Source organism: Phocoena phocoena, chromosome 7, assembly GCF_963924675.1.
Source record: "Phocoena phocoena chromosome 7, mPhoPho1.1, whole genome shotgun sequence".
NCBI classification, from domain to species: Eukaryota; Metazoa; Chordata; class Mammalia; order Artiodactyla; family Phocoenidae; genus Phocoena; species Phocoena phocoena.
Genome location: NC_089225.1, coordinates 92,962,212 through 93,250,569, shown reverse-complemented (window position 1 = coordinate 93,250,569; position 288,358 = coordinate 92,962,212). Strand labels below are relative to the sequence as shown.

Sequence of the window (288,358 nt, the reverse complement as noted above, 5' to 3'; positions counted from 1 at the left end):
CGAACCCGTGTCCCCTGCATCGGCAGGCGGACTCTCAACCACTGCGCCACCAGGGAAGCCCCTCTCAGCTCCATCTTTGACCTCGTAAACCTTTCTTCAAATTTTTGAGATTCCATTAATGTACAAAGCTTTTTTCTAACTGTGATGTATGACTAATTTTCTTTGTTTTGTTCTATAGGTTCTATTCTGGTGCAGCATTTTAAAAAATTGATGATTCTATTGTGTGTGTGTGTATATATATATATATATACACACACATATACATATACATATAATTTTTTTCTTTTTTTGAAGGGGTGGTCGGTCAAGCGCATTTTGAAGGAAGGGAATGATTTAATAAAACTGCAGTTACCATACCGACCGCTAGAGGGCACTAGCACAACTAAAAACTGAGAAGGCAACTTTTTGGCGTAAAAAATTACAAGTACAGAGGAGTTGCTTGCAAGGTCTTCGCATACTTACTTATCTCTATTTACAGATTTCTACATCGAGCTTCTAATATGTTCTAAAACTTTCATGTTCAAACTATTTTAGTGTTATCTGTCTCATAAAACAAATTTAAAGCAGGCCCGAAAGCGAGACTTTAAATAAATGAAGAACACTACAGCTAGATTCTGGCTACTTATCTAGTCATTGCTGAATTTTTGAGACACCAGTTACTGGCCAGTTAATTGATATCTTTATTGATAAAAATAAATAACATGATTTAGAAATTTACATAGAAAAAACAGCATCTTCATTTAAGACTTTGCAACCTTCCTACATATTCACTCTTTGGGAACATTCCCTATCTTTCTTTTGCCAGTTAAGAAGGTGGCTGTGGGCATTTTGCATCCTTAAGGCTGTACGGCTGGAACTCTGGCAGAAAGCAGTTATTTCACCAGAGACCCTGCCTGCCCATCACCCACTTTCCTTTCTTTGTCTCTGCTGAAGAGCTAAGATAGGCAGGGATCAATTTTCCTTCCCCTAAATGAGAACTACTCAGGGATTTTTATGTTCTAACTGCCAATTGTCAATTAAGAGAATTGCCAAGAAAAGCCAATCTAAGCAAGTATTTCAACACCAGAACATTAAAATAACTCATGTTTATAAAGCGCTTTACAATTTACAAGGAATGTTTGCCTGCAAGCCTGACAATAGTTTCTTGATATAAGAAAGTAATATATGGTTTTTCCCATTTTATGAATTAGGAAACTGATGTTCCTAATGTATTTAATGCTGTGGACTATTCTTGACCTTGTTTGCCCTTCGGGTTAATAAGTGCAAGAGTAGCAACTTCTCTGGAGATTTTCTGATTTCTAGTCAGCTAGGAGTCTTTTCTATACTCATGTATCTATTCCTTTCCTTACTTGTTTTGAATACATTTCTTTTTGAGGTTTAATTAATCTATAGTGTGGAGTCTTTAAAAAAATAATGTTATTAAACCCACTTTCTTAATTTTGTTCTGCATTTCCCCCAAAATCTTTAATTCTATTTTAACCATTATTTTGATACAGTCTCAGAATTATCTAGTGAGAATGTAGCTGCTTATTAATTCATTTAATCTGTTGAATAAAGCAAAGGGCCCCATCCAAATGGAGCTTACATTCTAGAGGGAGGAGGACACATAACAAACAAGTAAATTACATCATTTGTTAGAAGGTGCTAGGTGCTGTAGAAAAATGACAAACAGAGCAGAATAAGGACAATGGAGAATCAGGGGTGGAGTTTGCATTTTTAAGTAGGTGGGCCTTCCTGAGAAGGAGATGAGGGAGCTAACCCTGTGAATGTCTAGAAGAAGGCAGACAAAATAGCTAAAAAACAGTTTCTCAGCTCAGAGAGAACCTGGCTCGTTGAGGGTCTTAAAGGAGGAGACCAGCATGGTTGGGGTGTGGAGGGAGTGGAGGGGAAAATACGAGGGGAGGTGGTCAGAGAGGTACGATGCAGGGCTGCCCATGGTAAGACTTTGTGGGCTGCTGTACGGGCTTTGACTCACTCTGAGTGAAGTGGGTGGTCATAGAGTGGAAGGACATGATCAGAGCAAATATTTTAACAGGATCTCTCCAGCTGCCATACGGAGAATAGGCTGTATGTGTGAGTTGGGGGAGAGGTTAAGTGTAAAAGAAGACATATAGGTCTACAGTTATAGCAATCCAGATCAAAGGTGATGGGCTCGGACCAGGGCACTGGTGGTGGAGGGGTGAGAAGTGGTCTGCTTCTGGATACACTTTCAAGGTAGAGCCAACCCAACTTCCTGATGACTGACCATGATGCGAGTGAAACAGAAGGTAAGAATGGCTTCCAAGTTTGCACCTGAGCAACTGGGAAGTTGGAGTTGCCATCATCCTACAGCGCTGTGAGTGGAACAGCTTGATGGGTTGAGGTGGGTAGATCAGGAGTTCAGATCTGAACATATTCGCTTTAAGATGTACTTAGGCATGGAGTGGAGAAGTTGATTAGGTGGTGAGATATGGGAGCTCAAAGTTCAGGAGAGAGGTCTGGCCTGGACTAGGTGTAAGAGCCATCAGTGTTGAAGGCATGGGACTGGGTGTCACTGGGGAAAGAAGAGCACCAAGACCCTATTCCTGTTTACTCCAGTGTCAAGAGGACAAGCTGAAGAGGAGGAGGCAGCAAAGGAGACAGAAAAGGAGTGAGCGGTGATGTAGGGCAACCAAGAGAGTCTAGTGTCCTGGTGAAGAAGGAAGTGCAGCTGCCTACTGAGCTTCTCCTCTAGACCCTGCAGCTCTCATGCCTTTTCCCACCCAGAAGAATTTTTAAGGGGCCTCGGAGCATGGAAATTTTCCTCTCAAGGAAAACAGAGACAGGGAGATCTTATCTTATTCCTGCTGTCTTTTTTCCCCCTCGTTTACACGTTTGCTTTATTTTTGTTAATTTTAGTATCAATTAAATTTTATTATCTAAGAATAAAATGCAGTGAATAGAAACTTGTTGAAATAATTTAAATTATGAGGTCTTACTTCTGAGATAATGACTGCGTTTTATACAATTTTATACTTCTTATGCATGTGTTATTTACTTCAGTTGTTTCAATCTCAGATTAGAATGCTTTGTATTATCCCATTTCATAGGTGCAAAAGACTGAGGCTTAGAAACATTACTTACTGTAACTACTTTTTTTTTTTGCTGTACGCAGGCCTCTCACTGTTGTGACCTCTCCTGGTGCGGAGCACAGGCTCCGGATGCGCAGGCTCAGCAGCCATGGCTCATGGGCCCAGCCGCTCTGCGGCATTTGGGTTCTTCCTGGACCTGGCACGAACCCTTGTCCCCTGCATCGGCAGGCGGACTCTCAACCACTACGCCACCAGGGAAGCCCTGTAACTACTTTTTTGACATAGTATTTTTGATTTCCATAAAGCGTATACTTTTTTTTTTAAATTTAATTATTTATTTATTTGGTTGTGTTGGGTCTTAATTGCAGCAGGTGGGCTCCTTAGTTGTGGCATGCATGTGGCATCTAGTTCCTGGACCAGGGGTGGAACCCAGGCCCCCTGCATTGGGAGTGTGGAGTCTTAACCACTGTGCCAGCAGGGAAGTCCCAAAGCATATACTTTTAAAACGTGCATCTGTGACTAAAATTTGAAGCATAACGTATCTACAAGAAGAATATCCATTTTATCTAACTTTCTCTCACAAGGGTACTTTATAAAGACATATGTTAAAAAATATTTATTCCTAACATTCAGGAAGAACCTTTGGAGAATTTTCACCCAGGAAGTATGCAGTCCTTTTACATTTAAAATTTATAGCAAGGTGGTTGTGATATAAATAGGGAGAACCTCTTTGTAGGGTGGCTTTGCAAAACTTACCAAATCTTAAAACTTTTGAATGTATGGTTTTGACCCAACAATTCTATACTTAGATATTTACCCTAAGGAAATAGAGATAAGAGCAGAGGGTTAGAATGAAGACTATATATTACCTAAAAAAATTAGAGACAACCTAAATAAATTTTGTTATATCCAGGCAATGGAGGGCTACACAACTTAAAAAATAATGCACTATAACATTTAATGACATGGAAGGACATCCACTATGTAGTATAAGAGAGAGAAGAAAGCAGGTTATTAAGCAATATGAATGCTCTCACCCTCTTTTATTGCAAATTATATTGAGAAAAAACTAGAGGTCAGCAAGCATTTTCTACAAAGGGCCAGACAATAAATATTTTCGGTTTTGTGGGCCGCAGAGTTTCTGTAGTAACTATTTGTTGTAGCTTGGTTGTTGTGCAAAAACAGTCATTCATAATATGTAAATGAATGGGCCTGGCCAAATTTAGCTGCTGGGCTGTAGTTTGCCAGTCCATGGTCTTTCGTAGTTTGCTGACCCCTGATCCATAATTGTAAACAGTGATTCATCTCTAGGAACTATAATTCTAGATTTAACTTTCTTCTTTTTGCTTCTCTACAAGATCATAGATAGTTCTTTGTTGCCAAAAGAAATGCAAGATGTGATGATGATAAAGCATTTAATTATATTTCATTTTTATATTATCAATGATATATTGCTATTGTTAGTAATTCAGTCAGAATAGGATTAGGTTTTATCAGAAGAATAAATTAAAATAAAGGCAACACTTGGTTATTCAGATATTGAGTATATTCTGGTATAGGCTAGTTGTTTGTGATGTTAAAAATTCTGGACCAGCTTTCCCTGTGACCCAGAATATTTCCTATGCTAAATGTGCTCCCAGATAAAAGATGATTTTAATATTAGCTTCCAAAAAAAACGTAATTAGGAAGTTTGGTTGGTAGGACAAATAGACATGTACTTCGAAGAATTTTCCAGAAGTTTGTAAATTTTGGAGTATCAGCAGCATTCTTTGCTTTACTGGAAGAGAGAACAAGGCCAGATGATTGTGTAAATCAAGTATCTGCCAGAGTTCGAAGGTCCTTCTGCATTGTGGAGTGCATTCAGTGCTGTGCTGGTAAATGCTTAACAGCCAGGCTTGGCGGGGAAGACGGGAGTGGGGATGGGGTGGGATGGCTGATTTGTAGCATTTGCCAATTTCTTTTATTTTTAAACATATGCAGTGCACTCTTCCCCACCCCCCACCCCGCCCCACCCTGCCTTACCCCGCCTTTTGGCTGTGTTGGGTCTTCGTTGCTGCGTGTGGGCTTTCTCTATTTGCAGTGAGCTGGGGCTACACTTCATTGTGCTGCATGGGCTTCTCATTGCGGTGGCTTCTCTTGTTGTGGAGCATGGGTTCTAGGTGTGCTGGCTTCAGTAGTTGTGGCTCGCGGGCTCTAGAGTGCACGCTCGGTCGTTGTGGCGCACAGGCTTAGTTGCTCCACAGCATGTGGGATCTTCATGGACCAGGGCTCGAACCCATGTCCCCTGCATTGGCCGGCTGATTCTTAACCACTTCGCCACCATGGGAAGTCCCAGCATTTGCCAATTTCTGTGGTGTAAATATTTCCAGCTGTGGGCAATTTCAAGCTACCAATGGGACTCGTAAAATTCCTGAATATTTAACAATTCCCCATGTGAGCCAGTGTGAGCCAGCTCCAGCACACCACTGGGTCCAATTAAAATGAATTCAGCCCTAAGCCCACTTACCATAAAAACACTAGCTCCGGGCTTCCCTGGTGGCGCAGTGGTTGAGAGTCCGCCTGCCGATGCAGGGGACAAGAGTTCGTGCCCCGGGCCGGGAATATGCCACGTGCCGCAGAGCAGCTGGGCCCGTGAGCCATGGCTGCTGAGCCTGTGTGTCCGGAGCCTGTGCTCCACAACGGGAGAGGCCACAACAGTGAGAGGCCCACGTACTGCAAAAAAAAAAACCACTAGCTCCTACTCTTCCTCCCGGCTCTCCAACACCAGATCTTTCTGGGAAGCCCCAGCTGTTTACATTCTCCTGGTAGGGATATCCTGCCCCTTGCTTTTTCAAAATTTCTCTGCTCTTACCAATCCCTGTGCCTGCTGAGGCTGCTGCTATCTGCTGCTGCGTGGGACTCAGCACTAATCTTTCCTTAAGAGGGCTTTTGTTGCCAACTCTGCTTGATTATCGAACAGGACTTTGTGTTAGAGTCGTGATCTGAGCAACAAGAAGGAATCAGAGTCTCATTGGCCTGACTTAGTGCTGGTCATTATAGATTCTAGGGTGGCTTTGGTGGGAGGCACCACAGCGAAGTGGGATGAGCGGGGAGAGCTGCACTTTAGGAACAACAGTGGGGGAATCGGAATGCATGTTTGTGGGTGGTGGTGATGAGTGCCTTTCAGAAACCCATGCTCCAGTCTGGCAGCAAAAGTGTGATTCTCTTCCCAGCTCTGATTACTCATTATAGTTTCAACTAGACTACAGAAGGTTGACACTACCCAGTCCCTGCAGCCTAGGGATGGCACAGAAGGAGCAGAGAATGACAGTAACCCATTTGCAGCACTGGGAGTGCAGGATAGCCTCTGGGGATTGTCTGGTCATGTGGCTGTGACCAGGTTCTGCCTGAGGCCAATTAGGTCTTTTATCCTATAGCTCAGGTATTTCATCAGCTTCAGCCTGCTCCACAGCAAGCTTCGCCCTGTCTAAAGTTTCCATTTGCACTTACTGTAGAGCTGGCTATGGAATCATGAGCATCACTTAAATATAATATAACTTTCACAATAAAACTAAATGGCATTGAGCTGTGCTATCTTTGTATTTCAATTTTATTATTATGGAAGAAAGGGCTTATTGACAATATTTTTTCCTGATACTCATTAGGTGCTGTCAATAGCAAAAATCTTAATGGACTTCAGCTATGTGAGCCATATGTGTTCTTTCTTTCTTTCTTACCCTCAGGGACATTTGGAATGAAGGATACTCAGGAAATGGACAACATATTGTCAAATTTGAAAGCATATGGGGCTGAACAGGATTCTACTGAAGGCTCATGGTCTTATAATCCAATATTTATAAGCAATTAAAGTTCACCAACGTCTATAAAAATATGCCACAGCTGTGAATCAAATTAGTGCCTTGACTTACCCAATTAGACAAAGAGTTAGGCGGCCAATTCCCTTCTTAGAATTAATGTAACTAGTGATTACTCTTAAAAATCAAAGGAACACTGTATTTTCAAACCAGAAGAAAGAAACGTAGGCTAAAAAATACAAAATTCCAGGTAGGAAAGGGTTCCTTCATGCTTGATTAGTGAACTGTCAAAGGGGAATAGTCTTTTGGTATCTCAGCAAAAACTTCCTTTTGATTCCAGTCAATCTCTCTCTTCTTTTATGAGGACTGACTGCCCATAGATTTAAAGTCATTGCTTTGTCAGTTGAGGTTGAAGAGCAAACAGTTTCAAGCCTTCCAGAGAGCCCTTGATGAATTAGTAATTTCAGACCACACCCAAATGCTGGTGTAAAACAGCCAGTCATCTCCTTGCTGAGGTCTTTCATCCTCCTGTATGAGAAAAAGATATTTCAGAGCTAGGGTGGGAGCTTCTATCGTGACAGAACAAGTGAAATTGTACAAGTGCTCACTTCCTGTCTAATTTCCTATTCTCATGATTTCCTCTCAGCTTTCTCTATTCATTAGTCAGTTTCCAATTACAGAAACCATTCAAGAAGCATGAACTTGCCAATAAATTTACCAAATGTAGGTGAAGGAGTGTAGAGTAAGGAAGTTACTATAAATTATCAATTTTTCAGTTGGAAGAATATTTTGGGACTCTAGAGAAAAATAGATTCTTATCAAAATTACTTTGCTCTTTAAGTAGAAACTGAAAAATGCCTTGCTTAAAATGTATGAAAATGCATGAATTTTTAAAAAATGTTTTGCTATGAAAGGATAGTAGGGCAACAGTAGAAGTGTTTTTGTCAGTTTTCATGATACTTATTTAATCTCCATATGTACAAAATAACCCTAAACATGCTGTAAAATGAGTTGGTCTGATTATCTTCAGTTAGGACGTTAATAGATTTGTAGGATGTTTTACTAACAGCATATGGCGTAGTCTTGACCACCTATTCTGTCATCATATTCAAAACCGTTGCATTTCCACAGATGGAATAGTTTCCTAGTAGTTTGAATTTTCTGTGTGAAACAAAACGTTGAAACAGTAGCATATTTTTTTTCTCCTCGGAACTATCCTGGTTTATTGAACATTGACTAACAGAAGGAATTTATTCAGTATATTTAGTCATTCTTAGTCACCATTACACTTTACTTATATTTTCAGTTTAAATAAAATTTGTAGACATTCATGAGGCATTAAATTGAGTGCTTTGTGTATGTCACACTGTAGTGCATTAACGTTCAGTTAACAGATCCCATTTCTCCCATTAATCCATTCTCCCTCCCTCCTTTCCTTTTTTCCCTTTTCTTCTTTACTCCCATATATTTTTTGTTTGTTTGTTTTGCGGTACGCTGGCCTCTCACTGTTGTGGCCTCTCCCGTTGCGGAGCACAGGCTCCGGACGCACAGGCTCAGCAGCTGTGGCTCACGGGCCCAGCCGCTCCGCGGCATGTGGCATATTCCCAGACCGGGGCACGAACCCATGTCCCCTGCATCGGCAGGCGGACTCTCAACCACTGCGCCACCAGGGAAGCCCTGTTATTTTCTTTTAAATGAGAACATTTTGTTTTTTTCTCAACCATCTTAGACCATAATTGTTCCAGAATTTTCATATATCAATAGGTACAGTGTTTTAAGGAAAATGTAATATTTGAAAAGCTCATTTTTTTCCCTAAAAATTTTTGAACTGACATCAGTTTTCTGATATTTTTAATTGTTAGTGGTGATAATTCTTACTCTGAGAATAATTGATACTCCAAAGTGCTACTGAGGCCATTCTTCCCTTTTGATTTTTCTAGAAATTTAGATTTCTTACATAAGGTTGTTTGTGTATGTATGTACACATATAAATGTATATATATGTATCTAGAAAGATAAATAGATATATGTATATATAGAGAGATTTAAATAGAGATGTAATATTTTTCATGAACCATTTGAGAGTGGATTGTAGGGATCATGTATCTTTTCTCCTAGATACCGCAGTGTGCATTTCATTAGAATAAGAACTTTAACTTACATAACCACAGTACAGCGACCAAAATCAGGAAATTTAACGTGGATCCAATAGTATTATCTAATCTACACAACATTTTCAAATGTTGCAGTTTTACTAACAGTTGGGATAATGTTCTTTATATATTTTCCTACCAGTCTAGGATCCAATGCAGGAGCCACATTACATTTGGTTGTCAAATCTCTTTAGTCTCCTTCATCTGGAACAATACCTTAGCCTTTCATTGTCTAAAAATGACAATACATTTTTTTCTGGTTTTATATTAATTTTATTTACTTTTAAATTGAAGTGTAGTTGATTTACAATATTATATTAGTTTTGGGTGTACAACATAGTGATTAAATATTTTTGTAGATTATACTCTATGTTTTTTTCATTCATAGGATGATAATCTATAAAAATACTGAAGTTATCACAAAATAATGGCTATATGTGCTATACAATATATCCTTGTTGAATATTTATTTTATACATAGTAATTGTGTCTCTTAATCGCATATCCCTATTTTGTCCCTCCTCCCTTCTGTCTCCCCACTGGTAACCACTAATTTGTTCTTTACATCTCTGAGTCAGTTTCTGTTTTGTATATTCATTTGTTTGTTTTATTTTTTTAGATTCCACATAAAAAGTGATAACATACAATATTTGTCTTTGTGTAAGCATAATACTCTAAGAATAATAACATAATTTCTAGATCCATCCATGTTTTTGCAAATGGTAGGATTTCCTTCTTTGTCATGGCTGAATAATACCATTGAATATACCACATCTTCTACATCCATTCATCTGTTGATGGACACTTAGGTTGTTTTCATACCTTGGCTATTATCGGTAATGCTGCAATGAACATGGGAGTGCAGATATCCCTTTGGTATCCTGTTTTCATTTCCTTTGGATATATACCCAGAAGTGGGATTGCTGGATCATATGGTAGTTCTATTTAAAAATTTTTGAGGAACCTCCGCACTGTTTTCCGTAGTGGGTGCACCAGTTTACATTCCCACCAACAGTGCACAAGGGTTCCCTTTTCTCCACATAAAATGACATGCATATTTTTGAGGAATACTGATTTATTTTGTAGACTGTCCCTCAGTTTGAGTTAGTTTGAGATTTCTTTGCAATTACATTTAGATTACATTTCTTGGGAGGAATACCTTTGAAGGGAAATTTTGTCCTTTTCAGGACATATGTCTTCCCATATCAAGATATCTCTTTGTAATTTATATTACTTTGTGATTTATAACTAATTTATGGGAAGATACTTTGAGATTATATAAACATCCTGTTCTTCATGAAACCTTCATCTACTGGTTTAAGCATCTATTGATGATTCTTGCCTGAATCAATTATTTTTTGATTAATTATTAATTGTTTAAAAGGTAATTTTCTATATAATTTATTCCTTCTACATTATAATGTAAAGAAGAACTTTCCTTTCTCCCTCGTACATTTGTTCATTTACTTATATCGGCATATCCTTGGATTCTTATTTTAGTTATTTGGGTTATATGCTCTTTCATTATTTAAATCAAAGCATAAATTGTCTTAGATTTGGTTGATGAGAGCTCTTTTTTGGACTTCTTTATTCTCATTTTCTTTCATTCAGTGATACGTAGATCCATAAGAGCTTTCTTTGCTTATATTCATTTACTGTCTGAGTCACAAAGGTGCCTGCCATGTTAATGAAATTATCAAACAGCATTAGGTAAAAGTGTAATTTTCAAAAGGTTAAAAACATGACTCATGTATAGTCATGATGAGTGCGTTAAATAATTATTTAACTCATTAATAAAGGGAGCAATAGGACAGTAAATCTGATTAAAAGGGGAATTTGAGAGTCCAAGTACTTAGTGAAACACAGAATGCTGAATTAGACCGCACAGTTAGATTTCAAACTGGTTGATGTGCTACACAGCAGTAAAATTGTAACCATTTGTATCATCCTTTCTATGAAATCTGCAAATTTAACATCGAATTTCACAAAGACTAGGCACTTAACAATGTAAAACAGTAAATTAAACAAGGATACATTCTGCTAGAAATTTAAATAATCCTTGGGTGGGTCCGTTATGCAGTGCTTTATATTACATTGCAATAACAGGCAGTATCCGTTGCCTTATTTCCAAATTTTGGATAATTTTCCTTATTACCTCAAAGTTATAGTTCTCTTAAAATGCCACGTCAGACTAGAACCTTTTGGGTTCTAGTCTTAAACTTTAACAGAAAATCCGAAATTTCCATTGGTGTCTTTTGTGGATCTTCTTAAATTTCTCTTACTGTAATTAAAGCCCATTTCACCTGTGAAGTTAGAATTTGTCTGCTGTAATTATCCAACCTGAAGGTGAAGACTGAGTTGACCCTTGGCCTCCTCTTCTTTAAAATAATTAGCTACCCATCATTTAAAACTATCCATCTTACCTTGTATCTCTAGTATTTTTCTTCTTAGTATTTGCTTCTGAATATACTGGTGGCTACTTATAACTTATTCCTTCAGAGATAATTTAAAAGTTTGCCTCTTCAGCTATTTACACTTATCTTTTTATTATTCATTGAAAATTGCAATTGAGTTGAATTTCCTTAAGTCCCTAATTGACTAGAGTAAAGCAAAATAGCCCTCTCAAACTTATTTCAGTCATCACACAACTGTTCGTGGCCTGTCATGATGTCCAGGACCTGACATAGTACCTCACTGCCAATTCCTAAACTCTATAGAAATTTCTTATCTCTGCAACCAATTTAAAATGTCAATATTCTCTCCCTCAACAATTGCTCTATGCTTTCTGCAGTGTAAACATGGCTCAAACACAGTATTGCATTTCTTTCCCCAGTCCTTACTTCCTCATTGACATAGAGTCAGGAGGAGTCAGGAGAGGGAGGAATATAGAGAAATCTGAGAGAAGATCTCTCTTTTTTTTTTTTTAATTTATTATTTATTTTTGGCTGTGTTGGGTCTTCATTGCTGCACACGGACTTTCTCTAGTTGTGGTAAGCAGGGGCTACTCATTATGGTGGCTTCTCTTGTTGTGGAGCATGGGCTCTAGGCGTGCAGGCTTCAATAGTTGTAGCATGCGGGCTCAGTAGCTGTGGCTCGCAGGCTCTAGAGCACAGGCTCAGTAGTTGTGGCACACAGGCTTAGTTGCTCCACGGCGTGTGGGATCTTCCCGGACCAGGGCTCGAACCCATGTCCCCTGCGTTGGCAGGTGGATTCTCAACAACTGCGCCACCAGGGAAGCCTGAGAGAAGATCTCTTACCAGCATGTGACCAGTAGATCTAGGGTCCTGCCTGTACTCATTAAATAGTCACTGATCCTATATATATATATATATATATATATATATACACACACACACACACACACACATATATATATATCGTAAATATATATATATGTATACTATATACAAACCTAATATCTTTATGCCATAGTAATAGCAGTCCATTCAGTTTCTCTCAGGAAATAGCTAAAATCATAGTAGAATCAGACTAATGTAAAGTATAAGCTAACGAAGTTTCAGAACAGATCTCTCTCTATAGGGAAAATATCAATTATTCCCACTAGGCTAATACTTAGCCATTAATCACTCATTAATCTTTTACTTAATTCCTTATGTTCTTTAGTTGTATGTGTGTCAACCTGTGGTAATTTGATACTTCTTAGAAATCACTGCTGCTGCAATATTCTGGGATAGGTTAAAAACAGGGCAACACTTACTCAAATGTACCAGTTATAGCCTATCATTTTATTTCTATTCTGAGACAATATCTTTTGAGTATAAGAATACAATCCTGTTTATATATTTTTTAACTGGACAAGAATAAATGCTGAAAGTCACTCACATTATTACTGACAGTTAAACATGACTTCAATAACGAACAAATTGTGACTTAAAGTGTATATTTGGGACAATAAGAATTTGTTGTCACTCTGTTACCTGAGATTTATATACTGAGAGATTTTGGCTGTAAATTATAGCAAATAAAATAGTAAGTACCTAACAGAAATCTGTTATGTTCCTGACTGTTTGTAGCGTTATAGCACAGTGCTATCAAAGTGTGGTTCTTGTCTGGTAGCATCTCAATGTCTGGGAGCTTTTTATAAAAGCAAACTCTCTTGGAAATGGGAAAATTCACTTAAAAGATAGAAATTTCCAAATGAACCCAAGAAAAAATAGAAAACTTGAATAGTTTATAATTATAGAGAACTATATGCTAAAAGCTATAAAACTTTGCCAAAGGAAATTAAGGAAGATCTAAACAAAGGAAGATACTTGCCATGCATAAATTGAGAGTCCCAGTATTATTAAGATGGCAGTTCTCATCATAATGAATCAATGCAATACCAATCAAACCCTGGCAATGAATTTTTAAGGAAATTGACAAAGTAGTCTAAAATCTATGTGGAAAGTCAAAGAAGCCAGAATAGCCAACACAGTTTTGAAAAAGAAGTTAGAGGACTAACAGTACCTGATTTCAAGGCTTATAGTAAAGCTACAGTATTTATACAGTTTGGAACAGATAGAGAATCCAGAGATAGATTTACACATACAGGGTCCAGTTGATTTTCACATATATGCTAGAGTAATTCATTGGTGCCGAAACAATTGGATATGTATATGGAAAAAAATGATCCTCAGTTCTTACCTGATGTTATACCAAAAATTAACTTGAAGTGGTCCTAAAACTATAAAACTTCTAGGAAAAAAACATGATAAATAAACATAGGATAATCAATGTGACATTAGGTGGGCAAAGATTTCTTAAAGAGGAAAGAAAACACAAACCATGAAGGAAATACAGTTTCGTAAACCTGATTACACCTACTGCATTATAACCTCTGGTGGAACTCAGGAATCTGTTTTAACAAGCTCTCCAGATGATTCTTTTGCATGCTAAAGTTTGAGATTCACCTAATAATGTAAAAGTATATTAACATGTAAGTGTCCAAATCTCTCCTCATTCCTCCCTTAAAATTTTTGGAGAGTAGGAGAATTACGGAAAAGATAAGATCTGTGGTTCTTTAAAAAATAAAATAAAATAAAACCCCAAAAGACAGTGAGACAGTGAGAGCTGAAATAAACTACAGTGTCCAACATGATGTGTATTCCAGAAAGCAAGATGACATGGCACAGAGACTTGGCAGAAGAAAAGGATACGTATGTGTTAGGATTTAAGGAGTAAGAATCTTCAGGAAGTTGTGTTGAGTCTTGAGATTTTTTTTTAAGGGTGGGAGTTAAGGGTATTGGATTCACTGTAACATTCTTCAAGAAACTCAAGTTAATGATTTTAAAACATTTTTCAAGGTTCTTTTAGTGGATCATGTTTTGTTGAACTCAATGCTACTCTAAAATTTACCGCATGGGTCTCTGAGTTCATAAGAATTACAGAAGGTCTTTTTGTTTACTCCTCAATTACCTAACATTCGTTCATTTAATGAATGTGTGAAGTAAGTGAAGGCATACTTCTCCCGGCATTGTCAGATATTGTCTAGAGAGGAGCATCTCACAAATGGATCCTCATCAAGGTGGATGTATTGCCATTAACTTCACAGAGTTATGACATCTCTCTGCACATTACAGTTTGGACGTTGGGTGACATATTTTAGGACGGTGTGTAAAGTTCACAAGAAAGCCTTCTTAATGTTCTCCTTTATAAAGGCCCAGAAAAATACTCTGTCCATTTAACATGTGTCCTTCATGTCACAAATTTGAAGTAGTGTTGTTTAAAATGCAGTCCAAAGTCAGCCTCTGAGAGTGCTTGAAAAGGGCTAATAGAACATACAGATTATATAATTTAACATTTAAAAAATACTTAGAGGGCTTCCCTGGTGGCACAGTGGTTGGGAGTCTGCCTGCCGATGCAGGGGACGTGGGTTCGTGCCCCGGTCCGGGAGGGTCCGACGTGCCGCGGAGCGGCTGGGCCTGTGAGCCATGGCCGCTGAGCCTGCGCGTCTGGAGCCTGTGCTCCGCAATGGAAGAGGCCACAACAGTGAGAGGCCTGCGTACCGCAAAAAAAAAAAAAAAAAAACTTAGAATGGTGTCTGGTACATGGTAAACACTATACAAGTGTTTGATAAGGAAATGCATTCCATAAAGTGCATATACTTATTTATTATTGAATATATACCGTATGGCAGGCACTGAGTAGAATGCTGGGGTTAAAATGATGAGCCAAAAAGAGAAGATCCTTATCTTCATGGAATTTAGAATCTATGAGTTAGACATTCAGCTAATCCCGTAAATAAAGATATTAATTATAAGTGTGGAATAAAAGATAATCTGGTACAGTGAGAATATATGATGTAGTCTGATGAGTCTAGGAGGCTTCATAAAGGAAGTAATATTTAAGCTAAGTTCTGAGTCATGGGTGGGAGTTAACTAGATCAAAGAAAGAGCATGTGTTTATTCTCTGGATAAGGAATAAAAATGGTACCTTTCTGAAAATGGAAGCAGGTTTATTATTTTACTCATGTAAAGAGAATGAGGCCTAAAGGGGCTTACAGTGAAATTGGGGAAGGTAGATAGGCATCATTTTATTCAAATTATTGTAAGCCATGCTAAAATAAGGATGTAAGTCTTCATCCTAAAATCAGAGAAGGACATCAGAGGCTTTAAATAAAGAATGAGTGTGTCTGTGTGAATGTGTGTATAATTGCATGCATGCATGTGTGTGAGAGGAGACAGAGAGAGAGAGAGAGAGAGAGAGAGAGAGAGATTCTAATTGAAAGGGAGCTCTGGCCCCAGTTTGGAGAATGGGTTACAGGGGCAAGGGTGGATGCAGGGAGATAGTCAGGTGGCTAATACAGTCATCCGGGAAAGAAATAATGTTGTCTTAGACTAAGGAATTAAGGTGGTGGCTGTGGCTTTAGGGACAAGTAGATCAGTTTGCCTGGTTGAATGAATAGAATTTATTACTGGACTGGATTTGAGGGAGACCTGATGAAGATGATGATGACTGAGTGAATTGAAGAGTATGTTCTGGAAAATAGCAGATTGGATCAAAGAGATTAATTTCTATTTAGGAGTGAAGAAGGCCTGTTTTGAAGACCTGCTTAAGATTACAGAATATGATGAAACAGTACCAGGGACTGGTAGACGCCACCTTAAACAAGTGATCCAACTTCGCATCTTCAATAATAGGATAAACTGACATCTTGTGCCTCCTAATGTGATTATCTGAGAACGGTCCAACATCGCTTATGTAGACTCTCTGCCAACAATGCATAATCCGAATCCAGTCATGAGTAAGCAGTTTAGACAAACCCAAATTGAATTCTCCTGTGCCCTTAAAGAGGCTGTGGCCCTACTTTAGCTTAAAGGAGACTAAACAGTCACAAAACAAAATGCAATGTGTGATATTGAATTAGATCCTGAATCCAAAAGGAAAAAATGCTATAGAAGACATTACTGGGACAACTGATGAAATTTGAATATGTACTGTATATTAGATAATAGTCTTGCAATAATGTTAAATTTGCTGAATTAGATTTTTCTTCTATGGTTGTGTAAGAGAACATCCTGTTCTTATGAAATACATGCTGAAGTATTGAGGGGTAAAGTGTCACAAAGTTGCAGTTTCCTTTCAAATGATGCAGTAAAACTAAAATGTATATAAACATATAATGTACACACACACACAAAGTAAATGTGACCAAGTGTTAGCAATTGTTGACTCTATTCTTGCAACTTGTGCTATTTGTACAGTATTTCTGTAAATTTGAATTTTTCACAATAAAAAATTAAAAATTCAGGAACTCTATACCATCCAGAGCTCTATACCATCTGCTAATATTTATTATTCAAAAAATGTATCATATACATTAGATTAGAAAGAACAGTTTTGGATATTTTGAGTGTTAGTAACAACATTTGTCTGTGGCCATCAATATAATTAGGAATTTAATTTCAGTGGTTGACAAGACATGACCTTCCCTTCATAAGACATTCTAACTACAATTTCAAGTTTATCTTTTCTATAAAAAATCATCACAACGATCCTACCTGAGAACTCAACTGGATTCAACTAACATCCGTGGAGAACACTGTAAGTGTAATGCTGGATTCTAGATATGGTAGGGAACGTGGAGATGAACATGACCATCAGGGCTCAAGGAGCACATGGTCCAGTGTGGAGGCTCAGACAAGGTCACACTATCACAGAAAGTCATGAAAACACAGTAAATGAACTTCAAAGGGAGAGGAGGTCTACAGAGCAATATTTCCCAGATTCTCGAAAAATGTTATGCAGAGTGGTAAAATGTCACCACCAACAAAATGTTGGGGAAATTTACATACAAGAAGGATATGAGAAAGTAACCACCACCACCCACTTTCATTATCATTTTGTAGAGAAAAAACATTTTAATACAAAAAAACTATGAAGGAAAATATCAAAGTAAAGGCCTTAAAAATGAAATTATTTTATTGAGAAAAAAAGAGACAGTAATAAAAGCTGTATGAGTGGTGCCAACCAAAAAACTTAAGGAGCTCTGAGAAAGTCAGAGCGGTTTTTTTTTAATGTTGAGAGGAAATAAGACTCATCTGAGAACTTAAGCAGCTATACTTGTTGCAGATGCAGTCATCTCTCAGTATCTGAGGGGGATTGGTTCCAGGACCCCCAGCATACAAAAATCCCCAGATGCTCAAGTCCCATATATAAAATGGCATAGTATTTTCGTATAACCTACACACATCCTCCTGTGTAGTTTAAATCATCTCTAACTTACTTACAATGTCTAGTACCATGTAAATGTAAATAGTTGCCAGCTCACAGCAAATTCAACTTTTGCTTTTTGAAACTTTCTGGATTTTTTTTTCAAATACTTTTGATCAGAGGTTGGTTGAGTCCCTGCCTGTGTAATCCACACATACAGAGGGCTGACTGTAATAGAAATAGGCTTTGGAATATTCACATGTGGGAAATCCACGTACAAGAAAAATTCCTATAGTCTCTTCTATAGCACATCACGGGCATTCAGTGAACAACAGACACATGATTGTAAACATAGTAAATACTGAATTAAGTAATTAGTGTCTTTTTTTTTTGAATTTTATTTTATTTTATTTTTTTATACAGCAGGTCCTTATTAGTCATCCATTTTATACACATCAGTGTATACATGTCGATCCCAATCGCCCAATTCATCACACCATCACCACCGCTTTTCCCCCTTGGTGTCCATACCTTTGTTCTCTACATCTGTGTCTCAATTTCTGCCCTGCAAACTGGTTCATCTGTACCATTTTTCTAGGTTCCACATATATGTGTTAATATACGATATTTGTTTTTCTCTTTCTGACTTCTCTAGATCCATCCACGTCTCAACAAATGACTCAATTTCGTTCTTTTTTATGGCTGAGTAACATTTGATTGTATATATGTACCACATCTTCTTTATCCATTCGTCTGTTGAAGGGCAATTAGGTTGCTTCCATGACCTGGCTATTGTAAATAGTGCTGCAGTGAACATTGGGGTGCATGTGTCTTTTTGAATTATGGTTTTCTCTGGGTATATGCCCAGTAGTGGGATTGCTGGATCATATGGTAATTCTATTTTTAGATTTTTAAGGAACCTCCATATTGTTCTCCATAGTGGCTGTATCAGTTTACATTCACACCAACAGTGCAAGAGGGTTCCCTTTTCTCCACACCCTCTCCAGCATTTGTTGTTTGTAGATTTTCTGATGATGCCCTTTCTAACTGGTGTGAAGTGATACCTCATTGTAGTTTTGATTTGCATTTCTCTAATAATTAGTGATGTTGAGCAGCTTTTCATGTGCTTCTTGTCCATCTGTATGTCTTCTTTGGAGAAATGTCTATTTAGGTCTTCTGCCCATTTTTGGATAGGGTTGTTTGTTTTTTTATTATTGAGCTGCATGAGCTGTTTATATATTTTGGAGATTAGTCCTTTGTCCGTTGATTTGTTTGCAAATATTTTCTCCCATTCTGAGGGTTGTCTTTTCATCTTGTTTATGGTTTCCTTTGCTGTGCAAAAGCTTTGAAGTTTCATTAGGTCCCATTTGTTTATTTGTGTTTTTATTTCCATTACTCTAGGAGGTGGATCAAAAAAGATCTTGCTGTGATTTATGTCAAAGAATGTTCTTCCTATGTTTTCCTCTAAGAGTTTAATAGTGTCTGGTCTTACATTTAGGTCTTGAATCCATTTTGAGTTTACTTTTGTGTATGGTGTTAGGGAGTGTTCTAATTTCATTCTTTTACATGTAGCTGTCCAGTTTTCCCAGCACCACTTATTGGAGAGACTGTCTTTTCTCCATTGTATATATCCTTGCCTCCTTTGTCATAGGTTAGTTGACCATAGGTGTGTGGGTTTATCTCTGGGCTTTCTATCTTGTTCCATTGATCTATGTTTCATTTTTGTGCCAGCACCATATTGTCTTGATTACTGTAGCTTTGTAGTATAGTCTGAAGTCAGGGAGTCTGATTCCTCCTGTTCCATTTTTTTCCCTCTAGACTGCTTTGGCTATTCAGGGTCTTTTGTGTCTCCATACAAATTTTAAGATTTTTTTGTTCTAGTTCCTTAAAAATGCCATTGGTAATTAGATAGGGATTGCATTGAATGTGTAGATTGCTTTGGGTAGTATAGTCATTTTCACAATATTGATTCTTCCAATCCAAGAGCATGGTATTTCTCTCCCTCTGTTGGTATCATCTTTAATTTCTTTCATCAGTGTCTTATAGTTTTCTGCATACAGGACTTCTGTCCACCTAGGTAGGTAATGTCTGTCTGCCTAGGTAGGTAATGTGTTGCTGGATTCTGTTTGCTAGTATTTTGTTGAGGATTTTTGCATCTATATTCATCAGTGATATTGGTCTGTAATTTTCTTTTTTTGTAGTATCTTTGTCTGGTTTTGGTATCGGGTGATGGTGGCCTCATAGAATGAGTTTGGGAGTGTTCCTTCTTCCACATTTTTTTGGAAGAGTTTGAGAAGGATGGGTGTTAGCTCTTCTCTAAATGTTTGGTAGAATTCACCTGTGAAGCCATCTGGTCCTGGACTTTTTTGTGTTGGAAGATTTTTAATCACAGTTTCAATTTCATTACTTGTGATTGGTGGGTTCATATTTTCCATTTCTTCCTGGTTCAGTCTTGGAAGGTTATACCTTTCTAAGAATTTGTCCATTTCTTCCAGGTTGTCCATTTTATTGGCATAGAGTTGCTTCTGGTAGTCTCTTAGGATGCTTTGTATTTCTGCGGTGTCTGTTGTAACGTCTGCTTTTTCATTTCTAATTTTATTGATTTGAGTCCTCTCCCTTTTTTTCTTGATGAGTCTGGCTAATGGGTTATCAATTTTGTTTATCTTCTGAAAGAACCAGCTTTTAGTTTTATTGATCTTTGCTATTGTTTTCTTTGTTTCTATTTCATTTATTTCTGCTCTGATCTTTATGATTTCTTTCCTTCTGCTAACTTTGGGTTTTGTTTGTTCTTCTTTCTCTAGTTCCTTTAGGTGTAAGTTTAGATTGTTTATTTGAGATTTTTCTTGTTTCTTGACGTAGGCTTGTATAACTATAAACTTCCCTCTTAGAACTGCTTTTGCTGCATCCCATGGGTTTTGGATCGTCATGTTTTCATTGCCATTTGTCTCTAGGTATTTTTTGATTTCCTCTTTGATTTCTTTAGTGATCTCTTGGTTATTTAGTAATGTATTGTTTAGCCTCCATGTGTTTGTGTTTTTTATGTTTTTTTCCCTGTAATTGGTTTCTAATCTCATAGCACTGTGGTCAGAAAAGAATCTTGATATGATTTCAGGTTTCTTAAATTTACTGAGGCTTGGTTTGTGACCCAAGATGTGATGGAAAGACCAATAGCACAAGAAATCGATTTGAATTGATTAGATCCATTAATCAGGTATTTTCTGAGTTTTGCTTATCTACCCACCTTAGAGAGGAAATAGCTGAGAAGAAACACTAATGGATAAGTGGGAGTGAAGCAAGTAGGAGATGGCTAAACAAAACTAGTAGGAGATGGCTCAACAGTGCTATTTATGGCAAGTCATGCCCATCTTTCCTATTTTCCTGAAATATGCCTGCCCTGAAGTTAGAGCAGAATGCCTTTTCAGCGTGACTTTCTTTAGAGTCCTTGAAATGTGACCTTTTTTAGATTACAAGCAAGCCACTAGGGTTTAGAGTTAATATTTAAACTTTCTGTCCTCAGTTTCAAGGGTGCATAGGAGGGGTATGATGATACTCTCAGTGTAAAAAGCATAGACTTGTAAATTTGGGGAGCAATCTGGGCTTTAGAGATAGACAACGTTCTAATCTCGAATGTAATCTTGGTTTGTAGGGCTTATTGGGACCAGTCATCACATATTTTACTTATAGGAATTTTATTTTCTAATTTTTTAAGAAAAATGCTTGCATGTTTGTTGCATATCCATAGAATTGATTCTATCTGAAATGTCATCTTTTGTCATCTCTAAAACTGAATGCATAAAGGAAGGACCGAAAAAGTCTTAATAATTTTACCTTGTTACATTTTATATTTAAATAAATTATAACAGACATGAGCTAAATTTGAAAGTGCAAATGATGGTCGGGGGGTGAAGTTAAAACTTTTTTCATTGATATCCTGAGGACTATAAACTCACCCAGGGGTACTGTTGGGCAAACGAATCAAATCAGAGTTCAGGGCTTCCCTGGTGGCTCAGTGGTTGAGAGTCTGCCTGCCGATGCAGGGGACACGGGTTCATGCCCCGGTCCGGGGAGATCCCACGTGCCGTGGAGCTGGTGGGCCCGTGAGCCATGGCCGCTGAGCCTGCGCGTCCGGAGCCTGTGCTCCACAACGGGAGAGGTCACAACAGTGAGAGGCCCGCGTACCGCAAAAAAAAAAAAAAAAAATCCGAGTTCATTCAAGTGTCAACATAATAATGTAAAAGGAGCATCCATACTGTGTGTGCGGTAGAGGGAGGGACAGTGCATTATCCACCAACAAGGAATGCCAAGATGGTAAATAGTGTCCCTGTTGCTATTTTTGAAAAATATTTGGGTCAGCATTTACAAGCCTGGCAAAACAAACAACTGTTTCTTCACAGAGTAGAACCAGCTCTTTAATGATCAGAAAATACATTGCTAGTTGATCATGATTAGTGCTAAACTGAAGTCTTCTGTCCCTATTTGATTTTCATATTAGGAAACGGATTACTCCAAATTTTTATTGTCCTTATTTAGCAGTTGGTATTACTACACACACACACACACACACACACACACACACACACACACACAATGGTCTTATAACATGTAAACTGCTCTGCAACTTATTCACTTTAACAAAATATCAGGGATACCTTTCCCATATTCTGGGTATAATTATATAAGCAATCTTATACTGAGGTTGTCCTCCACCTCCATTTTTTTTCCTGTTTTTTTTAATTTAAATTTTTTATTGAAGTGTATTTCCTTTACAATATTAGTTTCAGGTGTACATCTTAGTGATTCAGTACTTCTATAGGTTGTACTCCATTAAAAGTTATTACACAACAATGGCTATAATTCCCTGTGCTGTACAGTATACCCTTGTTGCTTATCTATTTTATACATAGTAGTTTGTATCTCTTAATCCCATATTCCTTATCTTGTCCCTCCCCGCTTCCCTCTCCCCACTGGTAACCACTAGTTTGTTTTCTGTATCTGTGAGTCTGTTTTTGTTTGCTATATACATTCATTTGTTTTATTTTTTTAGATTTTACATATAAGTGATATCATACAGTATTTGTCTTTCTCTCTCTGACTTATTTTAATAAGCATAATATTCTCTAGGTCCATCCATATTGCTGCAAATGGCAGAATTTCATTCTTTTTTTCCAGCTGAATATTCTATTGTATATGTATATATATATATGTATAGATATAAATCACATCTTATTTATCCATTATTCTGTTGATGGACACTTAGATTGCTTCTATTATCTTCGCAGTTGTAAATAATGCAGCTAAGAACATTGGGGTACATGTATCTTTTGAATTAGTTTTTTAGTTTTTTTCTGGATATGTGCCCAGGAGTGGAATTGCTGCATCGTATGGTAGCTCTATTTTTAGTTTTTTAATGAACCTCCATACTGTTTTCCATAGTAGCTGTACCGATTTATACTCCCACCAACAGTATACAAGGGTTCCCTTTCTCCATATCTTCATCAACATTTCTTATTTGTAGACTTTTTGATGATGGCCATTCTGACAGGTGTGAGGTGATATCTCATTGTAGTCTTGAATTAGCCACGTTGAGTATCTTTTCATGTGCCTGTCAGCCATCTGTATACCTTTGGAGAAATGTCTATTTAGGTCTTCTGCCCAATTTTTGATCGGGTGGTTTGGTTTTTTTGATACTGAGTTGTATGAGCTGTTTGTATATTCTGGATATTAATCCTTTGTTGGTTGCATCATTTGCAATTTTTTTACCATTTTGTAGGTTGTCTTTTCATTCTGTTGATGGTTTCCTTTGCTGCACAAAAGCTTTTAAGTTTGATTAGGTCCCATTTGTTTATTTTTGCTTTTATTTCTTTTGCCTTAAGAAACTGATCAAAGAAAATACTGCTACAATTTATGTCAAAGAGTGTTTCACCTATGTTATTTTCTAGGAGTTTTACAGTTTCAGGTCTTATATTTAGGTCTTTCAACCATTTTGAGTTTGTGTGAGAGAATGTTCTAATCTCATTGTTTTACATGCGGCTGTCTAATTTTCCCAGCACCACTTGTTGAAGGGACTGTCTTTTCTGCATTGTATATTCTTGCCTCCTTTGTCATAGATTAATCAACTGTCGGTGCATGGTTTATTTCTGGGCTGTTTATTCTGGCCCATTGGTCTATGTGTCTGTTTTTGTACAAATACCGTGCTTTTTTTTTTAGCGATATAAACTTTTAATGTAAAGCTAATATAAACCTCTGAAACTTGCAAGCCCATCTTCACTGGACAAGAATCATTCTAACAAGAAACATCATAATGATACATGCAAAGGAGAAACTTTGGAAACTGGGAATTGAGTCTCCTTATTCTACTATTAACATGTCATGTGAAAAGTTTCTTGACTTCACTGAGCCTTGATTTTCTTAAATATACAGGATATAACCACCTAGTATTTGGGGAGGCTTTGAGATGCTGCATATGAAAGTGTGATCATGCTTAAACAAAGTGTTTAAACAAAGTGTGCTCAGTAAATGTAATATGTACGTAAGTTACGCAGGGTCTACAGAATTTGAATGTAGCCAGAAAAGGAGGCTCGGTTCATGTTGTATGTAGTAGGGGGTTCCTTTTTTCCCATTCCAAACAGGCTGATGGGTGTCTGCTACAATATATGTACTATTAGTTCCAAAGAAGCACAAGTCTTGTGGCTCACACAGGTGGGGTGTGAGTAGAAGTCAAACAATGGGATGGCAAGATAGGGTTGGGGTGCCAGGATGGGGTGAGTGCAAGATGTTCACCTTTTGTCTCAAACAGAAAGCGAAGTGGTGGCAGTGGGTGGGGCTCCATCACAGCTTTTCTTTCTTCCTTTGTTCCATTTCCTTTTTCTAAAAAATTTTATTTTATATGGGGGTACAATTGATTTACAGTGTTGTGTTAGTGTATATGTATAGCTGAATCACTTTGCTGTACATCTGAAACTAACACAACATATTTTTTCTGTTCTTAAAATTATTCATTTAATTAACATTTTTACGTTCCCAAGTATCTCTTTTTTTTTTTTTTTTTTCCAAGTATCTCTTTAGAGAAGAGATTTTAGAGTGATGGTGGGCCTGGATACCAATGGCTTGGCACTAATTAAATACTGAGGCAAACCTGGCATGGTCTTGTTACTGAGTTCTTAGAAACACTAGTTGACCTGATAGAGGTAACAAAGAGGTTTGATAGTTTTAGCAGTACTGATTATGTACTTTTTGTTAAATTTTGAAATATTTAAAATATAAATTATATATTCATTTAAACTTTCTATGCACCAGCCATAGTGCTACGTTTTCTTCTAATGTCAAATTATTGAGTGAGATATAGAATTAAATAAAATAACAATAGATGACATTTATTGTAAATTTTCGTTGTAAGATATACATTTCTGTACATATATGTTATGTACAGTTGTTGTGTATAGTTGTATGTACCATTTATGAACCAAGTAAAGAATCATAATAAAATGAATACTTATGTACTTACCACTCAGGTTAAGAAATAAAACTTGATAAGCACTTCAAAAGACTTCCATTGCGCCACCTTGATTGCATCACCTCCCTCCCCTCCCCCACCCCAGGTTACCACAATATTGAATTTTGTCTTAACAATTCGTGTGGATTTCTTTATAGTTTTACCACCTAGTTTTGCTACAGGAGCACCTAGGTATGTGTTCCTAAATAATACATTTACTTTTCCTTCTTTCTGAATCACCTGAAAGTAGCATCATACAGTATATATGCTTTTAGAGCTTGCTTTTTTTTGTGTGTGTGTGGTATGCAGGCCTCTCACCGCTGTGGCCTCTCCCGTTGCGGAGCACAGGCTCCGGACGCTCAGGCTCAGCGGCCATGGCTCACGGGCCCAGCCACTCCGCGGCACGTGGGATCCTCCCGGACTGGAGCACGAACCCGCGTCCCCTGCATCGGCAGGCGGACTGTCAACCACTGTGCCACCAGGGAATCCCTAGAGCTTGCTTTTTTTGATCATCATACTGTTCTTAGATCATCTTGTTGATATTTGTACTAGATTGTTCATTTTTATTAATGTACTATATTATATTACATAAATATACCACATTTTATTTATCCATTTTACTAGTAATGAATATTTGTGTTGCTCTCAGGTTTTTGCTGTTATAACCTAGCATAATAGGGCTGTAATAAACATTTTTCTACTTGTATCCTGGTACACATAATGTAAGACTTTCTGTAGATAACGGCATTCAAACTTTTCTTGCTTGAGATACACGGTAAAAAATTTTTTTTCTTCACAGTTCAGTTAACACACACATACCTAATGTGTGAAAAAACAATTTTACAAAATAATATTTACCTTTACTAATTATAGTGCATTCTGACTTTTCTATTCAATTCTATTTCATTTTTAACTGAGTGGGTCACAACCCAGTTTGAAATATACACTTACTGCTTTAGAGTATATACCTAGAAGTGGAAGTATTGTGTCACTGTATATGCACGTGTCCAATTTTATTAGATACTGCACGTGTCCAATTTTATTAGATACTGCCAAACCCTTTACCAGTGGCCTTTTGTGCTGCTTTCTTCATTCCTTCATTCATTCTTTCATTCCTTTGACTATTTTTCAGTTAGTCTGTTTGTCTTTTTCTTATTGACTCATAGGTATGCTTTACGTATTCTAGATGGTAATCCGTCATCAGTTAAATAATCACAAATATCTTGTTCAATTTTTTCACTCCTTTAGTGGTGTCATTTGATGAACAAAAGTTCTTAATATTTTAATCTTCCTTAGGGTTGTTGATTTTTAGGCCTTGCTTAAGAAATCCCTTTCCACCCTGAGGTCATGAAGATATTCTCTTATATAATCCTTTGAAAGTTGTATATTTTGCCTTATAATGAATCAATCTGAAATTGATTTTTATATGGTGTGAAGTAGGAGCCAAATTTCATTCTTTCCATATGGTTGTGCTAAATTATTTCAGAACTATTTCCTGCAGTGACTTTTTCCCGCTTCTGCAGTGCCAATTGTATTATACTATCTGTATGGGTCTTTTTCTGGACTCTGTTCAATTCTCTTGGTCTGTTTGTCTATCACACTGTACCAATACCACACTGTTATAATTATGTAGCTTTATAATAAGGCTTGAGATCTGGTAGGGGAAGTTTCTTCAACTTGGTTTCCTTCTTCAGTTATGTCTTGACCTTGGTCCTAAGCTCTTTTATATACATTTTTAGAATGAGTTTCACGATTTCCCAAAAATAACTTTTGGAGATTTTGATCAGAATTGCATTTAATCTGTAGATCAATCTGGGAAGAGTGACTTCTTTAGAATAGAAAGTTTTCCTATCCCTGAAAATAGTCTAACTCTCCATTTTATTTAAGTCTACTTTAATGTCTCTTAATATGTTTAATCATTTTCTCCACAGAGATCTTCTCACTTGTTGAATTTATTCATGGCACGTTGTATGTTTTATTGATATTATACATTTGTTGTGTAAAAATGCGTTTTAATGTATTTTAAATACTCATTTTACATATATAACCTCTCTTTTCAGTTCTAATGCTCTATCTGTAAATCATTTGAGTTTTATACTGAGACCATCATATCATCTGGAAATAATGACATTGTTTTTCTTCCTTTTTTGATATTTCTACTTTTTTTTTTTTTTTTAACATTTCCCTATTATAATATCCTGGAGAAGATCTCAAGAACAATTTTGATTAGAATGATGACAACGGCCATCTTGTTTTGTTCCTGATGATAAAGGAAATCTTTACAACTAATTATCACTAAATACAATGCATGCTTGTTTAAGTATTGTTGTCATTGTTTGTAGACATTGTTTTGTGCTTGATATCTTCCATTACTTTGTTAGATTACTCTCTACTTTTCCCACCCAGATTGGTGCCCTGGATGGCTGACCTCTGTGGACCATTTTAATGGTTTTCCTTACCTTCTGTTGGCTTCCTTTTAGGTTCAGCCACTGGGGACTACTGGCAGTAGAGGAAGGAGAGCAGGAGAGAGAGAAAGTTCAGGGTCTTTATTCCTCTGGCCCTTTCACTGTGGATTACTTTGTGGGTCAGTTGCATAACTAAGTAGAAGGTCTAGCTCCTTCCTATGTTTGTGTTGGCTTTTTTTTTTCCTAGTTAATTTTTTAAAGGCTTTATTTTTTATTGTTTAACATCTTTATTGGAGTATAATTGCTTTACAACGGTGTGTTAGTTTCTGCTGGATAACAAAGTGAATCAACTATACATATACATACATCCCCATATCTCCTCCCTCTTGTGTCTCCCTCCCACCCTCCCTATCCCACCCCTCTAGGTGGTCACGAAGCAGGGAGCTGATCTCCCTGTGCTATGCGGCTGCTTCCCACTAGCTATCTGTTTTACATTTGGGAGTATATATATGTACATGCCACTCTCTCACTTCATCCCAGCTTACCCTTCCCCCTCCCCGTGTCCTCAAGTCCATTCTCTGTGTCTGTGAGGGCTTTATTTTTTAGAACAGTTTTAGATTCACAGCAAACTTGAAAGGGAGGTACAGAGACTTCCCATATACCACCTGTCCCTACATATGCATAGTGTTCCTCATTTTCACCAGAGTGGTACATTTGTTAAAACTGGTAAAGCTACATGGACACATCGTAACTACCCAAAGTCCACAGTTTACATTAGGGTTTACTCTTGGTGTTGTACATTCTATAGGTTTGGACAAATATGTAATGACATGTAGCCATCATTATAGTATCGAATGGAGTACTTTGATTGCCCTAAAAATCCTTTGTGCTCTACCTATTAATCCCTCCCCCTACCCTTGGCAACCACTGATCTTTTTACTGTCTGCATAGTTTTGCCTCCTCCAGAATATCACATAACTTAAATCATACAGTATGTAGCCTTTTCAGACTGACTTCTTCCACTTAGTAATATACATTTATGGTTCCTTTCTTTTCAGGGCGCGTTTCTTTTTAGCTCTGAATTATATTCCATTGTTTGGGTGTACCACAGTGCATTTATCCATTCACCTGCTAAAGGACATCTTGGTTGTTTCTAAGTTTGGGCAATTATGAATAAGACTGCTGTATACATCATGTGCAGGTTTTTGTGTAGACATAAGTTTTCACCTTTTTTGGATAAATTCCAAGGAACATGACTACTGGGACATGATGCATATGATACGAGTATGTCTAGTTTTGTAAGAATCTGCCGAACTATCTTTGAAGGTGGCTGTATCATTTTGCACTCCCACCGGGAAGGAATGGGAGTTCCTGTTGCTCCACATCCTCTCCAGCATTTGGTGCTGGCAGTGTTTTGGATTTTGAGCATTCCAGTAGGTGCATAGTGGTATTTCACTGCTGTTTGAATTTGCATTTCCCTGTTGACATATCATGTGGAGCATCCCTAGTTAACTTTTGGTTAGCAAATCTAACTTAATTCCACTGTGGTCAGAATGTGTAATGTGTTTGATATCTTTGAAATTTCTTGAAGCTAGCTTTATAGCCTAGTTCATGGTCAATTTTTATATAATTTTTATGTCTGCTTAAAAAGCTGTATTCTTCCATTCCTGGATGCAACACTCATTCTGGGAACAAAATTTTATTGAGGGTCTACTATGTGCTAGGCACTGTTCTAGGTGATGTAGATACAGAAGTAAACAAAGAGACAGAAATTACTGCTTTTTTGGAGAGCACATTTAAAGGAAGGAATAGAATCTAAAATTTAAAAGTGGAACATATAGTATATGCAGTAATGATAAGTGCTAAAGAGGAAAAATAAAGCAGGAAAAGAGTAAGAAGTGGTGGTAGTGAAGTTTGATAGTGTTAGTTCAAAGATGGCTTCACTGAGGATACTTTGAGTGAAGACTAAAGAAAGAAAGCCATCATCTATTTGTGAAGTTGAATGAATAAATTTTAGCTATTATATTAGCATTTTATTCCAATTATTTTTATTAGCTATATGTACCAGATATTTATTCCATTTATTTTGTAAGGCCTTTTGAAAATTTCTAAAATTTCCTTTCAGCATCACTACAACTGTTTATATTTCCATTATCAAACTGAAAATAAGCCTATTCTTTTTTTTTTTTTTTTGTGGTACGCGGGCCTCTCACCGCTGTGGCTTCTCCCGCTGCGGAGCACAGGCTCTGGACGCACAGGCTCAGCGGCCATGGCTCACGGGCCCAGCTGCTCCGCGGCATGTGGGATCTTCCCGGACCAGGGCACGAACCCGCGTCTCCTGAACCACTGCGCCACCAGGGAAGTCCTAAGCCTATTGTTTTTTTAAAGAAACTACATTCAAGATAAATTTTGGACATTTCTCCCGGTTTAGATATCTTTGTTTTTTTCCCTAAATAATGTTGCAACAATTATGTTTTACACAATTGTTTGTAGTAAATTTGAAGTTTTTAAATGATATGTCTAATCCATTAATGTGAACATTAATGACATTTTCCTCCATAGGAAGATATCTTCCCAGTTCTGAAGAGCTAGTTTACAATTGGATCAAATATTACTACACACTCTGTATTTACTTTGTGTTTTACTTGATTAAAACTTTTCCCATTATCCTATTATAGAGGTTTTAATGAGACCGAAATAACTCCATTTTAATGCTTAATTTAAATTTTCTAGTTCAGTCTAAAATAATTTTATATATTGTAGAAAAAGGCATATTTTCTCTAATAATGAATTAAGTAGTTGGATATATGTGAGCAAATTATTTCTGGGGGTCCGATTTTTCATCTATAAAGTACAAATTGGTTTGCTGGTTTACTTTCCTTTTCAGTCTTCTCCAGTCTCGGTTACCAAGATATCATCCAAGATAAAGTTGGCACTACAATTCTTAAGGAGGAAAGATCTTTGTTTTGGAGACTAATTCTTCAAGTCTCCTTGTTAGGAGCTTGGGGGGGCAGGGTACATACAGGAGAGTTATTTGCATAAGGGTAGGGGAGAGCAGAAGAAACAAAAGAACTTGGAGCCAGACAGCATGGTTCAGTTTGGAAACTGAGTTGGTGAAATGGCCAAAAGCGTTTCTAAGGAGGATGCTTAATATGAAATTTAAAATCCTTTGTGTTTCTTCAATATAAATATCGTCCATTTCCCAAATGGTCAGAATGTTATATTGCAATTTTTTAAAGTTAATAATATGGCTCTCATGCAAATATAAAATGAACATATGCCAAAGATTTTATTCAACTCATTAATAATGCAGGAAGCTATGATATTAGGACTACTTGCAATGAGAATTTGAAGAAAAGCAATAAATATGAAATCAGAAATGCTTAAATGAATTTGCTAATAGATGCAAAGCTGGTTAATTTCTTATAGAGCAGTAACATTTTATGTTTGGGATCAGTCTTTTCTATAAGGCAGAAATAAATTGTATCTTAACTGGGCAAAATTCATTCCCATTGCTTTGGACAAGAATCATTTGCATTGCTATCAGTTTTTCACAACCTGAGAGAGTTGTAAATAGATTAATAGAAAGATAATTAGAAATGCACACCTGTGTAAAATCAGACAATCTCCACAGAGTCCAGTAGACCATACCTAGGCCTTCACTGAAAGGACACATAGTAATCTTAGTGATCTCTTTCGCTCATTTCCAAGTCATAGACAATTCTTCTTGGCAGGAGAGACAAGTAGACACACACTAGATTGTATAAAAATTATGGAAGCGGGTTGAAATGCCTGTTTGAGCTGATGTGATGGAGGAAGAAAATAGCATGGTCAGAATGGTGTGATTGGAGTTCAACACTTAGGTAATCATAAGAACAGAAATGACTGGGAAGTCTTGGGGAAGGACACTAGACTCCTCATGAAATGTAGACTGGGTCCAATCACTCTTATCTGGATTTTAATTGACAAGGTGACCACAACCACGGCTGACATCTTGTCTGCACTTTTCATAAAATTATATTCACTTGTGAGGGTTAAAAGTTCTACTTCCGGGCTTCCCTGGTGGCGCAGTGGTTGAGAGTCCGCCTGCCGATGCAGGGGACGTGGGTTCGTGCCCCGGTCCGGGAGGATCCCACATGCCGCGGAGCGGCTGGGCCCGTGAGCCATGGCCGCTGAGCCTGCGCGTCCGGAGCCTGTGCTCCGCAATGAGAGAGGCCACAATAGTGAGAGGTCTGCATACCGCAAAAAAAAAAAAAAAAAAAGTTCTACTTCCTTCAACTTCCATGGGGAAGTTTTGGAGTATAAAAATTTCAAACCTATTCAGTAATCTTCAAACACAGCACTGAATCTCGTTGCTTCTCTGACAGCTAATATAGCACTTCAGTATCCCTGAAGACTGTGGTTGCTCCTGGCTTAGCAACTAATATTAAGGAAAACAATGAGAAGATGAACAGAGATGTGCTTTTGTCAGCAGTGACTTTTGAAGTACACCCACTCACAGTGGTTGAGGATTCTTCGCCACCGTTTGATGAGTTTGGAGTTAGCTAGAGAGATCAGAGATCTAGCTGAATTTGGTTTCAACAACAAAATCAAAATCTGAAGTTGCCTATTCTAGAATTATTCGTGTCATAGTATCATTTTGCAGTTTTGGGGAGAAATTCAGGACTGGTTCCAAGAGGCAGCATAGTGAAGTGGTTAAGAGTTCTGGTTCTGTGGCCATACTCCCTGAGTTTGAATCATGATTCTACCTTTTACCAGTCATATAACCCTGGGGGAGCCACTTAACTTCTCCTTGCCTCAGGTCCCCTAATTGTAAAACAGGATGATAGGTATACCGTTCTCACAGAGTTGAAGTGAGCATTAAATAAATCAATTTGTATAAAATAAGCCTGACACATATTAAGTACTATATATATATATATATATATATATATAGGCTTTTATTCTAAATTGACAGTTTTAGCTTACAAGATCAAGGTTAATGAAATGTTTCCATGAGTAATAGACTTTTAAATATGTTTAAATACACACAGACAGATATCATATATATTTACAGAGGTGTAGAAATCAGAAATCTACTAGAAAAATAGAAACAGTAGAATACACATTATATATGTATTATATGTAAAGAGAGAAAATGTATGTAACATGCATCACATATATATGTATATATAAATACACATAGAGAGAGAGAGAGAGCAAGAGTGAGAGAGCAAGGGAGATTGATTTCAAAGAACTGGCTTATGTAATTGTGGTGTCTAGCTTGGCAAGTTTGATATGCATGGGGCAGGCCAGTAAGCTGGAACCTCTTGGGCAGCAGCTAACACTGCAGTGCACAGGAAGAATTTCTTCTTCCTCAGGGAAACCTCAGTTTTTCTATCAAGGTATTCAACTGATTAGGCAAGGCCCAACCATATTAGGAGAGAATCTGCTTTACATAAAGTCAACCAATGGTAGATATTAGCATCTGCAAAATACCTTTACAGCAGCATCTAGATTAGTGTTTGATTGATTAAGGGGTTACTATAGCCTAGCAAACTTGACACAAAACTAACCATCACAAGAGGCTTTCAACTGTAGATTACATTTCCTGATGGCTAGGGTTTTTTAAAAAAATATTTATTTATTTGGCTGTGCTGGGTCTTAGTTGCAGCACACAGGATCTTCGTTGTGGCATGCGGCATCTTTTAGTTGCAGCATGCAAACTCTTAGTTGTGGCATGTGGGATCTAGTTCCCTGACCAGGGATTGAACCTGGACCCCCTGCATTGGGAGCACGGAGTCTTAGCCACTGGACCACCAGGGAAGTCTCTTGGCTAGGCTTTTTAATAAAGGATTATGAGGGAAACTTTCATCCTGACACTGCTATCACTAATTTGCTGGCATCATTTGTTTTCGACTCTGAGAGAATAAATTAAGTAGCTGTTTGTCAACAATAGCCAGCTACCGATGTCCGGAACCTATTTTTCCCACTTAAGAAGCACTTTAAGAAAATCATCAGGAAATTAGCTGTTCTTGGCACGAGGCTTTGTCATTTTCCATCGTCCACTTGGGGGCACAACTTTCCTCACAGTAACTGAAGAGACCCTTGGAGTTAGGGGAGTGGCCTTGCTTTTCTCCTGTTAAGAACCCTAGAATCATAGAATTTCAGAAGGTGAAGAGCTACCCTTTTTCCTCATTTTACAACAGAGGCGCTAAAGCCTAAGGAATGTAACATCACGCAGCAAGTCAGTGTCTGGAACAGGAACACACGAGGTTTTCTAATCCCTAGTCGAGTCTTTAATCTCTCCTGATGTTTTCCACTCTCCCTTTTTTGGTCTAGACATTTTCCTTAGCTATTCAAAGTATGACAAAAGGCTTCACATTAAATCCCAACAATGCTGCAAAACATCTTCAGACTTTTTCAGGAAAGTTAATGTTAAGTCAGGGTATTTATAATTTCATTATTTTGGCTTCTTTTCTTACAGTAGTGGGGTGAATGGTGGAATACTTGATAATACAATGCTGTGGATAAGTACAAGGAAATCTGAAGAGAGAAGAGATACTTGTTTGAATCACTAAAAATCTAAATGAATGTTCATTTCTAAAACATCTCAATCTGTGTAAAAATGGGTAAAAATCTTTGTTTCATTAGCATACAGGCCAATAACAGCTCCAAAGGTGTCATCCAGAAACCAGAATTCATTTCAGGTAGATACTCATCCCAGTGGACATAGAAGACACGGTCAGCCTTGTATTAAAATTACCAATGAGCTTGTCTGTCTTCTTACATGCCCATACAGGAGCTCTTTGATAATCAAGTATCGTTAATCTTTTTTAACTTCTAGTGCCTAGGACAGCCCTTGGTACATATCTAGGAATTAACATATGAGATGAATCAAGTGCACGCCTAGAATTGAGGTCTTCTACTTGCCTTGATATAGGTGGTTGGTGATGGCAAAACACTTCCTAGTTCTTTTGAGGTGGAGCAAATAGCCATCACTTATTAGTTGTTTGTAAGATATACTTTCAGAAACAGGTTAAACATAATACTGGAGCTATTGTCAAATGTTTACAAAGAGGAATAGTAAGGCATGAAGATAGTATGACATTAAAAGTAACAAGTTACTACTTGAATGGGACATGAGATACATTGTAGGTTTTTGTAAATATTTGCCACTTTTTTCTACTAAAAAAGGGCTTAATGATAAAGATATGAAGTATTAGTATTTAATATCTACTTAGTACTATATGGCACATCAAATTAAACACTGGACGTATAGATAACAAAGCATTTATAAGCAGTGCTTTGAACTTTATAGCTTCATTACATGTATATAGGACTTACAAAGTTCTGTGTACTGCAGGGTCAAAAATGCAGGAAGGAACAAGCGGAATGGTTAAAACACGCAGGAGAGGTCAGGTTCTCGTGATCCCTCCAGTAGGCACTATAATACAAGCAGACCCTCCACTTGTCCAAACCACAAGCAGATGTCATTACTCAGGAAGATCTTAGCTAGCAAGACTTTCGTGGGTGGTATTTGTTGAAGGTTGAAAATATTTTCAATTTGGTACCTATAAACCAATTATTCTTTGATAGAGCTGCATTTCTTAAAAAGAGTTTGAATTCTAGGACAAGCTCAGTCTCAGGAAGTTTGTATGTCTTAGAACAAAATCTGTGAAATGTGTTCTACCTGAATTTCTTAATTTGCAATATTTGGGACCAACCTTATATCACCATGAAGAGGGTTACACATTTCTCCATAAGGCTGTGAGCCCCTGGAGGGCAGAGACGGTATACTTGTCTCTTATGCACTATAGTACTTGGCATGTATAATACTGTAGCAGTAATTGCTATTTATTGAACATTCATTTAATGGTCAGTAATTATATTAATTTAATAATATCAAAACGTTAATAAATTAAATTCTATTAATTTTAGGCATGCCTCTAGGCACTTTAAACACATTACGGTGTTTAATGCTTATACTAACTTTGCAAGGTAGATTTATTATCTCCATTTTAAAGGGGGAGAACTAGACTCAGTAGGTATAGGAATCTTACTAGAAAGTGGCAGAGCTAAATTTCAGGGTGAGATTTGTCAGATTCTACTAGGTCTGTTTCCTTTCTTACATGGGGTCTGTACTCAATAAATGTTGAATGAATGAATGGTCTTCTTTAAAATCTTTATAAACTACGTGACAGTTGCCTGGTATGCATTTAATTTTAAGCGACTAATGGGACATTAAAACTTTAAGGAATTATTGACGTGTTTCTAATAGCACAATAGCAAACACCCAGACATCACATTCATTCATAAGCTTTGGGCATGTTCCAAAGATTCTGATACACCTTGTTTGTTCACTTCCCGACACAATGCATTGATTTGCTATCATACACCCATCAGGGAGGGCACTCCTTACTCACACAAGATACCTTCTTTTTACATCACCACTTTGATAAACACATGTTCGACTGAAATAATCTTGAGTAAGATTAGGGATATAAAAGTGTGATGAACTGACATGTAATTCTCATCATGATTACAAAGTGCGAAGTGTACAGAATCCTCCTGATCTCTCTAGGCAAAGAATTTTGCCAAACACTCTGTGTCTCATCACCATTGGAAAGAGTACCTGGAACAGTTTGCAAACTCAGTCATTGACTGCCAAGCTTGAATCACATCTTGAGAGAGAACAAAGAGGAAGTGATTCGGTGTTACATGACGATAATCTAGAATTTTTATATGAACCTTTATCTTAAGTAAGGTTGAATAAAGCAGTGAACAAAGAGTAAGATTTGTAACTTTTACATACCTTTACTATATGCCAAGAAATACTCACAGTGGTCTACTTGAATTTTCTCTTTTAACCCTCTCACTTAAGCTTTCTGTGAGGAAAGCACTATTAACTCCATTTTACAGATGAAGACCCTGAGCAGAAAGCACAATTGCCAAGAGTCACATAAGTAGCAAGGAGTGAAGGCAGGACTCAAACCAGCATCTAACTCCAGGGTCCACGTTCTTAACTTCTTTTGAAACTGCTTTTGAGAAGTCTTCCTTGACTCAAGGATTAAGAAACTTTGACCCAGTATAGCATGTCTGTGAACATCTAAAATTTAACATGTTCAACACTATTTCCTCTCCACTGCACCATCCTGGCCCTAATTGCCTCTCCTCTTCTTCCTTTATCCTTTATTTCTTTTCACATAGTTCCCAGACTTGAAACATTGGCATCTCTCAATTGCCTAATATTTAATTTGTTACCAAGCTCCGTGATTTCTTTTTGCAATGTGCCGTGAATCTGTTTCTGACTTTCCCCACTTAATTTGCACTACTTCAGTTCAGAGCTCACTACTTCTCGTCTAAGCACTTGTAGTCATTTTCTGCCTAGTTCTCCCACTTCCTTGTTGCTGTTATGATTATCAGCACATCCTATTATTATTCTGAGATTTATCCTAAAGCTAACCTGTGATGATTCTTGTCCCCTGATTTTTAAAAACAATTCTTTCATCTCTTTTGCATATAGAATTATGTCCAAATTTCTCACCTAAGGCTGTGGGGAGATGAATTGAGAACCCCCTCTTCCCGGCTGCTATCAGAAAAGACCTGGGGATTTTCCCAGCCATTTTCAAGTAAGGTTGTGGCCCTCCAGTTCAAACAGCAGCCACAGGAAGTAGTCACATGCTTCTTATCATAACAAGTCCTGAGTTGTTATTTCACAAGCAGGGTGGGCAATCAAGGCCCTGTTACAAAAAGAAATATTATATCCTTATAGGAGGCTAGAGTGTGTTGTTTTTAGAAGAAAATTAATGTTTGTTATAGTGAGATGTGTTTTCCTTTGATGGTAGAGCTTCTTCCCGCACCTTGGGGGAGCAAAGCCACTTACCCTTCTTCAGAGCCTGAAAAATCCTAAGCAAAGGAAAGGCTGCTTTAGTATTTGGTTGAAGGTCAAGGATCCAATGCTGGTAAAATACAAAAAGGCAAATAGCTTTCTTTTCTTACTGGAAAAGAGGTGAAGCTTTGAAATGAAAAGGATTAGGATTCCACAGGTAGAGAACTGAGATTGAAAAGAGATTATGAGATGATTGTCAGAGGGATTTAAAAGATAAACCATGGCTGGGAATGAGAGGGGTGAGCTCCCTCTCTATCGTTCTCTGTAAGTTTAAACTCTTACTCTGATTTCTTTCCTTTTTTCACCCTTCCCTTCCCTTCCTTTTGTTTTCTTCCTCCTTCTCTCACTTTTTAGTACTTACCATCTCATGATATAAGTCAGTTTGTCTTATTATTGTCTATCTCCATCTACTAAAATGTAAGCCCCATGAGGACAAGGAACTTTATGTTATTCACTGCTCACTCCTCAAAGTCTAGAACAGAGCCTGGCACAAGTTACTTGCTCAATAAATATGTGTTGAAGGAAGGAAGGAAGGACGGAAGGAAGGCATGAAAGAACCTCAGAAGGGACAAACTATGAACAGCCTTTCCCCATCGTGTGTACTGAAAGGGACTGAGTTGCATTCTGTTTCTCTGTGCTATTCTGCTTTGGGAAGCTTGCCTGATCTTTTAGGAGGTGAGTTGCTTAAACGTGGAAGAATCTCATAAACCTAATATAGAACAAGAGGAGGAAGACACAAGAGAATGCCTACAATATGATTCCACTTATATAAAGTTAAACAGACAAAAGTAAACTATGTTGTTAAAGGATGCTTCCATGATTGGTAAGACTGTTTTTTTTTAAAAGCAAGGAAATGGTTATCAAAACAGGATAATGAGAGTTAGAAAGAAGGTGTGATTGGCTGGGCTATTTACCGGCCAGTATGTGCCCACACAGTCCTGCAGGTTGATGCTATTCTGACTGTTCTGAGGCTGGTCCTCAGTTGGTGCTATCCTGACTTTTCCATGAACTTGAAAATACCTTGAAGAATAGTCCCCAGTGAGTTGGAAGGTGTTACGGTTACTCTTATTGCATAATAAAGCACCAAGCAAAACTTGGTGATATAAAAAACTCATTTTATTATGCTTACAGATTTAGCCAAAGATTGTAGGACTAATTAATGGCTAAGCTAGGAATTGAATTAAAGACTCCTGAATTCCAGTAGTTACTTTGTACACTCTGCCCCTTTGCTTTCCTTTCATTGTTTTTCCTCTTCATCAAGTATTTTGGTTTTCAGGTAAGCAGGAGAAATAGGGGAGGCAATTATTATCTCATGTCATTCACTTACTAGGTAAGCTTCAAAGCTGGAGATGGCCTTTGACCTGTCTCTTGATTTGTGTGAGAGCTTCCATCTGCCAGCCTCTGCTCAGGCCAATATTTGGTCAAAATGAGGAGAGAACAAAAGAACAAAAAAATGAGGTAAAGGAAGCAAGTCATCTGAAACATCAACTAAGAGATTATACTATTATACTTATGACAGGAGGAGGGAGGAATGGTTTTTCCTAAACAAACTGGTCAAAGAAAAGCTGTGGGTGAGGTTAGATAAAGTCACATGCACATCCTGGAATTCTAGACCTTTATACAGGGCAGATTCTTGTTTTGATTGTGTAAGACATCAGTATAACTCATGGTAAAACAAAAGCTAGGATTCCTGTCAGGTTTATCAGCCTTCATGCTGGGAGTGCCCCCTTACTCTGATGTGATGTTGACAGGCTGGCTCTCCCCTCTGTCAGGAGCACAGACACATTCCGTATATGTGGAGTAAAGTCCATATGGTAGGAAGAGGTTCAGAAATGTAAACCAGCGTAGACCAGACTGGCCATTTACGCTCAAAGTTTTAGTTGCTGGTTAGCTTTCTTAAAAGTGTATTCTCAAAGGAAGAAGAAACACACACCCACAAAACACTGCCAGATCCCTTATTCTCATGCTAGTTTTTAGTCTCATTTCAAAATTTTCTCACATGCACATCTGTCTACCCAATTAGAAGACTTTGTCATAGAGCGTGTGGTGAAATGCTTGTATTTTTTAAAAATTGGAGGCAAAAGGGCAATAATGTCCTTATGCTTTGGGAACTGCTGCAGAGGTAAAGCATCAGAGAATTTGTCCAGACCACTTATTCAGGTTAGTTTATACTTGCCATCGAAAATAAAATTCCAGTGTTTAGAAAGTTAAAGAGAATATGAAACATCTCTTAAAATAATTTTTTTTGGTGTGTCTTATAATATACCAGCCAAACCTGTGGGTTAACATTGCTATGTAATTTTTCACAGTAATGACCTCTGAGTCCTTTTCCTTCAAATAGTGTATGAATGGCCTTTATTGTTTGCACGGGAAGGGACTTTCCTCACGCTTGTGCCCATCATGCCACATCTCTCGCTCATTTCTGAGTGGCCAACTGTGCTTTTCTCTGCTCCTGTGCTTTCTTGTACCCCCTTGCTGGCTCCAGGTCACCCACACATCTCCAGACCTCTTGACCTCAATGGAGGCAGAGGGCATCAGCGTGGGAAAAGCCCCAGCTCACATCATCATGCTCTTCTTTCTGGCTCTTCTCTGTGATATGGATTTTAAATGACTTTCAGTGGAAGACACATATCAATAAAAACCAGGCAATAAGTAGGCTGAAAAAAAGAAGAAAAGCCAAAGAGGTCTGGATAATCCATAAACTGTTGTTAATCCATGCTGTTGTTAACCACTTCTTTTTTTAAAGGTGGTAGGAGCAGAATTCTAGAAGTTAGAAAATAAAGAATATTTCATTTTGGGTCAACCAAACTGACTGTGAAATCTTCCAGAATCAAATTTAATCTCTCTCTTTAGGATTTTTTGTTACATTTTTGCTCATGGTGTTTTTGAAGTGATGTACTAACTATATATAAAATATAATAGCTGGGCTTCCCTGGTGGCGCAGTGGTTGAGAGTCTGCCTGCCGATGCAGGGGACGCGGGTTCGTGCCCCGGTCTGGGAAGATCCCACATGCCGTGGAGCGGCTGGGCCCGTGAGCCATGGCTACTGAGCCTGCACGTCCGGAGCCTGTGCTCCACAATGGGGGCGGCCACGGCAGTGAGAGGCCTGCGTACCGCACGCACACACACACAAAAATCAATAATGTGAAGTTCAAGAGAAGGTCATTGCATGAAAATCTTGGTAGTAGTAAAAAGTCCTTCAATAACTTCCTAAAACACTAAGGTTTACACTAAACTTTGCATTTAGAGATGTAGCTAAGATACAGGCTAAAATGTAAAACTGGTTCTGTGTAAAGAATTCTTGAAACCTAACTCCTGAACAAAATTTTGGGATATTCTTGCAAAAAAATCTGCCTTTCCTCTTACCTAACCCTTACCCTGTAACCTGTTTAACCCAAAAGCCAAGTTCCTCTTTGCTGTTCCTCATGGTTAATCTTTCACAGAATCTTTTGGTGAGAAGTGGAGGATTTTTCTCTGAAAGACCATTCAGAGAGAAACAGTACTGCTTTGTTCCTTCCTGTGATTTCCCTCCCCACCGATTGTTTTTTTTATTAAATCAAGTGCACTTATTTTTTATCATATGAAGGTTATACAGCCTGGACTAGATATAAAGCTTCAGAAAGTCCCTTCCAGCCACTGGGACTCTGCTGTCCCTGAATTCTCAGGAGGTCCCTTGATAAGGTATTTGCTACTGAGATCAGTTGTGTTGTCCTTTTTTTCCCCCTTTATTAAAATAAAAATAACTTTATTTTTTGTCTTTATTATGAAGCTTCATAACATTCCTCCTTTTTGTTGCTATAGTTTTGGTTGGCTCTGCCAAAGATCAAAGCTGATACATCCTTCAATCTTCTAGGATTCTTCTTTTTTTAGGTACCAGGCAAAAACTCCACCGATCCATCTACTCTGCCATTTTATTCTCTTTTTGGGAAATCTTGGTCTGAGAAAGCTCCCTATTATCAGAACATAGATTTTTTTTTTTTCTTTTTGACAGATTTACTGAGCTGAGCTGTCTGTCCATCCCTGAAGGACTTTTAGACTCTCCCTTCTGCTTTTCCACCAGTAGCATGAACTTTTAGCACATAGCCCACAAAATAAGCATATATAGAAGAATTGAACTCATCAGATATTAGTAAACCATCTAAGAAGAGTTACTTCTAATTTTCTAATAAATAAGCTTAGAATTAAATACAAACTAATGAATATTTATCTGAGTGATTATTTGTTAGCTTCAATTTGTTTCTGTTTGAATTCATTTTGATTTTTTAAAAAATTCTCTTTGGGAAATTCCCTGGTGGTCCAGTGGTTAGGACTCTGCTTTCACTGCAAGGGCACAGGTTCGATCCCTGGTCAGGGAACTAAGATCCTGCAAGCCTTGCGGCATGGCCAAACATTAAAAAAATTCTCTTTTCATTTAATTTTGAATAGGCAATATGTGCATATGATTCAAAACAGAAAATTATATTAAAAACACATATTCAAAGAAGTCTCATTCTCATTTACCCATTTCCATCCATACACATAGGTAATCTTTGCCATTAGTTTCTGGTTAATTTTTACTGTGTTTCTTTTTGCAAAAATTAGCAAAAAGATATATGTTTATGTATATTATATATATAATTTTTCTTTTTTTATACAAAAGGTGGCATAGTGTATACATTCTTTTGATCTTTAACAATAGCAGTTCATTGAGATCTTTCTTGTTTTTTGTTAGTTTCTGCATAGTACTCCATTATGTAAATATTATAGTAAATATTTTTGATAAAATTATCCCAAAATAAAACTTACAATGATGAAAACTTAAACATTATAAAATTTGATAAAGATTAAAAATCTGTGGAAGAAGGATGTTGGGAAAGATTAGATAAAATTAGAGTTAGTAGAAATACTCATTGTTAAATAAGAGAGATAAATTTTTATATGATGTTTTATTAATCACTAAAATCTGATACCAGAATCAAATCTTTTTGACAAAATTTAAATATGTCAGATTCAGTGAGGGGAAATTGGGTTTGTTAGAAGAGCTGCCAGAGAAAAATCACAATGGGGGAATCTATAATTGGGAAAATACAATGTTCTCAAGAAATTCAATAGAACAATCATAGCTTCAGGGTAATATATAAGTTGGAAAGAGTCAATCGCAATAAAAGTAATTTTAGTTATATTAAAGATAAAAGTGAAAAAAAATTAACTGCATTGTATATAAAATTGATCAAAGAATCAAGTTGGCTTAATGGAATAAGCTCTAGAAAATATTTTCTTAATGAAAATCAGTGATGTTTGTATAATTCTGCTTAAAATACTTTACCTACTACCTAGGATCGAACTACATACTGGGGCATAAAGTGGTATCAAAACATACCATACTAACATGTCCTGGGCTTTTTTCCTATAAGTTCTGGCCTTGATTTCTTTTCATCTCCTCTTCCCTTTTCTGTCTTTGAGAGTCTTTGATGTTTCATTTCAGAGCTGCTTAACTACGGATCAACTAGTCTTTTCTGTGAGGCACGTCTTTCTCCCTTCCACTTCCTAACAACTCAAAGCCTCTTTGCTCTTCAAGCCCTTGGTGTCATCAAGTAGGCTGGACCCTCTTTCCTTCCTGCTGTCCTCATCAAGAGTCACAAATCATCTTTGCTGACATTTGCATACTTCAAATATCCGTTAACATATTGAAGAGAGCAACCAGCCTTCCCTGAAAGTGTCCTTACTACCTTCCTTTAAAACTTACCCTGACATTTCTGTCTCCCTGTCTCCTCTCTCTTCCCTAACCTAAATTCTTGACTCCTCAAGGCATGTTTAGTCTGGCTGGGTCCAATCTTATTCTTGACTGGGGGAACTCCAGAAGCCCTTGCTGAGGTGTTCCAGTGATTAAGCATCTCACTAATTCTGCTGCCATTTCCAGATTGACACTGTGCCCTAACTTGGTGATCAGATTTAAGCTTGTGCTTTGTGCTTTTTTTTTTTTTTTCTTTGTTTTGGCTGCGTTGTGTCTTTGTTGCTGAGTGTGGGCATTTTTTTTTTTAATCTTTATAGGAGTATAATTGCTTTACAATCTTGTGTTAGTTTCTGCTTTATAACAAAGTGAATCAGTTATACATATACATATGTTCCCATATCTCTTCCCTCTTGAGTCTCCCTCCCTCCTACCCTCCCTATCCCACCCCTCCAGGCGGTCACAGAGCACTGAGCTGATCTCCCTGTGCTATGCGGCTGCTTCCCACTAGCTATCTACCTTACGTTTGGTAGTGTATATATGTCCATGCCACTCTCTCACTTTGTCACAGCTTACCCATCCCCCTCCGCATATCCTCAAGTCCATGCTCTAGTGGGTCTGTGTCTTTATTCCTGTCTTACCCCTAGGTTCTTCATGACATTTTTTTCCCCTTAAAGTCCATGTATATGTGTTAGCATATGGTATTTGTCTTTCTCTTTCTGACTTACTTCACTCTGTATGACAGACTCTAGGTCTATCCACCTCATTACAAATAGCTCAATTTCGTTTCTTTTTATGGCTGAGTAATATTCCATTGTATATATGTGCCACATCTTCTTTATGCATTCATCCGATGATGGACACTTAGGTTGTTTCCATCTCCAGGCTATTGTAAATAGAGCTGCAATGAACATTTTGGTACATGACTCTTTTTGAATTATGGTTTTCTCAGGGTATATGCCCAGTAGTGGGATTGCTGGGTCATATGGTAGTTCTATTTGTAGTTTTTTTAAGGAAACTCCATATTGTTCTCCACAGTGGCTGTATCAATTTACATTACCGCCAATAGAGCAACAGGGTTCCCTTTCCTCCACACCCTCTCCAGCATTTATTGTTTCTAGATTTTTTGATCATGGCCATTCTGACTGGTGTGAGTTGATATCTCATTGTAGTTTTGATTTGCATTTCTCTAATGATTAATGAAATTGAGCATTCTTTCATGTGTTTGTTGGCAATCTGTATATCTTCTTTGAAGAAATGTCTATTTAGGTCTTCTGCCCATTTTTGGATTGGGTTGTTTGTTTTTTTGTTATTGAGCTGCATGAGCTGCTTATAAATTTTGGAGATTAATCCTTTGTCAGTGCTTCATTTGCAAATATTTTCTCCCATTCTGAGGGTTGTCTTTTGGTCTTGTTTATGGTTTTCTTTGCTGTGCAAAAGCTTTGAAGTTTCATTAGGTCCCATTTATTTATTTTTGTTTTTATTTCCATTTCTCTGGGAGGTGGGTCAGAGAGGATCTTGCTGTGATTTATGTCATAGAGTGTTCTGTCTGTGTTTTCCTCTAAGAGTTTGATCGTTTCCGGCCTTACATTTAGGTCTTTAATCCATTTTGAGCTTATTTTTGTGTATGGTGTTAGGGAGTGATCTAATCTCATACTTTTACATGTAGCTGTCCAGTTTTCCCAGCACCACTTATTGAAGTGGCTGTCCTTTCTCCACTGTACATTCCTGGCTCCTTTATCAAAGATAAGGTGACCATATGTGCATGGGTTTATCTCTGGGCTTTTTATCCTGTTCCATTGATCTATCTTTCTGTTTTTGTGCCAGTACCATACGTTCTTGATTACTATAGCTTTGTACTGTAGTCTGAAGTCAGGGAGCCTGATTCCTCCAGCTCCGTTTTTCGTTCTCAAGATTGCTTTGGCTATTCGGGGTCTTTTGTGTTTCCATACAAATTGTGAAATTTTTTGTTCTAGTTCTGTGAAAAATACCAGTGGTAGTTTGATAGGGATTGCATTGAATCTGTAGATTGCTATGGGTAGTAGAGTCGTTTTTACAATGTTGATTCTTCCAATCCAAGAACATGGTATATCTCTCCATCTATTTGTATCATCTTTAATTTCTTTCATCAGTGTCTTATAATTTTCTTCATACAGGTCTTTTGTCTCCTCAGGTAGGTTTATTCCTAGATATTTTATTCTTTTTGTTGCATTGGTTAATGGGAGTGTTTTCTTGATTTCACTTTCAGATTTTTCCTCATTAGTGTATAGGAATGCCAGAGATTTCTGTGCATTAATTTTGTATCCTGCTACTTTACCAAATTCATTGATTAGCTCTAGTAGTTTTCTGGTAGCATCTTTAGGATTCTCTATGTATAGTATCATGTCATCTGCAAACAGTGACAGCTTTACTACTTCTTTTCCAATTTGGATTCCTTTTATTTCCTTTTCTTCTCTGATTGCTGTGGCTAAAACTTCCAAAACTATGTTGAATAGGAGTGGTGAGAGTGGGCAACCTTGTCTTGTTCCTGATCTTAGTGGAAATGCTTTCAGTTTTTCACCATTGAGGACAATGTTGGCTGTGGGTTTGTCATTTATGGCCTTTATTATGTTGAGGGAAGTTTCCTCTGTGCCTACTTTCTGCAGGGTTTTTATCATAAATGGGTGTTGAATTTTGTTGAAAGCTTTCTCTGCATCTATTGAGATGATCATATGGTTTTTCTCCTTCAATTTGTTAATATGGTTTATCACATTGATTGTTTTGCGTATATTGAAGAATCCTTGCATTCCTGGAATAAACCCCACTTGATCATGGTGTATGATCCTTTTAATGTGCTGTTGGATTCTGTTTGCTAGTATTTTGTTGAGGATTTTTGCATCTATGTTTATCAGTGGTATTGGCCTGTAGTTTTCTTTCTTTGTGACGTCCTTGTCTGGTTTTGGTATCAAGGTGATGGTGGCCACCAGGGAAGTCCTAGGCTTGTGCTTTGATCAACCCTCCATCTTGTACCCTAATTCCAGACTCTGTATTCCTGTCTTCTCACTTTTGCCTGAATTTCTGTTTTGATAGCCTGTTTGTTACTCCTGTTTCACTATGACTTAATTGTCAGTCTTTGTGAGGGCGTGGAATTGTCAGTCTTTGTGAGGGCGTGGAATTCTACCCTTGAATTCAAGCCTCAGGTCTGGGACTCTGTATCCTGTTTCCAGAACTTCCTGATACCCATCAACTACCTGCCTGACTAGACTTCTGAATATTACCTGCTCCAGACTACCCATGTCTAGGCTCCTCCTATCTACTGCAACACCCATCCTGAATCTCATGTTGAGACTCCCATGGAATTGCCCATTTGACTAGAATCCCCCCATCCCCCCACAATTTTCTTCAGATAGAATGTAGGTCAGGTTATGCTTCTTTCCATTCCTGGACACTGGTTCTATGCTGTAGCATCTGCTCAATTCTAGGAAGTAATTTCTTATCCAAGTCTCAGGTTAAGTCTTCATTCCAGATTTCCATTTTGAGAAAACCTTTAACATATTTAAATACCTACATAAACATTTTATTATATCATTATCCACTCTTTTTTGGGTTTATTTTAAGCATTAGTGCTTATTCCCTTTTGGGAAAGACATTTTTGATGTTTTGTTTGTTCTACAATGCTCTTAAATATCCTTAAAATAACAAATAATTCACCTGCTATTTACATTTGTCCAAAGATTTCATATCATCACTTTTCCTAAAATAGAAAGGTTGTCCATGATTTACTGAAAACTTGCTATGTGCCAGAGCATGTGGGAACAAAGATAATAAATAAAATGTAGTTATTCTCCTTAAGGAGCTTACACACTGCACAATTAAAATACAGTATGATAAAAGTTCCATCACGTGGGGTATGTGAAAAACTCTGGGAGCACAGAGGTAAGCTTGACTTACCTGCCTTGGCGTAAGAGGATCAGGGGTTGCTTCATAGCTTATGTGAGCTGGTTCCTTAAGGTAAGGATGAGTAAGAGTTTACCATAGAGAACAAGGCTATGCTTGGCAGAAGAACCAGGACCAGAGCATGGCCCGTTCCACTGGAGGAAGTATGAATAATTTGGGTGGACCCATTGTAAGCTCTGTTGAAGGGGGAGGGGCATGAAATATGGCTGGAGAGACAGGTTGGGGACCGCTGGTAAAAAGATCTTACATGCTGTGCTAAGGAGTTGGGACTTGATTGTGCTGGTAATAGGGACCTATCCCTGACAGTTGAGCAATATCTCAGCTGCCTGATGGGATAATCCAGTCCTTGCCTGGTACAAAATGTATTCACAGCATTTTAAAGAATCAGCTCTGGAAGTTATATAATGTTGTTATGATTCTTGCAAAAGGCAGATACCATTGTAAACTTTATCCCTAAAAATCTTTTCTCACATTTTACATACAAATATTATTCCTCACTTTGTGGACACTGTAGAAAACTATTCTTAATATCACTTAATATCAGATTGTCCTGATATTGATTTATTTATTAAATTTGAATTTTATGGTGAGTATAGAATATTTTTTGTGGAAATAGTAACCTTTCATGTGTGTATGTTGGAGAAAGAGCGGGGAGGAGAGAGAGAGAGTTTCCTGGTTTAGCAATGTATGTTTTGTGATTCTTGTTTTAAGATTTCTTCCCTGATTTATTGCTGGGATAAGCTCTCAAAATTTTGTGGCAAGACACTAATAACTTTAATTTTATCATCTAGTTATATAAAAGGAATTATCTGTCAAATAACCATGAAGCTATTTTTAAAACTCTTCCCTTTCACAAATATTTTTCAACAGCTGTACTCTAGAGAAGCATCAAAAAAGAACTCCCGAGAATGGTTGGTTTTCTGCCTTGTTTGTTTGTTCATGTGCATCCTTGTGAAATGCAGCAGGATAGATCATTTATTTGTTCAATATTTTTTAGCATTTAGTATATACCAGGCCTTTAGGTGCTAGGGATGAGGTTTACAAGGGTAAAGGTGATTCCCTCCTTTCTGGTGCCATCTTGATATCTATTAGTCACTTCTTCCTCTGTCCTCCCAGCTTGAGGCTGCTTCATTCCTGTGGACTTAGCCCTCTATTCTTCCTCGGAAGACAATGTTTGAGCCACTGAAATCCATTGCCAGGACCAACCCGAACAGAAAGTACATGGGCCTTTACGTCCTTCCAGAGAGGCTGTAGCCAATAACAGAGGAAGGGGACTTCATCTGAAATGGCTTCTTGTCTGGCTTCCCATTCTCTCTCTTGCTTCCTTGACTCGCTACCAGTTTCTCCTGGGAACACCGGAGGCAGTTTATAATCTGAGACAATAGCCATGTGCATCAATCAGAGTTCTCCAGAGAAACAGAACCAGTGGGAGATAGGTATAGATATACGTATGTATGCATATTATATATAATCAATTCTTTTTATTCACAATCCACAGTAGTTATATTCTGTTAAGTTGTTGTAAACACTGAATTAGCAGATACTTAACCGTTGGTCCTAGAGGAAATACAGGGAGTTCCTGGGGTCACTGGTCCCAGCATTTTCATCAGCTGATCAATACATAACTTTATATGTGTTTCTGTTCGAGGACACCATATACATATATATATATAGAGAGAGAGAGAGAGAGAGAGAGAGAGTCATTAACACCGAACTCATGGCCAACAGAACTGTAACTCGTGCCTGAATGAAGCTTATCTAATACACATATTTCTCTCTAAGGAACTTCACAACCTTCTTGTACTTAGAAACACTAGATAGCACTTTAGTACTATGCTGGGGGGCGTTTTAAACAGCAGAATCAACAAAGAAACATAAAAATACAAAAAAAGTAGCCCTAAATATAAAAAAAGGAAACTTGTTTACAGTATGAGAGCTGAAACAAGAAGACAGAGAGATTTGACTGTTTGACCTCAGGTGGGAATGTGCACACTGGGCAACTCAGATTTTTTGCTGCTCTGTGCGTGTCCATGAATAAGTGCAAAAGCACCACAAGGATTGGTTTTGAGATTACTAATAAATTTTAGTGGGTAGGCAAATTATCAACTACAGAATCTATGAATAATGAGAGTCAACTGTGTGTGTGTATAGGCAAATTATCAACTACAGAATCTATGAATAATGAGGGTCAACTGTGTGTGTGTATAGGCAAATTATCAACTACAGAATCTATGAATAATGAGGGTCAACTGTGTGTGTGTGTATATATATATATATATATATATACATACATACATATATATGTATATACACACATATATATGATATGTATTTGTTATATATGTATGTTTATATGTACAATATAATATATATACAATATATAAATATATATGTAATACCTACATACACATACATACATATATAGGCTGGAAACGCAGGCAGGAGTTAAGCTGCAGTCTGGAGGCAGAATTTCTTCCTCAGGAAACCTCAGTTTTTGCTCTTAAGTTCTTCAACTGAGGGTGAAGCCCACCTGCGTTACTGAAGGTAATCTTTCTATAAAGTCAACTGGCTATAGACGTTACCCACATTTGCAAAATACCTTTACAGCAACACCTTGCTTAGTGTTTGATTATATAACTGGGGTACTATAACTTAGTCAAGTTGACACAAAAACTAACCTTCACACCCTGCAAACAACTTTAATCTGAAGTTGGTTTCTCCATTCTTAAAAAATTTTTTTGGCTACTCAGTCACCAGATATTTTCACTGGCTGTTTCCCTGTAAGGTCTCTTATCCTGCCTTCTCCTTAGAGACCTTTCTTTTTCCTTTCTTTGGAAGAACAGGATGACTATCATTTTGTTTCTTGGGTTTATGCCCCAGGGCGTCACCTTTCATCTCAAGGAGTTTTGCCAATTATTTTCTCACACAGCTGTAAAAAATAATTCAGTTTTTATCTTGTTCTATCTAGATGGGGGACCAGAAATAAAGGGTTAATGGTAGATTTGAGATGGCTCTTAAAGAATGTATAGGACTGGAGGAGGCTGAGATAGACTGGGTATGATCCAGGTGGAGGGACAAGTGTGAATAAAAGTACAGGGGTGAGATAAGTGCAGAGCATAATCATGGAAGACAAATCTGGCTAGACGTTAAAATTCACCTATGTGAGTAGTGGGAAATGGAAAGGTAGGCATGGTCCATATTGCAGAGATTCTTGAATGGAATGATGAGTGATGAGGAGTTAATTGTATGAACACAGCAGCTCAGGCACTGTGTTTTATTTTCCTTTTTCCCTACTCCTACCACGGATCAGCCCGCACCTCCCTGCTTAAAGAAGTCCCTTCATGTCCAGCCTGAGCCTCAGTTAAAGCCTTTGAATGCAGGCTTCTGCTATGAGTGCAGGCTGAGGGTCTAGGAACACTAGATGTAAAGGAAGAGAAAGGTAATAAAATTGAAAAGGAGGATTTGGGAGCTAGCCATTTAATAAATTACTGAAGATATTTACCTCACTTTTCACTTGCCATTTGAATGAAAAACCAGGAAAAACTCTTATAAGGCAACACCACGTGCAAACATGGCTGTCAGGGGAACTTGCAGCGGACTGAAGGGAAAAGCATTTGAAAATTTAAAAACAGCCTTTTCCTCTCCATTTCAGAGAGTGACCCCTAAGAGAGTCGAGTGTATCCTCTATTCTATTCTCCAGCTTGTGAAATACAGAAATCACAAAGCACTGACTGAAAGTGGCTGTTTCCTTTGTTCTCCCTCGTAGAGCTAAGGGACTTTGGGAAGTATTTACAGTCAGTTCAAGTGCAAATGGATGTTGAGTAGTTCTCACTTTCCAGAAAAAAATCTCAAACAAGTTGCCTCCAGGTGCATCCCAAATGGCGTGTTGATTGACTCGGTTCAAAACGAAATTAGGGATGTAAATTTGTTTGAGAAATTATTACCCAAATCACAACATCCTCTTCAGACAGTTGTTTGATTGAATACTGAAAAGAACATTAAAAATCTTCCAGCAAAAGCCTTTGCCAGAGTATTAACTGATAAACTGGTATGAATTCTCTTCTTGCCCTCTGAGAAAAAGATCTTCCTTGCCTTTGATATTAATTCAGGTTGTTTGCATGTATAATTTAGACACATTTTGTAGGTGGCCTTCTGTCAAAATGTCATGAGATCTCAAATATAGAATTACTAATACTTGAAGTGATGTAATGAGTATTAAAATTATTGGCCAAGACAGCTGTCACTAGTATCTTAAAGCAGATGGGTGCAGATACTCCAAAGTGAATATCCTTAACTTAAAATGACAGTAACAAAAATATTTTTCATTTGTACTTAGCTAACCTTTTCAAAAAGTTTTTACTCTTATTGTCTTTTCTATGGAGACCTAAAACACACCTGAAGTTTCCCTTGAGCAAAGATTTCTGCCTTTTTGATTGGTTGATTTACTCATTATATAAATAAAGGTCAGTTATTGTCAGACCCTAGAGATATGGCAGTGAACAAGACAGTCAAGACAGGATGCTATTGCTGTGGAGTTTAAATTCCACTGTGGGGAGACAGTCAATATGAATTAAACAAATGTGTAAGGACGTCTCAGAACCTGAGCTAGCTCCCCGCTTCCACCATTAAATCTACCATTGAAGATTAATTTCATAAAACAGCATCATCCATCATTTTAAATGATTGCTGTTTATTTGATGGAGTTTCAGTAGTAATTTTGTAACACACGTGTGGAGTTAGAAAGAATGTAGAGGAATTTTTTCTGATAAGCATCTAATAAGTTGGACTTTCCTTTGCTCGCTCAAGGATGGTTAATGGATAATTCTGGAAAGATAATGCTGTTATTTTACTATTACGTAAGCAGCCCTTTTATGATGCTTTGTTCTTGCAGATTTCCAGAGACCAAGGACCGTGTATAAAAGTCCATAAACAACAACAACAAAAATCTGTATTGATCTGCAATGCATTCATTTGGTCAGTGAGCCAAAATTATATATTGCACACCTTTCTAAACAATGTCCTGAAACTAATGACTGTACTTTTCAGTACTCAACCAAGTGAACAAAAGCCATTATCAGTTCTTATTTAGACTGAGTCACTCTGTCTCTCTCTCTGTCTCTCTCTGTCTCTCACCTTTGTTGCTCAACAGTCTCTCAAGAACCACAAGATGAAGACAGGAGGTCAACATCCACAGGGCAGGGCCATCTCTGGCCTGAATCCCTTACTCCATTTGTTGGGACTCTGTCTAACCCCTTTCCAGGGATAATATACTTCATTTTTTGGTAAAAGAATGAATAAATGCATACCAAGAACTGCAATTTGGCTGCACAAGTGATTGAACAGATTGAGGTCAGAGGGCAAACCTTTTTAGAGTAAACCAAACAGCAATCCATTCAAATGAAGAGCCTGCTGTATATTCCTGTATGTAAATGTCACACCAAGCCCATGCCTCTGATTTGGTCTTTGTGCTGATGCAACTTTCCAGCTACTAGAGTTGGGAGAGGGAGACTCAACCTGTCTGAGAACTGAAAATAATGGACTTTTTTTTCATTTGGCTGAGTTCTGAAAATTACAGAATTATAGTTATTAGTAACAGGACACTATTTAGAAAGAATTGCATTTTAATAAAATTTTCAAATATACAACCCCCCCCCCACTATATCATAAAGTGTTCAAATTGTACATTTTGGTCTCTATTCCCCCTCTTTGGAAAGAATAGCAAACTGTACTTTTGTAGAAAAAAAAACCCAAAACAAAAACACTGGACTTAGAGGCTGAAGATTAGGTTATACAATTTAATAATTCTGTGGCTTCTGGCAAGTCACTTCATATCTCTGGGCTGTAGTTCTTCTCATCTGTAAAACGACAGGGATCCTTAGATGATCTCTAAGCTGCCTTTCAATCTTCTTGAGCCGAGCTGTGCTGGCCTCCCAGATTCTGTCTCCATCTGAAATCCACTTCCTCCTTGTCCTCTCTTATTAGGTATGACAGTTGTCCTCCAGTGAATTATAGAACTACCCACACTATGAGAAGGGAGAAAAACATATTTTTACTAATTATTTGGCCTATTTCTGTGAATATATTGTGTTTATATAGTATTTTTGTTGAAAATTATTTTCATATGGAACAACTGTATGGGAATGCTGGAGAAAATGCAAAGTTCATTTAAAATCAATTCTAAGTACATGTTGTTTTTCTCACTGTCTCCACATATTTGTTGCATGGAAAATTCGTTCCATGACTGCATTCCAGAGACAGATATCAATGAACAATTCTGAAATGATTTTTTAAAGTAAATTGGAGCTGATTCTCAAGTAAAGAAATGCTTCCATTTTTCATCACTGCACTCCTGCCTAGACGGTATCATGGAGAATTCCCTTCTAATGATCTTTTCCTTGTGCCCTGCCTGCTACCATGTTTCTCAGGTCTGCTTGTCCTTGGCTCGTAACCACTTCTCCTACCTTTTTGCCTAAATTCAGACTGCTGACCTCTTGGTGAATCTACCAATCTCTTCATTTAAAACAAATCTGTTGGGCTTCCCTGGTGGCGCAGTGGTTGAGAGTCCGTCTGCTGATGCAGGGGACACAGGTTCGTGCCCCGGTCTGGGAGGATCCCACATGCCACGGAGTGGCTGGGCCCGTGAGCCATGGCCACTAGGCCTGCGCACCCGGAGCCTGTGCTCCGCAACGGGAGAGGCCACAGTAGTGAGAGGCCCGCGTACCCCCCCCCCAAAAAAAAGCACAAATCTGTTGTGAAGCTGTACATATATTCTAAAGTTTTTTATTTTTAATTCACTTTTTTTTGATGTACAGTTCTAATAGATAGAACTACTAGATACATAGTCATATATAACCAACACTACAATCAGGAACAGTGCCGTTACACCAAAAATTTCCTTGAGCTGTCCCTTTGCTGTTAAACCCTTCCTTCAGCCCTAACCCTTGACAATACTGATTTGTTTCTGCACCATAAAGTCTTGCATTTTCCAGAATGTTGTACAATTGGAATAATATAGTATTAAACTCATAATGTGTTTGAGATTCATTTCTTTTGGTGCGTGTACCAATATTTCGCCCCTTCTTATTGCTGAGTAGTATTCCACCACATGGATGTACCATGGTTTGTTTGTCTATTCACTTGCTAAAAGGGCATTTGGGTTGTTTCTAATTTTGGGAAATTATAAATAATGTGCTACAAAATTCATGTACAGGTTTTTGTGTGAATATAAGCTTTCATTTCTCTTGAGTAAATGCTGACACCTATGAGTGGAATTGCTGGGTTGTGTGGTAAGAAGTCTATGTTTAATTTTATTAGAAACTGCCAAACCTTTTTGCAGAGTTGGCTGTACCATTTTGCATGCCCATGAGCGATGTTATAAGAGTTGCAGAAACTCTTCTGATGATACTTAGTATGAGCCAGGGTTGGGTTTTTTTAGGCATCCTAATAGGTGTTTAGTGAGGTGTACCTTTTTTTTTTAACCATAAGGATGTCTTTTATATTATGAAACAAAATACTTATCATTCCAGCTTGATGTATTTGCACTTGTATTAAATCACCAGTATCTGGAGCAGTCCCAAGGACCCTGAGTAGTATTTGACTTACTTCTGGTCAGCCAAGATGATGTGTAAAACAGATGCATCCCACAACAAAGACAGGCTCCAACAATGATAAACTACATACACATCTTGAGCTATAGAAAGCAAATGTATAGTTTTAGACTAGCTCTCTTGCCACTGTAGCCCACTACCAGGGGTTCAGAAATAACTGAAAACGCCTCAGATCACACTACTACACAATTAGGGAATATTTAAGATAATAAGAAAAACACATTTATTTATAGCACAAGTTAAAATATAGGACTGCTGGGCTTCCCTGGTGGCGCAGTGGTTGAGAGTCCGCCTGCCGATGCAGGGGACACGGATTCGTGCGCCGGTCCAGGAAGATCCTGCATGCTGCGGAGCGGCTGGGCCCGTGAGCCATGGCCGCTGAGCCTGTGCGTCCGGAGCCTGTGCTCCGCAGCGGGGGAGGTCACAACAGTGAGAGGCCCACGTACTGGAAAAAAAAAAAAAAAAAAAAAAAAAAATATATATATACATATAGATATATATATGACTGCCAAGTTTAGCATCAGACACATGACACCTTTAGTCCTATTTTTAATAAGAATTACATCTGAATCCTTTCTTGGAATTATCCTCTTGCCTGGTATATGTTGACTACACGGAACTCCTGGTCTTTGAAGTGAGCGAGCCTCAGATTTATGGTGTCCTAGGTGCACATTGGAATAGCTAATATCCTCACCATGGCTTTTGTCCTCATAGCACCTCAAAATCTTACTTTCTCCATTACTAGACTAGCCTGGCACTCTTAGATTGCCCTATCTTGAGGCTGCTTAGAACCTGGTATAGCTAGGTTACATCTTGGGTCGAGGTTGGGTTCTCAAGTTGGCAAGAAAGGAAAAACTACCAATTAGTCAGAGTTTCTACCAAAACTCCTTTAGGATGATGCCAGCTAGAGGCCACCAAACCGTCTTGCAGCTGAGCTTGGCTGAGCCAGTTTTTCCTCCAGCTTTGGAACACATTGCTTTATCTTCCCTTGAGCACCAGATGAAGGAGTTGGCTTCTGTTTAGGGGCCATGTTATAAGAAAACTATCTTTGGTGTCTGTGTAGCAGAATTCTATTTAGTGCATCTGATTCTCACACTATGCAAAGCTCAGAGGAGCTGAGATAAACTGAGAGAACAGATTCACGTCTCCTACTTTTACTCATCTTGGTATACACTCAGCATTTTGAGAGAGATGGCAGGTGGGATTTTTGGCTCCATCTTAATTGTTATTTTTCTGTGTTTCCTGCTACCTTTTGCCCACCTTCCCTATACAGTTGAATTTCCACAAGAAAAATTATAAATGTTGGTAATGCTACTTTTCTGTACTGACAGTGTGGTAGTTGGCTACTGTACTTTATCCATTTCTTCACAATGAAATGGGGAAAAGTTGATGGCTTTCACATACCTCTTAATATCTAGTGGCAAATTTGGCCAGCCCTATTCCTGTCCCGGCGGTGGCCCCTGCAAGTGCCACAGTTGAAGAGCCCACCCACAGAGCAGCCATACCCAGCACTGGTCTTGCACTAGTGAGAGACATTCTCTGCTGCTGCTTCTAGCCTAAAGCTATAGAGTTCCCCTCCCGAGGTCTGTAAATGTTCAGGCAGATTATAGAGTTGGGCTCATTAACATCTGGTTTTAGAGCAGTGGTGGTAACAGAATATGATCTGTTATTACTTCTATTTTCATTTTCTGAAATGACTGTGGCCATTTCTCATTGGAGATGCATTGGACCTTTTGGACATGTTTTTAATGCAATTAACTTCACAGAAGTAAAAATGCCAATGAAATTTCCAAAATATGGCAGTGCAAATTTCCAAGTCTGGTTTAATAATACAAAATAACTGCTGTTTATGTGTAAACAACAGCATGTAAAAGGTGGTGAGACTCATAAATGCATTAAATAAGCTATTTTTAAAATAGGTAAAAGATGTTAAAAAATAATAAAAAAATAAAATAGGTAAATAAAAATTTAAAAATTGTTAGCACAGAACCTTACATAGTAGGCATTCATTAAATATGATTCCCTTTTGTTTTCTTTCATTTTTAATCCTCCATATTTAGAAGATGGGTTTTGTTAAAGGCCTGTTCATGGCAAAAAGGGGAAAAATGCTTAGGTAAGAAGAGTTAGTCCTTGTATCACCCATTTCCTTATTTATTTTGGGAAGGTAGTGAGGCACAACAGAAATATTATGAATCAGACAAACCTATATTGAAATCCTAGCTAGCTGTGTGACCTTAGGCAAACTATTTAATTTTCTGAGCGTCCGTTTCTCATTCTTAGAATAAGAGAATATTCTGAATATTCAAGGCAGTGGATAATAATATTGTCTTTGCAAAATCATCATAACAGTTTAGGATGAGGTCATTGAATTTGTTTAGCTTTGATTCCAAGCAACCTTCTAACTGTGTAAGTTCATAGGTAGGTCTCTCTAGAGGGAGATCTTGTGGCGAGCACATGGGCTCTGGAACTTCTCTGTCATTTCTCAGTGTGAACCAGTGATTCTCATTTACCTAACCATGTTGCTTTACCATAGAAAAAGAATACACCATTTTTGCAGACGTAGGCATCCTGGCCACCAGTGCAGTGAGTCTCATCCTGCATTGTTATACCTCATCTCATGAGTGTGATTGAGTTTCACTCCTCCCAAAGATGAACCTGCTTTTTATGTGCAGGTGAAATGAAATTTTGAGCCTGTAAAGTCGGACACTAGAAGCTGAAGGTTATACATTTCACATGGTGAGGAATGTTACCCAGGGAGACCTGGAGAGAATTGGCAAACCTCTTTCCAGACTACTCTGCTTCTGTTTACCCATTACAATTTAAATTTAATCATTATTAAAGTAATGACTGGACATAATTTAAAAATAAAAATAGTACTTATAATGAAAAACTCCCAATTCCTGCTACTCAGAGGCAACCACTTTCAACTCTAAGCTGTTTCTTCTGGTATTCCTGCTCTAACTGGGACTGGCTGCTCCAAAGCTGGTAGCACAAATGTCTTCCTAGGACTTTCTCTCCTCAAACTCCGTTAGAGGCTGTGTGTCTCTCTCCTGCCTGGTGCTTTCTGTTTCCTTCAGTGCACATCTTTTTCCGGATGTACTCCTCTATTTTGAAGAAGCACATCCTTCAGTAGTTTCCTGAGAAAGGGTTCATGGCAGGTATCTTTATTTATTTTTTGCTTAGTTTCACTGAGGTATAACTGACATATAATATATTAGTTTCAGGTATACAGCATAATGATTTATATATATTGTGAAATGATCACCACAATAAATCTAGTTAACATCCATTATCATACATAGTTACAAAATTGTTTTATAATTTTTTAATTTATATTTTGAATCCTTGTCATTCATAAATTTTACATCATGTGCTTCAATGTGGGATTTGTCAGTGGGTCCCTTAAATTTAGAAATATATGCCTTTCAATTCTGGAAAATATTCTCATTTTATCCTATGGCAATTTCCTGTCATCTGTTTTCTCTACTCTTTATTTCTGGAACTATTATTATTTAGATGCTGGAGTTCCTGGATTGATTCAATAAATAAAAAAATTTCCCCAATTCTAATATTTATGTATTTTATTTTATTTTATTTTATTTATTTTATTTTTTTTGCAGTATGCGGGCCTCTCACTGTTGTGGCCTCTCCTGTTGCGGAGCACAGGCTCCGGACGCGCAGGCTCAGCGGCCATGGCTCATGGGCCCAGCTGCTCTGCGGCATGTTGGATCTTCCCGGACCGGGTATGTATTTTATTTTTACTTTCTATTTTATTTTTTAATACTTCCACTTGAAAAGGGTCAGAAAATGCCACTCCAAAATATGCCCATTTGGCATATTGACTTTTTTGAGTTGAAGGCACTTGAAAAACAACAGGTGCAAGAAAGGCTCTCTACCTCCCCTTTTCTTCTTAAAAACAGGGGATGCAACTCCCATGTGAATGATATGCTCCCTGAATCTGGAGGAAAAGAACATTCTTATAACCAGAGACTGAGAGTAGAGGCCGAGAAGAATCTATACCCTTATCTTCCTTTAGCCTCTTTATATATTTTAGTTACTTTTTTTCATAATAACTGTTCTGTTCAACCTAGTGTGTAAGCACTTAGACCTAACCACTCTTGGGTCTTTATTTTCCTGTGAAGGCTTCCATGTACATGTAAAAATAAAATTTGTATGCTTTCCTCCTATTAACCTGTCTATGTCAACTTAGTTCTCAGGCCCAGCACTTAGAGAAGGGAGGAAAAACTTTGCTTCCCCTACATGTTGAAAGGTTTACTTCTGTACTGTATTTTCTTTTTCTTCATCACTGCATTGTATTTTTAATTTTCTTTGTTTTTTTTTTTTGCAGTAAAACATCCTTTGCTTGTTTTATGAATGTTGTTACCTTCTTTTAGATGTTGCAGCACCTGTTCTTACCTAACAAAATTAATTTAAATGTTTTAGACTTTCCTTTTGTTTCCTTCCTTATTTTTGCTTCCTCTGTACTTCCTTTTCCTGTTTGTTCAATCTCTGCCTTTTATGTTACACCTTCCCTTCATTGCCTGGCGGTTTCTGGTAGTTCATTTTTAAAGAATACATTGTTGGCAGCTCTGTTTCTAGACACGGTTGGCCAATTTGTAGACCTTGCCACAGGGTGATAGGATATGGGGCCTAGCTGTCTCACCAGGATACTCTCAAAATCATTTCTGAAGTCTTTTCTTTTGAGTGCATTGGTTTCTTCAGAAAGAAAGTCTCCAGTTTCCTACCTAATGATGTAAAATTGGCTGAACACATTTTGGGAGTCCAGCAGGGGAAAGGTGGTGGTAAAGGGAGTGGAGGGGATGGGCAACAGATTTTATCAGGCCCTAAAAGTTAAGAGCTGTTTGGAGAACGAGCCAGAATTATTCATTCTAGCATCCCTGAATGAATCATCTGGCGCAGCTAGATGTCTTACATATTGTGACACAGAAATGTGTAGGAAGTTTGGCTGGGATATTTGTCACACTATTATTTGTTAGGGTTGATTTGAGTATTTGCTTGATGTTCGATGTATATCCCTTTGAAAACTGAAAGAGGATGGATGGCCTTCACCAGCGGATCAAAGACTGCTCTTTGATCACAGTGACTACATTGCTGAGCCTCCAGCTGTAAGATAGAAGATAAAGTAGTCGACATATGTATAAAGTGCTTAAAATAGTTACTCGTACAGAAACTATTATTATATTCATAGTTATCAATGATTTAAACCAATTCGTTAATCAAACAAATGTCTTTTGAGCCTACAGTTTTGCTGAAGTGGTCCTTACTTTGAGTAATACCCTACCCTCAAGAAGCATACGTTCTAGGAGAGACACATGAAAAATTGATAAGTTAAATAATTCGATTCACAATAGCATAAGAACTAATAAAATACATAGGAATAAATTTAACCAAGCAGGGGAAAGATTTGTACACTGAAAACTACAAGTCACTGATGAAAGAAATTAAAGACACAAGTAAATGGGAAAATGTCCTATATTCATGGATCAGAGGAATTAATATTGTTAAAATGTCCATACTACCCAAAGCCATTAATAGAGTCAGTGCAATCCCTATCAAAATTCCAATGACATTTTTAACAGAAATAGGAAAAAAATTCATATGAAACCACAGAAGACCCCAAATAGCCAAAACCATCTTGAAAAAGAAGAACAAAGCTGGAGGCATCACACTTTTGATTTCAAACTTTATTACAAAGCTATAGTAATCAAAACAGTATGATGTTGGCATGAAAATAGACACATAGATCAATGGAACAGAATCAAGAGCCCAGAAATAAACATACACATATACAGTTAACTAATATTTGACAATGGAGTTAAGAAGACTCAGTGGGGGAAAGGATAGTCTCTTTAATAAATGGTGCTGAGCAAACTGGATAACCACATGCAGAAAATGAAATTGGACCCATATATTGCATCATTCACCAAAATTAACTTGAAATGGATAAATGACTTAAATGTAAGGCCAGAAACTATAAAACTATAGAAGAAAACATAGCTAAAAATCTCCTCGATTTTGGTCTTGGCAACAATTTTTTGGGTGTGACACTGAAAGCATAAGTAACAAAAGCAAAAATAAACAAGTGGGATTACAGCAAACTAAAAAAACTTCAGTACAGCAAAAGAAACAATCAGCAAGATAAAAAGGCAGCCTACAGAATGGAAAAAAATATTTGCAAACCATTTAACTGATGAGGGGTTAATGTCCAAAATATATAAGAAGCTCATACAACTCAATGGCAAAAAAACCAATCCAATTTAAGAATGGGCAGAGGAACCGAATAGACATTTTTCCAAAGGAGATATACCAATGAGATACATGAAAAGATGCTCAATTTCACTAACCATCAAGGATATGCAAATTAAAGCCACAATGAGACATCATCTCACACCTGTTAGTATGGCTATTATCATAAAGATAAGAGATATCAAGTGTTAGTGAGGCTGTGGAGAAAAGGAAGCCCTTGTGCATTGTTGGTGGCAATGCTGGTACATTGGAAAACAGTATGGAGGTTCCCCAAAAAGTTAAAAATAGAACTACTGTATGATCCAGCAATCCCACTTCTGGGTGTATATCTGAAGGAGATGAAATCGCTATCTCAGAGAGATATCTGCACCCCCAGTTCATTGCAGCATTATTCTCAATAGCCATGATGACATGGGAACAACCTAAATGTCTATCAACAGATGAACGGATAAAGAAAATGTGATATGTATACATACACATACACAATGGAATATTATTCAGCCAATAAAAAAGAAGGAGATCCTGCCATATGCAGTAATGGGGATGGACCTTGAGGGCATTATGCTAAGTGACATAATTCAGACAGAGAGAGACAAATACTCTATGTTCTCACACGTGGAATCTAAAACATCTAAACTCAAAGCAACCGGGAGGAGAATGTGGTTGCCAGAGGCTTGGGGATGGGGGAAGTGGGATGTTTGTCAGAGGGTGCAGACTCCCAGCTATAAGGTAAATGAGTTCTGGGGATTTAGTGTACAGCGTGACGAGGGGCTTCGTCAAGGTGGTGGAGTGGGAGGCATGGAACTCACCTTCCCCAGCAGACACTTAAGAAATACATCCATGTATGTGGACGTGTATGCACTGCCAAGCGTGGGGTGGGTGGCTGGTGGGAGGCAGCCGCGTGGCATGGGGATGTCGGCTCGGTGCTTTGTGGCCGCCTGGAGGGGTGGGATAGGGAGGGGGGGAGGGGGGGAGACGCAGAAGGGAAGACATATGGGGACATATGTGTATGTATAGCTGATTCACTTTGTTGTAAAGCAGGAGCTAACACACCACTATAAAGCAATTATACCCCAATAAAGATGTTAAAAAGAAAAAAAAAGGAACAATTCTCACTGAAGACTAACTGGAAACTGACGGAAAGACTTTTGTACAGCCAAGGCTGTGAGAAAGATCCACATGAAAGCAATCAGATCAGGACCTGTGCCCTTGGGAGGGGACTCAGAGGAAAAGGGAGAATATACAGGCACAGACCCGCCCTGGGGAATGAGTGGTGAATGCCAAAGATTAGTTCCTTGAGTCTTGGGGTCCTACACAGGGAAGATGAGCCCCCTTGGCTGGTTGGAGGACTGCAGGGACTGAGAGGATAGCTGCGGGAAGCCTAGACTCCACTGGTGAGGATCACACTCACAGCGGCTTGACCGCTGGTGGGGCAGAGGGGGTGAATAGAAGTTTCTCAGGCTCGCCTGAGTGAGTGCCCCAGCCCAAGCTGAGTGAGCACTCTAGCACCACTGACTCCATGTCACAGCATGGCACTGGATCTAGGGCTGTCAAGACTGGGAAGAAAACTCTGGGATGCAGAGGCAACCTGATTTCAGGACAGAGCCTGCCTGGGGTGATGATGGCCGTTGTTGGTACTTACTCAAGCAGTTTCTCAGAAGCTGCTCAGAACTCAGATGGCAGCTGCTCCATCACAGCTCACGACCTGATATACACCGAGAGTCCATATATACCCACTTGCCCTTTGTTGCAGCTCCACAACAAGCAGTAGAGCACGGGTGGCAGAGGCTAGGGTCAGTGACTGGCTGCGAGGGACAAAGGGGACTTGCACCTGAGGCTGCATCTGAGCAGAGCAAGGGAAACAACTGCTGGCACCTGCACAGGCAGCACATTGGAGACAGCTTGAACAGGAGCCGAGAACCCACCTGGACCCCCTTTGCTTCCGCACTTGCGCGCTGTGGAGCAAGAGTCCCGGTGCTGGTAAAAGGGAAAGCACTTCCACGGCAGGGGACACAGGTTCGAGCCCTGGGGAAGATACCCCATGCCGCGGAGCAACCAAGCCTGTGCGCCACAACCACTGAACCTGTGCTCTAGAGCTCGAGAGCCACAACTACTGAGTCCACATGCCACAACTACTAAAGCCCGCACACCTAGAGCCCATGGTCCACAGCAAGAGAAGCCACCTCAATGAGAAGCCTGCGCACCGCAACGAAGAGTAGCTCCCGCTCGCCGCAGTTAGAGAAAGCCCACGCGCAGCAACGAAGATCCAGTGCAGCCAAAAATAAATAAATAAATTTATAAATACATTAAATGCTTACCACTGGTCAGTATGTACCATGGCTTTCCTGTTCCTAATTCTTTATAAAATAAACCTGATATGAATGAGAGTCCTCTGACTCAGGAGGTAAAAGACATTGCTCCCTGACTAGAAACTTTGCCTTGTGGAGGTAATGGGGTTTTTTACTCGTGCCTAAGATGATTGCCTGGATGTATTGATACAGGTGTGTATTCTTAATGAACCAGCCCTGATTACCTTGTTGGGGTGAGAGGGCAAAGGAAAAATGAGGGTGTGTAAAGCAGGAAAATTCTCCACCCCTGAAGAACATACCCCGTGCCTGGGTTAAAGGAATTTTATACAGTTGAACGCATTTTGGGTTTCCCTTACTGAGAAATTTAACCCTCTTTTATATGAGACAAACTAGCATGGAGTTAGCACTGAAATGCTTTTAAATATACACACACATAGACAGAGAGAGAGAGAGAGAGAGAGAGAGAGTTAAAAAGGAAAGTTTGCCTGGAGTAACAAACATTGGTGGTGGTGCTAAAGGCCATGGCCTATATGAGGCCTTGGGCTGAATATATTCTACCTGGAAATTGCTCCGACATCTAGATTAGCTTGTTTGTGACCTCTGCTGGGGAGGTAAAATGTTTTGGTCAGCTACCAGGAAGATTAAACTCCAACATGCTCAGAAGGGAAGTGAGGGCTTAGGTATGTCAACCTGTATACTCCTGAATTCCTCTTTCAGATTCAGCTCTGAGTCTCAAACAGCTTCCTCACTTTACTTCCTTCAAGGTCATACAGTCACCTCATCCACCCTCCTCCTCATTGGGTATGTTTCCCAGGTGGTGAGTGAGAGCATGGACGTTCATAGGCGCCTCTGCACTAGGCAAGCTGCCTTCAGCCCATGGGGGAAAGCTGCTAGGAGCCTCTAACCGAATTGGCTTCAGTCTTGGGACTGCTGGGACAGATTGCTTGGCATGCATGACTTTTAGGCTATAGTTCTTGACAATCATCTCTAATGGAAAACTTTTCAGTGTTCCCTAAGTAAACCCTCAAATCCAAGCTGGTTATCTTTGAGACTGTCCATTCTCCTTAGTGGCTTCTCCAGGGAATTCTTACAGCCAAGTTGTGGATAGTCACTACTGTATTTTCTTGCTTCTCTCCATAAACCAAACTAGGAGATGCAATTGCTTCCTAAATCCTAAAGTTCTTGCTTTCTCTCTTATGCCTCAACCCAGAGGATTTGTTTATGTACTCCCCCTTTTCTGCCTCTGATCTATAAAGCACAGCTTTCTGTGTATGCCTGAATACCCTATTCCCTTGTTGGGGGAAGATCCACCTGCAAAATTAAATGACTTTCTCACCAAAGATAGTCGACATTAAAGAACTCCCAGACCAAGCCTATGCACTCCAAGCTGCACTATTACAATTGAAGACAAGCCTCAATGAGAAGTTCCTGAAGAAGTTCTACAGAAGGTAAGAGTGAATGTTTGTGCTGATGGAACGCCAAGAAGAACCAAGATGTCTGAACCAATAGTAGCCAAACTCTTTCCAGGTGCTAAGGCTCCAAATTTAAAGCAACATCCTTTAGAGAGGCATATACAAAGCCTCTGATAACCACCTTTCTTAAATACCAAGTAATCCAACTTTGTCAGTACCCATATAACACTCCATTCCTGCCAATACAAAAACCTGGGACTGGAGATTATAATTTTGTACAGGATTTGAGAGCCATTAACCAAATTGTAGAGGATATACATCCATTGCTGCCAAATCCTTATACTTTGCTTACAACTTTATCTGGAGACTTTTGCTAGTTTGACTAATATAAAACAACAATATTGCTAGATGTTGTTCTCCCACGAGGATTTAAGAATGCCCCCACCGCCTTCAGGTAAGCCTTAGCCAAGAACCTAAGGTGCCTCCAATTAAATGAGGAGCCTTACTCCAATAAGTAGAGCATATACTAATTGCTAGGAAAACTAAGGAAGCTTCAGACCAAAATACAATCTTCACTTTAAACTTTCTGGCAGACCAGGGCAATAAAGTCTCCAAGCATATATTTCTCAATAAACTGTAAAATAGGATTTGAATTATCAAAAGGACAAAGAAACTTATTGCTGGATCAAAGGGAAGCATTAGCTAGGGTGACTGTACCAACTACCAGAAGGCAATTGTGAGGATTCTTAGGAGTGGCTGAGTTTTGTTGTATTTGGATTCCTTACTTTAGACTCATGGCCAAACCCCTGTATGAGGCTCTTAAAGGAAATGACAGTGAGCCATTAAGCTGGACTGTGGAGTACCATAATGCATTCTGTACCATACAAATAATTGAAGAAGTCTATTCTAGCAGACCCACCCTGACTGATCAGCCTTTAGAAAATACAAATATGGAAATGTTTATGGACGGGTGCAGCTTCATTGGTCAGTGACTTCAGAAGGCTGGGTATGTAATAGTAACTCACCAGGAAGTCCAGAAGCAGAAGCCCTTTCTCCAGATACGTCTGCCTAGAAGGCAGAGCTCATAGCCCTTGTGAGAGCCCTGCACATTAGAGCTAAGAAAAAGGCAAGCATTTATACTGATTCTCTAAGAATGGCTTCTCTGTCGTACATGCATGTGGGGCCATATGGAAAGAGAGAGGTCTACTAACACCAGGAAGAAAAGAAATTAAACATGCAGAGGAGAAACTGGCTTTATTAGACGCTGTTATGTTGCCAGAAAAGGAAGCCATAGTACATTGCCTGGACCACCAAAAGACTGATAGTTATACAGCTAAGGGAAAAGATATGGCTGTTCAGGCAGCCAGACCAAAAACCCAGATCCGAAGGCCCTAGCACTCATTCTGAGGTGGACCCATCCCTGTTGATGCCTCAGTATTTGCAAAAAGATCTAGAGAGATCAGACAGATGGGGATTTCAGGCTGACTCTTGAGAGTTAGTTGGTGATCAATAGCAAACAACAAAAGAAGGCTGGATTTACAATGAACAGGGACTAATGCTTATACCTGAGCATTGCCTGGTCTGTGCCAGAAACAATCCTAGAACTGGACAACCCCAAAAATAAAAAGGGTGTAAACCTGAGGGACAGAACCAGGAGATGGTTGACAGATAGACTTTACTGTTCAGCCAAGAGCCACGGGAAATTATAGCTATTTCCTGGTATTTGTGGACACCTTCTCAGGATGCGTTGAAGCTTTTCCATGCCAGACAGAGAAGGCCTCCAAGGTAACAAAAGCTTTACTAAAAGAAATTGTCTCTCATTTTGGGTTGTCTCTTTCAATTCAAAGTGACAACAGAGAAGCTTTCATAACCAAGGCAACTCAAGGGGTATCTGGGGCCTTGGAATGCAATGGAAGTTACATGCTTCATGGAGACCCCAGTCTATGGGGAAGACTGAAAAGATGAGTCATACCTTAAAAAAGAAACCAACTAAACTTGGGATAAGGTCTTATCAGTTGCCCTGCTTAGCGTGAGAATAGTCCCTAGAAGCAAGCTCCAGTTGAGCCCTTATGAAATGTTATGTGGAAGACCCCTCTTTAAGACTAAGTACTATTGCAGTCTTGAAACTGATCATGTTGTATTGTAAAAGAATTAGATACTATAAAGTACGGATGGTCTCCAGGTGTTACTTTATCTGCCATGCATAAATATGCTTCTAGTAGATTAGCGTTTCCCACAGACATTCCCCTGCACTGCATACGCCCAGAGGATTGGGCCCTCCTCAAAACTTGGAAAGAATCAACTCCCTGAGGATCAACTACAAGCTAAGGGGATGGACAATTCCCAAACAGGCTCACTGTCCATGGACAGAAGGAAGTAGGAGGACCCACCATCTTAATAACACCAGAGGGAAACTGATTACCAACTTCTCAGCCCCTGATTACAGTTGTAAACCCTTCACTGACCCTAAATTACTTTTCAAAAATAAACAGGACAGGCAAGACTCCACCTGGCCAGGATGAGAAGACATGGACATCTTTAAAGTAGATGGCTTTCACCCAAGAGTCTGGATCAGGCCTATATAATTCAAATTCAGCCACTAACAATGTTTAAAAATAACACATTTTCATGGATTCTCAAAGAAATAAGGTCTTTTTTTGAAGAGCTATAAAAATTAGGAGTCATATCTTAGGATTAATCCTTTTACTACTTATTGTCAGCTATAATGGTCAGCACCCTATTTCCCTCAAACTTGAAGAATGTACAAAGATAAAGGGGATAATTGAAACAGAATGTAAAACATTGACTGGCTTCAACTGGTTTTGCTCCCTCCAATAGGTTGATTGATCAAAACAAATGAGTTATTTTACAGAGACAGCACTGCACATGTTCAAGGTCAGAACCCATGTCTCCAGGATGACCCTGGAACCGAGAATCTTCAGTCTGCAGCACTCACAGATCAGAGATGTTGCCACCAGAGCACTTTACGAAGTGAGAAGTCCGTCCTTAAGGAAAATTTGGCTTCCAGAAGCATGAGTAGCTTATATGAACTGATTTGAGACTAGCCAATCAGCTTCCAAGTTTGAAATTCCCCTAACTCCTTAAATTTTGCCCAGGACCTTGGATCGAGGAGACCAGTTTGAGAGCCTTGCCTCCTGACCTCACAATAAAGCTCTTTCTTTCCTCAAAAGCCAGTGCCATATTATTGGCTTCTGTGCATGCCGGGCAGTGAGCCCTTGGTGGTTAACACTATTTACTAACCTTGCTGTGGTTATCACTTCACCATATATACGTGTGTCACCTTAAACTTGCATATGTTATATGCTAATAATATCTCAATAAAGCTGGGGAAAATCTAACTAAATAATTAGAAAAAAAATCTCACAGGGTGAAACAGAATGCAAGAATGAATATCTCTGTTATTAAAGAGAATAACAGAGACCCAAAGAAATCACCTTGCTCAAGGGTAGAACAGATCCTTTCTGCACTTAAAGAGAGTCCAGGACCCCTTCTTTCCAGGTGTCAGGGGCTTTAACCAATACACTTCTGCTTTTGTTTTTATTCTACTTCAGAGAGCTGCTCTGAGGTCCTTTAATATGTGTAACTCAAATATTTCCCCTGAGAGGTGGGCTCACTCAGATGTTTGTTTCCTCCTTGATAGATTTACATTTTTAAAGATGTGCTAACATTTAAGGACAGGTTTTATTTTCATAGAAACAGGAAGCATATACCACCCAGGATACTTTTGATAAGAATTTTAGCTGTTTTCTGTTGCCCTTAAAAAAACAAGGTGCCCAGAGGACTTTAGCAGTAGGAATCTGAAATGATTAGCATTATCCCACAAGAGGATTAAAAAGGGTAAAGGAAAGCATTAGCACATAATATAAAATGACTGGAAAGCTAGGTTAGACCTTTCAGCAGGCTGGACTGTTGTCCTTTAGGGACAACTCTGAGACCTACTAATGTGTTTCCACGATGGCTGCCGATCATCGTTGTGTTTCTATTTCTTACTGAGATCAAGCGCAGCTTGTGTTCTCTAAAGTAAAGCCAGATTCAAAAAGAAGCTGTTGGTTTTTTTATTTAAATCTTATTGAAATAAAGATCTTGCATGGATATCAGCATCATTACCAATATATTGCTATGCTTATTTGTAATGTGTACAGAGGTCGTGCAAAAAGGGAGATTCACTTGACAGCCTTCAATTACAGTAGTAATGATTTAAGTAAATATTATTCATTCAACAGAAATTCACTGACAGCGTTTTTGATGTAAGACGCTGTGTAGGCCCTGGGACACAACGTGATCCAGCACGTCAAGGATTCTGATACGTTTACAATCCAGTGAGGGAGACAGACAGGGATCAAATAATCACACACACAAATGTAAATAAATTGCAACGATAAGTGCTATCAAGGAGATAAGCACAGTGCTATTAGAATAGATATTTTTAAGGAAGAGACCAAAAAAAAAAAGGGAGGGGGTGAGTGGGTACTAACTGGGAGAGGATAGGAAGTGTGTGAAAGGCCCTGGCCCTGGGGTGGGAGGGAACATGGTGACGAGGCACTGAAGAAAGACTGGTAGAGAGAATTTGGGAGGGTGGTATGAAGGTAGGCATCAGACCATAATAGATTTTGACCATAGTAGGTTTTGTGGACCATTAAGGAGTTTGATCTTTGTCCTAAACACAAAGGAAGGGCATTCAAGGGCTTTAAAAGGAGTGTGTGTGACATGTTTTCATGTGTGTTTTGAAAAGATGATTGTGGATGCAATCTGGAGAATGATTTGGAAAGGTGAGAGTGGATGATAGAGTACTTACCACTGATCAGACCTTACTGAGAACTGTTTTATGAAAGCAGCATTTAATTTATAAGAGAATAAAGCTATAAAGGATGTCTAATCCAACATTCTCCTTTCAGACCAGTGGATGTTACAAACTTTCAGGACAAATGACTTCATAAGTCTCCCAGAAGAGAAAAACCTGCCATATCTCTGGGGAACAGATACTGACATTTGACTTTATTATAGAGGAACCCATTTCAGTGTTTGAAAATGCTCTGCCTCTTACTGGATAACTTTCACAACAACATTGAGAAGCAAGTTGGTATCATAATTTCGATTTTACAGACACGGAGTTTAAGAACTCAGATGCGGAGAGCACTGACATAGCCTAGGTTATGAAAAAAAGTTAGTACCTGTGCTAATTGGTGACTTTCCTCCTAACCTTCCAGTTCTCTGAGTTGTCCAGATGACTTTGCATTCACCAGAAATGTCCTGGAGCACATAAAGTTGGACAGAAGTCAAGTATAATGTTTTAGACTTACTGGGCGTTTCCCTGAATTTATTCTAAGTATGAAGCTACACCTTTGACCTCAGTTTTTACTTTTCATGTACACATATGTATTTTGCCACTTAATTTCACCAATCCCAATATGCTGCTTATTAACTTTTAAAGGCAGGTTTATATACAATAGCTTTATGAATTTATAAGTGTTTTGCTAAGTTTTCAGCCCTAGTCCATATGGACTCACAAAAGCTGTGTGTTCGATGCAGTGCAGGTGGTAGGGTTTTCAGAGGGTTGATGCATGTTAATCTCATGGAAAGTCATGTACATAGACTTCGGCATTCTATGCAAACTTTCTCCATTTTTTTCCCTTGGGTAATAATACATAAAGTCTATAAATTGTTTTTAAAATTAAATTAAATAGTAACAGTAATATTCTTCCCTATAGGTTGTTTTTAATTAATGTCTCTTATTTGACCTAATTTGTGATATTGACTCCCCATTTTCTAGAGTTTCTAAGACGCTTTGTATGTGTATTATGTTCTAAAATAATTCCTGGAGAATGTCAATGGGAGCATGTTCCTAATTTCCCTCCCAATGCAGGTGTATTTCTGGCTTAGAATCTGAACTCAGGATTTTTTATTAGCTCTTTTTAAATTGCATTAGAAAAAGTAGTTTGAATAGTTTGATTATTCACCATGGTAGGGCATTATCAGAGAATAAAATAATTCATATCATAAAAAGACATTATAATAGATACTGAAATGCATCTTTGAAATGCTGGCAAAACAGTGCTACATGTGGGTCATTTAGCTGTAATTACCTGGATAATTTAGGCAAAAGCCATTTATTTATTTTTAACTAAAACACTTGAGTAACAGAGAAAAGCTTTGGCTTTATCTAAATTATATATATTTTTACCTAAACCTCTATACCACGTCAGGCTAGTACACTTTCCTGAAAAGATTTCTAATTTTACCACTATTTAGTCAAAGTATTTTTAATTTTTGCATCTTGTGATTGACTAAATAGCAGTCTGGAAGAGTAAATTTACTGGGTAAAATTGGTAGACAAAAGTGGAAGGAGGAACAATATAGCAATATAGTCTCAAAGTATCTCTCCCCAAATAGTAACTTTACTGTGTAGAAATCTAGCCCACTGGCCTTAACCAAGGGCTCACGATTCATATCTGGACATACGATTCAATGTTCTGCTCTCCATTTCTGGAGAGAAACTTAATGCTCTTTGATCATGTGTACTCATGGTGGAATAAAAGCCTGCTAATAATGTAAGCCCCATAATGTTTACAAGGCAGGGGCACTGTTCAACATAGTTATAATCATATCTTGAGGGCTTAGTAAATGTTCAATTCTAAGTAATTACTAATTTGTTTGACATTTATTGATATCTACAAACAAGTTTAGTGTAGAACACACACACACAGAAACAAACATGTTAAGACAGAATTCTGCATAGAATTCTGTTACATTATCAGGGCTACACTGAATTCCAGCATTTTGTCTTAAGCACTAACGTTGGGTCTTCCTGATCCAGACATCTTTAACACTGGACTGAATAAAATCAACAACAATTAGTTAAACATAGTAGAAGTTAATCCAAAGAATAAAATACCCATGGGTCCATATTGATATAAATAAATAATCGAATAAATATATAAATGATAGAAAAGAGACACACTTCTTTACAGAGGAGTCCCATTTTAATAAGTGCTGAAGAAAGGTAGGAAATAGAAAAATCAGCATTTTAACACTGCAGTAATAATTGCTACAGGGAAGATCTGCCAGTGGATGCTAATACTAGTGGGTGAAATTTAAGGAGGATTAGGATATGTGTGTAGTCTCAAAGTATCTCTTCTAAAATAGTAACTTTGCAGTAGAGAAACCTGGCAGACACCACCTTGACCATGAACTCAAGGTTCACATCACCAGCAATAAGATATATTGACATCATATGCCCTCTGATAGGCTGCCCTGAGAAGGGTTCATCACCTTCGTGCTGTTGTTCCCAATAACGCAAACCTCACTTTAATCATGAACAAGCATGAGACAAGCCAAAACTGAGGTATGTTATACAAAATACCTAACTAGTTCTTTACAAAAGTCTCAAAGTCATGAACAACAAAGAAAGGAACCGTAGTAGATTAGAGACTACAGAGGCATAGCAATTAAGGCACCATGGGATCCTGGATTGACTGAATCCTGGCACAGAAAAAGGACTTTCATGGGAAAATGGGGGAAATCTGAAGAAAGTCTGTAGTTCAGTTAACACTGTTGTACCAGTGTTAATTTTCTGGTTTTGATAATTATACTATGGATGTGCAACATTGGGGAAGCTGAGTGAAGTGTATACAGGAACACTCTGTGCTATTTTTGCAACTCTTCTGTAAGCTTAAAATTATTTCAAACTAAAAGTTTTTTTTTTAAACAATGAAAATGGAAGCAGACACTATGAAATGAGCACAGTAGTCATTGTTGAACAAATAAAATATGCAACACCTAATGGCACCATTCCTTTTGCTAGAATATCTTATATATGTACATATCAAAGCAGTTCTCAAATCTCTTATTATGTCATATGGTTTATTTGTGGTAGAAAAATGATGAGAGGGACTGTTACCTTTCTCTTTATGGAGAGTAATTTTGCTATATTATGCTGTTCCATGATTACATATCTGTTCTATGTATGTTTCTGAATATACACATACACATAGCATATTCAATAATTATCACTAGCAGTTTAATTCATACAATATTCATAAAATTAACATAACTTAACATAGTATAACTCGTATATGATACTGATATGATATAATTCAGGAAAAAGATATTCAGCAACATTTTCTAGGATTCATGTCTTGTCAAATCTCAAAAATTCATCTTCAGTGACGGAAAATGTTTGGCAGTCTATTGCTTTTTGTTTGCATTTTTAACCTTTTAAGACTCTGACTATAAGAAAATTTGATTTTGAAAACAAAAAAGTCTTAATAAAGCGTTCTGTGATTAATGAAAACAAAATGTGTTTGGGGTACCTAATTTTTCTTTAATATTTTCTTTTATTCATAGTTTTCATTATGACTAGATGAAACATAATTTCTCATGGATATTTTTATACACAATTTTGGAGGTTTTTCTTCTGCTGAAATACTGAAGAAGTAAAGTTAACATTTTGCTTGTAATTCCTCCTCTCAGAATGTGAAGACTCCAAAACTAAGCCTTTTCTTAAAATACTTAAGGCCTAAATGTAATTAAATAGCTAATAATTGTCATTCTTAAAAGTTATTTTATTTAGTGCTATAAATACTAGTACATTTAGCAATTCTACAAAGATTTGAATTATGGTATAATCTCTATTATTCTGTTTTGCACTGTTACTAAATTTAAAACATTGTTGGGTTAAGAAGTATTATATTTGTAATAGTTATGTATTGCTGCATCAGAAGTTGCCCCAAAACATAGTGTTTTAAAATAACAATAAACATTTATTGTCCTCATTTTCTGTGGATTAGAAACTTGACAGCTCTGGCTTAGGGTCTCTTTTGAGATGGCAGTCTAGATGTTAGTTGGGGCTGTAGTCATCTGAAACCTTGATGGGGCTGGAGGATCTACTTCCAAGATGGCTCACACACATGACTGGCAAGCTGTTCTGGTTGTTAGCTAGAGGCCTCATTTCCTACGTACATGTGCTTCTTCATAGGCTGCTTGAGTGTCCTCACTATGTAATGGTTGTATTCTCCAAGACAGGTAATTCAAGAGAAAGCAAGACAGAAGCCTCATTATCTGTTTTGACATATCCCTATGTGATTATTATTTACAGAGGTTAGGTTTTTTTTTTAATTTGTTTTGATTCACTCCTTTTTTTAAGTTGAAGTAGAGTTGATTTACAATATTTTATTAGTTTCAGATGTATAGCATAGTGATTCAATATTTTTATAGATTATACTCCATTTAAAGTTATTTCAAAATAATAGCTGTATTTTCCTGTTCTGTACAATGTATCCTTCTTGCTTATTTATTTTATACATAGTAGTTTGTATCTCTTAATCCCATGCCTCTATCTTGCCCCTCCCACCTTCCCTCCTCTCACTGGTAACCACTAGTTTGTTCTCTATGTTATGTGGGTCTATTTCTGTTTTGTTATATACATTCATTTGTGTTATTTTTTTAGATTCCACATATAAGTGACAACAGAATATTTGTCTTTCTCTGTCTGACCTATTTTACTTAGCATAATACCTTCTAGGTCCATCCATGTTGTTGCAAATGGCAGAATTTCATTCCTTTTTATGACTGAGTAATATTCCATTGTGTATGTGTGTGTATGTGTATATGTATGTATGTGTGTGTGTGTGTGTGTATATACACACACACACCCCGCATCTTCTTTATCCATTCGTCTGTTGGTGGACACTTGAGTTGCTTCCATATCTTGACTATTGTAAATAATGCTGCTATGAACATTGGGATGCATAGGTCTTTCCAAGTTAGTGTTTTCATTTTTTTTTTGAATGTATACCCAGGAGTGAAATTGCTGGATCATATGGTAGTTCTGCTTTTAGTTTCATGAGGAACCTCCATTCTGTTTTCCATAGTGGGTGCACTAATTTACATTCTCACCAACAGTACACAAGGGTTTCCTTTTCTCCACCTCTTCACCAGTGTTTTTTATTTATAGACTTTCTGATGTTAGCCATTCTGACAGGGGTGTGGTGATATCTCATTGTGGTTTTTATTTGTGTTACTCTAGTAATTAGGGATATTGAGCATCTTTCCATGTGCCTGTTAGCCATGTATGTGTCTTCTTTGGAAAATATGTATTCAGGTCTTCTGCCCATTTTTGAGTAAGTTTTCGTGTTTGTTTTTTTTTTTTTTGTGGTACACGGGCCTCTCACTGTTATGGCCTCTCCTCTTCTAGGAGTTTTATGGTTTCAGGTCTTACATTTAGATCTTTAAACCACTTTGAGTTTATTTTTGTATATGGTGTGAGAGAATGTTCTAATCTCATTGTTTTACATGTGGCTGTGTAATTTTCCCAGTACCACTTATTGAAGAGACTTTTTTTTTCCACTGTATACTCTTGCCTCCTTTATCATAGATTAATTGACTGTAGATGCATCGATTTATTTCTGGGCTCTCTATTCTGTTCCATTGATCTATATGTTTGTTTTTGTACTAGTATCATGTGTTTTGAATCCGTTAGCTTTGTAGTATAGCTGGGTTAGAGTATCCTAGATTGCAGGTTTTTCCCTTTCAGCACTTTGAATGTATCATGCCACGCCCTCTGGCCTGCAAAGTTTCTGCAGAAAAATCAGCCTTATGGGGATCCTGTTGTATATGACTCTTTGCTTTTTCTTTTGCTGCCTTCAGGATTCTCTCTTTATCTTTAACTTTTGCCATTTTAATTATATGTCTTGGTGTAGGTCTGTTTGGGTTCATATTGTTTGGGACCCTCTGTACTTCCTGTACCTGGATATCTGTTTCCTTCTTCAGGTTTGGGAAGTTTTCAGCCATAATTTCCTCAAATACATTTTCAATCCCCTTCTCTCTCTCTTCTTCTGGGACCCCTATAATGCAAATGTTGATATGCTTAATGTTATCCCAGAGATCTCTTAGACTGTTTTGTTTTTTTTTTTTACTTTTTTCATTTGTTTTTCTTTTTGCTGTTCTGATTGGATGATTTTCATTATTCTATCTTCCAGATCACTCATGTGATAATTTACACATTATTCTATCTTCCAGATCACTTATGCATTCTTCAGTAGTCTTCTACTCATCCCTTCCAGTGCATTTTTTAATTTCAGCTATTGAATTTTTCATTTCTGATTGGGCCTTTTTTATATTTTCTAGTTCCTTGTTAAAATTCTCACTGTGTTCATCTATTCTTTTTCCTAATTCTTTTTTTTTTTTTTGCGGTACTTGGGCCTCTCACTGTTGTGGCCTCTCCCATTGTGGAGCACAGGCTCCGGACGCACAGGCCCAGCGGCCATGGCTTATAGGCCCAGCTGCTCTGCGACATGTGGGATCTTCCCGGACCGAGGCATGAACCCGTGTCCCCTGCATCGGCAGGCGGACTCTCAACCACTGCGCCACCAGGGAAGCCCCCCACTCTGCCATCTTGATTGATCTCCTGCAAAAGTCAGTTCTGTTCAATATGGGAAGGTACACAATACCAGGTTGTGAGGCCCACTGGATGTCATCTTGGAAGCTTGTTATTACAACAGTCTATGTAAAAGTACAAGCTTGTGCATTCTCTCTTAACTTTCATATTAACTGTCAATCTATTTTCCTAGTTACTTAGAGACTTCAAGGTTCTTAATAATTGTTTTTGTACATTGAATTAATAGCTTTCAAAGCACGCCATTGTAGAGCAACATTTTACTCTTACTTTAATAAATATATGTGTTAATTGGCACAGAATTTCCATATAACCAGCACATAAACAAATTTTTATTTGAAATTATATCTAGAAGTTTTACCAATATTTAAAAAGAACAATTAAGATAATAATAATACAACCAAATGACATTTACTTATTACTGACCATGAAATTCTGGTTAGGTACAATGGTAACATACGTGATGATACAACCATTAATCACAGAGGTTCAGGGATGTCTGAAATGGCCTTCAGTGCTTCATCTTACAGTGGCTGAGACTGTGGGGAGACTGTCTCATTATTTTGGTCAAATAATGAGACTAAAGCCACACTTCAGGACAGTTCCACCACAAAAGGCCTTAGTGAATTCTGACATGAAGCTCCATTTCCTCCTTATTAAAGAACTAGTGCTAACTCTTAAAAGACTCTAACTGTCTTAGGGAGTCAATCTGAATTGGTTGGGGTCCCTTTGCCTTTTTCTCCCTCCAAGTTTGCTCTGTGCCAGAAGGTTTGATGTCTGAAAGGGATTCAGGGTCTTAATTCCTGATTATAAATGGCTCAACATTTGTTTGACAGGAAAACCAGTCTCATTCTTTTAATTTTATGCTACATTTTATCACCTGGGCAGCAAAGAAATTCTGCTTGTACTCAGAATTTCACAAAATCTTTTGTGAACATTTCCATCAGTTTTTGGTTCTCAACCCTATAACCTCAGTGATTCAAATTTAGTCCAAATTATCTGAAAAGAAATAGATGTTACACATTTCATTCCATTGCCTTTCTATTCTAACTCATCCTTAAATAAAATAATCCCTCTTCTCACAGCTTTGAAACAAACAAAAAACCCTTTAAGTATATTCCTGAACACCATTCAGGGAGCAGGCTTTGGAAAATCATTTGACACTGGTTAGTACCGCAATCCCAGTTATTTCAGTAAAAGGGGTTGAAAATTTACTCATGCTGCTATTAAATGTGTAACTAAATTGCAGCTTCTTTATTTTCTCTAATAGATTAGAACATCTTTATAATATTTTAGTCCACTGGATAACATGGAGGGAAAAAAATTCTACAAACTTGCTAATATACAGTTTAACAGTCCTTTCCAGTTTACATAACCTCTTTATGATGGCTTGATGTGTTTGAGATAAATTTTCAGTCTTTTATATTTCTTCTCATTCTTTGCGATCCTCTTCAAGATGATGAGGGGGTTTACCGAGGGCTGGTTTTATGGTCTTAAAGTATCAGGAGCTAAGGTGATGGTGAGGTTTGGGAAATGGGAGGCTCACAGATCCACATTTGTTCTGGATCCTTATTGGTTTCTACTAGAGTGATAAATCTTGTCTGTTCCCTGAACTTGTAACCCCTGAGACAGTTCTCTCCAAGGGTTTGGGACATCATGCTGGTACCTACCACTAATGGCCATTTGCTAAAACTATCTGTCTGGTGTTGAAGTATCCCTGCACTGCAGTCTCTTTGTTGTTCATCCAGTGTAGTTTACAGCAATTGAAACTTTCCCAGTTTTATGATCAATAATATTTCTTCATAAGAAGTAGATAGCATTTTTTTGTTGCTGTTTTTGTGTCACGCTTTTATTTAGCTTATCAGAAAATCTTGAGAAATCCAAAACCAGGAAAAGGAATTTTGATTTGGAGGAAATGGGGTGCGTGGTGATGGGAGCAGAGAAAGCCAGGATTGGGAAGTTTTATGAGGACAGACTGAAATGTAAAACCAAAGTGGATTGAAAAGATTCCCCTTGAATGTGAAACAAGTAAGGGGAGATTGAAGACAAACTTGCCCTATTTCCCAGACTTCTACCTGCTGGCTTTGGAATTTAATATGTAATAGATACCATTTAAAAAAAATTATTGAAAGCAAGTTCTTTCTTTTTCTCCCTTCAGGTATTTGGATATAGGCATAACTGTTTCAGAAACTTTTTAAAAATCAAGAGTTTAAAAAAGAGAACATTTGAGAGGTTAGTTTTTCAATAACTGCCAAGTTCTTTTGGATTTAAATTCTTATTTGATATTGATTCCTTATGATTGCGGAACATCTGCATGGCATCAGATTGCTGAGGCCCTGTATCCCTCAGGGTTCCACCAGAAAAGCAGAACCAGCAGGAGATCTTTATTAAGAGATTTATTGCATAAAATCGGCTATGCAGTTGAGGGGGGTTGGCCAGGCAAGTCTGAAGTCTGTAGTGCAGGATGCCAGGAAGGACGGGCTTTAACTCTGGCTGAAGCTTCCATCCACAGGCTAAGTCTCTTCTTTATCAGGGAAGCCTCAGTTTCGCTCTTAAAGCCTCTCAGCCATTGAAGCAGACCCACCCAGATTATCTGTCATACTTTTACTTAAAGTTAACTGTTTATGGGCTTTAATCATATCTACAAAATACTTTCACAGCAACACCTACATTAGCCTTTGAATGAATAACTGGAAACTAAGCCTAGCCAAGTGACACATCTATAGATCATCTCAGGTCCCAAAATGTTTGTCCCTGGAGTTTCTCAGTGTTGCTTATGATCTAATTTTCTGTCCTTCACACCTCTAATAATAGGGGTTATGTCCATGTTTACCTGCTATTTTTTGATATTTAAGTGGATTGATTCTAACCAACAAACAGGCAATATAGTCAGTATATTCTAAATGTAGGAAATGCATGTACATACAAATCATACATGGCGGGATCGATTATTTTAAAATTTTGTTTGCTAGCTCAGACTTTATATTTAATCAAAACCTTCCAAAGAACAATCTTCTCTGAATTTAAAGTATAACCAAGAAATCTTGGTTTATAGAATGTCATGAACAAGTCATCTCCTGCTAATTTTTTCCTTTGTGCTGAAACTACACTTTTAAAAAAACATTTGTATGTATCTGTTCAATAGTATCATGAAAGTATAATTTCAGCATTAAATCTACTTCCACCTTTTCTCACTGACTCACTGCAATTAGTCTTTTCTTTGCTTCACTACATCATTTTAATGATGGCAGATCAAAGCCTTAATATATATTAAAAATAAGAAAAAATTCAGTTATGAAATATCATTGCCACAGGGAAGTATTACTTTTATAATTTGTACGGTAATTTAAAGATTCTTTTGAGTTTGAGTTACAATTTGTCGTTTTCACATTAGAATAGAGGATCTAGATAAGTTTATCAACTCACTGAAAGGTTGAACATTTCTATTATAAATGATCACTTGCCACTTAATTGTTCATAATTTGGTCATCCAGATGAAGTAGAATAGACTTGAATTTTTCAGAGTATCATAAACATAAAAGATCCAAAATATTAATCTTCAAAAGAATTCATGGGCCCCTGAGAATATGTCACAGATCCCAGAGGGGTCTACACTTCTACTCAAACTGCCTTGGGTATAGGAAAAATAGAAAATGACAGTATTTCATATGTCCTGATATGTAATTGAACATTTCTTTGAGTTTGAAGTAATTGCTATGGAATTAATCTCATTATATTCCTTGATTGTCATTGTTCTGGGGGTTCCAAGTGATCAAGCATTATTTTAGCCAGTAATAATAGGAATTAACTGCAAGGAGTTTGTGAAATTTTTCTTCTTCAGAAGCTACTATCAGAGTTTCTTATGGTGAGAAAAGAGCCTTTATTCTAGTGACTGGTAAGCTGGGGTGTAAATGCATCCCACTAGAGTCTGGAGAGAAGGAGGCATCCAAGCTTCAGAGAAGGAAGCAAAACTACTCAACAAGAGAAAAGGAGAGGAATTTAATAGTCCCAGAACGGGAGGAGGAAGAAAGGAGTGAAGAAAACAAGGAGATGGGAGGGAGAGAGGGGAGGGGGTGCATTGGTGAAGTTGAGAGGTCACACACTCTACAGTTTGTGAGCCACTCATCTCCAATAAGGGGACTAAACTCACCAAACAATTTGTGTGAAGGTTTTTTGTATGTTGGTTTGTTTGATTTTCCTATACACATCACCAATGGGTTGAATTTCTATCTGGGTTATATAGTGTTATTTCAAGCCACATACGCAGATGTAGGAACTGGGGGGCAGCGAGGACTTAGGTACTATCTAGTTGTTTACATTTGTTTGATCCTTTAATTAATTCCCCAACAAATCTGTGGACTAAACATAACTATTACCCTACTTTCTAGATAGAGCATTGGAGCCTCCAGAATCAACCTAGCTGGGAAGAGGAAAAGTGGCCCCAATATATGTCTCCTCACTAGGTTCCCTCTGCTCTTTCCCCCCAAATGCCCTACTTCCTTGTTAGTCAAGACAAATTTCTTTTAAAATAAGCTCTTGTAGTTTTATCTCCCTTTACAGCAAGTCAGTGCCTTCTCTTGCAATGTGATTTGACATTTCTCACGTGGCCCCTAGGGAATGAAGTTGCTATATCAAAGTGGCATCTTGCCGATGACCTCCTGAGGCTGCGGAACCACAGTGTCAACAGGAGTTCATTACAAGGGCTCCTGGTGCTACACAAAACGCTTGCTGTTTGCTCTAAACAATGAACTTTCATTATTGAAGGAAGGCTGAAGATTTGAGGGTCAAGCTCTAGATGACAATGGGATTACGTTTCCCGTATTGGTAGGAAAGTTTGTGCAAGCCCTTTTGAAGAGTTTTGAACAAGCTTTGTCTTTATTATGGCCTTTATACAGATCATAACCGGCTTTCAGGACAGTTCCATGGTCCAGAGAGAAAGCCTGAGTAAGAGCAGAATGGGCGAGATTAGCTTCATTGCAGTCATTGAAATTGTCATTTTAGATTGAGATATATTCATTTTGTGTTACATGTAAATGCTTCCTCCTAAGAAGAAAGTTAATGTATAAACTTAATAAAAAGTTAATGAATGTGAAGTTATTTAATTTAAAATAGTTTTGAATTTGTATGTTTAGAAAAACACTGCAGATAAATCTAGATGCTACAAAATTTGGTTCAAAAGATCTGTCCAGTTCTTTGTAGCAAAAGTTTACTGATATCATGCCATATGCTCCATTTGTCACATGCTATCATTAAGGCACTCATATGCATATCTGAAGGGCCAGATGTTTCATTTTTATTATACACCATTTTTATTATACACCATTTTCTTCACATTTACAATTCAATTCATGTATGCTTATATAATGGCTAAAATTTTGTGAATATTTCTTTACATACTTATGCATATGTTTTGTGTTTCTGTCCTTATGTCTGTAAAATCTATACGGGCATGTTTTTATATCTATATACACACATACAGAAATGGATTTTTTTGAGTATGGACCTGTGAATTGATTCTACCCTACTTAAAAAATATATTCTCTTGTTCAGAAGTCAAACTATTAGATACCAATACACATGACAACTAATTACTCCCTTCCATTTCTCCTGGTTTCTTTTCTTCTCCTTTGTTTCAAAATATTGCTTGCGGGGCAGCTGATGAAAGGGAAGTGCTATTAAAGGAGCCACATGAAGGGGCATGAAAACAAAGACCTTAGTTCTCTGCGGACTAGCCAAATAGTGCTTGAATCAGAGACTTTTAAACAAAAATATTTTATTATTGATTTAAATTGAAATCATTGACCAAGCCCCTTCTACCCCAGTCCTGATTTTTCAAAGTAATCTAGTAGTAATACACATAGAAAATATATGGAAAAATTGAGTGTTGCTCAAGATTGAGGGGACAGATAACTGGGTGACTTGTTTTTTTCTATACTGTAGGTTTGGAATTTTAAAATCCAAGACATTGTAACTTTCTAGCTTGTTCAAGAAAAAATAAATTTTTCTAAGTTTCTGTTGTATTCAAGAGAACGCATGCTGCCACATACATACAGGAACCTTTAATATTTGTAATATTCTTTTTAAAATTTTTCCATGAACAAGCTAGTTACCGAAGACTAAAACACATGCAGAAGTTGGTTTGTTGTATTTTTTTGAAAATAAAGAAAGAAGTAATACTAGATGAAAACACAGATTTGTCTTTTAAGCTGTGTTAGGTTTTTTTTGTGGGGAAAGACATAAGTTGAGAAGGAGAAAACAATAATAGTATTTTTCATTTTCATCTTTTCCTCTAAAGTGAATTGACGAAAACTTATACTGCAAAAAGGGAGGACTGATCTCCTACATCAAATCTTTCCTTAAGTTTTAATAGGTTGGCTAAAAAGGGACCAATTAGTTCTTACTTCTTATCCCCACAAGATTATAGCAACATACGCAGTAAAATTAATTCAACATACTTCACCAGTTTAAACAAAGAAATTATTACTCATCCTGGGTGAGTAATTCTTTGCAAGATTGTAAATCATCCTGAAACTCCCAGAGTCACAGCTGGAAATTGCCAGGCTCAGTGGTAAGTAAGATAATCCTTAGTTTATCAAAATGGCTCTCCTTACAAGACCATGTTATTTGTGATGGGTCATTTTGTACCATTGTATCATCTTGAAGGAGAAGCTGCCTTATAACTTAGCTTGGAGTGAGTCTTATTTAAGTCCATTTAAAATATGTTTATCTTCCTGGTTTTGTGGATCAGATTTTTACCAGTTGCTTCTTGAAACAGTTCTTCTAACCACATCATCATTGGAGTGTCTCATTACTGATAAAGCACCTGAAAATCCTGAATCTGAGAACTTCCTCACATCTACCTGTTTTATAGCATTGGCTATCACCACCTTATATCACAGTGGATCTAAGGTAATGAGGTATATTAGCAGTTGGTGCCCCATTATCTTAAGCCTCTGCTGGAACCCCACCCTTCTCCTAAAAGGAGGCTGCTGTTATTTTTGCCATGAGTTGGCTTCAATTTTCCAACTTATTTCACATTTCCACCTGGGTTAAATGCACACGCTTGCCATGTGTTCTGATCCATGCTTGCTTTATGAAGGCCTATTGGAGAACAGGCTTTGAAGACACAGAGACGTGGGTTCAAATCACTGTCCTTACACTCATTAGCTGTGTAACACAGAAAAGCTACTTGACCTATGCTTCCTTATCTATAGAGCAGATGTTATAAACTGACATCACAGGTTTATTATAAAGGTTGGATCCTGTGTGTGATGAGCATCCCATAGCATCTTACCATAAAAGTCAGTTAAATGGTGTGAAAAAAAGTAAGTTGTCACTGTTGCTATGAGCAAAAACAGATTTGGAAGTCAAGGACTAAAATTATGCATATGGTTCCCATAAAAATTCTTAAATTATTTCATTTCATTATTAGCTCATTCAAAATAGAGGTTTCAGGTCTTAACCTGAATCTCTTATCCTACTAACATTTTCATCTTCCCCCAGCATCAATTTTATCATGCTCTGTCTCTTTAGAAGAGTTGCCAAGAACTTCCCATTCTAAATCCTCAACATGGCATCCTCTGATCTTTAGCATTAAGGTCCCTCACTCTCCAGACTTTGTCATCTACCACTTCAAACCAACTCTTAGATCTAATCAGGCCAGAGTTCTCACCATTCTCCAGGGATAAAGAATTAATCTCCAGCCCTTCGTGTTTGATAAGGCATAGTCCCTGTCTTCAAGGGGCTCGGAGTATAGATGAAGAGACCAACTGTCTGTGGCGAAGGCCATAAGGAGTTGACTATCTTTATGAACGGAGGTCTATGGTAAAACAGGTGAAGGGGTGATTAAATTCAGCCAGGAGTGGGGCTGTGGTGGGTGGAAGGGCTAGGAAACACTTCAGAGAGGAAGTAGCACTTTTGTCAGTCCTTTAGGAATGAGCATGATTTTATTTTGGGCAGAGGGAGCCGCGTGACCAAAGCCTGAAAGTGGATGGTCCTCATCCAAGGCACTACAGCAGATGGCGGGAGGGATGGCTGAGACTGGAGAGACACACCTGATGAGGCTGGCAAGGGCCAGGCTGGGAAGTTCTTTGCTGCTCTACCAATAAACCTAAAAAGAGCAGCATTCCTTTTCCTGAATTCCTGGTGCAATTATTCTTTGTGCACCTGTTTGTGACATTAAAACATTTTTTTAATACAAGTGATTTATAGGCCCCTAGAGAACCAGGAAAAACCATTAAGTTCTTTCCTTTTCTTCTCAGCGCTTCCCGTGCAGTGCAGCACATAGGATTGAAGGTATCACGACACAGAGGTGTAAAGTATGTACTTAGGATTTGAGTTCCCTCTCTGCTGTTCCCACCCGTCCCCGCTTCTAACTGGGTGAACTTAGGAAAGTTACAGCATCTCTATGAATGTCACTTTCTTCCTCTGAAAATGGGATAATGCCAATTTCTATATGATAGGCCTTTTATAATGATTCAGTAAATTCTTAACCAATGTTTCCTACTCAGTTATTCAATAAACATTAATTGACCGCCTACTACAGGATGAAACCTGTGCTAGATTCGGATTATTCAGTGATGAGTTAAATAGACACGGGCTTTGTGATCTAGTAGTTATTATTATTACTATTGTTATTATTAATGTAGATCTTTAATAAATACTATTAAAACAAATTAATGTGTTTCAGCCACATCAATATCTTACCTGTGGTTAGACCAGTTCCCTCTTGTCCTGCTCCCGGGGTGTGTTACTTGACTGGTTGACTGACAAGAATTGCCACATCCAACGTTTATGGAGCCCACCAGTAACACGGTTGTGTAGCTTTATCAGAGCTCTTATCCTAACTAGGTTTAGTAGGTGAGACCAGCCTCAGGAGGATAACTATGCATGCTCAAATCTAATTCTTAGTATGGCTTAGTCAAATTTGTGCTGTTTGAACTGTTCTCCAAAACTTGCGATTACTAGTGCTCTGGAAAGCAGAAGTCTAGAATCCTTGGAATAACTAATTTTGCGCAAGCTATTCCATGATAAAGCTGTATTTTTATTTTTACTGCTGGTGAAGTGAATGTACAAAAGTAAGCACTGCCTATGTTCTGGTAGATGTGATGACTCCTTACTTGATAAAGGGATGCACCTGTCAGTCTCAAAGATGTAGAGTCACCAACAGCAGAGAAAGTGGTCAGAGGCAGATATTGGGGACTGAGAATTGAAAATCATTCCTAAAGACAACCTGGGTGTGCTGGCCTCAGGCAGAAGCAGTGGAACAGCCGCGTCCCGTGGCAGATCACTGTAGTCCTGCCAAATGGAGTGATTTAACTTCTCGGTACAACTATAAGAATAACATCTTAAACAGCTTACTGGTAAATGTGTTCCTTCATGGATCGTATTGTTCTAACTCTGACTCTCTTTATTTGCTGCTCAGTTTAGTTTTTGCTTAAAAACTTTATTTTTCGTCAACTTTATGTCCTGAGTGCAGCATATTTCTGGTTGCCAAATTTTTCTTTCTTCCGTCAAGGGGAAACCCTAAGGTATCTGTCAGTAACATCCCAATCTACAGTCAGGAGTGGGGCACAATAAGGCAAAAATGCAAGTTCCTTGACAGAAAGATAAACAAAAAACTATACTGGATTCAAAGACAGGAGATGGGAGATATATATATATACACACACACACACACACACACACACACACACACACACACACGGGTATATCTAAAAAGGCTTCATGGAAGATGTCAATTTGGGGACAGTTTTGAGAGGTAGGTGCTTTGAGAGGGAGGCATGTATTCAAGGTAGAGGAGTTAGCATAAGCAAGCCAGGGACCAGGAAGCAGAGGTTACATTGCATATTGTAATATATACCAGTTTGGCAGGTGGCCGCGCATTTATGATAGACTGTTGGAAGATGAGATTGGAAAATTGGCTGGAGCTAGACTGTGTAGGCATTGAAAATCAGAGGGAATGGGTTGTCATTAAGGTGTTTAAGCAAGGTTATTCCTAAAAGCCTTTATTCCAGACTTCCTGGATCATGTATACCCTTAAATCACAATTAAAATTACTTAATTATAAAGTACCTTGAATAATTCAAGCATAAGCCTTTTTCTTTTTCCTTAATCTACAATAGATTTCTTCTGCTGATTTAGAGATTTCAAGTGCAGTAGAACTCTGTTATATCATACACTCAGAAATATCCTGGGTCAACCTATGTCTCCTTTAACCATAAAAGCCTGAAACAACATGGCTGTAATAGACACATGAATCCCTGGACCCCAAATGAGGGTATCCACTGTATATCATTTCTGTCACAGTCTACCTTTTATTTTCTGCATTTTTTGTAATCTAAATTGTGATAGAAGCCAGCATAGTCACTTCCTGCTAAATCAAAGCATTCAGCTTCACTTTAAGCTAAATATTGAGACCTTCTCTAGTATACCTAGTGGTGGGCTGAGGTTCAAAGTGTTTCAGCTGAGCTCTGGCCTCATTGACTTAAAACATCTTAATGACACTTTGTTATGAGAGTCATTAGGCCCAGAGTCTGTAACACACTCTCTGTGCCCTGCCTCTGCTAGAGCAGGCACTATGTACTGAAGAAAGCGAGAGAATGTAGGACAAGTCCTACTGGCCTGGCAAGGGTCCCACCTAACTCCTCATGACGTGTCCAGGCCACGTGACACCTGCTCGAAGGTGTGGATAGGCAGTTAATTTTATGGAGAGTAGTAGGTGTGGGCTCAGCTTTTTTTTTTTTTCTTTCCGTGAGGCAGTATCTGAAGGATATTCATTCTCTCTTGAGTCTAAACTTTATGCAACAAGAAGCAACTGGATGTTATTTTAAAATAAGCAAAAGCCACCAAAAGATCCTGGTCTGGGTCCTTGTTTGAGAGAAAGAGTTGGTTGAGAAGTGAAGTGTTCCTTGGTCAGGATTAACCCAAGGGAAAAATCCAAGAGGGAGAGAAGATCTGTGGGTTTCTTACCCCAGCCCACAGGAAGGCTATGCCATGAAAAGGCTTCTGACCCATTGACACGCAGCAAGTTGGACGGGGAACCAATTCTTCTTTTGAGGTTTGGAGGAAAAGAGAGGAATTCTCTTGTTCGTGGCGTTTGAGGGATGGCTTCTCCATTTCATCAGCTTCACATCTTGGTCTGGAAAAATTGGCTAGGCGTCAAAAGGCAGCCGGTGAGTAAAACAAGGGAAGGGGTCCTGGGGGAAAGGCTCCAGACAATTTTAATATGTAGTGTTCATGACAGGTAAAAAGAGAAGGAGAAGAGTTTTAAATCATTTTCTAAAGCAGGAATGAGATATTTCGAAATCATCCCTGCATCTGTCTTACAGCTAAATGGGGTGAGTCTAAACATGCCCCCAAAGCTGCCTTTTGATTTCAGGAAATTAAAAGAATAAACCAGGACATGGCCCGGGCAAGAAAAGGATACATCTTGTTACTGGTTGAATTGGAACTTGTGTTGAATTCTAGATTTTGGGCCAAAATGCTTTCAGAAATTTTCCTAATGAATTCTGTTAAAAATGAGATGAGGAAAAGTTTCAGATGAAAGGTACAATAAATGGGGGAGAAATGTACTTAAAAACCAAAACCAATAGAAAGGTTGGTTGATAAGAAAAAGTATTTATTAGAAATGCCAAACAAAGGTTAGTATGTATGTGATGCTTCAAGAGTATTATTGAATCACTTTACTGCTACAATCTGTCTACTCAGCTTATTGCAACATCTTTTTTTTTTTGTGCTCTTACACTCATGTTTGCTTTTTAAATTACATAGCCAGCTATTACATCCTCACCAGATAGGGTGCAGGGAGATTGAGAAAGGAACTGGCTTCTGTGAGTTGTTGCATATTCAGAAGAATGTTTGAAAACTGGAGAAATCCAAAAAGATATTCAATATACTTCATTTTAGAAGGTAATTCCCAGCCTAAAATTAATGATATAAATATTTGCAAATAATATACATCATAGAAACCAAAGTTTAACTATACACCTTATCTCACTCTAGGTTTGCTTGCAGTGCCTGACGCCTTACTTACTTACTTACACCTTACAAGTGTTCTGATGTATATAGTATGAGGGAGAAGTTGATTTGCCTTTGTGAATTGGTGGATAGGATTTAAAATCACAAGGCATTATGTGATTACACGGGTGTGGGTGTGGATATAAAATTTTAAATCATTAATATTTTTACTTCATTGTCGGAAGCAACACATCGGAAACAACACAAAAGTGAAACTTTCCATAATTTTCCCACAGTAGGTTCTGTGAGGAATTCAACAGGGAAAGAGTCTGGGTAGGTGGAGGTGGTTAGAAGACAAGAATTGGCTTCTTGGTTCTATTCCTCACTAGCTACATGACTTAAAGAGCATATCACAATTTCTCTGAGCACTGGTTTTCCCATTTGTAAAATGGGCATCTGGTCTACCATATCTGTCTCATAGGGTGGTAAGAACCAAATGTGCTAATGTATTTCAAAGTGCTTTATAAATGGTGAAACACTTGGCAAATAGATTATAGAGGGATTTGGGGCAATGTCTGTGTCATATTTTATTCAAAGTAATGGTGAAAGAAAATGCAGGGGAAGGGAGAAAGAAAGAAATTTATATACAGTAAAGTTCCTAAGTGTTGAAAACTCAATAGTTAAAAATAAAAGAATAAAGGAATTGAAAACGTATATCTGTTGCTGATAAGCTTGAATGCTAAGGTGGTATATTTTCCTTACAATTCCATTTTACCTAAAAATTAGAAATAAACCCTCAGGTGAATAAATTTTTTCATTAAGAAATTTTATCTTTAGAAACTTTAATAAGTTCCTTCCTCATCTGTAAAGTAGCTGGCATATCAATTTTCTACTTTAGAGTTTTTCTCCATTTTAGTCAATTTCTGCTGGACATGGCATATTTAAAGAAGGTGAAAGTCAGGCATGCTAAAATGTTTTCACTATGATAACTTATATTATTCCTAAGTAACCAAAATCCCTGAAAGCCCCTGATAATAATACTTTTGCCTAGGGAAAGAGAATACATGAACTATTAGTTCATTTTGGGACATCAAATAATTCAGATCTTAAGAGCACCTTGAGAGAATGGGACCTAGCACAGTCTTGGTTGCAGGAAGTGAGATCATTAAAAGTCCAGAATTTGGGGCACTACAGAAGGCCCACCGGAATACATTATGAGTAACCAGAGGGACAGAAGAGACCTTTAGAAAATGGTGATGCCAAAAGGAGAAGGAAAGACAATTTTAAGTGGAGAGGTAGAGGGCAAAGAAAGGTGTATTTCCTCATAGTTTTGCCTAGAGCCAATCCTATGTCTTGGTACTGGAAGAGAGGACTTGAGGACCCAGGTGGAAGGGATATATGTGTGCCAGTGTTACTTAAGAGGGAAGAATGAGAAAATCAAGAGGTTGGAAAGTTAGGATTAAAAAATCTAAAAGGAGATAAATGTTTTTAAAATGTGAAAAGAGAAAATATAGACAAATTAGAAGACAGAACATGTAAAGAAGGGGTATATAAATTGGAGGAGAGGACAAAGTCTTTGTATAGGAACTGGACTTTGTCATCCATCAAGCAGTTATTTAAAATGCAGGTATTTTTCTCTCTATCTTTGTAATTGTTCTGAATATGGCACTTTAAAAATATACTTTTATACCCAGGAAAATAGAAATTAAGTTGTGTGACACTGGAAATGTATAGTCATTAGTGAATGTTGAGGAAAAATGCTAGTATCACCTCCATGCCATCCTCTTCCATTTTGTTTTCAAGAGAGTCAATCACAGAGCAAGGCAGTAGGAAGGATAGCGTGTAGAGGAAGAAGTTAGGAATCTATAAATGGAGACACAAAACAAGAAAAAAATATAGTAAAATTATTAAAGTTGAGTGGGGATTACTGAGGAAGTTTATTATAAAAGTATATACTAGACTAGAAAGTGAAAAAACAATTTTAAACAACTATGCTGTCTAAGAAGTAAAATAACAATGGAACAAGCTACATGTTGACCGGGCTGCAAAAAAGGGAAGGCAGGATTTTTAATTTTTTTTTTTTGCGGTACGCGGGCCTCCCACCGCTGCGGCCCCTCCCGCCGCGGAGCACAGGCTCCGGACGCTCAGGCTCAGCGGCCATGGCCCACGGGCCCAGCTGCTCCACGGCACGTGGGATCCTCCCGGACCGGGGCACGAACCCTCAGTCCCCCTGCATCGGCAGGCGGACCCCCAACCACTGCGCCACCAGGGAAGCCCAAGATTTTCAATTTTTGAGGTGACTTAACTCAAAATTGTTCTTAGAGCTAATGTTTCTCTCTTTTTTGTAAAATCAAATGTCAGAATTCTGAAGTCTTTGAGATTATCTAGCTGCCTTGATTTTACAGGGCCCCTGAGAGCTCAAGGTATTTGTCCAGAGTCACGTAGTGAGTTTAAAAACACAGTTATATTCTACCAAAACTGGATCTCTTCTTTCCATTACCTCCTGCTGCTTCTCTATTGCTCCTAAGTTGAGTTTCCTTTCCCAATAGTCTCTAATCCCTGCTCAGAGTTCAGCCCACCAACAAAGAGATCATATTTGCTAAGGAGGCCTTAGATATTGCTGTTTTTCAATATTAGTGGTAATACCATATTCTCAATTATATTGCAAAAAATGAATACTAGAGGAGTGTGAGAAAAATACATTAGGCACCAACAGAAATGTTAGGCAATAGAGAAAGTCAATTAGATGCAGTTGCTACCCTGCTGGTCTTGTAATTTAACTGTAAAATATAATGGAAAAATGAGCGTACATTCCACCGGTGATGGTTAGCAACAGGGAGGCTCACCTAATGAGATGCTAGTTAATGACAGGAAACAGAGTCCTGGGACAGCAAAGACACTGAAGGCTTAAAGACTAGATAGTGCAAGATAAGAATTTATCTTTCATTAAGAAGATGGATTCTAAATAGGCATATCAAGAAGTGACTACAAGTCTCTATAGAAGTGGAATCTAATTCCAGACTTATGACCTAAAGAAGGAAAATTAACTTCAGCTATTTATTTTCTGTTGTAACTATTTAGCTGGTGGATCACACTTTAGCTCAGTTGATGATAGACCTAGTTTTTCTATCATAGATATTCCTACAACTTGATAAACTTCTAAAACTGGATCGAATTTGACACTTCCTCCCCAGTCCTCACCTTGCTCATTTAATTTTCCCTCACAATGGCTAAAGAAAAAGGAAGACTTAACTTGAAAATTTGGGGACAGGTTGGTCCATGCATTAAAATAAGTTTTTGATTAAAACAATTTAGAATTAAACTCGAATTTCAAATTTAATTCTAAATCAGATTAAAATGAATTCAGTGTTGCACAAGTCACTCAACTACATAGTCAAACGTTCCAGGCCCTTTTACCTCTTCTGGATCTGTACTATTTACTCCCTTAAGCCCTTTTAATTGTTCAAAAAATTTGTATCTACTTGTTCATTACGGTGCCTGGCACATAGCAGACATGCACATTTTATTAGTTTAGTCAAGCAAAAAGTAAATGAGGTAAAGATGTTTTGGAAGTGGAAGCAATAGAGAAATAATTAGCTTAAAGCCCAATAAAAATGTGTTATTTTCATAAACATCAAAGAAGGTTTACCAATCTTCAAATTGTATAATAATCTATAAATATGGATTTCAGAACATTGTCTTGATCCCAGTTTTTAGATGGGTTATTTATGTAGACGGCAGTGTTCACTAGCAGAAAGCCCAATTAACAGAACTCTTGTGCCACTTTTGTTTCCTTGTTTTGGGGGTGAAACTAAGGTTTATTTCATATCTAAAGTATCACACTCTTACTTCTGAATATGAACCTTGTTACTTGTTAACACCAAGTAACAGTCACCTTTGACTTAACAGACAATGCAAAAAGGAAGGAATAGAAGAGGAAGAAAAAGACTGTATACTTTATATAGGAAAGTTTGGGCGATTTTTATTTTCAGGTTTGTAATAAAAAGTTATGATTGTAGGTTACAGCTAAACCTTTAAATGACTTTCAATGCTGTCATAGGCTGAACTAATAAAACTGTGGTATTGCAATCAAAGAGAGCTAGTAATCTATTCTGTAGGGGTTTGGCTACAAAACTTAGTGGTTAACTGTGCAGGTGCTGAAGTCAGGCTCCCTGGGTCCAAATATCAGCTCTAGCGTTTAGTGGCTTATGGAATGAAGGCTTATTTAGTCTCTTTAATATTCTAACTTCCCATCTGCAAGAGGAAATGAGGTGATTATATTAAATGAGATAGTGCATGTTAAGTGTTTAACGTAGCACCTTGCACATTCTCAGCAGTCATATATTAGCTATTATTTGGAGTACTTTCTTGAATTTTGATATTAATTTTAAGAAGACCACTTGACAACGAGAATTCACCCTGGGGAAGATATTTTGAAATCATATTTAACAGGGAATTGGTGAAGGAACTGGCATTGGTACCCAAGAGGAGAGAGGATTTTGTCTCTATTTGAATACTTGTAGAATTCTCCTGCCGGAGGGGAAGCCAAACTAAGACAAATAAATGTTAGTCATGGGAAGGAAGATATCACCTTGATATGAGCAAAAAAATCGGACAATGTGAGTTGTCCAATAATGAAGTCGTCTCGTGAAGTATTGAACTTCTAGTCACCAGAAACATTCAAGTACAGGCTGCATAACAATACTGCAGAGATGTTTTCCCTAACTTTTCATGTACCAGTCATTCTGGACTTATTTCTTTTCCTGGAATATTCCACCCTCTTTCCCATTTGTGGGTCTTCACCCATATGTTTCCCCGGCTTGAAAGACTCCCACTTCTTTCTCATATTCTATCCAACACACATATCCTTTCTTCTGCCTGACCGTTGTTCATCTTTTAGCTTTAGATTCAGCTCCCCTTGCTTTATCTTCCTTTCACACTCTTGACTTCCTGTATCTTAGCATTATCTATTACATTTGGTGATAACTTTTTTTCATGTTTCCCTTCCTCAAAAGACTGAAAATTTTAAATGCTCTATCCTCAGGGCCAGGTACACAGTAGGCGCTCAATAATTTTTTATTGTGCTAATGAATGTATAAGCCTTATATGAATGATTACTATAGTGTATGTTAAACTGTAAGTTTCCTTAAGACTCTCCAAGACTGTGGTTTCATGGAGGGAAATGGAGAATCTTCATCCTAAACATTTTACTTTTATTTATTTTCAGAGTTAAGGAGAAGAATCCCCATTGAAATCTGGAAATTGTACTGATATTCAGTATTATTCATTTCAGACATAACTAACTTCTAACCACTGTAGTGCAAGGGATCCAAACTCAAATATCTATAAGGGCAAGACAGGCAATGTAACTGTGTGAAATGGGACAAGCATAGATGGTAGGAAATGAGGACATTTATGATTAAGACTAGAGAGTGAATATCCTACTTACAGGCATTCAAATTGTAGTAGTTTCTCAAATTTTTAAATATATAGTAATACATTGATTTAAAGTTCACCTGTATCTTATTTTCTTATTTACTTTCAATGAAAATAAGAACATAATAAAAATGATGGCCACAACTGGAATCAGGTGTACTAACAATAATTAGAATAAAGGGTTCTAACAAAGTAATGAAGTGTGAATGACTTACAGTTGAAATTATGTGCTCTGCCAAGATTTTTCAGAAAATTAGATTTGAAAGGTTTTCAGAGATTTGAAACAATAGTTCTCAGCAAATGCAGAGGCAAATGTTACTAGGTAATTCAACTGAGTTAAAAAGTACTACAGATCTTGTAGTGAATGGAAATTTTGGAGTGAATTTACATTTGGTTCATTCAAGGAATTTCTTAAGATTTAAACCTAGAATTTTGAGGAGATGACCTCACTGACTTCAAGGCCACTGAAGTGTGTCCTGTCATCATCATTAATTCTCCAAAACTTATCACCTGCGTTGTGCAACAGGATAGAGTTCCTAGATAGAAAGCATGGTTTTTTTTTTCTTTAAATCTCTTTTCTTGGTCCTCTTCTCTTTTGCTGTCTTTTATTTATTTTTATTTTTAAATTTTTAAATAGATTTATTTAATTAATTAATTATTTTTTGGTTGTGTTGGGTCTTCATTGCTGTGCACTGGCTTTCTCTAGTTGCAGCGAGCGGGGGCTACTCTTCGTTGTGGTGCGCAGGCTTCTCATTGTCGTGGCTTCTCTTGTTGCAGAGCACGGGCTCTAGGCACGCAAGCTTCAGTAGTTGTGGCATGTGGGCTCAGTGGTTGTGGCTTGCGGGCTCTAGAGCTCAGGCTCAGTAGTTGTGGCGCACAGGCTTAGTTGCTCCGTGGCATGTGGGATCTTCCTGGACCAGGGCTCGAACCTGTGTCCCCTGCATTGGCAGGTGGATTCTTAACCACTGCGCCACCAGGGAAGCCCCTCTTTTGCTGTCTTTTAAAAATTGGTTCTGGATTTTCAAAAAGAATTACTTTTAAAATAATTTAAAATTTTTTAATTTTAAAATAATTTCAAATTTAAGAAGTTGCATGAACAGTACAAATATATATTTTTCTAGAGCTAGTTGAGATTGGTGCCCCATTACCTCAGATACTTTAGTGTGCATATTTCACAAACAAGGAAATCCTCCAATATAACCCAATACCACCATCAAATCCTTAGATCCAATTCAATATTCACCAGTTCTCCCAATCATGTCCTTACAGAAAAATAGTCCAGTCATGTTCTGTATCTAGTTTTTATGTCTTTAGTTTCCTTCAGTCTGTAACAGTTTGGTAGTCGTTCCTTGACTTTAATGACCCTGACACATTTTGAACATTCAAGACCAGTTGTTTTGTAGGGTATCTGTTGTTTTGTAGCATATTCATTTAGTAGAGACTCAGGTTATTTACCTCTGGAAGGAATACCACAGAAGTGATTCTCTGTTCTTCATATTGCATCACATCAGGTGGTGCATGATGTCAGTTTGTCTCATTTTATGGGGAAATATTTTGAGACCAACTACGTATTCCATTCCTCATTAAACTTTCAATTTATCTGTTTCCTTATACATTTATTTATATTTACATAGACTCATGGGTTCCTAATTTATTGTTAGATATACTCTTTTATTAACATAATGTCTTTAATGTTTAATTTTGGCCAGTGGGTCAGATTGATGCTCAGTTATGGTCATTTGCAGGTGTCTGTGTTTTACTGATGTGTCCCCATCATTCTCTGAGATTCTCTGAGCAGTATATCTAGTGCTCTTCTGTCTATTGGTCTACCTACCTACCTATTTCTTTCTATGTATGTATGTATGTATGTATCTAACTATCTCTGTGTCTGCATACATTCTACATATATTCTATAGCTCTGTTCAAGCTTGGAAATGGCAATACCCTAATAGCAACAAGCACACGTAGCTCTCATCCACTAAAAGAAGCTAGTGTTTCTTGAAAAAAATGGGTATTTTCAGGGCTGGGACAGAGAAAGTACACAATGAGGCAGAAACAACTTGTGGGACTGGAAAGAAAGAAAGAAGTTATACACACACATTTATCGCTATATTTCATGAACCAGCAGTTCATAGCCATATCTTTAATTGTAACCCAACACTACCGGGTTCATTCTAGTTTCGCCCTTTATCATGTTTATAATTTCTCTGATGGATAGTGAAAAGCCAGGCTCCTCCAACATAGGATATGTTTACTTTTAATCAACCTTCCCATATGAAACCAATCACCTGCTCCTTGCCCTGCACAGACAGCCTCCTTACCCGACTTGGGTCCTGACACCCCATGTCTGGCTGCTGCACTGTGGATATCCTTTTCACCTTGCTAAGGACCCACCTCCCTCACTGTGTCACTGTGGTGCCCCGAGTCCTAATGTGAACTTACCTTGCTGCCCCACCTAAGGGATTTTGGGAACTGAATTTTTCAGAAAGGGGAAAGTGAAGAGAAAGCGAACAGAGGGGACATCTCAATAGCAAATAAACTCTGGAGTAATAAAAAGAGACAAATGCCATGGCCCACTAAGGAACTGTAAATTATTCAGTGTGCATATGCCCTTAGATGTCAAGAATTCAGGGAGTATGGAATGCAAGTGAGGTATAGAGGCACGTGTGAGATAATTAAAATATTAGCAAAAATATGAAACTCTTAAAAACTATTTTTCCCAAAGTTTTCAAGTAGCCCCCGATGTCTGTATATATAAAATCAATATTTTAGCCTTTTCTCCAAACAAACAAAAAAAGTCATGGCTCATTGGTTTAATATTTGGATCCTTGACCTTGCATTCGCTTCTAGGTTGTTTATGATAATATTTAGAATGGTGTTGAGAGCAGTCCTGCTGCTATGAAAATTTAAATTTTATTTCTTGCTTTTGTGATTAACTTGTCAACCTTAACGTTCCTGAGATCACAGTGTGGAGGGCTTTGGATTTATTATCCTTCTAAAGTGCTGTATGCAGAAATGTTCTCCAAACCTCTCTGACCTAAAATCCTGGGGGAAATCTTGTGATAATAGATTGTTTATGGGCTTGCGGTGGATTTTACCTAAAATAGGGTGCCTTAAACTACTCTGATACTGCATTTTTGTTTGGATCTAAATCACGTCTAAAATCAATTTCAAAATTACCAAAACATCCTCATGAAACCATAAAATTATATCAACCAAAAGATAACTTAGAGATATCCCATGACATATGTTCTTTATTTGAATGCAAATGTACATTTGTGTTGGTGCAGCTGATCTCAGTTGCTCGCTGAATTCTCATGAGATTGCTATGGAAAATGAATAGATGTTCCTAAAAGTAGTTATGGGGCACTGAACCTACTCAGATGAATACATTTTTAAAAGGATAACTATGGCTTCAAATATAAAACCAATAAATCCACAAACATTAAATATTTTTAACCTTAATTCCTTATAGTCCACATTTCAAATGAGTCACATAGAATAAAAATTGTACCTTGTATATAGGATCTTTGAAGAACAGACTCTAATTTTCAAATATATCAGAGATTAGGCTAGAATAATAACACATCTTATATTTTCATAACACGCATGTTTTTCCAATACACTTTCTGTAGTACTTTCGTATTCCTCGGAGCAGCATGATTTTTTTTTAATGCTATCTTAGTATCTTGGTGTTCACATCCTTGTCCCCTGCTCTGCTTTCCAACTGGGTATGTAACTTTGGATAAGTTATGCTAACCCTCTGCAACCCAGAGAATAAAAAGGGGAGTTGGATCAGATCAAGGCTTCTTAGCCTCTTCTGTGCTCTGGATGTCTTTGACAGTCTGGTGAAGCCTATGGCCCTTCTAAGAATAATGTTCTTAAATCAGTGAAATAAATACAATTACAAACCAATTATATTGAAATTCAGTTATTAAGGTATCAAAAAGCAAGTTTATGATACGGTAATGCATGTTTATTCTATCATTAAATAAATAAAGGTGAATCCATGACTACTATAATTTTAATGCTGTGATGAGTATAAACAGCCCTTTGAGGTATCTGCAGCAACACTAATACGATTTGAAAATATCTGTGGTTTCTATTGGTGACAAAGTCACAGGTACTTCTAATACCATTGTGGTTCCTAGCCTATATTCATCATTAATGGAAATACTAAAGAGTCATAAGCTGGAGAAAATAAAAATGTGATCTTTTTTTCCTGTCCAAGTTTAGAAATGCCCAGAATTCTGTGCATTAGATGATCTCAAAGGAAATTTCCAACAAAAATATTCCAAGACTGTAAACAGTCCTGCTAGTTAGGTAGGGTGGTGTGCATTTAGAATTCCTCTATTCCATGTGTGGACCATGGACAGAAGCATCAGCTCACCTACCTGGAGCTTGTTAGAAAGAGATACAGTACCTCCAGCCAGCCACAGAGCTACTGAATCTGAATCTATGTGCTTACAAGATCCTTAGGGGATTTGGTACGCACATTAATTTTTGAGAAGTGCTTCTATAGATTAGGCTGTTGAGCCTGTCTGGGAGCTTTTAAGCTGTGGTTAAACTGAGTACCTTAGGATTCCCCAGATCGACAGTCAACTTCCTCCATTTTCTAAAACTTGACCTTAAACCCAAAGTTCTAAGAATTTGGTGACAGATCTGCCAGCAAGGAGATCAGTGCTGATAGAGACACATGGAGATTTTCATGGAAAATTTAATTTGGGGGTTACTTAAGGATCAATAGTTGAATGGGTCTAGATTGTTTTAGAGAATCGAAGAGCCCCAGGCAGTAGTTTGAGATTTGGCAGAAGCAAATCGTCTCTGCAAAATGGGGGAAGAATGAGAACAAGTCTGACTGCATAATCAGATAGAAACATAGTTTAACTATAGGCACAGTTAATGTTCTTGTGAATACATGTTTTTCACTGCTATGGAACCAATTTTATAGGTGTGTAAAATATGAAGCAGATAGTATCTTATGAACTGCATCATGTTTACATGGGGAGGAAAGCCACTCCTGAAGTGTCTTACAGTGAAATTCTCTAATAGAAATTTCAATGTAATATACATTTATCGAACCTCTATTCTATACCAGTGGAAATTCAGGGATGAATTAGACACTGTTCTTGCCATAAAAGAATTACCAGTTTATTTCATGAGCCAAGCCAAAAAAAGATATATTGACAAAAAGAGTATAAGTTCTATAATAGAAGCAGACACAAGATACTATTTATAGTGGTTTGGAGGGGGTTGCATAGAACTTTAAGTTTCTGTTTACTCTTTTACTTGTTGACTCAGCCATTCATTCATTCATTTGTTCAACAATGTTTATTGAGCCGTTAGCCAATGTCACACACTAATCTTTATGCCTGAGCGTAGAATGCTAATATTGGAAGTGGTAAGATACATCTTGGTTGAAATTAGGTTGGGTTTTATATGCCCTGTTTAGCATGTTGAGCCTTATCCAACAAACAACTGGGAAGCTCTAAAAGATTTTCAAGTTAGGAAGTTCCTGATCGTACTTGAATTTGAAAAGCATCATTCTTGGGACGGTCATGAAAGGTGACTGGACAGGGGACTTCAGAAGGTTATTTTAAGATTTTAAACCTGGAAAAATCCTTCTTGTGTTTATTTCAGGGTTTCTCGCATTTTTGAAACTCTCTCATTCCTTTCTTATTAATAATATTTTCAGGCAAATATCTGGCTTGTGTTGGAATTTTATAGTATAATGTACTTCTTGTCAGGTGTTTTGGTTTAGCAATATAATTAACTTTTTTTTTTCTATCATTACTTTGCAGCTTTGGACACTTGTCTTGATTTTATGGCCAGTTACTATTTTCTTAATTTTGGCTATTACCCGGACCAAATTTCCTCCAAAACCAAAGGCAACTTGTAAGTAAATGAGATTTGTTTATTTCCCTAACTTTTGGATTCTAGTTAAAATTTATTTTGCTACCACTTTAGTGTTTTATTGTAAAATTTATTTTTCTGAGTAGTGTTCCCACTTGGAAGTGTTTGTATAAATGCTTAGTATGTCTTTTCCCCAGTCTTTTGAATCAGTAAGAAGTTGAGCCTGTAATATTTATCTAGAAAAATATAAAGTATGTAGGAGCAAGAATATATTTTAATCTTTAACTATAAAATTTTAACTCATTTAGTGTTCATCTCATAAATCCCACCATAGTGTGTACACCACAAACAAGCAGCCATCTCAGACTTAGATCATCCGTTTCTTTTGTATCATAGCAGAAGCTATAGAGTGGAATTTGATCAACTGAACAAATGAAATCCAGAGTACTATAAAAATCTCATCTTTCTTCAGGGCTAATACATGAATGGTGCAATGTATCAAAACATTTAGTTTAAAAGAAGATTATTTTCCAATTAGTGTTGTTTCAGTTACATTTAGTCATTACCAAGTTATAAAATGGGCACAGTGCCCACTCAGTTTGTGATTTCTTTTGGATCCAGGATGGAAATGCAGAAGAGACTCAGAAAAGTCTTCAAAACTGAGCAGGATGAGCCTTTTAACCCCAATGATGTGAACAGTATTGTTTTTGCTTTTGTTTTTAAACTTCGGAGTCAGTTTTCTTAGGAGAGGAGTAAAGTCAGGTCAGATGTTTCATGTTTCACAAAGCAGCCATCTCCTAAAAAGCTTTCCTGTAAATCAGATTTCTGAAAAATCAAATTGTATTTCAGATAAATTATGGTAATCCACCAAATAAAAGAACGCTATGCCGAATTATTTGTAAAGAGAATAATGAGCTAGTGACATTTTAAAGTAAGCACAGTGCTTTTCAATCACCCAGCCCTAAGAAGTAAGATGAGAGCCATGGTGGAATCTGCTTGAATTACACACAATATGATAATTCAGAAGAAAGTATCAATTCAGTTAGTGTGAAGCATTTAAACTCTTGGTGCTAGAACAAATAATCCCTTACATTTGAATTGCACCTTATCATTTCTAAAGGACTTTTGCACAAGTGATTATGTGGAGTTATTGATGAGATTTTATTAGGTTGTTTATAAAAACAGCATAATTTTGTTCTCTTCATCTTGTGTGTATATTAGTTCTTTATTATAACAGATTAATTCCATTGTATACTGTTGGGATTTATGTATTCTTGTATATCTTAAATAACATGGACTTGAGAAATAATGCATTCAGCACATAAGGACAAATACTCTTTGAACTACTCTAGTTAAAGATGCTAATTATCAATTTGCTAGCGATAGTAATAGGAGTTTGTTAGGTTCTTTCAACAACTTATTTTCACCAATTTCTTGTTCTTAAGGATTTTTCAGTTATATAAAGTTCCTTTTCTAAAACTTCTAAGAGAAAAATATAAGGTGTGTGAATGAGTAGTCTTAAACCAATTGATGTTACCCTATAGGATTTAGAGATTCATGGGGAAAATCATGGAGAGCTCTTATAATCCCACTAAATTATAAAGAAAAACTTGGAAAAGCCATGTGACAAGTGCTTCACAGACCAAATAAAAGGCTCTGCAAAACACACTATCCAAAAGGAAATGAATAACCATTTTTTACTGTGAACCTATTATCATACTCTAGTAATAAATAGCTTAGAAGCAATTATGTTTGTGGGTAGGAGGGAACAAAATTATAGAAAAGTTCAAATATTGAAAGTATTTTTGCTAGTCTCTCAGACCGTGTAAGACTCAGTCTAGAAAATAGTTTATTGGTTTGTTATTAGAACTGAAAGGGACCCTCTCACTTTACAGATGAGAACCCTGGGACCCAAGGATATTTTAATTTGCCAAAATTCAGTCATGTGGGATAAGAGAGAAAGGTATTGGAAACCACCTTTATTTATTCTTTGTCCATGAGATTTGTGTCATATCTTACCCTCTTACACATAGAGCCAAATACAAAGTATGTCCAAGATTTTAACTCATCCTATAATCAGTAGAGTATAAAATGTAATTTTATAATTGGAGGTACTATTCTGTAGAGTAATGGAGAGAATCTAAAACTAGTATAGATGCAGTTACTTTTTTTTTCTTTCTTGTGGTAGAGAGAGAATAACTTCAAAATGATAGTTTGGATTTAGGTTTTTTAATTCTGTTTTTTTAGATTGTTGTTTTTCTTTGTTTCCCACATCTATTATACTGGAAGATTCAAATGAGCTGATAATAATCATGATAAATATTTCTTGATCTCATACTATGTAATGGCTGTGTTCCTTATTTCACAGTCAAGAAAACCAAGGCACAGAGAGGTTAAGTAACTCATTCAAGATTGCACAGTTAATAAGTGGTGGTGTCAGTATTTGAACCCAGACAGTCTGGCTCCAGAATCTGGTTTTAAGCTTCTAGGCTCACATTTCTTACATCCAGTAGTCAGCACTAATTTTTCATGTTTCATTATTTAGGTTTTGCAAAAGTAGACTAAAAATTAGAAATTAGGAATATAAACTCCTTCCCTGTCTCTATCATGAAATAAAAAAAATATGGGGAAGAAGTGGATTTTGATGTATGTATCAGACTTATCCTAAATATTATTTTTTAATGTGGAATGCTGCCCCTGTTTGACAAATTCTGCATGCATCATTGTAGTTCTAGTATCACAGAAATCAGATCCTGCTTAACAGAGTAAAAATCCTTTTTGGACTTCAGTGACTTCTTCAGTACTAGTTGGGCAATAGAGAAATGAAGATGAAACTCCAGACTACACCCCAGCTGAAACTCAGCTATGGTGAGAATGGGAGTTGTCATCCCGTGGGTACATTCTGCTCCCAGATTAGCCAGGCAGGTATGTAGGACTGGTAAATCATTCAGAGCAAATATAATCAGCAACTCAAAGGACTCCCTCCATAGTCCTTCTGTTGGGCCCTGGAGAAGACTGGATTTTTGGTGAGTAAGGAAGCTGCTGCAGTCCCTGCCATGGTGAGCATCAGTCTGAAGCAAAATGCTTACTTTTGGCATCATCTGCCTTCATTTACTCCCTTTTGTGTTGCCACCCACAGCTTAGGTTAACTTGCCCCTGCGAATAATAAGTCCCAGGTGAAGAAAGCTTTCCAAAGGCTGGCAGACAGGCCCAGATACTTCTTGTTCACACGGAGAAGAAATGGGCCTACGCGCCAAGTCTGAAATAGTTCCAACCGCTTGTAATCTCTACAGGCAGTGGCTTGTCAAGAGGCAAGCTTTAAAAGCCAAAATATTATGCTTAGGAGCAAAAGCAAACAAAAGCAAACCAAACTCCCAAATCACATTGAGGCTAAGCCAAGCTATAACGTGCAGAGAGTTGCTTCTGTCTCCTTTTAACACATACATACCCATGAAAGTGCAGGCAAACAGTTCCTCAGTGATGATTACTTTACAAGACCCACCCATAATGAAATAAGTGGACTCCCAAAAATGTAGTATTGCCAACAAGAAGTCACATTTTTATGAAGTTAATGAAAAACAGTGTTTTTTAACACTGTTGAAAATATCACTGAAATGGAAATTGTACTGTACAAATATGATCATGTGCTAAATTAAACTCCAGCCGTCTCGAGGCTGTCACTTTCTAATACCCCTGCCCCCTCAGAAAATAAGAAATTCAGCCAGTCCCACAGCTGAAAACAGGGACTGTTGGAAGGCAAGGGAAACTGCTAACTGAATGATATCTAAATTTGTGTTATCACAGGGCTAAACTGAATTCCACCCATCCACATGTGACTCAGCAGCTTTGGTAAATCCAAGGTCATCATTCCTCACACGTCTTTGGCTTCCAAAGCATACATTTTGTCTTCATGGATGCAATAAAAATAATAATAGTAGTAAACATTTATTGACAACTTGACCATCGGCAGGCACTATGCTGAGTACTTTGCATATATTTCCTGAGTTAAGACTTACATCATCTCTTTGAACTATGTAATATGACTATTCCTATTTTAAAGGTAACAAAACTGAGGCATAGAAATGTTAAGTAATTTACTAACGTTCGCATAATTACTATGTCCTTGAGCCTGGATTTTAACCACAGTTCCCTCCCCTCCCCCAACCCATACAGTGAGTTTTTCCAGGTCACAAATGCCAACAATGGCAATCCTAAGGCTCATTTGAGTTTACAGCCTCTCCAGTTTCTTCCTCATACCACCTGTTAGTACTGTCAGAGATCGAAGATGGTTGTAAAAGTGAGCTCAGTTGGTTTTTCTATTTGTCAGCAGCTCTAGGAAAAAATGTGAGAAGAAGGATTGAAATTATTGATTACTTGGTGGCTTGTGGGATCCATGGGTGTTGTTATACCTACGGTATCTGAATTGTTAGTGGGAAAGAGCCTATGAGGCCCCTCACTGGTGAAGGCTTTGAAAGCCAGAGGAGTGAGGTTTGTTCTGGCCCTGCTCTTGCTCTGACTTTTTGTGTGGTGTGTTTTTTGTTTGTTTGTTTTGTTTTGTTGCGATACGCGGGCCTCTCACTGTTGTGGCCTCTCCCGTTGTGGAGCACAGGCTCCGGAAGCGCAGGCTCAGCGGCCATGGCTCATGGGCCCAGCCGCTCCACGGCATGTGGGATCTTCCTGGACTGGGGCACGAACCTGTGTCCCCTGCATCGGCAGGCAGACTCTCAACCACTGCGCCACCAGGGAAGCCCTGTGTGGTGTGTTTTTATGAAAGTGAAGGCAAGTGCACAAGGATAGAATTCCGGGGTGTACCATGCTCTCCAGAACACTCATGATTTAATAGTATTAGTTGAGGGACCCATGGTAAATAATATCCTTTTGTATGTTGATTGGCTAAAATTAATGTAGGCTTTGTTCTGGGAAGATCAGAACTCATCATCACTCATCTTCTGCTCGGGATTGCCCCATCCGATTTCTCCATTCTCAGGTGTGCCAGCAACACTAGGTAATCTCTCAGGTTAGAGACATCTGAGTCATCTTGACTCCTCCCTTTGCTTCACCTCCCAAACCACTATCCTTCAAATCAGAATCCATCTTGCGAAATGTGTCCTGGAGTTATCCCTTCCCTTCCATACTTCCTGCCACCGTTTGGTTCAAGATCTCAGTTTCATGCCTGGATTTCTTCAAAAGGTGTATTTTTATTTGTTTTTTATTTGTGTTTTTTTTGTTTTTGGTTTCTGGAAGTCCTGCCTCTAACTCTTCCCACATTTTATCATCAGATAATCTCCTAAAATACTCTTTGGGTCAATCAGATTTCAAATCCTCTTTGCCTCACTTTCAGGACCTTCGTAATTAGGATTCATCCAACTTTCTGTTCTGAAGTATGATGCCTAAAGAAACTGTTTCTGAAAGTCTTCCACACATCCCATGCTCATGGCTCCCCCCACCATTGTCTATTAAAAGACAAGCTTACCCTTTCACCTTCCCTGGTCATTCAAGCTCCAATTATTTCTCCTTTATATCTTTCTTGTGGATATATTGGCTACTAATGAGTGGTCTTTGACCGCTTTATGCTTTAATCTGGACTCACTCATTGGACAGATAGCACATTAATAGCAGAAATCATATCATAACATCACACTCTTATCACACTCTTGTCAGATACAAGACAATTATGTATGTAATGTATGTAATTCCTAACATAGGGAACAAAATAGGAATGCTATGTGTTGGTCAGAATTTGATACAGTTTGAAAAATTGATATGGATTATTAGATTACAAAATTCATCCAGAGATGGATAATAAAAAAATCAGTGTAAGTCAGGTGGGTGAAGGACAACAAGTTAGCTTGTTTAGGGTTTGATTTTTACTTCTCTGACCCAGGTAAACATGACTGTGCTATCAAAAATGTCTATAATGGTAATATTAGGAAAAGAAAATGGATATAAATCTCCCTCACTCCTCCCCAGGTAGATTTACCTGGGAATTTCCCTCACAAATTAATAAATTCTTGTGGACGCATATGAAAGATTTTTGTGTGGGAGAGACTTACAGTCTGCTTCCTGTTTAAGTTCCAGAAATGTTGGAACAGCTTTTTTTTTTTTTAAACACCTTTATCGGAGTATAATTGCTCTACAATGTTGTATTAGCTTCTGCTGTATAACAAAGTGAATCAGCTATATGTATTCATATATCCCCATATTCCCTCCCGCTTGTGTCTCCCTCCCATCCTCCGTATCCCACCCCTCTAGGTGGTCACAAAGCACCGAGCTGATCTTCCCGTGCGATGCACTACCAAATATAAAATAGATAGCTAGTGGGAAGCAGTCGCATTGCATGGAACAGCTTTTGAATGTCAAAGCCAGAGTCCCATCATTTACTTCTTCCATCAGTAAGTCAGTAGTTAACTGTTTTGGGGAACATTACTGACCCTTTAGATGACAACCCAGAGGTAAATTCCGTGAAACTCATAGAAGCCGAGGACCGGGATTAGATGGTGATTGCCTGCTCCAGCGCTCCGGGCAGACTTGAATGGAGCAGGAGGAAAGGGGACGTGAATACGGCCCCGCTACACTTGTGCACAGGGACGGCCACAGTTCCTGCTGGTAGTTGCCCATCTCCCTGACTTGGAATTCTGCCATTCTTTCACGCAGTGCAGATGGGCACACCCTAATGCCACATAACATGACATAAGGATTTATCAACTAACTCCCTCTTAGGCTTAGTGCACAGAGTTGCATCAGAGAACGGGAAATACCTTGAAGTACAATAACAATTTAACAATCAGAAAGATAAAGCGTAAAGAATAGCTGTTGATTGCCCAGTGGAGGATTTTGTTTTTCTGCTCCTTTTGCTTCATCCCTACTTTTGATGATATACCTTACAAGCTTCCCACAGGTGACTGCCTCACTGAAAGTGGCTCTGGGAGTCACATGCCTTCTCTTTTTTTTACTCCCTTTCCCTTTTCTTCCCGTTATAAAGAGCAGAGGAATTCCTGCTACTGTCAGATAGGAACCTCTAATATCCAAGCCTGTCTGATAAATACAGATAAATAAATGATTGCTTGTAAAATTCTCACAAGTATAGTAATGTCACTTGCTGAGGTACCACTATCAGTTGATGTTTCCAATATACCCTTGGAGCTAAGAGGCTGATTTAACAAAGTAATTTCAGCCTATTCCTTTTCACTTGTCAGAGAACATAGAGCCCACACACAGGCTCACAGGTGAGGGTCTGGCTTCATGGTTGGCTGTGTGTTTTCCTGAGTGACTGTTTTATTAAACCTTCTTCTAAGCACCACCCAGGAAAGCTGGCCTACCAGACCTTAGTCATTTTACGCTACTCTCGCTATTCAAGTCTTCTCATTCTCTTTGATTAGGTCATATCATGTCCTTTGCTTAGATAAATGAACCAGTGTATTTTTAGAGTGAAAGTATCTCTCATGGAAGAAATGCCACAGCATACAATATTGGCTTGTCTCAGGTCAGTTAGAATTTCATTGTGGGTTAGAATTAGAATGACCTATAGTATTTTCACATTAAAAAATAAAATCTTTGTTTTGGTTACATATTTATGTATTTATGCTTATATATAAAATCATTACCATCGTGAGAGGCAATGTAGAAGCTTAGAGCACAGACTAGAGATGCAAACTGCCTGTATTCACACATAAGCCTAGAATAAAACTCTTGGATCTTGGAGGCTCATTTTCCATATCTGTGTATTGAAGTTAATAATAGCACCTACCTCATAGAGTTGTGAGAATTAAATGAATTAATACTTGTTAAATACTTAGAAAAGTACCTGGCACATAATAAGAGCTACATTAGTGTTGGATATTATTTTTTATATTATATATGATATAATAATACATATAGATGTATTATAGATAATAGATGTATTATAGATAATAGAATATAGATGATAGATAATATCAATAATTGAGTATCATTGAAATCATCTAGGCTCTCATTATTTGACGGATAAGAAAACAGGCTCAGAAAATTTGAGACACTTGATTAAGGTTTCACATTTATTCTTGCCATTGTCACATATTTAAAAGGTATCTCATGTCTGTGCTGATCAAGAACGTCATGAGGACCCAGAGCAATCAAGTCTATAACAGACTATGTATCAGGAACTAAAATAAGTACGCAATGCAATAAATTCCCCAGTGGAGGTCGGACCAAGAGCAGAAGCAGCAGAAAAGATGGAATCCAAGCAGTTTTACCTGGAATCAGGGCTAGGGCCATGGGGAGGCAGATACAAGGCAAAATCTGAGGGGTTAACAAAAACTCGGTAATCAAGATCAATCATATTTCAATACAATATTCTAAAATATAAAAATTAATTTAAAAATTCAATATACAAAATACCAAAATTTTAAATAAAGTCAAGATCAGTGTTACTGCTTTTTCTTTTGCCTTGGGCTCTGGTGTGGCTCATATAGCACTACCTGGGATACCAGGAAAGGTTTCACAAGGAAGTTCTGTGTCTTAGCATGATTCTTAAAGAATGAGTAGGAGTTTGTCAGCTAGACAACTAGTGTCTTTGCATTCCTAACAGAGAGCAATCAACATGAGTGAAGACATAGGACATCAAAGAGTTAGATGTGCCAGGAATTTGGAGTTTGCTTTGTCTGAAAAAGGAGAATGTTTATTGTGAGTGTTGGGAGATGAGGCTGTTTGGTCAGTAGCAAAAGTATTGGACTTTATTTTGAAGAGGATGAGAAGACATTGGAACTTTTGAGTAAATTAATTTTGTTTTAAAATATTTATCTCTTTTTCTGACCATAGAAATACATGCTCATTTTTAAAAAATTAAGTAATTTAATACAAGTATTCATGTTGCAAAAAGGAGAAGTCTCCTTGCCTTCTAAAGTAATATAAGTAACATAATCTTGCCTTCTAAAGATAACCATCGTTAACATTTCAGTGTACATTTTCTCAGACTTTTTTCTCTGCATATAACACACGCACACGCACACACACACACACACACACACAACTAAAATTCGAACATCGGGATCAGATAACATTTTAGAAAGAGTTCCTACAGCAGAATGAAAGAGGGTTTAGTAGGAACTGGTGACTGGCTTGGGCACAGAGTTCTGGTTTTAAGACTCGCACTTCGGTTTTCATTTTCACGATCTCTTGATTACCCTGGGAATGCTAGGGGGCTAAAATGTCTGTAGACTTTTCTATCACAGTTGGTGATTTCCCCAGAATTTTTTTTAACACTGCCTCCTTCAATTCTTCATTTTCTTTCCAGATTTTCAAATCCAGATTTCTTTAAAGAATAATTACTCTTTATAATATGGAGGTCTTCCATGCACAACTAGCTATAACCCTCTAATTTCATACTGTCCAAATGAGATTAACACAATTTAGGACAAATCTGGGAGTGGAATTGCAGCTAACTAAAGAGAATCACAATATTAACAGTGTTTTTTCTCCTTATCTTTTCTCTATCTTCATGATTTACAAATAGATACACTTAACCACTCGACCTTAATCAAAATCATCTAAATACACCTGTTGAAAGACATAGATTCCAGGGTTTTGCGGTAGGCTTTCGTTTTCTGTTTTTTTTTTTAACATCTTTATTGGAGTATAATTTACAATGGTGTGTTAGTTTCTGCTTTATAACAAAGTGAACCAGCTATACATATACATATATCCCCATATCCCCTCCCTCTTGCGTCTCCCTCCCACCCTCCCTATCCCACCCCTCTAGGTGGCCACAAAGCACCCAGCTGATCTCCCTGTGCTATGCAGCTGCTTCCCACTAGTACTGTAGGCTTTCTGAATTGTCACCTGGTGATGGTGATGGAGAAGGTGGTGATGAGATGCTGAGGTGATGAGGTGCTGAGGGTAGTGAGTGGGGTGGAGTTTAAAGAACCCCTTAGATGATTCTTATGCAACCTAATGTTTGAGAGCTTTCTTTTTCTTTCTTTTTAATTATTTTCTTATTTTAAGTCAGTTGCATTTTCTACTGGCTCCGTACTATTGAATGAATTTAATTCTTTGAGTAATTTCATGGAAGAATTTGCTTTCACCCTGTTACCTTGCAGCCATTGCCAGCATTCTCTGCCTCATTTTAGCACTGAATCTTTTGCTGTAATCCTAAGGATGTCCAAAGATTCACCATTTTTCATGTCTTATGTTGAAGACAACATTTTCAGGACAGTTGAGGAGAATGCCTTCTCTCAAAGAGTACCATCAGATTGGTGACTAAGGAAAGAAGTGTTCATAATTCCCTGAATTTTTCTGCACCGATGTTTCTCCAAGATGATTTCATGGTTAAGTTACATGGCCTGGGGAACCCAGTTCCACTGAAACAAGTGTTTCACACTCTAACATTGCATCACTGTGCTGCTAGTTTCATAAATATTAGGAGAGTGAGAAAATGTCCAAAAAATCACTTCATTGTTTTGAAATTGCTGTCCTCTGTGGAGATGATACAAAGATGCTTCTGGAGATTCATATTCTACAAGACATGCCTAGAGCTGTAACAAATAGGCCTGCTCTCTGCCCTTAAGATGCTTACAATCTAATTGTGGGGGGAAGAAACACACACATAAAAATTTACATGCCATAATAGATGAAAAAATATAACTAAAGTAAAAGTGTTAGATATAACTCTTAGCACAGTGCTTTGCACATATCTGAAGCTCAGACATTCATTGATTATTTAATAGTGACATGTAATAATAATATAAGTACTTAGGCAAATAAGTAGTATTAAATAAACAGCATTGGTGACAAAAACTACTGGAATTTTAAAAAAGGAAGAGATTGCTATGAATTAGCATAGTCAAGAATTACCCCAGTACTTGAGCTTGGAAGGAAAAAAGATTAATGTAATGCCTATGCAACAAGAAGATATGTGCCCTTCAAGAGTTAGAAAGGTCAGGATTAAAAACTGGGTGAGGATAGGTAGATTGGTTTGGCCAAAGTCGAGTGTGCTAAAGAGTAGAGGAGATCAAGTTGGGTGGGGTTTGATCATGTAGGGTTTTTAATACTAGACCTAGATGTTTGGATTTTCTCCTGTAGTAATAGAAGCATTGTGAGGAGGTATTTAATTTTTCTTTTTCTGATATGGAAGCTAAACTAAAGGAAGTTTGAAAGATTTTCTTCCATAATTGTTTATCTTCATCCAGATGTTTCTACCACAGGCTATATTAGTTATCTGTGGCTCTATAACAAGTTGCCAAAACTTAGTGGCAACAACAGTAAACATTTATTATCTTCCAGTTCCTATCGGTCAGAACTTTGATAGTGGCTTAACTGTGAGTTTTAGCTTCGAGTCTGTTACGAGATTGCAATCAAGGATTTTGGCTAGGGTTGCCTTCATATGACACCTTGACTAGGGCCGGAAGATCTGTTTTCAAGGTGGATTGCTTATATGACTAATGAGTTGGTACCAATTCAATTAGGCCTCAATTGGTGAGGACCCTCAGCTTCTTTCTGTAGGTTGCTTCAGTGTCCTCATGACCTGGCAGCTGCTTCGCCAGACCAAGCAATACAAGAGACAGTCAGATGGAAGTTATCCTTTTTATCACCTACCCTCGGAAGCCTCGGAGCATCGTTTCTATCATGTTCTGTTCATTAGAAATAAGTCACTAAGCCTGACACATATTCAAGGGCAAGGGAATTAAGCTCTGCCTTTCAAAGGAAAAAGTGTCAAAGATTCTGTGGACACATTTTAAAACCATCACATGGACTAACAAGAGCCAGTGATACAATAATAGTGTACATGAAACATGCTTGAAATATCCAGCCCCATCACAGCAGAGTCCTTATCTGTTTGAGGCCATACTGCATTCCTTGCACCCGGCACAGGTGCCTGCACATGGAAGCATCATTAAATTTTTTTTGAAGTATTGCTATTTTGTAGATGAAGGTATTTATTTTCAGAGATTTTAGTGACAGATCTCACTAAGTAAGTGTTGAAGCCAAGATTTAATTTGGTCTTCCTACCCAAATTCTCTTTCTACTCACCATGCTATCTGTCAAACAGAATCACTCATCTCTATTAGAAATGCTCACTTGCTATTGGCATAGCTAACAGAACCACTCTCTGGAATATTACCTGGCATTTAGTAGTCACTCAAGAAATATTTGTTAAACAAATGAACAAATTTAGTGCAACAATACATGAAGACCTGAGATATGAAGAAATCTGTTCAGATTTACTGACAAGTCAGTGGAAAACTGGGGAATACAGACCAGAATGCTTGCTTCTTTCACAGGTTATTATTTTATCATATTCATTGAAAGGACATTGTGTCTAATGTATAGAAGTTAGATACAAAAAATATAGGAGATGTGGAGCTCCTGTGATTTGAGAAGTTTATGATATGATGACTCTACATAGGATTCTGTGTGGAATGAACTTTGTATCATTGTGCCATTGTTTTTTTAAATTAATTAATAATTGCTTTACAACGTTGTGTTAGTTTCTGCTGTACAACAAAGCGAATCAGCTATATGTATACATATCCCCTCCCTCTTAGACCTCCCTCCCACCCCCCACCCCCCATTCCACCTGCTGTATAGCACAGGGAGCTCAGCTGGGTGCTCTGTGTGCCATTGTTTTGGATACAGTCTTTTTAAGAGTGGGAGTGGATTAGAGGGGAGGAATAAGTGTGGTTCAACTGGAATTCCCCTCATATGAATAGCATTATGCTTTGATATTTAACCCACAGGCAAAGGGAAACAAATGAATTCGAGAACAGCATGGCATACCTAAGCTGTCACACACCTCTCCACACAACTCTAACACTGTTTACTCTGGCAAAATTTTGTACCAAAATTGAACCTAATCTGCACTGAAAAACTTCACCCACCTCCACTGAATCCTGTTAGCTTTAATTAGCTGTTTATAAGAGTGCATGCTAAGCAGAGCTCTGGAAACCAGAAAAAAACAAAACAAACAAACATAAACAAAAACCAAACACACAGAACTTTGTTATGTAGATTACATTCCTTTCAGCAGCATGCCAAGGGCTGAAATTTAAGGTCTTTATTTTGTTGAATCATCTTTAGTTTTATGCAGGAATTTAGCATTAAATATATAATCTGGAGGGTAAATATAGGGACCAGTGAATTTCATAGGCAGGCTTAGTTTTGGGGTTATTATGAATTCTGTGTTAGCATTAGGTAATGTAGCCAAACCTTCAGAACAATAAACAGTCAGTTTTTCTGCAATGTTAATGCAAAGCGTATCAAGTTTAAGCTCAAATTAAACCTAAAGCAAATGAACAAGAGTGGGTTTAGGTTAATCTCAAACATTAGGAAGGTTACTTAAGGTATTAGAGCCATGGTTCTGGTGCCTACTTTTGTTACATAGGTTTCTAGACATCTAGCTGTGCACAACCCTTGAACACTCAGCCATTCGTTAAACAAAGCCTCATTTATTGTAATGCTATGTGGAATCTAAAGGAGAACATGGGATTTTTAGGTAAAAACATCAATAATCAAGTTGTGGGGACCATACCTAACCCTAAAACCCATAATCTGTTGCATTATCAACTTTGATGGCAGGAATGAAAAACCACAAATGCATTAAGATTTGTTAAAAATTACAATCTTTGCAGGGTGGAGAACTTAGCAAAGCTTAATATTGTAAGTAGGACTTAAATTGCATCCTGAGGAAGACAAATAGGATAGTTGGATTTGCATGGAAAGAATGGGAAGTTTTTCAAGGGAAGGAAGACAAGAACTAAGTCCATGGTGGTGGGAAATACAAGATGAATGGTTTTATTTTGCCTCAGGGAAACTTCCCTGAACCTCTACACTAGGCTAGTTTTCACCTCCATACCACCCTTCCTCTATCATTGTAATTCACTATGTATGTTTTTATTTGGTGTTTGGATCCGGGTCTCCCTTTCCTGTGGCCTATGCCTAAGCCTGTCTTTTCCACCAAACAACAGCAATGCCTCACACATCACAGACATTCAATAGATAAATAAATGCCCCCTCCCAATTCCATTAGATTCTACTGAGAAACGATTTTGAATGTGTAATAAAAGACCAAGGGACCCAGAGTTTCAAATACCAGAGTGACAATATTGGGATGTCTTTAAGTGCTGTGCAATGAAGAGTGACACATGGTAACAGGCTGACACATGGTAACAGGCACATGGTGCTTTGTGTATATTAATCAGATGGTGCGAGAAGACCAGATCAGCGTGAGGAAGGCTGGAGCAAGAAAAAGAGCTGCACAGTTACCAAAATTATAAAAAGTGTCTAACACAATTGGAGAAACAGAAATGGAGAAGAATGAATAAGTCTTAAAAATGTTGGGGGGCTTCCCTGGTGGCGCAGTGGTTGAGAGTCCGCCTGCTGATGCAGGGGACGCGGGTTCGTGCCCCGGTCCGGGAGGATCCCACATGCCGCGGAGCGGCTGGGCCCATGAGCCATGGCCGCTGAGCCTGCGCATCCGGAGCCTGTGCTCCGCAACGGGAGAGGCCACAGCAGTGAGAGGCCCGCGTACCGCAAAAAAAAAAAAAAAAATGTTGGGAAGAGAGAGTCAGTAGGATACAGTAGAGATTGGGAGAATAGAACAACAACAACTATAACCGTGATCCCTTTTAAGTAATATTGCCTTTAAATTCTTGTAAAAATCCTGAGAGATTCATGACTGTGATTTCTAGTTTGCAGATGAGAAAATAGAAACTCTCAGAGAGGCAAATAGAGCCTGATGACCAAACCCATGGACCTTCGTTCAGGGTGCTCAGTTCAAGTCCCAGTTTGACCTTGAGAAGTCACTTAACTTCTCTGAGCCTGTTTCTTCATCTGTAAAATGTGGATAATCAAAGTACCTACCCCCTAGCATCTTGGGGGGAGTTAAAGTAACACATCTAATATGATAGCATGTCATAAGATAGTTTGTGATAATATAAAGATGTCTGTAGTCTGTAGAAGTGTACGGTAAGTGCTCTAGAAAACATTATGATTAGATGACTTGCCCAAGATTAAACAGCTATTAAGTGGAAGAGCTTCAAACTTGAACCCAGGTCTTGTGATGTATTTGTTATGCATATCATGTTGCTACTAGGGAAAAAAAATTAAGGCACAGGGATAGAGCTACGAAAATATTGGTCGTTTAACAAGGACCTATTTATTTATTACAGTCCATGCTTTAAGAATCACCGATTCGGTGTTTGAGACGAAAAAGAAATCAGTGGTTGTTATCTTAGTTCTGCTGTTCTAAATTATCCTAAGATTTGAGAAAGGAAATAAATTGTGCTTTGGTTTCTAGACTTATGTGCTGGATCCTGTATGTGAAATTGTGCCAAGAGCAACACACTGGATAAAAATCCTCTTAATGCCAATTAGCCCTGTCATCTTTAGCGGCAACCACTGTGAATGGAACTTGTTTCTCTTTGTGAGTCTGCACTTGAGAACTGAAGGCAATAAAGATTGCTACATAAACTATTTATAGTTGTGAAGCCAAGTACATTTTAATAGAACCAACATTTGAAAGAATTTTACTCCCTCCAGTAGACCCTAGGTAGCAATCACACAGGAGAGGTAAATTGATGAGGAAATGTTTTCTGAGAGCAGAAATATTCAGAGGCTTTATGGCCTGCATGCTAATTTGTAAAAGGGAGTCTTTGTTTTACTGTCACATCCTTGCTAGTATTTGTCTTGGTTTTCTTGAACATAGGGGTTCCTAATAGTTTTAGAGTAACGGTCTCTCTCTTCCTTTTGACATGCTCTTTCCCCATTCTCAGAAGAAGGAACATGGATATCATGAAACAATAAGCAAGAAAAGATTATGTCGTTTATAAGGCACCTATATGAGCATAAGTAAGTCTTGAAAAAAACTTGAGCCATAGCTAAAAACAATCCAGTCAAACCAGAGTAGATGTTAATTCACTTTAATTATTCCTATCGTATCTCTGGATTCCTTAATTATACAATGGAGGTCTGAAGTACCAAACCTTCTTTGAGTGTTCTGACCAAGATTTGATCCTTTTCTTTTAAAATTCTCAGCTCTCTTAACTCTTTCAGTGTGCATGGCTCTTAGCAGATGTTCAATAAATATTTATTGGATTGATGGATATATGAATGCTTTATGGAATGACTAGATCAGTGCATCATTGAAGTTTCCCCCAAAGCATCAAATCCCCGTTCCCTCATTTGAGAGCCACTGTGTCACATCACCAGCATCATTCAGCACGACTGATGACAAACGCATGATCATGACTAGGAGTTTAACAGGCTTTTTTCCAAGAACACCTGTCTTCATTCTCATTGCCTTTTCCTTAATGAAATACAATCTGCCTCCTCCCATTTATTAAAATTCTAGTTTGGTCTGATGGCAAATAACCCCAAACTAAGCCTCTGACAGTTTCATTTCCAAATCTTCCAGTCAACTCATGATAAATGAACCTAATCCCATTCAGTTCTAGCTATTGAAATGTGACGGTTCTCATCATGTTAGACTAACCCAATTGCAATACCTAAAGAAAGATAATTAAGAAATGTGGGTTGTTATAATTGTTCAACAAATCTGTTACTACACTCCTTACCTTCCTCTTCTTTAAGACTGACCATTTCATAATGTGGGGAATGGATCTACACATGCTTTTAGTCGCCAAGTCCTCTCAATTTTTCCTTCCAGATGTCTTTTAACAAATGTCTTCTGTCTCCATTGCCACTGTCACTGCCTTAGTTTAGATCTTTATCCTATTCCTTTGCTCTGACTGCAATAGCTTTTTATCTAGTTTCCATCTCCCTGACCTAGCCCCTTCAGTCAGTCTATCATTTATACTGATGCCAATTATTTTTCTAAACACGTATCTATTCATGCCTCTTCCTTGCTTTATATCCTTCTGACTCAACATTACTTTCAAGTTAATATCCATACTATCGCATGCCCCCTAAGTCCTTTTATGATCACGCCCTGACCTAACTCTTCAGTGTCATCTCTGGCTGTGAGCCTCTCCCCATCACTCACAGACACGTACTTCACACTCTAGCCACTTTCAGTGAACTAAAATAAATGCTGCCGTAGCATCATATAAGGGGTCCAGAACATTCAGTCATGTAAAATGCAGGAGCCTGTTTTGCAGGGATAATGAAATGACCTGGTGAGCCTGTGCTTTACATCTGAATTCAAGTTATTGCATTATCATGGGATTTTATTGTACTCAGACTCCTCAAGGGCTTTCTTACCTTTATGCCTTTGCATATATTATCCTCTCCCTTCCCTGTCATTCTCTCGGCTAGCTCCAACTTGTCCTTCAAAACTCTTGGCGGCTACCACTTCTCTAACTAACCCCCTCCTGCCCACATTACCTTCTGCCTACAAATGGTATTAGGAGTCCAAATTTCATACTTCAATAGCATGTGCAGGGCATGACCCCATCATCATAGCAAACATTATGCCAGTTGTAATTGTTCAGACACATGCCTGTCTCTTTTCTTTTATCTTCATGAACCCCTCAACACACAGCACACACACATGTGCACTTGTGTGAGCACACACTGATAAAGTTTGTATGCCCGTTTAGCGTAAGAATTTTATTTTCCATATCTATATTTGCTTCTAACACCCAGCCCAGTGGCAAGCACAAAGAATAAATTTGTGATCTGAATGGAACCTGAAGATCTGGATTTGTAGTAAACCATTTGAATAAATATTTGCTACTTTGTGTTTTCCAATCTGTTAAGAATATTCTAAGGCAGTTTGGCCGTTCCTGGTTGTTAGGATCTTCTTGGTAGGCATTAATAATTGTCTGCTAGCTTGAGATAAATGAGCACCGTGGGGTTCCTCCCCCACCACCTTGCTGGCAGTTGGTGTATTTGTAATGAAAACAAGTCTTGTGGTTTGCCATCCGTAAAAACATTTATTAGCAAGCATGCACAAAAGAGGTCACACGAAACTGTTCGTGAAGCTCAGTGAAGTCGCAGCTCTTTGTCCTTGCAGGCACTCTAACAAGGACCTTGCAGGCATGTGCAGCACTCCATTTAGTAGCAGTAGGCATTAGCCCCGGAATCATCTAGTGGGTGTCGGAGCACAGGGCTGAAAGGAAATGCTAGTCTACAGGTCTGCTGATTCTTAGACCCTGTCCACGTAAAGGTGGAAGTGCATTTTCAGTATTTCTAGCCAAGCCACATTAACTTGAACAGCATTCATTTCATTAATGAAAACGTACTTCTAACACCCCTTATGCTACCTAACACATTCCAAGGCTGACTGAAGTAAAAACAGGAGAAGCATTGCCTCTGCAAAATGCCACCCTGGCTCAGGTCCTCCTAGAGTTTCTCATTTAGATTTAACTATCCCAGGACTGTGTATTCCTGAGTTGGGAACTTCAAAAGTTAACTAAGAGCCTCTGGATGTTAGATTTGAATTAACTTCAAAAGTTAGATAGTTGCTAGGTTAATTTTTTTATTATTAATTTATTTTATTTTTGACTGTGTTGCTGCACGTGGGCTTTCTCTAGTTGTGGCGAGCTGGGGCTACTCTTCGTTGTGGTGCGCAGGCTTCTCATTGTGGTGGCTTCTCTTGTTGTGGAGCACGGGCTCTAGGTGCGTGGGCTTCAGTAGTTGTGGCACACGGGCTCAGTAGTTGTGGCACACGGGCTTAGTTGCTCCGCAGCATGTGGGATCTTCCCGGACCAGGGCTCGAACCCCTGTCCCCTGCATTGACAGGTAGATTCTTAATCACCGCGCCACTAGGGAAGTCGTGCTAGGTTAAATTTAATGAACACACTTAACCTACTGTATCCTCATGTACTTAAAAATATAGACTGTATAATATCAATTAACTCTTGGATCCTTTGATCAGACAGAGTGGTTTCTGCCAGCCCCCTCCTAAAAATGGTGCACTATAAGTGCTGCTGACAGCAGTGGATTCTAGGCAGAAGGATTGGTTAGCTGAACAAACACACTCCTTTCATAACTTAAATATTTCCCTTTCCTTACTCTCTCCCTGTTTTGCTGTCAGTTGTCCTGTCTTCAATCCTGGTGTTCTGGTTCTTCTGCCACCATTACTACCTTTTATGTTTTCTATTAAAATTATATAATGGTCTTTTCACTACACTTGGGGTCTGTCAGTTACATATTTCTTAATTCTCCAAGTGCCTATGTGCTTAATTTCCTTGTGGAAGCAGAATGATGCTTTGTTAAACATTTCCGCCCTTGCTCCTCCCTTCTACTTTCCCCTCCCTAGTAACTGTGCCCAGCACAGTTACTTACACATATAAAGTGCTAAAATGTCTATAGGATGAATAGCCAAAGAAGGGAGAAACTTACAGAAGGGAGAAACTTATCCTCGTGTATATAATGTTAAAATGAAGAAGACAGAATTGCTACATATAAAAACAAATTAATTTAGGCCAGGTCTTATTGAAGTAAATCCCATTATAAAAATATTTATGTATGAGGCATTAACATTTATTGTGCCCAGGACTGTGGTAAATCTTTTATGTACAACATCTCATTTAATGTTTACAGTATCACTCGAGGTAGATGCTGTTGTCTCCTTTTCGTCCCTAAAGAAAAGGGGAGGTGAAATCAATTGGCTAAAGTCATGCAGTGGTGAAGCTGGAGCTAACATCATACAAATCCTTATTATAACCTGTTGCCAAACATATTTAGAAATCTTGATCTGGTTCACTTAATTTCAATTAATATTTACAACAGTGAAAGTCTAGCACATCTGAAGTATGGGGAACTCATTGTAATTGAAATTTGGATGTTAGAGCGTTAGCTTCTTCTTTAGGCATCAAACACTCTGTTGTTTATTTGTCCATTCAACTATATTTTTTGAGCTCCTACTCCAACCATCCTATCTATATATGGCATGATATACACATAAAACCTTGCCAGTAAGGCAAATTGACCTTCATGGAGAATTGTAACCGTCAGTGGGTTCCTGGGATCAAATTAGCACATTGCTCTTTATGCAGTTGGAATAATAGTTATGAAAAGCTTCTGGCCAAGCTCCCTCTTTTGAGGGTTAAAGATTTTAATTCAGCCTTGGTAGTTGAAAACCTTTACTCTTACAGACATTTCAGGTCAGTAGAAGACTTGTTTTTGACCTTAGCATTTGATTTTAAAGAATTACAGGAAGACAAACGCAACCCTTTTGTTTCAGTATTAAGACAGTAAACTACTGTTGTGACTCAGATTGACATTTGATAAATAAAGGGTCATTGCATTTTATGGTGTCTGAAATAATACTGTCTATAAGCATAAGTTGTGATTCACATATAAGTTACATATTGATGTTTTCGGTACAGACTGACAATATTCTTTATAAGAAAGGTTAAAGGTAGAAAGAGAAACCTCATAATGATAAACATGAAAATCATAAAAGACCAAGCCATACCAAAAGTATTTCCATTTTGAAATGATGGTTTAAGGGGAAAATATACATTGCAGTTAAAGCCAAGGAACGCAGTACGGAATACCATATACCGTACTCACTGGATTGAAAACATATTATAAGCCACTTGACATGTCATGTGAAATACTCTGCCTCAGTGTACCCATGTGACCTGTGGGTTTCAACTTCATTGTCCCCAAGAGAGCACCATGATGGTAAAGTATATAGGACTTCTACTTAGCATACTCTAGAGAAATAATGAAAGACAGTATAACACTCACCCAAAGGACAACTGAGTGTGGCTAGTTTTTTCCTCTCTTCTTGCAAATTCTTTCTGGCTGTCCAAGGTAAAGAGACTTTGACATATAATCTCTGATGATGCCCAAAGGCAATTTTCAGACCATGGGACACTCCCAGCCTTTCTCTTTGGCTCCCATGAATCATCCCAGCCCTCTCTGACACTTTTGTATTGACACTTTTGTATTGAACACAGTCCATCAGACTTTCACTTTCCACTCTTCATTGCCACAGACACCTGTTCTCTGCTAGGTGACCCTACATGTTAATGACTAACAGGCAGTAATCCCTGTGGATATGTCAGATACCCACTGTCTCAGACACCTCAGTAACATAATCCATTAGTCTGGTTTAAAAGCACACATCTCTTGAGAGCCATTACTATATGGAAATGCCTATCTCAATGCCAAGGTAGGGAAGAAGATTTAATTAGGGGCGGGGTGGGAGGGAGACTTCTATACATCCATCAGCTTTCAGATCACACAATGTAAATGATATGGAGGAAAGCGTATGGGATTTGAAATCACAGCTGTTGGTTTAAAATTCCAAACTTGTTTACTTACAAATGTCACTGAGCTTTCATTACCCAGTCCATAAAAGGGGAAATGATGTTTAGCGTCCATAGTTACGTGAGTGAGGCTCTAATGTGATGTAATTTGTGAATGTACTTTTAAAGCTAAAGAGCATGGGAACATACTGTATAACACAGGGAACTCTACCTAGTGCACTGGGTAACCAAAATGGGAGGGAAGTCCAAAAGGGAGGGGATATCTGTATGTGTATAGCTGATTCATTTTGTTGTGCAGTGGAGGCTAACACGACATTGTAAAGCAACCATACTCCAATAAAAATTAATAACAAAAAAAACAAGTTAGAGTTACAGATAGTTGCATATATTATTATAATAGTAACTGAAAAAGACACCCTGTTGAGCCAACTCTTCAAGGAGACATAACGGGTTATACGTATTCTAAGAACTGCAAGAAGAATGGTGGTTAGTAAGGGGCTTGTGTGTGGAACACACAGACTTGGGGTTTATGCACCAGCCTCTCCTTGACTCTTCACGGGCTGCTGATCCTTCTTTTCCCTCAGCTCAGCCTTAAGACTGTCCAGATGGGTGCAGTGAGGAGAAAGAAGGCAAGTGCTTGAACAAGGAATATTTACTTCCCTGGGGCTATATTCCTGTGAACTCTGTGGCACAACTATAAAGTCTTATTGAAAAATATGAATGAAGTGCTTCATCGTAGTTGGTGGGAGAGACATCCTGTGGTTGGAAGTTAGTAGAGGGTGGAGGTTGGTAGGAGTTTTACTTAATGCTGAAGTTTGGACTTTATCCTGAAGGCAGGAAGGCTGCTCAGAGAACAAGGCATTAAAATGTTACTTAAACATATTACGGTGAAGAGGGATTCTCACCTTTATCTGAGGTCTGCACAACTTGTATAACACTCACAATAAGGCAATTCCAATAAGGACAAAAAATTATCCACGGGCTTCTTAACACTGGCTTTTAAAACTTCTAACATTGAAGTGTTAGAAACTTCAAGATCCTCTACTGATTTCATAGAGGATCAGAACTCCATTCTGAATCTCTTCTTCCTAAACACCCCTCTGTTCCCTGTCTCAGTGTCCCCTCTTGCATTCTCTTGGGCTTTCCTAAAGACACGTGTATTGTGTGTGTATATGTACATGTAAACACACAAACATATTTTCAAAATACTATATAATATATAATAAAATATACACGTACACTTAAATGTATACTTTTAAACATTAGCTCTCTGATGAATTATAAAGCAAGCAATGTGTGTCAAAGCAGCCCAGTTTTTAAAGTTCACCTTTATTTAGGGTGAAACTAAACCTAAATCCTTCCCTCCCAAATTTTTGTTTGTTTTGTTGAGAAGTGAAGGGAGGTAGACTAAAGAGAACCAATTAAGATAATTTTTAACTGGAGCTTTTGAATACAAATATGCACAACATAAAATTTAGACAGGGTAATTGATATCTTCCTTTTCCTGGCCAGAAATTGCCACCATAAAACCAAACTTGGTGTAGGAAGCAAAAATTAATAAGCCAAATGATTCTCAAGGTCAGTAAGCTAATTCTCATTCTTCAGTTAACTAATAGTTCTAGACCAGAACTGGTCCAGAAAAGACTAAAAATAATATAGCTCTGAGGGGGAAGGAAAGAAAAGCTTGACTTAAACTCCATTGAATGGTTACCAGGTACTTCTAGTATTGTCTATATGAAACCCCAGTTACTGTAGCAAGCAGGAAGATGGAGCACTGAGTGGAATATGGCACTTAAGATACAATCCTGACTTCCCAGTAGAGCAAGCATCCCACTGGACAGGGGAAGGAATGCATGTTACTTAAGGCCACTGACTGGGCTGCCTCTGGCGTGTCATTTACTCCAGCAGTGTCTTTCTTTTCTTAATTTTTCTCTTTTAAATAGCCTAGGACAGTTGTTTCTTAGATTTGTAAATACATGTTTTTAAAGCATATTGATAATTAGGAATACGTCTTAGTTCTATGATAAATCCTTTTAAATTTCTGACTCTTTTAGCTACATCTTAAGGAGGAGTTTCCACTTTTTTTAATGAATTTTTAAAACCCACACTAGGAGTAACTAATAATAGACCTCATTTTACTATAAACAATCAGGAAAAATGATGTGGGACTGAACATGCAAAACAGACCTTCCAAATACATGCAAGACAGTCTGTCCCAGTTACTATATGTAATGGGGAAGGAAGTCTCCACCTAGCAGGGCTGTTATAAGAATTAGAAACAATATATGTCACATAAAGGAATACATATTAGGAGTACAATAAATGGTAGTCATCCATTTATCCATTGGGGAATCCTGCCCCAATCAGTATTTTGATATTAATCCTATTGGTATATCTAACTTTTATTTCTTCACAATTTTCTTTATTGCACCTGATTTCATAACTTCTTAAAATGTTGGCAGTCACTTGCTTGGAAATTAAAGTTTCTATCAGTTTTTCCCCAAACATTTTATTAAGTAACACAAAATAAGATCTGTGCAATGTTACCAGAAGGAGCAATTAAAAAGAGTCTGGTGCATATGGGGAAATTGGTGCATGCCTAGTAGCAATAAGCAAAAACTGCAAACTCATTTTGTTGACTTGAATGATACAAACAAGAGGGGCAATGATCAGGAAAAGCTAACGTTGAATTGGAATAAATTAACTGTTCCTTTAAGCATTGAAATCACATCAATTTTGATATTTGAAAATTGGAGATCATTTTGAGCTTTCAGATATCTTCCATGTTTCATTTCTATTATTTATCAGTATTCTCCAGGGCCGACACTGAGGACTTGATATTGAATATTTAGTAAGGCCCCCTCATTTACACTTTATTGTCTCAGAGCCAGAAAGGAAGCGCTGTGATTCTGAAGTTCTAATCCTTCAGTTGTATATAGTTGGTCACCTTTTTCTGGAAAGAAACCCACCACTGTCTACAGAAGGATATTCTTGTGTGTTACAGCACTGCATTATGCTTCTTTCACCTTTTCCAGAAATTGAATTGGGAAGAGAGGATGGTGTGAGGAATGCAATTTTCGTTATTTATTATCTCTGAAGCCGAAGCACTTGAAGACTTTTCACATGCTTCTGTTTTTCTCCACATCATTAGGCTAAGACAGTGAAAGCATCTGCTTGCCTCAGACACAAAAAGGGCTGCTACAAAGTTCACTAAATATACATAAAAAGGGGCAAGGAGGAAGAAACAAAATGCATTATACTACTCACCTAGTTCATGTCCTGATTCACATCCCAGTTTATTTTAATTATTGGATTTATGGGAAGGATTTAGTTTCATTGTTGCCTCAGAGAAATCTAATCCTGGAAGGGCAATTCCAAGATAGCAAAAGGGGGATAATTGCCTGGAGGTTATTGAGTTAATTGGATATAATTCTCAGGTATTAACGGTCAAAAATAAAGATGGGGGTGACCAGAGTTTGTTTTGCTAACGTGATGAACTCTCTGTTTCTTCCTGTCTCTCATTCGTGTCCCTAAGGGTAGAGACAGTTATAGTTCTCTTGTCCACCAATAACATTTCCACGTTATGTACGTACAAGGTGTTTGATGGCCGTTTGCAGATTGATTGAGTGAATAACGATGTTGCATTGCTGATGGAGAAACACATATTGGAACAATATTACCCAAAAATGGACAACAAAGAAGAAACTTATCATCTGGGGCTGCATAAACTTAAGAAGGGATTTAAAGACAAAATTTCCCACAATTTAAAAGAGTAACAGGAATTCCATGATAGCATCCATGTGGTAAAGTCAAAGGAGTCTAGTAGATCAATTCTCTTTCAGACAGTCCAGGCTAAACACCATGCTTCATGATCTTGCATTACCTTTGTCTGCATGATGGTGGAGACCACCGACCTGAGTGGTAGTGAAAGCTGTAGGAGTCTGGGGAATTGAAATGGCATTGCTTAACTTGGTTATCATTTTAAAAAATCTGAATGACTGCAGAATGAAACTGACCCACTAATAACGTTGTATCATTTACCATTAATTGTGAGAATATCTTTAAAGAGCCGCCAGCTGGCTAATGGCTAACCCGTTTTTAAAATGTGAGGAGAGAGATCCTGGGAGAATTCACGTTAGGTGTGAGCACATTTTTCCTTTAGCCAGAAAAAGAGATGACTTCCCAAGCAGCTCACTTGGTATGGTTTTAATAAATTATGTCTTTCTAACCTGCTACAATTCCTTGAGAATTAACTGAATATTTGCAGTTAGGAAAGCCAGTGGTTGGCACTCTGTTGTGATCTTCTCACAAGGCTCAGAGTGTAGGGTCCTTTAAATAAGTTGAGGTATAACTTAATCGTAGATAAAAGGTTAGATCCCAGGACAGTTCCAAAAAGCAGTTGAGGTAAGCAGAATCGTAAAGAGAGAGCATGGCAATTAGTTTGAAGAGTGAGATGACTTTTAGAAACATAGAAACAATTTTAAAACATATTTATTAATAATTCAGAAGCAATGCAAACAAATGGTACATATTTGCCAAACTTATGTTTGGAGGATTATAAGAAACTCGTGAAGGACTTAATTAAGCTCGGTAATGGAGTAAACACAGTGGAGACATGATGGAGGTAATATATAATGAACAGTTTAGAGTCATACATTTAATGAGTTCTGAATTAGCCATGCCATTCAGGAAGAGATATTTCCAACTAGTATCATAATAAACAGGGCAAGGAGGACAGTGGGCAAAAAAAACCTAAATCAATGAGTTACTCATAACATTTGCAAAAAATGGATGGCATTTATCAACTCAAAAGAGCATTGCTATAAAGCTATTCTGAAACTGGCTTGTGGGTAAGATTGCATTATAATGAGTTTTCTCTGGTACTTCAGCAACTAAAACCTCCTAGTTTAACTCTAATGTAATTCCAGCATATTATCATTAAAAAGAAAAGTGGGAAGCGTTTCAAACACACTGGCAAGCATAAAAGTGCCACGGACATTCACATATCCACTTCCTAACTTTATCAAACCCTAACATTTTTATGTCATATTTTTCAGAATTTTTTGGTTGTTGTTTAAAAGAAATCAAACATTAATGTACCATTGAGGCCCCTGTGTAAACCTCCCAGATTGGTTTCTCTCCCTTCCTTCCTGCCTCCCTCCTTCCCTTCCTAAAGGAAACCATTATCATTAATTCAGAGTTTAACATTCCCATGCTTGTATTATATTTTTTACTACATATTTATATACCTGACTACATTACATAATGTCACTTTGCTACTTTTTAAAAAATTTTTCATGATTTCTGGACTTCATTTAATTCTGTTGTTGTACCCCTTGGAAATAGGGAGAGTGCACAACATGAGGAGTGCACACACTGTGGTGCGTCTCAGTGAGAGGGCGTTATTGTAGGATTTAGACTTTGGGTGATAACTGAGGCAGGTCCTAGGAAGCAGAGCTTTGCTCTGAATTGGGCATTGTCAGGAAGCAGGGACAGTTCTATGATTCTTTGCAAGAAGTGTGTCTCTGCTAATTTCCTTGCTAGTATATTAAGTGGTTCTTTTTTTTCTTCTTCTTCTTCTATTATGAACAGTGCAGCCTGAACCTTTATTTTATATGTCTCCTGGCATAACCGTAAGTGTTTTTCCCAGTTTTATTGAGATATAATTGACATATAATAATATATTAGTTTCAGGTATACAACATAGTGATACAATATATATATATTGTAAAGTGATCACCACAAGAAGTTTAGTTAACATCAATTGCCTCACATGGTTACAAATTGTTCTTCTTGTGATGAGGACTTTTAAGATCTACTCACTTAGAAACTTTCAGATGTACAATAGAGTATTGTTAACTATAGTCTCCATGCTATATATTACATTCCTAGGACTTGTTTATCTTATAACTGGAAGTCTGTACCTTTTGACCACAGGATTTTTAAACATTATGTAAATGGTACCCCACTCTAGCATCCTTTAACATCATACTTTTCAAGCTGGACATTATGTTTTGCTCAGCATTGTATTTTATATGTTTACTTCTGTAGATTTATGCAACTTTGGTGCATTCATTTTGATCATGTACTCCATGCATAGATATATTACAGTCTATTTATCCGTGGTCTTTGATGATCTCAGTTCTTTAATTTATTTCCAATGGTATTGTGATGGATATTCTTTTATATGTCTCTGTGTGCACGTGTGCACATGTGGTCTAGCATATATACCTAGAACTATGTATATTTTAAACTTCGTTGAATGTGGCCAAGTGCTTTCCACAGTGTAGCTTTACTAATTTATTTTTCCCCACCATGGGATGAGGGTTCCCACTGCTGCATATCCTCTCCAATACTTGGTATTGTCAGACTTTTTAAACTTTGGCCTATCTGATAGGTATAAAATGGAATTTCATGATTTCAATTGTATTTTTCTGAGGTATGTTCTTTTCAGAAAAAAACTTTTTTCTTAGAAAAAATAAGAAATGCTAATTGCTATATTAATATTTTTTTGACTCTACAACTTAAGAAAATGCCACTGGGGAATTTTTCTCTCATTATTTTTTCCTAATGAGACAGTGGCTTTGATAAAAACTCTATAGAGAGGGAGGAGGAAGGCCAGTAAATATGTTGTGGGTTACAAAGCAAGCCACAGTTCACTTAAATTGTCTCTTTCGGATTGGCAGAAGTCTTGGTAAGAGAATCGTTGGCTTAGGAGAAAGTCAAGTTTGACAGGAAGATGAGGCTGCTACTTGTCAGCAGCCCTGCTTAAAAGAAAAGGTTGTGACATACGTTTTCCACTGGCAGGTTGTCACATCAATCATTTGTAAATCGATGTAATATGAATACCCGAGATCTAAATATGACACAAGCTGTTGAGGAGTGATCAGATCCGGAACCAGACCCTGTTCTTCCCAAGTGAATAGAGCATTTGTTGAATCAGAGAAGTTACTAAGCTTCTGCCTTTATAGGACCTATTATTTTCTTTTTTTTTTCTGGTACGCGGGCCTCTCACAGTTGTGGCCTCTCCCGTTGCGGAGCACAGGCTCTGGATGCGCAGGCTCAGCGGCCATGGCTCACGGGCCCAGCTGCTCCGCGGCATGTGGGATCTTCCTGGACCGGGGCACGAACCCGTGTCCCCTGCATCGGCAGGCGGACTCTCAACCTCTGCGCCACCAGGGAAGCCTGGACCTATTATTTTCTATACAATGATCCTAACAATGTATTTCACTGACTTTTATTCTTATACTATAATGCACAAAGTTCTCTGTGATCATAACTGAATCAGATTTCTGAATGAGAAAAAATAGTAACATACCTCTATAGGGATGACTACTGAAATTCTTTTCTCCATATCATAATTCTTAATGGGTTACTGAAATCACATTTTAATTTTCAAACATAATTTTCATCTTATATTAAGTGCTTAATACTTCAACATGGCTAATCTCCTTTTATAGGAGATTCTTCTACTTGTAATAGCTATGATGAATGGGTAGTCCGGATTTATTTTTCCTGCATAAGTGAGGAAATGGCTCATTGTAGAGGTCATGGTTATGTAATAAATCATTTGCAAAGCTAGGATTAAAAAGGATACTTTTTTTTTTTTAATTTATGGCTGCATTGGGTCTTCGTTGCTGTGCGCGGGCTTTCTCTAGTTGTGGGGAGCGGGGGCTACTCTTCGTTGAGGTGTGTGTCCTTCTCATTGCGGTGGCATCTCTTGTTGCAGAGCACGGGCTCTGGGTGCGTGGGCTTCAGTAGTTGTGGCACGTGGACTTCAGTAGTTGTGGCTTGTAGACTCTAGAGCGCAAGCTCAGTAGTTGTGGTGCACAGGCTTAGTTGCTCCGCGGCATGTGGGATCTTCCCGGGCCAGAGGTCGAACCCGTGTCCCCTGCATTAGCAGGCGGATTCTTAACCACTGCGCCACCAAGGAAGTCCCAGACTGTGTACTTTTAAAAACCTCCCCAAATCCTTCTGGAATGAAATTCCCTTCTCCAAGCAATGGCTTAGATTTTGCTGAAGGACTCCCACAGTTGTAATGGACTCCCATAAATAAATGCTAAGGTGCTTGCTGAATTACTATATCTAAGCCAACTTAGTGAAGAGAATGCTTACAAGTAAGTTTTAGTACAATAAGACTCAAAGCCAAGATATTTTCTTATTAAAAAGTTCCCTCCTGGAAAGGGTTGCGGGGAGGAATCTTTCCAGTTCCAGGTCCCTTTTCAGTTGGGAATACATGAGACAATGGGTTAAGGCACTGTTTCCCAAAGTTTGCCCCATGGGATATTGATCCTCAGGATATGATCCAGTGCTACCTTAAGAAACAGGAAGAAGAAGAAAGGAAAAAAATTCTGTGTGCACATATGTGGAAATGTGGAATTAACCAAAATTATTCAGGTTTTTTACTAAAAAACTTCTCAGAGTCTTTAATATGCAAATATATTCTGGCTTTCCCAGAACAGGAGATAGAATTTAGTTTCCTAAACTCATTTGGCCCCAGAGTCTGGTTTATGGAACTCCTGATATTCCCCCCACTACTTACTCTCCCAATCCGCAACATCACATTGGAGACCCTCTGTAATGGGAGAGGGATTAATTCCTCAGTTCATTCCCCAGTGCAGGCTTTGTGAGTTAACTACTTAAACACCCGGCTGATATGCAATGTAGTTAACAATTAGCATAGCACTTCTTGCACAAATCAGAACAGATGTGGTGGCACTGGAGGAAGTATCACTCCTCCAGAGTACTCCTTCATTTTGCTACAGGTTAACTGATGTTGCTGGATCTGTGGGAGGGGGAATTGTCTCAGAGGAGGGGCTGCAATGGATGGGGCTCAGCACAGTGGCTCTCAACCCACCGGTACCAGGTCTTTTTGATATGACCAATCAGCACAGTCATACCATGTGTACCCAGTTTCACTTTAGCCCTGCCCCAGAGGCCAGAGGGCCCTCTCCTGGTCAGCCACATGCAGGGAGAATTAGGAAATTAAGTTTTATAGGAAGAATGTCCTGCAATGAAATGAGGATGTAGGATTCATTTTTAACTCTTATTTAGAAGGAAATAAAACAGTTGCCAAGATTCTGTTTCTGAATGGCCATGGCAGGGAGATTTTTAAAACGCAATTGTGAATCTCTCTTCCTAAAAAACAAGCGTCAGAAAAGCAAAATATTGGTTACCGTTAGGCCCTGTCTAACAGGATGAACAGACCCCAAGATGAGCTGTAGAACTCAACATTCTTTGCCAAGTGGGAATATTTTGAGTAGTATTAGTGGAGATTCCTGCTTTTTAATTTCTCCAGATCCACTCCATGTGGAAGTTTATTATCTAGCATGTATGTGTTCCTGTTATGTCTCCTAGCCTTGAATCAAACCATTTTGTTTACAATTTGAATAGATTGGACCATGCCCTTTGGAACTCATCACCCAGCAGGGTCTCCTTAATATTCAGAAAGGAGAACAGCACAATCTGTTCCAGAAACTTAGTAAGGTGGATTATGGAGCCGTTTGGGGTGACCATCGATTCAAGTGTGTACTTTAGGATCAAAGAGATAACATCCAAAGAGATAGCAATGTCCCAATTCCAAACTGCCTCACCCTCCTATCTTAAAAAATAGAGTAGGAGGGAGACGCAAGAGGGAGGAGATATGGGGATATATGTATACATACAGCTGGTTCACTTTGTTATAAAGCACAAACTAACACACCATTGTAAAGGAATTATACTCCAATAAAGATGTTAAAATAATAATACGGGACTTCCCTGGTGGTGCAGCCTGCCAGTGCAGGGGACACAGGTCCGATCCTTGGTCTGGGAAGATCCCACGTGCCACAGAGCAAATAAGCCTGTGCACCACAACTACTGAACCTGCTCTCTAAAGCCCGTGGGCTACAACTACTGAGCCAGCGTGCTGCAGCTACTGAAACCCGAACGCCTAGAGCCCGTGCTCCGCAACAAGAGAAGCCACCACAATGGGAAGCCCGCGCACTGCAACAAAGAGTAGCCCCCGCTCATCCCAACTAGAGGAAGCCCGTGTGCAGCAACAAAGACGCAATGCAGCCAAAAATAAATAAATTTAAAAAAATAATAATAGTAATAAGCCGAAGACATAAAGCAGGCAGGAATCTTTCCCCACTTCCTCTCACACCTGCAGTGTCATAACCAGAGCCCAAAATTATCCCCACAGGGACACTTTTTGCACCTTTCAAAATCTGTTGACTGTGATACTTGGAAGCAACTTCAGGGGATGTGGGAGATGTGGGAAGGATCCCAGCATGAAGAACACCATCTCAACGACCCAAAGTTTGTTCTTGTTCTCTGTGGCTCTAGCCATTAAACATATACAGATGCCAACCTTTTGAGTATACAGGACCTCCTTACCCACCGCTTTAAGGAGTAGTCATTGTGCCACAGACCTCACTGCCAGAAACTGTCTACATTTTGCCAATGGGTTTGAACTTGGAAAAGCACCTATGCTATGAAGCAAGACTTGCCTGGGGAGAATGAGGGAGAATGTGTCGTGGCACCACACCCACTGAGCACGCAGTAATTGAAGCACTCCACCAGTTGATACAGGTACACATTATGAATTACTAGGGAGAGAAACATGTCATGCAATCATCCTAGCCATTCATTGGTTTAAGGCACAGAGATGGGAGACCACATAGAGCAGCAGAGCCCCAGCCATTGCATGTGAATTAGACAGATGTTGCAACAGCAGTCTGGCGAGCAGTGGTAACTCGTGATTCTGTGTGGTCTTTCCTCTTCAATGCTTCAATTTTGATATGACCAATCAGCACAGTCATACCATGTATACCCAGTTTCACTTTAGCCCTTACACAAGGGCTAAAGCACCTTACACAAGCTTTAATTAATCTTTCTTGTTACCCTGTGAGGTGGCAAGGCCCTTTATCCTCAATTAGGTAGATGTGGAAATAGAGATATAAAGAGGTTAATTTACCCCTGGTGATTCAATGAATCAACAGCAAAACCAGAAGTGGTATCTGTTTTTCAAATTCTCAGTCTGTTCACTCCAAGATATACTGAAACTTAGCTGAAAGAAATGTTGTTTTCATTATTGTCATATACCATGGTTGTTCTAGATCCATCCCTGGCGTTTTGGTTTTCATGTAACCTGAGCAAATTGTTTGCTCTTTCTGCAGTTATCTGCAAAATAGGTGTACACTTGCCCTGCCTATCCTATAGGACTCATGGGGTTCACATGAAATGATAATTGTTTAATTCTCTCAAAATATGAAGTTTTTTTAAGCCAGTGTTTTCCTATTTATTTTAAATTATATTTTATACATAAAATTTCTGACGATTCATGAAAACAAATGACTTCTGTATGCATTTTGTTTAATAAAAGTATGATGAGGTTTGAAAGCAGGCACTCACTTGCTTTATCTCTCTCAAACACAGTCACACACAGACACACACACACAGACACACACACACACACACACACACACACACTAATAACCCAGAGTTACATTTTAAAAATGTTTAAATGAAAGAAGATTTAATAGAAGAATGAACCTTACTTAGCACCACAGACACACAATATCTGTTCAGTAAATATTTATTGAATAGATGATGGATGGATTCACTTTGTGGATAATAAACTCAGTGGTTGATGTTTTACATGTCAGTGTGTACTAGCTAGGTTTTCAGAGAAGCCAAGAACTAAAGAGCCTGTAATGATAAATGTTATTGATTTCATTAATCAGCATCAATCTCTCCACTTTTATAAGGAACATGAATATAATGCAATGTTATCCTTTGTACTTATTATCAATTGAACTTACTATATCCATTGTTATCCATTGAACTTACTATAATTTAGGGATAAAATTTGAAACTTTGTCTTACAAATAATAAAGATAAAGATGTATATTATGTTAAAATCCTAAATCATGCTGTCTCACTGTGACCCTCAGGCTTTCATCTATTCATTGATTCATTTATTAATATAATTAATTATTGCTTACAATGTGTCAAGCATTGTGCTAAAAAATATGTAAGAATTTTTCTTTCTTTCAAATAGCTTATTCTTTTTTTTTTTTTTTGTGGTACGCGGGCCTCTCACTGCTGTGGCCTCTCCCGTTGCGGAACACAGGCCCTGGACGCACAGGCTCAGCGGCCATGGCTTACGGTCCCAGCCGCTCCGCAGCATGTGGAATCCTTTCGGACTGGGGCACGAACCCGCATCCCCTGCATCGGCAGGCGAACACTCAACCTCTGCGCCACCAGGGAAGCCTTAGCTTATTCTTTAGTCTCTCAAAAAGTGCAGTTTTATTGAGCTAATGTCTCTATCTGAAGCTTCACAGTCATATCAGTATTTAATCCTAAACTAAGGTCTCTCTGGGCTGCAAAGGTTAAAAAAAAAAGCCGTTTTTCAGAGGGAGTAAAGTCAGGAAGAGCTAGTGTATTTGATTTTACCTCGTGATGGGCAGGGGAAACAAGACAGCTCTCCTCAGGGAACAGCCTGATCTTCCAAATGGAAAGTGCATTTGTACGAGAACAAGGACAGTCCTGTGGTTCATGATAGTTTGAAAGGTCAGGTTTATGCCGTTCATAATTTTAATTATGTCTTTAAAAATTAATTGAGAAGGAAATTTGCTCAAAAATTAGAAGAATGAAAGGACTTACTTTAATAAACTATTACAGATATACTTTGAGATTCATTTCCTTTCCCATATTTTCTTTATTCATATCTGGTTATCTGATTGTTTGCAGGTAATATTTCCAGATATACTTGTCTCATTTTGCGTGCTTGTCGTGGTGACAGATTCTTGCCATGGTGTTTCACAAGGCGACTTATCATTTGCCTGATTAGAAGGCCTGATACTTTTTCTGCAGATGTGACCCTATATCCAAAAAGTTAAGAAAAATATAACTCCTCAAATGAATAACTCCGTATTTTAAAAAGTCAGAATTTTCTTCCAAGAGTTATCATTCACCTCTTCACTAGGGGTAAAGAACAAATTCCTTTCACCTGGAAACACGAAAATACCACCTAGGTTGGGTTCTGACCTGCTTCGAGAAAAACACAAAGAAACACAGTGGAAGTTCTCCAATTCTACCATTATTATAATACTTACATTTGTCACCAAGGCAGCCTACAGAATGCTTTCTGAGCCTAATGATGTCAAATGGAAGTGGCTTCATTACCAAGAAGACTGTGACAGTTCTTTCTTTAAAAATACACGCAGTGGTTGAGAGTCCGCCTGCAGATGCAGGGGACACGGGTTCATGCCCCGGTGCGGGAAGATCCCACATGTCGCGGAGCGGCTGTGCCCGTGAGCCATGGCCGCTGAGCCTGCGCGTCCGGAGCCTGTGCTCCGCGGCGGGAGAGGCCACAACAGTGAGAGGCCCGCGTACCACAAAAAAAAAAAAAAAAAAAAATACAGTAAGGGGCTTCCCTGGTGGCACAGTGGTTGCGAGTCCGCCTGCCGATGCAGGGGATGCGGGTTCGTGTCCCGGTCCGGGAAGATCCCACATGCCGCGGAGCGGCTGGGCCCGTGAGCCACGGCCGCTGAGCCTGGGTGTCCGGAGCCTGTGCTGCGCAACGGGAGGGGCCACAACAGTGAGAGGCCCGCATAACGCAAAAAAAATACAGTAAGTAAAAAATAGTACTTCTGTAGATAGTGCCAATGAGCAGAAAGCTCCTGAAGTTGTTATGGAAGTGGGCAAAAATCCTTTTGTAGTGGTGAAAAAGAAAAAAAAAGAATAAGAGAGGATGCTGGGAGAAATGTGCATTCTTGGCTATATCAGTGAGTAATGAGATGGAGAGGTAGGTGAGAGAAAGGGGAGCCTCAGGAGGAGGAGAGAAAAGAAGAAATGGAAAGAAGAAGGTGGCAAGTGGAAAGGAAAGAACAAAAGATTAAGAAATAGAGAAAAGAGAATAGTAGGTAGATTAGATGAGATAAGGGAAAAGGAAAAGAAGGATGGAGGTCAGGTGAAAACAAGAAATGAACGAGGCAGGAGAGGGAGAGGGACATGTGTAAGAGGTTATCCCCCTGGGGGTCAGCAGACTACAGCCTGTGGACCAAAGCCAGTCCATTGCCTTTTTCATAAATTAAGTTTTATTGGAATACAAGCAGGTGCATTGATGTACACATTGTCTATGGTTGCTTTCATGCTACAATGGCAGGGTTGGGTAATTGTGATGGAGACAGTATGGCCCACACCATAAAATATTTACTATCTAACTCTTATAGAAAAGTTTGCAGTCTAATCCTGTTGTTCTCAAACTTTAGTGTGCATCAGAATTACCTAGAGGACTTGTTAAAATAAAGATTACTGAAACCCATCCCCAACGTTTTTTACGCAGTAGATCTCACATTTTCATTTCTAATAAGTTTCCAGGTGACGCTGATGCTGTTGAGCCAGGCATGCACTTTGAGAGCTACTGCTGTAATTTTTATGTCATGTCACCCTAATGTTGTACTGAATAAGGACATTCGTGCAGAAAGGGAAAGGAAAATCAAACTTGATCCTCCTTCTAGGTAAACACAGAGGTATAGGTTGATATCATAATTCTTTACAAAGTATCTTATTGAAAATTCTTAAACTGGATCTTTTTATAATGCCAGTTTCATTCTTAATGAAAACTAAATTTGATTTAGTTAAAAGCTTAGTTAACTGGTGGTTTACTACTAAAAATATTTTATAGTTTGGTTTGAATCCATTCCCTGGAATACCGTTGGACTCTTGTCAGTGTTACTGGACTGTGTCAATAATGTTGACTGCATCCATCTTATGGGACCACCCGCTTCCCACCCATGGGTGGCTGCTCTTCCCACCTCACTGACGATGCCTGGCATAAGTGGCTTGAAATTTTGCTTACTACCCACCCCACCTCACTCCCAGACTCTGCTGGAGTCTCCGGGCTACAATTTCCCTGCGAAATTGCAAGTTCTTCAATAGCTTTCCTCCTGGAGATGGGTATGAATGTTGTCCTGAGTGAGAGATTTTGGGGACTCGTGATACCAAGGACTTTATTCTGCCTCACACTCCATCCCAAGACCCTTAGATCTGGTTTTTCACCTACAAGTGGTGCCATAGTTTGCACATTTATCATCTTCCACCACATGTATCCTAAAATCTGTGCTCTGGCTGTGAACATGGGCCACCAATGATTAGCTTTAACTTGGCATGCTCCTTGCTCGCTGCACAGAAGTTCTATGAAGGATAGAGAAATGTGACTCTTTTTCCAGCATCCTAGCATTTAGGAATATAAAGACAAACATAATTTTGGAGCCTGAAAGTGCCAGAGACACCTTCAGAGTAGAATGAGTTCAGTTTAGAAGTAGCAGCTCTTCACAACATGTGATGGATGGTTGGATTCCACCATTGCTCTGAGTAGTTACTTCCTTGTACACATAACTAAGATGGGCAGAAGATTGAAAATTTCATTTTTTTCACAAGACAGCTACAATACAGTTTAAATCTATTTCATTCTGACTTGTTAGTTCTAGAGGATTTCCAGATTTTGTGACAAGCTGATGGGCATGAGAAAGTATACTGTGGATATCAAAGAAGGATGAATGACATATATGGAATACAGTAGATGCTTGAAAAGTCAGTGCTCTTGTTGTTGCTCTCTTGTTCCAATGAGTGTATGGTTCTTGGTTAAAAAGTGATGGTAAAATAAATAATGCAGGCAGTTCAGATTCTGCATGATGCTGTGTTAACTTAAACTTGTACATACCACAACCAGTTCCTCTTTTTCATGAACCCATTGTAACAAATTAAATATCAGTTATCAAAAAAACTGCAAAACGTGGACTGTCTATACTTTTTAAACACCATGGGATCTTATTTCTAAAGAAATTCCTTGATGAATTTTCCTGTAAAATAAGCATATCTGTTGTTAACCATAGCAAAGAATGTTGTGGGTTTAAATTCTTTCAAATTTTTCTTTAATAATTTTCAAACTGTAATTAGTGCCAGAGTAAGTAAAACTGGATGTAATGTGCCCTTAGACCTTCTTCCCGTGACATCTTTTCCATTCTCTTCCTTTCTTCCTGTTGCGATGTGGCTTCTCCTGAGCTGCCATTGTTTTCAGCACTGGCTTAGTCACGCCATCAGCTTGTTGAGTGGTATAGAGCAAAGGGGTCATCTGTTTCTATCTGCCTTCCATTCAAACGACCCCCTGCATGTGTTTGAGATGGACTAGGAAGAAGCCCACCTGCAGACCCACACCCTGAGTTAGTGGCTCCAGGTGGAATCTGTGTAAAAGGGTGACTTACCATTAATGGTGAAATTCCACTGCAGAACTATAAAGGTCTTGCTGTATGCAGTTCACTGTGGCAGAATTTCGTTATAGAGGGATGATGTGAAATGCTAACAGGTAATTTGCTGCTCTGTGCTTATTCAAGGAATTGTGCCACAGTGAAAGCATTGAAGGTTCACTGCAATTTTCACTTGTTTAATATTAGGAGAGACACGGGTCTTTCTGGTTTCAGAAAAAGAAGCTTCTTAGAAGGTAGTAGTGAATAGTCTGATGGATTTAAGGTCTTTCCAATTTCTTTTGAATTTTCGAAACTTTAATTCATACTGGTATTATCATATGTGTTAGTTTTTCCTACAGCTGCTATAACAGATTACCACAAACTTTGTGACTTAAAAACAACACCAACTTACTAATTTATGGTTCTGGAGTTCAGAAGCCCAAAATTTAGTCTTAGTGAGTTAAAAATTAAGGTGTTGGTAGGGCTGCATTTCTTCCGGAGGCTCTAGGAGGATCTGTTTTCTGGCTTCTAGAGGTTGCCCACTTTCCTTGGCTTTTGGCTCTTTCCTCAATCTTCAGAGTCAACAGTAGAGCATCTTCCAATCTTTCTCTCCATTTCATTTTTTTTTTCTCTTTACTTTTTTTCTGGCCAACTTTCCTATTACCCCTTCCTTTTGATTTTCAATTTTATTTTTTTATGTAGATCTGCATTTCAGTTACTTAGATTGAATTTCTATTTATTATTCTTTCTACTGATACTGCATACTTAGCCATGTTGCTCTTACTATTTTTTTCTTCTTTCTTTTTATAATAAAAACATATCTGTACCAACAATCTTTTTAACAGATTGATGAGGAAGTTAAGGTTTTGCTCTGCAGTCTTTGGTTTGAAATTACCCTCATGTTTTCTAAACCTGCCTTTTTTATTTTATTTTATTTATTTGTTTATGTATTATTTTATTTTATGTTTTTAACATCTTTACTGGAGTAAAATTGCTTTACAATGGTGTGTTAGTTTCTGCTTTATAACAAAGTGAATCAGTTATACATATATCCCCATATCTCTTACCTCTGGCATCTCCCTCCCTCCCACCCTCCATATCCCACCCCTCTAGGTGGTCACAAAGCACCGAGCTGATCTCCCAGTGCTATGCAGCTGCTTCCCACTAGCTATCTGTTTTACATTTGGTAGTGTATATATGTCCATGCCACTGTCTCACTTTGTCCCAGCTTACCCTTCCCCCTCCCCGTATCCTCAAGTCCATTCTCCAATAGGTCTGCGTGTTTATTCCCGTCCTGCCCTTAGGTTCTTCATGACCATTTCTTTGGTTGTTTTTTAGATTCCATATATATGTGTTAGCATACGGTATTTGTTTTTCTCTTTCTGACTTACTTCGCTCTATATGACAAACTCTAGGTCCATCCACCTCACTACAGATAACTCAATTTCGTTTCCTTGTATGGCTGAGTAATATTCCATTGTGTATATGTGCCACATCTTCTTTATCCATTCATCTGTTGATGGACACTTAGGTTGCTTCCATGTCCTGGCTATTGTAAATAGAGCTGCAGTGAACATTGTGGTACGTGACTCTTTTTGAATTCTGGTTTTCTCAGGGTATATGCCCAGTAGTGGGATTGCTGGGTCATATGGTAGTTCTATTTGTAGTTTTTTAAGGAACCTCCATACTGTTCTCCATAGTGGCTGTATCAATTTACATTCCCACCAACAGTGGAAGAGCGTTCCCTTTTCTCCACACCCTCTCCAGCATTTATTGTTTGTAGATTTTTTGATGATGGCTGTTCTGACCGGTGTGAGATGATATCTCATTGTAGTTTTGATTTGCATTTATCTAATGATTAATGATGTTGAGCATTCTTTCATGTGTTTGTTGACAATCTGTGTATCTTCTTTGGAGAAATGTCTGTTTAGGACTTCTGCCCATTTTGGGGTTGGGTTGTTTGTTTTTTTGATACTGAGCTGCATGTGCTGCTTGTAAATTTTGGAGATTAATCCTTTGTCAGTTGCTTCGTTTGCAAATATTTTCTCCCATTGTGAGGATTGTCTTTTCGTCTTGTTTATGGTTTCCTTTGCTGTGCAAAAGCTTTGAAGTTTCATTCGGTCCCATTTATTTTTGTTTTTATTTCCATTTCTCTAGGAGGTGGGTCAGAAAGGATCTTGCTGTGATTTATGTCATAGAGTGTTCTGCCTATGTTTTCCTCTAAGAGTTTAATAGTATCCGGTCTTACATTTAGGCCTCTAATCCATTTTGAGTTTATTTTTGTGTATGGTGTTAGGGAGTGTTCTAATTGCATTCTTTTACATGTAACTGTCCAGCTTTCCCAGCACCACTTATTGAAGAGACTGTCTTTTCTCCACTCTGTATTCATGCGTCCTTTATCAAAGATAAGGTGACCATATGTGTGTGGGTTTATCTCTGGGCTTTCTATCCTGTTCCATTGATCTGTATTTCTGTTTTTGTGCCAGTACCATACTGTCTTGATTACTGTAGCTTTGTAGTATAGTCTGAAGTCAGGGAGCCTGATTCCTCCAGCTCCGTTTTTCTTTCTCAAGACTGCTTTGGCTATTAGGGGTCCTTTGTGTTTCCATACATATTGTGAATTTTTATGTTCTCATTCTGTGAAAAATGCCAGTGGTAGTTTGATAGGGATTGCATTGAAGACTGCTATGGGTAGTATAGTCATTTTCACAATGTTGATTCTTCCAATCCATGAACATGGTATATCTCTCTATCTGTTTGTATCACCTTTAATTTCTTTCATCAGTGTCTTATAATTTTCTTCATACAGCTTTTTTGTCTCCTTAGGTAGGTTTATTCCTAGGTATTTTATTCTTTTTGTTGCAGTGGTAAATGGGAATATTTTCTTAATTTCACTTTCAGATTTTTCATCATTAGGATATAGGAGTGCAAGAGATTTCTGTGCATTAACTTTGTATCCTGCTTCTTTACCAAATTCATTGATTAGGTCCAGTAGTTTTCTGCTAGCATCTTTAGGATTCTCTATGTATAGTATCATGTCATATGCAAACAGTGACAGCTTTACTCCTTCTTTTCCGATTTGGGCTCCTTTTATTTCTTTTTCTTCTCTGATTGCTGTGGCTAAAACTTCCAAAACTATGTTGAATAAGAGTGGTGAGAGTGGGCAACCTTGTCTTGTTCCTGATCTTAGTGGAAATGCTTTCATTATTTTACTACTGAGGACAATGTTGGCTGTGGGTTTGTCATGTATGGCATTTATTCTGTTGAGGTAAGTTCCCTCTATGCCTACTTTCTTGAGGGCTTTTATCATAAATGGGTGTTGAATTTTGTCGAAAGCTTTCTCTGCATCTATTGAGATGATCATATGGTTTTTCTCCTTCAATTTGTTAATATGGTGTATCACGTTGATTGAATTGCATATACTGAAGAATCCTTGCATTCCTGGGATAAACCCCGCTGGATCATGGTGTATGATCCTTGTAATGTGCTGTTGGATTCTGTTTGCTGGTATTTTGTTGAGGACTTTTGCATCAATGTTCATCAGTGATATTGGCCTGTAGTTTTCTTTTTGTGTGACATCTTTGTCTGGTTTTAGTATCAGGGTGATGGCGGCCTCGCAGAATGAGTTTGGGAGTGTTCCTCCCTCTGCTATATTTTGGAAGAGTTTGAGAAGGATAGGTGTTAGCTCTTCTCTAAATGTTTGATAGGATTCGCCTGTGAAGCCATCTGGTCCTGGGCTTTTGTTTGTTGGAAAATTTTTAATCACAGTTTCAATTTCAGTGCTTGTGATTGGTCTGTTCATATTTTCTATTTCTTCCTGGTTCAGTGTCGGAAGGTTGTGCTTTTCTAAGAATTTGTCCATTTTTTCCAGGTTGTCCATTTTATTGGCGTATAGTTGCTTGTAGTAATCTCTCATGATCCTTTGTATTTCTGCAGTGTCAGTTGTTACTTCTCCTTTTTCACTTCTAATTCTATTGATTTGAGTCTTCTCCCTTTTTTTCCTGATGAATCTTGCTAATGATTTATCAATTTTGTTTATGTTCTCAAAGAACCAGCTTTTAGTTTTATTGATCTTTGCTTTGTTTCCTTCATTTCTTTTTCATTTATTTCTGATCTGATCTTTATGATTTCTTTCCTTCTGTTAACTTTGGGGTTTTTTTGTTCTTCTTTCTCTAATTGCTTTAGGTGTAACGTTAGGTTTTTATTTGAGATATTTCTTGTTTCTTAAGGTAGGATTGTATTGCTATAAACTTCCCTCTTAGAACTGCTTTTGCTGCATCCCATAGGTTTTGGGGCGTCAGCTTTCATTGTCATTTGTTTCTAGGTATTTTTTGATTTCCTCTTTGATTTCTTCAGTGGTCTCTCAGTTAGTAAGAAGTGTATTGTTTAGTGTTTATATTTTTTATAGATTTTTTCCTGTAATTGATATCTAGTCTCATAGTGTTGTTCTCGGAAAAGATACTTGGTATAATTTCAATTTTCTTAAATTTACCAAGGCTTGATTTGTGATCCAAGATATGATCTATCCTGGAGAATGTTCCATGAGCACTTGAGAAGAAAGTGTATTCTGTTGTTTTTGGCTGAAATGTCCTGTAATATCAGTTAAGTCCATCTTGTTTAATATATCATTTGAAGCTTGTGTTTCCTTATTTATTTTCATTTTGGATGATCTGTCCCTTGGTGAAAGTGGGGTGTAAAAGTCCTCTAATATGTTTGTGTTACTGTCGATTTCCCCTTTTATGGCTGTTAGCATTTGCCTTATGTATTGAGGTGCTCCTATGTTGGGTGCATAAATATTTACAATTGTTATATCTTCTTCTTGGATTGATTCCTTGATCAATATGTAGTGTCCTTCTTTGTCTCTTGTAATAGTCTTTGTTTTAAAGTCTATTTTGTCTGATATGAGAATTGCTCCTCCAGCTTTCTTTTGCTTTCCATTTGCGTGGAATATCTTTTTCCATCCCCTCACTTTCAGTCTGTATGTGTCCCTAGGTCTGAAGTGGGTCTGTTGTAGACAGCATATATATGGGTCTAGTTTTTGTATCCATTCAGCCAGTCTATGTCTTTTGGTTGGAGTATTTAATCCATTTACATTTAAGGTAATTATTGATATGTATGTTCCTATTACCATTTTCTCAGTTGTTTGGGGTTTGTTATTGTAGGTCTTTTCCTCCTCTTGTGTTTCTTGCCTAGAGAAATACCTTTAGCATTTGTTGTAAAGGTGGTTTGGTGGTGCTGAATTATCTTAGCTTTTGCTTATCTGTAAAGGTTTTAATTTCTCTGTCAAATCTGAATGAGATCCTTGCTGGGTAGAGTATTCTTGGTTGTAGGTTTTTCTCCTTCATCACTTTAAAGGTGTCCTGCCACTCACTTCTGGCTTGCTGAGTTTCTGCTGAAAGATCAGCTGTTAGCCTTATGGGGATTCCCTTGTATGTTATTTGTTGTTTTTCCCTTGCTGCTTTTAATAGTTTTTGTTTGTATTTAATTTTTGATAGTTTGATTAATCTATGTCTTGGTGTGTTTCTCCTTGGGTTTATCCTGTATGGGACTCTCTGTGCTTCCTAGACTTAACCATTTCCTTTCCCATATTAGGGAAATTTTCAACTATAATCGCTTCAAATATTTTCTCAGTCCCTTTCTTTTTCTCTTCTTCTTCTGGGACCCCTATAATTCGAATGTTGGTGTGCTTAATATTGTCCCAGAGGTCTCTGAGACTGTCCTCAATTCTTTTCATTCTTTTTTCTTTATTCCACTCTCCAGTAGTTATTTCCACTATTTTATCTTCCAGGTCACTTATCCGTTCTTCTGCCTCAGTTATTCTGCTCTTGATCCCTTCTAGAGAATTTGTAATTGCATTTATTGTGTTGTTCATCACTGTTTGGTTTCTCTTTAGTTCTTCTAGGTCCTCGTTAAATGTTTCTTGTATTTTCTCCATTCTATTTCCAAGATTTTGGATCATCTTTACTATCATTATTCTGAATTCTTTTTCAGGTAGACTGCCTATTTCCTCTTCATTTGTTAGGTCTGGTGGGTTTTTATCTTACTCCTTCGTCTGCTGTGTGTTTCTCTGTCTTCTCTTATTGCTTAAGTTACTGTGTTTGGAGTCTCCTTTTTGCAGGCTGCAGGTTCGTAGTTCCCGTTGTTTTTGGTGTCTGTCCCCAGTGGCTAAGGTTGGTTCAGTGAGTTGTATAGGCTTCCTGGTAGAGGGGACTAGTGCCTGTGTTCTGGTGGATGAAGCTGGATCTTGTCTTTCTGGTTGGCAGGTCCACGTCTGGTTGTGTGTTTGGGGGTGTCTGTGGCCTTATTATGATTTTAGGCAGCCTGTCTGCGCATGGGTGGTTTTGTGTTCCTGTCTTGCTAGTTGTTTGGCAACAGGTGTGCTGCACTGTAGCTTGCTGGTTGTTGAGTGGAGCTGGGTCTTGGCTTTGAGATGGAGATCTCTGGGTGGGAGATATTTGCTATTTGATATTATGTGGATCTGGGAGGTCTCTGGTGGATCACTGTCCTGAACTTGGCTCTCCCATCTCAGAGGCACAGCACTGACTCCTGGCTGGAGCACCAAGAGTCTGTCATCCACACGGCTCATGATAAAATGGAGAAAAATAAGAAAGAGAGAAAGAAGAGAGCACCCAAACCAAAAAACAAATCCACCAATGATAACAAGCACTAAAAACTGTACTAAAAAAAACAAAAAACAGACAGACATTACCCTAGGACAAATGGTAAAAGCAAAGCTATACAGACAAAATCACACCCAGAAGCATACGCATACACACTCACAAAAAGAGAAAAATATATATATATCGTTGCTCTCAAAGTCCATCTCCTCAATTTGGGTTGATTCGTTGTCTATTCAGGTATTCCACAGATGCAGGGTACATCACGTTGATTGTGGAGGTTTAATCTGCTGCTCCTGAGGCTGCTGGGAGAGATTTCCCTTTCTCTTGTTTGTTCGCACAGCTCCCGGGTTCAGCTTTGGATTTGGCCCCACCTCTGCGTGTATGTCACCTGAGGGTGTCTGTTCTTCGCTCAGACAGGATGGGGTTAAAGGAGCAGCTGATTCGGGGGCTCTGGCTCACTCAGGCCGGGAGGAGGGAGGGGCACAGAGTGCGGGGTGAGCCTGCTGTGGCAGAGGCTGGTGTGACGGTGCAACAGCCTGAGGCGTGCCTGTGTTCTCCTGGGGAAGTTGTCCCTGGATCACAGGACCCTGGCAGTTGCGGGCTGCACAGGCTCCTGGGAGGTAAACCTGTCTTTTGAAAGTTCATTGTCTCTGTATTCCCCGAAGGGAGGAAGCTAGTGTTTTAGAATCAAACCTAATTGTGAAAAGATTTGTAATTCACAGCTTGCCTTTTATCTTTTTTTTTTACATCTTTATTGGAGTATAATTGCTTTACAATGGTGTGTTAGTTTCTGCTTTATAACAAAGTGAATCATTTATACATATGTTCCCATATCTCTTCCCTCTTGCATCTCCCTCCCTCCCACCCTCCCTTTCCCACCCCTCCAGGCGGTCACAAAGCACCGAACTGATCTCCCTGTGCTATGCAGCTGCTTCCCACTAGCTATCTACCTTACGTTTGGTAGTGTATATATGTCCATGCCTCTCTCTCTCTTTGTCACAGCTTACCCTTCCCCCTTCCTATATCATCAAGTCCGTTCTCTAGTAGGTCTGTGTCGTTATTCCTGTCTTACCCCTAGGTTCTTCGTGACATTTTTTTTTCTTAAATTCCATATATATGTGCTAGCATACGGTATTTCTCTTTCTCTTTCTGACTTACCTCACTCTGTATGACAGGCTCTAGGTCTATCCACCTCATTACAAATAGCTCAGTTTCGTTTCTTTTTATGGCTGAATAATATTCCATTGTATATATGTGCTACTGGTACAGCCACTGTGGAAAACAGTATGGAGGTTCCTTAAAAAACTACAAATAGAACTACCATATGACCCAGCAATCCCACTACTGGGCATATACCCTGAGAAAACCATAATTCAAAAAGAATCATGTACCAAAATGTTCATTGCCTTTTATCTTGACTCATGTGTGTGCCATCATCATATTTTACAAAGCAAATGTTAAAGTAAAGGTTACAAAACCATTAACTGCTACAATACTTGTGGCTTTAATATTGGGGAAAATCTGCATATTAATTCACACCATTATTATTGGTTTTTAAATAGGAAGAAAATGTTGTGTGTCCAGGATTATTAATTTAGCTATTATGTTAAATTTTGAGGACACCAAAAATATTTCCTGTGTTTGGAAGATTGGCTGCATTTATAATGACATTGATTACAAAAGAAGACATGTACATTGTGGGAGAAAATAGTTAATATACAGTCAAATGAAAGTAAACAAAGTCATTTGAAATAACCACCAAGGAAAAAAATTCCTCCAGTTTTTTATTTTTTAAATTTATTTATTGTTTACTTGGCCATGCCATGCGGCATGTGGGATTTTAGTTCCCTGACAAGAGATCGAACCCAAGACCCCTGCAGTGGAAGTGTGGACTCTTAACCACTGGACTGCCAGGGAAGTCCCGCTCCAGATTTTTAAATATACTACATATATTTATATATATTTTTTACAATTATGGCTATTCTGGTCATACTGTTTTCTGGTCTACTCTTTTTAATAAGCAATATGTTACAAATATTTTCCATATTATTTGACAACATTTTTATTGGCCGCCTTGTGTTTTATTATATGGGTACACTGTGATTTATTTTTCAAACACTCTGGCAAACATTCTTGCAGCTATTTCCTTAGAATAAATCCCAGGAAGAGAAGTTTGTGGGGCAATAAGCATTTTAAAGTCTTTTGATACGTGGGGGACCCAAACAGTCATAATGCAGAAGATAATTTCCCAAAACAGTTACTGCACTCCTTTCCCTTCCCAGGCAAACATCACAGTGATCTAATTATTGCTTGTTTGTTTGTTTTTAACTTTTAGGTTACCTTGCACCTCGAAACCTTCCTAGTACTGGCTTCTTCCCATTGCTGCAAACCCTACTCTGTGACACAGACTCTAAATGCAAAGACACACCCTATGGGCCACAAGATCTGCTTCGTAGGAAAGGAATTGACGATGCACAATTTAAAGACAGGTAGGGACACTTCCAAGTGTGTTCAGTTGCTTTGAGAGATCAGACCTTGTTTCCTTATGAGATATCCAGGAAGCCATCCTAGGTTAGGTATACAACTTTATTTTCTATATCTACGAATGTGATGATCTAAATATGAATGAACGAGGTGGGTACAAACTGGAATTACCATTTTTATGTAGGATTAAGCATAATCTACTTTGATGAATTACTCAAATTTTGCCTTTTAAAACTACTTACGGTTACCGGAGGATGGGGGTGGGGATAAATTGGGAAATTGGGACGGACATATACACACCGCTATACACATAAAATAGATAACTATTAAGGAGCTACTGTATATCACAGGGGACCCTACTCAATACTCTGTGATGGTCTATAGGGGAAAAGAATATTAAAAGCCAAAAAAAAAGAGGGTGGATATACGTGTATGTATAACTGGTTCACTTTGCTGTACACCTGAAACTAACACAACATTGTAAATCAACTATACTCCAACAAAAATCAAAAAAAAAAAAAAAAAAAAACCCTGGGTTGGCAAGGCAGTCCTTCTTAACTTCCCTCAGAGATTCTCTATCCTACCTCAAATTGTCAGTGACATTGCCCTAAGACTCGATCACAAGCATAAGATATAGGGCGATGTCAGGGATGTTATCTCCTGGAAGAATAACATAGTCATCTAGCTCTATGTGGAACTTCTAGATATAACAGAAGCCAGGAAATGCAAATAAGGAAATTAAGGGTCTAGAAATCAAAGTAATAAAGTTGAAAGTATTCTTAACTAAACAGCAATCTTTAAATGAAGTTAATGTGTATGGTGTGAGAAGAAACTGAAGAATAAAGATAGGGAATCTAGACCACTTACAACCTCAGTTTTCCATCCTGAGATTTTAAACCTAAAGAGACACCCAAGAGCCCAACTGTCTGTAGAACTGAGAAAAACATTGTAATCTGAATTGACCATGAGATTATCCTGGTAGAGATTTTTTTAAGTGTCTCTCAAGAAAAGATGATATTTATCTATAATCAGAGATATTTGGTTCCAAAATTTTAATTTAAATTCCTTGACATGTAGCACCATTTCTCCTTTAATATTATCTTCGTGGTTTTGATCATCAGGTAATATGGGAGATACTTTAAGAGAGTTACTAACTATAAGCTGCTTAGAATAAAATATCAACATGTCAAGAATTGTCCTGGGAAATGACTGGAGACACCTAATTTTTGGGTTGCTAATTCACATTGGTTTTGTGAACCAAACAAATTCTCTCCCATTTTGTTACTTGCATTCTAATGGAAAAGTAAGCAAAAAAGCAATAAAATAAATAAATAGCATAATTACTGATAATAATAAATGTACTAGCAAGAAAATAGAGCAGGTTAAGAGGTAGAAACTGAAAGGTGGGAATTTAATAGGGTAGCAAAAGAAGGGCCTCTGCTAGAAGGTGACATTTGGGTAGAGACCAACAAGGACATGGGAAAACCAGCACCAGCATGTGAACATCTAGAAGATAAAATTCCAGGCAGAGAAACAGTCAGTGATCCTGAAGTGGGGACAAACCTGATCATTTAGAGGAACGGAAAGCCGGCTAATATGACTAGAACGTAGTGAGGGATAATGAAGGCGGTAGGGGATATGGTGAAACAATAAAAACCATGAGAGAAAGAGCCTGAAGAATCAAACAGGTAAGCAAAGGGAAAGGATTTGTCTTTTGTTTTTAGTATAATGAGAAGCCACTGGAAATTTTTAGGCAGGGAAATGACATGACATATTTTCTGTGAGACTAATATATTCTAGGCATATACAAGCATTACCTCAGCTAGCAACTAGTTGAGGTGTGTATCTCTGCAAGGAGACCCAAAGCTGAGTAGAGCCTATGCCCCCTTGTGTAATCAGTGTAGAGGTAAAGTGAATGAATATTTTGTTCATTCGACCACTTCATAGATGGTCTCTGTGTCCTTATGTGAGTGATGAATTAGGCAAGATTTATGCCTGTGTTCTAGCAGGGTAAGGTAAATATTAAATCAACGATAGTAGGAGATAATGCAATGAAGAGTGCCAGAGGGATGCTGAAGCAAGACACCTCCACACTTAAAGTAGAAAGAGAGCTTTCAGCCGACATAATCAGGTAAATCTTCATGGAAAAGTTGTACTTGAGATGGACATTTCGTGAGCCAAGTGATAGAGAAGATATGGGGAAAATTAGTGTCCATTATTTACAAATTGGATTACAGCTCCAGCTGGGGCTCTCATCTTTGTATCTTTTTTTTTTTTTTTAATTCTGTGAAGAACTAAGTAACAAAGAGGGAAATAGTTAACAAAATCTAAGAAGTCCATAAATATACCTCTGCCCAAAGAAGTATTTTTCTATGTAATATAATAGAGAACCAAATTCATGGAGTCCCCTGAGATGAGCCATTGAGTTTGTCTTGGAACCAGGATTAAAGTCCAGGTTTATTTTACCCTCTGTCAGTTATTCTCCAGATAGCTGATCATATCTCTTTGTTTTCAGTTTTATTCCAATCTCCAGGTATTTTATTGAGCTCAAGCTCTATATTGCTGTATATTCAGTATTTTCTCTAAACTACCAAATAATTGGAACTTAATTTGGAAAATTATGTACAATAATAAAATTGCATTAATGATATTTCCCACCATGCTATTAACTTTTATGCTTTATATAGCCATGCAATGAAACTGGGGCATGGTTACTAGGTAAGCCGTTCCATACTAAGTAAGCCATTGCACTAAATTACTTCCCTTTGGTGAAGAAAGATTCACCAGCATAGCCTCATTAAGAAACAAAACAGTCAGGGAAAAAAAAAAAATGCCGTCTTTGGCTTCATCAAAAGAGGCCCACCTGGGGCTTCCCTGGTGGGGCAATGGTTGAGAGTCCGCCTGCCGATGCAGGGGACACGGGTTCGTGCCCCGGTCCGGGAGGATCCCATATGCCGCGGAGCGGCTGGGCCCGTGAGCCATGGCCCCTGAGCCTGTGCTTCGCAATGGGAGAGGCCACAACAGTCAGAGGCCCGCGTGCCGCAAAAAAAAAAAAAAAAAAAAAAGGCCCAGCATGTTTATTTTGAAAGACATGATCACACTCAGTCACTACTTGCTGGCCAGTCGCCAAGTTTTTTCATGCGTTTTTGCATTGGCACCAACCTTCTGTTATTAAATTCATATTTTTCTTAAGCATTAGCTTCAGGATGAGGTGCTTTAAAAAAAATTCAACACTATACTCAGCATCAACTGTGACTAGCTGTCTGAACGAAGAAATGATTACATTTATGATTTTTTGGCCCTTAATGCACAAGGGATGATCCAACATCATGGGACATACCCTTGTGGTCCTTCCTCCCTGCCCTGCCTCTAAGAATACATCAGAACAGTGGGAACCCCTGGCTGTGCCATTGCTCACACAGCTGGCAAATGGCAAAGATCATCTTGCAGAGCTCACAAGGTCATTATTTGGAGAAGCAGTTCAACATTCCTGCAGCTCCTGTGGGGTATTGCCTCTTTGGATTTACTCCCTATCTCTGTCATGTCGACACTCATCCATGACCTGTGTTTTCCAAATTCATACCTCTGCTCCTATTGAATGGCTCCTACAGAACTTGAAACATAGCTAATCAGATTCTATTCAGGGAAATTTTAAAAGTGCCAAGACTTTTGTTTAATACTGAAAAATATGGATGTGTTTAGAAACTGACCTGAAGGAATTAGGAATATGCATCTGACTGTTGGATATATTATTGGAGGGGAGAGAGGTTTGGGTGGGAGATGTCAGAAGAGTTCTCCAGAGACCTGTGTGAGTAAGATTATTAAGGACAGATAGGGTGGTGGTTACCAGACTAGAGGAAGGTGTATTTGAGATAGGCCATAAAAAAAGAATCTCAGAACTTAATAAAGGAAAGAAATCAATGGCGGCCCTTGTAGAGTCACTTTAGAGGAATAGGCAGGTAGCTTTGCTGCTGACTGTGATGGCAAAATGACAAATTCCCTTGTAGTGTTGCCATGTTAATCTGCCTGTGTCGGGGCTAGGTAGAACATAATATGTACAGGGTCATCTGAAAGCTACTGTGATGTTATCTCCTCCTCTATATTCTGCGTGCTTCTGTTACACCTCTGCCCCCAAGGCATTTCTTCATCTGCCCATCGTGGTGCCTTTAGAAATGTATTAGCTCAGATATACATTATATCTCCAAAGTCCCTCCAAAGAATATAAAAAATCCTAGGACAGAGCAACAGATGAAGGCATTTCTAAATCTTAACACCTTAATGATATAGATTGTTGATTGGTAAGTGAGCTACCTAGAAGAGAGGTGTATGTTGAACATGGGCAGGCAGGGGTTGTATCTGAAGCATAGATGACCCTGAAAGAATGAACATCAGAATGAAATTGAAGAAAATAATGAAAAAACTTAAAATGACTTCTTCTTGGGGGAGTCAGGAAGGACAACCATATCAAATCACTGAGGAGGCCTCAGTGCCATTACAACATTGTTATTTGTACTTAAAAGTCGGTAATGAATGCCATCTGAAGCTGGAATCAGAAATGGGCCTGGAGCAGATTTCATGCCTTCTTTCCAGGTGTCACTACATACCCATATAATTGTAATTCTGGGGAAAAAGGGAAAAAAATATAAAAAGTTTAACTAATCCTTAAAGACAAAAAAAGAATGTCAGAATTTTCTTTTTAGGATTTGCCATATGTGTCTTTCCTGGAAGCAGTTCCTTTTAAAGACAGAATTACCATGGCACACATGGATGCCGCCCACACAGGTAGTCTTTCCCACTCACAGGAAATATAGAGACATTCAATAAAAGTGCATAAATCCTACCGTTGCAATGATATCTATAAATGTGACATTTCCCCAATGTAACTGTTGGTAGACATGTCTGAGAAGAAGTAAAACTACTCTGAGCCTAGTTTCCCTCCTGGTGTCTTAAATTTAACATTTTGAATCCAAGATGTTTCCCTTATTAAATTCCTTTTCAAAGTAGAGCACTATAAATACCATAGAAGCAGACTCTACCTCTTCAGCATTGTTAGAGGCAGGCCCTTAGCCATCTCCGTGGTACTGTACATGTGGCTGGGTCCAGTAACAGGCAGGAAAGTGATACCATGGGCCACTTGGAGATTTGACTCAGGCTTTCTTGCCTCACCCAGAAGGTTGAATTCTCTGGACTCAGGTGAGCCTACATGCTGGATTCAGGGGCATCCAAATTTTGTATAATGCCTTAATATACCTCCCAGAGATATCTAGTATGAGAGAGATTCTCTGAGACTTTCTTAGAGCTATTCAGAGTTCCTGAATAGGATTTTTAAATCTCCTGAGTTGGTCCTAGAGAGTGGGATTAGGGAGGAGTCATCACTGAATAAATCCACTTCTCTGTCACAGCCTAGTGCAGGGTTTCTCAATCTCAGCATTATTGCTACTTGGGATCAGATCATTCTTTGTTGTGCTGTGCACTGTAGAATGTTTAGTAGCATCCCTGGCCTCTACCCACTAGATACCAGTAGCATCACTCCCGTCCAGTTGTGACAACTAAATATTTCTCCAGATATTGTCAAATATCCCCTGGGAGCAGGGGAGGGAGCACAAAATTGCCCCCAGTTGAAAACCACGAGTCTAGTGAAAGTATGAAGAAAAAGATTTTAAGGTAGCAAGAGGCATGAATTAGGTTATGATTCTAGGATCTCGCTCTATAAGAAACACAAATGACCACTCTAACTTAGCATCCCCAGTCATGTGTTGTCATCATTCCCTAGGCATGTCCTTACTTAGCTATTACCATTAACGTATTATAATCCCTGTTTTTTTATTTGACTTGCCCATTATATTACATATCGTGGGAATTTAATAAATGTTAGTGAGTTTATGGATGAATATGGTGGATAAAGTGTAAGATTGATTATATGTTTGTGTCTGTGGCGCCATCTCTGGTGTTTCCTCTTCCAAGGACCTTTGCAGAACCAGGTGTGCAACAGTGGAGGCAGGGCAGGCTATTTAAAAAAAAAAAAAAAAGACGCTTCCTTAGCTGTCAGTTCTTCCAGGTGATATTCTTTATTATCTATTATTCAGTGCTTGCCATGTGCTAAACATCCTACCATCTGCCAACACAGTACACTGTAAATAGACTTTTCTCAAGCATTTTACAGTCTGAGGAGAAAATTGATCATTACTTCAAATGGAAAATTCCTCTTATGAGTAAACTGAGAAAGAAATTAAATAATAAAACGAAGAAAGGGTTACAGAATTCTGGGTACTTTCCCTCTTCCCACCTCACCAGCCAGTGCTCACTGGTTCCAGATTATGAATGATAAGGGTGCATCCATTTGGTGTCCAGAGATCTTGAAGGTTCTAGTATTGTAAGATTATGTGGGGAGTACAGATACATAAGTGTGGGGCTTCAGCTCCATATCAATGGTGAAGGCTGTGTCTTTGTACCCTCTTCTTTGTGGGCACTTTGACAGTTAATATTGGTGAGTGTCTATGATGACAGGGCCCAGAGAGGCACTTGTTAAGGACATCTCACCTAGTACTCACAACAGCCTTGCAAGATAGGTGTATCATTCCTAATTTTCAGATGAGGCTGAAATTTTTTAGGAAGAGGCAGAGCTGGGATTCAAAAGATATCTAACAGCTCCAAAGTTCTTTCTTCTACATCCCAGCAACACTGTCTCTTTTTATTTAATCAGCCGTCCTATCTTATGGTTCAGTGCCGTGCTAGGTGTTCTGAATAAAAAGAGCATCGTCATGGTGCCTACTTCCAAAGATGTCACGGCCTAAAATGGAAAAGTGGTAGGAATAGGTACACAGACAAACATAATACACTTAAAATTTATATAAAGTAAGTATGTACAAAATGCTTAAATTGTGTAAAATGATGGAAAAGATACTGGTTCTCATTCATTACTCTAAGAAGCATAGAGTTCTCTGTCTATAAGTATGGTCAAGCTAATTAGAAAGCTCAGAGACTACACTTAATTCAGTAAGACTGGATACCTTCCTGTCCTCCTTTAGTAATTTAACAGGGAGTCAAAAAGAACTAATTACCTTTGCTTGGGGGAGGTAAGCTGTATTTCAACTTAGAGCCTTAATTCATCTTTTTACCCACAATGCTTGATGTTGCACATTTATTTTGTGGTTTCCATTTTAAGAGTTGACAGACAATAGTTACGTTGAGCAGTGGCAGAGGACACATGCCATGACACTACACATTGTAAATGCAAAGCAACACTGGGGAAAATTTGCAGGAAGATGACCAGCAAAGTACGTGTGAGATCCCATGCTCTCTCCCTGACAAAAGGCCGTGCCGGGACCCCCTAAAAGGAGATGAACCGCCTCCCCACTCCTGTAACGTGGGACTTGTAGGCAACCGTGTAATTGTGGGCACTTCCTGGTCAAGGATGGGTCCTGTTAGAAAAGAGGCCTCCAGACTTCCTTGTCTGGAAGAGCCATTTTCTGTTGAGCAAGTTCAAACCTGTTGAGCCAGCAGCTTGCTGAGAAGGGGATGAACTTGTCTTTGGCATTGAAAGAATATTTGAAGGAATAATTTTTGGGCTCTTATCTGAACGTGGGAAAATGGTCAAGGTGTCCCCTGTAGAGTTGATGCAGCTTTTGCTTCTCCAAGCTCACACTTTCTTAATTTCCCATCACCTCTTTTTTGTTCCTCCCCCACTCCCATTTATTTTTCAAGTCTCTGTTTTCTCTTGCTCCTTCTTTCTTCTTTTTGATGTTTGTCACTCTCCCTTTGGTTTTTGTTGCTGTCCCTATTCCTTAAAAACTTTATGAAGGCAGTTTTTCCCTTTATTTCAAAATGTGTTGATATTCAGTAGTGTTTCTTACAGTATTTCAAGCTGAACTAAAAAAATGTCGAGAAAAAGAAAGTGAACTTGACTTTCTCAAACTTTCTAAAACTTCTGTTTGAGAGCAGGAAAAAGGTTCAGGTCATTTCTTATTTTTATCTGAACAGTTTTCCCATCCAAATAGCCAGCATAAGGAATGTAAGAAGATTTAGGGGAATACAGTCATGGTCATGAATAATTCAAATATACATTAAGAATGCAGAACTTTTAGAGCAACCAGTACATTTTATAGAGAATATTGGAAGAACACTAGGGAATGAAAACAAATATCACCCCTTCTTATCATTTTTATTAAAAGGACACGCTGGGAAAAAAACAGATTTTTTTTCCCCAATTATAAATCATAAAGTATCCTGGAACCAGGACTCAGATCTTGTTTCTAAAAAGGGAAGTCAAATCAAACCACAGTGGCAAGCAGAACTTCTTGCTTTTCCACTGTTATCTTTTTATATCCATTTTTATGTACCGTAAGTAAGCTTTTTATAAACAATCAGAGAAAATTCAGATTATTCATTCCAGATGTCTGGACTTACTTCACTCTTGAAATAGATATATTTATTTTAGACACTTACTTTAGGAATATCAAGTTTTCAAGAAAATATGATTATTTCCATTTTAATAATAATAAACTAAACAGGAAGCAATTTTTAAAAAAGAGGGTTACTGAATGGAGAGGTCCAATAATATTTTCTTCCAGAAGCTGGTGTGATCATGTTGTGCAGAGATTCCTGGCACCACATGCTATCATTACAGCCTTGATACACTCAGTACAATTAAAACCCTGAGTACATCATTATTTCTTTAATACCTGGTGCCACCTGTAATGACACCAACCACAGTGCTTAGCACAGACTAGATATTCAATAAATGTGTCTTCTTCTTCTTCTTCTTCTTTGAATCGGTCTTGCAAGTATTCATCTTTGACAGTCTTCAAAATGCCATCTATAATTTAACATAGAAGACTTCTCTTTCTTTCGTGGTTGACAAATAAGCAGACCTTGATTTCAGTCTCTGAAGCACCCTTTGACGACCATCTATTTGGGATCCGCCATCTTTTTAAAAGAAAAGATATATATCATAAATATTTTCAGTATTTAGCTCTAAAGTCCTTTTTTCTTTCTATAAGAGTGAAGTAAAAAATAAGTATTTTAAACCTTATCTAGGCCATTTTCTCTGAGTAAAAATTTACCTTGTAGGAGCCTTTATATATTCATTGGTATATGGTTAGGTGAGTTTTGTCATTAAAATCCTAGAAAGTAGATTAAAAATTTGAAAGTCCTAGGACAGCCCTGGAATCTACCACATAATACATTGCTGTAACTAACTGAAATTAATGTGAGTGAAGTTATAGAGTTCTTGCTTTTTCTTCTCTAGTGAAATTCTGAGAAAGTCATCCAACCTGAAGAGGGACAGCAATTTATCACTCCAGAGCACTGAAGTTCCAGAAAAAAGGCACACATCACTGGGTAAGCTATCCTCTTCTGCCCAGGTTAGAACAGGCCTTTTGGAACAACCAGTAAAGGTCTAATCTTTAAAAGTTATACTTTTAACTTTTCAAACAAAGATGGAATGCCTAGAATATCCCTAAGAGATCTAAATATTCCTTATGGTTGCCCGAGTGTGGTGGTGCAGTTATGCAAAGGTCTTGAGAATAATTGGAAATTAAGTTCTTACTGAAATACTCTCTAGGAGCAAAACCCTAAATGGTACTATTATAATGTTGAGAATTACACGCTTTCCCAGAATTGACTAGGGACTCTTCAGTTGCCTGCAATTCGATAACACTGGGATGGTTAGAATGCCCATCGATAAAAAATGTTGGATAGAATCTCCGAGATTTGTCCAAACTTTATATTTTACAGATGAGTATGAGGCCCAACAAGGTTAAGCACCCTCCCTGTCCCATCATCCAGCTGACCTGGTACTAGAGCAGCTGCCAAGATGGGACTCTTCTAGCTGTAGTTTTCTTCCTCCCACTCTACCACTCAGCATCACAGTCATTCATCGTGCTTGTGTACTTCTTTCATTCACAGCTAGGCCAGTGGTCCTGAGACAGTAATGTGCAGAATACCCACAGGCTGAGCTCCCTGAACCTTATGTCCAGGTGCTTTTGCTGCAGATGGTCTTGAGAGACACTCGTTGGAAGCCACAAATTGAGAGTAAACTCTCAAAACAGCAGGACTGTTTTATATTCATTGGCAAATACTTATTGGGTGCCTGCTGTCATGTAGGCCCTGTCTTAGGTACTGAAGATACATTAGTGAACAAAACAAAGATTCCTGTATGTCAGAATATGATTGGTGATCTGGGGAAAAAAAGGAGTACCTTTAAAAATGCCATGTGATATTTAAGATTCTATGATATCAACATTCCAATACAAGTTGATGGACCAAATGAAAAGAAGTCCTTTGTTATTGTAGTAGGACTATAGCGGTGAGTGGTTTTGAGGAGTTAACGTGCTGTTGTGAATGATCTCTGGGTGTTTGGCTGAGTAGGTTACAGCACAGTAGAAATAAGATCATACTGTTGTGGTCCAGTAAGCTTTGCTTTGCTCAGTAGCCACAGATTACGTTTCTTAGCCTGGCCAGTCATCTCACAGATGTATTGCTTTGGTCTAGAGGAATCAGTTGGTGAATTCTTCAGCCCAGTGAGCATTTTAACAAAGCCTAGGCCCCACTGATGTTAGGTCACTGTATCTTTGAATATTAAGATCCTTTGTTGTGAGGATAATAAAGTGTTTCTGTACACAATTTATAAAAGTGAACACACTGGCTTAATGAACATCCATGCTATAGATCTGAACATACTCTTCCAGCTAATGCTCCTAACCAGGAACATTCTGCCACGTTATAAATAGTACTGGATGAGGCCACTTTGGGAATTACTTAATTAGCATATACAGTAGTCTGGACTAATTGCTTCCTCCCATTTATTTGATCTGAAACACCATTCGAAAACCACTTTGGGGAGGAGAGAATTTATGATCCTAAGCAGATTTTAGCCTCCCAATTGACTAATTAAAAAAAAAAAAACACTATCACCAGATGTGCGTTGGTAGATCCTTTGAACAGATGCTGGGTATGATGGATCTGTGGAGCTAGTAGAGGCACCTCAACTCCTCTAGGCCTGAACAGAAATGATTCAGTTTATTAGGCAATAATATTGGTGATAAAGTTTAACGATATAAACTGGAATGAAAGCAAATGACATCCAAAAATGATTGGAAAAAACCCCAAAGCAGACCAAAACCATCACAGTTTTATGTGAAAGTAAAAACTGATGGACTTTGCCGTTTCGCCAATATGAAACTTTCATGGAAGATGCATATTTGAGCATATTCTTGCTGTGGAGTATATGAGAGCATAAGTGATATTTATGGATTCTTATGTGAACCTGCGTGTGTGTGTGTGTGTGTGTGTGTGTGTGTGGTATGCTAATCTCTTCTTTCTTTTACAACAGCCACAGTATTTCCTAGTCCACGTTCTGATTTGGAAAGTAATGGAACAGATACTTTCAATGGTAGTCACGTGCTTGCCTGGATCCTTAGTTTGGAAAAGGTAATTTCACTCAGTTTTGTATGGACTCATAATAAAAAGTAGGTAAACAAATGCCTCTTAGATTAATAGAGGAATCTTCCAAATAGGAAGCGTATTCCCATTTGGAGTAATATCTCCGGGAGATTCTTTTCTTGAGAGCTCTTTCATAAAAAGCTTAATTTTGAGGCATTCTAAATTCCTTAAGGTCTTGGATATTTATTTACTTCCCTGTTAAGTCCCTTAATTGAACTTAAGATTTTCATTTAGTAAAAAATAGGGTGGCATTACATGTGATCTTTTAATTTCCTGAAGCAGGAAAGAAAAAATGCTGTATGAAAGCAGATGAAACTTTAACACCCATCAGACTTGCTGCCTCATCTATACTAATAATGCTTTTGGAAAACTTAGAGCTATAAAAAGTATCTCCCCAAAGTAATAAAATCCCTTTCCTTAGCGTGGTTTAAAGCCCTTACCTATGGATTTCCGTCTGTTTACCAGTCTTCCACTTTAAGATTCCAGATTGCAAGATGATAAACATCATTTCTTTCGGAGGTGTAAACTGGCAACCTATGAGCTATATGTGTATGTGTGCACATATACAAGGCTTTTGAGAGATTGAATTTGAATGCCTTTAGGCAGAAGAGGTACTCTTCTGTCAGCTGCAATCCCCACTTTTCCTTATTGTCTTTTATCCAACCAGATTCATACATTTAAGTTATTTGGCTGGCCGATGGACATTTAAATCCTGCTTTACGTGCTCTTCAGAAATTAAGAGATCATTTTTAATATTTTGCCATGGAGAGACTACTACTCTCTCTCTCTTTCTCTAACTATCTATCACACACACACATAAGAATTTTTAATAATATATCCATGTCTTATGTAGTAGACGTTTCTTCCATCTGAAACATAGGGACATAACTCTGGTCTTTATTCATATATTCCTGTGACCATAACCGCTGCTGCTTAATATGTGTCTATTAGTTCCCCTTAAATTAACATTCTGTATAACTGAGGCATCTTGATAAACTTATTTATGTCAGTAAGCCAAAGAACAACACAAAAATGTATGTCAGGAAAAGGCACCATACCTATCAAGGCAGTTCAGCCAGTGCTGGTTGAAATATAAGACTTCCAGGGTCAGTCCAGTCTAGATTTTGAAAGTCTAGTTTATATAATAGTTGAGGTACCTAAAGCACCCTGTGTAGCTGAGGAAGCCCCACCATGTGCCCACGTAATTCCAGTATAAAGCCTCCACAAATCATGCTAGGGTGCAAACTAGGGAAAGTTATTTTATTCCATTCTATTTCTTCTATGTTGGTTCCTAGAAGCAAACAGCCTTGCATTGTATAAGTTAAATTCTTTAATAGCTAGAATAGCAGTGCTATTCTCAAAAATACCACTTTATTGTATTGAAACTCCCAGGTTCTCTTTCTCATATGGAATAAAATTTCAGAATTTTGTGAGGCAGCACAGAGCCATGTATCCGATGGAGATAAGTCAAAAATGAATTTTCTATGTATAGATACATATTTTCAGAGTAGTTGGAGCAGAAAAGGGATGTAAAAATCAGGATCACATATTGATGCCTCTGTCAGCAATCGCTCTGATTCCTTTTTCTTTCTGTTTACTGCTTTCTGCAACCCTTGCAAGAATAAGTAGAGAAATCATTCTGGGGTGAGTTTATATGTAATGTTAAGAAAGAGATGTGGATGAATGACTAGAAGACCTGGCACTTAGAGTATCTCCTGGAATAAGTGGAGCCTGTCTTGTTTCATTACATTTAGAAGTTGAATCACTGGAAGGTAGAGTGTAGATTTTGTGATATAAAGGGAGGATGAAGTTAGCTAGCCCTCACCTCACAGGTTATAATAATTAATTACTAGGAAGGATGCATTAAATATTGCAACTAACTGTAATTGGCTCTATACATATCTAAACAACTTAATGGTGAATGTGATCAATATTATAGATGAAAATAGTGCTGCATCTGTTAACTGGTCTGTACTGTGAAACATATGGGGGACTTCCATTATGAAAATGCTTTCCAATTATTGCCTTTGATAATTATATGCTTGTATGTATTTTCATATATGTGTTTTCTTTTTTCTTTATATGCATAATTCTTAAATGAAATAATTGCTTTGCAAATGAAACATAATCCATGTTTTTCCACTTCTCTAAACAAACACTGTTGGTCTTGAGACTAGACTCTGAAGCTCTTCCATTTTGGAATTCTTCCAAAGATCCTAGCCAATTTCCCATGAAATGTCACAAATTATTAGGACACCTAAGTCTCTGCTGTTAAATGTCCAGGAAAAGCTTAAGATTTTTAAGCCTGAAGATTTTTGTGAGACAAGATCTAGTACATTTAGGTTGTCTAGTCGGAGACAGGAACTGTGTTCAGTTTAAAAAATCATATGCAAATCTTTTAAATCATAAAGATGACAAGAGTTACCACAGTCACACATTCTCTCAGTGACTTTTCATGGGTAAACCCAATGTATTTTAGTGTTAATTTAATAGTTGCTATAATGCAGGACCTTAAAATGGCTATTATGTAGACAGGTCAGTTTCCTTGATGACTAGGACATGTTAATATCTATATTTACTAACATTATTATACCACTCTTCTCACACACATTGCTTTTACAGCAAAATTTGACTTCAGAAGATATACGAAGAGAACTGTGTGAGAGCTATCCAAGATATACTACCGATTATGCCTTCTCTTGGACCACTCTAGGGAAAAATGTTTTTAACATATTTTGCCTGTCCAACATGACCCTTTTAGAGTCTTCTCTCCGAGAACTAACAAACCAGTTCTCTCAGGTGAGTGCAAATATTTTAACATGATCAAGATCTCATAAACAATAGAAAGAAGTGTATTGTTTCCATTGTCGTATACACAAAGTGACTCAAAAATGAATCAAAGAGCAAATTCATAGCCCACATGGACTAGGAAATACTGACTGAAATGTTGGCTCACCTTTGGCATGAATTCCTCGCACAAAGATTCACATACAATGTCTAATTCTAAGTAATATGTCTGTTTGCTATTTAAATGTGCAGGATTGAAATTATGTTAATGTTGAACCAAAAATACTGCATTATGGTTAATGTGTAGACATCTTTGTAGATGAAATTTGACTTTGCTCTATGGTGAATGAAGATTGACTGTTTTCTCTGGGATATTTTATTTAAGTGAGATTACTCAGGATACAATGTAAGTTTAATAATTAAACTATCAGAGCCTTATAACTCTCAGAAGTTAGAATAATGGATAATCTTTAAAATGTTTCTTCTAAGGTCAAACCCAATTTACAAATTTGATTTTTTATGAAATAATATAATCCCTCTATCCCAAATATTATACATTAAAACCAAGAACTTTATAATATGGAGTGCTAATGACCATTTTATGCTAGTCTTAAATTAAGATGTGAAAATAAGACACTGATAATCTTCTTTTAATGAAACTCCACATACAATGAAAGTTCATAAAAATATTCAGAATTCTCTCAAAATTTTCTAAACAGGAATAAATGAAACATGTCCACATCTAACATTTTTCCCCTTGATTCTCTGAATTTTATTGTAAGTAAGTGCAGAATGCTTAAATTACTCTTCAGTAGTCTGAGTTTTCCAAATGAACTAGAGACACTGTTATAATAACCCCAATCCAATGTAGAGCACTTAAAATTCTATCTCGACAAACTCAGCAGTCACGTAGAATGTGTGGTTAAGAATATGTTGTTCAAAATCACATTTTCATCGTGAAAGACCTTGAATTAAGACAGAACAAAAGCCTGACTTCACTAGTATGAATGAGCTTATTAAGAAGATTGTTTTGGGTGGGAATATAATGAAGGTATTAGCTGGGTCCTGTGATTCAGAGCAAAAGTACAGGTGTTGGTTTTCATTTATTTGTTTGCTTATAGTACAAGATATGATTATTACAAAGGATATTCACTCTAAATCATTATTATAACTGAAGTTCCTTATATTCCAGCAGAACTTTGGAAATATTTTATTTTGTTAAGTATGTATAATTGTAATAGTAGACATTTTCATATGTTTGTATATATACATATTCGCACCCATATAATGTAAAATATATAACTTTTAAGGGTTTTCTATGCAAATAATAAATAAGGTCTACTAATGGATATAGAAAAGATACGTCTGCAGATCCTACACCAGATCCTAAAGAAAAACAAAAATATTACTCTGAAGCTAATTTTATTTTAAGAAATTAATTTTAGTTTCCCAAACACAATTTAAAATATTTTGTATAAACAGTTTTGTTAACCAAACATTAAATATGCCAATTTCTGGAACTATAGGAAAGAATCTAATTATGTGTAAGAACATTTGAAATGGTTTATAGTTTTTCCAAGTAAAAGATGACTTCAAACTCAATGAAAATCTGAAAGAATTACTTATGTGAAAATCTAAACTTTTAATGTTTTCAAAGGCAGTTAGCCATGTGGTTACACATATTGAAGTCTCATTTCACCCTGTTTGTGGTTTTATTTTTTAAGCTATCAAGTGATCCCAATAACCAGAAGACAGTGTTTCAGGAAATGGTCAAAGTGCTGTCCTTTTTCTCACAAGTGCAAGAGCAGACAGCCGTGTGGCAGCTTCTCTCCAGTTTTCCAAATGTGTTCCGGAATGACAAGACACTAAGCAATCTATTTGATGTTCTTCGAAGTGCAAACAGGTAAGAAAAAGTAAGAATTAAGGGGAATATTACTGTTCATAAAGAAGTCTTTCTTTTCTTTTTTTTTTTTTAATATTACCTGTAGGATCACTGGTAGGTAGGTAATTTAAACACAGCAAATAATCCTTCAGCACCTTATTGCAGATCTTGGCAACAAAAGTAAGTGTATTAGTTAAGCAAAGGAGAAACACACATTGTGGTCATCAGGATTATTGACAGGTTTATGGGGAAGCAAGGACGAACACTAATCATAACATCTACAGTGTCAGTTGCTATCCCAGAACTTCTGAGAAAGATGGTAGAGCAGGACCAATAGTAGATTGGAACCTTGACTCAGGCTCACTCAGGGACAACCAGGGCTTGGTGCATCTAGTATTTTAACTGTCCAAGAAGAAAATATTTCATTGGGTTTTGGTTGGTACTACACAGTAAAAAACAACCCCATTGGCTAGAGTTTACACCAAGCCACCCCAAGGGGTTTGGCCTCCCTCAGGTGCAGCCAGCTTAAGCCTGCATATTGGGTTGGCTTTATTTGACACTTATGGCACAGAGATTTGAAAAATTTTGCAGAAGAAACCCTTTTAAAGCCTGCATTCCTCATAAAAGAGATCTGAGCATGGCCAGCATTCAGAGTTTGATGGACACATACTTAGGTTTTGGCTGTCCAGCTAATTTGGAAATGTGCATTAAACAAAACAACAACAGCTATATTAACAGCTAGCGGTTACCGGCTGCCTGTTACATGCCGGACACTTTACTGGACCCTTCATATATATCACATTGAAACTTACAACAGAACTATTATTTATTTTATAAGTGAGATAACAGAAGGTTATAAGAATTAAATATTTGATGATCATGCCGCTAGGAGGGTTTGAACCTGGGTTTTTTAACTCCAGAACCCAGACTGCTTCTGTAATATGTCACTAAGAGCACAGTGGATTCCATCACTAATGTCTGAAGCACCACAAGAATTTTCTCATCTTCTCTGATAAGCTTCCAAGAGTTTATATTTGTTCAAAGACCTTATAATAAGCCCTCATGTTGTTGCATTAGTTTTATTTGATTCTCACAACAGTTCTTTGAGATTGAGACTACATATATCCCCATTTTATAAAAAAGGAAACACACACTAGTTTTTTAAAGTTAAATCTTCTTTACTATTATTATTATTATTTATTTTATTATTTTTTTTTTTTGCGGTATGCGGGCCTCTCACTGTTGTGGCCTCTCCCGTTGCGGAGCACAGGCTCCGGACGTGCAGGCTCAGCGGCCATGGCTCACGGGCCTAACTGCCCCGTGGCATGTGGGATCTTCCCGGACCGGGGCACAAACCCGTGTCCCCTGCATCGGCAGGCGGACTCTCAACCACTGCGCCACCAGGGAAGCCCTACTATTATTATTAAACTAACAGTATCACTAAAATCTGTAAATTCTTCACAAATGACTGTATTTTATCATCAAATCATTGGTTTATCTTACTCTTTGTTGATCAAGTAATATGGACAAATAAGCCCCATAAAAAGGTTTTGAGGTTATTTACACCAGCAATTTTACAAAGTTGTAATATAGTTCAGTCACCGAAACCAGATTATATAATGTTAAGATTATGACAGAGGTTAGCAAAAATGAGTAATCTCAAAAGTCAAGAATTGTATATGAAAAAAGATACATGATATTCACCATTTATGAGGAAGAAGTTGTGCTAAGATATGAATCACAAAAACTCCTTTTTAACTTACCTTTACATATAAGGAAACTTGTTTTGGATAACTTCCATTTGTATATGATGAAAAGGACAGAAAAACAAAATCAGTGAAGTGAAATAAAAGTATTTTGATCAATAGTTTAAAGGATTTCAGAGAGGACAATGGTCAGGTGTCATTTTTAAGTCACGTTTTGTTAGAAAAAGATGAATTAAGTCTTCTGACATTTTTATTAATTATATTAATAACAATAATGCTGACAGTTACAATGAGATTGCCAAGTGTTCAGTCTTTGAAGGTGTTACTTTGGGACAACAGATTAGCTGAGTCAAGCAGAAGGCCAAGCTGGGAGAAGGCTGGCAGAGATCTACAACCTCAGAACATTTAACTGGTCTCCACGGTGACCAGGGTTCAGAAGTAACTCAAAGTCTGAGAACCAGGAGATTCTTGGGGGCAAATATAAAAATGCCTGAGGTATTGACTGTTATGTATATAGAGCAGAAATGAAAAAAATACAGCCATGCCCCTATGGCCAAGCGCACAGCTGTAAAAACAAGCTAACAATGCTGTGGGCTCAGTGCAGAAATGTTCTGTCCTCCTCCCCGCCATGTTGGGGCAAAGTGCCAGAGGCAAGACATAAAGTGGAAAGAACATGAACTTTGAAATTAGACAGAACCAGTTCTATTTATTTGGATAACCTCGTGTAAGTTATTTAACTTTTTGAACATTAGTTTTCCTGTCTATAAAACAAAACAAATGAAAATGACTTTATGGAACTATTAGAGAAGTAAATAAAATTATAAATATATATATGTTTATATATAGACACATATCTACTAGAAACTAGAGGATACTCTTAGCTCTCTAAATATTTTCATTCATAGCTAGGGAGCTAAAATTAAAATGACCTTAATTTAAATATTAAAAATTCCAAAAATATGGTAGAAAGTATATGCACACGCTGTTGCTGGAGTGAGCCGCCAGCTGCTTAGGGTGCATATGGAAAAACTATCACCTAGTATGTATTACGTTTAACTTCACAGTGGCAAATCCTTAACAAAGCCTTTTAAGTTACTACTCATGTATATTAAAGCATTGCCTCACAGTTATTTGTGAAATTCAGACATACTTGTACAATGCTAACATTTTTTAAATGTGCTAATGACAATAAGGGGATAAAAAAAGGCATTTCTTAAGTCACTAGTTGGTCTTTTGGAAATATGGAATGAACTCCAGCATTGTTCATCCACAGTGTAGACCGCCCATCTTATTAGTAACGTAAAACTCATAGGAAGACAGTGCCAGTTAGTCTGGATATTAATATTGAGCTACCCCTGGAGCAGTGCCTATGGGCCATTTAGGGGCTAGAATGCAGTCTTTAATTAGGGCAAGCTCCATTTTTTTTTCAAAAACATTACCATTTGTTTACCTTTGTAAAGATAAATATTTATCAAATGCTTAATTAATAATTATTCTTGAAACTGGATCTTTTATCTGGGCTTGATTTTTAATGAAAATAATTTCCAATATTTAATTTTTTCCTTTAATTAAAAACAAAAAAGAAGTATCCTTTCACTGGAAGCTTCTATTTCTAACCACTTATTTTTAGGTCTTAACAAAGAAAAAAAAAAAACTGACATGAAGTTCACTTCTTACTTTAAGGCCTTTTAGGTTTTAGAATCCTGGAACGGGTGAAGTGCTCTGTCTGGTTCAAGAACACTTTGTTGGGATTTTGTGCATAAACAAACAAGTAATTAGACGACAAAAGCAGCATCTTGTTTCTTATGTTGTAAGAATAGTTTTCTATACTGTAGCTATTTTCTCCTTGAATAACCTTTTGTTTCTGTCTGCAAACCTTGAAATACAATCTGGTTTAATTGTTTTTCAACTTGTTAGTGTACTGCTGGCCGTGCAGAGGGTTTATCCACGGGTTACAACTAATGAAGGTTTCAGAGCTCTCCATAAATCTGTTAAACATCTGCTTTACACTCTGGACTCCCCATCTCAAGGTATTATATTACCATCTTCCTGTATTCAATTCTGTGTTGTAATTCTGTATTCAGTTCCATTAAAAATAAAAAACAAAGAGAAGTAATCAGTTATGGATGGTATTATTCTTAGGTAGAGACATAAACTACAACTAAATCTGGGTCTTTAGGTAACCAAAGTGTGGAGACAAGGAGAAATGGCCAGAAAAGAGGCTGTGACTTTCTAGGATTTTTATTTTGGTAAAAATGATCTCTCTTAGCTATATTATAATGCTATGTTTATAGTTGGTATGAAAAATAAATATCAGAGTAAGGGAGTAAGCCTCAGCAAGTAGATTTCTACTACTACTTTTTGAACAAAAGCCTACACTGAATTGCAGTATCTTTGCCCTCATTTTCAAATTTTGTCTTTTTAATCAGGATGAGTCTTTGGTAAGAATATACCCCTCAACCAACCATCTTGAAAATGCATGATGGACGTCAGAGCGTGAATAGATCAGTATAGCTCTACTGTCACTTATAGGTATAAGACAAACTATAGCATGTTGCTAGTGAATCAGAAAGAAATCACCTTTGCATATAGAGGATAGCATTATATACCACACACATGGAAATGCACAGACACACACACAGCCATATACAGACAAACATTAAGGGCTATAAGGAATAAATCCGTACTTCCCAAGTAAAATGTTTCGTTAGCATTTACCTCTCCTGAATGAATTTAGAAATAGGCTTTCTCAACTGAGTTTGTCAGCTTTTAAATACGTAGACTTTACCTTTGGATTACTGGTAAGTGTCCTGAGAGCATCAGGTCACAACCTGATTGTTTATTACAAGGTCTTTATTAGTTTTCATATGAATAGCAGGTTTGGAAAGGCTTTGAAGACTTCTCGAAGGAGGTTCTAACATACACTTGGATACCAATTTCTGTTAGTCTAGAACATTTTTTATATCATCAATTACAGAATTAATGACTAGCTTGCAAGATTGATTGCTGTTAAATTCAATGGTCTCGACGAACATTAAGGTTAAAAAAAAAATTTGCACTTTTAAAAAAGTCCAGACCAGAAAACCAGGCAGTATAGTAAAAGACACTAATTATTTCCTCTGTATATTTTTAGATTTTCGTTTTAAAGACTTGAGAACTTCAAGTTCTCTTTACCATTCTTTTCCTTTTCATCTTCAGACTCACATCTTGTAATTGTAAAGTAGAAGGATGAAGCTGAAAATTTTTTTACAAAGGACAGAAGCCCCTCAGTGCCTTAGAAGCAAAAGAACCTGTCATTAACTGAGGCAGCAGAACACTTTTTTCTGTTGAACAGTATAACTAACTCAATTTTCAATACTTAACAATGGCCATGTCTCATGTCTGTGAATATGCTAATGATTTTGGCATGTATTAAGCCATGCAATTGGATAGTCAGGATGACAAGGAAATACATCAAGGAAATGTGCTTTTATTTTTTAAATTAGATGTGCTTATATTTGTTTGTTTTTTAATTTCCTACACGTGTGACTTTATCAGTCTGAGGATACCAACACAGTAGCATTAATGTCAATTCCTAAGTCATTAACCCTAAGCCCCTACCTACCTGCCTGAGCAGAAATTTCATGGCCTTTGAAAAATCCTTCCAGGTATTTCTGGGAATCCTTCAGGAAACTCAAACTTGTTTTGAAGTACAGATATCTGCCACGTTGCCCAAGCCACCCATGCTTAATCTCCATGGTGTTTAGCAGTATTTGTGAACATACTTCTTCCCTTGGCTTTACACTCAGTAAACTGGAGTGGAATGGTTTCTTAAAGCAGAGTTGCTTGGGTCCTCTCTAATGCATGACAGGGCTCAGATAGCTTTGAGGGTCTCACTCCTCTCTTTCAAAGAAAAAATAAAAGGGTAGTATTTTTTGTGTCAGTGATAAATATTTTATTATCTTAAGTCCCTTCGATCATCAAAACAACTCTATAAGAGATCGTTATTATCCCATTTTGCAGACAAAGAAACTGGGGCAAAGGGAGGCTGGGCACTTTGCCTGTGTTATACATCCAGCAAGTGACTGAACTGAGATTTAGAGCCTAGATCTGTCTAAGCCCAAAGCCAGGTCCCCAAGCTCTTTGTTAGATGGCCTCACTCATATTTACTGTCTGGGACATATACACACTATGGTAGCTCACACAAGTACCTGCCACCACCAAACCTCAGAACTGGCTCCACTTTCAGCCACTGATGGAGTTTGACTATTTGTGTCAGATTCCTTCTCACATGATACATTTTTTGATAGCCATTGCCCAATTCCTCTCCACACCACATGTCTATTTCTAATTCAGACCTCCCCACCCCATGTCTAGTTCTGATTCAACCCTGGTTATGAACATAGTTCAAGGTTTTTTCAGAAGCCTCCTCAGCAACCATGATACTATGGAGATGCTAATAAACAACTTGGGAAGAAGCTTGTCTCCTAACTTCCTGTTTTAAGGAGTCTAATTCTCAGCTCCACCCCACTGAGGATCCCTACTTCACAGTTTAGTATTTTCATTTATAAAACTGAGTTTTGAGAGCAAAGATTACCTTTTTGGCTCATTGAAGTTTGCTGTTTTGCAAAGTATAGTAAATTACATGAAATTACATCTTTAAAAGCAGAAAGCAATCTTTACTGGTGAAAGAGGCTATCTGTGCACTGGATTTCTTTCTGTGTCTTTGGGCACCCTTTTTTATATATGCCTAATTCTACAAATAAAGTAAAATCTGACTTTTTAAAGGTCTGTAACAATTTCCACTTCATTAAAGCCTATTTAATACAGTATTTCTTCTCAGACACCTTAGAGTCCAGAATGAAAAGTGGCCAGAGGGAGAAGTCCATACTTAACAGCAAGGTCAAGCCTATAGTTGATATGTATAAAGTTAATTCCTATTAGTTATTCATTTGAATAGCGTGATGAGGAAGAGACACTCCATAACCATATAGAATACAAATGCTAATGAACTTGCTCAGCATCACATAGGAATTCAAAGTGAGCAAGATATCATCTTGGGAAAATGGTTTTATATACTTTTACACTGCAAAAGCGTAAGCCTCCGGAGTCCTATCCTGGATTATTCTCTATATGGTTGCCAATAAATAATAGGTATTACCATTATTAATTAGGTTTATTTATTCTGGGTATCTTCTTCTTGGTCCTTTCACTCACGAATGCATTGCTATCATTAGAGCAATAATACTTAGCTGCATCTGAGCAGAGCAGAGAACTCCCTTCTGCCAGAGAGGAAAACTGAAAAGGTCACTCTGCCAGATACTAGGGACAGAGCAGACATTGCTCAGACATGACTGATACAGACGTAGGCAAGGAGGTCTTTAATTTTGTGAGTCTTTTACACACGTGCTTAAACAAAATGATCAGCGTGAGAAAAGTACAGATGGTTTCCTAGTTTTGTGCTAGGACCTTCTTAGAAGGCTTTAGAACACGCGAACTAGAGACAATGGGAGAAGCCTTAAAGCTGGCAGTAAAATATCCTATTGAAAATGGTTAGGCCAATGTTAAAAAATGACAGCACTAAAACTACTGGATTATTTATAAGGAATTAGTAGTGTCTACAGGGAAGACTGAAATAAGTAATACCGTTGCCTTAAAGGGGCCGAATGAAAGCACTGGATTTCTGATGTTTTTATTTATGTAGTAGCTGTTTAAAGTATTTCATTTTCAATTTTGCATGTGACTGTTGTTGCACACTTACTCTTTAACAGTACAATGTTATGCAGCAAGCAAAATAAGGAACCTGTTTAACTTCTAGGGACAATTCTCTGTGTTGAATGAGATCTTCACATATGGTTTCCATTAGACCCAACTTAGTGATTGACTTCCACATTCCAAACTTTCATATTATTTGAGACCACTCAGAATGGTTCTGTTAACGTTAGCCAATTTGCATTCACAGCTGCATTCAGTTGAAATCACTGGCTGCTTTTTGAAAGATAGAAAATATAGATTAGTGATGGTAGATGTTTCCTACGGCTACATTCTAGACAACCGAAGACAAACAAACAAAAAAATCCAGTGATCCATAAGACTGAAATTGGCTTCGTTTGATTAAGAAGTCATGGGATAGTCAATTTGCATTATGATATTTAAGAGTCATCTGTGCATACAGGTTTTAGGATAAAATAGTGCAATGGTTTGATGCACAGAGAAATAATTTGTTCGAAATGCATATGCTTGACCATTGGAATTATTTCAATTAGTAGGCATCTATTTCCTATAAATATCTTAAATGTTTCCAACTGAAAGAGCTTAGACATCTCTTATAAAATCCTTTGGAGAAAAATTCTGCAGACTTCCTGCATTTTTTTCCCATTAATTTGACCTGGAATGATTTTTGCTTAGAAAAATAAATCCTTTACAGAAATGTTAAATATTCTCCTGTATAAATATTATCACTTTAGGTGGCTCTGATAATACAACAGATGTGTGGAGTGAGGAAGATGGACAGTCTCTATCCCCAAGCAGCCTGGCTGCACAGTAAGTCTTTGTTGGTTTGTTGGTTTATTTCTAAACTGGTAAGTAACTTGGCTGAATAAGCAAACAAAACAATTCATAAGCATAATTCTTTTATCAGTACCTAATGCCATGGAATAGAAAAATCAATTATTGACTGACCAAAGAAAAAGATACAGTTGAAGTGCAGTAAAGTTGAAACTTGTTTCTTGGTATTATTCAATGATACTTTCGGATAATGCAACATGAGGATCTCTTTTTCAGTTCTAAGATTGTATAACTAGATCCCACATGTTCTGTCTGGATTGGTTACCTTATGTCTATGAGGAAAATCTAGCTGGAGGCGCAATTTCCAACTCTTTTCAGGTCTTCCATCATGAAAGATGTAGAAGTCTCCAATTTTTTGCATTACTATTTATTTCGGTTTTAAAAAATCAAAATATTTTGTATGCTCACTCAAGGTAATGCACACTTTGTTTGCTTCAGTAGTATTCAGGTAGCCAAAACTGTTTATTGGTAATTTGATTTTGGACTCTTTGTGGGGCATGTAAATACGTTGTCTCAGGAATAGGCAGTGGAAATAACAGCAGTTACCTCAGCTTCTAATGACCATTAGTATAAACAGTTCTCTGAAGTAACTGTAATAGTTATGGTAGAAGCTGACTGAAGTAAATGCACATAGTTCAAGGCAAATTTAGAGACTAGGTGGCCTGTTATGTAAAAGGCTGTTTGGGCCTGATAAATTACACTATTGAGATTCTTTAACTTTAGTCCCAAAGAATATATTTTTGTGCTAATGGAAATGTGTACAAATAAAAACAAATAATAGGACTTACTTTTAACCATTCATTTCTTTTTCTAAAATAAAATCTGCAATTGTTTATAAACTTTCTATTATTCAATGAGAAGTTCCCCAACTCTGGGTAATTCTAGGCAAAATCCTTCCATCAATAACCACCTCCTCTTTCTGCTCCCACATCTCTCCTCCTCTAAGGTGGCTGAACCAGATGCTTCTCCCAAGAGCAATCTCACAGCTCTGGGCAATTTTACCCCAGACAGGATTCCATGTCCCAAATAATCAAGTCTTTTAAACACATTCTCTGTATAGCCAGAAAAATAATTTTTTTTAAAAACCTCTGAATTGAATGAAGTAAGTCAGAAAGAGAAAAACAAATACCATATGCTAATGCACATGTATGGAATCTAAGAAAACAGTACTGATGAACCTAGTGAAAGTGCAGGAATAAAGACGCAGATTGAGAGAACGGACTTGAGGACACAATGGGGAAGGGGAAGCTGAGACAAAGTGAGAGAGTAGCACTGACATATATACACTACCAAATGTAAAATAGATAGCTAGTGGGAAACTTCTCCGTAGCACAGGGAGATCAGCTCGATGCTTTGTGACGACCTAGAGGGATGGGATAGGGAGGGTGGGAGGGAGGCTCAAGAGAGAGGGGATATGTATACTTATAGCTGATTCACTTTGTTGTACAACAGAAACTAACACAACATTGTAAAGCAATTATACTCCAATAAAGATATATATATATATATATATATATATATATATATATAAACCTCTGAATTGAGACAACTGGATGCTTATTGCTGAAGCCAGGTATCTTTATCAGAGCCTTGGGGCATCCGTAGCATTGATAATGTTAGCGCTTCAGACCTGAAAATTCCACAGCAAATGTAATTGCTTACTGACAGCTAGCTGACAGTTTATTAGAAAGAATTCAATACTTTTAAGATGGCTCTTGTTGAGATTGATGCAATTAAGGGATTTCTTATCTTTGGACTTCCTTTCCCTCCACACTTTAAAATAATCATAGAGTGGCAGTACTTGGCATGAGATAAAAATGTTTATGATCCAGAATTTTCTAAAGAAAGCTGCTCAAAAAATTTTTTTCCCTCAAAGCTCTTCTCCCTCATTATTTTTGCACTAAAGTTAATTATTTTTTATTGTGTTGTGTGTGTGTGTGCGCGGACACACACATGCATGCATACGTCCATAAGCTCATCTTTAGTTGTAACCATTCTTAAGAAGTAGGTGAGATTTTTATATAAAGAATACATAAATTAAATCGTTTAAAGGAATACTTGGATGTTTATGCCGAAACAGTGGCACATATGTATTTAATTTTTGGTGTATCTTAAATCTAATCTCAAAAATCTTGGCAATCAGATGTTCTTTATGGAACTAAGATAATGCTTAGATGATATTTCAAGGTCACTTGTAGCCCAACATTCTTCTTTTTAAAGCTTGAAATTTCACCATTCACCATTCTTGTGCCATTTCATCTGGAAAGGTAGACCAGTATTTTGCTCCCGAGCACAACACCAGAATGGAAATGGCTCAGTGCTATAATGATTAAGACAAAGAGGAAGACAAACACAAAAGAAAGAGAGATAATACTGAGAGGAGAGTCTCTGGTCAAGGAAATGCCTAAACAAAACAAGAAGCCTCAGGAATGGGTGCAATTTTTTTAAACATGGAGGCTGTGGATTGTATTTAAATGAGAGTCAGCCATCTGACCAATTAACTGTGCTCTGACTGCCAAGTTAGGAACTTTTCTTGCCATAGATTTATTTTTCTTGTTAAACTTCCTCAAATATCCAGTGTCATTAACCCACATGTAAACACCCTGAGACTTCTTTAGTGTTAATGCAAACATTGTCCTACATGTTTACTAGCTATGCCAGGATAAGTCTCTTCCATTAGTATTTGACTTAAATATCCAATAGAACTAGTTAATTTGTGTGTTGTGCAGTTTGATTCAAAATAGATGGTTCCCAAATAAACCATTGATACTTGTTCTGTCTCTGCTGTACATAACATTCAATGGTAGACACTAAGGGAAGAAGTTACAAAATGAGTAGAGATGCAGCCTCACAGTTGAAGTGACAGGGCATGCGTAACATACACATGTTTACTCACTCACATATGTATGCCTCAAAAATCTTAGACTATGTCCTCACATGCCAGTCAATTTGAAAGGAAACCAGAAAGTGGATAATTTGGGAACTCTGAATTGGTTGTTTAAAGAAAAAAAAAGGAACTTATATTGTTCATTTGGATTCTACCATTTCTTTTTAATCACAGTTAAATGAATTTAAATTATTTAGAGAATATTGTAGGTGGAAGGGATCTAGCAGATCATTTGACAAGAGAGGAAACTGAAGCCCAGAGAAAGGTTGCCAGATTTAGAGGAAAGAGAAAAGAAAAAAGAGAAGAGAAGAGAAGGGAAGGGAAGGGAAGGGAAGGAGAAGAGGGGAGGGGAGGGGAGGGGAGGGGAAGGAGACATACAAGACTCATGGGACATACTAATACTGAAAAATTGTTCATTATTTACCTGAAGTTCAAATTTAACTGGGACTCCTGTATTTTATCTGGCAACCCTAGCCCAGTGATTTTTCTTTCATGTAAATGTGCCTAGAAATGATCTTAAGATCACTTATGATTTGATATCAAAATAATTAAATATAGGGATAATGCCCATGGAAAAGGTAAATACTTAGAGATTCCAGAGTAGTGCTGTCATTGTGCAGCTGGGCTGGATGGGGGAAGATGTCCTGCTTCACAGTGCTTCAATGCTCAAATCAACCAATGCCAAACAACTAGGGACTCACATGATCTCAACAAAATGGCTTTGCTTTATTTTTATATGACTTAATTTATATATTCTTTTCTAATTCTATAGGCTCCTAATACTGGAAAACTTTGAAGATGCCCTCTTAAATATATCAGTAGATAGTCCTTATATTCCGTACTTGGCATGTGTGAGAAATGTCACTGACAATTTGGCCAGGGGATCAAAAGGTAATACTCTTCTTAAGAGTCAAAATGCTACTCATGGTTTGTAATTTTGTTCTAAAATAGTAAATCTTATAAGATGTTGGCTTAAAAAAGAAAGAAAATTTAAAAATCTTAGTTTCCATATGCATCTGTTTCAGTGGTTTGATATATAAAGGGACTGTCTAATCATATTATTATGTTATTACTCCTGTCCCTGCTGCTAGTACCACCTGGCCACCTGGACAAACTTTAATGTACAATGGCCGGATAACAGATGTGTTAATGGCCACCTGGATAAACTTTCCAAGTCTCCAGAATTAGGAGTTCACATAACCCTCTGTGACATTTTCTATGCCCTCAATAATCTTAGTTGTCAAAAAATAATGAAGAAGGATAATGTAGACTTCCAAAAGCAGATGTAAATTACATAAAGAAAGGCATTTTTATAGCAGACTATTTTTACTTCTGATCCTTACACACTTTAACCATAAAGATTGCATTTAATCAAATATTTCTTTTTCCTTTTTTTAAAGATAAAACATCTATTTTCTTACACTTTGTAGGAGATATACATTCACTGTTCCTACACCAAAATAGCTTTTTGAGACTTAATAGCAAGCAAATAGCACAATAGGTATTTAAGTGTGGTCTCTCTTTACCGGACATGAATTAATCAAGGTTGGAAGGGCATATTTGTGTCACAGTGTTATACAACCTATTCTCTCTCAAACACTTCAAGTTAATAGTACATCCAAAATAAAAGCATGTTCAGTTCACCAAGAACCAAAACTGTATAGCACCTTTGCTGGAAATATTTTTATCTCTAAGCAGAATATCTATGAATATTTTAAAAATAATGAACTCTATAGTCTCCATGGTTCAAGGAAAGATTAAATTTTCACTCATTTTATATTTAGATTGAAATAGGCTATTATCTTAGAAAAAACTTAGTAGTCAATTAGGATAAAGGTGTCTTTCAAATAGGTTTCCTAGATGACCTTGCAGTTCACATAAGGTAATTCTTTTCTCCTCCTTTACAGAAAATTTAAGACTGCTGCACTCTACAATTCGATTTAAAAAATCTTTTCTTCAAAATGGTTCCTGTGAGGATTACTTCTCTCCAGTTCCTGAAGTCTTGAAATCAAAAGTAAGCCATGAAAGAAAAAAAAAAACAAAAAACCTCAAAAACTTCTTGTAATTCTCTGGCAAGATATATTTGTAATTTAAGTTTTAAATCTGTATTTTTTAAAATACTGGTTCTATTTTGAGTCTAGATTAATGCTAGAAAAAGGGTGACAAGAGTTCTGGTGTTACATAATTGTATTTTGTTTTTAATCAGTGGATATCTCTGTCTGAAATGACCCATAAGAGACTAATTACAGAATGCAATACGTAAAGGAACAGCTCCTGATGTAGTTGTCTCATGAAGCTACACGATTTGAAAAAGCATTAAAAATTTGATTCCTAATTTGAAATGTCCCTAGTTTTTGTGGTTTTTTTTAATTTATTTATTTATTTTTGGCTGCGTTGTGTCTTCGTTGCTGCACGCGGTCTTTCTCTAGTTGCGGCGAGCGGGGTCCACTCTTCGTTGCGGTGCGTGGGCTTCTCATTGCGGTGGCTTCTCTTGTGGTGGAACATGGGCTGTAGGTGTGTGGGCTTCAGTAGTTGTGGCACGTGGGCTTAGTAGTTGTGGCTCGTGGGCTCTAGAGCGCAGGCTCAGTAGTTGTGGTGCACGTACTTAGTTGCTCTGCGGCATGTAGGATCTTCCCGGACCAGGGCTCGAACCCATGTCCCCTGCCTTGGCAGGCGGATTCTTAACCACTGCGCCAGCAGGGAAGCCCCCTAGTTTTTAAAACTATAAAAGTTGATTTCAAAAGCTGATGTTTTAGACTTCACAGCGTACAAAAATCTCAGAAGTTGACTCACCTTATTTGTATTATTATCATCAGAAGCAGAAACTAATACTGTAAATCTTATTAAAATGTATGATATTGAAGAAAGGGAGGGAACGCAGTGGGAAAAATGTTAACTCTGAAGTTTGAATTGGTTGGTGTTTGTCTCTTATTCTTTGTTTAGCTCATACATACAGTACGCAGGTTATCATGAAATTCACTCTCTTTCTTAAATAACCCTTTAAATTTTGAAAGCAGCTCTCCTAGTAAGAACAGCAGTTTAATTGGATTCATGTAACCAGGGATAAAGTAAAATTAGAACTGGTTTATGCAGAGCAAGCAGGATGACTTGCTGTATAGTCAACCTGGTCTAACTAAGCAGGCGTACAAAGCATGTGTCCATGTATATTACAAATAAATATGCTAGTTAGACTACCTGCATTGTAGTCTTAGTCTTCTACATGGATCAAAATTTCTAGTGTACTTAATTTAGCACTATTTTAGTTTGTGCAAATGAGAAGGAAGTTATGCATTCATCTGGAAAAGTCCTACTCATCCTTCAAGGATAAGTTTAAATGTCACTCTTAGAGTATCTCCTTTCTCACTGTTTCCAAGTCAGGATAATGACTTCGTATGCATGTAATATTTACCCATTCATTCATTCCATCCATCATCTGTGCTCTCATAATGCTAATCTGTTTATTTAAAAGATATAATCTCTAACCCCCAAATCTTTAGTAATCAATCCAGTGGAGGAGATGGAAAAGCAGACCAATGGTTATAACACAGTAAGATAAGTGTTGTGGTATGTGGATGGGCAGGATTCTGTTTATGGAGGTGGCATATCTGACTCAGACTGCAGAGCATGAAGGTGGAGAGAAGAAATTTCATGGAGGAGATACTCCTTACTCTGAGTCCTTGCAGGCTGTGTAGGATTAGGTTATAGTCCTACATTCCAGACATAGAGACATGCGTTGGTAAGAAGGCAGAGGCGTGAACCTGAAGGACAGATATAGGTTACCTGGAGTTATGTGTCCAGCTAGAGCACAAGATGCCTATGGGAGAGGCAGGAAAGGGGACCCAGATCCCCAAGACCTCTTTATATTTAGTCAAGGAGTTTGAATCTGATCCTGAAAATTGTGAATTTGAAGAAGGTGAATTCTGCATTTTCGGAAAAGATCTCTCTGGGAGAATTATGGAGGACAGATTGGAAGAAAGCCAAGTAGGTGATTTTTGTAGTAACCTAAGCAAAAAGTGAGGCCCTGCACTATGTCGGTGGCAGAGAATAGAAGGAAAAGAATTTCAAGAGCATTGTAGGAGGTGGGTTGACACAACTTGGCAGCCAGTGAGGTGTGAGGCATAGGGAAGAGGAATCTCCGATTACAGTGAGGTTTCTGGCTTTTGGAATTTACTACTTAGCATTATAGCTCATGGTATATGTAGGGTCTATTTCCCTCACTAGAGTGTAAAATCTGATGAAATTATGCCTTCTGCATCTCTAAAGTCTCACATCTAGCACATAGTAGTATCTTAAGACTTGACTTATGAATTTGTGAACAAATGATGGTGTTTAAGTAGAGCCCTGGTGATGTAATCATATTACCTGGGCAATTACTCATTGTAGTTCTCAACTTGCAAAGTAACTGAGCAGCACACAATATACATTGGGAAATGGAAACAATGCATTCTCAGTCATTTACAATAATGGTATGGGAATGGAGCTAAGGATAACTTAAAACAGCATCCACAGTTTGAGTATACTGCTTCCCTTGTGGGTTACATTATGAAAAAGGTTCAAGAAGCCACAGAAGTGGAAATAAACTACAGTCCCGTCCCTTAGGTGGGAAATCTGTTGTCATTTATAACAAGCATGGCTGCTCTTTGCAATTGACAGAACCCGTTCATTTCAGGACTCCAGGCTCCATAGGAACATGGTTAAGTCTGTCACTTTACTCTGTACTCTCAGCACCTGGCACAGTCTGACACATGGAAAATATTCAGCACATATCATTGAAAGAATGAAGACAGACTCCTAGAGTTTTGTAAGAAGAGATGCTTTTACTTCCCTGCTTCATCCTCCTTGGTAATTGGTATCTTGATTGTGACAGTGAGTTAGGGCCCACCCTAACATTTTTATTCATGATATTTCTAAGAAGGTTTAGACCCTCCAAAATGCCAAATGCCTGTCATTCATTGGTGACTTTTTTTCTTTTCTAGCCCCGAACATTCTACTCTTCCTGAACTTTAGTTTTCTCCTCCCTTCACCGTCTGTTTTCTCCTCTTTTATTTCCAGTCTCTCTGGTGGGAAGGATAACTTCCTGATTGGGGAAATACTCATAAAATGGGTATTCTCTATATTAAGAAGAAATACAGATAGGACACTATTTATATTGTAATACCTTTACATTTTTAAATAGGTCTCGTTTCCTTTCAGTTACCTGCTAAGGGCCCAGGAGTGTTGCAGTTTCAGTATTTTTACACATACAGTATTTTGAAGTTTACGCCATCATGTTACCTACAATTATGATTCAGATGCATTAGGAACTGTAGGCACTAGGGAATTCAGTCACAGCTGGACGTGGAGTTAGTTATGGGTCATTGTTCAAGTTTAGGCCTGAGCCCTCACTATGTAGACCAGTGTCGTGATACATGAGACTGTGACAAACCTGTAATCTGGGCTTGACACATACTTTTGAAGAGATAATTATAATTCTCTGAATGTATGTTGATTACTAATGATCTGTGAAGTTTCTAAAAGTTTAATGCATGTATTGCTTTTAGAAGAAGGTAGTAAATAATGACAAATTGTAAATGACCATGACGTTGCTCCTTGGCGGGTGTGCCTCACAGTACAGGCCACATTATTAACCCTGAACTAAATTCTTATTTCAGAGGACCAGTTCTACTTCAGTAACGTGGCTAGATTTCCAATTTCTCCTATATCTTTTATCAAGCCAAGATTATACTCCATGGACTTTTATTGGTTTCTTGTTACATGTATGTCAAACTTGCAATTAAAAAATGTATTTCAGTCTCTACTGAGTAAAGTCATTCAAATTTACTACACCCTTAAAAGCTCAATTAAAAAAATTAATTGGGCTCCCAGTATTTATCTTTTTATTTAAGAAATCACCAAAATAAAAGTCACTGGCAGAGAGGTTGGGCTCTATTCATTAGAAGTTTAATCATATCTAGTATTTGGAAAATTAAAGGAAGGAACAAGTGACAAACATACAGTTACATCTGGTAAAATGATTGAGTTTATTACAGAATGGAAAATTTCTCATAGTAATAAGACTAGTAAGTAGCATTTTAATACATATGAAACCATTTTAGATAGTTCAAAACCAGAAGTCAATTAGAATATTAAATACAGTGGAAAGCAGACCAATGATTTTTACTATCTAAGATGATTGGTGTTTAATTGCTACTGCCTACGTGTAGTTACTATAAATCTCTCATCCAAGACACATCATTGTACCTTTCCCATTTGACATAGGCAAAGAAATATTCCTGAACATTTTCCTGTATTGTAATTCATTCCTGTCAAAATGCAACTTCTGATTAGAAACTCAGCTGCCATGAATGACACATATTTGCTTCTTTAGATGTTTCTCCAAATTATTTCACTTCTTGAAAAGAGTAGCTCTAGGGTTGCTTCCAAGCACAACAGAACTGACTTCCCCAGAGGCATAATATTTTATCCCAGGAAGTATGCCTTGGGGATATATCCTCAGAACACACAGAGCATAGTGAACCGCAAGGAGGAATATACTTGCGTAGGAAAGTAGTTGGTTTTCATTTTTCTCCTTTTTCTCTAAGTATGGGATTTTAGGCCCTTTTAAGCACTCCATAGAACAAAAGTTGCCCTCAGTAAGTAAGAGGATAGAAGATAATGTCAATAACAGTACAGACACTTTTGAAAAACAAGATATATACCAATCCATATTTTAAATATATGTGATTCTCATGCACAGTTTTAAAAAGTCTTTTTTTGGTTAATTAATTTTTTTAAACTTGTGATAAAATACACATAACATAAAATTTACCACCTTAACTATTTTTACTGTGCAGTTCAATTGTGTTAAATACACACAGATTGTAGAACTCTTAATCTTGCAAAACTAAAATCCTCTACCCGTGAAATGCCTGTTTCTCATTGCCCTCTCCCCCTAGCCCCTGGCACCTGCATTTCTACTTTCTGTTGCTATTAATTTGACTGTGCTTGGTACTTCATATAAGTGGAATCATACAGTATTTGTCTTTTTATGACTGGCTTATATCACTTAGCATAATGCCCTCTAGGCTCATCCACCTCATAATATGTGAGAGAATCTCCTTACTTTCTAAGGCTAAATAATATTCCATTTTGTGTGTTTACCACATTGTGTTTATCCATTCATCTGTCAATGGACATGGGGTGCTTCTACCTCTTGGCTATCGTGAATAATGCTGCTGTGAACATGGGTCTACAAATATCTGTTCAGACCCCAGCTTTCAATAAATACTTTTGAGTATATACCTAGAAGTGGAATTGCTGAGTCATATGTTAATTCTATTTCAAATTTTCTTGAAGACTCACCGTACTATTTTTTACAGTAGCTACATCATTTTATATTCCCACCAACAGTGCACAAGGATTCTAATTTCTCCATATCCTTGCCAACACTTGTTATTTTCAGGTTTTATTTATTTATTTGTTCATTTGTTTGTATGTTTGTTTGTTTTGATAGTAGGCATCCTGGTGGGTGTGAAGAAAACATTTTTTGAAGTTTCAAACCAAATCTGCTTTGCTATCTGCCCTTACACATGATTTAAAAAATAAACTAAAATATAAAATTAGTTTAAGTATTTGTGATTTAAATGAGATAAAGCTAAACTACATCTTTTCAACCTGTGAATCTACAAGATATGACTACATTTGAGAAAGAGGTCTAACAGGTCCAAAAGTTTTATAAAATTCTTAAGAGAACAGTAAGCTCAAATGATAGAAAATAGTGCTTTGTGGTAAAACTGTTGCCAAATGCCAACTCACTAAACACATAAGCAAAATGTTTTTAGGAAGTAAAACAATTTTGGTTGCTTATTATCAACTAATAAATATTTAGAATAACATAACTAATGTTTCCCATCTCTCCCCCTCTCGAAAGCTGTCTCAACTTGGAAACTTGACCAAACTTCTTTGTGAACCTGAAACTTTCAGTTCACTAGAGAAAATGTGCCAGCTGTCTAGTATGGACTTTGGGAACCTGTGTGAAGAGAGTGCGTTTCATGTGCAACTCCTCAAAGCAGCAGAATTCAGCACCGAAATAGCCACCAGCTTACTGTATCATGACAATATTCTATCTGAAAAACTGAGGGATTTGCTTTCTGGGGATCCAAGCAAAATTAATTTAGATATGGATCGGTAAGTTTTTCCATTGTCTTCTTCCTTGGTGAAATCCCTTCTCAAATAATTATTGATATGCCTAGTTCAATTTCTTTTCCTCTTCTGCTTTGTTCCAGGTTTCTAGAACAGGCATTGCAACTGAAATACTTGGAAAATATCACACGGTTAATGCCGACGATAGAAGCCGTGCTGCATGTCAATAACAGTGCAGACACCTTGGAAAAACCAGGTGTTTCCCCGTCCATATTTTAAATGCTGTCTTATTAAAAATGCATGTGATTCTCATGCTGCAGTTTAGAAAAGCCTTTTCTGAAGTTCCTAACCAAACCTACTTTGTATCTGCCCTTATACATGAGACATCTGAAGCTTTCAAATATGGTTACTTGTCTAAAATAAACAACACAGCAAGCCAGCAGAGAATGAAACAGCGAAATCTGGTTTCACAGAAAAATGTCTTCAAAAATTTAACTAGTTAGACTATTCACCTTTTATTTCTCTGATACATTAAAGTGCATTAGATAGTCTTTTGCAAGAGCAAGGATGAAATTTATTTACTTCTGAGAGAATAATCTGTTTTTAAAAATAAAGATGCTCTGCTGTCTACAGAAACATCGATTCAGAACCTCATATTAGTATTCTGAGCATCACGCAATACATTTATTCTTTGCGTAATACCTCAATACTGAAAAGAAAGACATTCAGAATTTTGGACAACAGGCAGCCACAAAATTGGAAGGGCACTAAGTCCAAAAATAAAGAAGGTATATTTGCATGAGAGATACTTCATAAAGAAACTGAAAGGCATTTGCAAGATAGAGATCACAATCTGCTAAAATAAGGTCAAAATATTTTTTGCTATTCATTGACTGACCCAGATATGAAATAATTGTAATAACTGTCCTAAGAGAGTTTGGAATTAAACACATTCTATTTAAAAATTGAAGTAATGATTGTGAAAACCCTTTATAAGCTGTAACGTGCTGGGCAAAGTTAAGGAAAAAGTGCTCTGTGGCATTACATTTCAGATTTAGCAAACCTTGTCCTAAGCTGACGATATTATATGATCCAAGGTTAAAAAGCATTTTGAATTTGTGTGATGTTTTAAATCAAATGTAGAAATGTATATTTAGCACATTGTGTGATCAAAGTCTGCGAGGAGACCGTATTTTCTTTGAATCAACCTTTCGTTGTAGACATTTAAGGAAAATTTATAATCCAGAGCAATCTGTTACCTTAGGTTAATAATATCATAATAGGAATAAGTCTAAATCAGATAGAAATAGAACCTAAAGATGCAAAGTTTGCCAAAACTGAGAGACATCTGTTCCTGACACAAGGCATATATGTTGACTATATGTTTTATCTAGAAGGTTTCTCTATGTTAGAACAAACGACTAGAAAGAATTACATTGCAACCCATATGTGAGTTTTGTTTTGTTTTGTTTTGTTTCAGGTCAGTTAATAGAAATGTTTAAAAATGTTGAAGAGCTGAAAGAAGAACTGAGGAGAACAACAGGAATGTCCAATAGGAGTATCGACAATTTGCTGGCCATTCCCACCCCTGACAACAGAGCTGAGGTGGGGTGGAACGTATTTGTATTTACATCCAGTTTTTTAAAAGTTTAAATATCATTTAGTATTTGTTGAGCACTTACCAGTAAAACACTGAGAAGCTGCATGCAAATATGGTGAATTTTCCATGCAAATGATAAAATTAGAGGCCTAATTCTTAAGTGAAAATAGAAGAAAAATCCTGAAGCGAGAACATCATCGTCTGTTCCTTTCCTTCTACTTTTCCTGTCCCTTCCTTTGCCTCCTTTGTCCTCTCCTTTTCTTTACCCCAGATGCTTTTCTTAAATAAGGGATGCCATCAGTAATTCTTTATATTCATTATCACATTCACATTATCTGAGGTAAATTTTCACATTCTATTATGATGATATCAAAGTCGAGTTTCAGTAATCTAATTGGGGGAAAAAAAGACCATTTACAATTTGTTGAAACTAAAATTAAAAGGAATACTTCTTTTTATTTTTTAAAAGCCCCAAGACAAGACAGACTATATAAAATAGATATGGTCAAGGGAACTCTGGGTAAGTTTGGAGGTATAGTAAACATTTTTTGCTGTGAAAATGAGTAACGTTATTTCCTCATAGGCTGATAATAGGGTTTTCCACTTGAAATGTTTTATCTTTTACCCTTTTTCCAAGTTCATTGTCTGGAAGTGTCATAGAAATTTTCTAAAAGAATTTCAGCGCTTAAGAGCTCATCCATTCAAAACTTAACGTGTGACAGAGTGTGTCGTTTCTAAACACAACCCAGTTATTCTCCAATATGGGATAAAGTTTTTTAAAAGCCCTTAAGGCTGACTTTGGAATATTTATGTTTGTGTCATTTTAATTGGTTCTCCCAAACAAAAATTAAAACTGCTTTACCTTCACGTTTCTTCCTCTTGTTATAGCAATTAATATTTCTTTCTTTTTCTTTTTTTTTTTTTAATTTATTTTTGGCTGCGTTGGGTCTTCATTGCTGCTCACGGGCTTTCTGTAGTTGTGGAGAGCGGGGGCTACTCTTCGTTGCCTGGTGCACGGGCTTCTCTTTGCGGTGGCTTCTCTTGTTGTGGAGCACGGGCTCTAGGTGTGCGGGCCTCAGTAGTTGTAGCACATGGGCTCAGTAGTTGTGGCTCATGGGCTCTGGTGCTCAGGCTCAGTAGTTGTGGCACACGGGCTTAGTTGCTCCATGGCATGTGGGATCTTCCCGGACCAGGGCTCAAACCCTTGTCCTCTGCATTGGCAGGCGCAGTTCTTAACTGTGCCACAAGAGAAGCCCAGCAATTAATATTTCTTTATTAATTCTTTCCCCTTTGGTTTCACCTTTCACTTATATGATCCTAAGATCAGCTATCACATTTTTGGCCTCTGAAGAGCAGGTTCATTTTAGTAAGTAAAAGCAGGTAAATAGAGAGCATACATTCTTATTACTTTAAAAAGAAAAGAGAGAAAAGTTTCTATAATCTTGAATTTCATAAACTTTTTCTTTATTTCAACTCAGTGGCAATAGAGTTGCCATCTTACTTCCCATAGTCACACACCACTTTTCACACAAGCATTACTCTCCAGGATGGTTGATTCATATTATTGTGTGATTCTGGGCTTTTTGTCTTCACCTTTCATCTCTGGACCCCAGAGTTTATTGTACAAGATTATAACTTCAAATGATTATATAAATGAAATACAATTTAAATAAAGTAAGAGTAAAATTTTAAAGAGAGGAAAAGTCTTTTCTTTTAAAGTTTATCAATTTTTTAAAAAAATTATTTATTTTATTTATTTATTTTTGGCCGTGTTGGGTCTTTGTTGCTGCACACGGGCTTTCTCTCACTGTGGTGAGCGTGGGCTACTCTTCGTTGCAGTGCGTGGGCTTCTCATTGTGGTGGCTTCTCTTGTTGCAAAGCACGGGCTCTAGGTGCGTGGGCTTCAGTAGTTGTGGCTCACAGGCTCTAGACCACAGGCTCAGTAGTTGTGGCGCATGGGTTTCATTGTTCCGTGGCATGTGGGATCTTTCCCAGACCAGGGCTCAAACCTGTGTCCCCTGCATTGACAGGCGGATTCTTAACCACTGCGCCACCAGGGAATTCCCGAGAGAGCAAAAGTCTTAAACTAGTAATTTTCCTAAACAATCCAAACCAATTTTCTTTCTTGGTGTCATCATTCACCCAGTCGTTCAAGCAAGAAATATGGGAATCATTATGGATTTTTTTCTGTCTCTTTTCCCATCTTACTTCTTAAGCTTTCCAGTGAACTGTGGACTTTTTCTAGGTTTATTGATAGTAATTAGTGCTTTAAACAAAATAATTATATGATTTTGAGTATAATTTGTCTTATTTTTAAATGAAGTCTAAAAGTATAAGAAAACCTCTCAAAATGGACAGGTGGATTCAGAGGATTCACAGCTAAAATATTTTTCTTCCTCCAACTTGTAGATTATTTCTAGTGTGTTCTGGTGGCATTCCTGTGACGCTAATGTGACCAGTCCCAAATTGGAAGATGCAATGAAGGAATTCTGCAGCATACCTCTTCCAGAGAGATCCCGTCTGTCTTACCTCATTGGACTCACTCTTCTGCACTACTTAGACATTTACAACTTCACATACAAGGCAAGTTGCTATTGATGAAATATTTTAATATTTATAGTATAATAAAAAAAATTGATTATACCTGTATGCTCCCTGATACTATAAGGAATGTGATCCATTTATAGAGCTTTTGGAATTATAGCTTTATTTTAGAGCTAAGTGGGACCTTAGCAATCATATATTGTAAATTTGCATATTTAATAGATGAGGAAATTAATATTATGGCCTTATTAACTCTCAATTTGTATATCCAAGACCAGGAATTAAATTTAATATATACTATACTAGAGTATGAAATACAAATGTTATAATAACTTTTTTAAAAAGTGAATGCACATTAATTTTGTGGGATAAAAATAAAGATTAGAACAAAGTTTTTCATTTTCAAGTAAAAGAATCAAGGTTTTTTTTGGTATTTAAAAAAGTACTTTTTGTGTTTCCTTCATCAAGTTTTGATAGAGGCTACCAGTATTTATCCAGTACAACAAAACAGTGGTCATTATTAGAGCTGTAAAGTCAGCAGTAACTCCATCTTGCAATAACTAGATGCTTTATAAGTACTTAGTGAATAAAAAACTGAAACAAAAATATAAACATAGGAAAATTAAACACCTGTATCCACCCAGATCTCTACTAGGTCAAAATTATTTACATGTTATTGAAAACACTGGAAAAAAAGTGTTTTTCTCTTTAAAGTAAGAAAAACCAGAAGCAACACGGCTGACTTATGTTGTTGATGCATTTCAGCAAAGGGGATGAAGGCATTTTAGGACTAGTTACAAATAATCCTGTTCAAAGTCATCATTATCCGACCCCTATGTTCTGCAGTGGCCCCCTAACTGGCCTCCCTTGCCTCCACACTTGTCCCCACCACTCCCTGAGCAGCAAGAGTGATCCCTTTAAAACTTAAATTGTATTATGTCATTCCTCTGCTCAGCACCTTCCCCAGTGGCTCCTCATTTTATTCCAGCAAACCCTCAAATCCTGCCGGGGCCCCAGGGCCTGCACAACCTCTCCTTATTTCTAAAATCCCATTTCCTACGTGGCTACTCCTCGGGCCCAGGGCTGCTGCATGGGACCACTCCAGGCCATGCCCTTCATCTAATTCGCTGCACTATGTGTCTTTACTCAGTATTGACCTTCTTAATAAGATAACCTGACAATCCTATTTAAAATGCAACCAACTTTCATCTGTAGCCCTCTCAAGCCTCCTTTCAATGCTCTGTTTTCTGTTACACTTCCAGCATACTATGTATTTTATTTACTATTCACTTTTGTTGTTTCTTTTCTGTCTACCTCTATTTGGTGTAAGCTCCACAAGGGCCTTTTTGTTCACTGAATCATTTCAAATGCCAAGAACAGTGCCTGGCCCATAGAAGAACTTAGCAAATAACCATTAACTAAATGAATATTTATTTTACATAACTTAAAATGCATATAAATTGATATTATTAATTTTTTTATCTAAAATTTTAATCCTTATCTTACAATGTCTCTGCAGAGCATATATCAAACCAACTATTTCTTGTTGAGTATAGTAAATAAATATGTGCATTTTACAAGCAGAAGACCATTCCTAATTCTTTCAGGTATTGCAAGTAAAAATAATAAAAATTTCTCATCATTAGTCAGTTTATTTCAAATCAGTGTCGGAATTCCTAGAATTTTGGCAGAACTGGAAGAAAAATTAAAATGTTGAATCTGGTTTAGAAAAATCTGATTGCAATTAATAGCTGTGTTATTGAGACAGCTCTGTCTTTGTGATATTTCTCCAAATGAATCTTGTCCTCATATAGCGGTCTTTGACCCCCTTGGACACACCAAGAGCTTTCCCTCTTCATGAACCTCACAAATCTTTCCCCCTCTGTCTATTACCTTCCTCTCCCTATTCCTCCTGTGGTTTGTTCTTTCTCCCCTTTGGGGTGTCATCTTGGAAAGACTTCTTTTGATTTCTTAGCTAAACTCCCTACCTCCTCATATTCCCCAGCTTTTTGTTCATTGATTTGTTTCATATCTGTTTCTCCTATTATTACAAAACTCCCTGAGTGGAAGGATGATGCCAGTTTGTGTACCACTGTACCCATCACCTCGTACCCATCACCTCACCCAGTGCTGGGAACATAACAGGCACTCAGTTAACGTTTGTTGAATAATTGAGTGAATGAGAGAATAAAATTAAAATTTTAATTTAAAAAATATTTTCAGTGTTTCTTCCTGCAACAGAAATACATTAGGGGATTATGATTAAACCTGATAGACCACATGAGCTTTTTGACAGAGCTTTTCTGATTTTAAGGAGCACATTATATGATTTTTGAATAATGGCGTACATGAAGAATTATGTAATTGACATTTGCCTTTCTGACTTTTAAAATCATTTATTTTTGGCAAAGTTATTGAGGTATTATTTTTATGTTATAAAATTCACTCATTTTAAGTGTACAATTTAATGGGTTTTTTAGTAAGTTATAGAACTGTGCAACCGTTACCACAATCTGATTTTATAACATTTCTATCAACCCAAAAAGAAACCTTGTGTCCATTTACAGTCAATTCTCATTCTGACCTCTAGCACAGGCACCCTCTAATCTATTTTCTGTCTCTATGGATTTGCCTTTTTAGACATTTTATTTAAATTGAATCGTACAATATGTGGTCTTTGTGTGTAGCTTTTTTCACTTAGTGTAATGTTTTGAGTTTCATACATGTTGTAATGTGTCAGTAAGTAATTTCTTTCTTTTACCAAATAGTATTCCAGTTTAAGGATATAAATTTTGTTTATCCATTCATTTGGATTGTTTCCACTTGTTGGCTATTGTGAGTAATGCTGCTATAGACGTTCCCATACAAATCTTTGTGTAGACATGTTTTTTCATTTCTCTTGGGTAAATGCCTAGGAATCCAATTTCTGTTTGTATGGTAAATTTATGTTTGACTATTTAATATACTTCCAAAATGTTTTCCAAAGTGACTGTACCTTTTAATATTTTCACCAACAGTGTGTGAGGGTTCCAGTTTCTCCACAAAAATAATTTCTTTTTTTGTTGTTGCTGTTCCTGTCAGGTGTTTTTCCCTAGGGAAAATCAAAAGCCAGTAGAAAAGATGATAGAACTCTTCATAAGGCTAAAGGAGATTCTCAATCAGATGGCTTCTGTCACACGACCGCTGCTAGACAAAATGAGATCCCTGAAACAAATGCACCTGTCCGGAAGTTTTCCATTAACACAGGTAGAAAAGTCACCCAGTAATATTCTTGCTGGAAAATTCCTTTTGTCATCTTAACTTTTATTTGAGATTAGTTATAATACATTCAGCTACAAATATAGTACATTGACAAAAATCACTTACAGAAAAACTCTTCTACTCTGGCAGAAGTTTTTGCCACTTAAATTGGAGAAGTTTAGCGTCGTACATTTACATTTGGGATACATGTTTTAAAGGAATTGTGGAATTATAAGGATCGTCTAAGCATTATCAGGTTTTCTTCTATATTGTTTTCAGTAGCATTTATAGCTCATATAATGTTAATAAATCATGTATTTTTATCTCACAGGCAATGTACAGAAACAACCGGCTAAACACTCCACAAGGATCATTTAGTACCATTTCCCAAGCACTGTGCTCCCAAGGAATTACCACTGAATATTTAATTGCCATGCTGCCCTCTTCTCAGAGGCAGAGAGGCAACCACACCAAGGATTTTTTGACTTATAAATTAAGTAAAGAGCAAATTGCTGCAAAATATGGAATTCCCTTACATGCCAGTGAGTATACTTCAAAATCAGTGTGGGAATGTCGCCTCCTAACAACATGGTCTGCTAAATCTTGGCCTTTTTTTTTAAAATTGGCTGTATTCCCTGTATTGTACAATATATCCTTATAGCTTCTTTTATACATAATAGTTTGTGCCTCTTAGTCCCCTATCCCATCTTGCCCCTCCCTCCTTCCCTTTCCCCACTGGTAACCACTAGTTTGTTCTGTGAGTCTGTTTCTTTTTTGTTATACTCCCTAGTTTGTTGTATTTTTTAGATTCCACATAAAAGTAATATACAGTATTTGTCTTTGTCTGACTTATTTCACTTAGCATCAGTGCCCTCCAAGTCCATCCACGTTGTTGCAAATGGCAAAATTTCATTCTTTTTTATGACTAATATTCCATTATATATATATATATATATATATATATATATATATATATATATATATATACACACACACACACCACATCTTATTTATCCATTCATCTGTTGATAGACACTTAGGCTGCTTCAATATCTTGGCAAATGTAAATAATGCTGCTATGAAGACTGAGGTGCATGAATCTTTTCTAATTAGCATTTTTGGTTTTTTTGGGTATATACCCGAGTGGAAGTGCTGAGTCATATGGTAGTTTTATTTTTAGTTTTTTTGAGAACAACTCTGTACTGTTTTCCACAGTGGCTGCACCAATTTACATTCCCACCAACAGAGCACGAGGGTTCCCTTTTCTCCACATCCTCACCGATATTTGTTCTTTTTGTTCTTTTTGTTGATGGCCATTCTGACAGACGTGAGGTAATATCTCATTGGGTTTTGATTTGCATTTGCCTGATGATTAGCCATGTTGAGCATCTTTTCATGTGCCTGTTGGCCATCTGCATTTCCTCTTTGGAAAAATGACTATTCAGGTCTTCTCCCCATTTTTTAATCGGGTGTTTTTTTAATGCTGAGCTGTAATCTTAGCTTTTTGTAATAAATGAAGCATTCATTTTCCCCAAGAAAGCACTCATACAGCACTTAACCACACATCAAGCGTGTTCTGCATATCAATTCATTCACTCTTCACTTACCTGTGAGGTAGGTGCTACTGTAGCTGCATCTTAGTAAGGGAAATGAGGCACAAAGCGCTCGAGTAACCTGGACACCATTGTCCAACATGAAAGTATCAAAGCTATGATTTGAACCCAGGCAGTCTGCTGCAAAGTCTAGCCTCTTAACCACTACACCTTGCCAGTAAATGATAAAACGATGTGCCTTAAATCTGCTCTGGTCAATATTTTTTCTTAACTTTTTAGAGTTAGAAATTTGTATCGCACACAGAAGAGCTTCATGAATGTAGCAGAACTATAAACGTTCAGTGGCACATCAAAGCTGTTTACTTGATCTGTAAGCTTTGAGATGTAAAATATGATTGGCTGAGCTTTACCAAACAATATAGGGATGTTTAATATAGCAATTGGATTGATGCATTTATGCATCTTTTTATTCATTCAACAGACATTTATTGGACACCTCTTATGTATCTAGTACAATAGCAAACTTTTGCATATTTTTAAAAATTAAGGGCTGGTGAGGAATATCTGTTGAAAGACATTCTGAAATGTGCTTTTCAACCTTTCTAACTCCTCTTGGCAAAATGCCATCACTTACTATGCACTTGCTTATTGGATTAAACTTTTACACCTAAAAAAGATTTGTTAGTATGCTTTCTTACTTTGATACCAGATGCGTCACATTTGTTAATAACAAGGCATGTTTTTTGGGGTGCTATAACAATAATATTTGTCAGTTTACCATGAATAGATTTTAAATGCATGTATTAAATGGTTTTATTACACTTTTTCTTTCCAGCACCATTTTGCTTTTCTCTTTATAAAGACATCATTAATATGCCTGCCGGACCTGTGATTTGGGCTTTCTTGAAACCCATGTTGTTGGGAAGGATTTTGTACGCACCATATACCCCCATCACAAAGGCAATAATGGAAAAGGTTTGACCATTATCACTCGAAGTTTCTATCTTGAGTATTAAGATGATTTTTAAAGTAGTCAGCTTCTAGCTGACTCAGACTTCTTTATAGCCTACATACTATTACCTTTGGCTTTCTGAAACTCTTAACAATTCTCAACTTCTGCCCTGTATATGTTTAAACAATGTAGATTGGGTGGTAGCTCCTTGAAGGGAAATGAACCTTGTTAACACTTGAGAATGTGGTTAGTTGGAGCAAGACCTCAGATTTTTCAATTTATCTCCAAAAGCAGAAAATGTTTCTACAACTAGCATCTAAGTTTCAAAGTATGTAAAAATAATGGCACTAGAAAAAACAATATTGGGCATTATATAACTAGTTTGAACAAAAGCAACTGCTAAATTATAGATTATTGGCTTCATATTTGGTTGTACACTTAATATCTTATATAGAGGATAGGTGTTGAGAAAGACATTATTAATAGTAACTATACTTATCACCTACCTAATATAACCATAATAGCATTTCTCTCTCACTTTTAAAGTTGGCTTTAGTGATTTGAATTATAAACTTGATGCTTTTAAAATGATAGAGTGAAAGTAAAAAACAAACAAAACTCTTTTTTACCATTACTTGGTCATTAAACTATAGTTTATATAAATATAAATTAGTTTTAGGTTTATATAAAAATAAACATGAAGTCATCACTGATTTCTAGAATGATCTTTGTTTTCACTGTTTGTGTTTTAATACCTTATTTGCTTTATTGACTACAAACTTTTACATAATTTTGCATAAATGAAGTCATTAAATGCTTATTTTCTAAGTGCAGTCTTTTTTTTTCTTTTCTTTTTGCTTGACTCTCACCTGTTTTTCTCCCTGCTTGATCCTACTCTTCCTTTCATGTAAACTAATGAATGTTAGCATTCAAGGATGTGGCTTTCTATAATTTATGTGCATTCCTCTAATCCTTTATATATTATTATACTGTATGCACATTCATATGCAGAATGGTCATTGTTTGCATTATTAAAATGAGGTTTCATTATAACACTTTTCTGCATATTACTTTAGTCACACAGCAATACCTTGTGGAAATTCTTCCTATTCAATAGATTTAGTTCATTCATTCTTTTTGAAGATTGTAAATTTTTTTATACTATGGAACTTACTCAGCCAATCCTTAATTGTTGGACATTCTTTTTGTTTCTAGTGTTTGCTTTTGTTTTTTTGCTCATGTAAGCAATGCGGCAACAACTACTTTTGTGCCCATGACTTTACACAGTGGTATTTTTATTTCACAGAGGTGAATGTTCAAGATTGAGGGATTGAAGGATATTATATTCTGTTTTAATGACTATTGTCAGATTGCTTTCCAAAAAAAATGATATACATCCACCAGCAATTCATGAAAGTATTCTTCTTCTTATATCCTTGAACTAGAATGTTTCTTTAGTAGTAAACTGTACCATTGGTAAAAATGGGTAACTTGTGAGAATTCCAGAAGACATGCTTTTTGGCTGTAAATTTTCTGTGGACATGAAGTAAACCCTAGATTTTCCAGAATTTTTATAAGTGATCTCGATCCTATAAAAGCTGCCACTTAAAAACTTTTGACCATATGGGAAATTTCTGACAATGTTCTACTAACTCTACTTTTTAGAACTGTTTCTTGAAATTATGTAACAAAGCAACCATAAGATACGTTTTTGAAATATAGGAAAAATACTAACGGACCAGATTTGTTTCTTTTTCTTCAAGTCTAATGTAACTCTGAGGCAGCTGGCAGAATTAAAAGAAAAATCTCAAGAGTGGGTGGATAAGTCACCATTTTTCATGAATTCCTTCCACCTGTTAAACCAGACGATTCCAATTCTCCAGGTAGGAGATGGTTCTGTTATTCACTTTTGTACGAATTGTAATTCTTTGAGATTTTAATCACCATCATTATGTGAATGGGCAGATAGTAACTTAGAATCCATATTCAACAGATTAAAATTGCCTCTGCTCCAGAGAGCAGATCTGAGACAGGATAACAGATCTGTCACTTACGTTTGTAACCATCCTCACCTCTTATACCCCAGTTTCTCTGTATGTAATTCAGAGATAAATCATTGTACAAGTTGATCCTGAGGCATAACTAGTGATGTAAATCTATTTTCCAAAATTAAATGCAATAAAAACTACTTAAAATATGCTTATTTTATTTCTCTAGGTTATGTTTTGCTATTTTAACTGAACCAAAATTCCTAAAATACTAATATTCTGAAGAAGAATGTTAAATCTAGGGAGTTCTTTGGTCGAAACATTTGACACTCTATTTTAGGTTAAAGGTTTGACAGTGCAACTCAAATCCAATACACACTACTTGAAAAGTATAATCTTCAATTCCCATAAAAGATGCAGGGTTTTCTGAAAAGGATGCAAGTAGTGTGGGGAAATGTTCCAATCACAAAGAGAGCTATTGGCAGGTAAACATCAAGCAGCAGAGTTAGACCCATTATCAATAGGAGAAGAGAAAATTTTCAGGAATGGTGCCAACTTAGGAACTTCAAGAGAGTATGGCTTGTGTATTCAAAGACTTGAGAGAGGCCCTTGGAAAATTGATGGAGCCCTAGAAGATTTTTGCAGCAACAAAAGTGCCCTTCTTTATAATCATGCTCAAAAAGTTAAACAGAACAAAGAATTTGTGTCGTACAACTTTGTTAGAAAAGTTATACACAAAAGATGCTTTACTCAGTCTTTGTTTTGACTATCAATTAGTGCATAGTTACAATTACAACCTGAATTTTGTTATAAATGATAAAATTAATTTCTAAAATAGATATTTAACACAATTAATACAAAATAAACTTTTCATCAAACATCTTCCCCACAATTTACTATTAAATTTAGTTCTAATATTAAGCATGTCCATTTATTATAATATTCTACTCTTCTCTGATCTTGGGCACATTGCTATCTTGATTAAATCTCAGCCCCCCCCGCCCCAGTTTTACTGAGAAATAATTAACATACATCACTGTATAAGTTTAAGGTATATAGCGTGATGGTTTGATATATATATATTATGAAATGATGACCACAGTAGGTTTAGTTAACATCCATCATCTCATATAGATAACAATTAAAAAAAAAAAGGAAAAAAAATTTTCTCCTTCTGATGAAAACTCTCAGGCCGTACTCTCTTAACAGCTTTCCTATATGTCATACAGCAGTGTTAACTATAGTTATCATGTTGTAGATTACATCCCTAGTACATATTTATCTTATAACTGGAAGTTTCTACCTTTTGACCACCTTTATCCAATTCCTCATCTCCCCACCCCCTACCTCTGGTAATCACAAATGGATATTTTAAGTGGCCTTTTTTAGTGAATCTCAGATAACAAAGGCTACATGGACGGTACCTTTGACACATGTGTTTTCCTCAGTGGAAAATTGCTCTTTTCTCCTAAAACTTTTTTTCTGTGAACAGATAAAAATCCTACACATATTATTGCATTAAGGAAAGTTTTGTTGGCTAAAGCAGTGAATTAAGAAAGGACGTTATCTGTGCATAACAGTTCCAAAGTACAGTAATTTGCTAAGAAGAAATGCTATGACCATGTCCATAAAGGGATCATCATCTAATGGGAGTATCTTTATTTTGTTCTAGACCAAAATGAGTTCTTGTTCTCAATTATTGAGGAAAACTTATTTCTGAAAATGTGTACAGAATTTGAAACTTCAAGCTTTTAGCACATGACCTGGCTTTGCCATTGTGAACTCTTAGGCAAATGACTTAAAATACTTGCTACAGTTTATGAAACTCTAAAATGGGTCCATTGATAATCACTTCACAGAATTGTGAAGATCGTATTGTGGAAGCATTTGAAAATAATATTATATATTATAGGCAGGATTGATTGTAACAGGAGTGATAAGAGAATGGAAATAGAGTTAGATGGATCGTCTCTGAATTGCAACTAACACAGTGATTTCCTTATTAGTAACGTTCTGATTCAGATTTTCTATAATGTGCAAATTAATTCCTGGTAAATAGTTAGATTTTAAAGAACGTGGGTTATCATTACTGTATAGCTGCAGAATAGCCATCTGTCTTCATGCTACCAACTACTCTTAGACTCCTCAGCAACTATAGATTTAGCAAATTAATTCTATTATATATATGCTCTATTAATAAATATTATTCTTAATCATTTATCTCCATGATAACAAAACAAGACATTGGTAGAAGGACAGAATAATAAGTAGTACTGAACTGTCCTCTAAAGGGAGAACAACTTAAGCCTAGGTCACAAAAAAACTAGGCCATGAATTTACACACAAGATGAATAAACATTTCTTTAATCAAGGTGAAGTCTCTCTCTTCAACTTTCCTTTCGACCCTTATTAATTGTGTATCCTTAGAGAAATTTACATAGCTTCCTGGGCCCTAGCCTTATCCTCTATTAGCTGGGGATAATAATAGTACTTACCTCTAGGTATTATTGAAAACTAAGTGAGAAAATCAAGGTAAGGTAAACTCTATTAGACAGTGCCCAGCACTTAGTAAAATCTCAATAAGTATTACCTAGTAGACAACTACAGTGGTAGAATTTATGTCTCCTAATTTGCAAGATAGCTACAAAAGCCTTTATATTTTAAAAGCACTTTTTTTTTTAATTTTCAGTCTTTCCATGAGTTACTCCATGTAAAGTTTTATCATCAGTTTATTTTTCCATGTTCACATAGCTGCACTTATTACAGTATAAAACAATACCATAATAATTTACATTTGACTAATCTGATTAGATACCACTTTACAGAAAAGTAACCTGAAGCTGGAAGAGGCTGAGTGCTTGCTGAAAGCCTCTGAGCTAGGAAGTAGTAGGACTAGAATACAAATCAGTTGGGAGCCTTTGCAAAATGGTGCATTGAAAATGCCCAGTAGTGGTACCTCATTTCACTGTGGTGTTATTAGAGAGACAATGATTAAACATGTTTACTTTGTGTACTGAAACTGATTCCCTATATTGTTAGAATACTCTAAGAAACCCCTTTGTGCAAGTTTTTGTAAAATTCTCCGTGGGACTTGACGCTGTTGAACTCTTGAAACAGATGGATGAACTCGGTGAGTCCAGATGCACAAAACTTTTATTTACTTGTCATGTCAGAAATGTGAAAAGCATTGTGCCATATAAGATCTTCTTTTCCTTTTCTTCTGTATTTGCTTTCTATCTAGTTATCCTAAGAAAAGTAAAATCCTGGATATATCTATCCATCTTCTTCCTAGTTAGTTGTACAGTTACAAGTAGTAATGATTATTTTGATACCTAGTGCCTGTAGTTAGTTTCAATAATTATAATGCAATATATTCCGTGTAAATGCAGCTTGTCCTTCAATCACAGGTAGGTTGCTACAGGAGGACACTTTTTTGGGGTAACTTGATGAAAAGCAAGTCTTTAAGGGCAAAAGAAGATGAAATGGTTTATTTCTGGCTACATTTATAATTTTATCTCCACTGGCCTTAGTATCACTTTGACTAACTCAGAATGTAACCAGAAGAAGTTATAGAGTTAGCAAAAACAAAAGCAATGCAGAGACTCAAAGGAAAATAAACCTAAATCACTATTCAAGGTCGGCTCCTCCTCTCATGATCATTTAAAAGGAACAGGCAGAAGAGGATCAAAGAAAGCTGTCTGAACTTATGCATTCCCTCTGCCACATCCCCACCTTCAACATTAAGGGATGCAAGATGTCTAATTCAGTCTGTGTCTGATTCCCTGTTGCTATGCAACCATGGGTAAGAGGAAGGGATTGAAAGCATCAGAATTTGACCACAGTAGAGCAAATGCCCCTCCTCCTCCCCAGTGCTACTGGGACTTATGTGATTTAGGTTGTAAACCAGTGGAATTATGCCTACATTTATATTCTGTATAATTTTATATACTTTATGATAGTCAACCCTGTTTGATTAAAGAAAGATGTTAGTGATTTATTCTCTAAAATTATCATTTGGGTAAGGAAACATTTGATCAAAATATCAGGGATAAACTACAAATTTCCTATATAGTTTTTTTTTTATTTCTAACTTTAGATATAGGAGATGAGTTTTAGAATTTAAAAGAAGGTTAAAATGACTACAGCAGTGAGACTTACTGTTTGTGTAATTGTATATTTAACTTAGTATCAAAGAGGTTTTATAGTTTGGATCTGGGGAGAACTTAGTATCAAAGAGGTATTATAGTTTGGATTTGGGGAGCACTGGCTCTTCATAGCTCTATCTACCAGCATTTCTGAAGAATCCTTTGCTGTTGTGTTGATTTCCAGTGGGCACTGGAGGCCACTGTTCAACCACAATTTTACCCCTCCCCCACCAATGTCTATATGAAGCAAAACATTTCATTTTAAATTCTAATGAGAGGTGCATTTAAGAAGTTGCCCTCTGTGAGAAATTTAGTCTTCTATTGGATGATGGTAGAGACATGTTTGGGTTCTGTGAAGAGGGATTTATGATATCACAGCCTTCTCAGTATTCATGGTGATCAAGTCAGTGAAAATTTAATTGGCCAAGTGATTTATTAACTTGCAATTTTATATTTACCCTTTGTCTCAGTTGATTTCCTCATAAGGAATCATGAAATTGAAGAGCAATTAAATCCTCTTTCTTCCAAAGTAATTACCTGAAAAAAAATCTTGATCATTTTATCTAGAGTAATACAGTTACGAATAGAGATAGCTCACATAAGGTTTTAAGTCAAACAGTATTAGAAAGTTGTAACTGTGTGGCATAGATTGTCACCTGAGAAATGATTCTGTATCACAACTGACTGAATGATGTCATTTATTTGTTCTACACACTCTGCATAGACTTTCCTTGCTTAAATTCTTACATATACATTCCCTTAACAAAGCAAGAATTTCTGTTTATTCAAATGCTTCACCTCTAGTTTATAGTTTTCTTCCTAACTAATGCAGATAGATTTTTAAAAATTATTCACCTTTAGTCTTTGGTTAATTAAATTGTAGCAGAATATACTTCTGAATTACTTTGTACCGTTCTTTGTACTTGGGTTTACTGTGTCTGTAACTAGTTCAACATTCTCCTCAGTGAACATTTGCATGACTGGCTACATTTTCCCAGATATAGAGTACTAGATATTTTTAGAGTAAATTCTACAAGTTCTTATTATTTATAATCTTGTTTAAGGTTTACTACTTACCAAAAAAATCAGTATTTTGTCCTGTTACTACTAGAAACAACATTATAACACAACATTATAATATGCTTTGTGTCTGTTTTCTTTTCTTCTTTAGATATTCTAAGGCTAAAATTAGAGAACGGCATTGACCTCATTGATCATCTTAACACACTGTCTTCCCTGACAGTAAATATTTCCTCCTGTATATTATATGACCGTATTCAGGCAGCAAAAAGCATAGATGAAATGGAAGGAGAGGCTAAAAGACTCTACAAAAGCAATGAACTCTTTGGAAGTAAGTGTTATTCTACTAGAATTTGAGCTTCTCTCTGTACTAAAATTGGCCAAATTCTTCCCTCACTTCTTTCATCCAAAACTCAGAAAAGTAGTTGGGGGTGGAGGGAGGACACTGTCCCCTCTGATGTCCTTAGAAATGAGAACCTTTCATGTAGGCAACCAACCGTATTGATTGAGGAGCCTTCAATATGTGTAATTTTGTTGGTATGGTTAAAATTAAAACTGTAAAGAATTACATAGTTACAGGATGAAGTTGAGTCCATCCTCATAATCAGTCAAGGTTATTCATTTGTGTGTGTGTGTATGTATGTGTGTGTGTGTGTGGTTAATTTCAGTAAGTGGCTTAGAGTGATATATTTAATCTGGCCACTTAGTTTGTGATTATCTTCTCAAACTCCTGCTTTGAGTCTCTGAGGTTGTCACTTTCAGTTAGCCATCTTTTCTGTAAATTAGAAGTCTGACCTTACTGTCACATTACTAAGTCAGTTGCCTGTTTGGCTGCCCCCTATGTGTACCCTCCAAACAATGAATAATGTCAACCATAAAATAACCTTCTGATGTTGTTGCCATTTTATTTTTAGGTGTTATTTTTAAGCTTCCTTCTGATAGCAGCCAGCACAGAAGCTATGACTCTGAAAATGTCTCTCTTCCTCCTGTTGTAAAATATACCATCCGCATGAGTCTCAAGACCTCACAGACCACAAGAAGCATAAGAACCAAGATATGGGCCCCAGGGCCACACAATTCTCCGTCAAACAACCAGATCTATGGCAGGGCTTTTGTTTACTTACAGGATAGTATTGAAAGAGCAGTCATTGAATTGCAGACTGGAAGGAACTCCCAGGAAATAGCAGTCCAGGTCCAAGCAATTCCTTATCCCTGCTACATGAAAGACAAGTAAGTCCACACACTTCCAGGCATTTTAAATAATCAACCCGTTTTTTTAGAATTCATTCACATGTGTCACATGAAAGGAGTAACGTTCACCAAACCTTTGTCAAATGCTTGTTTCAAGGAAAAGATCCACAGTATAGGGCACAGCTCACTATAGCTGCCCATCGCTACCCAAATGATGCTTAAGTTCTTACTAAATGATCCATGTTTTCTTTAATATAGTCCTTAGCCTTCCAAGTACTTTGGCCCCCAAATTAAGAGAGTTGGACTCCAGACTTGAGTGCATTGCTGCGTGATTTTGATGTTACCCACTCTCAACTGGGTTTACTTTTCTCTAATCAAATAAGGATGTTAAACAAAACAATCTTAAAATCCCTTCCAACTCTCAAATTTAATTAGAAATACGTGAGTGTAGGATCAATTTTACAGAAAAAAATTAATAAAACATTATTGATCAACTCTCTAAGATAAATATTGTGCTATCTGAAACTGTCTTATGTATTCTCAGTCCACTTGGTAGGAATCTTTATCTAAAATGGTTTTGCTAAATGAACAAAAAATGTAAAGATCATGCTTTTAGACAATTGAATTTGAATATTCAAGAAATTTGCCAGTAGGGTAGCACTGAATGGTTCTTCCATTCTGACCACAGTAAGAAAATAAGGGTGATGGGCTAAGTTTTTCAAGCTCATTCTACACAAAAGCTTGAGGCTGAATATTACTTTAAATGAATTGTGCTTGTTGTTCAGGCCAGTTCTTGCAGTTTATATACAATTGAGATGGGTCTGGATTTTTTTTTTTTTTCTGTTTCTATCAATGCTTCTGTCTCCTTTGACTGCTTCAAGAGCTATAGAGATGAGGTTATGTAGCTGTTTGTGCAGCAGTGATACGAGAAGACAGGTGATGATTCCGTCAGCAGGTTGTCAAGGTTAGCTACTTATTGGAGAAGCCAGTCAGGACCTTGTTGCCTAAACCATGTGTGAACTGAAATGGCTTGCATGAATAGTAAAGACCTGTGGTTTCAATTAAATGAAAATTCTCATCTATTTTCCTTCTGACTTTCTTGCCCTTGTAAATTTTAATACCTAGGATGGTAGTTACCTGGATGTTTCTTTTAAGAGTAAAGTAACTGTACTCGCATTCTTCATGGGAGTATGAACATAATGCCTTAATGTACCCATATAAACTCTTTGTTGCATACAAAGTGCTTTCACATATATTATTTCATTTGTTGCACCAAACAACCTCATAAAGTGAGAGCAGATATTATCAGCCACGCTTTCCAGAACTTGGAAGAAACATTAGCGGGGATTTGTTATTAATGAATGAAGGCCTTTGCCTAATTCCAGGGCCAGAAACAGCATCAAGGCTGGACCTGATCCAAGACAAAATTCACTCAACAAATATTCTTTAAGTGCTTCCCCCTTGCCAGTTTCCCAGGAACCAAAAAAATTGGATGTGGCCCCAACCCTCACTTCTCCCCCACTAAAAAATCCTTCATATCTCTGTTGGTGATACACTTCTGATGCTAAAGTGAAAATGAATGCTGATGATGTCATGTTCCATAAATATTTGCATCTTTCATGGAGAATTTGAAGGTAATTCCTTGGCCTTATAGATTAAAAAGAAAATGGCCTTGGGACATTTCTGCAAGTGAAAGTTTCAGTGGAGCCTAATATGTAAAACAGATCAATTTAGAGATTCTCTCATTGAAAACTACTCCTTTGCCTTAGCCCATAGTTGGTGGCTAATGTCACAATCATGGTTCTTAGAGTGTGGTCTCCAGACCAGCAGGATCAGCATCACCTGGGAAATTGTTTAAAATGCAAATTCCAAACCCCATCTGAGATATAATGAATCAGAAGCTCATGGGTGGAGCCCAGAATCTGTTTTAAAAAGCCCTTCAGGTGATTTCGATGCATTGCTCAATGTTGAGAAACACTGCATTTGAACATTCAGGTACTATGGGCCAGCCATTCAGGAATCTATTTAGGGCCCAATGAAGTCTTCCAGCAACCCTCTAGTTACCAGAAAAAACATTTCTATACTGTTTATGAAACATCCCCTAGAGCATTATTTTGAGGAATCCAAGTTCTTTGCATTTTAAATCAAATGATTTTGAGTTTCATTCTATTTCGTTTTGGGAAATTTGGTTTAATAATAACTATGAGCTTCCAAAGAGTAGATAAATACAGTAATTTGAGAAGATATATCTTTTAGCTAGGTAAACCAATCATCATCTAATTTTAAATCTGCCTTTTAGATAAGAATTTAGTTTAGACAGAAGGGCTTAGAGCCTTGCAGTTATATCTGTATAATAATTATTTTCCTGAACAGGACATACACAAACACCCTTTAAATGATTTGGCAATTTTATCTAACAATCCAGAACTGTTTTACTTTTGCAGCAGTATGGCAAAAAAATCATGCACTTACTGTTAAGTCAGCTTCACACTTCATAAATGAAAGAGTCATAATAATAATTAGTCTCAATTTCAGAACAGGAGTATAATTTCAATGTAGGAGGGAGTGTGTTCTTTATATATTAAAATCTGCAAGTGTGACATTCATTTTGGTCACTGGATTTTTGTTTTTGTTTTTGTTTTTCCTTACAGCTTCCTAACCAGTGTCTCTTATTCCCTTCCAATCGTGCTCATGGTTGCCTGGGTTATATTTATAGCTGCATTTGTAAAAAAACTTGTTTATGAGAAAGACCTCCGACTTCATGAGGTATGTTGAGAATCTGTTATTAAATAAGTTGTACATGGATATAATTAATTACCATGATTTTCGTCATACCTATGCAAACTCAGAAAGCCTGACCCATACCTGGTGAATTAGATGGAAAAATATGTTATGAAACATTAAGCCAGCTGGTACGGCAATATTTTGTCTTCTCAAAAAGTTGCGTAGGAGTTATTTTATAAATGCTTCTGAAAAACGAAATCTGAATAATTCTGAATAAAATCTAAGTACGATTTATGATCCTAACAGTAATTTTTGCCCAAGAAGTTACCTGTAGGACTTAGGATTTAACAAAAGAATTTTAAAGAATAACAATAATAACTATTAAGGCAGGAAAATTGTTGGCATAGTAACTAAAGAGTCCAAATGAAGATATAGATATATAGATATAGATAGATACAGATTTGGACGTGGACAGAGACATATGGCTTGTTTCAGCTCTCAAGAAGCAAATTCTCTTTCCAGTATACCTTGTCTCCTTCAGTTCTCTTTCACTGACTTGTGATTTATAGAGACTAAGAATTTCATGTTATGCTACTGTTTAAGTTAATAATATGACGATGAAAGACAGGACCTGGGATGTGAAGCATGATCTCTTCTTGAGCATATTCTTCATCATTATCCCCAAATCCAAAATATCTCACTTCTTGTTAGAATTTATGAAAAAGCATTGTGTGATTTTTTTGATTGTATTACAGTAGAAATAATTTTATCTGCTAATCCTGTAATGAGCCCATTCTTTACATTCACTCATGAAGTGACAAGATAGCGGAAACATTTCAAAACTGAGGGACAATAATTATTGCAGGCCTGGCTGACAGTCTGAAACAATGAGGTTAGAGTAACCTGTTAGCCCAATTGTACTTTTCAGACTTATTTTGCCAGAGCTTTTAGGCAATTGATTATTTCTCCTTACAAAGTACAAATTACTGCTTTATGTTTTTGTCAGCTCAACATCAGACTTCCAGGGTTGTCCTAGAGTTTGAACCCACACTTTTTACCTTTCCTATTTGAATTCTGGGTGATCTTCAGCTGCATTTTTATATTTCAGTTATAATTTGGTAAAAGTCTCATCAACTGGTTTGAGCCCCATTGTTTTCAGGACTGTGTACAATGTTTTCTTAACCCCAATTTAGAAACTTGAATCCATGCCCTGGACCATAACTGTGGTTGCAAGCTCCTACCTTATATTTCTCTGTCAGGTTCCTGGTACTCAGAAGTGAATCTTTACAAATTAAAGGAAAACTTTGAAATAGAAAACTGTGATAGAAACTGAGTTCTTTTCTACAGCACAATAAATAATCTACCTTAAAAATATAAGTAAATATAATTATGTTTGTGTGTATATATGTGTTGTGATATGTCTATTATGTATATATTATATACGTATATGTAAAATACATGCATTATGTTGGTTTGAAAATTGTACTCTCTGGGGAATTCCCTGGTGGTCCAGTGGTTAGAGCTCTGTACTTTCAATGCAGGGGGGAGTGGGTTCGATCCCTGGTCAGGGAACTAAGATTCTACATGCTGCATGGCATGGCCAAAAAATAAATAAATAAATAAATAAATAGTACTCTCTGAATGCATCTGTGGATGTCATCAGAAAACATCAAAACACAATAAAGAGTTTTTCTCAATAGAAGACATGAAAAGACATTTTTAACAATGAACCAGTTTCTGTTTGGTAGCTCTGTGTCTTCATTTTGCAGGCATCTACTTTCAAAATTTAACTAGCTGGTCTTGGGGGTCAAAGTTACATAGTGGAAGATCACTGAACTTGGAAGCAGAAAATAAGGCTTTGAGTCTTCCAGTTCATATTCACTTGGGCCCAATCCCTTAAACTCTCTGAGTCTTGTCATCTAGACTTCATTCAGCATTATATTTCCAGAATGTACTTTCTCACTGCCAGAACAGAAGAGGTATTCAATTATTCATTTTTTTATCAATTCTAAGAATGATTTTTTTTCACATTTTAAAGCCTCTGAAATTGAGATGTATTTGATAGGGTGTCATAATTTATTTGGCAGTGATTTTTCTTTCTTGGTGGCATGTAAAATAATGACACATCTTAAAATTAGCAGTGTCCTAAATTTAAAGGAATATGGTCTATTCGTGAGATGGGTTGATGGAAGCTGGTGTGGAATGAGTAGAATATTTCTAATGCCCCTGCTCAGCCTCCCTCCTCTGCCAACAGTTCTAAACTAACCTCCTTCTTTTTAAGATGAAAAAGCTGAGCCCAGAAAGTGAGAGGTGACTTGATGAACACTATGGGCTAATTAATGGTACATCTGGGTCTAAAACTCAAGTGTGTGGACTTCTGACCAATTCTTTTCCATGTCATAGCTACCTTCTCTCTCACAATTTTATTTTAGTAGCCTAGATTCCTAACGACTATTGAAGATGATGGTGGATAAACTCTTAGGTTACCAGCGACTCGAGATCACTTTTTAATATTACCATTTTAATATTTACTAAGATCTAAATCTGTCCATTCTCTTCTTCCTTTTCCCAATTGAATAAAAAAGGAAACAAACAAAACATTTTTCCTTCTGTAATTGTTGTCACAGCTAGGCAGAGAAACCAGGTCAGTTGCTAATTCAGTGAAGCCATTCACCTTTGAACTTGTTATGGTATGATTCTAGTAAACTCCTTTAACTTGTTAAAGAAATTTAGCACAAATACTAAGGCCCAATAAGTTTATTGATAAAATTAAGCCTGTAGTTAAAAAACAAAACTATTTCAAAATGTCTTGCAATTGAGTTTTATTCTGCATTCCTTGCTTTTTAAAATTAAAACACTAAATCTGTACAAAAGTTGATTTTATATCACACCAAAGAGTTGTTGTTCACATTATGTTCTCAGTTTTGTGATTAGTTTCATCTATTTGCTCTAATATAAGTCATTTATGGGGACTTGATTGTTTATATTGTTTTGTTTTGGAGACAAAATTTTGGAGTTGTCCTCTCTCTCAGTTCAGACAGGTAACCTAAAATATCTGTGCTCGGCACACAGATTACCAAGAATTATGTAAGAGTCTGTAGTCCTGTGATGCTTCACTTGAGGCAACTTTTTATGTCTTCTTTTTTTGCGGTATGTGAGGCTCTCACTGCTGTGGCCTCTCCCGTTGAGGAGCACAGGCTCTGGACGCGCAGGCTCAGCGGCCATGGCTCACAGGTCTAGCCACTTTGCGACATGTGGAATCTTCGCGGACCGGGGCATGGACCCGTGTCCCCTGCATCGGCAGTCGGACTCTCAACCACTGCGCCACCAGGGAAGCCCTCTTCTTTTTTTTTGAATGCTAATTTATTCTTTTTTATTTAGCATCTTTATTGGTGTATAATTACTTTACAATGTTGTGTTAGTTTCTGCTGTATAACAAAGTGAATCAGCTGTATGTATACATATATCCCCATATCCCCTACCTCTTGCATCTCCCTCCCACCATCCCTATCCACCCCTCTAGGTAGTCACAAAGCACTGAGCTGATCTCCCTGTGAGATGCAGCTGCTTCCCACTAGCTATCTATTTTACATTTGATAATATATATAAGTCCATGCCACTCTCTCACTTCGTCCCAGCTTAACCTTCCCCCCCTCCATGTCCTCAAGTCCATTCTCTACGTCTGCGTCTTTATTCTCGTCCTGCCACTAGGTTCTTCATAACCATTTTTATTTTTTTTAGATTCCATATATATGTGTTAGCATACAGTATTTCTTTTTCTCTTTCTGACTTACTTCACTCTGTATGACAGACCCTAGGTCCATCCACATCACTACAAATAACTCAATTTCGTTTCTTTCCATGGCTGAGTAATATTCCATTGTATATATATGCCACATCTTCTTTATCCATTCATCTTTCGATGGACACGTAGGTTGCTTCCATATCCTGGCTATTGTAAATACAGCTGCAGTGAACATTGCAGTACATGACTCTTTTTGAATTATGGTTTTCTCAGGGTATATGCCCATTCGTGAAATTGCTGTGTCATATGGTAGTTCTATATTTAGTTTTTTAAGGAACCTCCATACTTTTCTCCATAGTGGCTGTATCAATTTACATTCCCAACAACAGTGCAAGAGGGTTCCCTTTTCTCCACACCCTCTCCAGCATTTATTGTTTGTAGATTTTTTGATTATGGCCATTCTGACAGGTGTGAGGTGATACCTCATTGTAGTTTTGATTTGCATTTCTCTAATGATTAATGATGTTGAGCATCCTTTCATGTGTTTGTTGGCAATCTGTATATCTTCTTTGGAGAAATGTCTATTTAGGTCTTCTGCCATTTGGGATTGGGTTGTTTGTTTTTTTGATATTGAGCTGCATGAGCTGCTTGTAAATTTTGGAGATTAACCCTTTGTCAGTTGCTTCGTTTGCAAATATTTTCTCCCATTCTGGGGGCTGTCTTTTTGTCTTGTTTATGGTTTCCTTTGCTGTACAAAAGCTTTTAAGGTTCATTATGCCCCATTTGTTTATTTTTGTTTTTATTTCCATTTCTCTAGGAGGTGGGTCAAAAAGAATCTTGCTGTGATTTCTGTCACGGAGTGTTCTGCCTATGTTTTCCTCTAAGAGTTTTATAGTCTCTGGCCTTACATTTAAGTCTTTAATCCATTTTGAGTTCATTTTTGTGTATGGTGTTAGGGTGTGCTCTAATTTCATTCCTTTACATGTAGCTGTCCAGTTTCTTCAGCACCACTTATTGAAGAGGCTGTCTTTTCTACATTGTATATTCTTGCCTCCTTTATCAAAGATAAGGTGACCTATGTGCATGGGTTTATCTCTGGGCTTTCTATCCTGTTCCATTGATCTATATTTCTGTTTTTGTGCCAGTACCATACTGTCTTGATGACTGTAACTTTGTAGTATAGTCTGAAGTCAGGAAGCCTGATTCCTCCAGCTCTGTTTTTCCTTCTCAAGATTGCTTGGGCTATATGGGGTCTTTTGTATTTCCATACAAATTGTGACATTTTTTGTTCTAGTTCTGTGAAAAATGCCATTGGTAGTTTGACAGGGATTACATTGAATCAGTAGGTTGCTTTGCATAGTATAGTCATTTTCACAATGTAGATTCTTCCAGTCCACACACATGGTATATCTCTCCATCTGTTTGTGTCATTTTTAATTTCTTTCATCAGTGTCTTTTAATTTTCTGCATACAGGTCTTTTGTCTCCTCAGGTAGGTTTATTCCTAGATATTTTATTCTTTTTGTTGCATTGGTTAATGGGAGTGTTTTCTTGATTTCACTTTCAGATTTTTCATCATTAGTGTATAGGAATGCCAGAGATTTATGTGCATTAATTTTGTATCCTGCTACTTTACCAAATTCATTGATTAGCTCTAGAAGTTTTCTGGTGGTGTCTTAAGGATTCTCTATGTATAGTATCATATCATCTTCAAACAGTGACAGCTTTACTACTTCTTTTCCAATTTGGATTCCTTTTATTTCTGTTTCTTCTCTGATTGCTGTGGCTAAAACTTCCAATACTGTGTTCAATAATAGTGGTGAGAGTGGGCAACTTTGTCTTGTTCCTGATCTTACTGGAAACGGTTTCAGTTTTACACCATTGAGGACGATGTTGGCTGTGGGTTTGTCATATATGGCCTTTATTATGTTTAGGTAAGTTCTCTCTATGCCTACTTTCTGGAGGGTTTTTATCGTAAATAGGTGTTGAATTTTGTCAAAAGCTTTTTCTGCATCTATTGAGGTGATCATATGGTTTTTCTCCTTCCATTTGTTAATATGGTATATCACATTGATTGATTTGTGTATATTGAAGAATCCTTGCATTCCTGGGATAAACCCCACTCGATCATGGTGTATGGTCCTTTTAATGTGCTGTTGCTAGTATTTTGTTGAGGATTTTTGCATCAATGTTCATCAGTGATATTGGCCTGTAGTTTTCTTTCTTTGTGACGTCTTTGCCTGGTTTTGGTATCAGGGTGATGGTGGCCTCGTAGAATGAGTTTGGGAGTGCTCCTCCCTCTGCTATATTTTGGAAGAGTTTGAGAAGGATAGGTGTTAGCTCTTCTCTAAATGTTTGATAGAATTCGCCTGTGAAGCCGTCTGGTCCTGGGCTTTGCTTGTTGGAAGGTTATTGATCACAGTCTCAATTTCAGTGCTTGTGATTGGTATGTTTATATTTTCTATTTCTTCCTGGTTCAGTCTCAGAAGGTTCTGCTTTTCTAAGAACTTGTCCATTTCTTCCAGGTTGTCCATTTTATTGGCATAGAGTTGCTTGTAGTAATCCCTCATGATCCTTTGTATTTCTGCAGTGCCAGTTGTTACATCTCCTTTTTCATTTCTAATTCTGTTGATTTGAGTGTTCTCCCTTCTTGATGAGTCTGGCTAAAGGTTTATCAATTTTGTTTATCTTCTCAAAGAACCAGCTTTTAGTTTTATTGATCTTTGCTATTGTTTCCTTCATTTCTTTTTCATTTACTTCTGATCTGATCTTTATGATTTCTTTCCTTCTGCTAACTTTGGGGGTTTTTTGTTCTTCTTTCTCTAATTGCTTTAAGTGTAAGGTTAGGTTGTTTCTTGGAGATGTTTCTTGTTTCCTGATGTAGAATTGTACTGCTATAAACTTCCCTCTTAGAACTGCTTTTGCTGCATCCCATAGGTTTTGGGTCATCGTGTGTTCATTGTCATTTGTTTCTATAAATTTTTTGATTTCCACTTTGATTTCTTCAGTCATCTTTTGGTTATTAAGTAGTGTATTGTTTCGCCTCCATGTGTTTGTACTTTTTACAGAGTATTTCTTGTAACTGATGTCTAGTCTCATAACGTTGTGGTTGGAAAAGATACTTGATATGATTTCAGTTTTCTTCAGTTTACCAAGGCTTAATTTGTGACCCAAGATATGATCTATCCTGGAGAATGTTCCATGAGCACTTGAAAATAAAGTGTATTCTGTTGTTTTTGGCTGGAATGTCCCATAAATATCAATTAATTCCATCTTTTTTAATGTATCATTTAAAGCTTGTGTTTCGTTATTTATTTTCATTTTGGATGATCTGACCATTGGTGAAAGTGGGGTGTTAAAGTGCCCTACTATTATTGTGTTACTGCCGATTTCCCCTCTTATGGCTGTTAGCATTTGCCTTATGTATTGAGGTGCTCCTATGTTGGATGCATAAATATTTACAATTGTTATATCTTCTTCTTGGATTGATCCCTTGATCATTATGTAGTGTCCTTCTTTGTCTCTTGTAATACTCTTTGTTTTAAAGTCTATTTTGTCTGCTATGAGAATTGCTACTCCAGCTTTCTTTTGATTTCCATTTTCATGGAATACCTTTTTCCATCACCTCACTTTCAGTCTGTATGAGTCCCTAGGTCTGAAGTGAGTCTCTTGTAGACAGCATATATACGGGTCTTGTTTTTGTATCCATTCATCCAGTCTGTGTCTTTTGGTTGGAGCATTTAATCCATTTACATTTAAGGTAATTATCAATATGTATGTTCCTATTACTATTTTCTTAATTGTTTTCGGTTTGTTGTTGTAGGTCCTTTTCTTCTCTTGTGTATCCTGCCTAGAGAAGTTCCTTTAGCATTTGTTATAAAGGTGGTTTGGTGGTACTGAATTCTCTTAGCTTTTGCTTGTCTGTAAAGGTTTTAGTTTCTCCGTTGAATCTGAATGATATCCTTACTGGGCACAATAATCTTGGTGGTAGGTTTTTCCCTTTTATCACTTTCAATATGTCCTGCCACTCCCTCCTGGCTTGCAGAGCTTCTGCTGAAAGATCAGCTGTTAACCTTATCGGGATTCCCTTGTATGTTATTTGTCACTTTTCCCTTGCTGCTTTTATTATTTTTTTTTTGTATTTAACTTTTTTTTGTGTGTGTGGTACACGGGCCTCTCACTGTTGTGGCCTCTCCCGTTGCGGAGCACAGGCTCCAGACGTGCAGGCTCAGCAGCCATGGCTCACAGGCCCAGCTGCTCTGCGGCATGTGGGATCCTCCTGGACCGGGGCACGAACCCGTGTCCCCTGCATCCGCAGGCGGACTCTCAACCACTGCGCCACCAGGGAAGCACTGTATTTAACTTTTGATAGTTTGATTAATATGTGTCTTGGCGTGTTTCTCCTTGGATTTACACTGTATGGGACTCTCTGCACTTCCTGGACTTGATTGACTTTTTCCTTTCCCATATTAGGGGAGTTTTCAACTATAATCTCTTCAAGTATTTTATCAGTCCCTTTCTTTTTCTCTTCTTCTTCTGGGACCCCTGTAATTCGAATGTTGGTGCATTTAATGTTGTCCCAGAGGTCTCTGAGACTGTCCTCAATTCTTTTCATTCCTTTTTCTTTATTCTGCTCTGCACTAGTTATTTCTGCTATTTTATCTTCCAGGTCACTTATCTTTTCTTCTGCCTCAGTTATTCTGCATTGATTCCTTCTAGAGAATTTTCAATTTCATTTATTGTGTTGTTCATCATTGTTTGTTTGCTCTTTAGTTCTTCTAAGTCCTTGTTAAATGTTTCTTGTATTTTCTCCATTCTATTTCCAAGATTTTGGATCATCTTTACTATCATTATTCTGATTTCTTTTTCAGGTAGACTGCCTATTTCCTCTTCATTTGTTTAGTGTGGTGGGTTTTTATCTTGCTCCTTCATCTGCTGTGTGTTTCTCTGTCTTCTCATTTTACTTAACTTACTGTGTTTGGGATCTCCTTTTCACAGGCTGCAGGTTCGTAGTTCCCGTTGTTTTTGGTGTCTGCCCCCAGTGGTTAAGGTTTGTTCAGTGGGTTGTGTAGGCTTCCTGGTAGAGGGGACTCTGTGTTCTGGTGGATGAGGCTAGATCTTGTCTTTCTGGTGAGCAGGTCTGCGTCCGTTAGTGTGTTTTGGGGTGTCTGTGACCTTATTATAATTTTAGGCAGCCTCCCTGCTAATGGGTGGGGCTGTGTTCCTGTCTTGGTAATTGTTTGTCATAGGGTGTCCAGCACTGTAGCTTGCTGGTCGTTGAGTGGAACTGCATCTTAGCATTGAGATGGAGATCTCTGGGAGAGCTTTCACCATTTGATATTACGTGGAGCTGGGAGGTCTCTGGTGGACAAATGTCCTGAACTCGGCTCTCCCACCTCAGAGGTTCAGGCCTGACACTCAGCTGGAGCACCGAGACCCTGTCAGCCACATGGCTCAGAAGAAAAGGGAGGAAAAAAGAAAGAAAGAAAAGAAGTAAAATAAAATAATTATTAAAAATAAATTTAAAAGTAATTTTAAAAAAAGGAAGAAGAAAGCACCCAAACCAAAAAACAATTCCACCAATGATAACAAGTGCTAAAAACTATACTAAAAACAAAAGCAAAAGCAAACAAAAAAAAAACAATGGACAAACGGAACCCTATGACAAATGGTAAAAGAAAGCTATGCAGACAACATCACACACAGAAGCATACACATACACACTCACAAAAAGAGAAAAAGGAAATAAATATATATATCGTTGCTCCCAAAGTCCACCACCTCAGTTTTGGGCTGATTCGTTTTCTATTCAGGTATTCCACAGATGCAGGGTACATCAAGTTGATTGTGGAGATTTAATCGACTGCTCCTGAGGCTGCTGGGAGAAATTTCCCTTTCTCTTCTTTGTTCGCACAGCTCCTTGGGTTCAGCTTTGGATTTGGCCCCGTCTGTGCAGGTAGGTCGCCTGAGGGCGTCTGTTTCCACCCAGACAGGACGTTGTTAAAGGAGCAGCTGATTAGGGGGCTCTGGCTCATTCAGGCCGGGGGGGAGGGAGGGGCATGGAGTGCAGGGTGAGCCTGCAGTGGCCGAGGCCGGTGTAACGTTGCGACAGCCTGAGGCGCACCGTGTGTTCTCCTGGGGAAGTTGTCCCTGGATCACGAGACTGTGGCAGTGGCGGGCTGCACACACTCCTGGGAGGGGAGGTGCGGATAGTGACCTGTGCTTGTACACAGGCTTCTTGGTGGCTGCAACAGCAGCCGTAGCGTCTCATGCCAGTCTCTGGGGTCTGCGCTGATAGCCGCGGCTCATGCCCGTCTCTGGAGCTCATTTAGGCGGTGCCCTGAATCCCCTCTCCTTGTGCACCCTGAAACAATGGTCTCTTGCCTCTTAGGCAGTTCCAGACTTTTTCCCGGACTCCCTCCCAGCTAGCTGTGGCGCAGTAGCCCCTTCAGGCTGTGCTCAGGCAGCCAACCCCAGTCCTCTCCCTGGGATCTGACCTCTGAAGCCCGAGCCTCAGCTCCCAGTCCCCGTTTGCCTTGGCGGGTGAGCAGACAGGCCTCTCGGGCTGGTGAGTGCTGGTCGGCACCAATCCTCTGTGTGGGAATCTCTCCGCTTTGCCCTCTGCACCCCTGTTGCTGTGTGGTCCTCCATGGCTCTGCAGCGTCCCCCCCCCGCCACCTTTGTCTCTGCCAGTGAAGGGGCTTCCTAGTGTGTGGAAACTTTTCCTCCTTCACAGCTCACTACCAGAGATGCAGGTCCCATCCCTATTCTTTTGTCTCTGTTTTTAATTTTTTCTTCTGCCCTACCCAGGTATGTGGGGAGTTTCTTGCCTTTTGGGAGGTCTGAGATCTTCTGCCAGCGTTCAGTAGGTGTTCCGTAGGAGCTGTTCCACCTGTAGATGTATTTCTGGTGTATTTGTGGGGAGGAAGGTGATCTCCGCGTCTTACTCTTCTGCCATCGTGCACGTCTCCTGGCTGTTTCATTTCTGACTAATTATTTAGCCTCTTTATGCCTCTACTTTTTTCACAGTAAGTGGCATGGAGACCTTCCCACCCAGGTTCTCTTTTTCACTGTGCGCAGCCAGGCACCTGTTCCTCAACCTCAGCTCTGTGAGAAAGGGGACATGTTTTCCTCCAAACTCCAGAACTCCACACCCCAGAGGCCCTCCTTTGGTCATGCTGCCTCTTCCCTTCTGCCTAGTTTATTCTTTTTTATATCTTCTCAGTACACACTATCCATCCTACTAGTGAGAATTTGGAATATTCCAAGTAATGATCACAATATCCTTTATATCCTAACTAAAAACAATACCATAAATATCTATAATAGGATATAAAATTTGAGGTAGAAAATGTTATTATTTCTTATTAACCAGTTCTTGACATTCTTGTTGAATTGAATGAAGACATTGCTGTCAAGTAAATATATGTATATTTATGATTTGTTTTCCTGACAGCATTAATGTCAATCCCTGTGCATAAGCTTCTCTTGAATGTGACACATTTATCCACAATCTTACAGAATCTCTTTCTTGTCGTTATTTTCTGCCAAGAACTGGAACAGACTTTGACCACTGTGCAGAGGGGTTTTCCTGAGTAACACGTTATCAGATATTGATGAATTGCTTCAGCAGGTTTGGGGGGCTTGAGAAAAGTGACTCTGATTACAAAGCCAACACCTGAATCTGTCACCCTGAGGAGACACTAATGCCAGCCGTTCTCTGTGGGTGACCTTCCATTAGCAAGTTTGGTCTTGTTGATTATCTCAAAGTTGGCAGTGAATCTGAATAATATATGGATGACTTACATAGTCTCATTGCCTTTTCTCTTTATGAATAACAGCTGTTCTCATGGCATAAAATCCTGAAGTTTAACACTGAAGTTTGATCTAGAATGTTAAGTAGTAAACACTTTGGGGAGCACCTAACCTGATCTTTTTTGATAAAAAGCAATGATCAGGGGCTTCCCTGGTGGCGCAGTGGTTGAGAGTCTGCCTGCCGATGCAGGGGATGTGGGTTCGTGCCCCAGTCCGGGAAGATCCCACATGCCGCGGAGCGGCTGGGCCCGTGAGCCATGGCCGCTGAGCCTGCGCGTCCGGAGCCTGTGCTTGCTCCGCAAGGGGAGAGGCCACAACAGTGAGAGGCCCGCGTACCGCAAAAAAAAAAAAAAAAAAAAAACAGCAATGATCAGTCTCCAACTTTTACCAACTCTTGGGAATAGAAATCTGATCTTGAGCCTTGAAAATTTCAAAATTACGGTGATCAACACCTTCAGTCCTGGTCTTTGGGTTTGCTAAATTATTTTTTAACAAGGCTATGAATGTAGAATTTTCTAGATATATAAATGTTTTATACTGAAGCTATCCATTGTCAGGGAAGGAAAACATATTTATACCTTAAGTCAGCTGTATTTCATGTCCTTGATAGAGTCCTTGATATTGTATATCCACCTTGTAAAATATAGTGACTTGCCTCCTACTGACATACATTGCTGTGGCGGGGGGCAATATTTTTTGTGTAGGTCACATGAAATTAGGTGGTGAATATCAGCTTTGGGGTAGTTCTATGGGTTCTGTTAACTCCCCATTTAATTATATTCAAATAGGCATTACACTCAGTAAAAACGTCAAAATACAAATAACCAGAAAGTCACCAAAAAACTGGTGAATATCTCTGAAATGAAGTCATCAAACATGACACAGTAATTTCTCAAATGGGGTGGCGTGCAGGGAAAGAATTGATAAAATAAGAGCTGTGAGGTCTTTTTCACACCAAAATGTAGTTTTCTTTTCAATGATAGATACATAGCAATTGGAGAAAACTTTCCCTAGTGAATCTTCACTCCATGCTGATTTTTTTTACTTTGACCCACACATTTATTCCTGTGGAAACATAGACTGAGTCTTTACTTCAAAGGGTGGCAGGGTCTGGGAGGAGAGAAGTAGTAGGAGAGAAGAGGGTGAGGAAAAGGGCAAAGTTAAGAGGAAAAGTCACAGGATTTCCACAGTGGTGATTAGCTTAAGGCCCACAGCTTAGACTCTTGCCAGTCAGGTAGCTGTTTCCATGGTAACAACTGGAGCAGCGGAGTTATCAAAATGTAATGAGTTGCAAAGGCAAAAAGTAAAATTCACAATTTTGCTTGTAGAGCAAAAGATTTGGCACGTTCCCTTTTTTTTTTTTTCCTGGACAAGTTAGGTTTAAAGTGGGGGGCATTGAAAATCCTTGATTTTACAAAAAAAGTACTGGATTATAAAGCTGTTAGTGGAACATTTCTTTTGTTCTTTTTTTAAATGGAATTTACATTCATAAGCTTAACATTAAGAGTTGTTAAAACTAGAAACCAGGTACAAATTCAAGTCACCAAATTCAAGACACCCAAGGTCCTAGGGACTTCAGATCTTTCAGAATCCTTTTGAGTTAATGCACAAACATGCTGGTCTGTTTTTCTACCTTGGTGGAATGCCTTGGTCTCTAGGGATATCACTGGGTTACTAAAGAATATCAACTGAGAGCGAGAGAGGTATAGATTACCTGAGATACATGAGTTCATTTTGGGTTCATGGGCATCTTTTTGGAAAACAAAGATGACAAACCTGACCTAGACTGTTGGGGATCTTAAGGAGGGGAATGTTATCTCAAAAGGCAGAAAGTCCCCCTTCAAAGTTTGCTTGTTTTAAATTCTTAGGAACCAGGTCTATTCTATTTATCTCGGGAATATGAATACTGATTGTGTTGTTCATTCATGTTTAGTAAAAATATTATGGAGTTTTATTACCTCAGTCCCTACATTGAATTTGAAGTAAACCATGGGTTTTCACCAGCTTGAAATATTCATGCCTGCACAAATGTCAAATTCATGTTGTAAAATTCTGCAGGGGATACCGTAAATTTTGATGATCTATTCTAAACTAGTTTAATCTGGAGACATCACTTAGATACCATTTATAAAATGAAGTTGTCAATAAACAAAACAAACCTCACCATCCAAAGCATTCATTATATTGGGGCACTCTGGGAATATACAATCTAAGATAGGCTAGAATAAATGGTCATATTAATTTCACATAGCAAGCATGGACAAATACTAGACTTAGATAAATCATTAAAATGCCTGGTTCCATGTGTATGAAGAGTCTCATGGACAGTTTGGAATGATACAGGAATAATTGTTATTTAAGTGTATATTGGCTTAAGAAGGAGCTAACACTTTTTCCTTTTTACAGTACATGAAGATGATGGGTGTAAACTCCTGCAGCCACTTTTTTGCCTGGATTATAGAGAGTGTTGGATTTTTACTGGTTACCATCATCATCCTCATCATTATACTCAAGTTTGGCAATATTCTTCCGAAAACAAATGGGTTCATTTTGTTCCTGTATTTTTCGGACTATAGCTTCTCAGTTCTTGCCATGAGCTACCTTATCAGTGTCTTCTTCAACAACACCAACATTGCAGCTCTGATTGGAAGCCTCATCTACATCATTGCCTTTTTTCCATTTATTGTTCTGGTTACAATTGAGAATGAGTTGAGCTGTATAATAAAAGTATTCATGGTGAGTCAGCTGTCACAACTGAATGGCCAGGGTGTGAAAGGAGTGGACCTTTTTTGGTGGTTTTGGCTCTCCAACTGAGAGTACACTTATCTAAATGTAAAAGTTCAGTGTTTGCAAAATATAAGTAACTGTCCTAATGAGAGTCAGTTACGTTATTGTCTACCATACAAGTGTAAGACTATGAAAAGAAAACTTTTTCTCCACGGTTTCTAAAACTATAATATGTGATGCTACTATAAGATAGACCTGAAGAAAGAACAGTTAAAATGTAGTACATCAAGTTTTGAAGATCATCAAGAATTCTGACTTCTCTTTGGCCCAATTCCTTAAATATCTTAGAGCCTCTATAGCTGGCATTATTCTCATAAATGAATAATTCTCATGGTTTTTATGACATATAATATAACATACAGGCATAAAGACAAATACGCTGAGAGCATATAATCAATTTTGAATTCTTTTCTGCTTTTTCAATTAAAGTACTAAATTAATTTAAGAATTTTAACGAAAGCATTAAGTTTACCGACTTTGAAATTTGGAAAGCAGAAGTAAAGCTCATCATTGACTGCGAGCCATATTAAAACTTTGCTGTTTATGGAAATAGAAAAATAACTTTCATTTGACATTGACCACCTTGAGTTTAAACAACATCTAAATTTTTAATTTGTTGCATTATTAGTAGTCAATTGACATTTTAGTATATTTTCGTGCATAAAACTTCGATCACTTGAAGTCAGTCTCTGAAGTAAAAACATCTTCTGGCCCCTAACATTGCATTTGATATTAGCCTTAACATTGCATTACCCTATTATTACTGGTTTTATAAATTGCTAAGCAACATTTAATAAGTTTAGATATATATTTTTTGGATTTTTGATAAATATTTTTCAAATTATAATTTTACTGCTTTTGTTTTCTGCTATTTCCTCTCCTATTCTTCCAGAGTTGTAGCGTGCTTGGTAAGGGACCTCTGTGTTTTTAAATATGCTTAGAGAGTTAACGTCAGTTTTATCTGTATAAGTGCCCAAAGTTTTAAGTACGTTAAGATCCCTCTGGGCGAAATGTGTGAAATCTATGAGAACTGTCATCGCCATTGATTTTCTTCACAGAGCCTGCTGTCCCCAACAGCTTTCAGCTATGCAAGTCAGTACATTGCACGATATGAGGAGCAGGACATTGGTAGGTTCACTTCCTTTACGACTGGATTTTATCTTTCACACCTGCAATATGTCTCATAGAAGAATAAATCTATGTGTTCACTTCTTAGGTCTTCAGTGGGAAAATATGTACAGTTCCCCAGTTCAGGATGACACCACTTCGTTTGGCTGGCTATGCTGTCTAATCCTAGCCGACGCTTTCATTTATTTCCTTATTGCTTGGTATGTCAGGAACGTTTTCCCAGGTACGAACATGCTTCCTATAGATACATGCTTTTTTATGGTAATAAATTATATTTATTATAAATCTGCTAATATATATTTTCTAATATTTTTCTTTGCCACATATCATCTCCAAAAAGAAACACTGAAATCCCAAAACTAAACAAAATTTTCCAGGAGGAGATAATGCACTGTTGAGATTTTTTCTCTGATGTTCCTTTAAAGGATAGAGTGAATTAAGGAACATGGAATCCCGTCTTTCCAAATGGGAGAACAAGATATCATAAGGCAAATATCAAGTCTCCTAATTCTAAGGAGAACTTATCCAGTTCTAATGGAACAAGACTGGTGGGATTCCCCTCCTAGGTCTCAAGTGGTTAAAACTTCAACATGATCAGGAGTTTTTCCACTAAGTCTTATTTATATTTGTACGTTTTTGATGCTATAAATGAATAAAAGGCTATTTTTCTATTCCAGTTATATAAAATTTCTGTAAAAGAGAGGTATATAGAGACAAAGCAGATCAGTGATTGCCTGTAACTTGGGTTGAAAGTAGGGATTATCTGCAAAGGGCATGGGAGAAAGTTTTGGAGTTATTGGAATTTTTGGATTGTGGTTATGGTTGCACAACTTTATTTACTAAAAATCGTCTCACTCTACACTTACAATGATTCAATTTTATGGTATGTAACTATACCCAATGAAGCTGTTTAAAAAAGAAAGAATTTTTTAAAAGACTATCTTTTTTACTTTACTTTGGAAACTGAGACCACAAGAAAATACTTCCTGAACGCTGTATAGTAAGTACTCTGTTATTTAGCTTCTGATGCTTAATGTTAGCAATCAATTAATAATTACTTTTCCTAATACATTTTTTTACAGGTACATATGGTATGGCAGCTCCATGGTATTTTCCATTCCTTCCTTCCTATTGGAAGGAGCGGTTGGGATGCGCAGAAGTGAAGCATGAGAAAAGCAATGGCCTTATCTTTACTAATATCATGATGCAGAACACCATCCCATCTGCCAGTAAGACAAGTAGGTCAACAACATGCATTATTATGAGAGAAGTGATATAAAATTTACATGACTAGTGATTTTAATTAGCTTTTTCTAAGTGGCAAAATTATCCTTTTAGTCATGGATGAATATGTCTACACATATGTGTTGGGACTCTTAGAGAGATTAAATTGTGGCTTTTTCTGAGCTCATTAGCCCAGTTGGTTAGCATATGGTGCTAATTAGGCCAAGATTGCAGATCCTTTTGTGTTCCAGTTAGATTCACACAGAGAAAAACTTTGTTCCTTGGCGCCAGTCTGCACCCCTCACCTCAGCCGTCTGTCACTAGTCATAAGGAGTAACCAAGTAACAAGTATGGATAATTTAGCCTAACCCGTCAGCAACACTGAACAGACAGTTTAAGGCTCATGTTTTACTGACATTGGGTGAGCAGTGTCAGCTTCATAAAGTAAGGATGACCCATATAAGTGGTCCTTCTGTGATGCCTGAAGGAAATGTGGAGAGTAATTAATGAACCGATTCTATAAACCACAGATATGAGCGAGCCTTGTCACTGTAGACATTTATTCTGTAAGTAGATATCATCCTGTCCAGTTGGAGGACCAAGCCTTAAAATTGTGTTTTGAGTATTTGAGATCTGTGGAATAAAGGAGAATTCATTATTATGATACTATATTCTGAGACTACTTATTCTGACAGAGAAGGGCAATATAAACCTTAGAGTGTGGTTCCACACTCTCATTCATTTTTGAAACAAGTGAGAAGGCTGAAGACTATAGTAGATCATTTATTCCTGGAATTATTTTTTACTTTGAGGCTTGTGTTTTTATAGTCTTCAATTTTTAATTAATGAAAAGTCTAACTCTAGCTTCATTTATCTTCCTTGTGAGCTTACAACTCTTTTCTTAATTTCTTTCCAGGTCCTGAATACATGTTTCCCTCCAACACTGAGTCTGAACCTAAAGATCTCACAGTTGGGGTTGCCCTGCATGGGGTCACAAAGAACTATGGCTCAAAAATTGCTGTTGCTAACCTCAGTCTGAACTTTTATGAAGGACATATTACTTCATTGCTGGGGCCCAATGGCGCTGGGAAAACTACTACCATGTATGTTACTTTTCAACACTTAGGTGTCATAGAAGCATATTACTTAATATTTCTTCATTTCTTTCATAAATATAAAGTTGTTACAACTCCCCGATGGATTAAGATAGCTCAAGTTGTTTCCTGGAAAATGGAGTCCAAGTCAAAGGTCCAAATTGTGAGCTCAAAGTCCAGATCAGAACCACCAGATAGGTTTATTTGCTCTACCTAATATTGGCACACTGGTACTTCTTAAAATTTTTAATTTCAGTGCCAGCATTTAAAAATGGGAGAGTTCTCCAATAAATATAAATATTCCTGCTATCTCTTAGATAATAGGAAGTTCTGGCAACATTGGATCTGCAGGCTTAGGTAGAGACAATTGTTTGGGGCTTGTTAGTGACTGTTCTCAAAGGGGCCGTCTACTTTCTGGTTCATCCCTGGTCCCCACCAATCTTTACTGCTTCATACATTCAGTCTATTTCATTTCTTTGCATTTTTATGCTGGCCCATGTACCAGTTTGGGTTCACAAACCTTGGTATAAACACACTCAGCCCCAGCCACTCTATTACAGAGAACCCTTACCTTGATTCATGAAGAAAGAAAAGAATCACCAGCTATCAGATATAGATCAGAAAGTCCACAAGTGGTACATGGGCTGTTCTTTCTCTCTCTTCAGTTAACTAGCATTTTCCTGTATCCTAATGGAGAAGATTCAAATGTTTTTAAAGTGACATTCTGTTTAATTTTTTTCTGTGGCTCACCTCCAGTGCTCTACTAGGCTTAGCTTGGAGTCAACTCTAAGATGCTGTTGGTGCTTTAGGCCTTGTTTGAGAACAAGTGTCTGTTGTTGGATATGCTATTTGCTATCATCGTGAGTAAGCTCAGTGACTGCCAGAACATATACAAATTAATCTTTAGTAAATAAAAGGAGACAAAGGAAAGTTACGAAATGAGTGAACATGCAGTTACTCTCATTTATATGACCTGTTTCAATTCAGAGTTGGCTTTCTAGTAAGAATACAATGCTTAAAATGTCAGATTTCTAACAGGTAACAAGAGGACAGTGAAGAAAAGTGATGGAGAAGGATTTTGAAGAGGCTATAATTTTAGCTGAGAAAGTCCCCATTTCAGTTTTCTGAATATAAAGAATATATAAAGAAATATGTTATTTGATTTTAATGTGTATTTATGGGAAGAATTACATATTATGTTGATTCCCTATTTAATCCGCAATAGTCATTTAAGATCTATTACGTGCAAGACACTAGTTAGGTACTGAGGGTGGTGAGATAGCAAGTCCTTTCCCTGACCTCATGGAGCTTACATTTTAGTGGAGAAGATGGATATTAAATAACTCCCCAGTTTACTGACCATCTGAAATATGAGGAGTTTGTAGGTGAGAATATTCTCGTCACAGGGTAGAGTAAGGGACTTAAGATGACCAAAGTTCATGTGGAAAACAGAAATTTGAGGCTTAATTGCATATGGGTACTACCTGATGCCAGGCAAGTGCAGGAGTTTGCTCAAGGAGGGAGTGCATTTGCAGTTAAAAAGCGCAACCATTTCTGTCATTGCTACCACCATCACCCCACCACTATCATCATCGTCATCACATAGTGTTTCTGTCACACTCTAAATTATTGGAGGCGTAAAAGTAATTTTAATTTTTATTCCCAATTAATCCCATTTTACTTCATAGCTTGACCTGGCCTGGGAAGATACACTGTAACATGTTTTGCTAACAACTGAGATACATTTAGTCCTAAAATCTAACTCAGAGTTTTGGTTCACACCTAATTTACGGTTTCTTCATTCCCAGCTCCCTGTTGACTGGGCTGTTTGAGGCCTCAGCAGGTACCATCTTGGTTTACGGAAAAGATATCAAAACAGATCTCCACACCGTGAGGAAGAACCTGGGGGTCTGCATGCAACATGATGTCCTGTTCAGTTACCTCACTACCAAGGAGCACCTCCTCTTATACGGCTCCATCAAAGCTCCTCACTGGACTAAAAAGCAGCTGCACGAGGAAGTAAAAAGGTCAGATATGACAGCAATGAGAACATGCGTGGGTAACTCCTCTCAAAAAGACGTCAAGCTGTAGTAATAATACCAGTAGGAGACAGTTTCTCAGGAAACAAGTGTTTTTAGTTTTTCTACTTTTCTAGTATCGTATACATTTAAGGGCATTATCCTCACTGGCCAGTTATTATACTGGAATTGTTTAACTGTCTTCATCTCTGACTCCCATATTACCCCCAATCCTCTGTTTCTAATCTCCGAGGATACCATACTGGTCTTTTTTTTTTTTCTTGGCTGCCTCGGGTCTTAGTTGTGGCGCACGGGCTTCTCTCTAGTTGTGGCGTGTAGGTTTTCTCTCTCTAGTTGTGGCACGTGGGCTTCCGGGCATGTGGGCTCTGTAGTTTGCGGCATGCAGCCTCTCTCGTTGTGGCACGCAAGCTCAGTAGTTGTGGCACATGAGCTTTGTTGCCCTGCGGCATGTGAGACCTTAGTTCCCCGACCAGGGATCGAACCTGCATCCCCTGCATTGGAAGGTGGATTCTTTACCACTGGACCACTAGGGAAGTCCCTACCACACTGGTCTTAACTGGACTCCCGGCTTCTACTTTCCCTTGTACAGTCTATGCAAAGAGCAGACAAGGTGACCTTTTTAAACTGCAGATCAGACCAGGTCACTCCTTGTCAAAATCCTCTTATGGCTTCTCACCACACTCTGTGAAACTCAGGAATGTTCTTACCAAGGCCTATGAGGCACTTCCTGACCTGCTTCCAATCCTTTCGATTTTATTTCCTTCTGCTTTTTCCCCATTCACTCTGCTCTAGGCACGCTCACCCAGGTGCACACTTAGTTATGCTAGGCCTGCTCCAGCCTCAGGGTTTCCCATGTACCCTCTACTTAGAGCAGCCTTCCCCAGACAGCCCTTTGACTTACTCCTCCACCTTACTGGTCTCTGCTCAAATGTCAGCTTCTCTGAGGGGACCACCATGTGTAGAATAGATGCCTAAAATAGCATATCCCAGGCACTCAACTCATATACCCTGTATTTTTTTTTAATCACACTTATCATGAAATAGCATATTATAAACTTACTTGGGAATATGTTTATCTACTGAATTTCCCCAGCATTCCTCCTGATATACACACATACTAGAACATAATCTCCTAATGGGTTAGGAACGTTATCGGCTAGTGCTTTTCCACAGCACCTAAAACACAGTCTGGCAGAAAACAGGCAGGTACTCTATAAATATTTGTCAAACGAATGAATAAAATAATGAGCCATGTATTCCTTATGTTGTTTTCTGAATATTAGTTTTATACCGCCAGCTAGATGATAAGTAACAGAAAACTGTATCATGAATCTTCAATAGTTTACCTTGCTGAGCACATAATAGTTGCTTAGTGAATACCTCTCATTTAAGGTGCTTTTTGTATTTTTCCATTGTTCACATTTTCTGTCTGTAAAAAAATAACCACTATATATCATTTTTTAAGGACTTTAAAAGATACTGGACTATATAGCCATCGTCATAAGAGAGTTGGAACATTGTCAGGAGGAATGAAGAGGAAGTTATCCATATCCATAGCTCTTATTGGAGGATCAAGGGTGGTAATTTTAGATGAACCATCCACGGGAGTTGACCCATGCTCTCGCCGAAGTATATGGGATGTTATATCCAAGAACAAAACTGGTATGAGTATCTTCTTATAACTTCACCAAGCAACAGTCATAATTTTGCCCTCTGGGATGCACGCAAAGAAGTTAAAGCCTTTTCTGTTTATAATCTCCATTAAAGATCTAAGGTGTGCTCTTCCTTTTGTGAGGTCCTCTCTTCTCCCAGCTAAATTCCTGGATCAATTAGTTAATATCTATGTAGTGCCCACTGTGAATTGAGCACTTAACTGGCCCTTTTGAGAGCATGCAAATCCAATAGAAGTTCCAAATTCTGCCTAGAGGAGCTTAGAATCTAATTAGAGATACCAAACATACACAAATGAAAATAAACTGAAAACAGACTAAATAAGTGCTAACAGGATGTGAAGCAAAGGAGCAATCAGAGTAGAGTGGCTTAATCAGAGAAGAATATTCAAAAAGTCTTTAAAATTACTGCTTTTTCATAGTGAAGGGAGGGGGGAGAGAGAGAGAGAGACAGAAAGAAAGAGAGAGAATGGAAGTGAAGCCAAGGGGACAGACTAAGGGATTAGGAAGAGTTTCCCCCCCTGCAGAGTGTGGACACTCAGCCTTACAGCATAAGCGCTGTGTATTTGCTGCCAATTTATAAGAAAAACATTTAGGAATACCCCGTCCGCATTTCTCAGTTTGAAAGCTCATTCTGATCAGTTTTTCAGTTAGCCCATGAAACGTGACTCTCCTCCTCATAAATCACAGGATTTACTTGTGCTAACTCAGTACATCCTGGGAACTGCAGCTTCACTTTTCATTCTTGGTTGTTCTCCTCTGTATTTTCAAGCCAGAACAATCATTCTGTCGACACACCACTTGGACGAGGCTGAAGTGCTGAGTGACCGCATCGCCTTCCTGGAGGAGGGGGGACTGCGCTGCTGCGGGTCACCATTTTATCTCAAGGAAGCCTTTGGGGACGGGTATCACCTCACACTCACCAAGAAAAAGGTTTGTAGGAGAGAAAACATACCTCATTATGGGACCGTAAATTAAGTTTTGTATGAAACAGAAGCAGAATCTGTCCAACTTTACTCATTGCTAAAGTTAATCCGTTAGGTTCATGTTTTCTCAAACTGAGCGAGTATCAGAACCACTGAAGGTCTTTTGTTAAACCCAAATTTCTGGCTCCACCCCCAAGAGTCTCTGATTTGGTAGATCTGGTATGAGGCTTCAGAATTTACTGCATTTCTGCCAAGGTCCACATCAGCCCATGTGATGCTGCTGCTACTGGTCTGGGATTGCACACTGAGAACCAATGTGCTAGATGAAAGAAAGTTCTGTACTAAGGCTACTGATGGAGGATCAGCCTGTTAGTTTCCCTAGCATTTCAGCCTATAAGGCTAAAAATTAGATTTTCTGCTCTATAAAAAGCAAATGAAGAGAATATGCAGTCATGTATTCACTTTCTGATCAGTATTCCTTGAATGGCAATGTGGAGATTAATTCAGACAGACCAGTGGTGCTTTCACATCTTGGAAGAACAAAAGTGCTTACTAGGGCTCCCTGTACCACCTAAAATAGCATAGGTATCAATACTGTGCCAGATGTGTATGCTGTTAGAAAGGTTTTGACCACTATCATTTATTTTATATCTGATCATCCGGATGTGACTTCCAAAATATAAAAGAGTAGTTCCTTGTTATATTCATTAATTCATTCAAAAACTTATGTATCAGGTGCATACAATGTCTTAATATGTGCCCAAGACACTGTTCTAGGCGCTGGGGATACAGCAGTGAACTGATGATATTAAGATCTCTGCCCTCATGGAGTTTATGTTCTGATGGAGTGTGGGGAATTCAGGTGGTAAAATTGATAAATATATTATTTAGAATATTAGCAGGTGATAAATGCTATGGGTAGAATAAAGCAGAGGAAGGGGCATGGGGAATGCTGGGTGGTGCCATTTTAAGTAGGGTAGTAAGAGAAGGGGTCTCTGAGAAGGTGACAGTTGAGCCAAGAGTTGAGGCCAGGCAGCGAGTGAGCCATGTCACTATCTGGGGCAAAGGAACAATTGCAAAGGCCCTGAGGAGGAAGCATGCCTGAGCCTGAAGCATCGGACGACAGAAGGAGTCTGTTGTCACTAGGGTGGGGTACATACATAAGAGGGAAAAGAGGATGGTGGGAAAGGAGGTTGGAGAAGGGACAGGGTGAGGTGGGAGAGGGGAGCCAGTAGAAAGTGACTTATAGGCAAGTATAGGGATCCCAAGTGGGACAGGAAGCCACAAGAGGAGTGATGTGTTATCTGGCATAGGTCTGAACTGGCCTAAAAGAACTTGCCACCCTCTGATGGGGGCCCTTGGGGACTACAGCGTAACGACAAGGGAGTTTTTAACTTCTCTTTTCGTCTCTAGAGTCCAAATGTAAATGCAAGTACAGTATGTGACACAACAGCTGTGACAGCAGTGATCCAATCACATCTCCCTGAAGCTTACCTCAAGGAGGACATCGGGGGAGAGCTTGTCTATGTGCTTCCTCCATTTAGCACCAACGTCTCAGGGGCCTATCTTTCACTCCTGAGAGCACTGGACAATGGCCTGAGTGACCTCAACATCGGGTGCTATGGCATTTCAGATACCACCATGGAAGAGGTACACCTGGACATTTCCTTTTTGCTTAAAACTGGTTAACTTGCTGTTTCTTTAGAATAAATGTGAACAGTTCTTTTTAGAAAGAAAAGAAATATTTAAAAGTAAACATTTCAGGGCTTCCCTGGTGGTGCAGTGGTTAAGAATCTGCCTGCCAATGCAGGGGACACAGGTTTGAGCCCTGGTCCGGGAAGGTCCCACATGCCACAGAGCAACTAAGCCCGTGCACCACAACTACTGAGCCTACGCTCTAGAGCCCGCGAGCCACAACTACTGAGCCTGTGCTCTAGAGCCCACAGGCCACAACTACTGAAGCCCACGCGCCTAGAGCCCGTGCTCCACAACAAGAGAAGCCACCACAATGAGAAGCCTGTGCACCGCAACCAAGAGTAGCCCTCACTCCCCGCAACTAGAGAAAGCCACATGCAGCAACGAAGACCCAATGCAACCAAAAATCAATAAATAAATTTTAAAACATAAATAAATAAATAAACATTTCAAGAAGGGAACCAAAAATAAAGATGCTTTTGATTACAAAAAATTAAAAAAAAACATTTTACAAAATCAAAATCTTAAAATTATCTCAATACCATTGTTATGTAAGACTGACTTCTGAGAACAAACATGTTGCTTCACTGAGAGAACACATATCTTTCACATACAAATATGTTCACTTAAAGTCCCTCTCAAAAATGTTCACGTAAAGTCGTACTTATTTGTCTCAATAAATATGGTAAAAATTTTAAATTGAAATTGAGCTTAGAAACTAGAAAACAGGCCACCATCAAAAAAATCTACAAACAGTGAATGCTGGAGAGGATGTAGAGAAAAGGGAACCCTCTTGCACTGTTGGTGGGAATGTAAATTGATACAGCCACTATGGAGAACAGTATGGAGGTTTCTTAAAAAACTAAAAATAGAACTACCATACGACCCAGCAATCCCACTACTGGGCATATACCCTGAGAAAACCATAATTCAAAAAGAGTCATGTACCGCAATGTTCATTGCAGCTCTGTTTACAATAGGCAGGACATGGAAGCAACCTAAATGTCCATCAACAGATGAATGAGTAAAGAAGATGTGGCACATACATACAATGGAATATTACTCAGCCATAAGAAGAAACAAAATTGAGTTATTTGTAGTGAGGTGGATGGACCTAGAGTCTGTCATACAGAGTGAAGTAAGTCAGAAAGAGAAAAACAAATACCGTATGCTAACACATATATATGGAATCTTAAAAGAAAAAAAATAAATGGTCATGAAGAACCTAGGGACAGGACAGGAATAAAGACGCAGACGTAGAGAATGGACTTGACGACACGGGGGAGGGGAAGGGTAAGCTGGGACAAAGAGAGAGTGGCATGTACATATATATACACTACCAAATGTAAAATAGATAGCTAGTGGGAAGCAGCCACATAGCACACAGGGAGATCAGCTCGGTGCTTTGTGACCACCTAGAGGGTTGGGATAGAGATGGTGGGAGGGAGACGCAAGAGGGAAGAGACATGGGGATATATGTATATGTATAACTGATTCACTTTGTTATAAAGCAGAAACTAACACACCATTGTAAAGGAATTAGACTCCAATAAAGATGTTAAAAAAAAAAAAAGAAACTAGAAAACACATGCATGTTTTACACTAATGAAGTGTTCTGGCTTCTCTTTCTAGGTCTTTCTGAACTTGACTAAAGGGTCACAGAAAAATAATAATATGAGTCTTGAGCACTTAACACAAAAGAAAATTGGAAATTCCAGTACCAGTGGCATCTCAACTCATGATGATTTATCTGTGAGCAGCAGCAATTTCACAGACAGAGATGGTATAATAAATCTAATGTGCACATTTTGCTTAATTCCAATAAATGACCTAAGGGAGAAAAATCGCAGGACAGATTTTTTTTTTAATTCGACTTTAAATTTTCTTTCTAAATTTAAAAATACTAAAGAAATATAAGCTTTCTTTTTTATATACAAAATATTTATTAAGCCAAATTGAATTCTCTGTTTCATAAACATTTTGAAGAATGTGAAAGAACTTCCTTGTTAGGGTGGTGATTAGTTTTTCTTCCAGCCACCAGAAGTCGTTTTCAGGATGTGACTTACTGCAACCCCAGAGCTGTGTTCAACGAGTTAAAATCCTTCTCGTAATTGGTGGTGTCCAACAGTGAGCCAAGTTACCTTGTAAGGTAGCTCACTCATTGCTGTTACACATGTTCAAGTGGTGGTCATAGTCGAAAAAAGTTTTTTTGTAAGAAAGAGTCATCCCTCTTTATGGGACCTCATTGGAAAACATGTCTAACCTTCCTTCCCCCACCTCTGAGTGATTCATATGCTGAGAAAATTCAGGCTCTGAGAAGATGCTTTTGGGAGTGGGTCTCTGAATTGGTGAAGTTGGACTTGATGGTTAAGAATCTATAATAATAGGTTTCCCCACAGTTCTTCACATAAGATATGTTTGGAAAATCATGTTTCTTGACATGACTTGAGGGATTGGGCTCTTTTGAAAATAACTTTCATCCTGTCTTATTATCTTTCTGACAGTTAATTTATGCCTTTGGAAACACTATTTACTTAAGGAAGCATATAGTAAAATCATGTATAAACGATGGAGTAGTCATTTCAACAGTTTGCTTAAATTGGGAAAAATCTCTAGGAATAGAACTTTTGATTAAACATTTGCTTGGCTCTAAAACTCAGAAAAGATAATCTCTCATGTTTGTGTAATTCTGGAACTTGGGAGTCTCATTTGTCCTCTGCTAGGTTCCTCTGGTATCATCTTTTGGGAATATAATTGTCGAGACTATGGAATGGAAGACTTTGATTAGAGAGTGGTCATCTGCTTCAGGAAGTAAATGTTATGTATTTGTCTCATAATTTGAAACTATTCTTCAGTCAGAATGTTCCCCTCATTGACATTATCATTTAGAAAGCACATTTGCTCCATTTGATACACCTGTAAGTCATCGACATGTAATTTCTCAAGAAGCAGAAAAGCATACTAATTAACTTAAAATATTCAGCTCCTTCTGCAGTTCCCCTTTGCAGAGATATGAGTTTGCATTTAAACTTGTTCACTCTATTTAATTGGAATTCATTTTAAATTAAGCAGCTTTGTATTTTTCCTTATCAGCTAAATGAAGATCATGATTTTTGTGCTGCATAATTTGTGATGGAGCATTAAAAATATCCACAGAGTTGACAAATACTGTCATCTTATCACATGTAAAGGAGCGCTTGGTGGCAGGCCTTCGGAGGGAATGTTATACTTGAAACTATTTTTAGAGGGGCTGCTGAAATTATTAGTTGTATGAGCACTGTTGAGGAAGCAACAGTTTATGGCCTCCACAGCTGCTCTCACTCTCAGAAGCCATCGGATGTCTTCTCAGCACCTGAAGAGCATTTCAGGGCAGTGTGGGGTGGGTTCGGGGGGAAAGAGGGTAGACATTTTTTTCCAATGAGTTCTCTTTTGTGACTCACGTGGTAAAAATAGAGTTTTGAAATGCCATATAATCAGTCCAGATTTCTAAAAGGAATGTAATGAATAAGTATTTGAACGAGAATTATACTTTGGAGGAGAGCATTTTCCTTTTCCTATGTTTAAGGTGACTTCATTGGACCTCACATTACAATGAGAGCCAATTACACTTACCATCACTAAGTTGCCCACAATAGGAATGAGTTAGACTAGGCTGCTGTTCTGGTTTCTATTTATTTTATTTGAATTCAGTCTTTTGATAGAAGCTACCTCTTGAATATTAGTAATTAGTAATAATACTGATTCTGCATTGAGACTTTAAGAGATTGGGAACAATATTCATTTATAAAATTCTAGATATCTTACTTTGACATGTAAAAGTACTATGTATATGACAAAGAATATTTTGCCTATAGTAATTTATAATTTCCAAAGCACCTTTACAGAAGCTGTATGAGATGGAGAGGCTCGGGCCCAAAGCTGATCAATGAAGAGCGGAACTTCAAATGCAAATCTTTAAAATATAAGCTTTTCCTACCATGCCACATTATACCATTCATCTATAGGTTCTGAAGTTACTTTAGTTCTGGATTTAGCAGGATTTCCCAGAACCATATTAATTTTTTTTTTTTTTTAATCAGACAAAATCCTGACCAGAGGAGAGAGATTGGATGGTTTTGGACTGTTACTGAAGAAAGTAATGGCTATACTCATTCAGAGGTTCCACCACACCCGCAGGAACTGGAAAGGTTTCATAGCTCAGGTTATTCTCCCCATCATCTTTGTAACCACTGCCATGGGCTTTGGTACGCTAAGAAGTTCCAGCAACAGCTATCCGGAGATCCAGATCTCCCCATCTCTTTACGGTACCTCTGAACAGACAGCCTTCTATGCGTAAGTTTCTTCCCTTTAACTAAAACAACATTTCCACATACCTCCAGAGGTACGTTGTGCCTGTGAATGCCATGTAGTGCTAAGGAACTTAGTAGCAACAGTACCTGCTCCTGCCAAAGGAATACACAGTTTGATTTATTGCAGCGTGATACTTCTGTCACCAGCAAACGACGTTTTAAGAATTTTTGTGTTTGTCTAAAAATAAAGTTATAGTACATCTTTATTTTTAATTATGAGACTTTAATCAGGAAAGCCAGGTTAGGTATGGCTTCCCAATCTGTTGTAATATATAGCAAATAGCTTTTTATTGAATATTGAATAGCAGCGTCAGAATTCTGTATAATAAAATGTTATATATACAGTAGGTGATCACTAAATGCATGTGACAAATAATAAGGCAGCCAAATAGGGACATGTGCTTATTTTTTTGGTGACCATTTTTTTTTCTGAGTCTGAGTCTTCCTTAGATTTTTAAGAAAGCAGTCCTATAGACAGCATATTTTATTTCTTCAAATTATTTATGAGCATGAGTTTACTATGGGAGACTAGTGGAGGAGTCGTGAATTTGTTTCTATCCTTTAATATTACAGAAATTCTCACCCAAGCACAAAAGAACTGGTCTCAGCAATGTGGAGCTTCCCTGGCATTGACAACCTGTGTTTGAATATCAGTGATCCGTAAGTGGTTCTTGTTTGTTTGTTTGTTTTTCAACATTCCAGTTGTGTGTGTGCATGTGTATGCGTGTGTGTATGTATGTGGGGGAGTGTGGTTAAGTGAGTGTGTGTGATTTGGCTGGAGGAGGTCAGCACCCTGATTGAACTCTATCTTTAACAGATTTTATCTATCTCCTTTAGTTCATTCCATGGTTATGCTATACTGTAATAATAAAGAGGTGCTTTATAACTTGTAAGGTTCGTTTGTGTACATATTTTCATTAAACAGTCACAACCACCCTGTGAATTATTAATCTCATTTTTAAGATGAAGAAACTGAGGCTCATGTGGACTAAGATACTTGTCTAAAGAAATCTAGAAAGTAGGTTGTGTAGCTAAAGCTGAGACCCACATCTTCCGAGCTCAGTCCCCATGCTTTTGCACTACATAGTGTTGCTTATTGAAACTTCCAGGATAGTACATGACACATGGAAACCTGACATCTGTGCATTATTTTGCTAAAGTATCCCCTTCCCTTCAGAGGAGAGGATGAAAAGAGCAAAGAAAATAAAGGGGTCCAAAAAGTTCCATCCTGCCACATGAAGACAATTCAATGAGCTTTGGTCTCTTCAGTGTTTAATCTTGAAGTGCTCTCCCTCAATCTCCCATAAAATGTCAGATCACTTGGAAATGGTGGTGCCATGTATATTCAAGTTATGAAAAATCAGTAAACTGAACTTAGGACTATACACCTGAATTTAATACCAAATACTCACTTATGTGCTCGTACATAAACATGCGAATGTACACATACCTCACTTCAATATCATTTTTACTTGCAGAAGGTGTTTAAAGAAAGACAGTCTGGGAAAATGGAACAGCAGTAGAGAGCCTATTACTAATTTTGGTGTTTGTTCCTGCTCAGAAAATATCCAGGTAAGATGGAATTCGCTTTCACTGAAGTAGAAAAAAGAAAGGAATAAATATCAAAGCTTGAAAGATCTATCTAGATTACCAAAGAGTTGGTATCATTTCATTGTATGGAGGCTAGTAGCTCAGCGATGTCGACCTGGGCAGCTGAAAAACACTGAACTTCAGGTCACTGTTTTAAATCCATCTCAGGACAAACTTCCCGAGGTAGGTAATTCTATGACAGTCTTTGTGGAAACTGACAGAAAATGAGTTTTTGGTCTCAGTTCAGTTGTAACCAGAAAGCTCTGTGTTTCACATAACTGTCATATTTGAAAACACGGTGAGACTGCTACTATAGTGGTCATCTGGGAAGTTAGTAATGTGTAAGTCCAGAACAGAACTCTGTATGTATCCAAGCAGCACCTCCAGGATGCAAGAAAAATCCATGTCCTGAAAGAAACATTAAAGATTCTCCAGCCAACACCCTGTCTGTATTCTATAAATACACACCTTAGTTTTATAGGCCTATCAATTCAATAAACTTTAAGGAAAACAAATTCACTGGGGAAATTAAAGATTGTTGAAGAAAAGAGGTAACTATTAGTTTCTGAGAGTCACTATGTTGTCAACTTACCTCCCAATAGGGGAGGAATCTAGCAATATTTTCTTCAAAGTGACATATGATTACGTCCTAAACTGTCTTGGTACAGTATTTTAAAATAAAGATGTTTTCAGTAAATGCAGCCTATTTTTGTGGTCTCACATAAGACGGTTACTAACAATAAAAGCTGGGATCAAGCAAGCATTTTCTGAAATCCTTGCACATATAAATATTATTCTTACCCAGTACTCAAAGCATTTTCTAATCCCTTACCTAACCTAGCTAATTCCTGAAATCCTTCATGTATTTTCTTTAGTTCACAGTAAAAGTCTACTAACTTAGTATTTAAAATTGGAATCTAGATAAATTTTATTAATTAAAAAAACCCAGTAGATTAAAATTTTTTCAACCTTATATTCCGTTGATGGGAATCCAGATTTGTGTAAACAGCTTTTATTTATTTATTTATTTTTTGCGGTACGCGGGCCTCTCACTATTGTGGCCTCTCCCGTTGCGGAGCCTGCAGGCTCTGTGGCCATGGCTCACGGGCGCAGCTGCTCCGCGGCATATGGGATCCTCCCGGACCGGGGCACGAACCCGTGTCCCCTGCATCGGCAGGCGGACTCTCAACCACTGCGCCACCAGGGAAGCCCTGTAAACAGCTTTTAAAAGAATTGACAGTGTCTACTAATGCTGGAGTTATACATACCCTATGGACTCAGCAATTCCACTCCTGTTATATACCCATCAGAAATGTGAATAAATTCACCAAGTGATATATACTGGAATATTCATAGCAATACCATTTGTAATAGCCACCCAAATTCCCAGCAACAGTAGAGTAGATAAATCAAATGTAATCTATTTCCACAATGAAGTTCTATATACAGCAAGATGAGAATGATCTACACTGCACACATCATATTCTCAGAAACAAATGATGAGTGAGAAAAGCCAAATACGAGAGAGTACATATGATACAATTCCATTTATATGAAATACAAAAACGGGAAAAACTCTTCTGTGCTGGTTACTATGGGAGTGGTAGGATTGGAAGGAAGCATGATGAGGGGGCTTCTGGGGTAATAGCATTGTTCTGTTCCAGGTGCTGGTTCAAGGGTGTGTTCAGTTTGTCAAAATTCATCAAGCAGTATCCTTATAATATGTGTGCTTTTCTGTATGTATAAGTCAATAAAAAGTTAAAGCTAAAACTTAAGTTGCATACATAAGGATATCTCTGTTTATGAAACCAGTGGCATTATAGAATGTGATCTTCAAGTTGATACAACTTGATGCAAGGTGAAATTCAGCCTTCATTTTTTAGAGCAACCTGCAACATTATGCTCTTGATACACATGTGGTGCTAGCCTCAGGCTCTGGAACACCATGTGAAAGATGGTGGGAAAAACTGGCAAAGTGCTAGGCTTTTCCCATACTAAAGTTCATGGCAGTGAAGCATGGGACACTTCAATGAAAAGTTAGTAGTCAGGAAGTGCAGAAAGCTACGAACACATAAATAAGTGGTTTAAACTAAGCTCTGAGATTGGTTAATAGTAATGTACCAAGGCACTTAATTTTGACAAATGTATGATGGTAATGTAAGATGCTAACAGTGGGGAAATCTGGGTGAAAGGCATGCAGGGACTCTCTGTACTGTCTTTGCAACTTGTATAAGTGACACATATATACATATATATAAGACATATATCTATGAAGATTGGATTTGGATATGGGAAAAATTGGGTTCTGACACCTAGGTTGGTACCTTAAAACTAATATAACACAAACTTTTTATCCACTACTGTTCATCCCTGAGAACTTATGTCTGTTAATGTTATCTTTTCAATTTGGGGCAAACATTTTTCTCTTCCCTGTGAATTATTGAGGGAATTTTGAGTCATCTTAACGTTTAATGTTATTCTCCAAACATATCAAGCTTGTCAGTACAGTGAAAGAAATATTGAACATTAGTTAACTTGTGTTCTTTTTTGGCTTTAAGCAAGTCCTAAACACATGTATAAATAATAAATGTTTGTTCTGATTTTTTGGCATAGGCAAGATGACTTCCTTTTCAAAGCTCTTTAGAGGCAGAGGGCACTTATCACACTCTACCAGTTGCACTAATAGACAGATCATAAGACTGAAGCTCCTTGACATTGTCTATTTAATTTGTACAGCATTGTCCAAAGAGAACTTTTTTAACCTTATTTTTCAGGAATGTCCTAAATTTAACTATTCTCCACCTCATAGAAGAACTTATTCTTCCCAACTAATTTATAACCTCACTGACCACCACTTGGAAAACTATCTTATATCAACTGCCAATAAGTTTATGCAAAAAAGGTAAAAATACTCTGTTTATAACATGTTTAATTTAGAATATCATGCTTTCTAATTTTAATAGTAACTGTCTTTTGAATTTGTGACAATAAATGCAAGTTTCTATTGATTATTTATATGGGTAAATTCTGTTTTATCTAAACTGCCTTACATATTAAAATTTAAGTAAATTAATTTAATGACTCTAAATTAAGATTTATTTGAGCACATTGAAAAGCATTGTTTTAGGCCTCAAAAATGTACTGTTAAATGTGTACATATTTTTTTCTCAAAGCGAAAGTGGAGTTGTTGACTAGATTGTGCCAGCTTGCAGAATTTTAAGGTGTAGCTTTTGGTGACAGTTGTCCTTAGTTCCAATATGAATATCTCAAAACTTGGAGTATGATATCTGCATGTGAATAAAATGTCTTTTTGTATAGCAAAGCCACAGGCATGTTCCTAAGCCACCTGAACATTTGCCACAGAGGTAAGCGTGGCAGGCTTACATTTGCAATGACATGGATGGACCTGGAAGACACTATGCCAAGTGAAATAATAGACAAACATGGCATGGTTTCACTTATATATGAAATCCAAAATAGTCAGATTCATAGAAGCAGAGAGTAGAGTTGTGGGTTCTAGGGTCTGGGGGGAAGAGCGAAACGGGGAGATGTTGGTCAAGGGGTACAAAGTTTCAGTAATGCAAGGTGAATACGTTCTGGAGGTCTAAGTCCAGCAATGCGACTATAGTTAAGAATACTGTATTGTTACTTGAAATTTGTTAAGAGGGTAGACCTGAAGAATTCTCAACACATACGTACAAGAAAATGGTAACTATGTGAGATACTGGCTGTGTTAATTAGCTTGATGGTGGGGATGATTTCACAAGATGTACATATATCAAAGCATTCGTATGCCTTAAGTATACACACTTTTTATTTGTCAATTATGTCTTAATAAAGCTGCGGGGGAAAGTTGGTAAGCACACATGAATATGCATGTAAATATTTTCAACAAAATGAGGTTTATTATAAATAAACCATTCCAAAACCTACTTCTTAAGTGAAGAATGTGCTATAGTGTTCTTTCCATGTCAAAAATATAGCTGTATAGCATCACATTTAGGATAACATTTACAAGAAAATTATTTTAGTGTAACTATACCATTATTTATTTAACCCAGTCTTAATTTGGTGGATATTTAAACTAATCTATCCTTAAAATTACTATTTGAATTTTTTAATCCACTTTTTATTTTTAAGAGTCCATGAACTTCTAGCTATAATGTATGCTTTAGACTAAAATATGATAAAAGAAATCGATAAAACTGTAAAACATTTGTCAGACAGTATTTATTTCATACTGTAAATGTGTTCCTGATGGAAAGAAAAAAAAATGAGCTCTTAGTTAAACATTTTAGATTTATGAATATCTTCTCCATTAAAACAATTTTCCTATATAGATATGGAGGCTGGAGTTTTGGGCTGCCTTTGACTAAAGACCTTCGTTTTGATATAACAACAGTTCCTGCTAATAGAACACTTGCCAAGGTAAATTGTGATCTTTCTTTTGGGACGTCATACAAACGAGAATGTGAACTTGAAATGTTCAAGCATTTTCATGAGGTAAAAACAAGACATGGGTCAGTAGATTTGAAAAGCACTTTGGAATAATGCATACTCCATACTACAGTGGTTCCAGTCCTGTGTATTTATCCTAGGGAAACGTGTACACATAATTACCCGGATACATATACAAAAATGTGCGTGGTAATATTTCTCATATTAGCCGAAAAAACAACCCCAAATGTCCATACACAGTAGAATAAATAAACAAATTGTTATATACTCATTTAACAGAACTTTCAGCCATGGAAATGAATGAACTCATTTCCATACAACAAGCAGACTAACTCTTCCAAACATTATTAGTAAGCAAAAGAAAAAACAAAAAGGAATACACAACTATAATTGCATGTATCATAAACTTTGAGAGTAGGCAAAACAACCATATTGTCTAGGGGAGAGAGAGAGCACATTGTGGTTTGGAAGGACACAGAGTGTCAGGGAGACGTTCTGGATGCTGGCGATTTTCGTTTCTCAACCGGAGTGATGGGTATACTCCCTTTATAATTTTTTGTTAAACTATACATTAATGTTTTATGCATTTTTCCTTGTATATGTGTCGTATGTGTTTAGCTTTGCTTTTCAAAGAACATGGAAACTTAGAATTTGGTGGATATAAATAATCCTGTTGACTTTTTTTCTTCTAGATTGTACCTATGCTTTGAATTTGAAACAAGCTAGAGTCACAGAATCAGACACATATGATTACACATATGATCACAAGTAGTCTTTAAATTTTAAATTGTTCTTCACATATTTCTCATTTGGTAGTAAGAGATGTATACAACCTTGGGGGAAGTGAAGAAAATAATATTCATTTAGTGACTGTTATAAACCAAGAACTAGTATCACCTTTTATACAAACTACCTACACATCCTCACAACATCCCTAAGAGATAGATATTATTGAGTCTATTTTAGCTGGGTTTTATAAGGTCATATAGAAACTAAATAGTAGTGCTAGGGACTTGAATGTCTACCCCCGCCCCCAGCCCCGCTTGGTTCCTTTTCTCCCTCTCTCCACACATAGAGTAAGGGAGTTCTAGTATTAAATAATTTCTCCCTAAATCAGATTTGTAATTTTGAATTACCAACTGGCTTTCTTGAATTGAGGTATACCAGTATTTTAAATCCCTCTGCTTTTGACATAGCAGATGAACTAACTCACTTTCTTGTGGGTTACAACTAGGAATAGAAAGTTAGTGGGGGTATTTCAAGATTATCAATCATGTTGCTAAGGGTACAATGCTTATATGTGTATTTAATTTCTTTCTACAGCCTGGCCTATATGCCAGTTGCTTTTTAATTATTATTATTATCATTATTACTGAGAGACAGAATGCCCTAGTTCTAGTTTCAGAATCACTACAGTCCAGTCACAGAAATGAAGATAATAATGAAGTCTTCTGTTTATTTCAAGCTTTCACTTTAGAGAAGGTCTAGCTAGAATAACTAGTAACTTGGTGCTCTCATGCAGGGATAAAAAAAAAATGTTTTCCCAATCTCTGCCCATCTCTAGGTTGGAATCTTAAGAGTTCTGTGGTCAGCACTGGTGGATGGTTCATAATCTGCCCAGATGAAATAAGTTACTGGGAAATTGGTGACCTTATTTTAAATATAAATTATATAGGCTGTAAGATGTAAAGACTGCCTGATTTATTTGAACACCACACTGATCTTGCCTTCTTTCGGAATCTTAACAGGTATGGTATGATCCGGAAGGCTATCACTCCCTTCCAGCGTACCTCAACAGCTTGAATAATTTCCTCCTGCGAGTTAACATGTCAAAAGACGATGCTGCCCGACATGGTAAAGTTACTTACTTAGAAGTTTCTTGTATGGCAACTTTTGGTACTGTCCACATGAAAATGTGCACTAGATGCCATTTCCTCCCTGTGGCAGCTATTTTATGGTATTTAGATCACAGATCTTTAAAAGGAGTTTGGAAGTAGTAACTACCACCAGATGGAACATTCTGGATAATCCCCTTAACTTCAAGTTAACTTAGTTTCCTCATTTATCAAGTCAGGATAATAATGCTGACTTCCCACTTATTTCTCCTCTCACACCTAGTAGTTATATCTCATAGGAAAATATTTTATAACTATTTACTTGTACATAGGCTAAAAATTAAAATAATAATGTCAATAAATATTGTACACAAATCTAAATGTGAAAACAAAACTTTTAAGCTAAGAAGTTCTAACAGGAAAGAAGTGCTACCATTAACTGAGTACTTACCGTAATGACACTTGCTTTGTATAAAATATTGCTAATCCTTAGCTCCCTCTCAGGATGAGTATTATTGTTTCCTACTGCTATTTCTCTGGGAATCAGAAGTGTCTGGCTCCTGCCTCTTCATTTTCCTAATACTTCTCTATACTCAGCAAGGTCTACTTTAGTGGGGTTTCCCAAGAAGCTTCCACATAGTTTTTAAAAAGGGTTTGGAATCTGAAAGAGACTTATTTGTTTTCTAATTCAATTACTCTTCATCAGACCATTCCATCTTCTTAAGCCTTGCTTAAATTATTTTCCCATACTGATCCCCCAAAATAATAATAATAAAGATGGAGAAAATAGAGTAAAGTATCTGCTGGCCAACAGTTTCTACCCTAATAAATAGGTTAACAGACTATTAAAAACAAAGAAATGCCGTTGTCTACTTTTGTTGCATTTCCCTACTGTTGGGCATAATAGCATGTGCTGCACGTTCTGGTGATTGTAGAAGTAAACTGTAGAGACACATACTTATTCTAGGAACAGAATCTTTCAGTCTTCGTTTAAGAGAAAACAATATTTTTCCCCAACTGCTTTCGCATTTTCCTAGCAGCAGGAGCCCTGAAGAAAATAACAAGATTGATAGATAGTCCTTAGACCTAGAGCATCAATAAAGTGTGGAGTCAAAAGTGGTAAATTAAGTTAAATGATGACTAAAGCCAGGTGGGTCTGGCATAGCCTGGTTTGAAACACTACTGAACACTTGACTTTCAGTAGGATGTCTTATTGAGAGCAAAGGACATTTGTTGCCGTGACAGATAATGAAAGTATAAGAACCACAGAAATGACTAGAAGGAAATGTTGCAAAGGTATGTAGGTAAGAAAAAGAGACAATGCCACTTTTGAAGGATCAGCTTTTGAAACCTATATTGAAGTTTCATTTATTATTAGTGTTCTTTACCAAGATGAAAGCAGTCTGAATCACTCTGGATCCCAGCAGGCTTGTTGTGGACCCTACAAGTGTATTTTTAAGTTACATAGTCTAAAGAATTAAGAATTCTGGAACATAAGCTTCATATTGACCCTAAAAGGAAATGTTTTTAATTTAAAAATAAGGCTTAGCTTGAGTTATATAGAGATTAGTAGCAGTGTGCCTTCTGTTTTTTATTAACTTTTCTCATACAGGCTTATTATGAAAGTGATAGCTTTCCACCTTCTCTGGAAGGAGTTTGTTTTCTTTCAGAAAAGAAATCCATGTCACCTTAAAATGCTTTTATTGTTTTGTAATGCATGTATGGGATCTGCCATGATAATGTTGTCTTTAAAAATCAGCTCAGTTATTCTCCTGCCACCTCTCCCTACTACACTACCTGTTTTAAGGCACCTTTGTTGCATTCTACATGAATTGAGATTTTGCTTTAGCTGTAAAATTGATTCTCTTTGAATTTTAACATGCTAATAAAAATCTTTTAATTAGCTTTCCTTTGCAATGTCAGTATCTGTTATATTCATGTGGTTCCCTCTAGTGGTTAATTTAACATGAAAGTTCTTTCTTCCCCTAGAATACAGATTTACTTGTGTTCACTAACAAATGCTACACAACCAGGCTCTTTTCCAAAAATATTGACACATTGTTCCCTCCACCCTAATGTTTATTCTTATTACATTACTAGCAGTGGTCAATGGGAAGTTACTCATTTTAGGTTTACACATGTAGAAATAACAGAAAATGTGTTCTTTTTAATGTGTATTGTATATGGGGGAAATAATTGAAATTGTAAGATTTTATTCGAGTCAGTAAGCATTCATTGACTAATCGCTGTACTTAAGACATTACGCTGGATGCTGTAGAACCCACAGAAAAGATTGTGATACAGATTCCAAACCCTAATATATGTACTTGATGTTTCCGCTAAAGATCTGTAAAAAAAAAAAATTGGTTTAGCAGCATTTTTCATATTGGAGTAAATGTATTTGTAAAGATTCCTCTGGTGAAATAGAGTATTTCTTGATTCTGAAATACAGATCAGGACTAAGAGAAATGTTTTCTCCTTGCCTATGTTATAATCCAGCAACAAGGTTTAAGGAGGGCCCAAAGAAAATTGAATCTCAGTAAAAAGAGAGCCCATTAATTTACACAAAAGATAAGAGAAGTGCATTCCCTCAATGATGTGATTAAAATTATCAGTCAAATTGATTATTATTGCTGGTAGTTTCTTTGTTTTGATTTAACTATATATTATATTTTTTCTTCAATAAATAACAATTGCAGATTTCAACCTCGAAATATGTCACACTCTACTTGATAAAAGTTATAAATTTAACTAAATGGAAGTAATATAACTTTAGAATCATCTATAATACTTGGGTGCTATCAAAGGGCCTTAATATCCTAATATAATGAACATATACTATGTGAGCAGTAGTGAGAAAGTTCTTGTTCAGCTTATGACTTTATAGGAAAAAGTACTTAAGGGATATCCTCACTCCTAGTTCTTTTCCAAAGTTACTCAGACAGTATAGGCTTTGCCTTCACACTGTGGCCCTTTGTGAAACTTGTCAGCCCATTTTGAGTCTGGCTAACCAGTGTCCTGTAAGGAAAGGGAGGAAAGAACCTTGCTTACACTTATACTCAGAAAGTATAACCAACCCTTGGAGATACAGATAATTTAGGACTGCATTGGAATTAAGTGACTACTTTTCTGGAGCCAGCTAGTTTCTCTGATTCATTTTGGATCTTTATGTCTCAATGAAAATCCCTCCAGAGTGGCTGAAGTTCCCAAGCTCTACTCTTGGTAGAGTTCTAGAACAATAGGCATCTCAGAAGCAGTAAAGGAGGAGAAGGGATCCTCTCAGGCTACAGTATTTCCCTACGACAGCCAATAGCACAATGAAGACGGATGGGGGTGGAAAATGTCTGTTCTTCAGGAGATCCTCATATAATTGGTCTCCCTTTGAGGTGCTTCTTTAAATGTCATGCATTTCTAAAGTGCTACTGAATACAAACATCCATATTACCAGATGGAGAGAAGTAACTGGAAAACAATGACTTAAATGTAGTAGAGGGGAAACATGCTATATAAGAAGTGTAAATTCTTGCCCCTTCCCCCAAAATTCCATGCACAGTGTGAAAAACTGTTTTGGGCTTTTTGTGTGTGTGTGAGTACCATCAATTGTATGGCATTGATGAGACTGGCAGGGGGTGGGGGCATCATTTTCCTTTAAAAGAGTATCCCCAAAGTAAAATTCTTTAAGTGGGAAGCAGCCACACAGCACAGGGAGATTAGCTCGGTGCTCTGTGACCACCTAGAGGGGTGGGAGGGAGACGCAAGAGGGAGGAGATATGGAGATATATGTATATGTATAGCTGACTCACTTTGTTATACAGCAGAAGCTAACACACCATTGTAAAGCAATTATACTCCAATAAAGATGTTTAAAAATAAATAAATAAATAAAAATTGGTACTTTTTAAAAAAAATTTTTTTAATAAATTTATTTATTTATTTTTGGCTGTGTTGGGTCTTCGTTTCTGTGCAAGGGCTTTCTCTAGTTGCGGTGACCAGGGGCCACTCTTCATCACGGTGCACGGGCCTCTCACTGTCGCAGCCTCTCTTGTTGCAGAGGACAGGCTACAGACGCGCAGGCTCAGTAGTTGTGGCGCACGGGCTTAGTTGCTCCGCGGCATGTGGGATCTTCCCAGACCAGGGCTCAAACCCGTGTCCCCTGCATTGGCAGGCAGATTCTCGACCACTGTGCCACCAAGGAAGCCCCCTAAAATTTTTATTGGAATATAGTTGATTTTGTTGTGTTAGTTTCAGTGGTACAGCACAGTGAATCAGTTATACATATACATATATCCACTCTCTCATTTTTTTTTAGATTCTTTTCCCATATAGGCCATTACAGAGTATTGAGTAGAGTTCCCCGTGCTGTACAGCAGGTTCTTATTAGTTGTCTATTTTATACATAGTACTGTGCATAAAAATTGGTATTCCCGATTAACTGAATACCTACTAATGAAAAGAACCATTTCTTCTTTAAGGTATCGTCTTGTATAGCCATCCTTATCCAGGAGTGCAAGACCAAGAACAAGCCACGTAAGCAGACATATATGGCATGACTCTTTTCTCCTTGGCTTATTGAGCCTTTGTATAAAGTGCTATAATTGGAAATCACAGTTGTATCTGAATGAATGTCAATCTAGAAGAGCTGGTAATATAAGTCACTCACGGATAAAAGGAGGTTTCTGAAAGTGTGTAGAGTGAGGTTGCCAAGTAGAGCTTGTTGACTGTAGATTCACAGAATCTCCTGCTGTTGTAAGTCAAGTGCATAAGTGTTTCATCATTTCAACTTCCCTGCATAGCATTTAAGTACGATTTCTATGCTCAAGAACTATAGCTCTTGCATACACCCTGTAGCCCTTGTTGACTGAGGTTTTTCCATCTAATATCCCTAGTCAATTCAGATGCACTCAAGCTACATTTATCCCAGGGTCACAGCCAAGTCATGTAGAAGATATTATCTGGCTGCCTTGCAAGAAGACTTATTTGTGTCACAGCCAACTCTTGCACTGTTTTGTTGATGGCTTTAGCCATGAATCTTTCTGAAAAGAAAAGAGTTCCCAAAACTTATGTGTGCTCTCCTCTCCCTATCGCTCAATGTAGAATGAGCAGCTTAATCGATATTTTAGTGGCACTCTCCATCCTGCTGGGCTACTCTGTCACCACTGCCAGCTTTGTCACCTATGTTGTACGGGAGCATCAGAACAAAGCCAAGCAGCTGCAGCACATTTCAGGCATTGGTGTCACATGCTACTGGGTAACAAACTTCATTTATGACATGGTGAGTAACTTGTGTCTTTGCAAGAAAGACAGGACCGATTTGGGTAGAAGACAGTTTTATATTTGAGATTTATTTGCCCTGGTTTGTTCAGATTATTGCCACAAAGACAATAAATTAAGAAAAGAATTGCATCAGGCTTATATGCGTCCAGCAGTCGGAAGAAAGACAAATCCACCTGCCTTGCCCTTATCTCTGTGGTCTGAGGACCTTCTCTATCAGATTCCCCAGGACATTTGTTAGAATCCAGGTTGCTGGTCCTCACTCCAGACTTAAGAGGTTCCTATCTTGGGAGTGGAGCATGGAGAACATGCATTTTTAACAACCGCTCCCCCAAGTTATTTTAAGCACATCAAAGTTTGAGAACCACTACTGTGGAGAAATGGAAGCTTAGGAGCAGAATAGCCTTGCCCAGTGGTACCACATAAGCAAGCTTATCAAACTTTCATCAACTAATAGTGAAAAATTCGAAGGAGTAGCCTCTGCTGAATAACACATTAGAGATTAGTAGGGAAAATAAAGGGTGAATTTAATTGATAACTCTCTTATTTGCCTAAAATGGTTCCAAATTCAGATGGTTTTTCTTGACTCCAAATGTGTCAGTATGGCCAAAAGCCCAGGATGGGTATGTATTTGCCTGGAGATTATGGTGAAATTGTCATTGGCTTGCAGGGTTGGAGAGTAATTAACTGCCTATCCGTTTGGTTAATGTATCCAGTGAGGTCTGAAATGCGATCATTGTAGAAGTCAAATCTAAAAAAAAATGGTCATGATTCCTCTGGACTTAATAGGAGCTTTAATATGTCAAGAAAACTTAAAGTACACACTTCTGTGAAGGGCTACTTACTACTTAGATTCTGGTTCTCGTTCCAATTTTAGGAGATGTTCCTCCCTAATTAAATTCCCATCTCTTTCATTGTGTACATCTTGCTGCAAATCCTCAGCATTTACTCTATCTGCTTGCCGATGAAACACTGAATCCTTTGTTCATATCCTTGTGATTCCAAGAATGTGTGGTACCCACTGCGCTGCTGTTTTGCACAGAGTGGCTCACACTGATAACCAAGCCTTAGAAATCAACCATCTGAGAGAGTTCCAGCGCTCAAAATAAAATCAATACTTGGAGGGCTGAATAGAATACAAAGATACCTGGCTGTCTTATCTTTCTCACTGAACCTTTGTCACCAAATGATCCCAAGTCTCAAAGCCTGGAGGGAGGAGCACCAGGGACTCTGAGAATCTGTATAAAGATGGAGACTGGCTTGACCTCCTATTGCAGGAGACAAATTCTAGAGTGAAATCAATGTAAAATGAACTGAATGTTACAAGCAACAAGAGCATAGATAAAACTTCATTTCTTCAAGTGTTTCTAGTTCAGTTTGTTACAGTTTTAAACTAGATGGGCTATTGATTTTTTTAAAAAATATTTGCCATGTATTAAACATAGTTTTACATATTCCCGTAGGCCTTCTATTTGGTGCCTGTAGCATTTTCAGTTGGTGTCATTGCAATTTTCAAGTTACCTGCCTTCTACAGTGAAAACAACCTAAGCGCTGTATCTCTCCTACTTCTGTTGTTTGGGTAAGCTGCAGTGAAAGAATTAACAGAATTAAATGCTCCTAGATACAAACAGGACCTAAATCTCATTAGCTAATTTACAATTGTCTTGGGGTTTCATTAGCCATGAGTAATGATTAACAATACATTACACCTGCTAGTCCATAGTTTGTAAAGTGTAATACTTGTGAAAATTAATGTTGTTTTTGTTAATAGAATACCTATCATTAATGAGCACTTACTGGGTGCTGTCACACTTAACAATTTACATATGTAATTTAATTTACGTAAAAATGGAGGCCTTAGAATGATCAGAAAAATGTGTATACATGTATGAATTTATGTATTAACAAGTTGTGAGTATATATAAATATATAAGGCATTAAAAAGTAAATATATTCATGTATATTTATTTTTATCGATGCCTAGGAACACACATAATATTGTTTCTGAATTAGGGTAATTAATACAGGTAATACAGTTTGATATAACCAATACTTGTCATACCAGTTCTTTCTGAATGAATGGGTAGTATCCATTTAGTTAGCAATTGCAGCTGATGAAGGATCTCTCTGTCTCTAGTTGTACTTCATTACCCCAAAGGTCGCTCAAGTACTTGCTCAAAACAGGACATGCAGCTTCTAAGCATACTCTCTCTGCTTAGCTAGCTGACAATGTCGTTATTTTCTCAACTTTAAATTATAAGATATATCTATTAAACTCACATTTCTGAGCCAAAAAAAAATGTCTTGCCTGGGTGAGGTAACACCATCTCTAGGAAAAATTAATTTGTAATTGTAATGACTACTCAAGATTCCTTAAAAGACCTTTACTGTCATTTAAAAAGCGTGCTTCACTTTTTTTTTTTTTTTGGCTGTTGTTAAAAAGAGGGATAAAAGAGAGATCTAACTACAAGGCTTGACAACTGATCTCTAATGTTTATTTTCACTTTGGAACACTATCAAAGTTATTTATTTAGTAAAAGAATAATTACGGCATGATTTTAATTCTTAGTGTTATTAACATAAAGGTATGCCACATTTTCTTGGATGTACCTGCTGGCTGGGCTCTTCCATGAAACAGGAGTGGCTTTCATCACTTATGTCTGCATCAACCTTTTTCTTGGCATCAATTCCATTGTTTCCCTGTCGGTGGTGTACTTCCTTTCCAAGGAAAAGCCTAATGATATGGTAAGGTCCTTTATTAGTCTGCTAAACTTCAGTTATTGGATCAAATGCTTCAACATGTTCCAAGGTGGAAAGATTTTCTGTATTTTGCATTCTCTAAATAGAATAGGGGCATTTCATTTGATTCTATTAAATATAGTAGAGGGGAAACTATGGGGTTTTAAAATTCTTTTTAGGTTCCATCTAGGTTAATGTCTATGATTATATTTACGCGGTGTCAAAACTATTGACATTTGATAGGGCTTGAGTAGGTAAATGGAGATACATTCGGTCAGATACCTTGTATGGCACTACAAAAATCATGCAAACAATCGGTCAGCTAAACTTTTTACTCATTAACAAATTGTTATGGTATGGTAGGGACAAGGACAGTGGCTTAGTTATATGACTATGGGTTAAGATTCGTTTGATCATCCATAGAGAAAAAACCCGATTCATTCCCTTTCAGTCATGTATTGGAGTCTACTTCATTGTAAGCATCACTTTCTGTTCAGAACTAACAGTCATGATTGGTGACAAGGGAAGCCCTACCAGTGCTGGGTAATTGAATGGAAAAGAATAGGAAGAAAATGAAGTGAGGAATAGACAGGCACACTCAGTGCTGGACAACTGAATGGAAAAGAATAGAAAGAGTATGAAGTGAGGACTAGACAAGCACGCTCCAGGAGGAAGAAGAAAATCCATGAGGTGCAAGTGGTTGGTCCCAAGTGTGAATAACGTGAAAATGAGCCATATGCTCCTCGTTGAGATACGTTGTCTCTCCTTCCGTATCATTTTACCATTTTATTCCCTCTTCTAGTAGGAATTACCTTAGGTTCTGAAACTTTACTGTACTAAATCCCTCCTTTACTCAGGCACCTACCCATAGATACTCTATCAGACCCTAGCACCCTGGCTGTTACTACATTCCTAGGACCTAAGGCAGGTCTAGAAGTGATTCTGCCCCCAGGGTTTGGCCTGACACCTTAGACCATCTTAAAAAAAAAATATATATATATATATATATATATAAAAAATCCTTTTTGGCTTGTATTTTAGTAATAAATCTCCACCATTTGGTTATAGTAAATGTTTATATGTAAATTCAGTATGCATGTGAAACAATTGCCAATCTAGATAAGCTTCTCAGGTTTCAATACTTATCTACATCTAGTTTCAATTTTTTGTCGATTTGTTGGAAGGCTAACACTGAGCTTTATTTTTATTTCTTTTATTTCAGACTTTAGAACTTATTTCTGAAACCCTCAAGCGCATTTTCCTGATTTTCCCGCAGTTCTGTTTTGGCTATGGTTTGATTGAACTTTCTCAACAACAGTCGGTCCTGGACTTCTTAAAAGCATATGGAGTGGAGTATCCAAGTGAAACCTTTGAGATGGATAAACTAGGTGCAATGTTTGTGGCTTTGGTTTGTCAAGGAACCATGTTCTTTTCCTTGCGACTTTTAATCAATGAGTGGCTAATAAATAAACTCAGGTAAATACAATGAAAACAGTGTTTGACATCCATGACAGAACTCAATTCAAAATATTCAGAGAGGGGTCAGTAGTCTAAGCTTTTCAATTAGTAATATGGAAATGTTTTGCTCAAAAAACTTTTAAAAATTGTAGCATAATTCACAATCTACTTAATTCAGTAAATAGTTATCAAACCTTACTGTGGCTCTGCAAGTATTGTAAAGTGAGGGAGTAAAATTAAATAAGCACAATTGTTAGCCTCCAAGAGATCAAGATTCAGTGGTAGAGAGAAAATATGTACATAAACAAAAGATGTAGTCTTTGAGTTGTGTTTGGAAGGATAGAAAGTAGAAGTGGGGAAAGAGAATTGAGTATGTAGAATATTAGCAGTGGATTTGGGAAAAGAAGATCGAGTAGAGTGAGGACAAAATCATCAATAAAAATACACATACCACTGACCCAACAATTCTAGGAATTTTTCCAATAGATATGCTAACACATATGCAGAATTGTGTATGTATAAAATTATTCATCATAGCGAAACAATTCCTAATAGCAAAAGAATGAAAACGACCTAAATGTCCTTCATTTGGGAGCTGGTTAAATGAATTATATGTATAATTTATCAATGAAACACTATGCAGCCATTAGAAAGAATGATGCAGTTCACTATGTAATGTTTGGGATTACTTCTAATATTTATTAAGTGAGAAATGCAAGTTCAGAACTATAAATGAAGTATATTACAATTTGAGTTTTAAAAAAGGAATATATATTACTTATGCATACATATACATAGATTATTTCTAATTATGAGTGCCTCTGTTAAAAAACTGTATATGGTTGAAGGAGACTTACTTTTCACTAAATATTCTTCAGTACCATTTTAATTTTAATACATGAAGTGCATGTATCACCTATTGAAAAATAAGATTTAAGTTAATAATAATGAAAGGAAAGATAAGAGCAAAGATAGAAAAATCTTCAGGCATATTTGAGAAATGAGTAATACAATTTGACTAGAGCATAGACTAAATGTAATGAAAGAGTAGGAGCTAAAGCATGGGGTTGGAAAATTATGGAGTCTACTGATTGGTTAAAAAGCGATAGCTTGGACTTTATTCAAGAAACAAATAGTAGCGCATTCAAGGTTTTTGAACAGACACCAACAGGATCAAATGGTGTTTTAGGAGCTGTGATTTTTGTGGAGACAGTGCATACTGTAAGGGAAGAGTCAGAGACGCTGGACCAGTTTGAGGTTCTTGGATAAATCTGTGTGAAAAAAAAATGAAAGCCTGTGATGGTAATAGAAAAAGACAGAAAATCATAGATGACTGGCTGTTATAAGGCATTCCCAGTGCTAGGAGTCTGACTGCGTGAGTGGATTTTGGAATGGGGATGTTTTCAAAGAAAACATCACAATTGGTATCTCTGGGGGTATCATTAAAAGAAATGGGACATTGGGAGGAAGACCTGAATTGATTTGTTGGTTTGTTTTGCTTTGGTATTTATTAGGCAAGATACTGAAGTGGGTTTGAGATTTTGTGAGTTTTCAGGACTGATAACTTTAATATATTGGCTAGATCCTAGATAAGACATTCACAGTAAAAAGACTGTAGAATAACATTCATATTGTGATGACAAAAGAAGAAATAGAGAGGATTTAAGAAAGGTGATCATCGATCATGGGCTTGTAACATGTTGAGTCTTACTAATGACTCTAGTCTCTCTGTTAGGCAGTAACTTTCAAACCCAAACTAATTTCCTTGTTACTGAAATTAAGATTCTCACTTTTAATAGTGGATCTGTAAGCATTTAAGTCATGGAAAGCAAAAGCTGTTTCCCAAATATTATAACAAATATTGTAAATAGCATCAATACTAATTTTTAAGTTATTTGAGTACCATAATGCATAAAAAATTTAAAAGAAACCTAGTATGTGATAGCACACTTTTAATGGAGTAAGAACTTATTAAAATATGTCAAAACTGAGTGGTACCATTTCAGAGTCATTGATGCAGAATCATTGGGCCCATTTTTTAGACGCTTCTTCAAAAAATTTCGTTCTCCACCTGTTATTGAGACAATAGTTGAAGATGAAGATGTGTGGGCTGAGAGGTTTAGAGTTGAGAATGGTGCAAATGAATATGACCTGGTCCAACTCCATCGTCTTACAAAGACATACCACCTTATCCACAAAAAGATTATAGCCGTAAACAACATCAGCGTTGGGATACCTGCTGGGGAGGTAAGGAAAAGTGTTTTGTTTCTAGCTATCCTTTGTATTGACATGGTTAAGTGACAAAAATCTTTATCTTTCCTTAATTTTTTTCTAGAAATATGAAAGTCAGCCTCTGAATATTTTGATGGATTCTATATATGTAATTTACATGCGTCTATGTGTTACTTACCCTGTAAGTCTTCGTTTTGGCAGGGAGGACTCACCACACACCAAATCCTGAGCCCCCTCCCAAGTTACTGTCCTCCCTGAGTGGACTTCCAGTCAAGAAGTCCATGCAGGGTGCTCTTTTCAACTCTTAGTTTCCAGACCTCTTCAAAAGACAGCATAAAGAAATCAGTTGTCGGAAGTGAGGTGCTAGAACTGCATTCACATTCACATTCTTGCTGTTTTCACAGAAGCAATAGTAAGGCAGCTTTGAAAGGAGGAGAAGAATGCGGACATTTCCCTTTTTGCCGAGCCTGACTGCAAATTAAATGCATCAGGTTTATTCTACCACATAAAGAGATTATCGCTTCAGTAGTTTATTCAGTAAAGTTGTGGTTTTGTGTGAATAATTTGAAATCTATAAATATAATTACTTCGTCAGGTTTGCATATCTGACTTGGGTATCCCATCATGTCACACAGAGATGTGCTATAATATAGTATGTAAAACAAGTCCTATGTATATGTAAAATGTTCAGATGATTAAAGGAAAAAAAGATACTTAAGTACCTAATTGTTTTAAAAGAAAAAGTTTTATCCAGTGCCAACAAAGCACTGCAATATCCATGAGTAATTCGAGTGATTTATTTTTCTTGGTAATTTATTTCACCCAAGGAGAAGAAAAGAGATATAATAGTACCATGTCTTTGGTTTGAATTAAAGTTTACATCTTTTTTTTTTCTCCCTCAAACCAGTGCTTTGGCCTTCTTGGGGTGAATGGAGCAGGAAAGACCACCATCTTCAAGATGCTGACTGGAGACATAATTCCTACAGGCGGAAACATTCTGATCAGAAATAAGATTGGGTATGAAAACAAACGCTTCAAATTACTGAACACAATATAATTAAATGAGAAAAATAATTACAATGAACTCTATATGTTATTTTGTGGTTATATTATTAAATCCTCAGAGGAGAAACAGCTACTCGAGTGGAAATTTTTAAACCTTTAAGTATGACTATGATGGTGGGATTGTTTTTACCTCCTTTTTCCAGACTCACCAATTACGATGACCCAAATAGAGCTACCTTCCCAACATCTGGGCTAAGAGGGAAACATCTTCTGAAAGTCATTTGTGTTTTTGATTCTTTCAATTCAGGTCTCTGGCTCACGCTGACTCTGACAGCTCATTAATTGGCTACTGTCCTCAGGAAGATGCTTTGGATGACCTGGTAACCGTGGAAGAACACTTGTATTTCTATGCTAGGATACATGGAATTCCAGAAAAAGATATTAAAGAAGTGAGTATAAGTGTGAAAAACTGGTTCATTTGAAAACCATTATTATTTCTGCTTCCCACACACCCACCCTCGAGACCAAGTTGACATCTGGAAAATCAGGACATTTCTCTCCTGACAGTGATAATTGAGGCAGTATTAGCTTGATTGTGTATATCATAAATGAACCTATGAACTCGACTTTAGAAACATCTTGGCCCATGTTTGTTCGGTTGTCTTTTAAAAACTATCAAATAAAAGAATGACATTTGCCTTAGGCTCTGGATTGAGACATGTTTGGTGATGCCTGTATATCCTTTAGTGTTCAGATAAGTACTGAAACATAGAATTACCTACAAAATGCCCAAGTAAAACAGAATAGCTTCCAATTTGATTTTTTATATTTCTTTTTTTTAATTTTTTTTTTTTTTTTTTTGGCTGCATTGAGTCTTCTTTGCTGTGTGCAGGCTTTCTCTAGTTGAGGTGAGCAGGGGCTATTCTTCGTTGTGGTGTGCAGGCTTCTCATTGCGGTGGCTTCTCGTTGTTGTGGAGCATCGGCTCTTGCCGCGTGGGCTTCAGTAGTTGCAGCACCTGGGATCAGTAGTTGTGGTGCGTGGGCCCCTAGAGCGCAGGCTCAGTAGTTGTGGCGCACAGGCTTAGTTGCTCCGCGGCATGTGGGATCTTCCCAGACCAGGGCTCGAACCCGTGTCCCCTGCATTGGCAGGAGGATTCTTAACCACGGTGCCACCAGGGAAGTCCCTGAACTATTAATGTTTAAGTGGACCTTTGAAAATAAACTAAAATTTATATTGAATTTAAATGTTTTAATTTTTTCGGGAATGTATTTCTTCATTATAAAACTTTCTTTTCACAAGTAGCTCTTTTTCTGTTTAATGCTTTAAGGGTTTTGGCAAGGGAAAATCAACTTAAGTCCTCTTTTCCACCCACAGGCTGTTCATAAACTCCTTAGGAGGCTTTACCTGGAGCCCTACAAGGACAAAACTACCTCTATGTGTAGTTACGGCACAAAAAGAAAATTATCCACTGCACTGGCCTTGATAGGGAAACCTTCCATACTGTTGCTGGTAAGAGAATCATTGTGAAAAAGGCTACTACCTAATTAGAACCACATATCCAATAGTGTGTGTAACAGTTCATTATCATTATTGCAATAAACATTTACTGGGGTCTCACTATATGCTAGTTATTTTGTAAAACACTTTACATATGTTGTCTCACTAAGGAATTTATATCAGATAATTTGTTGCCACAAAAATATGCCGTCAAAAATGTTTTTATCTGAAGCTATGGCTCAGTCGGTTTCAGAGGAAACATGGGAATAGGAAGTAGCTGAAACAAAGTCAGGATATTCAAATGAGTAAGTAAAATTATGACAGAATTTGATTCCCAGTTATTGAAGAAATCAGTTCTATTAGTAACTGATCAGGTGAACTAACACATTTTCCAACTTCTACCAAAAAGGAAATACACATTTGAGGGCAACATGCTGTGCTAAAATTTTATTTCCTTGTTGCTTCAAAGTATGAGTTACCTAGCTTGAGAAGCAATCTTGACAATATGCCATTCTACTTTATTTATCTGAATTTTTTGGAGGCAAGAAATACATGTCATGTTTATATTTTGATTAAGAGCTGAAAAATTAAGTTGATCACCTGGAAATATAAATTACAGTGGGAGTGACATAGCATTCTGCTCCCCAGGCCAAACACTGTGAAAAGTGTTTATTTCAGAGAAGTAAGCTTGCCCTTATTTTGGAAGATCCCCTTCATTCAAGGACTTCCAAACTCCAAAAGAGGCTTAATTATATGCAATAAAATCACCAGTTATAAATCATCACATTGTTCCAGAGATTAAGTAATATAGAGGATCAAATCATTTAAACTGCCCAGATAGAGTAATGCACAACCCATCTCTCTCTAATACCGGAAGCTTATAATGCATTATATCCCTGCCAATCGATGCTCATAATGGAATTCTATTGTATAAGTGTACCTTAAATTGAAGAAAACAATCCTTAGGCACCCCTGTGAGATACTAGATGTAAAGTACTTTAAAATGTTGTTAAAAGCTCTATGCAAATATTATGTATTAATGAGCTGAACTAAAATCAGGCTATGAGAGAAAGATACCGTATTTTCTCTTATATATATTTACTGTAATGCCATTGTCTTCAAAAATAGGAACAGTGACAATATAACCTTTACTGTTTCCCCAAATTAACACTCATTTCTTTCTTTAAGTTTAAATTTAACCCCTTACTATAAAAATAAACTTCTGATGATCCTATGTATATACTTTCCATTTCAGACATATGTTTTTAATTTTTACCTAACCTTGACCTATAATTTGGTTTTTTAATCATCTGTCAGGATATATTATTGCTTGTTTAGGTTTTCCATCGCTGCATTTCTAATTTTATGTCTGAATAATTTTTCTAAACATCGTTAACTTTAAACTGTAATTTATATCTTTCTATTTGGCAATTTCTGCAAATCTTACTTTTATTTCCCCAAGGAGTATTAAATTTCAATTAATAACATAAAACTGAAAGTACACCTCAATCATATTAACAAAAACAAATCAAATTGAATTCTCTGTGCTTCACATAACATATTATCTATCACTTACAGCCACAATTCTGCCATCAGGAGCAAGGTAGCAGTCTTGCTGATGTAGCTTCAAATATATATGTGACAATATAGTATTAAATGTAAAAATTCTTGCTTTGTCAGTAATTGAAGCAGAATATTTTCCAAAGAACTATAAGAGACAAGTGTAAAGTAAGAGTACAACCTCACTGAGACACTTCTTAAAACACATTGACAATTTTAAATGATTAATTTTGAGCTTTTTGACAGCAGCAGAAAGAAGCCTATTAAGTATAAAACAAGTTAGTCACATGACATGGAAAAGTGATTTCTGTTCTAGGCAAGTGAGATGCAATGATTCATGTAAAGAACCTCATCAAAATTTAATTAATTTGATAAATTCTTCTTGTAACTTTCTATTAAGGATGAGCCAAGCTCTGGGATGGATCCTAAATCAAAACGGCACCTCTGGAAGATCATTTCAGAAGAAGTACAGAATAAATGTGCCGTCATCCTCACTTCTCACAGGTAAACTGAGAGATGACACGATGTTAGGATGAGAGACGGGAAAGGTAATCCCGTGTAATATATACTGATAGTGAATTCCACGATTGGATTAAAGTATTTTATGTTCATAGTCAAAGGAGCAAGTCCGGAAGGTTTCATGGTGAGACTCCAGCTCCTGTGGTGGGACAGGGCCTAAGAAATCTTTTAAGAAACAAATTTCCCATAACTTGCGGCCCTCTTAATTCAACCATGCCTCCCTATTGTCTATCACATAAAATTCAGCATTTTTCGGCTTAGTATGCAAGGCCTTTTATTATCTGGCCTCATCTAAACTTCTAGTCTTTTTTTCCTATGACACCCTCTCCTGTCTGTCAGTCTGAATGACTCGTGGTTCCGTGTACACTCACTGCCCTTTCCTATCACATGCGCTTTCTTTGGCTGTGCCTTCTACTGGAATTGATCTTTTCACAAAATCTCTCCAGATTCTAATCTTACTAGTCCTTTAAGAGCTCGTTCACAAGTCTTCTCCATGAAGTAGACCCTTCCAATCAATTAGGTAAAAAAGCTACTAAAGAATTTTCTCTGTGCCTTTCTTATAAGGTCAGCCTTATATTAAGTTCATCCTTGCGTTATAATGATCATATAGTAGAAACAGAACTAGGTATGTTTAGAATCAAGAGACTTGTTTATATCCTATATACTAGCCTTGCCCTAGCACAGTATATGTTCTGAAGCCAATCATTTAATTTCCATTAACATTTTTTTTTAACTTTTTATTTTATATTGGAGTATAGCTGATTAACAACATTGTGATAGATTCAGGTGCACAGCAAAGGGGCTCAACCATACATATACATGTATCCATTCTCCCCTGATTTCCATTAACTTTTTTTTTTTTTTGCGGTACGCGGGCCTCTCACAGTTGTGGCCTCTCCCGTTGCGGAGCACAGGCTCCGGACGTGCAGGCTCAGCAGCCATGGCTCACGGGCCCAGCCGCTCCACGGCATGTGGGATCTTCCCGGACCGGGGCACGAACCCGTGTCCCCTGCATCGGCAGGCGGACTCTCAACCACTGCGCCACCAGGGAAGCCCTCCACTAACTTTTGTATTAAGTGGACAGGGTGATACCTAAGATCTCCTCCAGTTATCATCGTACATGAAATTAGAATTATATAATCAAGTACAGGTTAACTAGTTATAAACACAGAAGCATAAAAGCCAACTGAATACGGAGTATAAGGCGTAATGAAAACAGCTTAGTAGTATTTTGGGAACATTTCTTACGAAATGTAGGTCTTGAGTCAAAGTTTGAAAGAGCTTAAAAGAAATACTGTGTTTGATAGAGTGGGCTATCCAAGTGAGAGAGATGGCCTCAAGTTTGAGAAGAAATAGTAATAAACCCTATGTGAAGATATTTAATTTACATGTTAAAAGATATTTTTGTTCTTCAAGGGAAAGGACATTTTAAGGAACTCAGATACTCAAACAGTATTTCTAAGGTGCCATAATGAAAAAAGTTAAGCTTATGCTCATGATCTTAAACCAATTTTCTGTGCCCAGAATACTGACATGATTCTGTCTTCCAGCATGGAAGAATGTGAAGCTCTCTGTACCAGGTTGGCCATTATGGTGAATGGAAGGTTCCAATGTATTGGATCATTGCAGCATATTAAGAGCAGGTGAGGAACAAATGTATTCTTTAACACATGGTAAAGGGTAATCAAATCTACCAGTGCTATACTCACCTTCAAGGATTATCACAGCAGCCCATCCTACAAAGAGTAGTGAAACTGGAATGGAGAAGTTAATCATTAATTTACCTTGAAGTTAAATTATAGTACTGAGGATTGAATTTTTTTTAATTAGTTACCCCAAAACCTGGAAGGCCTAAAAGCTAATAATAATATCATTATTATTATTATTATTCCCCAACCAAAATACTCTCAGAAAGCAGTTTCAACAGTTATCTTAGTGACAAATGACAATGAAAACACGACGATCCAAAACCTATGGGATGCAGCAAAAGCAGTTCTAAGAGGGAAGTTTATAGCTATACAAGCCTACCTCAAAAAACAAGAAAAATCTCAAATAAACAATCTAACCTGACACCTAATGGAACTAGAGAAAGAGGAACAAACAAAATCCAAAGTTAGCAGAAGGAAAGAAATAAAGACCAGAGCAGAAATAAATGAAATAGAAACAAAGAAAAGCAATAGAAAAGATCAATAAAACTAAACGCTGGTTCTTTAAGAAGATAAACAAAACTGATGAACTATTAGCCAGACTCATCAAGAAAAAGAGGGAGTGAACTCAAATCAATAAATTTAGAAATGAAAAAGGAGAAGTTACAACAGACACCGTGGAAATCCAAAGCATCCTAAGGGAATACTACAAGCAACTCTATCCAATAAAATGGATAATCTGGAAGAAATGGACAAATTCTTAGAAAGGCATAACCTTCCAAGACTGGAAAAGGAAGAAATAGAAAATATGAACAGAGCAGTCACAAGTAATGAAATTGAAACTGTGATTAAAACTCTTCCAACAAACAGAAGTCCAGGACCAGATGGCTTCACAGGTGAATTCCATCAAACATTTAGAGCACAGCTCTTCACAGGTGACTTCTATCAAACATTTAGAGAAAAGCTAACACCCATCCTTCTCAAACTCCTCCAAAAAATTGCAGAGGAAGGAACACTCCCAAACTCATTCTACAAGGCCACCATCACCCTGATACCAAAACCAGACAAAGATACTACAAAAAAACACAGAAGCATAAAAGCCAAGGATTACAGACCAATATCACTGATGAATATAGATGCAAAAATCCTCAACAAAATACTAGCAAACAGAATCCAACAACACATTAAAAGGATCATACACCATAATCAAGTGGGATTTATCCCAGGGATGCAAGGATTCTTTAGTATACGCAAATCAATCAATGTGATACACCATATTAACAAAGTGAAGGATACAAACCATATGATCATCTCAATAGATGCAGAAAAAGCTTTTGACAAAATTCAGCACCAATTTATGATAACAACTCTCCAGAAAGTGGGCATAGAGGGAACCTACTTCAACATAATAAAGTCCATATACGACAAACCCACAGCAAACATCATTCTCAATGGTGAAAAACTGAAAGCATTTCCTCTAAGATCAGGAACAAGACAAGGATGTCCGCTCTCACCACTATTATTCAACAAAATTTTGGAAGTCCTAGCCATGGCAATCAGAGGAGAAAAAGAAATAAAAGGAATAGAAATTGGAAAAGAAGAAGTAAAACTGTCACTGTTTGCGGATGACATGATACTATACATAGAGAATCCTAAAGATGCCAGCAGAAAACTACTAGAGCTAATCAATGAATTTGGTAAAGTTGCAGGATACAAAATTAATGCACAGAAATCTCTTGCATTCCAATACACTAATGATGAAAAATCTGAAAGAGAAATTAAGAAACACTCCCATTTACCATTGCAACAAAATGAATAAAATACCTAGGAATAAACCTACCTAGGGAGACAAAAGACCTGTATGCAAAAAACTATAAGGCACTGATAAAAGAAATTAAAGATTATACCAACAGATGGAGAGATATACCATGTTCTTGGATTGGAAGAATCAATATTGTGAAAATGACTATACTACCCAAAGCAATCTACAGATTCAATGCAATCCCTATCAAATTAACAATGGCACTTTTTACAGAACTAGAACAAAAAATCTTAAAATTTGTATGGAGACACAAAAGACCCTGAATAGCCAAAGCAGTCTTGAGGGAAAAAAGATGGAGCTGGAGGAATCAGACTCCCCGACTTCAGACTATACTACAAAGCTACAGTAATCAAGACAATATGGCACTGGCACAAAAACAGAAACATAGATCAATGGAACAAGATAGAAAGCCCAGAGATAAACCCACGCACCTATGGTCAACTAATCTATGACAAAGGAGGCAAGGATATACAATGGAGAAAAGACAGTCCCTTCAGTAAGTGGTGCTGGGAAAACTGGACAGCTACATGTAAAAGAGTGAAATTAGAACACTTCCTAACACCATACACAAAAATAAACTCAAAATGGATTCGAGACCTAAATGTAAGACAGGCCGCTATGAAACTCTTAGAGGAAAACATAGAAAGAACACTCTTTGACATAAATCACAGCAAGATCTTTTTTGAACCACCTCCTAGAGTAATGGAAATAAAAACAAAAATAAACAAATGGGACCTAATGAAACTTCAAAGCCTTTGCACAGCAAAGGAAATCATAAACAAGACAAAAAGACAACCCCCAGAATGGGAGAAAATATTTGCAAACGAATCAACGTACAAAGGCTTAATCGCCAAAGTATATAAACGGCTCATGCAGCCCAATATTAAAGAAACAAACAACCCAATCCAAAAATGGGCAGAAAACCTAAATAGACATTTCTCCAAAGAAGATATACAGATGGCCAAGAAGCACGTGAAAAGCTGCTCAACGTCACTAATTATTAGAGAAATGCAAAGCAAAACTACAGTGAGGTATCACCTCACACCAGTTGGAATGGGCATCATCAGAAAATCTACAAACAACAAATGCTGGAGAGGGTGTGGAGAAAAGGGAACCCTCCTGCACTGTTGGTGGGAATGTAAATCGATACAGCCACTATGGAGAACAGTATGGAGGTTCCTTAAAAAACTAAAAATAGAATTACCATATGATCCAGCAATCCCACTACTGGGCATATACCCAGAGAAAACCATAGTTCAAAAAGACATGGCACCCCAGTGTTCATTGCTGCACTATTTACAATAGCCAGGTCACGGAAGCAACCTAAATGCCCATTGACAGACGAATGCATAAAGAAGACGTGGTACATATATACAATGGAATATTACTCAGCCATAAAATGGAACAAAATTGAGTCATTTGTTTAGATGTGGATGGATCTAGAGACTGTCATACAGAGTGAAATAAGTCAGAAAGAGAAAAACACTAATGCATGTATGTGGAACCTAGAAAAATGGTACAGATGAACCAGTTTTCAGGGCAGAAGTTGAGACACAGATGTAGAGAACAAAGGTATGGACACCAAGCGGGGAAAGCCGCGTGGGGGCAGGGATGGTGGTGTGCTGAATTGGGCGATTGGGATTGACACGTGCACACTGATGTGTATAAAATTGATGACTAATAAGAATCTGCTGTATACAAATATAAATAAAAGATAATTCAAAAATTCAAAGAAAAAAAAAAGTAAATGGCAGGACTTCCCTGGTGGCGCAGTGGTTAAGAATCTGCCTGCCAATGCAGGGGACATGGGTTCGAGCCCTGGTCCGGAAAGATCCCACATGCCGCCACGCAACTAAGCCCATGCGCCACAACTACTGAGCCTGTGCTCTGGAGCCGGCGAGCCACAAATACTGAAGCCCGTGCTCCTAGAGCCCAAGCTCCGCAACAAGAGAAGCCACCGCAATGAGAAGCCCGCACACACACACACAAAAAAAAGTTATCTTGGTAACAAATTAGACCTTGACAAGTACATGAAGGCATCGATTTTTATCTAGAATGTTCATTTGCCATTTGAACAGGCTTTCAGCAAGCTATTTAACATTTTTACTACATTCAAAACCTTTTCACCAGAAACACATTGGGGAGATGTGCATAAATATCATACTATCAAATTAAAATTAAATTAATATTTTTATGTTTATCATAGTGCATATGCATTTATACATGTCCATGTTAATCTTCCAACATCGTGACATTACTTTATACCTTTGTCTGTACAACAGCTTGGCTTTCTTATAAGACAATATTAACCAAGATAAGAAAAAAGGATGAAAAAGGCCTTATATGTTGTTCCCAGAGAGTCTGTTGTGACTTGTTGACAAACTCTATTTTTGGTGCAAACTGTTAGCTAGTATATTGATTTATTATTTATTTTTAAAACCCCAGTAATTTTAATCTTTACGATTGACATCAAATCTCCAATAACTTGCCTTTAAAGATTCTCTTCGCTTTAAATTGGAAAGTATGCTAGCTCCAGGAATTTACATCAATTACCAATTCATGGATGCCAAAAAAAGCCAGGATTTTGTATTTTCTTTCTAATGCAACTTTTGTCCAAAGGATCTGACTTTGTATAGTGGTAGAAATAAATAAAAAATAATAGCAGTGTACTGTTTCCAGTTTGCAACAGGCCCTGAACTTTTATAGCAAAATGATAGTCTTTATATAGGAAAAGGGGCTATCATGGTCAGCTTGGGTCCTGTTTCACTATCTAGAATTCCAAAGGAGCTATTTCAGCAAAACATAACTCATACTGTATTTTACACTTCTTTCTAGGTTTGGACGAGGATTTACCGTCAAGGTTCACGTGAAGAATGTCAAAGTGAGCACGGAGCCCCTCACAAGGTTCATGCAACTTCACTTTCCAAAAACATACTTAAAAGTAAGAGATTGACTGGTTTTGATAGCTATAATCTAATATCGTAGTGGATGTTTGTCATTTTCAAGCTGACCATAGCTTTGTTATTCATCAATATATATTTATTAGTTCAAGAAGATACTCTGAAGCACACTTAGTATTAACAGATAAAATCTTCAAATTAGTTATATATTTTTGTAGCTACTTAAGAGTAACATAGTCCTTTTACATACCTTTATTTCTTCCTCACAAAGGCTTTATGACCGTATTGTATTACTTTTCAGGTTGTATGCTTAACTAGATTATTAGTTACATATGTTAGGGAATTGAGGAATGACAGATACATATGACCAAGGGCATTTTTTCTAAGAAAAAAAAAAATTACGAAGTTCCAGAATGTCACAGCTAGAAGAGATTATCTCCTTTGCTTTCCTCACTTGAAAGATAAGCCCACAAAGTTTTGAGCAGAATTGCTTGGAAATCAAGTTCTTAAATCGCACACTACTTGAAACATTGCTCAATTAATTTCATCTTACATATACATATCAACAGGATGGACACACACAGATATATACATATAAATCTCACATAGTACATATTTAAATGCACTTGACAAAAAAATTATCATTGTAACATCTTTGATGTGCAGGTAATTGATATAAGATGATTATAGCAAGTGATTGTTTTTAAACGGAAGTCAGGTGTGGAATGATGAACAGAAATTGGAAGACTCGGGCTGAGGTCCAGCTCTGCCTATGTGATTTCCAGCAAGACATTTAAAGTCTCTGAGCCTCGTATTCCTATTTTACAAATACTGTTGATATCTACTTCACAAGACTGGTGTGAGAACTAAATGATAAAATGTCCACAAAGATGCTTCATAAACTGTCAGGCACCATATTAACGTGAAGTGATTTTGGAGAGCAAAATAGAGTTCATTTTTAAAAACATCTTTTATCTCTACAAAATACCTTTGCCTCAACCTCTGATTCTTATCAAAGTCCATTTTCTATCATCTAAATTAAAATCAAATTTAAAAATTAAAGGACACTTTTTTTTTCTTTTTTGCACAAACCATGTTGGTCATAGTACTACTTCTTTCAGTGAACTTCTGGGTTGAAATCTGTGTTTATTCACTGAGTGATGAGATTACATTTGCCCTGGTCTGTTCTTCAGGGGACTAGTGCTATACAAGACAAGTGCAGTGATGATAAAAGTTTGATTACTTCCTAAGCAGACCATTCTCTACAAGTATGTGATGGTTTCTAGATCTCTAAAAGGGAAATAACCAAACAACAATTTGGGAGTAAAAATAAGTATCAATAAGATAGCCTGATTGCACTGACAGGTGTGATGTAAACACAAATCAATGAGAGGGGCTAGACAGCGAGCAAAGGAGTGAGAAGAGGGGTTTCCAGTAACTCAGGTCTGGAATACCAGGCTGCAATATACAATCTTGATCTGATCAATATAGGTTACAGGGATTGTTTATGGAGTAAAAAAAAATCTTGACCAAACTAGTGTTTAGGAAAGATTATCCTAGCTACTTTGTGCCAGAACACATGAGTGTATATGGTTTCTAAGCTTCTGAAGAGGCTGTTGCAATAACTCAGATGTGGAGTGATGAGCAGCAAGTTAATAAAATTGATGGTGCAGATAGAGAGGAAAGGTTACATTTGAGAGTTATTTTAGAGGAAAAATAAATAAGATATGATAATTGATGAAATATGCAGAAAAGCAAGATGTTGAAGATACTCCAAGGAAATAAGAATAGATTACTAAATTGATGGTGATACTACAGACTAAATAAACTGAAAAGGAATTTAGAGCGAGTTAAGAAAGAATGTAGCATTATTTGAATGAGGTTTCTCATAGACAATGCTTTTGAAATCTGGCAACTATAGCCAATATAAATTGAACAGCTAATCCTTAGCCTTTTAGAACAATTTTAACATTTAAAAAAAATGAAATTTCTAAAAGTTATCTCTGAAAACGCTTATGTGAGCTAAGCGTAATCTGACATAGGCAATACCATTCCACAATATTTTTTCCTAGGCAAGACTATAATGTCTTTATAAGTGCACATGAATGTAGAATATTTTGGAATTTTCATTAGCTTTTTAATTTGTTTTCTCTTGGACATTCATAAAACTTTTTATCTCACCTTTGAAAGCTGTTAATCTCAAAACATACCCATTATTTACAATGTAACATCATTTTCAGAGGAATGAATTTCAGTACGTTTCTTAGCTCTTGGTCAAGTTATGTGTAGTCAAGTCAATATTACCTGACATTGAGAAATACATTTTTTCCCTTTGGTTCCCACAGGATCAGCACCTCAGCATGCTAGAGTATCACGTGCCGGTCACCGCAGGAGGAGTAGCAAACATTTTTGATCTGCTGGAAACCAACAAGGCTGCCTTAAATATCACAAATTTCTTAGTGAGTCAGACTACTCTGGAAGAGGTAAGCTGGATACCATGATCCATGTGCACAATGTCACATAAATTATTATACATTCCGATTATTTCTTTTTAATGACATTGAATTTGTTTTTAATTGAAGCAATATCTAAACTTGCACCTGAAAAAGTTAGCTTAATTTATTTCTAAGTGCATTTGGGGATGTTAGGAAAAAATATGAAAAGAGTTAACTATTTTTAATGGAGAAAAGAAGATTTTTTTTTCCTTCTATAAGACATCTGTACCCATCAGTTATCTGTATATGTAAAGCAACAGTTATTTTCATCTATAAAACAAATAGCTGTTAACACTTTCCTTACTTTCTCCTTGGTAGGTTTCTTAAATAACATTTCTATTGATTGGCTTCCTAGATTAGGGGAGGATGGGGTTATCTAGTGAGAATTTGGTGCCAAAGCTTTAGATCTGCTAGATTCAGGCAACCAAAGTGGTAAATGCAGGATTCTTTTGTTTCATTCACATCATCTGTCTTAATTACGTTTATATTCGATAACTCGAGGCATCATGGAACATCCTTCATCACCTTTGCACTGTTTTAGTTTTATACAGTTCAACCAACCTGATATATAGAACATTTGATTGGACCTATCACTGGAATGGGTCTGAAAGTGAGGCTACAGAGGCCTCTGAATCATGCTGCATCTCATGGACAATTTTTTATGGGGAGTTAAGGCAATTATGGCTCTACCAACACAGAAGATTTATCCTTTGACTTGTAACCAATTACCAGTATCATGTCTGGCACAAAGTAGACTCTCAATATTTTCTGGATGAATCTATGACTAATAGAATTTTAAACAAAGTCATAAAGGTCTGCCTGTTAAATAATAAGCTTACTGAACATAATGTTAATGTGAGCTTTGTATACAAATTTTATTTTAGTGCATTAACTGTTGAAACTAGCGACCCTCTTGAAACTAGTGAAATTTCTCTCAACATCATCATACAAACATTTGACAAGGGCTTGGTTTGGGCTCCTTGTTAAAAGATACTTGAAAGATACTGAGACAGATCAAATAGATACAAATATGTGGCTATAGATATTTAATTATAGCTTTAGATTTATATTATGATTATAAATGTATTTATAGTTGTAGATATAGATATTATTTTCAAACCCCAGATAAATTTCAATACCTAGAGGAAGGACTCCTAGTGAGAGTTTGTTTCTGTGTTTGGGCGTGCCCCTATGATATCTAGTTTTCTTCTTATTAGCTCTCCCATTGTGCATACACACACACCTTATTTCTTCCTTTGGTTTACCAAGTACTAATGGCTTTATTTCCCTTGAAAAATCAGGTTTTCATCAACTTTGCCAAAGACCAAAAGTGCTATGAAACTGCCGATACCAGTAGCCAAGGTTCCACCGTAAGCACTGACTCACAAGATGACCAGCTGTAGTCTTAGTACCTCCAGCAAACTCAGTCTCAACAAATGCCAATGGCTTCATTTTGAGGAGGCGCAGAAGATACAAATTCCTCAAAATATCTTAGTTTTAAAGTATTATTCTGTATTGGAAAGTTACAATTGTGCAAGACTAGCCAGTAACTATAAATGGAAAGTTTTCTTTCTAAGGTCAGTGAATGTTTTTACCACTGAAATGAATTTCTGTCTTCTCAACACTGTGAGCATGCCAGTGTGTAAGCTGCTGACTCTTATGCAAAGGTGAAACCTCTGAAGATGAATGCCTTAATTTATTACTTTCAATAAAAAGACAGCTTAAAAGCATGGCTATTAGCAGTTGAAAGGAAAGAGTGGAGAAGAAAAGTAAGGTAGTTTGGGGCAGGTAGAATTGGGAGAGCAAACAAAATAATTTATTTTCAGAAAATAATAGAATGAACATCATCATGAATACATGAATCTATTGTGATGTGTAAAGTGCCAAGGGCCAGATTAACATTGGCAGTAATGAGTGGGCACAATGTCTAGAGTGTTTGTGTATGTCATTTTCAGTACCTGTAAATACATGGGGACATACTGACCCCCCCGAAATGCCTTTCTACAGGAATGCTATAGAAGGGCAGTTTACCCTGGTGGTAAATAGAGCTTAAATCTATTCCTGCAATGCCTTGCCAATAGTAAGGCACAGAGCAGAGCAAGAAGCTACTTGCTTTTCGGCGGAAATAGGTGTGTCAGCTGGGCAGATACAAATCCTGAAAGATGATAGAGAATTCATGTGCTGCTGGCAGACAACATTTTTTAAAGCTGTTACAGAAAGGTTCATATTCTGGGTCTCTCTGAAGGAAACATTCCTGTGGAAGGAAAATGAATATGAAGATAATTTTCAGCCAATTACCCAGCTGACCCAGAATCATATACATGGCTATAGAATAGACTTCATAATAATGCCAAATTATATGGCCCTTGGGGGAGGTGCTTTACATAACGTGTGTGTGTGTGTGTGTGTGTGTGTGTGTGTGTGTGTGTGTGTGTCTATGTGTCTATATAAATTTGCTTTGACACATCTGTTTTGAAAATCAATAAAATCAACATTTAGTAAAAACAGTTCATGAAGTCATTTCATTTGTTAGGGAAGAGCCAGGAATTTAAAACTTGGAGTCACATGGATGACAAGCTCCCATGGGACCTGGCCCCTGCTTACTTCTGCACCTTCACCACTTCCTTTCTCCTCTTCCTCTTTAGGGTGTAGCCATGCTGGCCTCTTTTTGGTTTTGCCAGTGCACCAAACTCCTTCCTCCCTCCACACCTCTGCATGTATTTTCATACGTCTCCCTGTGTGAAATGCCCTTCCCCCACCGTGTGTGCCTAGCTAAGTCTTCAGAAATGTTTTTCTTTCTCAAAGAAGCTTTCCTTCCCTAATTCTTCAGTTTAAATCCAATCCCCCAGTCCTAAAACTGTACTCTATTGTACTTCCTAATTTTCTGTGAGAGCACGCATCCTAATTTGTAATATATCTGGATTAATGATATATATCTTAACAGATGGCAACAAAATTTCTCTTAAGATAGAAAATATCCTTGTTGAATATAATACATAGATAAGCTTTTTGGAGTAGACAGTGTAATTCTGAGAGGATGAGTGTCTTCAGCGGTCCAAACAAGCAAAAAAATGGTCAGGCTCCATGAGAGAATAGAGGGATTTGTTTATTGTTCATTGTGTTTGTTATTGTGGTGGTTGGTTGCTTGCTTCTGAGCAGTTGTAGGAAGAGAAACACAGGGGGAGGAGAGAAAGGAAATGGAGAAAGGAGGAACCAGTGAGATGGTAGAAGGCTGAGTATTGAAGAGAAACTGAGTATTGAGAAACTGAGTGGTTGAATGGACTTTTAAAACCATGAATTTCCAAATGTTTTCACATTCGTTTGCTGTGCAGCCATGCTGTGGACTGTCCTCCTACCCCTAAATCTTGGTTAAAGTCAGTCATACTTACTAATGCTTTATGTGAATGAGTGTCTAGTGGAAATTGAGGAAAGGATGAGTTGTCTTCTTTGAAAGAGGCACAGAACAAAGCCTGCTTCACCACAGAGCAGGAGAAGCCTGGCGGGAGGCGAGACCATGAGTCGGAGGGGTCCGGATATGTGCTGAGCGGAGCTTCTGACCCCCCAGGATGTGGATCTGGGAGGTTCCAGCCAATCTCATCTACCTCTCAGTAGGCAGGGAAGTCCAAGCTGGCCTCTGAATGACATGGATGGCACTTTTGAGTGTTTATTTAGTATTTCTCTCCCTCACTAGACATGAAGCTCTATGAGGACAGGAGACCTACTTTGATCTTCCTAGTTTTCCCATCAGTACCTACACACACGATAAATATTTGTGGTACTCAATAAAGATTTGTTGGTTAAATAGATGAATAAATAAATGAATGAGAAACAAAAGAGAAGCAGGCATGGTTGGTATGGAAACCAGGCATCTTTATTCTGTTTAAATCTATGAAATTCAGTGAGGTTTCCCATGAGGTAGTTTATTCATGGAGAAGAAAAAGGGAAGATGACGCTTCGTTCCATAATACAGATATTACAGTGGATCCACTGGAATAGGAGGATTGGGGTAACTTCTTTGGGAATGGAATTCAATGCTTTGCTTCTGTACATTTCCGCACAGTTATTTCTTGTCTTTTTGTCTGTGAGGATGTCCTGTATGAGTTTTACAGTGCATTTTTACGCATAAGTAAGGAACGTACATAAAAAACTATTTGAACCCACATCCCTTGGGGCTTCTCTGCAGTAGAGAAAATGTTTTGAGAATTCCCAGTTCTCGGAGGACCACCTCCACTCTGGATAACCCGTACAGATTCTGCTTTTTCGTATGAGTTACCTAAATTACCTCTGAGGATTGTGGCAATCTTCACCTCACGTATAAAACCTGATTTTCATAATATTAAAACATTTGGAAAAATGATATGTACAACTACCTTCTCCAAATATGCTCTCTGCCCGAATGATTCATTCTTCCCCTCAGAGATGATAATTCCCTAGACAAGAGCAAATGCCCTCCTGGGTGAGGGTGAGGGTGATGCAGCAGGCTTGTATGCTCTTACCTCGACAGGAGCCTGGGAGCCTGCTTGCTTCATTAAAGTACACTTATCAACATAAGATTTTAAGTATAATAACAGCAAGCTAAAAGGGAATGGTATTATTTCCTTTGGCGTCATTTGTGACACTTAATCTTATCCCTCCCTTCCTTATCAACCCAGACCGGTTTTCCATAATCTGTAGAACGAAACGCAGACTCCTTAACTGACCCTCAAAGAATCAATATTTCATAATACATCCTCCCACGTCCACCTCTCTTCCTCATGTACTCTACGCCCAACTTCAATGAATTGCTTGCTATTTCCTATTATGACAGATCTTTCCGCACCCTTGTGCCACTTTGCTCTTGTGCCACTCCTTTCTCTTGAAAGACCTTCTCCCTGTTCCCACTCAGCTTTTATGTAGAAACTCCTCTTCTTCTTCACCTTTTCTTTAAGGAAATCTTCCCAGAAAGCCTCAGGCAGAGTTCATCGTTCTACCCTCATTACAAAAGCATTCTGTGCAGGCCTCTGCAGCAGTGTTTCCCTGCTGGATTATAATCATCTCTATACCTTCTTTCTCTTCTCATTACACTCTAAGTTGATCAAGAGTAGTGACCTGTTATTCCTTCATCATTGTATCTGCCATACCCAGCAGAGTACCAACTATTCTTGCTCAATAAATCATTGAGACACCAAAACGTCCGTTTCAATGTAGAAATATTTTCATAATTTTGCTCTGAATTTTTTGCAGTTATGTTTGTTTTAGCTTTAGAAGACTAGCTATTATAATTTAATGTTAACTGCTAGGGGAAAATGTTCAGATGACCAGACATTTTACATTTAAATGTTGTTTCTGCATAAAGCATACATGCTAAGCAGTTAGGGTGGGCAGATGACCCAGGATGACCAGAGTACCTAATTTCTCGCGACCACTTTGATTACTTTAGAGATTGACACATGACTCCAGTAAAATTAGTCAATTCATCCTTGAATTAATCTTTTCTGTTTCTTTGTTTTATTTTTATTTTAATTTTTGAATTTTATTTTATTTACTTTTTTATAGAGCAGGTCCTTACTAGTCATCAGTTTTACACACATCAGTGTATACATGTCAATCCCAATCGCCCAGTTCATCAGACCACCACCCCCACCCCCTGCGGCTTTCCCCCCTTGGTGTCCATACGTTTGTTCTCTACATCTCTGTCTAAATTTCTGCCCCAAAAACCGGTTCATCTGTACCATTTTTCTAGGTTCCACATACATGCGTTAATATACGATATTTGTTTTTCTCTTTCTGACTTACTTCACTCTGTATGACAGTCTTTAGGTCCATCCACGTCTCAACAAATGACCCAATTTTGTTCGGTTTTATGGCTGAGTAATATTCCATTGTATATATGTACCACGTCTTCTTTATGCATTCGTCTGTCAATGGGCATTTAGCTTGCTTCCATGACCTGGCTATTGTAAACAGTGCTGCAGTGAATATTGGGGTGCATGTGTCTTTTTGAATTATGGTTTTCTCTGGATATATGCCCAGTAGTGAGATTTCTGGATCATATGGTAATTCTATTTTTAGTTTTTTAAGGAACCTCCATACTGTCCTCCATAGTGGCTGTATCAATTTACATTCCCGCTAACAGTGCAAGAGGGGTCCCTTTTCTCCACACCCTCTCCAGCATTTGTTGTTTGTAGATTTTCTGATGATGCCCATTCTAACTGGTGTGAGGTGATACCTCACTGTAGTTTTGATTTGCATTTCTCTAATAATTAGTGATGTTGAGCAGCTTTTCATGTGCTTCTTGGCCATCTGATGTCTTCTTTGGAGAAATGTCTATTTAGGTCTTCTGCCCATTTTTGGATTCAGTTGTTTGTTTTTTATAATATTGAGCTGCATGAGCTGTTTATATACTTTGGAGATTAATACTTTGTACGTTGATTCGTTTGCAAATATTTTCTCCCATTCTGAGGGTTGTCTTTTTGTCTTGTTTATGGTTTCCTTTGCTGTGCAAAAGCTTTGAAGTTTCATTAGGTCCCATTTGTTTATTTTTGTTTTTATTTCCATTACTCTAGGAGGTGGTTCAAAAAAGATCTTGCTGTGATTTATGTTAAAGAGTGTTCTTCCTATGTTTTCCTCTAAGAGTGTTATAGTGTCCAGTCTTACATTTAGGTCTTGAATCCATTTTGAGTTTATTTTTGTGTATGGTGTTAGGGAGTGTTCTAATTTCATTCTTTTACATGTAGCTGTCCAGTTTTCCCAGCAACACTTATTGAAGAGACTGTCTTTTCTCCATTGTATATCCTTGCCTACTTTGTCATAGATTAGTTGACCATAGGTGCGTGGGTTTATCTCTGGGCTTTCTATCTTGTTCCATTGATCTATGTTTCTGTTTTTGTGCCAGTGCCATATTATCTTGATTACTGTAGCTTTGTAGTATAGTCTGAAGTCAGGGAGCCTGATTCCTCCAGCTCCATTTTTTTCCCTGAAGACTGCTTTGGCTATTCGGGGTCTTCTTTGTCTCCATACAAATTTTAAGATTTTTTTTTTTCTAGTTCCGTAAAAAACGCCATTTGTAACTTGGTACGAATTGCATTGAACATGTAGAATGCTTTGGGTAGTATAGTCATTTTCAAAATATTGATTCTTCCAATCCAAAAACATAGTATGTCTCTCCATCTGTTGGTATCATCTTTACTTTCTTTCATCAGTGTCTTAAAGTTTTCTGCATACAGGTCTTTTGTTTCCCTAGGTAGGTTTATTCCTAGGTATTTTATTTGTTTTGTTGCACTGGTAAGTGGGAGTGTTTCCTTAATTTCTCTTTCAGATTTTTCATCATTAGTGTATTGGAATGCAAGAGATTTCTGTGCATTAATTTTGTATCCTGCAACTTTACCAAATTCATTGATTAGCTCTAGTAGTTTTCTGCTGGCATCTTTAGGATTCTCTATGTATAGTATCACATCATCTGCAAACAGTGACAGTTTTACTTCTTCTTTTCCAATTTCTATTCCTTTTATTTCTTTCTCGTCTCTGGTTGCTGTGGCTAGGACTTCCAAAACTATGTTGAATAATAGTGGTGAGAGTGGACATCCTTGTCTTGTTCCTGATCTTAGAGGAAGTGCTTTCAGTTTTTCACCATTGAGAATGATGTTTGCTGTGGGTTTCTCGTATATGGCCTTTATTATGTTGAGGTAGTTTCCCTCTATGCCCACTTTCTGGAGAGTTTTTTTCATAAATCAGTGTTGAATTTTGTCAAAACCTTTTTCTGCATCTTTTGAGATGATCATATGGTTTGTATTCTTCAATTTCTTCAATTGGTTTGTATTTCAAATGGTTTGTATTCTTCAATTCTTCAATTCTTCAATGTCTGCAGGACATTGATTGATTTGTGTATATTGAAGAATCCTTGCATCCCCGGGATAAATCCCACTTGATCATGGTGTATGATCCTTTTAATGTGTTGTTGGATTCGCTTTGCTAGTATTTTGTTGAGATTTTTTGCATCTATATTCATCAGTGATATTGGTCTGTAATTTTCTTTTTTTTGTAGTATCTTTGTTTGGTTTCGGTATCAGGGTGACGCTGGCCTCATAGAATGAGTTTGGGAGTGTTCCTTCCTCTGCAATATTTTGGAAGAGTTTGAGAAGGATGGGTATTAGCTCTTCTCTAAATGTTTGATAGAATTCACCTGTGAAGCCATCTGGTCATGGACTTTTGTTTGTTGGAAGAGTTTTAATCACAGTTTCAATTTCATTACTTGTGATTGGTCTGTTCATATTTTCTATTTCTTCCTGGTTCAGTCTTGGAAGGTTATACCTTTCTAAGAATTTGTCCATTTCTTCCAGGTTGTCCATTTTATTGGCATAGAGTTGCTTGTAGTAGTCTCTTAAGATGCTTTGTATTTCTGCGGTGTCTGTTGTAACTTCTTTTTCATTTCTAATTTTATCGATTTGAGTCCTCTCTCTCTTTTTTTTTGATGAGTCTGGCTAATGGTTTATCAATTTTGTCTCTCTTTTTCTTGATGAGTCTGGCTAATGGTTTATCAATTTTGTTTATCTTCTCAAAGAACCAACTTTTAGTTTTATTGATCTTTGCTATTGTTTTCCTTGTTTCTATTTCATTTATTTCTGCTCTGATCTTTATGATTACTTTCCTTCTGCTACCTTTGGGTTTTGTTTGTTCTTCTTCCTCTAATTGCTTTAGGTGTAAGGTTAGATTGCTTATTTGAGGTTTTTCTTGTTTCTTGAGGTAGGCTTGTATAGCTATAAACTTCCCTCTTAGAACTGCTTTTGCTGCATCCCATAGGTTTTAGCTCGTCGTGTTTTCATTGTCATATGTCTCTAGGTATTTTTTCATTTCCTCTTTGATTTTTTCAGTGATCTCTTGGTTATTTAGTAAAGTATTGTTTAGCCTCCATGTGTTTGTGTTTTTTACGTTTTTTTCCCTGTAATTCGTTTCTAATCTCATAGCGTTGTGGTCAGAAAAGATGCTTGATATGATTTCAATTTTCTTAAATTTACTGAGGCTTGATTTGTGACCCAAGATGTGATCTATCCTGGAGAATGTTCCATGCGCACTTGAGAAGAAAGTGTAATCTGTTCTTTTTGGATGGAATGTCCTATAAATATAAATTAAATCTGTCTAGTCTATTGTGTCATTTAAGGTTTCTGCTTCCTTATTTATTTTCATTTTGGATGATCTGTCCATTGGTGTAAGTGAGGTGTTAAAGACCCCACTATTACTGTGTTATGGTCGAGTTCCTCTTTTATAGCTGTTAGCAGTTGCCTTATGTATTGAGGTGCTCCTATACTGGGTGCATATATATTTATAATTGTTATATCTTCTCCTTGGATTGATCCCTTGATGATTATGTAGTGTCCTTCCTTGTCTCTTGTAACATGATTTTAAAGCCTATTTTTATCTGATATGAGTATTGCTACTCCAGCTTTCTTTTGATTTCCATTTGCATGGAATATGTTTCCATCCCCTCACTTTCAGTTTGTATGTGTCCCTAGGCCTGAAGTGGGTCTCTTGTAGACAGCATATATATGGGTCTTGTTTTTGTATCCATTCAGCAAGCCTTTGTCTTTTGGTTGGAGCATTTAATCCATTCACGTTTAAGGTAATTATCGATATATATGTTCCTATGACCATTTTCTTAATTGTTTTGGGTTTGTTTTTGTAGGTCCTTTTCTTCTCTTGTGTTTCCCACTTAGAGAAGTTCCTTTAGCATTTGTTGTAGAGCTGGTTTGGTGGTGCTGAATTCTTTTAGCTTTTGCTTGTCTGTAAAGCTTTTGATTTCTCCATGAAATCAGAACGAGATCCTTGCCGGTAGAGTAATCTTGGTTGTAGGTTCTTCCCTTTCATCACTTTAAGTATATCATGCCTCTCCCTTCTGGGTTGTAGAGCTTCTGCTGTTCCCTTGTATGTTGTCATTTTTCCCTTGCTGCTTTCAATAATTTTTCTTTGTCTTTAATTTTTGCCAATTTGATTACTATGTGTCTTGGCATGTTTCTCCTTGGGTTTATCCTGTATGGGACTCACTGCACTTCCTGGTCTTGGGTGGCTCTTTCCTTTCCCGTGTTAGGGTAATTTTGACTATAATCTCTTCAAATATTTTTTCGGGTCCTTTCTCTCTCTCTTCTCCTTCTGCCACCCATATAATGTGAATCTTGGTGCATTTAATGTTGTCCCAGAGGTCTCTTAGGCTGTCTTCATTTCTTTTCATTCTTTTTTCTTTATTCTGTTCCACAGCAGTGAATTCCACCATTCTGTCTTCCAGGTCACTTATCCGTTCTTCTCCCTCAGTTTTTCTGCTATTGATTCCTTCTAGTGTAGTTTTCATTTCAGTTATTGTATTGTTCATCTCTGTTTGTTTGTTCTTTAATTCTTCTAGGTCTTTGTTAAACATATCTTGCATCTTCTCGATCTTTGCCTCCATTCTTTTTCCAAGGTCCTGGATCATCTTCACTATCATTCTGAATTCTTTCTCTGGAAGGTTGCCTATCTTCACTTCATTTATTTGTTTTTCTGGGGTTTTTATCTTGTTCCTTCATCTGGTTCATAGCCTTTCACCTTGTCTATCTTTCTGTGAATGTGGTTTTTGTTCCACAGGCTGCAGGATTGTAGTTCTTCTTGCTTCTGCTGTCTGCCTTCTGGTGGATGAGGCTACCTAAGAGGCTTGTGCAAGTTTCCTGTTGGAAGGGACTTGTGGTGGGTAGAGTTGACTGTTGCTCTGGTGGGCAGAGCACAGTAAAATTTTAATCCATTGACTGCTGATGGGTGGGGCTGGGTTCCCTCCCTGTTGATTGTTCGGCCTGGGGCAACCCAACACTGGAGCCTACCTGGGCCCTTTGGTAGGGCTGATGACAGACTCTGGGAGGGCTCATGCCAAGGAGTACTTCCCAGAACTTCTGCTGCCAGTGTCCTTGTCCCCACAGTGAAACAGAGCCACCACCCACCCCACCCCCCGCAGGAGACCCTTCAACACCAGCAGGTAGGTCTGATTCAGTCTCCCCCGGGGTCACTGCCCCTTCCCCTGGATCCCAATGCACACACTACTTTGTGTGTGCCCTCCAAGAGTGGAGTCTCTGTTTCCCACAGTCCTGTCGAAGTCCTGCAATCAATTCCCCCTAGGCTTCAAAGTCTGATTATCTAGGAATTCCTCCTCCCGTTGCTGGACCCCCAGGTTGGGAAGCCTGACGTGGGGCTCACAACCTTCACTCCAGTGGGTGGACTTCTGTGGTATAAGTGTTCACCAGTCTGTGAGTCACCCACCCAGCAGTTACGGGATTTGATTTTACTGTGTTTGTGCCCCTCCCACCATCTCACTGTGGCTTCTCCTTTGTCTTTGGAGGTTGGGTATCTTTTTTGGTGAGTTCCAGGACATTGGACCAGCAGAGACCTCCAGGCCCTAACTAATATCAATCAGCGAGAGCTCTTCCAGAGATCTCCGTCTCAATGCTAAGACCCAGCTCCACCCAATAGCCAGCAAGCTCCAGTGCTGGACACCCCATGCAAAACAACTAGCAAGACAGGAAAACACCACCACCCATTAGCAGAGAGGCTGCCTAAAATCATACTAAGTTCACAGACACCCCAAAACACACCACTGGACACAGCCCTGCCCACCAGAAAGACAAGATCCAGCCCCACCCACCAGAACACAGGCACCAGTCCCCTCCACCAGGAAGCCTACACAAACCACTGAACCAACCTTAGCCACTAGGGGCAGACACCAAAATCAATGGGAACTATGAACCTGCAGCCTGCAAAGAGAAGACCCCAAACACAGTAAGTTAAGCAAAATGGGAAGACAGAAATACACAGCAGATGAAGGAGTAAGGTAAAAACCCACCAGACCAAACAAATGAAGAGGAAATACGCAGTCTACCTGAAAAAGAATTCAGAGAATTCAGAGTAATGATAGTAAAGATGATTCCAAAATCTTGGAAATAGAAAGGAGAAAATACAAGAAACGTTTAACAAGGACCTAGAAGAACTATAGGGCAAACAAACAATGAAGAACAACACGATAAATGAAATTAAAATTGCTCTAGAAGAAATCAATAGAATAACTGATGCACAAGAACGGATAAGTGACCTGGAAGATAAAATAGTGGAAATAACTACCACAGAGCAGAATAAATAGAAAAGAATGAAAAGAATTGAGGACACTCTTAGAGAGCTCTGGAACAATATTAAACGCGACAACATTCGAATTATAGGGGTCCCAGAAGAAGAAGAGAGAAAGAAAGGGTCTGAGAAAATATTTGAAGAGATTATAGTTGAAAACTTCCCTAACGTGGGAAAGGGAATAGTCACTCAAGTCCAGGAAGCACAGAGACTCCCATACAGGATAAACCCAAGGAGAAATATGCCAAGACACATATTAATCAAACTATCAAAAATTAAATACAAAGAAAAAATATTAAAAGCAGCAAGGGAGGGCTTCCCTGGTGGCACAGTGGTTTAGAAACTGCCTGCTAATGCAGGGGACATGGGTTTGAGCCCTGATCTGGGAGGATCCCATGCCGCGGAGCAGCTGGGCCCGTGAGCCACAACTGCTGAGCCTGCGTGTCTGGAGCCTGTGCTCCTCAACAATAGAGGCCGCGATAGTGGGAGGCCCGTGCACCGCAATGAAGAGTGGCCCCCGCTTGCCAAACTAGAGAAAGACCTCGCACAGAAACGAAGACCAAACACAGCAAAAATAAATTAATTAATTAATAAACTCCTAACCCCAACATCTTCTTAAAAAAAAAAAAAAGAAACATTCAAAAAAAAAAAGCAGCAAGGGAAAAGCAACAAATAACATACAAGGGAATCCCCATAAGGCTAACAGCTGACCTTTCAGCAGAAACTCAGCAAACCAGAAGGGAGTGGCAGAACATATTTTAAGTGATGAAAGGGAAAAACCTACAACCAAGATTGCTCTACCCAGCAAGGATCTCATTCAGATTCGAAAGAGAAATTCAAACCTTTACAGTCAAGCAAAACTTTCGAGAATTCAGCACCACCAAATCCACTTTACAACAAATGCTAAAGGAACTTCTGTAGAAAGGAAACACAACAGAAGGAAAAGACCTACAATAACAAACCCAAAACAATTAAGAAAATGGTAATAGGAACACACATATCAATAATTACCTTAATTGTAAATGGATTAAATACTCCAACCAAAAGACATAGACTGGCTGAATGGATACAAAAACAAGACCTGTATATATGCTGTCTACAAGAGACCCACTTCAGACCTAGAGACACATACAGACTGAAAGTGAGGGGATGGAAAAAGATATTCTATGGAAATGGAAATCAAAAGAAAGCTGAAGTAGCAAATCTCATATCAGACAAAATAGACTTTAAAACAAAGAGTATTACAAGAGACAAAGAAGGACACTACATAATGATCAAGGGATCAATCCAAGAAGAAGATATAACAATTGTAAATATTTATGCATCCAACATAGGAGCACCTCAATATATAAGGCAAATGCTAACAGCCATAAAAGGGGAAATCGACAGTAACACAATCATAGTAGGGGACTTTGACCCCCCACTTTCACTAATGGACAGATCATCCAAAATGAAAATAAATAAGGAAACACAAGCTTTAAATGACACAATAGACTAGATAGATTTAATTCATATTTATAGGACATTCCATCCAAAAAGAGCAGATTACACTTGCTTCTGAAGTGCACACAGAACATTCTCCAGGATAGATCATATCTTGGGTCACAAATCAAGCCTTGGTAAATTTAAGAAAATTGAAATCATATCAAGTATCTTTTCCGACCACAACGTTATGAGACTAGATATCAATTACAGGAAAAAAAAAACTGTAAAAAATACAAACACATAGAGGCTAAACAATATGCTACTAAATAATCAAGAAGTCACTGAAGAAATCAAAGAGGATGTCAAAAAATACCTAAAACCAAATGACAATGAAAACACGACGAGCCAAAACCTATGGGATGCAGCAAAATCAGTTCTTAGAGGAAAGTTTATAGCAGTACAATCCTACCTCAAGAAACAAGAAAAATGTCAAATAAACAACTTAACCTTACACCTAAAGTAGTTAGAGGAAGAACAACAACAACAACAACAAAGAAAACAAAGTTAGCAGAAGGAAAGAAACAAAGATCAGATCAGAAATAAATGAAAAAGAAATGAAGGAAACAATAGCAAAGATCAATAAAACTAAAAGCTGGTTCTTTGAAGAGAAACAAAAATTGATAAAACACTAGGCACACTCATAAGAAAAAAGGGAGAACACTCAAATCAACAGAATTAGAATGAAAAAGGAGAAGTAACAGCTGATACTGCAGAAATACAAAGAATCACGAGGGATTACCACAAGCAACTACATGCCAATAAAATGGACAACCTGGAAGGAATGGACAAATTCTTAGAAAAGCACAACCTTCTGATACTGAACCGGGAAGAAACAGAAAATGTAAACAGACCATTCACAAGCACTGAAATTGAAACTGTGATTTAAAATCTTCCAATAGGTCTTCCCTGGTGGCGCAGTTGTTGAGAGTCCACCTGCTGATCCAGGGGACACGGGTTCATGCCCCAGTCCGGGAAGATCCCACATGCCGCGGAACGGCTGGGCCCGTGAGCCATGGCCGCTGAGCCTGTGCGTCCGGAGCCTGTGTTCTGCAAAGGGAGAGGCCACAACAGTGAGAGGCCCGCATACCGCAAAAAAAAAAAAAAAAAAAAAAATCTTCCAACAAACAAAAGCCCAGGACCAGATGGCTTCACAGGCAAATTCTATCAAACATTTAGAGAAGAGCTAATGCCTGTCCTTCACAAACTCTTCCAAAATATAGCAGAAGGAGGAACACTCCCAAACTCATTTTATGAGGCCACCATCACCCTGATACCAAAACCAGACAGAGATGTCACAAGAAAAGAAAACTACAGACCAATATCACTGATGAACATAGATGCAAAAATCCTCAGCACAATAATAGCAAACAGAATCCAACAGCACAATAAAGGGATCATACACCATGATCAAGTGGGATTTATCGCAGGTATGCAAGCATTCTTCAATATATGCAAATCAATCAATGTGATACACCTATTAAGAAACTGAAGGATAAAAACCATATGATAATCTCAATAGATGCAGAAAAAGCTTTTGACAAAATTCAATACCCATTTATGATAAAAACTCTCCAGAAATTAGGTATAGAGGGAACCTACCTCAGCATAATAAAGGCCATATATGACAAACCCACAGGCAACATTGTTCTCAATGTTGAAAAACTGAAACCATATCCTCTAAAATCAGGAACAAGACAAGGATGCCCACTCTCACCACTATTATTCAACATAGTTTTGGAAGTTTTAGCAATAGCAATCATAGAAGAAAAAGAAGTAAAAGGAATCCAAATGAAATAAGAAGAAGTAAAGCTGTCACTGTTTACAGATGACATGATATTATACATAGAGAATCCTAAAGATGCTACCAGAAAACTACTAGAGCTAATTAATGAATTTGGTAAAGTAGCAGGGTACAAAATTAATGCACAGAAATCTCTTGCATTCCAATACACTAATGATGAAAAATCTGAAAGAGAAATTAAGGAAGCACTTCCATTTACCATTGCAACAAAAAGAATAAAATACCTAGGAATAAACCTACCTAGGGAAACAAAAGACCTGTATGCAGAAAACTATAAGACACTGATGAAAGAAATTAAAGATGATACAAACAGATGGAGAGATACACCATGTTCTTGGATTGGAAGAATCAACATTGTGAAAATGACTCTACTACCCAAAGCAATGTACAGATTCAATGCAATCTCTATCAAACTACCAATGGCATTTTTCACAGAACTAGAACAAAAAATTTCACAATTTGTATGGAAACACAAAAGAACCTGAATAGCCAAAGCAATCCTGAGAGAGAAAAACAGAGCTGGAGGAATCAGGCTCCCTGACTTCAGACTATACTACAAAGCTACAGTCATCAAGACAGTATGGTTCTGGCACAAAAACAGAAATATAGATCAATGGAACAGGATAGAAAGCCCAGAGATAAACCCATGCACATATGGTCACCTTATCTTTGATAAAGGAGGCAAGAATATACAATGGAGAAAAGACAGCCTCTTAATATGTGGTGCTAGGAAGACTGGACAGCTACATGCAAAAGAATGAAATTAGAACACATCCTAACACCATACACAAAAATAAACTCAAAATGAAGTAAAGACCTAAATGTAAGGCCAGACACTATAAAACTCTTAGAGGAAAACATAGGAAGAACACTCTTTGACATAAATCACAGCAAGATCCTCTTTGACCCACCTCCTAGAGTAATGGAAATAAAAATAAACAAAGGAGACCTAATGAAACTTAAAAGCTTTTGCACAGCAAAGGAAACCATAAACAAAATGAATACATAACCCTCAGAATGGGAGAACATATTTGCAACCAAAGCAACTGACAAAGGATTAATGTCCAAAATATACAAGCAGCTCATGCAGCTCAACATCAAAAAAACAAACAACCCAATCCAAAAATGGGCAGAAAACCTAAATAGACATTTCTCCAAAGAAGATATACAGGTTGCCAACAAACACATGGAAGGATGCTCAACATCACTAATTATTAGAGAAATGCAAATCAAAACTGCAGTGAGGTATCACTTCACACTGGTCAGAATGGCCATCACCAAAAAACCTATAAACAATAAATGCTGGAGTGGGCGTGGAGAAAAGGGAACCCTCTTGCACTGCTGGTGGGAATGTAAATTGATACAGCCACTATGGAGAACAGTATGGAGGTTCCTTAAAAAACTAAAAATAGAACTACCATATGACCCAGAAATCCGACTACTGGGAATATACCCTGAGAAAACCATAATTCAAAAAAGTTATGTACCACAGTGTTCATTGCAGCACTATTTACAATAGCCAGGACATGGAAGCAACCTAAGTGTCCATCAACAGATGAATGGATAAAGAAGACATGGCACATATATACAATGGAATATTACTCAGCCATAAAAAGAAACGATATTGAGTTATTTGTATTGAGGTGGATGGACCTAGAGTCTGTCATACAGAGTGAAATAAGTCAGAAAGAGAAAAAGAAATACCATATGCTAACACATATATATGGAATCTAAAAAAAAAAAATTGTTCTGATGAACCTAGCAGCAGGATAGGAATAAAGATGCAGATGTAGAAAATGGACTTGAGGACATGAGGGAAGGGTAAGCTGGGACGAAGTAAGAGAGTAGCATTGACATATATACACTACCAAATGTAAAATAGATAGCTAGTGGGAAGCAGCTGCATCACACAGGGAGATCAGCTCGGTGCTTTGTGACCACCTAGAGGGGTGGAATAGGGAGGGTGGGAGGGAGACGCAACAGGGAGGGGATATGGGGATATATGTATACATATAGCTGATTCACTTTGTTATACAGCAGAAATGAACACAACATTGTAAAGCAATTATACTCTAATAAAAATGTTACAGGAAAAAAAAAATTACCCAGGGAAATTATACTGATTTCAGAATTTCACCTTTCCTAGAAATTTTGATATAATTGGTCAGGGTATGGTGTAGCCACTGGGAGTCTTAAAAGGTCTCCAAGTGTTTGTAATGTACAACCACGGTTGAGATCCATGGTTCTATCTGCTATGGATAACTGATATCATTGAAAATCTTCAAAAGTGATATATCACTCCTCAAAGTCTTATTAAATTTGTATTAGTCTTTGGTTCCATAGATAGAATTATAAATTATATTGCTGCAATATAGATCCCAGGTACTAATGCCCCTTGAAAACTTGTATTATACTCATGTCAGTAAAATCAGAATTGGAAAGAAAAGCCTTTTGAGCCCTCAAATAGTGGTTTTAAATGATGTAAAAATCAAGTTATGCCCTAGTTTGTTTTTTTTAATTATATTTTAAAACTAATGGAACATTTTAAAAAACGGAAATGCAGTCAACTGCCACGTACAAGAGGAAGTCACACCTGAGTCTGGGGTCTTTTCAAAAGAATCTCTTCCCAACAACTCTGCTAATTTTCCTAATGAACATTCTTTTGCTTTTTTAGCCAGGTGGTACTACAACACTTATAGGTACCAAGACTGCTTCTGAAGTGTTTGTTCCATCTGCTTTTGTAGTCGTTTCTCTATTCTTTCTTGTTTTCTTAAAATCTAGCACAGAGCATGAATCATGTTGAGCTGTTCTTAGAGAAGGGGCTTTGTTGCAGAATCACATGTGAATCATTTAAATCCTACCTAACAATCCAGTTAAGGCATTAAGGCATTATGTTACGTATCAGTGAGTAAGAAGTACCACAGAGAAATGAGTTTTCTTAGTAAATTAATTACTTTCAGAAAAATGGAGACACAGATGTATACTTTTTTTTTTTTTTTGCAGTACGCGGGCCTCTCACTGTTGTGGCCTCTCTCATCGCGGAGCACAGGCTCCGGACGCGCAGGCTCAGTGGCCATTGCTCACGGGCCCAGCCGCTCCGCGGCATGTGGGATCCTCCCGGACCGGGGCACGAACCCGTGTCCCCTGCATCGGCAGGCAGACTCGCAACCACTGCGCCACCAGGGAGGCCCCAGATATATACTTTTATCTCCGTAGATTTCAGCGCTGGAAGAGTAAATGGTTCATTACAATATTTCAGCGAATTGTTCTTTGTGAATAATTTTTCAATTTTTAAAATTTAAACATATCTTAATAAAAGCATGAAGTGCAACAATATCTTTTTAACATTTTTAAAGCTCCATTAGGGCTTCCCTGGTGGCGAGTGGTTGGGAGTCCGCCTGCCGATGCAGGGGACACGGGTTCGTGCCCCGGTCCGGGAAGATCCCACATGCCGCGGAGCGGCTGGGCCCGTGAGCCATGGCCGCTGAGCCTGCACGCCCGGAGCCTGTGCTCCGCAACGGGAGAGGCCACAACAGTGGGAGGCCCACGTACCACACACACACACAAAAAAAAGCTCCATTAAAGTAACATCACATAAATAGATGGACTTAGAATTAATAGAGATAAAATCATGCTTCTAAGTTAAAAACTACAAAGAATAAAACACGTATTTATGAAATACTTCCCCTCATTCTCATTAGGTCTTATTAATGTTTAAGTGAATTTTAAATTACTGAATTAATATATTTCTACAGTCTCCCTTAGAACGTACAATATTACAGATAAGATTAAAGTGATTTTGACACCACTCCCAGTTTGAGCGTCCTCCTCACCTCCCCAGTGATAAGCACCATGATGAATTTAGCGCATTTCACTCAAGAACTTTTTAAGAGTTTTCATTAACCTTACAAACATGCGTGCATATGTACAGGCCAGCGGAATGCAGAGATGCCAGCTCGGAGTCCAAGCTCCGCTGCACCCACCTTTACTACAAACACAGAATAACAGTAGATAAAACGCAAAAGATAAAACAAAACCAGGACTGGTTTCGAAAACAAGATAAACAGGCTCACGGATCAGAAACAGCTGAAATAAGAGCCAGCGTGAAACCGAGGGTAATCATCAGTTAAATCCATTACACCTGGAACCTGCCTCGCTGCTCAAGCTAGCTTTAATTGTTGCTACAAAAGACCTCCAAGCATCCCATACAAACAAGATATTTGCCCGAGTTGATTTGCAGGAGCTTGAACTCAACTGTGTCTAGTTTGGGCCCGAGCCGGTTAAGACTGGTTAGGACCACGGGCTTCCAACTGGGCATGCGCGAGTGTCTGCTTGGACTTTTTGATGTCAGGCGACTGGGAGGTCCACCCTCAGAGCACATTCGCGCCGCCATTTTCTGGACCAGCGTCCTGTGAAGAAATCCGTGCCTTAGTTGTACCTGTGCAGAGCAATGATTCCTTCACCTTTTCCTTTTCTCCAGTTACCTTTCCCCGTGCTTCCCAGCCTCAGCTTTATCCTGTAAGTATCCCGAGGCCCTCACCTTTGGAGGGGCGGATTTGAGATTTGTTCTCCCATCCTCTCACTTATCTGCCTGGTGAGTAAACCCCTTCTCTGCTGCGGACGTTGGTGTTTCAGCGTTTGGATCGCTGCGTGTCCGGCAACAATAGGTTGCTGAAACTCGAGTTGAACAGCAGGCAGTGGTGGCCCAGAATTAAGCCCCTGGGGAGCAAAGGGGACTAAAATGACTTCCAATGAGTTGAGGGGTACCAGAGCTCAGTTACTTTAGCATCCTCAGTGACTCCTTCTTTAAATAAAAACAATGACTTACCTTAGCGTATATAGGAAATAAGATCCAGAGGGTAAACATAAGACAATTTGCAAGAATATAATGATGGAATATATAATTTCCAGCATTTAAACAGGTTTTAAACAAACAATGATAACACTGTAATTGTAAAGAAGAAACGGGTCGTGTTACTTCAATTCTGTCATTCTGTGTAGGCTCATCAAATTTTTATTTATGTTCAAAAGGTTTTTTTTAATTTTATTTATTTTTGACTGTGTTGGGTCTTCGTTGCTGCGTGCGGGCTTCCTCGAGTTGCGGTGAGCGGGGGCTACTCTGTTGCAGTGCACAGGCCTCTCATTGCAGTGGCTTCTCTTGTTTCAGAGTATGCTCTAGGTCACGCGGGCTTCAGTAGTTGTGGCTTGCAGGCACTAGAGCACAGGCTCAGTCGTTGTGGCACATGGGCCCAGGGCCCAGTTGCTGCACGGCATGTGGGATCTTCCCGGACTAGGGCTTGAACCTGTGTCCCCTGCATTGGCAGGTGGATTCTTAACCACTGCGCCACCAGGGAAGCCCTGTTCAAAATTTTTTGACTACGTAGACATTTAAAGGCTGCTAGTATCAATTCCAAAGAAATAAAGATGTGACGAGTATTGGGGTAGCTAAATTTATTGTGAAATGAAATTTTTGTAAATCTCTACCAAACTTTTATTTTTAAGGCTTTCCTGACTATTTATATAATTGTTGCTTTGAGTAAGAAAACTATTTTGAAATTAATGTGTTCTTTGAGTTATGAGCGACGATAGGTTAAACAGGCTGGCTATACTTGCTAATGAGCTTAAATACACAAAAATCTATTTTGAGGAAGGCATTGACAAATGTGAAGAAGATAAGGCTTGACACAAACTGTGTTCATTTAGCAACAAATAACTAAAAAGATGTTTTTTCCCTTTTCTAACAAAAAATGTATTAAGATCATTAAAAAGTATCAATCTGTTACTTTTTTCTTTGTTTAACATAATATTTATTTTATTCTCTAAGTTTATTAATTTTCTATTTTTTACTGGCATGACTATGTGAAATTCAATAAAAGATAAATCTTCACAGTTTTCATTGCTTTTGTGGCTACTATTAGTTTTATTTCATGATAATTATTTTAAAAATAATTTTGTCATATCGAGAAGGGAGATGTAAAATAAATGATTGTCATATTGAGAAGAGAGATTTAAAAAAAAGATCCACTCTCAAAGTCAGATATGATAGGTTAGTCCCTTTTCATCCCACAGTCAAATCTCCCATTTCTGGAAGGTAATAGCTGCAGATGTATTGAGGTAACAAAAGTCATTGTTTTGAAATTGAGAATGAGAGGGAAGATTAATACTCTAAGCATTATTTATATCAGAAAAAATTTATCCTGATGAATCTTCAATTGATGGAATTAGAAATATACCAGAGGTCACAAATGTGCGGTTGAAAAACCAGATTCTACACAAGATATGTTTCACTTACTCTGCACAATATTATGGAAAAGATTAAAGAGCCAACATGTTACATCCTAGGTATTGGCTTGAAATTCAAATTTCCGGTCTTGAAAACGTGTAAGGTTTGACATCACTGGACTCCCCACCTTTACGCAGCAGCAACTGGCTGGAGCTGGTGTGTAGCTGCCTGTTTCAGTGGAGCACGATCCCCACTGCCCCCACATTGTAGGCATAAGGATTTCCCCTGGCTGTGTTCATTTCATCCTTTACCTGCCCTAAGAGACATTTGAAATTCTGGCCCTACAAAACCCTGCCAAGAGTATCGTCCTCCTATCTATCTCCTTTTCAGCTTTTAATTGAATAATACTTATTGCACATGGACTTTCATTCATTCAGTAAATATTTGTTGAGCACCTACTATGTTCTGGGCAGCGAGGATACAGCAATGAACCAGAAAAAGTATTTGCCTCTATGGAGCTCACATGGTGGTTGGGGAGAGGTGGGGGGGGGGACAGAAAAGAAACTGGAAAATAAAAGTGAAAGCGATATTTTCAGATAGTAGAAGAGAGTGGCAGAGAGAGTGGAACAAGAAGTTCTCGCTACATTATTCCTCAGTTTCGGTGGAGGAGTGATGTAGTATAATTTAGTTACATGCACATTGGAGAAGTTATTGATGTTGAAAATTTAAGTAGACAAGGTTTCCCTATTTGCAGGAATGGGGAATTGATTATTTCATTTGCTTGCAAATATAAACTCTAACTTTAAATGGGAGAAAGTTGCCTGCTTGGCTGAGGAAACTTAACTCTTCTTTAGCTTGAGAATGTGCTTTGGAAGCAGGGAGAACATGCATCCTGCTTTGCACAGGACAGTCCTGGTTTACATCTGTGAACCAAGCTTAGTCACTCGTGACACTTCTTTACACTCTCAAAACTGTTCATAGTTACATAGTCAGTCATTTATCGAGAGGACTGTAAAAATATTAAATTATTTCAAACCTTTTAAAAATTATATGGTTACACAGTTTATTTAGAGGGCAATAAAATATCATGTAATTTAAATATTAATTATACCAAATACCATTAATCGAATGCACCCTAATTTTGAATGAACACAATACTTTCAGATATTTATTTCTCGATAGCTAATGATTAGCTGGTCTTGTGCTCATTACATCATTGTTCATTTACTGTGATAGGGATGAAGCAGAAAGCTTGAGCTTGGGAAATAACTTGTTGCTTAGAAAAAGGGTATTAACACTCGAATGTATGGATAAAGAAGGAAATGGAATTTCCTTCCAAGGGGTGTTTTGTTTTATTTTATTTTATTTTATTTATTTATTTTTGCGTTACACGGGCCTCTCACTGTTGTGGCCTCTCCCGTTGCGGAGCACAGGCTCCGGACGCGCAGGCTCAGCGGCCATGGCTCACGGGCCCAGCCGCTCTGCGGCATGTGGGATCTTCCTGGACTGGGGCACAAACCCGTGTCCGCTGCATCGGCAGGCGGACTCTCAACCACTGCGCCACCAGGGAAGCCCCCAAGGGGTGTTTTAATCATTGGATGAAGCACATCAGTTCAGGTTCTGGAGCAGTTTTTATTTTATGCCGAAAGTTGTGCCCTGGAAATGGAATGATAAGTAGTTCTTTGGCAATAGAATGGTAAGTAGTTTGAATACGGAGACTTTAGGAGGGTTTTCTGAGAGCTTACAGGAACTGTGCACAGGAAGTCTGGGAGCTGAGTAAGGGGTTCACTCAGCTATTTGCTTACATTCTTGAAGTGACTTAACAATGATTAAATACATCTGTAGCCAAGCTGGAAAGAGATCAGGTCCTCAGATATCTGCTTCCATAGCCGAGATCCAAACCTGCCTGGCAACTCCATCCCACAAGCAAGTCCACACCCACAGTTCCCCATCCAGATTCCAGCTTCTCTAAACAGTCAGTACAAAATGCTTCTCTGAACCAAGATCTAACTTCAAAACAAGCTCATTCTGCAGAAAGAACAGTTTGCAGCCTATTATATGTCCAAATAGACAGTATAACGGAGAGGTCAAATGGCATTGTTCAAAAATAATTTTCTCCAAAGGGAAAGTCTATGCAGAGGATACTTTCTCCCTGGATTAATCTAATGTGTTTTAACCTCTTCAAAGTACATAACATTCACTAAGACTTTCAAAAGAAAAAAGAAGAAACATACTAATTTGGAAGTGGTTGCATTCAGGGTATAAATATGCTAACTCCTCTCCTGCTCATAAGGATGACAATGAAAATATGGGAAAGTGAAAAACAACTAGAATAAAGAAACTAAAAACAGTTAAGACCTTGGAGTTCGGTGTGATTTCCGTACCTGTGTTTAAGTCTCTTAGTAGATGGTCCCAATTTTTAATTCAAAATGAATTGGTTCACATGGTAGCTTTAGAAAGCTACCACTACTACCATGGGGGAGATTTTTATCCTTATTCCCATCTTCACCATTATCAGTGCTGTCATTAGTGTGATGGAGGATCCCATTGCCCTTAACCAATGCCATCTATCCTTGGTGAAAAGAAAGGTTTCCTCGAAAAAAATTTTGATACTCTTTTCCTTCTTTTCTTTCTTTTCTCCTCTTCCTTCCCCTCCTTTTTGTCTTTTTTTGTCATCATAAACTAAAATCTAAATGGGGTAATTATTTTAATTTTTAAATATATTTCTAATTTAAATAATCTGTTTTCCAAATGAGTTTATCCTGGATAGTTTTTACTCAGTTACTTTAATAGTTCTTTTCAAAGAAAGACCACATTGTTTAATACATTTTAGAACCTAATTGATTGTCATCTATTTCTGTAGATCTGAAATGTTTAAGAATTAAAAGAAAAATAAAACTTGGTCAGGTGTCTCAGAAATCATTATCTGGCTGTAAAACCAAACATAATGGAAGAAAATCTGCACTTATTTATATAAACACATGGAAGACTGTCAGATTTGTTTTTCGTTACAAAGCAAATAGATACCAAACCAAACATACTTTACCACACTGTCTATCAACTGTGCTCTTCAGTATTTACCCAAAAGAGTTGAAAACGC

The 288,358-nt window shown here is 37.7% G+C and overlaps 1 protein-coding gene across 1 annotated transcript; it reads left to right on the top strand.

Moving 5' to 3' along the window:
* Window positions 1-87,178: 87,178 nt before the first annotated feature.
* On the top strand, window positions 87,179-265,044 carry ABCA12 (ATP binding cassette subfamily A member 12). Its single transcript, XM_065880034.1, has 54 exons — window positions 87,179-87,247; window positions 99,269-99,362; window positions 145,666-145,819; window positions 155,062-155,153; window positions 157,147-157,244; window positions 158,378-158,386; window positions 159,879-160,055; window positions 161,768-161,946; window positions 165,549-165,661; window positions 170,078-170,153; window positions 173,837-173,955; window positions 174,972-175,078; window positions 180,974-181,230; window positions 181,329-181,441; window positions 182,666-182,790; window positions 185,195-185,368; window positions 188,411-188,575; window positions 188,901-189,111; window positions 190,958-191,097; window positions 192,838-192,957; window positions 196,102-196,192; window positions 198,379-198,558; window positions 199,142-199,457; window positions 202,070-202,184; window positions 216,108-216,437; window positions 217,547-217,616; window positions 217,705-217,839; window positions 218,699-218,845; window positions 219,757-219,943; window positions 221,743-221,961; window positions 223,439-223,635; window positions 224,416-224,576; window positions 225,983-226,219; window positions 227,897-228,047; window positions 230,344-230,596; window positions 231,187-231,273; window positions 232,092-232,185; window positions 234,978-235,105; window positions 236,544-236,631; window positions 238,410-238,515; window positions 242,969-243,023; window positions 243,591-243,768; window positions 245,231-245,346; window positions 246,353-246,512; window positions 247,729-247,982; window positions 250,007-250,211; window positions 251,104-251,213; window positions 251,509-251,650; window positions 252,577-252,711; window positions 254,660-254,763; window positions 256,329-256,421; window positions 261,082-261,187; window positions 263,492-263,629; window positions 264,943-265,044. Exons 1-54 carry the CDS (start codon window positions 87,179-87,181, stop codon window positions 265,042-265,044), a joined length of 7,782 nt encoding a protein of 2,593 aa, XP_065736106.1.
* Window positions 265,045-288,358: the final 23,314 nt, after the last annotated feature.

Bases quoted from the DNA above. Each gene is read 5' to 3' on its own strand.
- ABCA12 (XM_065880034.1), top strand. From the start codon at position 87,179: ATGGCTTCTCCATTTCATCAGCTTCACATCTTGGTCTGGAAAAATTGG. The intron at 245,347-246,352 runs GTAAGCTGCAGT...ATTAACATAAAG, and splicing joins CTCCTACTTCTGTTGTTTGG to GTATGCCACATTTTCTTGGA. The intron at 263,630-264,942 runs GTAAGCTGGATA...TTGAAAAATCAG, and splicing joins GTCAGACTACTCTGGAAGAG to GTTTTCATCAACTTTGCCAA.